The sequence below is a fragment of the Ammospiza nelsoni genome, chromosome 3 (genome assembly GCF_027579445.1).
Source record: "Ammospiza nelsoni isolate bAmmNel1 chromosome 3, bAmmNel1.pri, whole genome shotgun sequence".
Lineage (NCBI taxonomy): Eukaryota > Metazoa > Chordata > Aves > Passeriformes > Passerellidae > Ammospiza > Ammospiza nelsoni.
In genome coordinates this window covers 15999490-16287847 of record NC_080635.1, presented here as the reverse complement: position 1 = coordinate 16287847, position 288358 = coordinate 15999490, and positions in this window count along the sequence as shown.

The window sequence follows — 288358 nt, the reverse complement described above, 5'->3', positions numbered from 1 at the left end:
AGCAGAAATGACATGCTGAATTGATTTATTATTATAATTGTATAATTTTAGGACTTTTCTCTGTGACTTTCACCAACAGAACAAATGATTCTGGGTGAAATTGTGCCATTATTTAATTTTTTTGTTCTTTATTTTTTGAGGCAGGGCTACTCACTGATGTCTGCAAGGACTTAAGAAGAGGGGGTCCAGCTTGGCTCCTTAGTGTTTAAACAGAAGCTGTTGAAATACCTCCTTTACAACCAAGTCATCTTGTGGTTTTTAATAAATTTAAAGCACTTTTTACCCCTTTCAGTAATAAAAAAACATTTTTAAGCTGCTGTAGTTATGTTAAAAATCTGATTCTGAGTAAGCTTCCTTAAAAGTGTGTATTCCTAAGTTTTTCACATGCACAGAAAGAAGATGGGTAGTGGAGTTTGCCCAGCTCCACTGCAGACCCCAGAGCCTTGCACAGCCCAGCCACACAGTATTTTTGCTCATTATTATATTGGTGAGCAGTTAGTGCTGGCTTCGTGCCCACGATGAAAATATAATGCAACATCATTTCTGCATGGAAAGCACAGTTCAAGTTGTCTTCAAAACCAGTACACTACGTTTGGGATTTAGTTTTAGATTGAAATGATGCGTGACTCTGGAACCCTGCAAAGCTGGTGGAACTTTCCTTGTTTCAGCCCAAAGGTGCATGTGCAAGGGACAGGAGGCACCACTGGAACTGCCTTGCCTCAAAAATCAGGAATAAGGCTAAATCGGGATCTGACTAACTGGGGCCCCAGATCATCACTTGAGCACACACTTTGTGTGCTCCTCCATGAACATTGCTAACTTGCATCCCTTTTGCAGAGCTCAAAAAAGCCCAGCAATCCTGCCTGGCATCCCATGGCTCTGTGTCCCAGCACTGCATTGCTGGCTTTCTCAGGCTGAATTGTCCAAACACATCACCAAACCCATAACCCAAGGTTACGGGCTTTGCCCATGTTTGGGCTGAATTCCTCAGCTCCATACTCATGCTGCATGGCTGCAGTTGTGTCTGAAGCCAAGTTGTGTAGGTGCCCAGGTGACTGGGAAGCATTCTCACAGTGTGTTTAACCCTAAGAAACCGTATGTCACCTTCAGTAACACAAGCCTTGGTACAGGAAATCCTGTAAAGACTCACTACAGATAGATCGTGTTTGGGGCAGTATTTATGTTGCATGGGGAGACACTGGCAGGTGCCAAAAACCATGGCAAGAGTCAGGCAGAGTAACTCCAGCCCGGGCCATCTATGATGCCCTGGTTAGACCTCCAGTGCCCCCTCCCGCTGGACACAGGTCCCCATGGGTCCATATAACCACTAGCATGGTACAGATGTCCCCAGACTTTGTGTCACCTCCAGCCTCACCTAATGCTCACGTTAAGCAGCCAAACCAAGCCTTAGGGCTTTGATTACAACCTGAAAGGACCAGGAATGGAATGGATACACTAGCATCAAGGACAAATTGGTTTTGGTAAAACCCACCATGTCAGCTGCATTGAGTTCCAGTCTGCCGGCGTGAGCCTGAGCTGTGGGCACCTGTCAAGCCAGGAGCATGGAGCTGGGAGTGGGGAAATGGGGGCTGGGAGTGGGGAAATGGGGGCTGCACGCTGTGATGCTCATGTGGGGTGTAAAAGCCTGGGCACGTCCCTAGACTCCTCTCTTTTGTCCATTTTGAGTTATCTTTAGATGACTAGACACCCAAGTCTGGCCTCTGGGAGGGCTATCTGAAGTGCCAATAATAAGGACAACAAAAAGCAGAGAATTTCACAGTGAGTAAATCTAAAATACAAGTTAAAAACTGGACCATTCCAGAGCAGTGGTTAAGGTCCTCCATCATCAAATGGTGTCACGAGAGCATTCTGGGCAATTACTGACAATTTTTTAACAGAGTATTTTTCTTTCCCTGTAATCTTACATAATGCCTTTCATATGTAATACCTTGAGCATATGCAGTATGCAAAACACTCTACCAACTGTACACAGACAGAAATCATTTCACCATTAAGCACAGCCATGGCCAGGGCTGCAGAATGGTGACCAGATGGTCTGAGCACAGCACAGGCTGCAAGACTAAAGGGCTGGGGAAAAATTTTAGCTGGGGCAAGCCCAGGCTCTTATGAAAAGCACCATGTGGTTTTTAATGTGCACAGAGTGAAGACAGGACCTCTGATTTTAAGATACTACCCCCCAAGATGTAAATTATCCAGAAAGGCATCCTTCATGCCATGAAGTTTCAGCCCATCACTCACGTATATTATTTCAGTGCTCACAAGTTATATAGGGCATATTATAAATCTCCAATTATCTCTGGCATGTGCACAGTTGACTTTTATTTTTGATGATGTTAATTTTTAATTTTTTTTTCCTAAGGGTGTCACTAAGGACATGGGGAAACAATTTAGGAGATTAAAAAAAAAAAAAAAAAGGAAAGATTTGAGCCAAATGCTTTCTTACAGGAAACATTTATTTGCACTTGAGTGTCTCATCTAACAAAGTTCCCCCATATTTTCCCACAACACACAGGAACTTGTGTGCATTAGCATTTTAAGAAATGAATCCTAAAGACCAGCAAGTGTCAATATGCTGTCACAAGTGGGATTGATGGCTCTTAACAGAGCTCTTCTCACATGAGTGCAAATAACTGTCTTTCAGTTCATCACAGACATTTTGGTCAACACAAACTTTTCATATGTTCACATGGCCTTTAAAATCCTTAGAAAAGCAAAACAGAGGGGCTGGTCCTGTCTTACCACAATTAGTGGCAAAAATTCTCTTTACCTGATGGAGAGAAAATGAGAGCCTAATTACGAGCAAATGGAATATTGTAATTTTCTGCAACCCGATCTTACAGATCACATCACAAATAGGGAGCTTAAAAGGTGAGCTAGAGGGAATTTATAGAGAACAACAAATTTAAAAAATAATTCAGACACTCTATGTGGTCTTGACTGGAAGTGTGCTGGGCAAAAAAACTGGGTTTGATCTGAATATTTAATGCTTCAAACATCTGCTAGCCTTATTACAAAATTGCACTTTGGTTGTCATAATTAACAACCACATGATGCTGTTCTACATGTGATATTCACAAAATTAGAAAAAGATGGGATAGTGGAAGCACTCAATTAATGTAATTTCTGGATGTTATATAGTAGTAGTGTGTGACTCTCTTAGCTTCTCCCTTCTCTCTTGACACAGAGGGATCCTGTTTTGTTTTGTTGGGTCTTTTTAAAGAAAGATATTTTAACTAAAGTGACAGCTTAGTTTTTTTTTTTTTTTAGTGCAGACTGCCACTGGTAATGTCAGCAGCTTGAAAATGAAGTAGTGCCCTCACAATGACTGAAAGAAACCTGAAAGCCTCTCCCACTCTCAAGCTTAAGAAGACAAATCCAGACATGCAACAAAGATGAGAACAACAGATTTCATCTAACAGTGTAAAGCTGCAAGGTTCAGTGTAACACTGGCTATGCCCATTGGACAGAAGTCTCCTGGATTACAGTCACAGGCAGTAACTTAATTCAGATAATTAACCATCCATAAACCTCCCAACAAGAACATGTGCAAAGTCAATGACACAGTTCAGGGGTACTGCAGCCTGCCAGAAGTGGGGGAGAACAGGAGAGTAAAGAAAAAAACCCAATTTTTTGGTTTCAAATATGTTCCTGTCAGGACAGGGTAAACCCAGGAATACCAGACATCTTTGGTAAAAAACAAAGTAATGACAAAGACCCACCAATATTGTCTCCCAGCATTCCCTTTCCTTGCAACCACACTTACTAAATCAACCTTTTCAGACCAAACATACTACAATCCAAAGAAACTTCTGACAGCTATTGGGTTTTGGGTGCCCCTTCTCCCAAGACATCAGCACCTTCCCAGCTGAGCCAGCCATGAAAAAGAGAAGTTCACAAGACACCAACGCATTAGCTTTTCAATGTAAGTCTGGCTGTGGTAGACATTCACCACTTCCCCACTGTTGGATTCTCCAGGTGCCATTTCCACCAGCACTGGAGACCTTTTGGCATCAGATCCAACTTCTGATCCAACCCCAGTCCCTCCAGCACAGCAGCCTGCACTCAGCCCCTCCAGCCCCAGGGAGGACTGGGTCTTCAGTGGAAGCAGAGGGTTGGCAATAAAAGGAGGTGTTTGCTGTCCAGATGTTTCACTCCATGACTGGCAAATACACTAATGATTCATGGACTTCCAGCTCCCAAACAAGGCATCTAAGCTGTGGAGAGCAACAGTGTCAAGTCATCAGATTTGGCTTGGCTCGGACTTAGTCACTGATGTCACACCTAATGTTACCACCTGTTTCCCTGCTTTCCTTAGTGGCAAGGTATCCACATCCTTTCCTCTTCATATTCATTCCTTGCTTTCACTACTCATATTCTTCCTTTCTCTTTCCTTCTCCTTCCCTCTTTCCCCCTTTCACAGTTTATCTTTTTTCTCCTCTCATACTCTTTCCGCTTCCACCATGACCACTTTCTTTTTCCTGAGTCAAAAAGTTAATGCAAAAATCTGACAGAAAAACCAAACAGGCGAGCTATTTAGACAGATCTTAAAAAGACACACCTCTGGATAGAGAAGTCACATCCTTGAATTCCAAAATTTACCAAGTGGGAGATAATTTGGGGGAAGTATCCCTGTATGAGGCTCTTGCTCTTACATTCCTTCCAGATGTTGTGGGTCCCTGTAGCAGATGAGATGCTGGGTTAGATTTTTAGTTTTGAACCCGTATGGCTTTTCTTATGCTCTTTTTTGAACCTAGGAATCAGATATTAGCCTCTTTATAGTGGGAAAGCTCTCTGTAGTGAACCATATGAAATTGAGATGAGTGTTGTCCCTGAGGAATCATCCACACCATCTGTTGGAGACAGGATTATGTTTCCTTAAACCCAACCTTTACAGATGTGTCTCCTACAGCGGTGATTCCACATAGTTACTGAATATTCTGCTCCAGTGCTTAACTGTTTTTGGTATGAGGAAGTTCTGTAATATCTCATCTAAATCTCCTTTACTGCATATTAAGCTGATTATTTCTAATCCTTCCCTTAAAAGATATGGACTAAATTCTCATTGCCCTCTCCTTTCTACTAACCTTGCACAGAGCAGAACACTGTCACCACTCTCTTGCTAGCTTAAAAGAATAACATACTATCAACTTTTCTGGTAATTTCATCCCGATATTATAGAAAGCTTAAATCTTCTTCTCTCCAGAGCAAGCTGTGCTCTTTCTGCCTCTGCAAGAGGCAATAGGGCAGGCTCTGAATTGTCTGAGAGAAAATGGCAGAGTCCATAAAGCAGGCAGGATGCCCAGAGAAGATTTATGGCCAAGGCACTCAAGAGCTGTGTTGTCTGAGTGTTTCTCTTGGACAGCTCTGCTCTCGGGGGCACAGCCAGCCCTTACCCTGCCCCACTGGCAGCGGGGCTGCAGCTCCTCTGCTGCTCCTCCAGCAGGGTATGGATGGGTAATTAGCCTTTTTCAGGAGGAGTGCTGGAGACTACTAGAGGCAGAAGGGAAAACAAACATAAAATAAAATCCAGGCAAGAGGGCAATATTTCCATCATCAAAGCCGACATACTGTACTGTGAATCCTTTGAGCAGCAGAAACCTGATGTGCAAACCCCGCTGAAAGAGAAATCTTTGTATGAGCCTTTCTTGTAGGATAATTTTAGACTTTGGCACTTCTTTTCACAAGGACAATTTTAAATCTGGAACTTTTAACAGGCATCCAAGGCCATTAGGTCATGGAATATGACTTCTGAAACAGAGGCCAATGAATTTCACCCACATACCTCTACAAACATATTTGCAGGGAAAAGTTTGTTCACAAGTGGGAGTTTCTATAGGAAAAACTATATGCTTGGGAGAACAGACAGGACACCAGACAACCCAACTCCTTGAACTGCTGGACTCTGACACCAATAGAAGAGTGCTCAGAAAACTGTGTCTTTCCCACTCTGTCTCACTTGTACTATCCTCCTGGAAAAAGCCACTGGTACTCACTTCTCCAAGCTAGACCTAGGCAGGCCCCTCTGGGACCTTCCAACAAAGAGAAACTCCTCAGACTTGGTGCCTAGTGTTGCTGGATGGACACTGGAGCATGTTTCCTGGTTTTGCACGGAGGTGGGGAGGATTTTGCTACAAAGGAAAGTTGACAAGAACAGGGGAAAAAGATTGTTATAAAGCTGATACATCCCTTTGATAAATTTATTGAAAATCTCTGCTTCTTCCCTCTCCTAAACAAGGACTGGTAATGCTTGGTTTAATTTTTCTCATGAAAACTCACACAGAGATATTTACTCTGGGAGAAGATAGAATGAGAGAAAGAAACAGGAGACCCTGAATGTATTTTGGATGCTCCAGTGCATTTGGATTTGAATAGTTTCCCTCTTCTTTACAGTTCAACTAAACTTCTTGTGCCTTTTCTGTTCAGCCTCCCAAGCAAACAACATAGGAATCACCACAGGTCTAGTGATGCTGCTTAGGAAGGAGATGTCAATTGAAGAGCTGGTTTTCTTTTATTAACTCCCTTTTTTAAAGGCCATATTTTTTCCAAGGCTTTGGAAGTGCTAGTGAGGCAAGGGACAGTGCCATAGAGAGGCAGAGTATCTAAGCATAAGCACACAAATGGTGGAAAGCTGCATATCCTTTCTATGCATTTCTGTACCTTCCCACCTCTCTCCACAGTTTCCTTGTTTCTGGTGAGAGAAATCTCTCCCAGCCCTCCTCCTTCACCACTCTGTTTCCCATCTCCCTTTCCCTTGTCTGAAACTCTCTTTGATGATGATCAGCTTTGTGGCTCCTTTCTGAGATGCTTTGACCATTGGTAACACTGCCTGGGATGCTAAAAGGGAGCTAGGGGTGGAGAGGGAAAGAGCAACTGATGTACACAGCTGTGCAGTCCATCCAGAACATGCTGGGTTAGTAGCTCATCACTGAAGTCTTTCAGTGAAAATCACTATGGAGTATCAAAGTGTAAACTCCTGCCAAGTATCAAAGAAATTTATTGGCCGAAGCAACACACATGAGCATTTTTATGCTTGAATAGTGATGCTTCTGAAGGGCTAAATAAATGTTCAAGTATAATCACAGTTCATCCATGTGTTGATGGAAAAGAAGATATCACAGAATTCAAAACAAACCAGCAGAACAATAAAACCAACAAAACCCTCAGTTCTGCCTCCCTCCCCCACAAGGTTAAAATCTCTTCAAATCAAGAGAGACCGCATGGGCAGACAACTATGGGAGGCTTTACATTGATGTTTTCTTTCTTTGAAAAGGCTTTAAATGCTTTTCTCATGTTTTTACAAAAGCTTTTACATTTTCCAGGGGTTCTCTTTCTGTCTGAATGCCACCACTAGCAAAGGAAAGGAAATTCTTCATGTCCTTTTGTTGGAATTACGTCAAGGGCTTCATGAGAAAATTCCACGTGCATGGAGCCCTGCATGAGCTCCTATAGATGGCAGGGAGGGAAAATCAATCCCAGCCGAGGAAACGAACAGATGTTTCATTCATGGCTGTACCAACAAAGTGATATTAATCAATAAGGAGATCCATTCTTTACCCCCCACAGCTCATTGCCTGGCTCAGTTGGGCTGAGTCCAAGGGGATTCTTCAACTCGTGCAAGTGGGCATGAAACTGGTCCCAATAAAAGTGCAAACAAGGCAGGCTTCCTACCAGCCTGTGCTCATGAAAGGCATCCAGCCTTTATCTAGACACACAACAACTAGTTAGACTGGTGATTATTGCATTTAGCATCACAGCTGGTTCAAAGAGAGCTTACCATTAACCAGTACTCAGTGCTTTGATGTCCATCCCCAACATGCTTTTTTAATGATTATGGAGTTATTAGGGGCCGTGGCCTGCAGAAGACATTCCCCAGAAGTTGCATGGACTCATCCAAAACTCCTCTTACATCTGAGCTGCAGTTGGTGAAAGCAGAGAAAGATGAGTGGGAAAAAAAGTCAGTGGTTGGGAAATGGAAGGAAGGGAAGGATTAAATGAAAAGCTCTGCCAGGATATAGCCATGGGGAGCTAATTCACCATTAGCAGATCAGCTTGAGTGAGGACTAAGTTTAAAGGGTCAATGACTAGCAGACAGCTGGCACTCAGCTGGTGATGCTGCTGTGGGGTGTGCTGCTCCAGCGTTGGTCATAAACAACACCAGGATATGTTCTGGATTTTTTTATTATTAATATTGTTTTTTGAAGTGACTTGTACAGGAAATTTTTTCTCATCACACATGAAAGCTGTTCCAATTCCCTGAAGTAAGAGACTTGGCAAGTCAATTACAGGGAAAGTAGAATTGCTGAAGCATATGAACGAATTTTAACAACATGCAAGTGTAACTTTTATTGCCAACAGTAGATGCACATTGGAATTTCAGGGGGGGACGAACCTGTGATGAAGTGGCAAAATGCAGTTGTTTTTCTTTATCTCCAGAGAATGCTGTGGTTTCATTTGCAAATGAATAATTTTGTTGTGATTTATTCACTTTGTAAATGGATCAGATTTATTATCCCAGGGGATTTGAGAGATTTTTTTTCTTAGTAAAGCAAGTTATCGAGCTGGCTTACAACCAGAGGCAACATAATTGCACCAAAATGTTTGAAGACCAAGTTAAGGTGTCACCTGCCGGAACATTTTGGCAATGAAACAGAATAAAATCCAAGAATACAAAAATATAAACAAAAAAGCAAATAACCCCCAAAGCGAGACATAGATAGATAGATAGATAGATAGATAGATAGATAGATATGTAAAAACAAGAATAGAGAAAAATAGGATTTAGACAAACCGAACACAGACCCATCAGCTGTTAAAAGAGCCATTAAAGGAATATCCTCCCTTGGAGCACTCTGTTCCTGGGCACTATAATATCAACTTTGACAGAGTAATTAAATTGTTTAATAATCAAACCTGGATCTCATTTATATGTCACATGAACATTGTAAAACAGAACGTATGGAAAGCGTGCTGTAAAATAAGATGTGGCTTATTTCATATCACAAGTTTGCTGGTAACCAGAGAGTTCATATCACAGGAAAAAATGTTAGCACCTACCAAAGAGACTTTATACAGCCAGCAGATTTGCTAGCTTGCATAGCTTTCCTACCCTCTTAGTCTTTTTTTTTTTTAAACTTTCTATCCCACTGAGAACAAGGAAGTTGCTCCAATTCCACATCTCAAGACTTGATGGAAAGATGGTGCAATTGACTCAGGAACTCCTGTACCTAGCTGCAGAAGAAAGCTTTCCAAAGATGTAATGGTTATGCTTAAACCTATACAGAATCTATCATTTTGGCAACAGTTTAAAAGTAGAGGTGGGCCTGCTCCAGACATAAACAGCTTTTCTCAGGAGTTTTCAACATCTTGCTTCTCTTCATATGCTTGTGGCAAATGAACTGAATAGGGAGGATTTCAGCACCACTGCCATAATAAAGATGCAAGGTTTTGCTATCTATTCTCTGCCTCAGAAGTACTCCCTTCAAGACATCCACTACACCAGATGAAACCCATGCAGCCAAACACAAGTCTGCAAACCATCTCCCATTAATAGAAATATTTTCGTTATGAAGCAGCTTTTATTCTCAGCACAGAGGAATGGATCAATGCTCAATCTTCTGCCACAGAAGAATTGATTTGGATAATGTGTCCACATCTCCTGGCAGGAGAGGTCTCAAAGTTTATTTTAGCAGCAAGTGGAACACCTCCCACTTAGAAAGTTAGTGTTCCTGCAGCAGGTTGGAAAGAGTTTACAATAGGCTTTGATGCCTTTGCTCAGCCACATTTCCTCTTCCAGGATTTGTTGGGAAGAGGGGGAGGGAGAAAAGAGAATAGGTTCCAAACCCTTTACTATCTCTTCTGAGCTTGTTGTCTTTTGTAAGCAACAAAGAACAGATTTTCTTTTGTAAATCCTAAGTAATTAAACGAGTACTTCACTGGCTATATTCTTCAATGGTCTTGTTTCCTAGGTTTTGCCTTTGACAGTCATATTTTGCAAAGGCTGCTGAGATGACTGGGCACCTTACCCTGCTTAACGCTAAACCAATTGATGCCCGTGCACACTGCATGAAGGAGGAAAAGTTTCATTAATGGCACTTCATTAAAGAACTGTGCTGGGAAGCCCTAAATGTGACCGAACCAACCAAAATCCAGAGCGAGCTGTCTATTAGGAAAGCAACAAAGACAGTTTCGGAAACTGAACTCTGGCTCCACTGCAGCGGATTAGGAAGAGTGATGGGATTAGTGTTTAATGACCTGGGGCAAGAGACAAAGGGAATTTCGACAAAGAGGCTTAGATATGGAAGAATTAACACTCTCTATCCCAGCCATGCCTCTGATGACTTCCAGCATTCTTTCCTGTCTCTGCTGAAGTCTGGGGAGGGGAGGGAAAAAAAAAACCCCAAACGACTAGTGGGGCATTAATACCTCCTTATCCTTTTTTTATCACAGTTCTTTCTCTTTTTAAAGAAAGAAAAGATAATTTAATTTTTCTTAATCAATGCAATAAGCAAAGTTGCTTAGGGCTCGTGCCTCAGCACATTGCAGATAATCGCATCCCTAACCACACATTCTTCGTGGACGTTACAGACCTCTCTCTTTCTATATTTCTATCTTTTACACATCCCCATATTTGTTTATACACGTAAATATACTTACGCAGATAAAGCACATAGTTTTAAAATTACTTAGCACAGAATTTGCCTGCAGTTGCATGGACTTGAGAAATACTCCTTGATTTGAGGTTATCTTGCATAATGAGAAGCAGGGTGAAACAGGCAAGCATTTGCTCATAGAGTTAATCACAGGCTTTCCCAAAATGACATGATTCAGAGCAGGACATGCATCAATGACTGGTAGAGTCCAGAAGCCTGACTTTGCATACAGAAGGTGTAACTCCATTGAAGGAGCTCTTGATTAACCTCAGCATAAGGGGCAGAGAATACAGACTAAGCAGGACTTGTTTAGCAGGGAAAATCTCTTGAAGCTAAAATCAATTCATTAAAAAAGCCCGGTAACGAAGCTGATACCCCTCAACTATGGCACTGAGACATTAACATATTTAAGCCCTGAGCAGCACTCCAGTCTCTGACCCTTTGGGCAGTAATGTCAAGGAGACACTGCTTAAATAAATACACTGCAAGCACCAAACACCCATGAGGAATGAGCTTAGGGGGACCTCTCCTGAGAAGTAATGCTCTTGCTGTGCTCCAGGAGCCTTCCCAGCCTGCTGAGCCAAAGCAAGCACCTGTACTTCTGTGAACCAGGCCCTTTATAGCTGCTGGTCTGTGTTTCACAGAGGGAGAACCATCCTACAACTGTGCAAAATTTTCCTGCACTGTAAACCAACTCAACATGTAGTTGGTTTTTTTTATTTTTTTTTCCTAAACCAACCCAAAGTGCTCACAGAAAAGCTAGGTATTCATTTCACATGTTAGCCAATATGAAATGCTCCCAGAGCAGCTTTAGACTCCAAGGTATTATTTAACCAGTGTGGTTTAGTAGGACAATGGCAGCCCCCTGCCGTAATCCATTCAGGGGCAATACCATCAGTCAGTGTGAAATTAAATACATTACAGGGTAAGAGCTTAATGCGTTTTATAGGCAGTTGTTCATCCACATCAAACTTTAGCTTTTAAAATCCTAACATTTGATCCCACAACAGGAACCATGGCTCGAGAATGAGATTGGCACATTTGCACTGCCAGCAGGGCAGGAAAAGCAGAGCATAGTATTTAGTGGGAAATGCAATTGCCTGAGAGGGGAAAATGATGGGATTGAGAGAGCTCTGCAGAGCCACATAGCTTGTAGTACATACACAGGACTGGAAAGAATAAATATAACCCCAGCTCTGTCTGGCTATGGGTCAATAGAATCAGTATTTCCTACCACTGTGTAAATGGGTTTCACTTATATAACAACAACAACAACAACAACAATAATAACTACAAGAGGGTTGTTTTTTTAAATTCATCCATACAGATTCTGGTTCTGAAAGCATACACAGGTGTGGAAAGATGGTAAATACAATCCCAGGGCTGGATGTCTATGGGTTATTAGAATCAGTGTTTCATACCATGGTGCATGTTGGTTTCACTTATAGACTTATATATAGACTTATATATGCATATAGAAATAATAATAGGGGCTTTTTAAATTCATGCATACAAATTTTGGTTCTATAAACTTTTCTAAGGAAAATCCTTAAGTCCCCAAGGATTTTGATGGGACTTCTTGCTCCCTGTTGGAGCCCACAGACTCAGGGCTTTTTGCTGGCTAAGTTCTCTCCCTTGAGCCAGCCGCTGGAAGTTGTGTCCATCATGCCCTGAAACCCAGATGCTCAGGCTTCCCCTTGCCACAGAAACATCCTAACCTGTGAGAGTAGTTTGCAGGAGAAAGGTACAGAAAACACCAAACAGAGGAGCCTGTTATATTCTGCTCTTGGTTACCCTTGCTTAATGCAGGAGTAAATTCCATTTGTTTCAGCCGAGTTACTCCGGATATAAATAGGGGTAAGCGAGATCAGAGCTAGGTCCTTAGAGAGCCCTCTGCTTTCTGTGATGCTGCTTCTTAAAATGAAGCACTGATAAGACCCAGTGGTAAAAAAATTATTATTTAAAATATCTTCAGAGCTATCTGTTGCCCAAAATGGCTTTTAACTGTTGAAAGAACATCAAACATTTAAAAACGCATAATCTGCTCTCAGCACTGGCACACGGTGCCAGGAATATTCGTCAGCCTTATGTTTTTGGATCATATGTCACAGTGGATTATCTGACACTCCATGAACACTGCCTGCTTCCTCCAGTTGCGGCTGCAAAACTTGTTCTCAGGCATGTCACTCGATGCTACAAGCACCAAGAAGTGGACTCTGCCTTTACAGAAAGGTTATTTATTGTATCTCCCCAGCCTATGAGCAAAACGACCCCTTATCCTCATAACACCTTCTGCATTTGAGCAGAAAGACCCAAGAGCAACTTTGATGAGTTTTCTTTAGTGATGAACATTTGGATAATTTTTAAATATTCCAGGGCTCCAGATGCTATTAATCCAGTGATGTGAGCTGAGAGTCGTAAGATCCACAACTAAAGAAAGGCTTTATTGCCTAAGGTGAGTGGGTGGGGAACTCTTTCGGCTCCGAGGGGGTCAGTGAGGATATTGGCAAGCACTGCAGTTCACTGAATACAATGGGGGAAGGGGGAAAAAACCCAAGGATTCAGGGATATCACAAAAACAACTAGATTTATTAGCAGACCCATGTTGTCTAGTTAAATGTTGGCAAGAAAGAGAAGTCTGGGATCCTCCTTTGTGAAACATTTCATTAGTCAGAAATATTTTAATTCACAAGAAAAAAGTCCTATTTCTTTTTTAGCATCCTGTCCTGATGCCAAGATTAGAATTTTAAAATATACTTCTTTGGTCTCTGTCATTCCTTTCAACTGCGCATGATGTGCCTTCCTGGGAATCACGTGGAAGAGCCAATAGGAAGAAAACCTCTCTGCCACATAGTCACCCACCCCTTTTCTTGCAGGATTACTCCTCTCTTTCCACTCTTTCCCGTCCTTCACTCTGCACACTCATTAAACCCCCTAAGGCTCAGTCCATTCCCAACCTCAAAGCTCTGGAGGCATGGGAAACTCATATATCCTGTATATTCTTCCTGAAGACATCCTGCTTCTCTGATGCCCAACAGCAATTTCCACACATGCCTTGTGTTCCTTGTCACTGCACAGGGAAGCCCAGATTCAAAGGCTTTGAATTTCCTTCATTTCTCCACATCTCCTTTCCTGAATTGCCAGATTAAACGTGCCCCAAAGTGCCACCAGTTGCCCTTGCTTACATTCTGTTCCATGTGCATGTCCTCAAAGATGATGCCACACAACACAACGGCAATTGCAGCTCATGAAAAGCTCCTGGGAAGGCAGCAGTGGACCAACCAGGATGTGGAAAGCAGTACTGCAAGAGTACCCAAACCTCCAAATCATGTGAATCACTTACCCTGCTGCCAAGAAGAGCCAAAGTGAGTGGCTGCTCCTTGAATGGCTCATGGCCAACAAAATCCAGTTGTACTTTTTGGGTCCTCTGCTAAGCTGCAGAGCACAGTGACTCAGAGACTTGATATGGGCTCCCCCAGCCAACAGCAGGGTTGGCTCTCCCAGCAGCTCTTGGGCAAGCCCAGCTCCAGCTGAGACACAGGTCTGACAAGAGCCCAAGAGCCAACCCCTTGGCCAGCCCTATTTTGCTTCATAGCAGGGAGGGAGCCACGTCCTGATACTGTATGTCTATTTTCCAGGATGTGGGAATAAACTCCTAAATTTTCTTCCCTTAAAGCACATTTTTGCATTCACCAAGAAGTCCAGGTTTGGTGTCTGAAATGACAACAGGCTGGATTAGCACTGTCCACTATCATTAGCAGAACCAGGGGCTCAGAGGCACTAGTTGTAAGGACTCTGGAAGTGCAGCTTGTTTGCAATTTTTTCAGTGAAATGTGATAATTAAAAATTAAAAAAAAAATCAGAAAGAACAACTATTATATTCTAAGGCAAACATATTTTTTTTTTCTGCAAGCAGGGAAAAAAAAGCTTCCCCCAAATTTATTTTATAACCTTCAAATATGGAACATACCTTTTGGGGGGGAAAAAAGAGATACCAAATATTGTCAGTTTTATCTCCAGCTCTAACACAATTTCTCCTCTAATATCTGAAATGCCTGATTCATCCAGCAGAATTTCTAATGCAAGAGAAACCTAAAAGTGCCAATCAAAGCTGAGTCTTTCTCCAGCTGCAGGTTCCAACACTGAAAAATTCCTGGGAGGAGGGAAACAGCCTCAGGCTCTCACACCAGTTCTCCCACCTCCCACCCCAAATTGCCATCCCACTCTTAACCTTGCCCCTCAGCATTTCTGGGTGGGTCCTGAAAGCATACACATATTTCTTTGCCACTCCTCATCCCAGCTGTAACCTGTCTCTGTCTCACCCCAACCATGACCTCACCCCAATGCACAGGTGCACCTCGGGGCTTTTTGGGAAAAAAACCCTATATTTCTCACAAAACAGGTGTCTGTGCCTGCAGAAAGGTAAGTGGAAAAGTACAATGGAGTGATCTGGGTTTTCCAGACCCAACACTATAATTTGTCCTCCACAGCTTTACTTGTTGATATCCTGACAGCATCTTTTCCAGGACTACTCAGAGCTCTTCAGTAGCTGCTTTCAAGCTATCAGAAAACAAGTCCTCTCCAATCCCAAGCCACTCTCATGCCCAATAAGTTTCAGTACTTTTGGGTTTGGATGGAAACCTCAAAGTATTATTCAGAGAATCAGAAACAAGAAGACAAATAAAACAAACTGAACATTTTTATCACTATGGTGCTGGGGACTGTGGTTCCTGACTTTAGACCCTGACACATAATATACCTTACATACACTTCACCATGGGACTGTGTCAGCAGCACAAGGTTTCTGCCTGACTTGGTGTGGAGGGGACCAGACCCATGTCTGTTAAGTAAAGAAATAACAAAATTATTCTGGCTTTCCAGTGGTGAAACTGAGAAGGTGATGCAGCCCTGAAATAAACCTGGCAAAAATCCACAATGCTTGGTTTTCTCAGACACAGAGAACAGAAGTGGTGACATGAACCCACCTCTACGTGCTTTGCCTCCTTAAAAAAACACCAAAACAAAGCATCAAAAACAAATGCAAAAAAACTCAACCCCCCAAAAAACCCAAACCAAACAAAAGAGAAAAAACCTTTTGTGGTTTCTCCATCAACAAGTAGTAGTAGAAAGCTGACCTGCTTTCAAGATATTTCTGGCCAAATTCTGGTATCTTCTTAAACCTGGAAATCCCAGCTATGGGGTTTAACTATTTACTGTCCAGAAAAAAACTCACACCTCTGAAATTTCTTCTGTCCTTCACTTTTCTCAAGCTGAAGAGTTACATGATTTCACCAAGCTGGAACAAAGTTCATAATCTGTCTCCATGACTGTCCTGTCTGGATATATTCTTTACCTGAGGCTGCTCTCAAAAAAAGGATAATATACCAGCAGGCCAATGCACTGGACTGTTAAAATAAATGGATAACTTAAAGGTGGGAGATTTTTCTCTATAAGAACCATAAAAATACATCATTCTGTAAAAAGAAAAACTGAAATGCTACCCACCACTTCTGCAAACACAGCAGTTTCAATGTGTAAATATCTTCAGCTTTCCTACAGTCCCCAGAGGAAGAAGAATATTCTCTGGGGCAGACAGAAAGATCCAAGGCCAAATAAATGATGCCAAAGCCTCTCAACAAAAAATGAGCTCTGTCTTTCCTTTATGGAGCCCTTTGAAAGCTTCAGCTACATTTAAGCATCTCCTGCTCATCCCCTCCATGTTTCCCCCACTTATTTCAGCTAACAGATGCTCAATCTCCCAGCAGCTGGCTGAAATGCCAAACAAGGTTCCCCCTTGCTAGAAATGCTTATCTGCAGAGAACAAAGCAGCATCTTGTCAGTCACATTTAGCAATGCCTTGAGGTGCTCTCTTAAGCAAGAAATCACCAAATACCAGTGGCTCTCTTGGCTCCGGACATTACCCTCTGTTAGTGTACTCGTCTTTTCCCAGCATAAAATGTTTGTTGGCAAGAGTGAGCACCTACACTAACATGGAAGGCAGACCCACATACCATGAGGAAGGTTTTTTCCCACCCTCCACCCCCCTTTATGAATCGCTGTCTTTGATCCATTTTTCATATGTTTCCCCACGCAAGTGCACAAAGACAAATATTCATTGTAATATTTATGAACGCAGCCTGATAGTTACTATGGTTTCAAAGAAAACAGGAAAAATGGGCACAAAACTGGATGCGCTTCACGTCAGGCGGGCAGAGGTATGGCACATGTTATAAATTCTGTTCAAACTGACTCACTTCTTTCGATGAGGTAAGTGTTGATGTTAGACAATTTGGTGGGGAGCATTTATTTCTGCATTTATTAAAATGTCAGTAACAGCAGGGGTAACACCTCCTAAAAGGCTTGCAGGTGCTTGTCTTCAAAAATGCAACATTTCAAGAGGATGAAAAGGCACAAACTGCATTTAAAATGATTCACTGGTGGCTGGAAGAGAATAGATATATTTGGGTGTTTAATTAATGCATATGATGCATAATTGGCATTGCTCAAATCCAGGGGAATGCCCAAACTGCTAAATTTCAGCATGTCCAAAATGCTCTGGAGAATCAAAGCAGAAAAGAAGGATTTGTGCAGATCTCAACATGTTGCCAAAACAAAACATTTAATTTATTCAAGGGACATGCTTTCGACATTCCCAAATGCAGGTGAGCACTATCTCTGAAATGTGAAGTACTCAAGTGAAAAGGAAAGAGATGAAAAATATATCAGTAAAAATGCATTTGATATATAAAAATAACTCTGCAGAGGTCAGGAATTAAGCAGTGGAGGCAATGTTTAGTGGCTACAGATGAAGCCTTGGGCTCAGGCTGGTACCACAGCAAGATTTTTTTTCATTCTGTCTCTCTGAAAACCTTTCAGGAGGCTGCATGCATCCCCCTTTGCTCAGTTCTCCAAAGAAATTGGTAAGGCCGGAATAAGACGCTGGCTTGTTCACATCAGAAGGAAATATAAACTGAGGTCAAGGAAACCACAACATCTGGAACGTGAGAAAAGGATTTACTGTTAAGGGCTTAATGAACTCTGAAAATAAAGTTCTCAACTTTGCTAATTTGTTTGGGCTTCGAAGAGGAATAAAACATAAAGCTGGAAGAAGGTTTTATGGCTCTCCCAAAGAAATAAGAAATACATCTGTGCTAAAATTAGCAAAACTCAATGACAGTAGGGAGTGTGTCACTATTACTTAGCCCATGCTAGGAAAAAAAGACTACATTGTGACTGCTGGCTGTTTATGTGCAAATTATTGTGGGAAAAGAGGAATTATGGACTCTTAGGCTTTGCAGCTGTGGGAAAGACAGTATTCCCAAGCTGGTGGGGGGTGGGGCTGGGTGGGGATATGCAGGTTCTTGCAGGTAATAACGATGTGGCTAATGCCAATCACTCAGTATTGGATGGGTGGAAGGATGCATCTGTCCTCTCATTTCAGTTTGAATTAGGAATGTGTACGACTGTAGCACTTTGATTCAAACCATGAGCTATTTTCATGGTGTGCAAAGCAGAGATCCATTCAGATGAAACGAAAGCTGGAAGATATACATTTAATGCATTCCAGGCACTACACCAGGCACTCAGTCCATGGGAACCAGATGAGAGCTAATCCCAGGAAAACCCTTCCACAGCGCATGCACAGGGAAGGTGGCAGAGCCTCAGCATTGCTCTATACATTCATCGTGACTTTGCTGCCCTCTGCTAAAGTAAACAGTAGCAAAGCATAGCCATTTGAGAAGCTGACCTCATCAATTTATTGGGCTATTTCTACGGAGCATCTCATACCTTCAGTCATCAGTTCTTTCCTTCATTCCCTCAAAGAGCAGCATTTAGTCCCCAGTGAGGCCAGGGACAAGGAGCTGGGTGAACACACAGGTACAGGTTGTTCCCAGGGAACTTCTACTGTGGTGGTGTGTCCTTTTGAGATTTTACAGCTCACTCCCACGGAGCAGTGAATGTGCTTGTCTTGCAACTGTCAACACGAAGAGCAAAATCTTCTCTCACAAAAATGCCACAGATTTGATCCCAAGTCTCCTCACTGTGCTAATCAGATCCAATTCTAGTGTTTGACTCCCAGGAACAGGATCTAATTAGGATTGACACATGCTTCCCTACTTGTAGCAAGGGGCCGTCTTCTGCCAGATAATTGAAACTGTAATGACTGTAGTGATCCAGGCTGAGAGGTCAGTGGAAGGAGAGCATATGGAACAGCAACTGGGTGATTTCCCTGACACAATACTTTGACATGATTTTGGTGGCATTTATGATGCTTTTACCCCCAGCCATCAATACAGCTGAGGTTTGTTCACCACACAGATCTGCAGGCTGCAAATTGGCTGTAAAAAGGGGAGTTGATAGCACAACATAATTCTCATTCTGCTCCTACCTGGGAGATCCCAGTTTTCCTATAAGCAGCAAGTGCCTTTAGGCTTGGGCTACTTTTGGTTGAGTAGTGGAAGACAATCCTGGAAGAGCAAGGAGCAAACAGCAGCTGTTCTCCATGGGATGTACCTTGAAGGATTTTCACCAAAAATCATGGTTTTGTGGACTGGAGTGAGCAACAATGGAAGAATAACAGTGTTTGGGGCAGTGCTGTTCAGCAAACAGACTATTCCTGCCCTGCATAGTGATGCACATGTCTGCATCACTGATGTGAGCTCACATACTGCTGGCTCAGCCATTAAAAGCTATGTATTTGTGTAGACACATTTCTGCCCATGTTTGTATGTGCATGTGCTCAGCTTATGGTGGGACAGAATGCTCTAGTCTCCCTCTGGAAAATCACAGCAGGAATTGCCTTCATGAGACAGCACCAGTGGACACTGATTTCCCCATTCTCTCAGTTTAGTCCTCCCCTTCAAGTGCAATGTACTAAACAGTGAACGCTTACAAAAACCCCAACATGACTTTTCAGATCTTTTCTACACGAGAAAAACAAACATTTCTCTCTAGCTCCATTGTATTTTGAGCTTCTTCACTGTATGTAAAATACATAACAAAATAGAAGCACTAAGCTAGAATATAAATATTACAGGTTTGTGTCCTTCGTGGTGCTCACAAAGGTATTGGTGGGGTGCAGGTGTCCTCACTATAACTTCACCACCACAGATAGCAGTAAATGCCCTTTATCTCCTGCCCAAAAGGTACAATCTCATCATGACCCTTATTTTCTCTTTTCCAAATCAAAAACCCAGTTACACAACCTCCTCCCTGCAAGGATTTCTACTGACATTATCAATATTAGCAATTTATGGCTCAGGGCACTCCTGGGGATGAGTGTTATTTCTATTTTCTCAAGGACAAAACACCTCAGAAATCCCATGTGCCCAGGGCAGACACCAAGAACCTACATCAGGGATGAGAAATGAACTTGAACCTCCAGGCAGACAAATTGATCAAGGTTATCAAGCCCATATGCAGCACAGTGCAAAACAAGGACATCATGTCAGGAGGCCCACCAGCCACCAGAGAGTTCCCCCAGTGGAGACACACACCCACTACACGTCAGCAGCCGTGTCCCCAAGTGACAGACTGAGCCACAATGTCACCTCAAAGAGAAGTATGGGCTGTGGGTTTCACTTAGCTCCTTCATGAGGCTTCTGCCATGGAGAGGAGTCAGGCAAGAGCTGATGGGGACAGCAGGTGGGTGGCAGGTGGGATGGGGACAGTATGGGGACAAGGCTGCCTCAACTACAAGGGGGCAATTTCACTCAGACCAACCCAAGAACTCTCTTGTGACAGTGGGCATAGAGGCAGGCTTCCCTCCTTTCTGCAAGTTTTAATTGTAAAATAATGATTTCCTCAAGAAAGAATGTTAATTCTTCAAGTTAACAGTACACCCACATCTGTTTGCACTAAATATTTCAAAGTGACTTTGGAGAAGAAGGAAAATCCCCACCACCCAAACTTACATGTGTTTAAATACAGCTATTTGCAAACATGTACTCATAAAATATTGTGTAGAGAAGATTGATTGAAGTGCTGATGAAAACATCATATTTGTGATACCAAGAAGGTTACTCAGAGCACTACATCTTGAAGCCATTCCCTTTTGCTCCTGCACTCATGGGGCATTGGCTGAACAGAAGCAGGTTCCCCACTCTCTCCTCCCACTTAGAAAAAATGGCAAAAATTGACCATTAGCTGGAGATTAGCTCATACATTAAATAATGTTGTAAAATACTTTTATGGTGCCACTTCTAGTGGTTTTAAAACTACTATTCAGGACATCAAAATCTCAGGGTAAAAGATATATATGCACTTTTTTTTTTGTGTAACAGGAGTGTAATCTTTAAACTGAAGATTACAATTGATTGTAAAAAGGCTGAGCATGACCTTTACAGTGAAATTGTTCTTCCCTAAAAAATTCAAAATATCATAAGTATAATCAACTCATAGTAACTGCCTAATTCTTATTATTTTGCTTTTAGAATATTTTTTTAGTCTTGGGTTACTAAAATTTCAAATAAAATGGGTTCTGCTGTCATGGTTTTTTATCCAAATGACTCGTAGTCTCTTGTAAACAGTTCTGTGATCTGATTTCCACTGGGACACGAGTTGTAAAAGGCCAGGGATTTGTGATGGATTTACACGTATACTGTTTCAGTTAAGTTACCAAGGTCGACTTAACAGCCCTTTTCCTCAGAGTCTTAAATACATTTGCCACCCAGCCTTTCAGACCATGCTCAAGGAAAAGGGTGATGCCATTGCAAAGGGTGCTTGAACTTTACTGGAAACTCCAACTTACATTCTTTTAATCAGCAGCAGAATGCTATTTACTTATTTATTTGTAAATTTTGTTATTTACTTATTTATTTGTAAATTTGTTTATTTACTTATCTATTTGTATTTAGAATGAGCTTTGTGAAGTGGCTAGAAAAGTAATTCTTGCACATGTGCCTGACACAGGTTTCTTGGAGTTTTGAAAAGGTCATTCAGGCTTTGGAATACAGCAGAGGCCAACACTTGGAACTCGGTTGTATTGCAGTATCAGCCTAGCCCTCTGAAGTCCAAGTCAGGAACAAAATATCAGATTACTGACTCATGCTAATAGAACTTTTTAAAAAGCAAAGGTGCTCCAGACTAAATACCAAACAAACAAACATCAGTCTCCTTTGATGGCTCACCACTTTTCAGTAAAGTTCAAATAGTCTGACTTGTGATTGCGCAGAAATGTACTGATAACAAAGGTAAATGAAATTTGTGGTTATTTCTGAGGGTTGAATGACTGGTCTGATTGTCTCATTCACTAGGCAAACAAGTTCTTTTCTATATGTTATTGTAGCCACAGATATAATTTCTCTAGCACTGTAGAAAGAATCAGATTAAAATATGATACAGAAGGAGCACTTACCTTGGGCTGATTAATACATTTAAGCTGTTACCATGCCACCATGCTTAAAAGCATAAAGATATGCCTTTCTACACTAGTCTATATATATTGATACCTCCTGTGTGCCAGGAAAACCTCTTTGATTAGTCACACTAAACCATTTCTTAAGTGGTATGAATTTCTCAGGCCTGCACTTTCAATAATCAAGTAATAAATTCTGGGACTAATCATGAGCCATGCTGTCTCTCCTAGCTGATGTTCAAGGAGATTCATCAAGAGTTTCTTTAACCAGAGAAAAACTAAAATGCCTTAAGTAATAAAAACTGCATGCCACAATTTGGAACAAAATTAATTTCAGAGGTCAAACATAAACCACATGCTACACACCACTCCATGGCAGCCACTTGACTCTGTGTAAAGGATTTTTGTTGGCGTGTGAACTGCTATGTCCTACTGGGTTCAGCCTGTGAGAAAAAGAGCCATTTCAGCAGGTAAAATCTAAGTGTTAATGAAATAAAGATAGCTGGGTTTTTTTTTTCATCTTTCACAGACTGACACCAACAGCCTGAGGAGGCACATACATGGTGATCTACAATGCAGAAGCTTTTCTCAACCCATGTGCCAACCCTTGGCGTTGTAATAATCAGCTTTGAGCAAGGGGGAAGGACATCTGAGCCACACATCTGAACTTGAATATATGAATATATGAAACCCTAGGACCTAGACAGCACTCTAAGCACTCTGCTGCCCTAAATGACAACATTCTTCAAAACTGTGCATGAAATTTAATCTAATTCTTTTGTACTCGTGTTACCATTCACTTGGCTAAAACATTGTGTTTTTGAGCCAAAACACAAAGTTAATCTATCATAATGCTCCTCCAGGTGAGATTTATTATAGATCACTTTCTAAAACCTGTGTGTTCTATGTGCATGTGCATACCATATTCATCTTATTATTATCCAGTTGAAAAATTCCCAGTGTGTGCAACGCCTCAGATATAATAGCAGGCATGCCAACAGAATATGACACTTATGCTAATCTGCACCCTGCTGTGGAAAAACATACACAAGGATTCCATTACCACATTCATTAGGCTGCAGTGCACTTCATCTTGAATAGGGATTATGAACTATAATAGAGTGAAAACAGTTGATTGAATCCACTTAGCCAAATCTATGACATTAACCAAATATTTCGGCATCAGGAAGAGGAGGAGTTGAACCTTCTTTTGGTGGGATGTGTTGCCTTTGCCTTGTCTCTCCCTGGCACTTTAGTTCATATGAAAAAAGGTCTGAGAAGGCCAAGGACACAACAAAACTTTGCTTTGAGACAAAGTTTTAAATATTCAAAGTGCAGCCCAAGAACCAGTCGAGAGCGACGTGACATTGATGCTGTTGGGACCGATGGGGACTTTCCAGACACATGCACTATTTCTTGTTTTGCACAGGTTCTTGAGAGCACATTAGCAAATCCTCCATGCACCTGTTATACGTCTTTTTGGCACCAATGGAGACTCCCAAGCTGACCATACATGCAGCAAAACCTCCCAGTGACGCCATTACATGGCTTAAATGGTAGTCACATTCAGATGAAAAAAAGAAGTTTTCCAATTTTGTGTTCAGGTTCCCCAAGTACACTCCATTCAAGTGTACTTCAAGTGTTCACTCAATTTTTTAGTTCTGCACAATACAGTTGCCATCTGACAGCCTGCCTTTCTTGGCAAAAAATTCAACTCAAACTATTTTAAATATTGTCAAAATAATAAAGATTGGAATACAAGTTACCACTCGAGAAATATTTTGGAACTTGTTTGTGCCTAGGGAAAAAAAAAAAGAAAAAAGAAAGAATGAAGAAAGAATGAAGCCTTCCCTGTGTACAAGACTCAAAAGATGATAATAAAAACCTTCTGTGCCTAGTATTTAGTCATTTCTGTGACTCTCCTGTTTATATACATCCTTTTTAATGTAGCAAGTAAACAGGAAGTTCCTGTTAGGAGCAGCGCAATGGAACTGAAAGTAGAATTGCTGAAACTGACAACAGAAGCTCTGCCATGCTCCTTTATTTCAGTTAAAAAGCCAAGGAAAAGGAAAAGAGTAGAAAAACATGGGAAGTGTATTTGAGCAACCAAATACATTCAGTATGTCTGAAATTTGTTTTCCTTCCATACATCTGACCCACATTGCAGGGTGCTGACTCAGGGGCACTTGCTGAGCTCAGTTATCCCCCACAAGTGGTTCCCACTCCCACCACTCTCAGCTCTTTTCCCACTCAAATTTTGCAAAGCTGGAGGTAGGACAGACGAATACAGCAGCAGCCAACACCAGTGTGGAGAGGGGTCATGCTCCCACTGACTGCCAGCCACACGGGGTTAATCCAGCTGGCAAGGGTGACTCCTGAGCCCTTCCCTCCTGGAAACACACTAACATGGAATTGGGGGATGAACAGCACCTGCAGGTGCTCCTTTCTGCACATTCTTCTCACTGAGGGTAGTGAAGAAGCTAAGGAAGAATACAGATAAAATCATGAGTATTAAAACAGAAAAAAAAAGGATGAATGAAGTTGATGGGAAGGTTGGAAAAAAAAGTAGGATTTTTGTGGCAGAATTCATGAAATGAGAAAGGCGATAGAGATCTGATGAGACTTGTCAGTGAAGAAGCTGTAAAAGACCAGTTTGCTGATGCTGTGGGACTAAATACTGAACTGATTTGGAGTTTGGGAAGAAAGAATTTGTGGTAAAAAGAAGGAGCTTACAAAATGGCAAAAAATCCAGCATCATGTTAATAATGTGCTTGGGAGACAAGTAACTAATCATCACTCAGGCACTGGGTACAGGCTTCAGGGGTTCAGGGATAAAATAATCTGTCATGGACAAGGCTTACTGCTGATGTTATTGCATTTGTGTTTTTAAAAATAATACCTTATGTATGGGATTTCTGGAGAGTTAACAATACCCTCCGTGGAAATGGTACCAGAGTCCAGCCAGCCCCATAAATTCCCTGCTGGATTCTGTATCTGGCAGTAATCCCTGCAGGTGAAATCTTTTTTGCTGGCATTACTTACCCAGTTTTCAAAGTCTTGCCCAAAAATAAAGAATTGGGTTTCTCATACACATGGGTATTTATCTCAGGAAGATGCTGAGTTCTGTCTGAAAGGGTGATTTCAGCAGAAAATAAGGTAAGTTGTTATTTTATGGCAGCAGATCTTTGGACTACAGGCTCAGTTTTAGTGAGTAAGTTTTATTGCTAACTTCAGAAGGACAACTCTGTGGCCTGTATAAAATATCCAGAAAAAGAAGCAGCACCCCATAAACTCCTGAAGGAAATGTGACACTCAGGAACAGCACGAGAAACCCTGAAATTTTACCAAAGGTAAACCACTTAATTTACCAGACAGAAGGAACACACCCTTGGGACAATATTTTTCCTTTTTTTTTTTTTTTTGTAGTTGAGGTCCAGCTTTGGCTTTTCAAGTTTGAAAGGTAAGTGGGAGCATCAAACAGGTTGAACGAGGCCCTGTTTTCTTGCTACGGGAACATGGCCCTTTGCACTGAGATTGTAATACAATCCATCCTCTCTGGGACTGCAAATGCTACAGTGCAAAACTGTGTTTGAAAACCTCTTTTATCATTCATCGTCTCCAGACTGAAATCATTTTTGACAACCTCTGCAGAAAACAAGCAGCTTTCTGGCTACTGGCGAGCCGATTAAAGGGAGGAAACACATGTTCACTGTCAGACAGAGCCCCTGGAGAAAGCATTGACAACCTTTTAACCTCCTTTCCCAGTGAAAGTGCCCAAATGTTTCTCTGGAACAAAACCCCAGCATTGTTTTAAGCATCTTTTCATTTAATGCACTATATTTTTCAAGATACATTTAGAGGAATTCCATTTTAATGTGGAGGTTTCACAATCAGTTCAATTCCTATGCAAATGGTCATATAAACAATTATTAAGAGGGAATTTCTTTTCATTAACTTCTTTCTTCTCTTTCTTATTTTTTTTCTTTTTTTTGTTTTTCTTTTTTTTTTCTCCTTCACTGTCTGACCACAGTTTAAATACCAACACGTTGAAAAGTTCACTAACCTCTACAGTGATTTCTCAAAACAAGCCAAAAAGCCACAGGAGTGAAATTTTCTGAGCAGTAGGAAGGCTGACTAGCAGACATTATTAGCACTTTGAGTATTCAAATCTGGCCATGGAAACTTTTGTGAGTTACAAGATGCTGGAGCAGGAAGCACCACACGTTACTGATATATTTGTTATCAAGGGAACTACTTTCCACTGTGATTAATCATCAGCAACGGGGGAAAATAAATTTTCTTTTGAGAAGTAAAGCAAGATTTTTTTTTTTAAAGGAAAGTGCTTTCAGAGCAACTGGTCTGGCTTTCTTTGTAGATATAAAAGTCCACTCAGAGGTTGTTTAACATTTAACCTTGCTATTTTTACCTTAATATCAGCAGCTGGAATAGTTCTGTCTGTTTTGATAAAACGAGACTTTTTTCCATGTTGCCTATTTGCTTTTACAGCTGAAAGGAACTGTTCCAGCTGAAGTAGGTAACTATAAAACTGCAGTGGGCTAAGCCGCCTGGGAGAAGAATAGATTATTTGATTAAATGTTCCTGCAAGTAACTGCATAAGGTACTGTCCAATAACACACAATATTTGCTAATGAAAGATAAAAGGCTGTGAGGTATCTGCAGGTATGGGATCCCATGGGGATTTGCTTTTCCTCCTCCAAGGTCCTTGTTCTAGCCATGCTCAATAGTTCTGTTACCATTTAACTTGTCTCAGTTTTCACACGAATTACAACTCAGCTAATGATAGTTGTGGTGGGGAAAAATTTTTGAAGCTGGAGTTTGGCATCTCCAATGTTTCTCCAAAAGGACTTACTCTATTTTATGACTTTTTTTTTTTCTTTTCATTTTTCTTTCTTCAAAAATATCCTTGCTCCAATAACAGAGTTCAAAACGCAGCCGACAATTTTTAGATGACAGCTTCATCTGCTTTTTCAGGCATGGCAGCTGCCCACAAAGTAGCTGGGTTTTTGCATTACTCTTCCTCACTCAGGCAGTGTTTCAAGCTGACATGCTGGGACAAGTGGCGCAGATGATGTCCCTCCTGATGTTATTTCTGCTGGGTCCCCAGTTGCCTGAACCTACCTTAGGTAACGGGAAGAGCTCCTGCAGCAGTTTTGTACAAGGCTGGAAATCAGTGGGGCTTGTGCCCCTGAGTCATTTACATGCTTTTGGAAAAGGGCCACCCATGGAGGGAAGGTATGTTTCTACTGAGCACCTTTAATCAGGCAGGTGGTCAAACAATCACCACTTTCTCCCGACCCACTCCTGCAGACATTCCTATCTAATGCATCTCACACAGTTACAGGAAGCAATCTCATTCATATTTTAAGTAACACAACAACTTTAAAGGAAAAATTTTCCCTCAGAACTGAGTTATAAAAGCAAAAGAAGCAATTCCTCAATGTTTCTCCTTTCCAGGAGATGCCCATTTTACAATTTTGACTTTCCCCTCATATCCAAGAGACTCACAGCAGGACATGACCATTGAAAAAGTCACATTTTTCACCTTCTTCCCCAGTCCAAAAGGGGGCCCTCCCCTCTTTTGAGGTAGAGACTTAAAAATCAGCTTCTATCCAGTGACTTGTGAAGTCCTTCAATGAGCCAGGAGAATTTGCAGAAGTGTCAAGAAATAATTCTGAACAAACATAGCCAAAGATGCAACACAACAATAAATAGTAATAGCCCTTAACATTTTTTAGCTGAAGATCACGACGTGCTCCCTTACAAGGTAAATACTGTTATGCCATTTTATAACTGGGACAGATGAAGAATAGCCTGAAGCCAGCCAGTTGGTTGCAGGGCTGGAAATGGATCCCAGGCCCTCCTCATCTCCACCCCGCGTTCCACACCTCCCACCACACACACAGCTCGCACGCAACAGCTCCCTGCAATTTGAGTTTGGGGGAAACACAACTTTGTCCTGGCTGAACTGTTTATCACAGGCTATGAAATGCCATGGATGAAGTTTCCCTTGTAGTAAACTCTGCTAATTGCCTTCAGCCAAAATCACATGCTCAGCTACAGATAGATGCAGAAAAACAGAGTTTACTCACTGCTAATTTAGGCATAGGTAGCTGACGCTTTTCTGTGTGGAAAACTCCAAGCAGATGAGTTTAAGGAGTTTTTATTTTCCCACTGTGCTTCTACTATAGGAAACTATTTTCTAGTAAACAGCCTTCTGTCTTAATTTGAAAGCACAAAAATCTACCTCTCATACAGGCAGTTTGTTTGAGCAGTTATTTATTCCAGGAGTACCTGCATTTCTAATTTACACTTGTCTCATTTCAGCTTCCTGATACAGGTTTTGTTTTGCATCATTTATCCACCAAATTAAACAATTTTGTATTCCTTGGTACTTTCTTCCCCTGAGAGCTTCTTCAAGTCAAGCCACCTTTCAATTTACTTTTTACAGCAATGAGTAGAGGAGGTCTCTCCTCTCTATCACCTTCAGGGGTTTCCTACAGCTATTTGCTGCATTCTCATACCTGAACAAACTCAGAAATGTAAACCCAAACTGCATATCCTGGCAGGAGTCTCAGCAATGCAAGGCATCAGTAAATGCAGATCCCCTCTTTCACTTCCATTTATATATCCAAAGATGGTGGCAGCAACTGCTGCTACACCATCGTACTGGGGCTTTGCTTGAACATCGTAACCTCTGAATGTTTTCTGGAATCTAAAACCTCCCCAAGGCCACTCCGTTCTTTTGGCATGAAAATACATTTGCAAACATGTTTTAATTGGTGTAGGCCAGGGAGAGACTGAGCCCGGTCTAAATTATTTCTCTTCCTCATTATTTACTGGTGTAAATATAGAAATAATTCACTGTTATTACCTCATTATTATTTACCAACATAAGTTTATAAATAATTCAGTGATATTCATGTTATTATTATGCATAATACCATGAATTATAGGAATAAAAAAAAATCACAGTGGTTACCATTAAAAAGTCAACATTAATCAACTTTTGCCTCAAAGGTCTGTAAGAGGTAGTGCAGCCTGCTCTGTCTTCAGAATAGGAAATAAGTGTGGGACCTCAGATACCACAGTATGGTAACAGTTGGCAGATGGTTCTTCTAAAATGGTAACCACTGCAACTAGAAATGTAATTGGAAAACACATCATATAATGTTTGTCTAGTAAAAGGGAAAGCCACACTTATTTAGCACTCACCTAAACTATCAATTGCAATACCTTCAAACAAATCAGGCCAGGGAGACTACTCAAAGCGCCACCAAATACTTCCAAAAACTTCTGTAGAGCTGATTGAAACTCTTCTGTCAAAAGCTTCTGTTTGGATGGTAAATGGGTTTTGGAGATGGAACAGACCAAATTTAGTTCTTTTTTTTTTTTTTTATGTTAGACTTTTAAATAAATAGCACTAGTTTAAAAGGCAGGGCTACACACACAAAAAAAGGAAGAGGGCCTGGTTTTCTTTATGCTAATTTGTAAACATTGATCATTTTGCGAATAATTGTCATGTCATGTCTCAAAGCTTTAGGCTGCTGTCTTAGTACAAGAAATCTCAGACAGCAAAGGTAAAACATCACATTTCTTCACTGTCCAGCACTTGACTAAATTTGCTTGTCTCACTAGGCTGCTTTAAATTCAGGTCTAACACCTTACTTTATAGTAAAAACAGTGAAGAGTTTAAGCTGGTAGTACCACATGATAACTTAGATCAAAATGGGGATGGTAGTTAAAATTTCCATCAGAAAATTAGATAGACATGCTCAAACTGCAGATTTAAGTTCCTGTTAAGGGGACAGGAGTGAATTAAAAAAAAAAATCAACATCACTAATTTCTTTATGGAAAAACAAAACTAACTAATCAAATATTGTCAATGGATAAAGGGGATAATTCCAAGAGTGAAGACAATTAGTAAATTAGGAAATAGTTGAAAAATCAGCTTCAAAAATGTAGAAATGTCTAAAATGTCTTTTTTAAACTAAACCCTAGCATAAGAAGAAAAACAAGGAAAAAACACTCATCTTCCATAAAACTAATTAATATTCTACAAGACAAAAAAAACGAGGCAATATCCCTCTCCTCCACTATTCCTCTCCCACAGTTCATCCCTGCTTTCCTCACCATGGAGTGATGACCATACCAACTCCTTTATAATTCTCAAATTTGACATAAAATTACTCTTGCTATGCCAGACCACCCATGGTCTGAGAGGACCAACACCCAGAGAGTAAGGGTGATGAAGAACTCTTCCACTTCACAAAGACTTCCTAAACTGACAAGACATAAAAAAACATTTCATCAATATTCCCTGCACATCCAGCCAAATGACATATTTTTCCTCTGAAAGTGCTGCAGAAAAAAATCATTCAGTGATTTCATCACTTGAAAATTTTTGCATGGTGATGCAATGGACATTGGAAACAATAATGGTCACTTTCTTTGATGCACCTCCTCAGAGAAGAGGTGACAGTTCCAGGTGACACATTGTTATTTGTTAGATGCATCAACTCTGTTTCCACAGGAAAGCCTGACATTCAGCTATTTGGAGTGACAGCTTTCAGGTAGGAACAGCACAGCTTGGGGCTGGAATGACTGAATACCTTGAGGGCTTGATTCAAAACACAAGCAATGGCATTTATTTAGCTAGGTAGTGATAAAACCCTTTGCAAATGGCACAGATGTACATCAACTTGCCTCTGTTTCACATAATGTGACTCTCAACGTTAATTGTTTTAAATACTGAACTCAGAGTCAGGAAAGAAAAAGACATTCCATTGAGCTGGCCACTCTGGGAGCTTCATGGTCTTTGTGGAGTTATCAAGACACCTTTCAATTTTGATTTGCATACAACTGAATATAAGGGAGTTGTCTGATACCTAAAAATGCTTAATTACCTTAATTACTTTGGGATTGTTTCTCACACCCTGTACATAGAGCTTACTTGTTCCTCCCTAACTTAAAACTTGAAGAACAAGATACAGTGTGGCCTTTTCCTCTGGCTCTCACCAAGCCTTGATACCAGTCATTTATCCCACACCCCAGTAAACACATGGATTTTAGAAAAAAAAAAATGAAATTTCATGCAAATATCCATCCTAAAGAAACCAACCACCAATTGAAGTTTGTCTGATGAAACTGGCTGTAAAAAGTCTTGATAACACTACAAGTGCAAGCAGTTTTTTTACTGTATTTCAGTCTTGTTGTATCAGTCTATTTAGAAAAACTAGAAGGAAAAAAATAAAATTAAAAAAGAAGCATCTTAAAATCACAAAACTGTTTTAGGGGTTTGGAAAAAATTCTGTCAATGCCTTTCTGCACTTATACAGATTCCTGGCCTTCACTATCTTCTCTTTCTCAGGTGTCTATACAACATGTACCCTGATGCTGTCTAATTCACAAACGAGTAAGGTCTTGGGTTCTTCTGACTGGGCTCCAAAGCCCCGTGGGAAAGCCTGTCCATGAGATTTTCAGGCTTATGCTATGGACACTAGAAATTCAGAGAGTTGGGAGAAGCCCCAGAAATTAAACGACCAAATTTTTTTGAGGTTCACCTCTTTGCAAAAAGGAGACCAACCCAACATGCAGCTGTGTCATTAAGCCCAAGAGCCCATTCTTCCAGGCCTTGCCTCAAATTCAGTACATGTGGTAACTCATGAGTCATTAAAATGGAAAGGCTCCCTTCTGGCTTCAAGGGCAACTGGATCTGATTATACATGCTGCTGTACCTCGGCACAATGGGATGAGTGAAATACACACTGTCAGCCCCGGCTCTGAATTGGCTTTCCCATAGCACGAGCCTTACCTGAAACGCAGTACTTTATGTGTTAGTAACATATTTGTTACAGCTATCCTATGCAGTGCTTAATTAAAGTGATATTTTGTTTCAGTTGAATGATCTCTGGCTGTTTTATTGTCATTTGACATTAAATTGCAATTTGCCATGCCACATACATTTCTGCACACATTGTCAATATGATTATAAAGGCAATGTTATTGACCAACATGATACTTACTAAGTGTCTTGAGAAAATACTCAGATTTTTAAAGTTCTACACTTTCTCTCTTCTTTTATTTTTTGGTTGCTAAACCTGAATTACTTTGGTTTCTTTAAAGCTCTTTGCTGCTGAATAACTTCAAGTGCTCACAGAATTAAATATTCAGTTGTCATGCACTCCTCAGCTCTCACCACAGTGCACTGTGCTCAAACTCAGGTTGGCTTTTCCCATGCATTTATGGGGGGTGTGTGTGTATATATATATATATTTGGTATACTTTATATGTATATATATATATATATGTAAAGGGAAATATGTATATCCATATATCTGTGTCACGGCTGAGGTCACCAGAGGTACCCAGGACACCAGATGTGGCACTACCCCCTCCACACGCTCTCTGTCCCTTCCACAAGAGCCAGCAAGGGGAGAGCCTGCGATGGGGGCACCCAGCAGCCTCAGCTCCCTCTCTCCTCTCAGGTCTCGCTGAGTTTGGGCTCCCTCCTCCAGGCTATATGAATCACTTCTGCCATGAACTTGTGACCCTGGCTCTGTAACAGTGCTCTGCTCCACCAGGACCATACGGCAGATAATGCACAGCTACTTTGGTCTGTACGAGACCTGACGTTTGCAAAGCTGCACTGAATTAAGGCAAGGCAGTACAAGCTGCAGCGGAGTTCAGTGTGAGCTGGGAATAAAATGCTTGGGTACTATTTCCTAAATTTGCAGGGGAAAAAGCTAAATCCATGCCCTCTCCTATTTCACTCTGATTGAAGACAAAAATAAAATAAAATAGGCTTACATCAAAATGTTGTCTGTTCTACTGCCATGTTATTTCTGCTGCACCAGCAGGCTGAAAAAAAGGTGTACATATTTTTTTCTATATTTTTTCTATTTCCTGCCTTGATTTTGGATAACTGGAATTAAGTTAGTGTGTTTTCTTCAACAAGAGTTTCGGCATACTCCATTCGCTTTAGGTTAAGTTCAATTTCAGCTCCATATTCCAAGTTTACAGATCTTAAATACAGTATGGTATAAGAAGTATTCCTGTAACAGGCTGAAAAATTAGCCAGTTGAAAATTGCTAAGTTGGATGTAGCAGGTTACTGTTTTCCAATTGCAAATCCAACCGTGATGGCAAATAAGAACATCCCAATGATGTACAGGAAAACATAAGCGTGGTCTGGTTTATCAGTTACAGTAAGGTCATCATTAGTTACTCTTTTAATAGCTCATTTAATTAAATACAGAGCTATTGTCATGCAATTATGTCTATTAAGTGGAATAAATACTCAAGTTCAATTAGGGATGTATTTTTTACTGGAATGGGTTTAATAAAGTTGCTGTGTTGCCACAAATTACTAATAATGAATATACTTTTCTGACAATGACAAAATAAGTATTCTCACAGAAGTGCCTGGTATGTGTAATTCGATGAGTTCACTTGAATAGTTCGACTCTGGATCAAAAAAGCAAATTATACTCACTTGAATAGTTCGACTGCGGATCAAAAAAGTAAATTATATAAGTGGATACTGCAAGGCAGAAACATGTGGACACAGCTGTAGTGTCATGTGTCACAGCTTCGCTCTGTGCCAGCTGGCATCGGCACAAAGGCAGGCCAAGCCAAACAATTCCTGTTATTCATAACAGCAAATGTGCATTCAAAACACACAGTGCAGGCTTTATAAAATAACTTGGTATTCAAATGGATCCACACTGTGGAATTGTTTTTTAATCACACATTGCTCTGCGCCAGGCCGATATGCCAAATTGTCCTAGTAGTCCAGAAGTTCTTGTCTTTACCCAAAACAGTGCAAATTCAGGTCTTGGCCCGCATATCTATGGGATATTTGTGCTCAAGGTTCGTAGCCTTCCTTGTGCGCTCAGTAAATAGATGTGCACCCTCAGCGCATTAAATATTCAGGCTTTCAATTACCAAGGGTGCACAACATGCACATTTGTGCCTACATTATAATCAGAACTTCCCTAGCATAGAAAATCACACCATTAAGAAGTCTAGCTAGTGAGAAAGCAAGCAGTTAGGACAGTTTCACAAACTCCTTCTAGACTGCATTTATATTTAGAACTTAAATATGAAATGCAAGAGGTATTCACTGTACTCCTCTAAAAGGGGACCTCTTCCAAGTATGCAAATAGGCTCAGCATATCTGACCTCAATGGGGACTTCATGAAATATGCCCCTAGTGATGGAAAAAAACCCAAGAAAAAAAAAGAAGGGGGAGCTCAATGCACCTCTTTTCATTGCTATTGAGACAACTCTTACTTGAGAAAAAATCTCCTCCAGTCATCAGCCTTTTTCTCCTTCCCAGTGATCCAAACATATTTTATTATTGCAGGATCCAGCCTTATTTTAGTATATCTGAATCTTCATCATACCAAGAAAATGAATGTTGATCATGGAATGTTATGCAAGTCATGCAAAAAGTCATGCAAAAATGGGAATTTTCAATAAAATTAGGTTTAATTTGTCAGATGGTGTGTGTCAGCATTGCCACACTGAAGCCCTTATCAACCTGCTAACATACACCAGGTAACAACCTGTGAAGAAGCTGAGAGTTTAAATACAGCCAAACTGGAAATAATACCCTGTCTATTCCAGATTCCCCCTTCTTTAAGAAAAATAATAGAGCTCAGGCCTTCAGGGCAGGCCCCTTGGTTTCTTCTACAACACCCACCGAGCTCTTTATCCTAGCAGTGCCAGAAGAGAGGGGAGGGGGCCGGGAGCAGACATTGCTCTCGGAGGAAACGAGGGAAGCTGCATTCCAAGGAAAGGGAATATTTGGATCTCTGACCGCAATGCTACACAGCCTTCCACTGATTACAGCTTGCTGCTGGCTGCAGGAGATTTGTGTGCGCTCACAGCCATCTCCCCAGGTCAGATTAGTTTAGCTAGAAAAGGAATAACAAACGTTCCATGTAAACAAAACCAATGGAAAAGGCTCAGCAGTAACGCCCCTTTTTTCGCCTTCCCCACCCACTGGCTCCATGCTGTAGAGAGCTGGGCATAACTTCTGCTGAGATGGGTTGAACGTGCTTCAGGGAGCTCTCCAGGACTATTCCACTCTCCACCTTCCCAGGAATCTGGCCCTTTATTTTTTTCAAAACCAGGCCTTTCTCACTCCAAGAACAAGAGACATCTTTTCCCAGGAAACATAAATAAAGGGTTGGACATTGAGGTGGTGGGGATGGTTGACATGGCTTCTATTACCTTGTTTACAGTAGCCACTCTTTAACATCACTGCCTAAGATTTGCCAAGCGCATTCCATTTTTCCCCCTTTGGAAACAGAGGCGAAGGAAATTACACCAACACATTCATTTCTGTGCATCTTTTACAGTCTGTTCTTAAAAAGTAGCCTTTTTCCCATCTTAGGAGTGTAATTGGTATTCGGGTTAATAGATACCAGACATCTCCTATCAGGCAACATGGTTTAAATAGGCACATCATTAACATGGATTACTTAGGCCATGTCTCCTATTGAATTAGTGGTCTGCAGGCCAGCTCCAGGGAAGGGGTTGGGGGCCTGTATGCTGGGTATTGAAACATCTAAACTTTGGCCCTAACCTCAAAAGAAAGTGTGAAATGCCTTGGAAAAAATCCCAGCTCTTAGGCTATAACTGACATTAAAAGCAAAGCTCCTGCAGACATCCAGAGGACTATTCCACCCCAAACTACAACAGCAGCATGGCAAAACTAAGCAGGAGGTTTTAAAAGGACATTGGGACTCCAGTTTAACCCTTTTCCAGCTAATGTGGCAGTCAGCAGGGGGCAAGAGAGGTAGGCATCTGTCCCTTTGGAAGTTCCACTGTTTTAATTATGCAAATCTTTTACAGGGTGCTTTCAAAAAGTGGATCTGAAATGTCTGGTGAAAGATTAAACCAGACAGACAGAGTGGGTACATCTACCAGATGTCTGGAGATGTTCCCAAAGCCTTTAGTGGTGAGTGGCACAACCTCGTGTGGCTGAGCAGGCAAGGCTGGGTGACTGCTTCTTCTCCTTTTTGCAGGAGGAGGGAAATTACATGGTACCAGCAAGGAGAAGTGGACAGCATTAAAACAAAATAATCCTCCCTTTATCAGTGTTAAAAACTCCAGATATTAATAAAACAAGGAAGGGTATTCATTTGGTTTTTTTCTTTAAATATAGGAACTTTTGCATAATATTAGTCAGATTTACATTACGCTCAGTAATAAAGTTAGCTGAGTTCCATGTAAAGCACCAGTGTTTGGGGTGTTTTTCTGTCCACATATAATTGCTCACAGATGTTACCTGCCCTATCCCAGTGATGCTGTTGAACCTTCTGGTTTATGCTTAAAGTCAGTGATGAGCAAGTTAAAAAGCAGAATATAAAGCAAGGAATATGTAGTTGTATTTCAGCTGATCTGTCAGATCCACAAAAACTGGGACTGATGTCGCATGCAAGGAAACCTGAAGTAGACATTTCAAGCATATTACTGCACATCAAGCCCTGGCTGAAACTCCTGCTGAGACTGTTTATGACAGCATAATCCTATCCAAAAAGTGCTAATATAAAATCCTACTTTTTTTATTTGGCCGTGATGTGGATAGCAATACCAACTTAATGGGGGGGACACATAAAAAAGGCAATACAATCTTGAAAATGCCCTGTGTTTCCTTTTTTCCTCCATGTTCTACTGTAATAACTTTACTAAGCTGTGGGGAAAAAACATCTCTGGAATAAAGACATATTGTTACAGCCTCTGAACCGGCAAAAAAAGGCTTGTACAATGTACTTAATGTGATGTAAAGTGTTTGCAGGGATGGAGCCACAATCCTGAGATGGATCCATGCTGCTTACAAGACTTGTTTAGCATCACAGCTTGTGGATCAGGCTGTACCAAGCTCAAGTCTACTGCCCTGCCAAAACCATCTTTGGATCTCACTCATTTTATGGCCTGTGCAACACTGAGAATGGAGATAAAAGAACAGCAGAAATGCTGTTTCCTTCCCTCCATTGTTAAAGAGGAAAAGTGCACAGAAGAAAGGGGACATTTCTCCCCCTCTTTACCTAAATGAACAAGATGACAACTTGTGTGGAGGTTACTTGTCTCTGTTGGAAAAGTAGAGATTTAAACTCAGATCAGCACCAGTCGTGATATCAGCTTTGGACCTCCTTTATGAAGAGAAGATTTATTTGATTAAAGAAAATAGAAAACCAACCAACAAACCAACCTCGGAATTTTTGGGACCATTTCCTAGTGCTTATTTTCTAAGTAGAGTCTATTTTTATAATATCACTTGCCAAAACAGGCTCATCTCCAAAGGTCTGAGTTACACAGTTAAGGTGGAGCAAGAACCTCAAGTGGCTGCAGAGGTATGAGGTAGCTGAATTTGACTGGCCTCATATCCCAAAAGGTGCTGCATGCAGTTTGGATTTAGATCTAGATCCTGTAGCCTTACATATTTAAGGTGCTAAGACAGGAAAGGCCTTCAGGAAGATAATTGCATTTAATTGCATTATATTCTCGAGCCTTTTGAAGTGTTTTGGTTCTTTTGGACAGGTTTCAGTGGAAGGTTGTGCAGCTAGCACAGAGTGTTTCTGAGTGCCACAGAAGATGGATCCAGCTGTGATGACCACAAAAGAAGGCAAAACAACAAAAGTATCGGTTATTGATAATTTCTTTCCTTTAGCTTTGAGATATTTGTCCTTCAGATTACTTGCCTGGCTTTGAAGAAGACCTCTGGGGTTGCAGCCATGAAGATTAGCAGCAGGAGTGATAGAGCAGGACAGGAACTTCAGTCCCCGGCCCATAGGTGCTGCCCTACCAAGCATCCTCATAGCTCCAAAAAACTAGCACCTTATTAACTTCAACACCCCATCATCTTTCTCCCTGTCTAGTTCCCATAATTCCAGGAAACAGTCATAAGAACATGACCAAAACATGATAAAATCCTCAATTAGTAAATTAACTTCATGCTTGCAGCCATAGTCTTGATAAATGAAACCATTTCTTCCATTAGTATTGCCAGTTTTGATTGAAAACCAGAGGCCATCTACAAGTCTGTACTTGTTTACAGGCACACAAATTTGTCTATAGCTGTTTGCTAAGAATTAACACAAGATAAATCTGGACTGTATTCCAATAAAGCTTTATCTTGTTGCAGTTTGTTGCAAAATTTTCTTGTTGCAAAATTTTCTCTCCTATTGTCAAAAGTCTTGTAGGAGGATGTTGACCTTTTTCTTATGACTCACAAACGTATTTTAAAAACACTAAAAAGAAAGAATTGGCCAGAAATTTCTGCAGCAGCTAATATTTATGGTGTCCAAGTCTATATATGTGTTGATTTTAAAGAGGACAGATGCCCTGGCATTTTAGCAAAGATTTTGCCTGAAGCAGAGTCCCTAAAATCATTAGTCAACATCCAGCAGTAAGAAGATGATTTTGCTTTGCAAAGATGGACTCATAAAAACACCTAATCAAGTTGAGTTTGAGGTGGCCAAGGCATCAGTGAGAACCTCTGAGTGGGTAACAAAAGATTTCTGCACATTTGGTTTGCAGGCAGGATAACAAAAGCCCTCAAAGCCTCTTGCTGCCAGCTCTGCTGCAAAGCCAACCCAGCAGCTCCTACGTGTACAGCCACCATGGAGTCCCTCCACATTCTCTGGGTTTGCTCACTCCCCATCAGCGTGTGCAGGGAGGGAATCCCATCCCGCAGGCCAGGCTCCTTCCCCGGGAGTAATCGAGGTCCAACAGCCAGTGAGGTCACCCCCAGTCTCGCCAAAGCCTGTATACCATTACAATGAAGTAATAATGTATTTATAACACACCTAACCACTGATGGCTTCTATTCCTGTTGAGGCTCTTTTTATTTTTTTCTTCCCCTGCATTTGCACAGATGTTTTTTGAGAGCTGGTCTCCAGAAAGAGCCTTGCAGAAAACAAGCTATGTCTGTTGATTCTGGCTGGCTTTTATAACGATAGTTGTTAGCACGCAGGATTTATGTTTCAAATATCATTTTAATTTCTTGGGCTGCATTTTTAACCACAAAATGTTAATTCAATGGTGCACTATAAATGCTGCAGCTCCTTTATAAAAATGTAGGACAAGCTGTTTCTAAGGAAGAATTCTGAGAGTCTGATTCATAGAAATACAACTCACATACATTTTCCATGGAATTTGCTCTGAAATATGTGTGGAATACATTCTACAATAAATTATGTACTTTTGTGATTCATTAAATCCTCTCCCTGCTCACAAGTAGTAAGCTCTTCATTACACACAGAAAAAGTGCAATCAGCCCAAACCAGCAACATTCTTATCATATTTGGTGGATGCTTTGTTTTTGATCTTAAAAAAATATCTGTAAAGGCATTTAGAGAAAGCACATAAATTAAGCCGGCATCCAGTTTTAATTTACACTAAAGCAAATTAAGGATATCTACACCCATAATTATTTCCATGTTCAATGGAAGGAGTTAAGGCTCAGAACGACTCTCTTAAAAATCACAGGGATTATTAAGAATGGGTGACTACTGAAAAAGACATTTCTAGGAATAATTCCTCTCACGTTATTTTTCTTTTTATCACTTTGTCCCGGCAATGGTAACACTCCTTTTGTGATTCCTGCCAGTGCGCAGGTACCTGTGATGTGGTTTCACTGGCATGCACCTTCCTGAACAGAGAGATTGGAGGTGTCACCTGTGACATTACTCATATGCCATTTCAGCTCACACAGTGCATATCGAAAGCACTCGCTGGACAGCCAAATAGGGAGCAGGAAAAAAAATAATGTGTAGCTTATGTGGCTGATGACATTTAAACAATTTCAGCCAACTAGCTTGGCTAGCAAACACTCAGATATTGACCTGCTCACAATCACTTCCATGGGATAAATTACCTACTTTGCCCTTCCTAGGATTCCAGATATGTTGAAAACAGATATTTCTGCCCTCAGACTTCAGCTTTCCCTTATTCTTCCCCACTTTGCCAATAAAACCATTTTTCCTGAACGCCAATATCACCAAAGCTTAGTTAAACCATCTTATCTCTTGCTGGGAGTCACATCTCTGAAATATTCCTGTTCTGCCTTCCTACACCCTGCTGCCATTTGTCTCCAAGAATGTCACAGGGAGCAGCCCTACAGTGGAGGCCCCTGGTAGTGCTGCCCATGGGCACTGTCTAGGGGAAACTCAGGATCCAGACCTGGGACTCCACCGTGTGCTTTGGGTACTGTCTGCAAGACAAAAGGGAAGGAGGGAGGAATGGACAGTGTGGCTTCTATTTTGAAGGCAGGAGCCAGACTGGAAGTACCCCCCAATCACACACTGTAAAAAAAAGCCAAGATGCATTCTCTCTGCACAAAGGAAAATAAGAAATATAATTTCACCATTCTTTTTAAATGTCACGTCCCAGCATATCAAACTCATTTCACCTTCAGATCATCCCAACATGCTCTGTTAGCTACCAGAAGACGCGAGCCAGTGTTACCACCACAACAAACTCCCAGTACAACCATATAATTTCAATTCTTCACACATTTTCTTCCCGTGCACACAATGCCTTTGGTAGCTCAGTAAAAGTCTCCTCTCTCCAGTCCACTGCCACGGGCTACCAGGCTGAAACAAAGCTCAGTTTCAAAGCTGAAGCATAATGACCAAGCGGGAGGGAAAGAATAAAAGAAATAATTGGCGGTAGCTGTGCCTGCGTCTCCAGAGGTCCTCCTGGCTGAGGACCCGACCCAGGGTGGGCCATCAGCTCTGCTGCCTGCCTTCCCCATCCTTCTTGGCTGCATGGTATTGAAATGCCACCTCTTGAAGAGCCGCACGGCGAAGCGAGGCAGGCTGCCAACCAAAAAACGTCAACATGTGAAAACCTCAAGGCCCCTGCAGCAGAGTTTTCTTTTGTCCCATTTTTTCCTCTGCTAATACAGGTTGGGAAACAGGCAGGCTGAATGAAAGATATTCAGGGCAGGAATCATCTTTTGTTGTTTTTCCAGGCTGTACCCAGTGTATTGGGGTCACAATGCCCATGATTCGAACGTTTGCGGCAAAATAAGCAGGAGTCATAAAAATAGCAAACAGCACCAGATATGAGATCTGACAGGGCAAGGAGGGTTAGCAGTATCCTTGACAAATAATCTCTGCCAGACAAAAAAGAAGGAGGCCCTGGATGGCATGGAGAAATAATGTCTAGATGAAGAAGGGGTTCAGTAGTCAGACTGTAAAAGTACTTATAAATAGTGCTCTAACAGAATGAAAAGTGCACAAGGAGAAAGAGGGCAGAAAGAGGAAGAGAGAAGGAACATTTTTCCTCCTCTTATTTTTCCCTTCTGGAGTGAATTTCAATCCAAGAGATCTTTCAGCCAGTTCCCCTTTCCCTTGTGAGTCTGGGCCTGACTTTTCACTCTCCACACCTTGCCTAGTCATTTGCAATCATATGAAGCCAAGCCAGAGATAAATAAAAATGCTCTCAAATTTGGCAGCATTTTACACCTCTGTGGCTAATGCAAAACAGAGCTGCAAAGTTGGCCTTTTTTTTTTTTCTTGTGAGAAAAACACACATATCTCACCAGTGTAACCATCTGTTGTGTATCTCACTTGGAAAAAAAAAAAGATGGCTAATAAGGAATGTCACTACTCTGAAAGGGGGAAAAAGGGTCTCAAAGAAGATCAGGTTGAAGAAAGGAGTCTCCAGACAGTGTGGCAGAGGTGTCTGTAGGATTTCTTCTCTTCTCCCACTCTCCTGTCTCGGGACACAACCATGGGAGGTCAGACCTCAGAAACCATCACCAGCAGCTGACCGTATGGACTATTAATCCTCTAGACATGGTTTCAAGGTTTCTAGGTTTCAAGACATGAAGGCATTAGTGGGGTGTGGGGCTGGGGGTTTGTTACCCCTGCCCTCCCCCTTCTCACTGGTTAGGCAGGCACTGATAGTGGGTTTTGGCTATGTGTTACCCTGTTGGAATGCACCCCAGAGAGCTGCAGTGCTCTTAGAATGATGCTGGTCAGTAGCTCTGGGCAGTCATAGCAACAGAGCAGTGACAGTGTGGGCTTTCCAAAGGAGCTGCTTTCACTGTCCTAAAACAATACTTAAATTCAGGTTGACCAGACTTAGTAAAAAACAGGGTTTTGTCATTTGTGTAGCGCCTACTGACACCAGGCAGGGGCTGTATGAGAAGACATAGCCTCCAACTCCACCATATAAATAGAGCTGGTGTCTTAAAAATTAAAAGAATAGGGAAAAAAGAACTCTTTATAAAAGAACCTGAAAATATTATGGGCCATGAACCTTCATTTCTGATTTCATCTTGGAGCAGTGGGTCCAAACAAGCCCACTCTTCCTCTCTTTTTACTGTCTCCTTACCCACCCATCATTCCGCCCCTCTCAGAATTCTGCACAATAAAATGAATTATAAAAATTAAATGTAACAAAGCTAAAGTTTTTTTTGCATCACTAAATTGAAAAGACTGGTTTAAGTTTCTACATTTCCTGAGTACTTACAGGCACCTGCAGAAGAGCATAAGGACTGGCAGAACATGGAACACACTGTCCTGAAGTAAGTGCATCACAACAAAACATACTTTGATATTGCAGCTATCACAAGTAATTATCACAAAGTGCCTTACAAGGATAAGTAAGTAGAATTTTTGAAGGCAAAGTTTTAAGAGAATGAGAGACTCATCAGTATAGTCCTGAAAAATGAAAATTTGGAGGAGAAAAAAAAAGGAAAAATTCTCTATCAACCTGACCTACATTTAAGTGATTGTTTCTTGCAAAACCAAATACATATAAATTTATTTAGCTTGAAAATGCCATTAGACCTGATATAACCATTTTGCTGCAAACACTTGTAAGAAAAATCAAACAACCTAGAGAGTTGGATTTTTCACACCACTTCTGCTGGTTTATTCCATAGTTCAATGAATTTTGAGTGATGCTGCTTAACCTTTTTATAATCCAAGGTCCAAGTAACATTTCACATGAAACCAAATGAAGACAGATTTTCTTCCCCATTATTTTTTTTTAATTTGCTACTTTGCAGATTTTCAAAAATGGATTTAAAAGGGCAATTACAAGTTTCATGGAGCACAGCATGTTCCCTAAAGTCTCCAACCCCCAGATGGGATGTCTCCCCAGAAGGGATCAATATTGGCTTCTCTCTGTAAATGAAACAGCCTGGGGATTTAAGCTGTTCACCCAGGACCAAACCACACATTCAAACTCTGCCATTACTCTGCTAGAACAGAGTCTGGATCCCAGTATCTCCCACATCCTTGCAAAAATATCTCAACCCATCAAGTTTTAGGCAGGCTTGCCATAAATTTCTGTTGCAAAAATGGGTTGTCCCATTTTCACCCACAATTAAACATTCGTGGAGTAAGGAAGAGACATGTTTATGGAGGAGGTCATTCATGTGTATTCAGCTCCCTTCAACAAGTCTGAGACAAGTGCTGTAAGCTGCAGTCAGACTTTCATTTTCCCTTTTTATTAAAATATCTAGTCTAAATTTTGTTTCATTTCTGGCAAGTTTGGAATGAAATTTATAAGTCTTTTCAGAGAAACAGAAATGTAACTAATTAGCCTTTAATGTTTGAAAGCAGTTCAGTTAAATCTGTTTGGTAATACAGAAAAGCAACTGGACCAACCCAAGTTATTCTTAATGGCCCAGGCCAAACTGGGCCAGTATGCTAAGAAAAAAAAAGGTGGAAAAGGTAAATTTTGGGTGAATACAAGATAGAGACGCAAAAATATGTGGCCAACTCTGCAACAAGACAGATTGAATTGGATAGAGAAACCAGGGAGAGCAGGGAACTTCTAGCAAAACCACTCAGATTGAGAGAAACTGATGAACCAGTCAACGTTTCCAAAGGGAAACCAAAGTTTCCTTTGGTTTAGTACAGAAAGTCAGGAGCAAAACTGAGATTTTTCTCCTATTCTGTACCTTGCTCCAGGAAGCAGAAAAGGCTCCCAGAGGTTTATGAGAAGGGGAAAGACTTTCCCAAGATGTGGAATGGGAAATGTGACAGGGTCCAGGTGTGGGAGCACCTGCGCCATCTCTGAAGGGGCTGCGTTTAATGAGCCCCCTCTGCGAGTCACAGGGAACTCCTTGGGCTCTTCCCCAGCAATGCATCTTCATGTCACCCTCTGGCTGCCAGCCACCACGGAGGTGTCTGTGGTGACAGGAGAAGCCAGGGTTCCATAGTGCTCGGAGGAATGGGGCCACGGCCCCATCAGCTCACCCATTAAGCCACCCCTGGGCAGAAGTGACAAGGGCTGAGTCTGACATAAAAATTCCATTTGCTGGATGAACTGGTAAATGTACTTCATCATGTCCATGGGACACTTCAGGAGAGCTGCTTTTCCCTCTCCTAGGTTCTGCCTAAAGTCTGGAAATTCATTTAGATACACACACAGACCATATATCCATGGGGAAACTGTGAAGGGTGGAAGATCCAATTTTAGGCTAGTAACACAGCAAGCACAGAGGAATACCACAGTACCACAGCATAAAGGGCCAGAGATCCTTTCTAGGTACACAAACCTCATAAAATCCACCACACAACTAAAAAAGGTGGAAGCTTTGTTTAAAAAATCCAAATGAGGAAGTCGCAGATTCCTCTATAGTATGAGAACAAGTTTGAGTCAGGAATGTTCAATGCACTGGGCAGTCAAATTATAGATTGCTATGGAATACTGAGCCAAAGCCTATTGCCAAATAGATCAGAAAAACTAAAAAGGAAAATAGTAGTGCATAAGGAGAAAAAGGAAAGGAAGGAAAGGAAGCGGCTATTCTGCAAGATGTAATGAGAAATTGTTTTGGTTTCACCAAGTGTTTTAATCTCCTGACACAAACAGGGAATTGAGTAGTTCTGTGCTGATCTTGTGGTTGTACGAAATGTCCAACATCCCTAAAAGGAGAATTTTCTCATGTGATGCTGAGCTGGGCTTCAGTGAACATGAGTTCAGTGGGAAAAGGATGTTGTACTGTCAAAGGATTTCACAGTCTAGACCTTACAGGGCAATTAACCGAGCAGCTCAGTTTCAAGTGCTTCCTAGTTCTGTAATTCTTTTCTCTACTTGATTTCTTCCCAAAGTACTGAAGACTCAAGAGCAACCAAATAAATGTAGATGAGTAAAAAGGTACTTCCCATGGAATGGTTACATCAGGATTGCATATCATCCCTTGTATTACCTAGAGGGGTAAAGACTGGTGCACTGTGTATAAAAGGTGAGTATCAGTTTCTTGTGCAACATGAAGCACCTCACACTACAAGACCAAAACGCAAATATGAGAGGATGCTCCATGTTATATGGCTCTACTGCTCCTTTTCTAAGTTTACAGTCCATTGCCATCACTACAGAAAACCACCAGGCATCACTTCAGAAAGTTCTTTAGCAAAAGCACAGATTGTACACCCTATGAATTGTATGGAATTAAATTTTAACTATTTGGCTTAATTAATTTATGCAACTGCCCCTGATGCATATACGCGCAGAAGTGACTGCAAGCAATTGAGACACACAATGAGCCCAACAGTGACACAAAATACCCTTACAGCCAGGGCAGCAGGTTTTAATAAACACAAAATGTAAAAAATGTCTGCTCTTATCAGAAAACAATTACCACCTTCAAAGAAAGTCATAAAAAGAAAAAAATCACAGCAATAATTAATCTACAGTGAATATCTTTTCAAAGTGATATCCACAGAACAAATCCCATTTACACCAGGAGGACATAGTCCTAGGCTGTGTCAGGAGAAATTTAGGTTGGATATTGTGAGGAACTTCACAGAAAGGGTGGTTTGACACTGGGATGGGCTGCCCAGAGAGGTGGTGGGGTCTCCATGCCCGGGGGTATTTAAGGGAAGACTGGGCGTGGCACTCAGTGCCGTGGTCTGACTGACACCATGTTTTGTCATAGCTTGGACTCGATGACCTCAGAGGTCTTTCTCAACCTCATGGATTCTGTGATTCTGTGATTCTGTGATTATTATTACTGGTTTCCAGATATCTTTGCCTGCTGCTGCCTGTGCTATGCCAATAATTGCCAAAAAATGCAGGAGAATTGCAAAATTCACAAAAATGGTTCATCAGACTTGTCTTTACCCTTCTGTTGGTTGGCTTTGGGATTTTTGAGGGGAGCTGTGACTAAGCACAGAAGATGGTCACTCCTGCGTTATTTCTTCGTCATAGAATCATAAATTTTAAAACGTCACTAAAGACACACTATTGGTTTTATTTTGTTTTCAAACAATCCAATCTCGTTTTCAGGTGTGGAAATACATCCTCTGTACAACCTCAGTCTGGGGGAAAGCTCCTGAAGCAAACAGCCTTGTATTTCTGCAGTCTGAATAACTAACACTGTGGATCCAGGAGCTGTCACACTGCACAAGAGCAGAGCTGGGTGATAGTAGCTACAACACGGACTGAGAGATGTCAGACATTTGACTACTTGGGATTAATCTAAAGCCCACTGACAAACCACAGACATTAGTTATTGTGTATGTGTGGGGGAAATCAGTTAAAGCTATACTTACATCTCTGCTTCGCTTCATGCTTCTCATCGAGAGAATGGTCTGAATCCCACAGAGATTCCTCACTAATGGGTGATCAGCAAGATCAGAGAGTCCAATTTATTGTGGAGTCCAACTCCATCTTGAGCCATAGCAGGTGCCTAGACATGGCTCCTTTCCCACTGTACATGGAAAATCATCATTATGCTGCTTCTAAGACATCCAGTGAAAGCACAATATTCCCAAGCTAGGGAACAGTAGAGTCTGCTTGCAGATATTACTAAGATTCCTTAACTTTCACAGGATATGTTTTCATGATGGCGTACCATTAGTGAGTCCATTCAGATTTAGATATTTTTAGATATTACTTCTTACCACATTAGTAATAGCATCAGCAGTACCCTATAAAAGGAATCTGAGGCACAAGATTGCAGAGGACTGGCTACAATAGTAAATATTTAAAGTGTTGATTCTTCACCTGGAAGACATCTACAGGGTTTCCTGAAAATGTACCAATTTCCTAGCATAGGATCAACCCCCTGGGTTTCAAAGCAAGGTTTTTTTGAAGACTGATATCAAGCTAGAAAAATACTATCTGAAATAATTATATTAGCTTTGTGTTAGCTTTCAGTGTTTAGCCGTATTACATAGAGCTCCCTAACAGTATTTTGCAGCTTAGAGCAATCCAACAGTATTTAAACACTGACCTTATTTGGGGTGAAAGAGATAACAGTCTGTAGTTCAACACTTGCTGAATGTATTTTCTGTATCTATAGGTTTTGCTTAATTACTATTACTTCTACTTCAAGCAGTCATAAGTAACATTTATTAATTAATGGGGTATTTGCTGAAGTTCATTTCCTTTCTTCTTTCCTTTTACTGAAAAAAGGCACAGGGGGACAAGCAGAGAAGAGCTGAAGACATGCGTATTCCATTTGAAATCCGTGATTAAAAAGCTTAAAAATTCAAATCAACGTAAAAAACTGTTTTATTTTAATACTGTGGAAGGTTTCAGTGAACTCCATTATTTTCACTCACTATTTGCTTGAATAATTTAGGCAAGAAAGCTAAATTATACATAAAGTGTACAGTTAGAAGAAAAAGTTCATGCACAGCCTCAGGCTATAGCCATCCCCTAATGATGTCTGTAGTCAGTGGAAAAGAACTCGTTAGACTGAGAGTAATTTCTCAGGGTTTAAATTTTTTTCTTAAAGCAATAATGTTCTTATAAAAATCTGACAAACACACTCAACCAAAAACCACAAAAGAGAGGCTGTTCCTAAAACCACAGCCTTATAACTTTTCATTTAATTTCATTGGAAATCTGGCTTTTCACATACTATTTCTTCTTGTTGGCTGTCCTCAATGATCTGATTAAATGAGGGGAAAGCACGTCTTGATATCATCCAGCTCCTACTTTTTTTAATCAGAGACCTAAAGTTTGCATGAGTTAAAATAAATGCTATACAGCTCTCTGAGCAAAACTGAAATCTGCTGTGAAAGAAGGTTGCTTTTACACTCAGTACACAGTCATTTTTGCTAGTGGTTGCAACTTGCCCCACTATTGTATTCAAGGAGCAACTCATACAATTAAACATTTACGGCTCAATTCACTAAAGCTTTACATGCCCTTTAAACTTGACTGGGGAAGTGTGCATGCCCAAGTGGACCAGGTTACCAATAAATTGCTTCACCTCTGATCTCACATCTCTTCTCTGAACTCCTCAAGATCAGATGCTGTACAGAGCAGAGCTCCCGTGAGCAGTGAGCTGGGTTTGAGCTAGGCATGAGCAGGAGTAAGAACAAGAAGTCATTGTATGGAAATTAGCTGATAGTAAGTTTGTTGATCAGGCTTATCTTTTGATCAAAGTAGCTCAATTAGATGAGAGAAGAGACAAGGAATTTTATTCAAATTACTCCTTAGAATCCTTTGTATAAAATGAATAACTTTCTATAATATTAATGGTTTTACATCACTTTATACTTGTATTATTCTATCACATTAGTTTAACATTACTACCATGTACAGTGGTTCAGCATTAATGTGATCAGAGGACAAATTACACGTGCACTTCCATATTGTTATATTGAAATCAAGGCCTTCTATGACACTAATATGAAGCAAACTTCAATAAAATATAGACTGTCTAATATAAAGTCATTTTTATATCCTGTTGGAGCAAGAGCACTATTATTTCTTCTCAAAATCACTTGCAGCGTGGCACCCAAGCAAGGTGAGAGGAGTAGTGCTGTATCAAGATAGAAATCAGTGGAGCTCTCCCCCATCCAGGAAGGGATCCCACTCCACGGAGAGCCAGCTTCTGTGGGTGACACATGCTCCCCAAAGCCCACAATCAACAGCCTGGGGGGTGCAGCCCAGTGCCCTTGAAGCAGATTAAAAACAACTTCTCAAATTTCAGGGATAATGAAGGCCACTGAATAGTGACTGAGTTTCCAGGACTCTCCAGCAGCCTTTACCAAGTGAGAGCAGGCCTGGACTGCACACACGGGAAGGCTCTCCATGACCTGCCTCCCTCCTCTACAGCTTATGGTGCAGCTCAGAAGCAGCAAGCTTTGGAATAACCTGGAAAGGAAGGAGTTTTGGTCGCTCTGAGGGACATCTCTTCCAGCAGATTGAGGACAGAACAGCCAGAGCACCCTGAATGCCAGAAGAACCAATGCAGCTGCCTCCCGCCCTACAGGAAGCATGGCTGGAGGACAAGGAGCCAAAGACAGCTTGGGGAAAGATCAGAGTACAGAGTATTTGGCTAAGAGATGGGTGGAAAATAAGAACTAGCGCTTGCAGACACAGCTGGGACCAAGTTAGAAAGAACACAGGCTTTGTAGCCAGCTGTGAGATGACCCCAACCTCTGCTGCACAAGAGCTGGATGCAATGAAGAGCAGTGCCCAGCAAATCCACATGGACATTAAGCTATGTATCTCATGTTACAAGTACAAAACTTTACTGCTCAAAGCAATTTTCTGGGCTTATTGTACTTACCTTTTTGGAGGAGGAGGATATTACATAGAGAGCAGATGAGCTCATGAAAAACAAAAAACAAGAAAAACCCAAACAAAACCACAAGTAAAGCAGTACTGATGAATTAAAAGTCCTGAATAGGTGACTTCCACCAAGCATAGAGCTATGTCCTGCTCCTGGACCATCCAATGGCAAAGAATTCTTGCCAAACACCCCTTTACAAAGAATCATGTAAGTCCATGTTGGAAAAAGAGGAAATGCCCCAGAAGCACCCAGACAGAACGTGCACCTGACAAAGTGCCTCTGTGTGAGGACAGGCAGTGCTGAACCTCTGGACTCACCATCTGGCATACGAGCATCCTTCTCCCCACAGAAGGAGCTGAATTAGGTAAGTGTTGACTTCAGCTTCATCACATAGCTGAGAAAAGCACCAGTCATCCCTCCTCCAACCTCAGTCCCACAATGCTATCCTAACTCCAATTGCTCATTGCTGTATTTTTTCCTCTTTGGCAAAATAGAAGAGAAACCCTTATCATGTTAGTTGCTCTATGCATTTCCTATTCCATCATATCTTTAAAACACCACCATGATCTTTCCACAGTTTCTCTGGCAGGAATTTTTACAGAACTGTTAGCAATGGAGCTGAATCTCCAAGTCTTAAGTAAGAAAATAGTTTTAAACTGGGAAACCAGTAACTGAGAGGTAATGTCTCTACAGAAAGCTATAGGAAAATCTCACTTAAGAGAATATGTTTTAAAAAAATGCTTATTTTTAAATGATAGCAGCCCCCTCATCCCAAAATAGAGTTTATCCATGTCAAACTGGTTCACCATTGTTATTAAAAAGTCCTTCTTCTTGCTATCCAAGATGCACTCATCAGTTCTACAAGCTAAATTATTACCTACCTTTTCATTGCATTCCCCCCACCCAAACCAAGAGTTTTCTTCCTGGCTCTTTTCCACACCATCATCATCAGGAGGTCCCAGAAGAGCATGTCTGCTCAGGAGCCCATATTTCACTGACTGAAGCTTTTCAGGCAATGGCAGGGTAGGGAAACATTTCTCTTTTTAAGTACAAGGCCATGATTATAGTTGCTGGTTTGTTCATATAACCATTGACCATTCAAAATCCCACCTGCCACACCAGGGGAGCTCATGGCAAGACAAAAAGGTTTACAGGAAGGAATCCAACTTTAGATCCACCAAGGAATGCAGATAGAGACTGATCAGGCTTGGGTCCCTAACCATGCCCATCATGACCATTTGCTGTTATCCAGGAAAGCTCCCCTCCACCTTCTTCCTAACTGTCTCCGGAATAAAACACTTCATCCAGAAGCACAAACACTTGCTTATCAAGTTGAATTTTTCACAGAATAATAGAAAGGCTTGAGTTGATAGTGATCTTAAAAATAATTTTGTTTCAACCCCCTGCCATGGGCAGGGACACCTTCCACTAGACCAGGTTGCCCCGAGCCTCATCCAGCCTGGCCTTGAACACTTCCAGGGATGGGGCATCCACTGCTTGTCTGGGCAATCATTGCCAGGGCTTTACCACCTTCACAGGGAAGAATTTCTTCCTATTATTATCTCACTCATTAAGCAGGAAATGTGATTGAGTTGAGCAGATCAAAATATTAACCACCTCAAGTAGGAAAATGCTTCTGAGATACATGGAAGTATTTCTGCAACCACCAAGAAGAAGCACTGTATCTTCTGCCTTTACATCCTTCACCCACTTCCAGCACTGACCAAAACAGGTTTTGCAAGTGTTCATCTGGGTGGGAGAATCGAGGGAAGGGTAAGAGCTTTTGATATTCTAGCTGTGAAGCAGCAGGGAACATGTGCCAGACTGAAACCTTGTGGATACTGTCTCCCTTTTCTCAGCTGAGACTGTAGCGGCACAATGAGCCCGGACTGACTGACCACAGCTTGTCAGGGCTAAATACAAAATTAGCCTCAAGATAGATTATGGGTTTTTTTCATGCCAACAGTGTTTATTCCAAGTAGCACTTTAAGCACAGGCATTGGAAAGGAATTCAATTCAAAATGAAATTTGAATTTATTATGTTTTTAAACCCCCAAGGTTCCATTTTGGTATGTAAAACTGTGACCAGATTTTCTGAGTAAGGGGAACTCTTGCTGTTCAGGATGCTTTTGAAATGACTGCTGCCATTTACAGAATATTCTGAGTTGGAAGGGACCCACAAGGATCGTCAAGTCCACCTCTTAAGTGAATGTTCTATATGGGGATCAAACCCAAAGCCATGGTGTTATTAGTACAATGCTCTAACCCTGAATGTATCTCAGTGTTAAGAGCCTTTACAATTTTCTCCCTAATTATGGCTGCTGAAGAGTGGAAAAAAAATTCTTCTGAAATTTTTATAAACATGCTCCTAATTATATAAGTCATTAGATTGCTCTTCTGTTATAAAATTAACAGCCCATCTTGAAAGGAAGGGGAAAAAAATGGTATTCATCTTTATTTAGACGCTGACGCAAATGAGAGGCAAACTGCTGAGCACGTTCAGGCTGGGGCTCAGTCAGTGAGCACCAGACCACAACGCCATCGATTATGCAGCCATCAGGGACAAACATGCTCAGCTGGCACAGCCACAGTGCTTTGAGAGCTGATTCCTGGGAAAGATCTCTCTCAGAAAACTTGACATCTTCTTATGAACATTTTTCATGATGAACAACATGTTGCCTTTCCCTCTCAGCCCTTGGGAAGTTCATGATCTTCATCCTGTTATGTTTTGAGGCTGAATGGGTTTAGCTCCACCAAACGTTGTTTGGGCACGAGGGGACAGAGTGGGGAAGAATGGAATGACAGGCTGGGGAGTCTCTTGGAACCCCTTCTGAGGACTGCACTGGGATCTGACAGGTTTAACAGGGGCTCTGTGCTCCCCCTGCATGTTGTCCTAGCAGGTGATTGAGTCTCCTATAATCCCCAAGCTAACAAGGCTGGGCTTTCCTAAGCTGTTCAAAGTAAATCAGGTTTGCCAGTCCTTTAGTCATTTTTGTGGGTTCCCTGATGCTCACTCCTCTGTCCTGGTGAAGCGCATACACCAGAACTGCTGAAACTCTGACAATTACTCATCCCCAACCAAGGATCTGTAGCATTTATTTGCTTACTCAGATACCCTTTCCATCAGCCTTTAGGGCTTTCAGACCTTCACTTGCCAAGACCTCCTGACTTCACAAGTACATCCATTCAGCCACCAGCACAGGACAACCTCTGCAAGGCTGCTGCTGCAGGATGGATCCCACAGGCGGCCCTACACGTCCTAGAACACTGCAGGCACCCACCTCAAATCTCAGCTTCTTACTTGATATGCATGTAGCTTTCTATATTTATTGTTTTTTCTTAAATTTCAATTGTTCCTGCAGGAAGTTTGCTCCAACCTCACACTTCAGATGGTAAGGCACTTTTTTCTCATCTCCAGCATAAAGGAATTCATGGCCAACATACAGCCATTTGTTCTCATTTATAGCCATTTGTCCCTGTTTTGTTGCACCATTGCAGCCCAGCATTTGCCTGCCACAAAGGACACAGAGGACACTGGGATTCTCACCATTGACTCTGGAATGGGTCACTGCAGCAGGAGTGGGGGAGGACAGAACAGATAATCTTCATACAGAATACAGAAGTATGAAAATAATCATATTCAAGAAGCTACTTTATTCTGATTTGTTTATACATTATCCAAGCATTTTATTTTATTATGCATTTTAATAATGCAAGGGTTTAAGAGCTGAAAATGAGCATATTCTATGAGCTCAATATATTTCAGTTTGTACACCATCAATTGTTTTTCCTTGCGATTATGCAGTTTTACTTTATCATCCCTTTGATAACAATTTCTGCATAAAACCTGACTTTATATTTCATTTTTCCCGTCTGTTATCTTAGCAAAATACATCCAAAACACCCTTTGTATTGCTGTACTAATATAACAGATCAGGAGAAGCTGAGGCATAAGAAATCAAAACCATAATAATGTCTTTCGGTTTTGCATTTTAAATACTGCATTCATTGTTGCACTGAGGTTTGAGATCCCTTTTCAGACATTACTGAGATTACCTTTGGTAATGCCTATTTCATTGTACTTTGATATAAAATAATGTATGTCATAAATCATCTAAGTGACTGTCATTAGAGTGAAAAGCACCTACTTATGATATGTAACAATTTGCTTTTCTAATTTGAAGAGGATTGAGGTATTTTAATTATATAAGGTCTAAAGCCCTTGTGAATGAAATTACAATTCAATGTAAAATCACTTTCTGCACAGAGCTGTAAGTTAGGAAATGATAACAGCTATACTCATCAATTTGTACTTTTTGTCTGGACTAAATACAGGAACAAATACAAAAACTTTAAATGGGAAAAATGGGAAACACCATTTCAGTAACTAAAAGCCTGAGAAAGCCCTTCATATTTTTACCTTTAAAAAAAAATCCCTTATTGTACTAGGCAAAAATCATCTTTACAGACTATAAGCAGAATTTTTTTCACTATAAATAAAACACTGAAACTCTGAGATGTATGAATTTCATGGAAGCATGGCCAGAGTTGGGAAGAGAGGATTATTGAAAAATTATTGGTATCCTTCACATTTTCAAGACTGCTTCCATTTGGGAATGAAATGGGGGTTCAGAGCCTTTTCTGTGCAGAACAATTTAAAGTTTTGGAGCACTTCACTTTGAAGGTGATCCGGGCTCTGAACACGCACAATGCAGAGGGATTTAAAATTATGAGAGCTTTTCAAATTGTTTAAAACATTGATTTTTTTATAAAATTGATTTTTCAACGTTTTATTTCTTCAGTGGCTGGGTAATTACAGCAGGCCAGAAGCTGAAGTGCTTCTGTCTGAAACCCAGACTCGCTTTCAGCCTCTCTTCTTTCTCATTCTCTCTTTTCCTTCCCCCTCCCTTCTCTCTTAATAAGTTTTCTGGTTTCCCTCGCTGCTGGGACGGACACATCACACTTTGTCCTTGCTCATAAATCTCTCTCTGACCAAGCAACCAGGAAGTTATTAGGGGTGAGGAGAAGGTCAGGTTGAAAATGCAGTTTGATCAGACCAGTTCTGCCAAAACAGCACTATACCCACCTCAAGAGTAATGCCAAACACAGCCGGCATGGGGCTTTTAACCAACGCTCCAGCCACAAGCACCCTCCCGTGTGTCTCTCAGATGAGGTCACAGGGACGCCAAAGGATTAAGGAGTAAAACCATTAAGCTGGGACTTAGTTACATGCACGGTTTTCCCCAAAACTCTTCTTTCTCTTGCTCAACATGAACAACAATGCAAAAAACCCCATGGACTCATTCAGAAGATTCAGGTGTGCAGCACTTAAAAACCTCCCCAAAGATTTTTGGTTCAGTCAGACACAGGAATGATGCATATCAAGTTTGCATCCTTTCCTATATTGATGAATTATGATTTTGGAAGGGCTAGGAGGTTGTTGGTTTGGAATTTTTTGTTTGTCTTTAAACAGAAATACAAGTACTAACCCTGCAGGCTAAATAGGTCTTCTTATACAGACCATAATTAGGATGCTATGGATCTATTGGGCAGAACACCCATATATTAGCTATATCTTGGGTCATGTAAAGCTGCAAAGCTCAGCATGGACCACTGGAACCAGGACATTTAATTGTGTAAAAGTTCCTCTGTACAGATCACTTTAATTACGGCTGTTGGACTGCCAATGATGAGTAACTAATCAAGACATTTCTATGGAATCTAGATATGTAATATATGCGATATATTATATATAATATATATAAGAAGTTTGCAATTTGCCTCAATATTATCATTCTTGGAAAATAAGAGCCCAAAACATTTTACTGATCCTCCACAAAGTACCTAAGTGCGTCTCAGCAAAGAAGCTTTAATTGTAAGGAATAATAATAAATGACTTCTTAGGGAACCATTTCATTAATATATTTTTAAATAAACACAAACACATGCACAAATTTAAGTTGATTATTAATTTCTCCTAGTCCAGAATATGCCCCATTTGTCTTTTTTACAAATAAAAATATATTGCCAAGGTTTGAATCAGTGCTTTATGCATTTTTGTAAAAGGCCATATCAAAGTAAAATGAACATATTACTGAATTTTTGTCAGCTTGAAATAACACCTGCCACACACAAGGTCTTTAGCCTTTCATGCACATCATAACTTAAGTCTAAATTTAAAGGAACAGGGAAAGCAATAGAGCAAAGCTACCCAGATGTTGTACGGTCTGTGCAATTGTAAATTTAAAAGTACCAGCTTTCCATCCAGATTTTAATGCACCAGAAACAATATGAAAATTCCAAGCCACACTGGATTATTGAAATGTCTGGCCATTTTGAAATGAATTTTGGAACAGATGTACAGAGGTAGGCAATAAAGCTGTGATAATAAGGAACATTTCTACATCATCTCACAAAACTACTAATCTATAATGAGGACCAAAACTATTCATGAGAGAGGATGGTTTTCATTATTTTCTTTTTCGGCTTCAGTTTGAGTATTCTGATTCCTTTACTTACTTGCTAGATTTTGATATTTTTTTTAAAGCATTTGGTAGCTATTTGACTTTATCACTTCTAATCCACAACACAGGCAAATGTCTAAGTAACTTCATTTCTTCTTTGCTGAAGGCAAACAGCACAGAGGAAGAGAAATTTAACTAATTTATTGTCCTTTATCTTATTACAATTAACTTCAAAATCTGTGCTTTTCAATAGTGATTACTGACTTTAAACATCTCCTTTGAATACACAAATTCAAACATCCAAGAGGCTCTGATTTTAAGACAATACAGAATATCTACAGCACAGAGCTGATGACCAGCAAAGAAAAATCTGGGTACCCCAAAACCTAAGTCCCCCAAGCCCAGCTGTCCTGAATTTTTTCCTGTTAACACAGAGTAACATTTAAAAGAAGGAAATTATTACGCTCTTGGGTGGATAAGTTAGTCTCTAGACATCATTTAGACAAGGTAGAATAAATACTTCATAAGACTAAGCAGAAAAGATTGAGAGAGCAGGCAAGCTTTAAGCTTCCAACTGTTTCCACAGGTCAGCTAAAAGCAAGGGTGACATCTTCTTTTAAGCTTTCAGGTGGTCTGCAGAAGGACTTATGTGCCTGAAACCTTGTCTAATAGTACTAATAGATAGCCAACTAAATTACTTTGTCTACTAAAAGATATCATCACTTCCAACAAACCTTGTCATGCTGACATAAAGCAGATTAGTCAGGCAAGTTGGGTGCTGTGCCAGATTAAGCTGCATACCAAAGGTTTGAGTTTACACGTATTACTCACTGCATTTTTCAGCCTATCTGTTCAGTTCATCCTGTTCTGAAAAACATACACACACATACACACACATTAATCTGGGTCAGTCTTAATTTTAAGATTTCTACATTTAAGTTTTTTTTTTTTTTTCTTGCAGGGATGGGAAATTTTCCTCTATATCTGAACATCCTCCAAGTTGTGCAAAGCCATCTCATTTTTCCACAGCACAAAGAAGGAGCAAGACTGAGGGAGGAGGGAAGAACATCTAGTTCCAAGAAAAGAGCAATGATATCTTTATTTAGGCGAGCTATCCCCTGGAGTTTGGCCAGCTCCCTGAAGCATTAACCTGAACGAAGGTGACTGACAGCACTGGCCTGACAGTCAACAGATACTCAGCTTCTAAATCTCTGCCAAAACCTGGCAGTCGGGCAGCTAGGAGCAATACTGGGCTGACTGCAGGAAAGCCACTGACTTCTGAATTCCCATTTCCCACTCTTCTTTCCCTTTTTCTTGGAAGTTTTCTACACCCAAACCTGCTTAATGATTATGAAACAGGACAGGAACACAGCCCAGGATAATTTTGCTTTGGTATGCACCTGCTCATTCACTCCAACCCCACCCAACAACTGCAGTGTTTTAGATGTCTTTCAGCTTTGTTTTAGCTTCAGGTGTATGCACAACACTCCCTGTGCCTTGCACAGGTCACCGGAGGATGAGAGAATGTCACAGAACGAGTTTGACGTTTTCTTAACCCGCAGAAAGGCCTTACTAAGCGCACTCTTTCACACCCACATATGTCTGAGATAGCACATACTTCTCCCTGAACAAGCTCCTGTGATTAAAAGCATGGGGGGAGGGGAGAAAAAAAATTGCTGAGTAGGAATTTTCGTCTGATCTCTGGAGTTTAAGTAATCTGGGCGAAGTGAGAGTGGGGAAATAGGAGAGCAGCAAAAAGGAGGGGTCCAAGAATGTCAGAAGCAGCGCTGATATCCCAGTCACACTGGCTGCAGCTCCAGCTTCCCACGATGGCACTTCTCTAACAGCACAGCTGGCCTTCGTGTCCCAGGCCGGGATCCGGAGTGATAACCACGGCAGGAGCCACACCGGGGGCTGTGGTGACAAGTGTGAGATACATCACAAAGGTGGCAGCAATGTGGCACTTCTTGACGTGACACCTAATGGGCCAAGCCTGATGCAAGACCAATTCCTACCCATTTGGCCACATCTCCCTAGCTTTGGTGTGAAATCATCATTTTCCAGTTAAGTCACACCAGTGTTCCAGCTCCGTCTTCCAGCAGAGCGAAGAAAGGTTTAATTTAGAAACAAAATAGTTAAAGGCCTAAGTGATGACGCTTGTTATGTATAAGAGAACAACTTGGAAATTTAAAAACAGCCTTGTAATTAGGGATTTGAGTGAGATATCACAAAGTTCAGGCTTAAACCCATGCTCTGCCTCAGTTTTTCTGTATTATTTTTGGACAGTCTCTTAGTCCTGTGTGATTCAGTTCCCCATCTGTACAGTAAATGCTTCTCTCCCTTTTTTGTATCTTGAATTACATGCATTTAACTGTACTGAAATCCAGATTTCATCTGGGACTTTGAAGAATTGAATAAAGGAAATTACTATGATTATTTAGACACAGAGGTGCACGCACACATAATGAACCATTCAAATGACTGCTCCAAGCTCACCCACTATTCCAAAATGCAGAAAATGGTCTCCTCTTCCTAAATGCTGTCCCAAGCAGTAAACTGCCTGTCCACACTGAAGGCATAAAAGCCAAGAAAATGCGAGTATGTAAAGAAAACAGTATTTCCAAAGATGAAAAAAATTTGGGAAATTTACAAGTTTTTACATGTTTTAATTGGATAAATTAAGGACTATAATTTGGCATTTGCCATATAACTGTGACCTCTCTCCCAGCTTTCTCTTTCAAAACACTGCAATGCATTTTCCAGATGTGTGCCGATGGAGAGGACTTCTATCTTCTGCGGTACCTCACATCACAGGGGAAAAAGCTGATTGGGGGGATCCTCCATCCTACCTGCCCACCCTTCCCTTGTAGTTTTATGGAAACAGCTGTAGAAGGGATGTGATAAGAAAACAAGAAGGTTGGCATATGGCTCTAGATGTGCTTAATACAGAAAAAAATACATGTCCATATGATTTTATTTTCTATATTTGAAAGCAAAAATATTGCCAAATTCTAGTCCAGGATCCTCTTTGGAACATTACAGTGTGATTGGGAATAAAGCTTCATAGAAAACAGCCATGCATTAGAAAAGCAGGTATCCCTGGGTACACAACTGAGCTGCTCCCAGAAGGTCCTGATCCTGTCCTAGCTACTCACAGAGAGTCTAGAAATAATTAAACTAATTACCTGCAATTATTAAAATAGTAGCATACATATCCATTTGAGTAAACTGCTGCCCCTGGATGCTACTCCAAGCACTGCACTGATTGTTCTCAAGTCCCCAGAACAAAAAAGGCCCTAAGTCATCCCACAGGACAGGGGTGACTATATTAATTATTTCACTGCTGATAAACTCGTTTCTCAACTGTTTCTACTGACCGCCAGTGACAGACACTACATGGCCCCACAAGGTAATCTGCCCTAACCCAATGCTGCCCTTATTTCTGGGGAAACTTTCTGAGCATCTAATCTGGAGCTCACCTGCTGTGATTTTGGCCCCAAAATACTTGAAAAAGAGGTAACACCCTAAATTTTTGTACAAGTCTTTTATGTACTTAAAGATTATTTATGCCTAACTTCAGCGTCTTTTAGAAGACAGAAAAACTGTAGTTTTCCCCATTTCTCCTCCTAAGCCATTTTTCCCAGACCTATAAATATCCTCAGCGTTTATTCAAAATCTTTCCAACTTTGAAGAATAGTAGCAAACCTAGTCCACACCTTAACCAGCGCCAAGTGACACAGCAGTATCTTGAGAGGTAAATGCCTGCTAAGTTCCGATTACAAGATCTGCCTTTCTTTGCAATACCATGATGTGACTGGTTTTGGGGTTAAATTTGCATTCAGGTTGTGATCTAACTATAATTCACAAAAACTTCTAAAGTGTTGTCACCTGCACATTATGCATCCCATGCTCATGCAGTCAATGACTTGTGAGCTTAGTCCCCAGTCGAATTTTGTCTCTTCTTTTATGCTTTTTTTTTACCAGTTCCTCAATTTCTATATGCCTTTCTAAATTCCTAATCCCATCTCCAAGTATATTTGCAGGCCTTTATAACTTCATGTTGTCTGCAAATTTAATAAGCATATTCTGCACTGCTCTGTGCAAGTCATTTATGAGAACACTGAACAGAGCTGGAAGCAGTACAGATAGCTGTGGAATATTATGCATCACATTCTTTCAACTGGATAGGGGAATGCTGATAACAATACTTGGGATACAATTAACTAACTCAGAGGAGTCTCATCTGGCTTAATTTCTGCTCTTTTCTCCATTCAAATACGTGTATTCAATCCACCCTCTTCAAGTCCATTTCCAGCGCAATCTCCGAAAAAACCCAAGCAAAAACAACAAACAAAATCCCAAAAAACTAATGGTTCAGGAAAATATTAAAAGGTACAATTCATCACAAGCAGGCAAGGTCCATTCTGTCTAGATACTTCTTACTCCTCTGGTGTAGGATCTAACATCCTCACTGATGCTGTATCAAATTTATTTATTTATTAAAATATCCCGATTTATTTATTAAAATATCCTGCATGTTAATTATCAAAGATGTCACAGAATCTAGTTGTGTGCCCAGCACTTAAGCCTGGCAATTTAGGAACTCAAATACCTTACCTACACCTCATAGCTTCTCTTGAAATGAGAGACTTGATTGCTCAAGAAAAAGGTCAGATTTTGTACCCAAAATACAAGTCCCAGCTCCAGTACTATCTTTGGTAGTGAACTGCATGGACTGAATGGGTGGCAGGCTTAGATGAGATAACACGAGTTCTTTACTCCTTATCCCAATGGGCTCAAAACATGGGATGCTGCAGAAGTACTGTGTTCATCCCAGAATGTGATGGCATTAGTTACTAGGAGAGCTAAGCACTTCTGCCTCCCTAGGGACAGCCAAGGAAAGTAATCCAAATTAATTTTAAAGAATGATTAGTCAAATCAGCTAATTAGCTAATTATATCTCCGTAAGAAAATTCTTACTGAGACCTAGGGTGGACTAAATCCATTTTCAATGCCAAGCCAACTTCAGGCAGCTTTCATTTTGCACAAGGGTGTCTACACAGCTCATACACTGTGAATTCACACCTAATCCGAATGAATTTCCTGAGTGTCCCTCAGGGGGAAAACTAGCAGGGAAAGGAGAAAGCATGGATTTTGAGGGGAAAAAAAAAATCAAACCAAAAACCACTTTTTAAAAAATTAATAGCTCGATGATTCAGACTTGGACTGAAATCTATTTCCTATGTGTTACCTAATCAGACAGTTTCATTTGAGCAAGCAAAGAGCCAAAAATAGAGTCGTGTAAAAGCGCTCTGAGCAGAATGGAGCTCCATCCCTGTTCCCAGGCTGCTCCTGCATCCCATGCCTTTGGGTGGCTGGGGATTGCTGATGAGGTCCACAGTGTTTCAGCAGGATGTGGTGCTAGTAGTAAAGTTTGCCTAAGATATGGGTTTGCATCAAAATCACGTACCAAAAAAGGAGCAAAAGGATGTAAACAAACTAGTTTAATGGCATTTTCTCAGCAGAGCAGAGAGAAAGGGGTTGGTCTTGAATACGTTTGCCATGAGAACGGCAGAGGACAGCTCATTTCTGATTCTTCCCAACCCCCAAAGTGTTTTGTGCAATTGGTAAAGCAGCACTTTCCACTGACCTTTTGGAAGTAGTTAAGAGGAAGATATTTTTGAATTTCTACCTAAAAAGAGACTCATAAAACCAGGCAAAGATGAGCCAGCCTTACCCACCAAGTTAGACAGCTGCTCTCTTGCAAACAAAAAAGGAGATTTTGATGGTTTTATGGCCTTCAGCACAATGCAAAAACTTATACCAAATTCTCTGGCACATCTAGTTGCACATCAAGGAAAAGATCATTTACAAGTGACACTGGAAAATTGCCATTTTATATAGGACACGTAGAGAGTGGAAACTGCATTTCCCTCCAGATTGTTCACACCATTTTCTCAGACAAAACCCAGTTTTACAGGAGAGCACATAAGCAACCTCTGAATAGAACCAAAAAACTTTCTTCCATTCTTTTTGGATGATCACAGGTTCTAGCACTTTCTCTGGCCACAAGACCAGCCTTATGGCACAAGTTTTCCTATCAGCCTGCTGGTGTGGCCTGGCCTCATGGCACAAAACTCATGATTCTTCCCAGAATCAGGCTGGATTACCAGAGCACAGCTCATTCTTAGGGGAAACAATAAAATGTGCTCTGGAGAAACTGCAAGGGCTTGAGATCTCTTTGACCCTTCTGTGCCTGCACAAGGACCATAGCTCCAACACAAGATGATGCAAGGCTCAGTGACAGACTCCTTTAGTGTCTCCTCAGTCTTACACCACAAAACCAGATCGACACTTGCTCTGGGGTTAGGGCTCCACTCAGTGAGTTTCGGGAGAAGCAGACAGCTCTGGACACCTTGTTTGAACACATTGTGACTTCAGGCACATCTGAAGGGGCCCCAACTCAGCCCGAGCTGAACCTGCTGCTTAAACAGCCAGTAACACACCAGCAGCCCCAAAGACACTCATTAGCTCTATCACTAGATGTTATCAGAACAGAAACTGCAGTAATTGACTTTCAAAATAGCTAAAAATCAGTGGGCCAAATAGAGTATAAAGAGAGGCTTTGTCAACTAATCATTCCATCCTAACCAAAGAGGTCTTTCCTGCAAGGCTGCTCTAAGCCTTCCTGGTTCCTGAGCTGCAGCAAATTCTCAGGCCTAGAAATCACTTCCTGATCTTGCTAAGATTAAAGTCCATCTCAACATCCATAAAAATAGGTTGCAAGGTCTAGAGTACTTCTTGTGCTGTTTGCAAACCTTATTGGAGTTTGAGGACTTACAGGCCATTTTTGGCATTTTGCAGAATCAAGTACTGCTTGAAAATTAAAAGAGCATCTCAGCCAGATAGGAAAGCTGTTGAGTTGACAGGAATTGGTAAAACTGACTTCAATAAAGAAATCACTTCAGTGCCTTGAAACGCCTGAACCTGTAGAATTAGTAGTTTGGGGATCTGACTTCATTGCTATGTATTAGCCCCCAAAGAGAAAATAGTCTGTCAAACCAAGAAAATATCATCTTTTATTCCACTAATTCCTTAGATGAATGCAGGTCTTCTGTCAGGGTTATTCTTTTCTCAGGCATTTAGGAATACTTTTTTTTCTTCTTCTTGGAAAGACAGTGGAGAAAAATGGGAAGGATTACATGCACATACATAAGGAGATAGTTAAGGAGAGGATGGAACTATTAGCTCTTTGTTCCATCATCTGGCTATTTACCTTTTGTTCAAAATACTGAGACATTGGTAATTGCATCTTTATGACAAGGACAGGTTTCTGCTGTAGCATTTGTATATCAGCAAGGAGTGATTATCTCGTGACACAGTTTTATTACATAGTCCTCCCACTGACTCATTTTTCTTGGTGCTACTGAAGCACTTGAGTGGTTTTTTTTCCTTTTTTTCCTTGTGCCTAAGAACAGCAGAATGATTGTGTAAATAACTCCAGCATGAAGAGTTCTATTTATCCAAATGAGTCCTCTGGTGCCTTCTTGCACCTAGGCTGTGTTATTCTATTTAGCTTGATTAATAAAAACATAAACAAGTGAGAATTTTTTCCTTTGCCAGCAATTAAAGGATGCAGTTGCAAAATAAAACACACCTTCATGTGGAGACTCTTTCAGGCAAAATCTCCTCAGAAGCAAATGTATTTCCAGAGCTCATGGGTAAATTCCTTTACACTGAGGAGTTTCCCCAAACTTATCACCTTAGCATTCACAGCCAAAATGATAATGCACGGACACAGGCAAAGTTCTTGCTTTGCCTGAGGGTAAGTCCTAAACCACTGTCTATGTGAAGCTGAAGGAAACACATGGCTGTGCTTTCCTAGGATATGAGACCTCTGCCACAAAGAAGATGGTGCAATTCCCACCTGTTATAGCAAGCAGCTTGGCAGTGAGCCCCTGGGGATGGAAATCACACAAGAAAGTTATATTCACTATCAGCATCAATGGTCAGACTGTCAGACTGACTGAAGTCTGACATTGCCATCATCTAATTTGAGCTGTCAGAGACAGAAATGGGACAAAAGCAAGTCCCACAACGAATGTTTCCTGAAGGCCAGTCTGTCAGAAACCAGGAAAAAGCCACCTGGAAGGGTGATGGTGCTCAGCTAGGAATCCACCAACCCAAAAACAGGATATTGCCATAAAGCAAACCACCACAGTCCTTGTCATCTGTCCTCGCCACAATCCTGAGCTCATCTAAAGGTTCTTTTGACAAGGATGTTTAAGTCACTGAGCACTATCAGGTGTGGAGCCCTCGGTGACGAAACTCAGCGACTCACGGAGGAACACTGCAGTGATGAAGGGCACCCTGAGCAGCACCACACTGCTCCTGCCTTGGGTCTCCTCCAGCACACCAACAACACTGCCCAGCTTTCAACCAGGCCTTCACTTCTGGGTGGGAGGGAAACCCTACAAAACACTGCAGTGGCAACAATGGCACTCACAGGCACGCACAAGTGCGGGAGAATCCTCCAGACAGGTTCCAGGAATGGAGGTAAAGCCCTTCCTCCAGCTAAGGCACAGGAAGGTGCTCTATTCATCAGTGACACTGATGGCTGTTAAAAGCATTAGAGATTTTTCCCAGCTGTCACCACCCCTGCTCCAGCGTTAAGCGTAGGTAGAAGCGCTAGTTCTGGAATTAAATGCAGCTGCTTGGTGTGATTCAGATCACCAGCATGGGCTTCAGGTCCTTCCCAGGCTAACTCTGCTCTCCTCACAGCCCTTGCAGGCATTAAGCTCTAAGAATGACAAAGTTGGTGGCTCTGAAGGTGCTAATACATTCCCAAGAAAACAGGAGAGACCCAAATTCCTTTTACAACGGAGGCCCAACAACTTTACAAATTGAAGGGAAAGAAAAACCGAATAAAACCAAAAAGACCTAACAAATTTAAAGAACCAACCAAATAAAAACCCCCAAAACATATAGTTTTGACATCCATCCAGCTGGACAGATACAACATGAAACAGCAGCACATGTGAATGTGACAAAACCCACCTGAAAATAGAGAAGGCTAAGGGAGGAATTGGTGACTGCACAAAGACACCACAGGCACAGCCTATCACTGCCCCCTGAACATGTCAGTTTTTCTTTCCTCAACAATGTTCATTTATCCAGGACTAAATATGAGATTTCTAAGCTGGATTTGTGAATTCCTGCAGAGGCTTTGATTTAGCTCCTGACAAGCTGCAGGGGAGGCATAACTGGAGTCAAGAGTTACACGCCATGCTTGCTTAATCTCTTCTGCAAAACACTACAACTAGGAGATCCCCTTGAAAACACAAAGAAAAGAAAAACACATGAAAAAAGGAAAGAGCAACAGCAAAAGCACCTTCTTCTGTCGGGGGGAGACTTGCCTCTGTAAGAAGCAGGGCTGGTGGAAGATACTTTCTGCCACACAGCTAATTACCTTGGGTCCTCTTATCAAGCAAATGGACTGGGATGATATGCCAATAACAGGAGGAAGGATCTAATTGGGGGATACCAGGGGGTAACGCAGATCATCTTGTTAAAGTAAATTTGTTAATCTAGTGTATATGAGAAAAGGGCAAATGGGAGGGAGAATTCATCCTTGTTAAACATTTACCAAATGTTGGGTTATTTGAGCCCTGGGGAGAAGTAAATGTATTCACTACTTAAAGGCTGCAGCATTTGGTCTTCTCAGTTGGAATTTATCCCTGATCTGAAAGGAACATTTTTTCCCACTTGGAAAGGTTAGCAGTCTTTGTCTGTGCGAGTGATTTAATATAATGGACCATGATTATTGTTGGATTATTATAATGGCATATTGGCACAGTTATAGTTAAAGTTTTGGCAGAGTTTGTCTCATAAACTGCTATTTTACAACTCGGCTGTAAAAGTTTACTTCGGTCTGAAACTTGAGATACAAGATCTCAGTCCAGGAGGAGTCTTTTTTACTTTTTTTAAAGTCAAATTAAAGGAAAAAAATGCTTAAAATTCTCTTGGCTAATGTTTAAGTTATGCAAGTATTAAATACAAATTGAAATCTACTGGCTGAAGACACTTGACAGCATTTGCTGCTCCTGAATGCCTTTGAGTCAAATCAAAAATAGTTTCAAGCACTTTTATGTAGAAACATGGTTTTCTCACTCTCAGTATTTTGAAGAAAAATGTGGACTAGTAAAACAGCTGGGATGTTAAATAAAAAAATAGAGTGTGCCACAAGCACTTTTTTCAGCAGTGCTTGAATTAAAGGTATATATTTGTTTTTAAGAATACAATTGATTTTTATTTTGCATATGTAAATATACAATCATTAGTTTTAAACCCAATGTTTGCAAAAGTTTTCAGAATGCATACGGAGGGAAAATTCAGCTTGTTTTAAGAGCCTGTGTGGTGTTTGTAGAGTAAAACTACAGGACAAGCTAAGTCCAGCACTGTATCATCTGCACAAAGCCTCCAAATTTCTCAGTTCTTAAAGGCACAGTAGCCAAGTGACCACATCAGTGCTCATATCTGCTTCCCCAAAGATCTCTAAAGGAATTCAAATACCAGACTATGAAAGCACTGCTTACTGGTACTGAAACTCTACCATTTATATCCACCTGGTGCCAGAGACATTGCAGTTGGCAAACATACAATCAATACCAGAAAAAAAGTTTGCAGGAAATACAGGGCAGTAAGTAATTTCTGGACTGAAGCTGCAGAAAGTGTAAAGAATAGAATCATTCATGATAAAGCTAAACACAATAAGCTGGGGGAGAGCCAACATAACTTTTTTAAGGAGAACATCACGGCTCAGATTTGAGGATGTGAAGAAGGAACAAAGATACAGCCAACACAAGCCCTGGCCAGCTCCAGGTGCCTTCAGCCAGCAAACTTATGGTCTGAAGGAATGCCACCAGAAAGTTACTGTTTTGGCATGAATGCAAGTTTCCAAGCTCATAGCATGTAAGCTATTTCTGCCCAGTATTTTGAGGTTAATCTCTGTGTTTTCTTTGAAGCCTCTCTTTCCCTATTGGGACATTTATATGCAGGGGGTTGATGCAAACAGCCAGAATCATGAATCTTGGGGCACTTTTGAGGAGATGTGGGAGTATATCACTCCCTGCCATATGGCAGGTCTTGGAAAATGCTGGTGACTCACCAGTGAAGACTTATCCATCCAGTTTTCTACATAGCAAACAAAAACTGTTTCCCCAAAAAAATTTCCTTACAGAGAAGTTTTATCACCTGATCCCTGCGGTTTGTGCTTTCACTGTAGAGCACAAAAAAAAAACCTAGAAGTTATTTTTCCCTGATTGAGTGTGACCCATGGAGACCTGTCTAAGAGATCTCAAGGCCAAAAAACTCAAAATTAAAGATAATCTGCTATCTCCTTAATCAGAGTTAACATTTTTCACAGGGTGAAAAGCATTAAAGGCAGTCTATAGCTTTCATTATTGAGTCAAATTAATTTTTTACTTTTAAATCCCACTTGTAGCACAGTTTGTAACATTCCAAGTCATATTTATCTTTTGCATATTAAAATATGATGCCTTTCTATAAATAGCTACAGGTTTCTTGGCAGCATTGGTGTGACAGAGGATTAATTAAACTGGAAAGCAGGGAGTGTGGGGACCAGATTTATATAATGAAAACAATATATCTGCTAACACCAGAGAAGTGCTGACACTGTAATAATGCTGATATTAATATTTGGAACAGAACATTGTAGAGCACATTAGTAAGGTGGTTAAATCTGGTGGGCTGAGAATGGATCAGAAATTACCAGAAGAAAATAAGGCTGTTACTTTGCTACTAATATTACAAGTCTCACTCCCATTCAGAAAGATTCACTGATATCTTGTATTTTAATACCCAGAGCCTGCAAAGTCCACTGACCTCCCATGCGAGCTCCACAGCAGCTGTGAGAATATTTGGAAGTTTGATGGATTTTGTCCCTAGATAATACCACAGCAATCTGCAGTCAAATGGGGACTAGAGACACCAATAAGAAAAAAAGAATTAGAATCTATCCCCTCCTCCAGTCTACAAGTTAGTTAATACAATCAACTTGTTACATGGTTTTATGTTAACATAGCCTTATTTACTTCAAAAACAATGAGAGAATGAACATCCAAATACCACATCAAAACAACCCATTTGACCTTATGAACATTTTTCCAGGATTTCATAGAAAGTCACAAACAAATAATTCCCTTTGAAGTTTATACAAAACAGAGAAGAAAAAACCAGAAAATACACAAAGAAACTATTAAAAAAATTCCTTCTAAATACAAGATGCCCCAGGGCATTTAAATATTCAAGAATATTAAAACACATTCAAACTTCACTTCTCTTGGAAAACAAAAGGCACCACCTAGTAATTTCCACTTGATTCCTTCTGCATTCCAACTTCCACCTCATCCCAGGACATTACACATGATGAAAACAAGTATTAAAACTAAGTTATTTATTAAAACTATAGAAAAAAATTTCAGAGTAAAGATATATATATGCATGTCAGCGCTCCAAATAAATTAGGGTCATTTTCATCAGTAGATGACAATTTTTACATTTATTACAATATTTTCCCCATAACTATTCTGTCTGGTGACATTTTTGCACATATATTAAATATATGTGACAGTATATAATGTATAGCTAGATATTTGACCATTGCTAAATGCTGCAGTATTTTGAATACATTTGCAGACTGTCAAATATTTTAGACTTTCAAGTGATGCATTTTAAAGCACAGTAAAATGAAGATAATTTACAGAGGAAGAGAAAGATTCTGCTCTTGGCTACTAATAAGAAAACTCAGCCTCCTGACAGGTGTGAGAGTATGAGACCACATCTTTACTATCTTTAAAGGCATAAGCTATGTCAGGAAATAAGAGAGGTGGGAAGATGCTTATAGGACAGGGCTGTCTACATAAATCTGTAGGAAGCTATTGAAAAAGTTAAACCAGGTGTCACCAGCTCAGAACCTGGCCAAATAAGTTAAATTCTAGTTCCTGAAGACAATGTGCTGACACAGGAAAGGAAACATGATCAAAGGCAGGGAGGTTTCAATTTGGGGGACAGACTTTCTCCTGGCACTTGTCATTTTTATTCAGCACATTTAGCCTGGAATGAGCACAGATGAAGTTTATAGTGAGAGAATAACAGAAGCCTCACCTACTTCAGCCCAGCTCTTGTCTCTGTTCTCCTCCCTAGCCAGCTCTCCCTCCTGCAAACCTTAATTCACAATCCTGCCCCTCCATGCTCCAGCCTCTTTTCCTGCCTCATCCTTCATCTTTCTGGCCACAGTCCAAGGCCTTGGCCCTTTGCCAGGCCCTCACCAGGGCTCATTGTCTCTTTGCTCCTACTCTTCCACCTTCCCAGTCCTTCACCTTTGTAACCAAACTCCAGGCTTCTGCTCTCAGGTTGCCTTCCCTGCCACTCCTCTCATCTACATTCAGAGCAGAAAGCCCTCAGGGCTGCTCTGGCAGAAATAAACCAACACAGAGGTGTAGGCTTCCTAGCACAAGGGCTTGCCATCCTCAAAGCCCTGAGGAAATGGGCAGCCCACAAATGTGGATCCTCTTCCCCTTCCACCCTGTAGTGCTCCCACCTCTGGTACCAGGCTGGCTCTCCTTGGGCACAGACCATTAGGCACTGCTGAAATCCAACTCCTTGTTGCTGAATATGCATGAACCAAGATGGTCAAAAGCTTGACAGCTTTGCCAAATTCTTGTGGATTTTGACAAAAACTGTGAAAGGCATATCCTTGAAACAAAAGTCAGTTCATTGCCAGCTTTCATGTCTCTGCTCCGAAACATGGGTGTGCCATACAATTTTAAAGAAAATACCACCAGAAGTGGGTGTTTCTCTCTCTTCCCCCCCCCCCCCCCCCATGTACTACTGCAACACACTGATCCAGCCTTCTCCCTTTACTGCTCCACCCTACCAACCCAATTTTTTTGGGATTGCTTCAGCTGAAATTTTGCGGTTTAAAGTAGATAGCTGGACTGGAAAGCAAGTCACTCAAACGATTAAACTTAGCAAAGACACACAAACCCAGGATCTCCTAAAGGTTCATTGCTGGTGAAATGCTCTTCCAGTTCCAGTTTCCCAAAATTTAGATCACACAGTGCACTCCACCTTCTTTCATAGCTAGATCCACAGGCCACTGCAAGGTGTCGTCCAGCAGCCTTGGGATGGATCACTTTCAGGGGGCTGCAGGTTTCTGCTGATTTGCCAAGGTGTTTGGCTTTTTGTAGGAAAAAGACTTTTCATTAAAAATAAATTCCAGGAAAAAAAGGATGAACCAAAGTATAAAAGATGGGCATCTAGTATTTGTTAATGGCTTGTCATAAAAATTTGTGAGGTGCTTTAAATTCAGGGTGGGTTCCAGACACTCTGAATAAAGAGAGGCAGTATTTCCTCTCTGCCATGACTGGGATATAAGTAACAACTGACAAGCTTAGGGAAGGAAACAGATGTAGAAACTTTTATAGGCAATTCCTCGGATTCACTAGGAAAGCGTTAAAAAAAAAAGAGCTCAACATAAACAGTCTTTTATGTGCATCTAAAACTGACTTGAGCCAAGAGCCAGGCCAGCCTCCGAGCTACTGGAGATACCATCCTGGTCCTTACTTTCTCCAAAGGAAAACTAACCAGGCCGCACCTGTCCAAGGGCTGTGCTGCATCCCAAAAGGCAGCATGCTTCCCATGTATTTATTATAAGCCTTGCAAGCTCCAGCTTCTGTCAGTTGTAGCCACTGGTGCATTTGACAAAACTTTATTCTTCTGCTTCTTGCAGCAGATGGGGAAGCCAGGAGCTGATGAGCCGCCAACACCCTTTCCCCATCCTCAATACATGCAATGCAAGATGCAGTATTGCAGCAGACAATCACTCAGATCTATCTGGCTCTCCTTTCACTGATGAATATACCCAGTGAACACCTAAGAAAGCCCCCAGTATGGCTTTCTACTTCTGAACTGAGACATCAAAATATTCAGGGCAAAGTTTCTTCTCAGCCAAAACCATAATATGCTGCATGGTTCAGGAGGAAAGAAACATCCATCATCAAGTAGCTCAGATGATGGAAAAGCATGCAAACCATTTTCTTCAGAGTATATTGCAGAAAGCTCTGCCTGCATTTGTACCTCTCCTGGTATTGCACGTGGCCAGGCTAGAAGCTTTACATCCATTAATGACAATACAATAAGGCATGAAATCCACTGAAACACCTGGCTCCAGTTCTGGAGGTTCTGGGGAATGTCCCAAATTCCCCAGTAAGTGCCTTTACCAGTTTGGAAAAAAAACCCTTATGTTCCTAACAAACCTAGAGAAATTCTCTGATCCCCAACCTCTGTACCAAGACAGAGGCTCAACTGGATGAGAACTCAGTGGGTGATGGGATTGTCTATTCCAGCATACCACCAAAATCCTTCCCCTTGAGGGCCCATGCAGTTTCAGGCCAGGCTGATCTGCCAGAACTTCCCTCTGTCAAAGCCTCTTCAAGGTGCACACACTAATTTAATCCCTTCTCTTGAGCAATGGTTTCATTAAAAACACCCAAAATGAAGGTTTTTACTACAGGCTCAGCCTTGTCAGATACTAAACATCTCTTGCTTCCTTGATGACCATCAAGTGATACCCCTGAAGGCCAAAATCCCATCCCTACCTTGTGGCAAGGTGCACAGGAAGCCTAGAATGAACCACCCCTACTTCACTTACAGCCACTTACAGGTCAGTCGGGTTTCATTTGCAGGAAAACTGTATCAAAGCAGAATTTCCCATCAATAGGGCACAACCCTATAGTCAAGAATCAATAGATCAGCTTCCCCTTCATGTTAGGATACCAGCTCAGTGCCACTGAACGAAACGTTTCCTTTAAACTCATCGACTCCAACTCCTCTGCTGACAAACATCTGCACACACACCAGTAAGAGGAATAGTAATTATTTCCCCAGAGAAAACCAATTTTGCTATAAATTTCAGAAGCAGCTTGATTTAACAAATTAAGCTAAGAGCTAAGGATGCTAAATGCAGTTAACTTCTTTGAAGCTAGTGGAATCAGAAATTACTTGCAACACTCCTTTAAACACTTCCACTTTTGAAAGGATGAGTACGGAGCTCTTGACAAAACTCCTGGCTTGGGTTTTCAGAGGGTCAAGAAACTAAAACTGACTCTAGAGAAACATCTTTCCAACTAATAAATCACAAGCACATTTCTCTTCCTAACATTTCTTAGAATTTCCTGCATGAATTAATTAATAGAACTAGAATAGAAAATATCAACAGAAGCATCCCGTTCAGAGCATTTGAACTTTTATATTCATCATTCAAACTCTGGGAGTTTTCCACATATTAAATTACATTTTTCACTTCTTCCTATTACTTGGCATGGGGAGGTTCTTGTTGTTTTATAACTACCTCATGAAAGACAACAAACTGCCGAAAAAGGGCAAAAGGTGCAGTTTTCCTTAAGGAAAACAGCAGGAGTGTCCTGCTGTCATACAACCTGGACATTACTACTGTTCAAGGGTTTCTGTGCTGCTGAGGGCTTCTGCTCAAATGTCTTTCTTTTCCCTTTTTTTGGTGACATAGGGAGGAACATATAAAACTCTTGAAAGATTCTTTCCTCTGTGAATTGTTCCTTCTCCCTCTGCTGTGATAAATGCCATCTCAGAGATGGTGACACACATAAACTACGAGGATTTATAGCACATTTCCAACACTAATATTAAACACATCCTTTAAACTTCTTCTTTGGAAAGACTTCGATTTTTTTTCCTCCTTTAGTATCATTTAATAGCTGTTAAGTCACCTTCAAAGAATTTGCAAAACCTTTGAAGTACAACGCAAAAAATAGACTTCAACATCTTCCCAACAGTTGCAGGTAATATGCAGTAAGTTTTGAAGGCACACAGAAATGGAGCTGTCTAATGCCAAGTTACCACCTCCCATTCCACAGCCCTACTCCTGCCAACGTCAGTTTTGCAAACACACTTTTGTTCCATTCCCTTACACTGCAGAGGCATTGGGGATTAATGACACACATTGCTAGTTTGGGGTTTTGGGTTTTTTTCCCTTTTTGGATAACTTACATATATTTTATTTTTAGAGAGGAAATTCTTCTCCAACTACTTTGTAGCAGAGCTTGGGTTTGTGACTTCTTGCTCTCCCTCCATGAAGACAAGGGATAACTTTACTGCCTAATTTCTTACTTCAGATCTCATTTGGCCAGTAAGAGGGAGAATTACTGCCTACCTGTCTTACATTTTTCTGTTCTGTTACCACATGTCCATGGATTGCCAAGAATAAACCTTTAGGAAAGGCTTAGGAAATTTTTAGAACAAAGATTTCCAATTTTAACTCACTCCAAACTCCCTTAAAATGCATGTGGCCAAGGGATGCTATTGCCCAACCACATGAAAACAAAGATTTCTAGCATATGAAAAAAATAATTATCTGTACTTAAAAAGTTCAGAGTGCAGAAGTTCTGCATAATTAAAACATTTTCTGAATCTTGCTAGTGGCTCAAAGGTTAAGTACTTTTCTTTGCTAGCATAGACCACATCATTGAGAGGAAGCAAGTGAGTTTATTCTTTGAAAGGCCATGAAAAAAAAACCAAAAGACCACCACAAGTTTATTTGTACTTGCACATCCTTTCAGGTCTAAAGAACCAGCAAGATAATAAATTGTTTTTGCCGAAAACAGGAAGTTTAGCAGAGATGCAAAAGGACGGTTAAACTTTGGCTAGGCAGCCCAAAGCCCTGCATTCTACTTTGAGAGTATTTCCAAAATTAAAAAAAAAAAAAAAAAAAAAAAAAGAAACAGAAGTGGCTCAAATCCATAGAAAGCTAAAGGAACAGCAAAGGCATCTGGCAGTGGTAATTTGTTGCCAGATTTGTGGTTGTCTTGTGTTGGCTTCCAGTCTGGTTTGCCAGTTTGCACTAACTTCCATCAAGCGCAGCCGAAACCCACAATTATAAATCCTCAAATGCTGTCAAAGCTGGATAACTCTCAAGTAGTCCTGTCTATTTTTTTTATCTGATCAAGATGAAAGGAATAAATAAATAAACACCATTCATAATATTCTGGTGTATAAAGGGAAATGACAGAATTTTCAGTCTCAGGACTAAGTCCCCACCAGGTTTTTCCATGTAGAACTCAACAGGGCAACGCAACACTCCCCACTCTGCCCCTTCATTGTCCCCCCTACCCCATCATCAGGCCACCAGCAGGACCTTCTGGCAGGAGAAGTCATCTTTCAGCACAAAAGCAACTCAAAGAAATGTGTGAAATGTGGTCTCTTTAAAAAATGTGTATGTTCCAAACAGATCTATCCATCACACAACTAGAAATTAGCACAGACTCCAGCCCTTCAGAGGGATTTTGAATGGCTTATAGGACACAATCACCAGCTATAGCCTGTGAACACAGCCAGGCATACAGTAGGCTCCAGCACTGTCCTCTGTTTGTTGCTATAGCGGCACTTTCTGGCCCACTTCAGTTCTGGATGGATTGGCTCCCTCCTTCCCCTCCTTACCCAGGGCCAAGTGGAGTTCAGGGGCTGCCACAGGGCAGTGTTTGCTCCTAGGATGCCACTCAAGCATTGCTGACTTCTTGTGGGAGGTAACGACTGCATGGATATGAGCTACACCATGATATTTGCTCATGGAATGGAGAACAAATACTCAACACAAATCTAGCAAAGGATGCAAAGGGTCTCTCCCAGTTCAATACTGACATGAATGCATTCATGTGAGAAAGGGAATCTTAAATACATTAAGTTGTTTTTTGGGCTAGAACTTCCCATGATTAATCTGAGACCTTCCTCTCCCAAAATGCTGGGGGTTTTTTCCACCCTCTTTTTTTCCTTCTTTCTTCCCTCCCTCCCTACTCACATGAATTGTGAAATGCAAATCCTCAAGGCACCTATCACAAAGCACCACTGAATCCTTTGGGCCAACCAAAAGATAAATATAATCAACAGCAAAGATATTATCTTCTGAAACACACAACTCTGAAATTCAATGATCATGGGCTAATCTTTTTTTTAATAAAATCTATAATTATTGTTATGCAGTCTTAACACCCATCTTACCAACAAGAGATCATCTTCCCTATACTTGTATTTTTTATTTTAATTCCTGAATCATGAGCTCATGACAAAGTTGTGCAAGGGCGTGAACTCAAACCTTCAAACTTTTTTCCTCAGTACAATTACTTGCCTAATTCAATTGCAGAGCCCCTCACACCTGCAGGAGCACAGTCAAGACAAAGGTTGGTACACTGTGAAGATGGAATATGCAGAAAGCTGAAATAGAAAGGTCCTGAGAATTTCTAATAACTACCAAAGATAACAAAAAGGAGAGGGGGAAAAAAACCATACCAGCAAATCCTTACTTTTGTTTTGCAGTGTTCACTATGGGATTCTTAAAAAATCAAGCTTTTAGAAGAACTTCAGTCAGAACCCTGCTAGTTTCAGTCCCTCTGGAAACCTAGACCATGTATTTAATATTAAGCCCTCCCAGCCTCTGCTCTTTAACAGTTGCAACAGTGATGATATCAACAACACCCACACCCTACAACACAGCACTTTTCATCTGCTGGAAACAAAACACTTCCCAAAGGAGGCAAAGCATTATCATTCCTTGTTTAGAAACAGAAATTCAGCTATTGAGAAGTGAAACCACTTACCCAGGCCCATTCAGCTGGAACAGCAGCAGAGCCAGGTGAAGAAGCCAGAGCCCCTCTGCAGATGCCCAGTGTAAGCCTTTAACACACAGCACCCCACCTCCAACTTCAGTGGAGCAGGTAATGTTATAGTCTCCTCTCTCACAGATCTAGGCTCAGCTTTAGGTACAATCTGGAAGCACTTCAAAAGCTGTGGATTAAAAAGACCTGTATAAATGCAAAGTGTGATTATAATTCAACCAATATTGGAAAAATTACAGCAGTTTATATTTGTTTTTCTGTATTTGTGGAATTTATGTTGTTTCAACACTTGAACAGCTTTTGATAATGACACCATCTGTTAATTCTCACCCCTCACTAAATTAGAACAAGTGGTGGAATTGTTAGACTGCAGTTTTACAGATCCCAGCTTATCAAACAAACCTGAACCCAGGGTCTGTGAGAGGCATTACACACAACGGGAGGCAGCAACCAGTCTCGTACGATTCCCAGGCCAATCAGAAGAAAAGAATAGGACAATCAGGAACAGCACACCTCTCAGCAACTCTTCTGGAGCAGTTTTTTGTTAGGTTGTGTTTCATTTCCCAATTCGGCCCGGTAAACAGCATTTACTCCGAGGCTGCTCAGATTGGTGGGGCAGCGTTGGGTGGGGTATTCCTGCTAGGATCTGAGATCATTGCCAAGTGGAATGGACACCTGGGTTCAAGTTAAACACTCTCCAATTGCAACAAGTTGGCAGAGGTTTGAGTGGCTCTGTAAAATTCACGTTGCTAGATCAGTGTCCAAACTGGTGTGAATTGCTGTGATTTACACATTCTTTACCTGCAGAAATACCATCTGCAAAGCATGAGGAGGAGGACAGACCTTGGTAATACACTTCAGAGTAAAAGTGAAGTTGATAATCAACTTTTTTGGCTACACTCCCATCCCCCATTTTCCCTACATATTCATGTCCTTCCCTCTGCACTAAGAAATGCTCTTCCTCTATTTTCAGGTTATATGAGAATCTGTTTAATACACTTGTATCTGCAAAAGGTCAGATTATGTTACATGCAGATCAAACAGTGAAAATACACGTCTCCTGGTCTCTAGACTACTTTTTGCATATGTTATTAAACACCCTTTAGTTCTTCTATGAACCTTTTAGTTGTCTCTTTCTGAACTTATGTCAATAATTTCATTTTTTTCTTAGATAGTGAACCAAACCCCTAGTATGTGTATTCTTCTGTTTCACAAAGACTTCTAGTAAAGGGATGGACTTTTACTAAAGACACAAGCGTGATACCTCACTACACAAGGAACAGGGAGCTTGCACATTCTATTTATGAAAGTTCAGGACACAGCAATGGAAACCTCACACCTTGCTACTCCTGATAGTGCAGGAGTAAGGCACCACTAAAGTTACACTTGTCTAGGAAGAGCCTTGGTGGTGTCCCTCAAATAAGGCACATTTGGTTTTCAGCACCATGGTAATATCTAAATTACCTCACACACCCAGGAATGAAACGTTTCCCACCTCCATGAACACAATTCCCTGCAACCTTTAGTGGGCTTCTAAGAAAGCTGCCCAGAGAAGCTGTGGATGCCCCATCTCTGGAGCTGTTCAAGGCCAGAGTTTGTTTGAGCTGTTGTTTGGAGCTCTGAGCAACCTGCTCTAGAGAAAGGGGTCAATCTATGAGACCACACTGAAAATGAACTTTCTGGCAGCCCCAAGAATGGCAGGTAAAGAACCTCAGCCCAAAAGGTGTTGATGCTGCTATGATGGGGTGAGAAGGATGTCCAAGGTGCAAAGTCTGCCTGACAAAAACTCTTGGTCCTCAATTCCACTGGTTGTGGTGGCAATATTGGGAGCACATAATAATCAGCTCACAGAGGACACCAAGGGACCTAAATTAGCTTGTTGCTGTCATTAGGGGTAATTATTCCTAGAAAAGAAGAAGAATGAAACATTTTCTGGGTATTATAGGCACACGGTTGACATCACTAGGAGCCAATCCAGACCCCTGAGTTCAGGCCAGCTTTCTAAAACCCTTTATGTCATTGTTTTACAAAAGGTGTTTGATACCACTGCTGCCTTCTCAGATGTGATCTCATCCTTGACCCTTAGTGGCAGTTTTAGGAATAGCTCCCTCAGGTTTACTTTTATCAGATCATAAAGTACATCATATTCCCTTGCCTATGAGATGTGCTAAGGCTTGTATCATTTGTAACTGGAAATCCTATAAAGCTTCCTGACATTTTCTTGTCCACGAAAAATTGAAGTCAAAGTTGGAATGGATGAAAAAGTAGCTTCCAATATTAAAAAAAGTGCTTGTTTGGTAGAGAAAACTATAATCTGGTGCACTTTTCCAGGAATACAGTAAGAACTAAAATTTTTGTAATGACAGCAGGGCTGTATCCCTTCTTGGAGTAATAAACACAAGGTCCTTGACTGACTTGCTCTGCCAATGTTAGAAATAGATGATATATTATATATTAAACACATTCCGTTTTTCTACAGAGAAAGCAGAGTGGTGCACAAATATCCAGCATCACATCTTACAGCGTCCTACTCTTGGAGTAATTCTTTATTTTGCAGATCTGCAGACTAAGTATGAGGGATTAAAAGACTTGCCCAAAGTCTCTGAGCAGGGCAGCTGCCCAGTCGCATTTTCACGGTGGAAGATAAGCACCACGCCAGCAAACAGCGCGACTCTAAACCAGCAGCCAGGTTGGAGGATGTCAGCAAAAGGGGCCAAGGAGGCTTGAGCCACAGCCGGCATGGTCAGCATGTAAGTTGAGGGGGCAGAGAATAAGCTGGAGCTAAATATACTCCAACTCCTTGTAGACTCGGTGCTGGCAGTGGGCCAGGCTGCAGCAGTAATGGCTGGGGCAGGTTTAAAGTGCTCTCCCCTGCCAGCTAGTCAGCCCTGCCTTAAATTAACCCAGCTGACTTTAGACTGAAACAGATGATGGTTCCTCATAAACTCAATTACACCACCTCAGCCATGAGTGGAGAAGGCTCCAGATGAAATGTGGTGCTTTACCAATATCTTGAATCTCCACTGCCTTCCCTGCAGTAACTGTTGACAGTGCCTTAAATTCTTTAAATCCATCTGAAAGACAAAACTTCAGGTTAAGCAACATCACTTTCAGGGGCCTCTGCCTCAGGTTGCTGTATAGATGATGAAAGGAGGTTTCTGAGGCCATTTCTCCACTGGATGTCAACGTGTAGCAATGAATTCACACAAGATGTTCCTGTGGATTTCTTCGCCAGTAGGGTCATCCATCTCCACGGACTCCTTTTATTACAGTCTCTGATCTTTCCAACTGCAAGAAACCACAATACTGCTTTACTGGAGACTTGTTCAACTCCTATATAAAATGATATAAAATGATGCTCATATATACCCTTAACAATCCCATTGCAATCCAACCATTTACTCCTATATTAGTTAGGGTAAAATAAAGCCTGGGGTCTGTAAAAGCATGTATATTTGCACAGATATAAATATAGTTTGACTGCTAAACTTACATGGTGGGCCTACATTTTCTGTAATAAAATATTTAAGTGGTTTCAACTCTGCAGTTGGATTTTTATAACTCTGACATAGCAAAAGACATCAGTGCAGGACAGCATTCACTGGACACAATCAGACCTGAATAAGTAATAAAATGAGTGTCTTCATTATGGGCTGACAAGCACCAATACAGATTTTCCCAGAGAGAAATAACCTAAATACTAGCACTTCTTGCCACCATAAAGAAAGCTCAAATCTTCATTTTAAGATGAATTTCTAATGCCTAGCATTTAAATATCAGAAAAGTCTGATAAAGAATTTTCTGAGGCTGAGCCAAAGCAGAGTAAATGGCAGGACTGTAGTAACACAGAAACTTGTGGAGGTTTTGGAGAGCAGTTTATCACTTCTCTGGAATTTAGTAAAAGCTAAATTTTGTGACACCTAATTTTTTTTTTTCTGTGCTTCTTCAGAAATTAGGCTCTCCTGAAAAATCACCTTTCAAGATGGTTTACCATAGCCAGGGCTGGACTAGTGGCAGGAGTTGCTTGAGCTGAGTCCTGGTAGTTCAAGTAGAAGCTCTCCCACTTGTCATCACAGAATATATGACCTTATTACTCCTCCCTCAGTTCTGGCACTGATTGTTGATGCTGTTTGCAGCCAGTGAAGTTTCCTCAGTGCTCTCTGCTGCCATCTCTCCCAGCCCCTTCTGCTTCTGTTTTCCAATTACAGCAAAAAATATGTGAATCCAATTTTCTGCCAACACCTAGATGAACCAACTCCAGAAAAGAACATGGAAGATAGCAAAGCAGGAAGATTTGCATTAGAGTTATACTACTAGCTAAGAATACATTGAAAATTGCAGGAATTTATCTGTATATCAATGACACAATGCCATTTCTTACTATAGGACCTGAACAAATTAGCTACCAAAGTCCAGCCCTCAACAGCTCAGATTTGTCTCAGATTTTACAGGCAGTGAGAATGAGTCAGTGACAGGACCAGGCCATGATTGTGAAGAAAGACTCAGCAGAAGCAGTAGACCCAGATCTGCTGGCTCACTTCCCTGGACATTTGACTTTCCACAAGCTTCCTGTTATCCAGGGGTACTGCAGAGAGCTGGAGAGCTTGATTGTGTTGGGCAAAGTTTTTCCACCGGCGCTGAGAGGGTCACCAGGCAGGACTGGAGAGATGTCAGGGCTGCAGCCGACTCTCCTCTGGCTGGGAGCAGCCCCTCTGTCAGAGCATGAGCTCTCCCCTTGCTCTCTCACAGCCCTACCCAAAAGGCATTGTCTGGAAGCAATTAGAGATTTTAAAATTTTTTTTTCTTTTTTTTCCATCGTTGCCTGACAACTTCAGCAGACACACATGTAGCCATCCCCCTACGCTTCTAAAGAACTTTGCTTACTGTTAACTATTTAAATGTTGAAAGTATTAAAGCTAACTGAACTCACTGCTCAGAGAACCAAGTCTGAGGTCAGCTGTCATAGACGGCAACACTGTTGTGGTAAAAGAACTTCGGGGTAGTTTAGAAATCTTTAGAAAAGCATTCATGCCTGTCCACATGCTTGTCAGTCCTACCTGTCACTGCTAATGTCAGTGGGTGTTTCAGGGTAGGGAAACAGATGGAGCTGCTTTGGGGAACTCCTCCAGGAACTGCTGTAGTTAGTGCTGAAAGTGATGACAGGACATGATACTCAGCTGGCCAAATTTTAAGCACCTTGCTTCAGGTGCTTAACCTGGCAGAGCCTTAATGGTCTAGTAAGGGGCACAGGGATGGCAGTGGAAGGGGAGAATAAAAGATAGATAGTCTCTTCCACAGAGCAATTCAGATTCATGTTTAAATACTCTAATTGCCTTCCAGAGCAACTGATTGTCTCCTTGTCAACTTTATTGGAAACCTGGAGAAATCCTCCTGTATATGTAGATATTGTGAATATGCTCTTAGTATCATACTGAAAAAGAGTCTCAGATGGTAAATGAGAAAAATTCTCTTGACTTCAAAGGTGTTAATGTTTACTTTCATGCTGCTGAGGATTCAGACCCATATTTTTAAAATGCTAATGCTCCTTGGCCCCTGTGTGAACAAGTTTATTCTGACTGCCATATTTTTTCTGTGTGTGAGATAAAAGGAAAGGAAGAAGTAACTGGTGGCTGCTCCTCATGGTACAGCAGCAACAGAGGACTTGTCCCTAAAGGGATCCTTGCCTGCTGTAAATCCAGAGCAAGGGACACACATCAGGATCAGACCTGTAGAGCAAAGACGTTCATAACATTGTGAGATCATCTTCTACGTGCACAAACAGACTGTCTTCTATAACTCTGAACTGGTGACTTTGGGGGTACAAAGTCTTTTGTTCCTACCTGGAAAAAGCAACCTGCTAGAAATGAACAGAAGGTTATGCTGATTTTATAGAAGTCTGGGTTGTCTTTAAGGAATGCTGAGGAATGTGAACATTCCACATATCCAGACAATCTTTCCCGTCAAAGACTGAAAGGAAGAAAAAAAAGACAAAAATTAACACGCCAAGTAAGGCTCAATTCTTTCTCATCTGCCAGGTCTAAGGCCTTCTGTTTTGTAGGAGAAAAGGAAGTCTCTTGGAAGCTTGTTTCTGGAAGGCTATAAGGAGCCTGTTGGAGAGGTCACGGGACCAGAAGCAGCCAAGTTCTAAAGCATAGCTGCAGTTATGGTTTGTCTACATTGTCTTGTCATTAATTCTCTAGCCAGTCTTCAGGGGGATAACAGGAAACATCCAGATGGCAAATTCCATGCCGTAGACACATTCATATCCTTTCACATCTGTGACTGTAGCCTTGCAAAGAACAACATTTGAGATTACACCACACTTTGAACCACAGGCAAGAGGCTTAGATCCCCAGCAGCACAGAGCATGATCATAAACGACTCAGTTACTCCACAACCAGTCCAACTTTGTAACCTCTACAAAACAATTAATTACTATCAAAAGAATATGAACAGCCCAAAGCAGCTGCAGGGCTCTTCTGGGGCAAAGCAAGGGTTTTGCATTTGTCTTCCACTTATATCAGAATGGGAACAACCTGATGACCTAAGAAATGGAGTCATTTTTAATACCTGCTCTTTCCTCCCAGAACCTGGAGGGTTAGAGTCCTGCATGCCTCATCTCACTGGTTATCATTATTATGTCATCCAGATCAATCATTTCAAGCTCATTGGGTTGTAAATACAGCTTTGATCATTCGTTACACTTTGTTAGTATTTATCAGAGCCAGGGCTCTGTTAATCCAAAACAGCAGTGCTCAAACAGCAAGGAAACCTGGGCTCCAAGAGCACTTAGTGCAAGCTGGAGGGGTGGTGTTGGGTTTTGTTTGTTTTCTAAATTATTCACTTCTAAAAATTTCCCAAATGCTGCAGGGTTAAGCTCTAAAAGGCAGAGGAAACCTTTCCTCTCTCATGGCAGGCGCAGCAAGAGCGAATCTCAGAGCCCTCGCCTGTTGCTGTGAGCCCACTCTGCTCTGGAGGATGGAAACAGGCACCGGGGAGGGAGGGAGGGACAGAGGGACGGAGGGTTTCCTCTGCGGGCAAAACCTCCGTTATGTCGAAGTGTGTGTAAGGCTGCTGGGGCTGATCCACAGCGCGCTGCAGTCACCAAAGCCGAGAGGCCTAAGTCGTGAAGCGCTCCAGAGCAGGGCTCTCACGGGCTCGGGCTCCCTGCAAGCACCAGCGCAGCTCATACCGCGCTTGGGACAAAGCAAAAGCGCCTCTTCTCACTGCGAGCCCGGGAAGCGAACGGAGGGCTGGGCTCCGAATGGTCTCCTCAGCGATGACAAGCTCAAATTCTTTAGCACCATCTAGCTAACGCAGAGGTAATCCGCACCGCCGCTCCTGCCCGCCCCGGCTCCCGGTGAGGGAAGGAGGGAGCGCATCCCGCGCATCCCGCGCATCCAGAGCATCCCGCGCATCCAGAGCATCCCGCGCATCCAGCGCATCCCGCGCATCCCGCGCATCCCGCGCATCCAGAGCATCCCGCGCATCCAGAGCATCCCGCGCATCCAGCGCATCCCGCGCATCCAGAGCATCCCGCGCATCCAGAGCATCCCACGCATCCCGCGCATCCAGAGCATCCCGCGCATCCCGCGCATCCAGAGCATCCCGCGCATCCAGAGCATGCAGAGCATCCCGCGCATCCAGCGCATCCCGCGCATCCAGAGCATCCCGCGCATCCAGAGCATCCCGCGCATCCAGAGCATGCAGAGCATCCCGCGCATCCAGCGCATCCCGCGCATCCAGAGCATCCCGCGCATCCCGCGCATCCCGCGCATCCAGAGCATCCCACGCATCCCGCGCATCCAGAGCATCCCGCGCATCCCGCGCATCCAGCGCATCCCGCGCATCCAGAGCATGCAGAGCATCCCGCGCATCCAGCGCATCCCGCGCATCCAGAGCATCCCGCGCATCCAGCGCATCCCGCGCATCCCGCGCATCCAGAGCATCCCACGCATCCCGCGCATCCAGAGCATCCCACACATCCCGCGCATCCCGCGCATCCAGAGCATCCCACGCATCCCGCGCATCCCACGCATCCCGCGCATCCAGAGCATCCCGCGCATCCAGAGCATCCCGCGCATCCAGAGCATCCCGCGCATCCCGCGCATCCAGAGCATCCCGCGCATCCCGCGCATCCAGAGCATCCCGCGCATCCAGAGCATCCCGCGCGTCCAGAGCATGCAGAGCATCCCGCGCATCCAGCGCATCCCGCGCATCCCGCGCATCCAGAGCATCCCGCGCATCCAGCGCATCCCGCGCATCCAGCGCATCCAGAGCATCCCGCGCATCCAGAGCATCCCGCGCATCCAGAGCATCCCGCGCATCCAGAGCATCCCACGCATCCCGCGCATCCAGAGCATCCCGCGCATCCCGCGCAGCGCTGGGAGCAGCTCAGCGCAGCCAGGCAGAGTGTGGACCGACTCCTTTCTGATAAAAAACATAAAAATTATATAAACGGCCACGGCAAGGACAAGTGCAAATTTTATAAAACAAATTAAATGGTACCTTGTCCAACAATCTGAATAAAATCTGAGAGCAGGACATGGATGAGAATGCCTTTTTTGCTGGAATGTCAGAGAAAAAACGGATGAGAAAAATGCTGTGGAAGCAAAACTGAGTGCAGAAAACTTAACAAAGGGCCACAAAGTTAGTGGAAAGTGCCTAGAAAACTTCAAGAGAATAATATGATAGTAAAAAAAAATCTTGAAAAATTTCATGCACTACTTGCTGAAGTGTTCCTGTAGATATAAAAAAAATACAGAATGGTGAACAATTCAGTAGACCACAGTGTTTCAAAGTGAAAGATTTGGAATTTTCCTTTTTGAAAGCAAATTCTTTCTCAATATTTTATAATGTTGTATTATTATACAAAATAATTACATAAAATTATATAGATTATATAAAATTATATACAATGAGTATATACAATTATATTATTATATGAAATGTAAAAACAAATCCCCCAAAATGGAGTTAGTAATATGCATTGTAATTTTATAAAAGGAACATTTCGAAGTCCCTTTTTTTCCCAGCTGGTGGAAAAATTTGAAACTGATGGACAGTGCATTTCTGAATGAAGCCAAAGATTTAAAAACTCAAAGAAAGTATTTTTTCCCCTAAGAGTTGCACAAAAAATTTTCAGAACTTCTTTTTTCTCCCTTATAATTCTGATGAGAAGTCAATTAAGCTGATATTGGAACTGTCTACAAGATAAAGCACTGTATTTAAAGAACTATTTGTCTGGGAAACATCCCCAAAGAATTGCTACTAAAGTATGTATTTACCTAAATTATTATTTCACATAGGACTAAATGATTTTCAGAAAAGAATATATCTTCAACTTTCATGGCTTTGTCAAGGAAAAAAGAATTTAAATACACAAAAATAGGAAGCATTTTGATTTAGTACTGCCCCAATAATCTATTTATATTTAGGCCTTCAGAAAAATCCAACTGAGCTTTATTTTCACAACCAACTAAACCAATATTTTAATTTTTGATCTCTACTTTTGACCTAAGTTATTTTAAACCACTTGCTAGGCATTCTTAAACTTCCTCCCGCAATGTGTTTATCTTTTTTTGGTTGGTTGGGACTTTATTCTTTAAAGAAACATCCTAAAACACTCACAGACCATGTTTCTACAAGGAAGACCATGAGCCAAGTGATGCCTTTTTTTTTTTTTTTAAGCACTTGTACCCTATTTTTAGACTATAAAGACCCAAATTCAAGGGGTTAGGCTAACTTGTGGGCCAGTGTTAAAAAAAGAGTTTGTGTGGACAGCCTTCCATGCACACAAAGATGTTCAGAGGCAGCTTTATCCTGGGGCTTGGTCACTGTTTGTGAGCTTCACATGCCCCACCAGAGCAGGCTGGCAGAGGCTCCTCACTCCTGATAAAACAGACATCACCCTACAGGGGCTGGTCACACACACCACGCTCTTCAGAAAGGAGAGGCCCAAAGAAGGTCCAGATTTTGGGAATGGAACTCATGTGGGGACAGAAGGACACAGGACTGCAGTGGCACAACCTCTTCCATAGCAATAGGGGGAACTTCTGCCAAGCCATGTTACACCCAGCAACACGAGGTGTAAAGTGGTCAAAAAGTGGAAGAAAAGGAAGCTGCTGGAAGTCTGATGAAATTAATACCCACGTCGCTGAGATGTGGAGTTGCTGGTGCCAAGGAAATGGGAGCCAACACTCCCACGGGTCCTCCAAGCCACCCAGCATGTGACCAGCTCAGCCAGCATGGCAGCGCTGCCAAGGCTTTGGAAACAGCCTGTGTTTGGTTGGATCTGTTTACCTAAGGAGAGAATCGAGAGATGAGCTTTGGTTTGCTTTCCTTTTCTCGCTTGCCTGCATTACTGGGTTCTTTTATAATTGGGCTTGTACAAAATATTCTGTCAAGATGCATGTGGTGGAGTTGCCTCTGAGACTCCGAGCACACGCTAGTCCCACACCCTCTCACACCCTGTAATAAGCTTTTTATTCTACTGTAATTAACAGCCAGGCACCAGCCACTCTGCTTAAAATCACAAACAGCCCTGCACTTACTATTTTGTGCTGCTTTTGCATTATCTGCTAATAAATCCTTCCTCTCCCTGAATTGCTTTCATATATTCACTGCCTGTCCAGTCACTACATGCTGAATTCGAACTCCCTAATTGCTCAGTTAAGTATTTTTTACTTATTTGCTGTGTATTTCTTACCATAAGATTGATTCTATTCCTGTGAAATCAAGGAACACTTTCTGTAAAGCAGATATACATATTCTGGGGAGATGGACCACTGGGGTAAATACAAACTCTTAGTCATATCCTCAGGTTGTTCCTGAATGTTTTGCAGGTCCTCTTATTTCATACTTCTAAATTTCATAGCAATATTTTGTCATGCAATGCCAACGTATGCAATTTTATTCCTCCAGAAGACAGGTGATTTCCAGTGGTCCCAAATAAGCAAGACACTTATATGTTCCCTACTTGTATATGAAATTATGACTCTCAGCTTCATTGAAGAACTAATGAAAACAAGGTAAAATTAGGAATTTTAACCTGGTTCATGTAGACCATTTACAATATTTAATGGGGTTTATCATCAAATATAGGTGGCACATAGGACACCCTTGCTTGAATTTATGTCAACTTAGACAGAAAAGATGTTCAACAGCAATGGTTCAGGTTACTAATAATTATTGGCAATTTTAAAGGATAAAAAAATGTAGTGTTCACACAGGAATAGGATCCAAACCCCTCCTGCAGTTCGTGGACTTCCCATTTAATATGACAGGCATTAGATCAGGCTGATTATATCGACTGACGTGGGGACAGAAACCGACTCCTTTGGCTTCATAAAAGCAAATGTCTTTTTATCCGAATAATTATTATTATTATCATTGAAACAAAATGTATATTTTCTCAGCTTTTTATTTACAATGTAAAGTGCTTTCCACAGTAAATCAACAAATATGAGTATTCATGTCACCAAAAGCTGATGATTAAAAATAATTACTTTAATGGTAGCTGGCCTGATGCCAAACATGATTAGCTTTCACATTTCAAGCATGATAGTAGATAATTTACATCTCCTTTCACACCAATACCAAACTACTCCTAATGGATTCTATTTTAGTTTTTATGAATTAATAGAAATTTAGTGTCCAATTCACTATGTTATAGACACCATTTGCCTTCAAAACCAAAGAATTGTTTCAAAAAAGGGCAGAAAGGAACCGAATCACAGGACAGGAAGCCAATAAAGTTGGCTTCCCTGCTGACAGCGTCCTTGCCTGTGCCCTCAGAGCTGTCAGAGGCAGAGTGAGAAGAAAACTTTTTCCAACAGGCCAGAAAACCTTGTCAAGGGGGAAAATCCAAAGAAGTGCTCAGACTGTCTCTAGCAGGACAGATGCAAATTGATGCCCTTCTCTCCTAAAGACCAAAGAAGACCTCCCACCCACCCCAGTGGACAGGATTTTGCTCTCGGGACAGTGAAGGAAATTGGACATTTGCCTTTTGAAAACATTGCAAGCTGCTCAAGGACCTGATGGGTCAAAACAGAAAATATATTTACATTCTTCTAAAGGACTTTTAAAACTAGTTGCCTTTTACCTACCCCATTAGACCTGAGAACAGAGCCCTGAGCATATCCTGTGGAGATAAACACTGACTTACACTCGCAGGATGGCCCTCACCCACCTCAGTTCAGGCTCAGGGTGGCAAAAGCACCCAAACACTCTTTTTAAGGGGAAAAGGAAGAGCAAAGAATTCCACCTCCATCTGATTTGGAAGTTTGTGCCCATAGGAAATGTGGAAATTCAAAACACAGAGAGAAGACAATGGGAAGGTCAAAAGGACAACCTTAGCTTTCAAATATGGGATTATTGCTTCTTGGCTGGAAAGATGCGTACAGGAACACCAAAGCAAAAAATATCAGGGGTATGGAGGTTCACTGGGCATATGAAGCAGCAATAATAGGTAAGATAACATCTTCCATATAGAAGATAATAACCTTTCATTAAGACAATAACCTTCAGCAGGCTGGAAGAGGATGGTTTAAACTACCACAAAGAATAAACCACCTTGGTGATTTGGTTTCCCTTTATTTTCAGACCTCCATCTCCAACAGGCTCAGCAAAGCACCAAGCTTTGCCTGACTTCCACCAAGACCAGGGTCTGAAAGCTGTAACTATTTTGGCAGCTACAGGAAGACAGAACCACTGTTTTCAAAGAAAAAAAATGGTAACAGAATCCAATAAACACATAGCTATAAAGAAGCAAAGAGAAGCACCTTCCCTTCACCAGCCTATCCCACCGCCCTCAGTTCTACAGGAGAAAATTTCTGATGCCTGTGATTCCCTTACACTGCTCAGGGCTGCAATAATGAACCCAGCCCAAGCTAATGTGTTTCACAGGACCTGTAAACATCCATTTTCTTTTGCTGGTCACTGATTAAAAGAAAATACATTAGTCAGGTTTAAGCCTTCACCTTTCAGCCTACTGCTGGCACAGCACATAAACACTTCTTGTGAAACCCTTGTAATTTACATTTCAATGGACCACAGCCCTCATCTACACTGGCATTAAAATGTCCAGCACTGGCAGCCTCAAACATGCAGAATGGATGTTGTGCCAGCATCCCCCCTGCTTCTTCTGACCTTTTATAGACTCCTATAGGGGCTGACAGGAAACCAGAGCTTCACATCACATCAATGCTTGGTTTCTGTGGAGAGTCTCAGCTCCCACAGCAATTAATGCTGCTGGTAAAGCTGTTTTGTACTGGACAACCAGTGCAATTTTCCCACAAAGGTCACTCACATCAGCTCCCAGAGGTTACAGAGCAAATCTACCTGGAGGAGAGAAGGTGCAGGGAAGACCAGACAAAACTGGTGACCTCTCCTAGTTGGAGTAAATTTGGAACTGCTTACTTAGAGATAAAATTCAGTATCACAACAGGAAATCCCAAGGCCTGTTCCTGTCCCCTAGGCTAATTGCTGTTGGTCTGGCAGTGCACCCCTGTTGCTGAGCCATCCCTTCTCACTAGAAAGAGCTCCCAACACCTCCCCCCTCCTTTTGCCTTGGCAGAAATCCGAGTGTATCCTCCGCACTCGGATCTAAAGTAAACCGCCATGTCATCGCCCTAGCAGAAAAACACACAAATACCCTCCCACCTTCGGAAAGCAGCAAAACATTAAGCTTTATGGGTACAACAACTAATATAAAAAAAAGCCTGACTATTTAATGCAATGTTGTGGTTGAGAATTTAACCACACAAAAGGCAGAAAATTCAAACGTACAATTCCCACAGAAACCATAACTTGGCCACGTTTCACATATACACGTCAAGGCAGAAACTTTAACAGCGCATTCCCCTGTCTGAATTATTGCATTTGCAGAAGAGGTACAGCTCTCCTCCTCCTCCTCCCTTTGCTTTTTTCACCTCGTTTTTTTCTCATATACGAATCCCCAGTGGCAACATTTATGAAAAATTAGGGAAAGGGGACTCCAATGGGGAGGAAGGGGGAGGGAAGCATGACTTTGGGTAAACACACATGCACTGGACAGGGTTGGAAAGCAGACCTTAGTCTCCAAACTGCTTCCAGCTTCAGCTGGTTTGTGTCCAGGCCCCTGGGTTTAAGTTCTTTTCTGGGGCAATTGCTGAAGTCTGCACCACAACTTAGCCTGATCACACAGCATCCAACCCTAGACACAACGCCCTGAGACTTGACCCTGGAGGGTGCTGCCCCACAGAAAACCTGCAGAATCTCAGCTCCTTTCTTAGCTCTTCAACATGAATTTCAATTTTTAAATCCACTTTGGCCAACACTCCTGTTTCCGAAGGCAATGTCACACAGGCAAATGAGGTTATTTTAACTCACCCCTTAGTGCAAACAAGCCCCATTACAAGGGCAGACTGAGTGAGATCAGCTTTTGCACCAATCTGGAGCAAGGACTTAAGTCACAGCTCTGGATCTACAGCTGATTACCTTCACCCCTCTACCACTACAGATGAAACAATGCCAATACTGCACAAAACTCACCAATTCCAAGACTCTCTACTCAGATTTTAGAATAGTAACCACTCGTATTGTATATACAGGCAGCAAACCTTCCTCCATCTGCCAACCCTGCTGTTTAATCCCTTCCTGCCTACTCCAGAGAAGGAAGTACAGCAAGCAATATACTTTTTTCTTCCTCAGTTTCCATCCCCAAGTTTGTAGTCGACTTTGCTTGAGTATCTTTACTCATATAAACAAATAGGCATTTGTACCCAGAGGGAAGATGTGGTTCTAGCCATTGATCTGGGGTGCCTTCCTCACTTGGCCCCGGGCAGTCACAGAGGCCAGTATGGAATATGTTTTCCTTAATGTGCTGTGCTGCATCCTTTCTGGCTCTGAGGAGCCTGTCCTAAGTGGCCCAAGCAGTTGGAAATCTGAATTTCCTGGCACTAGTGAATTTCAGCTTGTAGAGAGGAGAAAAATGAGGTAACTTGCCTATTCATTTTACAACAATTAAGAACATAAAACTAGATGAGCCATTCTGAGTCACTGATGGCCCATCCAACCCAGTATCTCGCTTTCCCCGGCGGGGAGCGCTGGGTGCTTCAGAAGCAAATATAAGCAGCATGGCAATTACAGTGATCCCTCCTCTGGTATAACCTCTCAGATTCCAGCAATCAGCAGTTTGGGGACTTCCTGAGCCAGAGGTTGCATCTGGACCATCATGTTTAATAGCTCCCAGTAGACTTCTCCTCCATGAATTCATCTAATCCCTTCTTGAACCCGTTGATACCATTGGCTTCTTACAACATCCTGTGACAAGGAGTTTCACACTACAATTGCACACTGAGGGTGTTGGGGAAGGGGGGGGAGGAAGACTTCCTTTTCATTGATTTCAACTTGCTGACTATTTCAGGGAGTGCCCTCCAGTAGTACGAACAGCAGTAAATCCATTGCTTGGGAACTTGCTTCCCACCATTCAGACCATTATCAGATTTATCCAAGCTTCACTTTTATGGGCTAATCAGTATCTCATACAGCCTATTTACTGTCTCTCATAACAATGTAATTCCACGCATTCGCCACCTTTCTCAGTGCTTTTGTTTTCACTGTAACCCTTCTGATACAAGAAATTTTTCTTTGGTAATGGATGGCCCTGATAACCAACATGAGTGTATTTACCAGAAGAGTTTTGAAACCAAATTATTTACCCTGAAAATGCAGACACAGTTATATAAAAAGAAAAGAGAATGTTAATTTTGTACTTTGCTGGCTTCATTGACTTCAATTCAGCAACTGAATTTTACTAACATTTATATTTAACCTTCTCTCAGCCACTCAAGATATCTCCTGAGCTCCTACATACACCTATATAAAATAATACAATCATATTATAGCTTAATGATATATTATTTTTTCAATAATTACTATAATTGAATTATGTAATAACTCATAATTATATAGTGAAATGCTATGATGATAGAAGTATAACACACATATATATATATAACTTTTTATACTATGCATACACTCCTGTTCTACATAACACATAAACAATACAAGTTATAACTAAACAGAACTTTCTTTCGCTCATTTAATTAATTCATTCCCTAATTTAAGGGAATGTGTCTTAGTTAGGAGTTTACTGGCATACATCCCTTTCAGGATCAGGATGTAGGTTAGAGGGAAAAATGTCCCGTAACACCACCCACACCAGCCTTGCACTCTGCTTCTCTTGTGGCTCCTTTTGCCTTTTCCCTCCTCACTCTACTTCTGCTCCTCTTTGACCTGGCTTGTGCTGTCCTTCAGATAAAGAAAGATTTCACTCTGTCAGGCATGATCCCATCTTTTGCAAGACTTCTGTGGCTACAAGCAAAACACAGACTAAGACACAATTCCTTTAGAGAGGAGAAAAACCTAGCAGACCTGAGTGTGTCAGGTCTCAGGACAGAGAGTGTAGCAGCCAGTATGCAAAAAACCAGCTTCTGTCTCAGGTGCTGACTATTCCCTCCTCCTCTCTTTCCCCCTTCACATGCATTTGCTTGCTCCTGAGAGAAGCCTTGAACTTCAGCTGCAGCAACGTAGCAACTCCAGACTCTCTCAACTGTGTTTGTTTTTCTCCCCCCCAAAAAACATTAATTTTACTTATTTAAGGTAATTTTATGAGAATTTAAAGCTAAAATGGAATTTATTAAAATTTCTTGCAGTGAGAAAGAAAGAAAATCATATTAAATTGAAAGCAATACTTTATATTTACTACATCTAATGCTTTAAGATCCCTTTTTCCCCATCCAGATTTTTAACAAATTTTAACAAATATAAATAAAAGTATGTCATGAAGCCAAAATCAGATACTTATTTTGGTAAAGAAGAGAAGGAGTAATAGTTCAATCTTGGCCAACAGAAGTTTTGAGAACCAGTTACTACCTGCCAGTAATTAAAGATATACTTAACCAAATACCACATCAAATGACAACCCCATACACCCATGTTACCATGGACATACCTTCATGCAAGTGTAGAAATAAAAATTTAAGAGCAATTAAATCTTAGTCAGATGCCTAGACATAAAGAAACGTGATTTGCTTTGCTGTTGCCATGGAAAACATCTGACCAAAAGTTAGGGAGTCTGATGCCTGGTGAGGTTTCTGAGGCTTGTCTTTACTATTTCATTTTGTTGGTTTGTTACTCCTTTCTTTGGGACAGATACATACACATAGACCTCTCTAAATATATTGATGTGTGTGTATTGAATAAAAACATCCATTCTACATGAAAAGATTTTATGAGGGCTATTTAATGTCTGCACGTCATAAAGAAGACTGAAAGGCAGTCTGCATACACACTGTATCACTGTTACTGCACCTAAGAGTCACTCACAGGGTATCAGACCAGGGAGAAGTGAAAAGGGAAAACTCCACTTGGTGAAAGGTAAAAGCACAGAGGAAAAAATCTGTGCCAGGCAGCAAAGAACTTCTTTGCTGGCACCTGGCCCCTAGCTGTCTCCTCACAAACAAAGCAAAGCAGTGCTAAGGACATTGTTAATCTGTGCCAAATACAAAAGTCAGGTTGTGTTCCTGCATGGGCTGCAAGATCTGGAGATCTACAGGAAGAAATTCTGCCTGCTTTGCTCTGGCAGGGAAAACACTCCACAGAGAGGGTGCTGGGCAATGGAACAGCGCTACCTCGTCATGTGGGGTTTTTTAAAAAGGATTGCAAGCAAAACCTCAACACCTCTGTGGGGAGTTTTCCTGCTGGACCAGAAACACCTGCACATTTTAGAATCATAAAGTCATAAAGGTCAGAAAAGACCTTTAGGATCATCAAGTCCAACCATCAACCCAGCACCATTACCATGTTCACCACTAAACCATGTCTTCAGACTCCATATTCACATGTTTTTAAGAGCTTCCAAGGATGGTCACTCCACCACTTCCCTGAGCAGTGTGTTCCAATGCTTTAAAACCCTTTCCATGCCTTGCATGTTCAGCTTATGGGCATTTCAACCTACATGGACAGCATCAAACTGACAGACTGAGGAAGGCAGCCTGTCCCATATCCCATGTCTTGGAGGGACTTCCAGTAACCACCACACACACCATGGTCCTTTCAGGCAGGACTAGCCACACGTCTGTCCTCCCTGGCACAGGATTTTCTCTCTTGTTCCTCAGGATGCCCAGTAGCAGACATGTACTGGGCTCCCCAGGCAACCCAGTCCAGGGTTCCACCAAACTGCATCATTAAGTAGGTCCTTCCTAGTGTCTGACACCATCTTCTGTCACAGAGAAGGGGGCAGGGAAGAAAAATGAAGAGAAAACAATCTATCCAGCCTCCATTAGCAGAAATGTTCTTCAGTGTCTTCTTGGTTGACCTTGTCTACTCAGACATACTGAGAGATGATAATAATAATAATTAGCACTTACATAGCACTTAATCCTCAAAGCACTTTACAAACATTAGTTAATCAACTAAAAGGCAGATTATATATGTTTCTGTACACATAAATAAATAAATATAAAAGATCTGGGAAGCCTGCCACATTCACCCTTGCAGAAGTAAGGCCTTGCAAACTGCCTGCCCTGCACAAATCCCTCAGTAACACGTCATGCCAGCTTGGTTCAAAGCCCACAGATCAGCTTATGAGCGTGCACTCTGCCATCCATGTAGACCTGCAGGTAGGGAAATTTCTTCAGGACAACCATAAGATGGTATTAATTAAGTAGTCTGACTTAATTTAATACTCAATAAGCTTATTTTCCAACATGAGGAGTTGCTAATGACTGTAAATACTTGCATTATAGTTGCTAACCACTTTAAATAATTGTTAGATACCAATTAAACTCACAGAAAAAGAAGCAAGGTCAGGAAAATGGAAGTATTTTTAATCTCCCACTACCTTGCATAATTCCTGTGTATTTCTTTTCCTTTCAACTCAAATTACACACAATCTTATGGGAGAGCTCATTTTAGGAAAAGTTTCTCCTTAAACTAAGCTGCTTCACGTGACAACCAGGACACTTCTTTATGACTTTTGTGGTGGTGGTGGGCCCGTAGGTTGTGTCAAAGGGGAGGTCAAGACCCCGTGGGCTGATGTGGGGACAGGAAGGCTGGGATCTGCCTGAAGGACAGGCTGTATGGAATGCTCCATTCAGCTTCTCCTCATGTTCCGTCCACTTAGCCACATTTCTGTACTTTGGCTCACTTGTGGGGCTGTCCTGGAGACACGAAACTCAGCATCAGTGGGCAATGTTCTCCTTGCTGGCACTTCTGGTTCTGGCTGCTCTCATCTACCTCATGGAGTTTTTGTACTTGCCTCCGCTTTTCCCTTCACCTCTCCCTGTTTTGCATCTTCCAACATTGTGACTGAGCTTGAAACTCTGATGCATTCCAGACTAGTAGCCTGTGGCTGCTGGTGATGAAACAAAAGCCAAAAAAAAGAAAAAAAAATAGCAGCAAATTAAAGAATGAGACTATATGATGAAACGTAAATGGAAAGCCACCCTCCTGATTTGTGGGCAAGGTGGTTGCCATAAAGTGAGATCAAATTCATGCTGCATATGCCTCCCTTAGAGAAAAAGAAAAAAAATCAAATTTAAATTGCTATTCTCCTTGCTGTTAAAGTGTAACTCTACAGATCCTCTTGTGCAGTGGCATGAACCAGGCCCGGTTTTCCTAGAGTTAGAGCAACATCTCTTTCAACATCCTGGATCCCTTCCTCAGAGAGAATATCTCTGCCTTACAAACCAGTTCTTACTCTGAATTTTCTTAAAAGCTGTAAAAAAACTCCAAACAAACAAAAACAACCCCAAAAACCCAAACAAAATAAAACAAAAAAAAGAGGGAAAAGCTGAACACTGCCTATTTTCAAGCAAACTACAGCTCCTTTTGCAATAGGGCATGGATAAGACAAGGTTGCACCACTGCCAAGCCATACTGTCACTTCCAGGTTTAGATCATTGTACCTGACAGCAGAAATAAGACTTGTTAAATTGAAAGGGGGAACAAGAACCTGTTTCCTACTGCTCAGGTATAATGTCCACAGAAGGCAACAGGAATCATACCAGGCAGATGGGAAGAGAATTTAAAGCTTTAAATTATAATTTATTCTCTTTTAAGAAAGGAATCAGACTTTAGCACCAGCCTGAAATGTGCTTGCCTAACACCTTAAATATTCCCACCACAAAAAACAAAAGCAGCAGGTATGTCGCTTTTTATTTTATTGTATTTATTTTTCCTAGTTTCAGTGGAGTCCCTCCTTCTCTGGATACAGCTGGACCATCTCTGCCAGAGGACATCCCTGGGGCTCAGAAAAACACTTCTAAAGAGGCTTTCTTGGTTTTTTTTTTTTTTTTGCATTTGGAATGCAGTAGATTATATCAAGTGTCAGATATTTTCAAAACATTTCCCAAGGGACAGTACTCCTATAAATTCTTCACACATACATTTAACTTTCCACACTCTGAGTGCTGTGCTGTCCACAGACTTGCTGGTGTTACCACAGGAATCAGGGTAAAGATTTGCACTGGCTGCAAATTGGACAAGGCTCCCAGTGCCTTTCAGGATTATGCACAAGAGAAGAGAAAGCAGGCTGTATTTAAATACACAAATCTATAGGATAGCAACTTTTTCACTTCTGTGAATGCATAAGATAAAAGAATTTTATAGTTGTTGAAATTACTAATTTAGAGGCTGACAGATCTTAAAAAAAAAAAAAACTGAGAAAATCTGAGAAAGTAATAACTTTCCTTCTGGCTTGGTGATCACATAATATAGTTTTGATATCTGCACATTTTCTGAGAATTAACACACTCAACAGATGTCCAGACAGAAAAGAAATAATCTTGTTCACAAAGAAGCACGCTGTACAAATGGTGAACCAACATTAGAAAACTAAATCCACCTACATGTACTCAAACTTAATATGGTGTATGCACATATTTGAAAACATCTGTGTGTAAGTTTAATTGTATTACAGAAAACCCTGGAGAAGATTCTGGTATGTCCCCAGATGTCTTCAGATGATTTTTTTTCTATCCAGAAAGCCCATGAAATGAACTTGTAGATCCACTGGCCTTGTCAAGCAGCATTTCCAATATCTAAAGTGCCTCCATGGAATTGAGGCCAACAGGGGACTTCAGCAGGCTGAGAAGAGCTGGAAAAGGAAGTGCTCGGAGCACACTTGTTTCGTCTTGTTTGGTTTTTCCCTCCAAGAGGAGAGCGTGCTCTCACGTTATGGGGCGTACATAGTCACAGAATCACAGAAAATGCTGGGTTGGAAGGGACCCATGGGGATCATCAAGCCCAGCTCCTGGTCCTGCACGGGGCACCCCACGAGTGACACCCTGTGCCTGAGAGCACTGTCCAAACACTCCTTGAGCTCTGTCAGGCTTGCTGCTGTGACATCTTCCCTGGAGATCCTGTTCCAGTGCCCAGCCACCTTCTGGTGAAAAACCCTTTCCTAATATCCAACATAAACCTCCAGACCCAACTTTATGCCATTCCCTCAGGTCCTGTCACTGGTGACCACATCTTTCTCCATTAATCTGGAAATGAGGTGAAGAGGTAGTTGAGGATAAAAGGAGAGTAAAGGGGAAGGCAAAATGTTTGAAGACACTGCGCAGATATGCCAACATCATATTGCTCACTTGCTCCATGCCCTGTTGGAGGAGTGGCCCAGCCATGGCAGGGAGCCAGGAGGAGCCCTTCCTCGCCCTGGGGCAACGCAGGAACAGGAATGGGGGCAGACTCGGTCCCAAGCACCTTCAGAGTCAGGGCAGGGAGGCAGGGAGGGCTCACAATGGAGGGAGTCACTTCTGCAACCAGGAAGAGGAAGGAGAGCTGAAGAGGACTCACCATCGCCCTAAACTCCTGCTTTGCGTGTTCCCACAAGCCAGAGAAACACCCACCTGCCCCTGGCAGGGAGATGATGCATTCAGAGAGAAATACTCACCCTGCCCACAGGCCTTCCAACACCCACAGCTACTGAGCTCTGCCCACATCTAATCCTCCCTTTCTGTAATTCCCTTGAAATCAGGCATTAACTAACTTTCTTTGCACCTGTCACAATCCACAGGGAAATCCCAGGCCAGATTCAGCCCACCCAGCCAGCTGTGACATGAAAAGGTTGCAAGTACATGGCAGCCTCATCAGAACCAGCCCTCATAAAATACTTGAAAAGAGAACATGCAGAAGAGCTTCTCCCAAAAGGTACAAGTCCTTCCTTTACTGACTGTATGAACTACTCTATGAAACCAATGTGCTATTTATGTCTAAAAATGAAAGGCAATAATAAAAAAAAGAACTGTTTTATGTTGCTCAGCAAGCAATAGCACTCCTACATAACCCAACTCTTTAGAGTAAGGGTCTTTGCACACCAATCTAACATTCCTTTGACTCCAACAAAGTGGAATAAAATCTATTTCAAATATATTATTTGATGAAAGCAGATGTCAGCAGATACTGCCTATGTAATTGATATTTGATTTATTCAAGATTTATGCATGCTGTGCCTTAGATTTATTAATGATAATCCCCTGCTCTTGTGTTTAATATAGTGGAACCAAAACATAATTTGCTGGGATCAGTCAGAAATGCATCAAAGTGATTAACTCTACATGCAAACCATTATCCAGTGACATCCCTACTGTGCATAGTGCAAAAGGAGGCAATAATACAGTAATTGGCTTCACTTAAGCAAGTCAGATATTTGCTGTGATTGCTGGTAAAACTTGGTCCCTTTAATCTCAATGGTGTTACTTCTTCACATCCATCCTTCATCTTCCCTTGATACATTCCTGTTTGCAAAAGAGTCAGAAACTTAAAAGAATAATTTAAAAAATGAAAAAGCAGAACAGCCAAAATTCCTCCAAACACCTGGCAATTTAACATGAGGAAATCATCAGAATCACAGTCAGCACAGCAGTGAAACTCAGCTCTGCTCCTGAAAGCAACTAAGAGGGTCTCTCCCCCCTCCAGAACCATGTTATTTGCAGGTTGTTCGTGGCATCCCTCTCACTGCAGGGATGGAGTAGGGAGTAGCACGGCAGGAGTAGCTTGAAAAGAACTCAAAGGAGGGATTAAGTTCAATGAGGAGGTGAAACTGTGACTCTGTGAGTAATCACAGAGGTTGGAAAGGCCCGTCCTTGACTTCAGCTCTTCCTCACCACTGGGTGCTAGTCTTTTATCCAAGGAAGAGCCCTAGCTCTGGGGGCTGTGGGACAGAGGCTTGAATGAAGAGGCAGAGAATAAAAAAGGCACAGAAAATCCCAGTCCACACAGGCAGAAGCAGAAAAGCTGTTGGAAAAAGGAAGCCTGCGAATTCTCTCACTGGAGTCATGACAGCCAAAGTCTCCATTTAGCCTAATTAATTTGTTCCACTCTTGAACAATACAATTTCAGTTACATGTCTTACGAGTTGTTACATTTCCAGGCAGATCCATTGCCATTGCAAGAGCAGCCATGTGTTTCCGTGTTGTGGAACTAATTTTTTATCTCCTGGACCTGCCCAGTCATTCTGCTCCCGATGACTGGCTGACCTACAGGACTGGCTGGATTCCTTTTCACAAAAGCCAGAAAGCACCTTTACCTCCGAGTCCCACAAGCATGACTCCTGAAGCTGTCTGGGGGTAGTACTGCCCTAACAAACAGTAAATGTGGTGTTCTGACATTCAGTCTAATCAGAAAAGAGGTGTCTTGAGAGAGAAGTTTTTAAATGAGATGTTAAAATCCATCATCATTATCACTTATGAAAAGAGCATGTGCTTAGCATGATTTTCTTTCTTTCCACCTGAAATGACAAAATGTAACAAAAAACACAAAGTCTTGTTTCTCCTGGATACAAGGATGATGTGCTATGACACAGAATTTCCTCACTAAAAAAAGTTCATCTTGCATTGAGGGTGCTGGCTGAAGAGCACGGTGCATGCAAGCCCAGACAAATTTGACAGAAAATGCAGAGTTGCAGCAGCTAGAAGAGGACACTGGGCCTGCCTTGCCACAGAGAAGCTTTGTGACCTGCCAGATTGAAAATAAGGACCCTCTGGACAGCTTGTTAGAGGAGATGCTGAAGGAAGAACAAGAGAGAGCTGGGCAATTCTTATTCCCTCATCTTCTTATCTCCCAAGACAGAGCTAGGAGGCACCAAAATCAAGCAAGTACCAGCCACATGAAAGAATAAGAAAGGGAAGTAAGAGATAGTCTATTTTATTAGAAGGGAAAAGGAATTCTAGATTTCAAGTAATCACCCTTGTTCTTTTTTTGTCCCCTCCTGCCAAAACAGGCCAGCCTCCTTCCTGTGGCTTCCTCTGCCTTGATGCCAGGAGAGGAGAGTCTCTGCTTGTCCAGCATGTGCCTCAGTGCACCAGTATTCATGGCTTTCACTCTCCTGCAACTATTTCTACACAGTACAAAAGAGTCTTCCTCTCATGGAAGACTGTCTGATTCTCCTAGCATGGAGCTTGTGCTCTGACCAACTTCAGCGAGTCTTTCTCTTTCTACCTGGATATTTAAAGAAAAAATTTGCCCTGCATTTCCAAATGATGCAGCTAACAAGCTGAGATTATGACATCAATCCTCTCTGGTAGGAAGGGTCTACAATTCCCTAGTGAATTTATTGTTGAACAAAATGAAAAAAGAAAAGGATCGTTTCAATTATAAGAAAGTTCGTATCATATGCAATTTAAAAACCCAAATTCTTCATTAATATACTTTTTCCAGATTGAGAATAATTACAGCCATCTGGAGATCAAATTATAAAATGGAGACTTGTGCTGTAAGAAGGAATCTTGTCACTCAAACCTTGTACAATTTTGTCTTTTAAAAAGATCGCTAACACTGATTTTATAATGTTCTGCTTCATCCTTCTTCCAGACTGCTTTATCCTTAAAGTTGTTCCAGAACACTCCTGGTGTATCCATGGAGTACCTGAGCTCATGATCAAGTCATTTCACTGCCGAGACACTAACGAAGGAAAGAGAAGAATCCCCAGGAGCAGAGCAAATATACATTAGGAAAGTGAATACCAAAAGACAAACAGCCTAATTGTCCCCACAGCTTCGGAGGAGTCCCAGAGACAGCCGCTGCTTTCCAAGCCCCACAAGCTCCAGATGGGGCCCCTCTCCTCCAGAAGGATAATTCCAGAGAGGAAACCTCAGACACCAACTGCAGACAGGGCCAAGAGAGAGGCTTCTGGGCACACAGGAACATCCTCTGAATACTCCTTACCCCTCCAGGGTTGTTTGACTACAGCCTATCTTCACCTCCACCTTATGCCTTCATTTCTTCTGCTCTCTCCCCTGTTACCTTTTCCCTTGTAGACAAACTGACCTCTTTTTCAAGAAATCCAGCACGTTACCCCACAATGGGGAATTGAAAGGGCCTCACACAGCTCCCTGAGGGCATCTTCCACCCACTCTGACTATGCTCCCTTTCCTGTTTCCACTGGAATATCTCTGAAGACAAGAGACACCTATGGCTCCAGTTCATGCAGTGAAGGATGTTTGTGTGGACCCCAAATACCCAACAGTAACAAACACAATTCATGACAGCTCCCACTTTCAAAGATCAATGAAGCAATGCTTTGCATTTTAATGACACTGATTAAGCTCCTTTAGAATACAGAACTAGAAAACTTCAAACCGTTTGTGCTTAAGCCCATTCAAAATAATCAGTACTTTAAGTTTCACTGTCCATTCCCTAACACACACACACACAAGAAGAAAACTTGCAGCCTCTTGCATCTCAGAATCATAGGACAGTTACCCAGAAGTCATAGGATAAGCTGAGAATGAGTGATATACTGAAAATATTCTATTTTAAAATTCATTTTTTATGCCTTCATGGATATAATACTCTCTAATGGCCACGTAATCTTCATGGTCTTTTCCATAGACAGAAGGCCTGGCTATTTAAGGGAAAACTGAGGATTGCCTTTGAACGCATGCCTTCAGGAATTGCAAGATCAAGGGAAAAATGAAAGCAAATGCAAAACATCAAGTATCAGAAGAGTCATGGTTAGAGAAGAAGGATGAGCTGACAATGAGGACAGAGGTCAGTTCATTAGGGAAGCTCTGATATAAAACACAGCGATTTTTTTCCTCAAGAAAACCAGGAAAATAGCAGCTTCAATTGAACTACATACTATTTTGGGTGTTTAAAAAGATATGCCCATATTTAAGATGGTTAAAGTATATAAATGACTAATCACACAAGCAGCATTATTCCGTGACACCTCTCCTGCTCTGTAATATTGTTACTTGGCCAAATATCCCCCTAGTAAAAACTCTTTCCATCCCTGCATACCACAAGAGGCTTGGACACAAAGTGTTTCTCATCTCTGCTGCTACCCAGAACCCTGACCTTTGAAAAGCTCAGTGCAGACCCAAAGGTCTGGTAGAACTCGCACTCCACCACCTAGCCAGCTTTGAAATCAGCTGAAATTTCCATGCCCTTCAAGCCTTTTAGATGAGCTGATGTAGGACAGTGGCAGTGGGAAAGAATGACAAGTTGATAAATATTAATCTGTTTAAACTCATTGCTGAGCTATAACTAAAATGCCTGGAAAGTTGTCCCATATTCCATACACACAGGGAGGAAATATGAAATACCATTTTCAGCACTGACATAATTCAGCTTCAACAATCCTCTAAACAGGGTTTCCCAGGGAAAACCATCGCTCTGGCTCCCTCCTCTTGTGAGCTGTGTCTCTATCCATGTCATTTGTACCACTCATTTCCTTGGTGGTTTCCAAGTCACCCCTCCACTACCCACATCCCTGAGCCCAAGAGGAGCTGGGCAGCTCTTCACTTAGAGGGATACCCTGCAAACCCTTTGTACAGAACAGGAAGAAATGGTGGATCTGAAACCCTACTCGCATCTTTCCCTGTGAACAGTGCCCTAGGAAAAGGACTACTTGGCCTGACCATGGGCTACCTGGGGAAGGAAAAGGGCCACAAGGCACTGCATGGATTGGTGCTAATGAGCAGAACTAGTCCCTGCAATAAATCCACATCTAAAGACTGCACCTCTGAATAAGGACATTTTTGGGATATGACGATGTTAACAGGACATGGCACCAATGATTTAAGACAGCGAGTGTCTCCTTTGAGCTAAGTGTCCCTGCCTTGGCAGAGAGATGATGGTATGCTGGAAATATTAAACTAGCAACCTCCGTGGAGATACATAGCTGCAAGTAAGAACAGAACTTGAAACCCTGTCGTCAGGATAAGTCATCAAACAGATCCTCCTAAACAGCAGCCAAATATATATCCGCATCTACTGTTGTAGGTGTTAATGGAACAGCTCCCAAATATGAATGCTGAAATAACATCCTGATCTCCTGTAACCAGAGCTAAGAGGATTTGCCATTGATATACCAGCTCTGAGCTGGATTTACTTCAAAATTTTCAAAAGCCCCTGCAATGGTATAAAGCACGTTTTTGTGTCAAAGGAATCTGGAGGAGTGCTTCACATGGAGCGCTGGGCAATATGTAATGAATTCCACATTCTAGCTTTGTCCCCAGAGAAGGCTTCCACAGATTCCACAATGGAACAAGAGGTTTATTGAACGGGACAATGTGAGAGGAAATCTATTTTACAACTTCAAGCAAGCTTCTGTCCACAGAGGATGAACAAAATTTGTTGCTGAAAAGAAAACTAATACTAAGCAGAAGAGCCTAGATAAAAAAGCAACAAAATGTCACCTTTTGTAGTTCTTCATCCATGTATTTGTTGTATGTGTGCACCTTGCCCTACACACATCTCTATGCACCTCGACCACGCAGATGCTACACAGAAGCACTCTTCAAACACAAAGAAGCCAGAAACAGCATAATCCTGTCCTCTGGAAGTTCTTGGTATGGGAACAGTAATTAGATAATTCTACATTTGAATGTAGTACAGTTAATCAGAGCTTTCCCAGAGGCATTTTAGAATTAGGAGGAATGCTATTAAGGAATACAAATGTTTTATTTCCTAAACTGCCAATAAAAGGAGACAATCAGCTTAAAAAAAAAAAAAAACCTACAAAAATAGTAATGGAACTAGGTTGCTTTTAAAAAAAATCAGACCAATTCATTTCAATGTCATGAACCTAAACAGGATGTCATTATGCTAGGGAATTAATTAGATTGTAAATAAAAGTGAAACTGATCAGTAAGTTTTTATTGCTTGTGATGAGTGAAGTGCAAGGATTGTATGAAAAGCATAAATGATGAAAGTTGAATTTGTTCTGAAAAATTATTTCAGTTTGAATAATCTGCAGGGTATTAATGACACTGGTAAGAATTTTTATTATAAACATATGAGGACAGTGTGAATCAGGAATAAGTCTATTTAAACCAATAGGATTGCACTGAGGAAATATTTTTGAGGGCTGCAGAATGGAAACTAACTGAGATCAACATACCCTTTTGATGAGAGCAGAATTGGGACCACGGTTCTTTTTCTTTGTTGTTTTTTCTCCTTGCTCCACACTTGCTTATGTGTTCTTATGGAAAACTCTTTTCTTGAACTGCCAGCCCTCCAGATGAGCCCAGGTCTGGGTGCTCGTGTGGTGACAATATCCGACTCTGTGGCGACAACATCCCTCTGACCTAAAACAAAGACAGCTACCAGCAAAGCCAGCCGGCTGGAATGCAGGACTTGCTGAACTGAAGGCTGTCAAAAAATGCCAAATGCAAAAATGCAATCCCAAACCCTTCCAAGAGGCAACCTGGGTGAGACAGAGGCATTGAGGTGGTGAGGAACTGGGGGCAATGGCTTGAAGAGGAAGACACATGAAGTCAAGGACCACAAAATAGAAGAATCAGAGTGAGAAAGAGTACCCCCACTTTGAATTTTTGCTAGGATCTTGTGCCCCTTTTTTTCAAGGAGCGGAAAAGAGTAGATTCTCAGGAGGTCTGTGTGAACAGACAGCTTGTTGGAGGTCATACCTGATGAATGGAGGTGGAGGACAAGGACTGTCCTAACTGTGAGAGGGAGAAAGTCCTGCCAGCTTCAGGTGCTAAGGAATGGAGGGAGAAGCCCTGAGGGATTACTGTCCTAACTGAGCCACATGAGTTAGAAGATGTAAATACAGATTCTCCTCTCATCTTGCATCTCCCCATTATCTAGAGACTTTAAAAGGCTCATGAAACCTGCATGTAATATTATTAATACCCAAGGCAGATCAATTTAAATTAACATGAGTAGATCTACATAGTGTCATCACACAATAGAAGTGTGATTGCTATCTGAAACCCATGGGGGTAGAAGCCTAAGGAAAGAGAACACCTTCTCATATTAACAGATAACCATGGCACAAAGCTATGAGTTTATTTAGGCTTAGAACAAGCACCAAACCCATAACTAGAAGAACACTTAAATCTTGGGATGATCACCTTAGAGGAGCCACAGCAGTGCCCTATGGCTCGAGTCTCCTGAGGACTGCCTTTATGAAAAACTCCATTACTTGACTTTCTTGCTGCAGATCTGGGTTTCTGCATGGGACAGCTGCACACAGTATCTTATTAGTCTTTTCCTCACAGCCTTAAAGGGTTTTAGGAGATCTGTAATAAGGGTTTCAGGAACTAAAACTCAATTTGTTTATGCTATCTCTTAGGGAAACAGCTCAAGGAAAAGCAAAACAGGGACAGAGGAAGAGCACATGCGCAAAGGAGATGGACTCCCTTAGAACAACATAGCATACTAATTCATTCTGATCTTGCTATTTAGTACCTGCAAAGTCTACCATTATGCATTATTAAATTCATGTATTATTGAATCACAATCCTTGTTGCCTGGTAAGAAATGTGGATGATTTCTTAACTTAAATTAAAGCACTGCTTTCCTTATTTGAATAAAACTGCATTACTGGCTGCCTCTCATGGTAATCAGAAAACTGCATTAGGCAGGTAGTACTGTATGAATTAAAAAATAATGAAACAAGACTTTTCAGTCAGACATTGTTCCCTCGCCTGCTTTTCATGACAGCAGATTCCCTACTCTGAGTTGATAAGACAACAGCAAATGAAGATAACAACATGAGAGCAAAATCATTCACTCTAATAGGCTCCACCTGTGCAGGCTCCAGCTCATTTACATGACTGCAGAAAAATTAGAAATCATGCAGCAATTAGTCTCTTCTAGATTATGCACTGTGTCAACTGATACCACTCTGGAGAGCACTAGTGCTAAAATGGTTTCAAAAGATAAATCTACTAGCCTATGCAAACATTTTTAATTACCTGGAAAACTGGATTGCCTGTTTAGAAAACTGCTGTAAAGGAGGCTGCCCACACAGCCCTGGAATCAAATGTCACCAGCTTCAAATGTTTATATAAATGACTTTTATAATGTTTGATGGCTTGGTGAAACAGAACCACATATCTGCTTTTGCTGCTGTGTAGCTGCAGGAACATCTCTTTAGAGGGAGGTAATGGAATTGAGGTAAAAGGAATTTTTCTTTCTCTTTTTTGTGTTAGCAGGTATCGATTCCTTTAGTCTCAGATCTCATCATCCACTCTCATCCGTTGCAAAACGATGATCATTCACAGCACTGAGCAAACCCAGCAGCTATTTATGGGATAAAAATTAAGGGCTGCATTGTGAACCCTGCACTCTCCCCAGTAAGGAGCTCTTCACTTAAGAGGCCCAGTGAAGTCAATTTAACTGCTTACGAGTAGCTGTTCATCCTTGTGAGGAAGCAGTTCACAATCTGGGCTTCAATTCTCTGCCAGGGTTAGCATATGTGCTGGTGGAAAGGCAAGTCTGCCTGTCCAGCTGGTGCAAATCTGCAGCGCTCCCAAGCTCACAGAAGCTCTGCAGATTTGCGCTGAGCAGCGATCCGCACCCCGTGCATGAAGCATGTGCTCTCCACATCCTGGCTGCTGCTAATGAGGTCTTGAAATCACCTAGTGGAATTTGAAAATGGTGCTTCTTTGGTATATTTAAATCTTTCCCAAAGCAAAAAAATCCCCAAACTCTTGGAGTAAGTAGAAAGGAAGAGAGAAATGAAAGCACCACAATTTTGAGAGCTACAGAGTTTAATTCAGAGCCAGGTCCTTTCTGTTTATCTGACTCATTCTCTTAAGAATTCCAGAGCAAGGAAATACCTGACTGTGAAGATTGAAACCTCTAGGACTGCTCTTGAGTTTCTATTCTGTATCTGATATTTCCACAGAGTATAATAATGTGGCTTTATAATTAGTACTGGATGAACTCATGAGGGGCCACCTTAATGGCATAGTCACAGCTTTGGTTGTGTAAACTGTTCCTGCAGGCTGAGTTTAAATGCAGGCTCCAACCCTTGAAATTTTTCTTTCCCTCCTTAAAATACTGCCCATGTCCTTTTATGTCACACAGAATAAATCCTACAGATCATACAAGCAGATTTGGTGAGGGCCACCTCCATCCCCACAAGGAATTTACACAGCTCATTTCTGAAGTAGCACCATGTTTGCATTACTCTCAATTCAGGACCACTGAATTATCCCTCTTTAGTTATCAAGATTTCTTGTCACAGCTTTTTAGTTTTGAGACCCTTAGCTGAGCATCTTCAGCACTTCTAGTTAGAAATTAAAGACTTTATCTTTTTCTCGAGGCTAGGTCCTTATAACTTGGGCCATTTCCCTTGGTCACACCTGGGAAATGCAGGTGTTCCAGAAGCACAGCCCTCCCAAAAAGCCAGAGATCCTTCAGAGCTGTCAGGTGTATCTGGAGCTGCAGTGCTGTGACAAGGCTTAGCTGAACTGGAGAATGCCTTGCCACAGGAGAATTTGAAGATTAAAAAGTTAGTGTGGAACCAAAAATATAGACTGGAAAGGATGAGGGGGCTGAGTGCAGATGTCCTGATATAAATCTTAAAAGATATCTTATTCTTCCCCTAAGCAGCCCACAAGCTGTGTGGGATGATACCCGTGAGGGGGACATCACTCTCATTATCCTTGTACTTCTGTTTCCTTCTTGTTAAACATACTAGGACGTTTCTGTGCAATTTATAAACAATTGAGAGGTGAAAGGGAGATTGTGTTTGTCCTTCTATCCAACACACAGCTCATGCAGAGAAGGACCCATCATCCAGGTAAATGGTCTGCAGAACAGGGCAATTCTGCTCTGTTCATCTTTCATGCACGATTACGTGTCCTCATAGTCTGTGATCACAACCTCCACGGAGGCAGCAGCCCAGGATCCTCTGGCACAAATCACATGGACAGCTTTTTCACCCCTGAAGTCTTTCCTCTGGTCTCTGCACTGGACAGACTCCCACTGGCTGCTCTCATGCTCTGGTTTTGGGTGGTCACTGGGTGCTCATTCAGGAAGACCCATTATGCACAGCTCTGCTGCTGCTGTTTTTATTTTAACTGAAACCCAACACAATTTAACCATTTTGAGGTTAATGCACACATGCTGTGGACAGCACTATAATCAGCCACACTATAGCATTGTACAGGAAAATGATGGGAGGACAGGGCCCTTCAGATGTGTAGAGACAGCTGGACCAACAGAATGCAACAAGCCCCCTTGAAATATGGCCAGAATGCAAGAGAGAGGTTCTGAACATACTGCATGGAGATGTGCATATGAGCACCTATCCTACTGCAAACCAGTTCATCTGAGCTTTAATAGGAAGCCCTGGCAAGGAGAGCCTCCTAGCAGTCTTAATTTATTCCTTGATGATGCCACAGTTGGTGGTACTGACTAGGATTCAAATATAAAATGGAATTTATGGAGAAATTTATGAGTTTAATGGAGAAATCTGTTAAGAGCCTTGAAAGCCCTTATATAGCTAACGAGGTGTTTCAAGTCCCCCAGCAAATTCTGTGCTTGCCTGATGAGGTTCAAGTTTCATAGTTTAACCAGACAGCAAGGGGAAAGAATGACAGTATATGTGGCAGAGCCGTAATGCTGACCAGGGGCTGCTCATCTGGAAGCATCTTGGAAGACAGGTTATGAGCAATGTTCATCTGTCATTATGAATGACTGAAGGCAAGTAATTAACTGGGTAAGCCTGATCTGAGATTGTTGTGTCTTATCTAAGACTTGTGGACTTAGCAACGTGCACAGGAACTACAAAATAATGCATCAGATTTGCAAATATAGAGTATCTTAAAAGCATCAAGGATAAATAGTGAGAGAAAGGGGGGGTTCACACTTGCCTCACTTATTGGGATTGCCTTAAAGATACATGGGCAAGTTGAACACTGTAGAATGCAGGAGTTGCCACAAGATGGGACATTCAGCTCACAAATGTGAAAGTTGCTGGCAGAATACTGAACTTTACATCTAATGAGTAAAGCTGGATTTATAAATGGTCACTTTAAGGAGATAATCCTTTGCTCTCTGTGAAACACCTGCCAACAGGCTCCCAATGAAAACCCTCTCCTTCTAGTGGGGGGAATTTTGACATTGGTGACAGAGTTACTGTTCAATTCTGGCTTATTTGTAAGCAACTGGTGAAAACTGAGAACTGGAAATTTCATCCTGCAGAAGGTGTCCTAAATATCTGTTGTCTGTATTCCTTCAATTACATTAATGGAGACATATCTATGGCTGTAAAGTAAACCAGCCAAGTGATGTCTTCACTGGGAAAACCTCTGAACCTCTGCAGCTTCCTCCTTCAAAGGACTCTTCTCTTCTTCCACAAGTTAATATGTATTTTCAAATGCTGTGGCCAAGCTTCCCACATTCAGGCCACACAGTGAACAAACAAGCAAGCAGGCTGAGCAAAATGAGTCTCTGCTGCAGACAGTAAGTAGACTCAGTGGTGGCAGAACAGAAAGAGTAAGGAGAGCAAACTTGGTTTTAGAAGTCAAAATAATAACATTCAAATAGTTGCTTTCCTCTCTGCTCTTTGGCCAGCTTTTGGGGAGTTTGGGGGTTTTTGTTTGATTTTTTTGTTTTGTTTTTGTTTTCTTGGGGCGGTATGGTTTGGGTTTTTAGGGGCTTTTTTTGTTGGGGGTTTGTTGCTTGGTTGTTTGGGTTTTCTGGTGGTGGTAGTTGGAGTTCAAGTCCTAAAGGCAATGTAAACTTCTGGATAAAAGGTGATGGATGGAAACATAGCTCCTATGATGTGTGCCACAGTGAAGGGGAGGAAATTAGTTCAATAACTTGCCTAATGCACCACATGGAGATAGAAGCAAGAAAAGCGTGGCTGCTAGAGGTTAATGTAAAAAACACTAACCACAAATCCAGGATAGGGCCAGGATCCAAAATGTAAGTGGAAGTGGCCTAGAAAACCCACACAAAGCCAGTCATTTACAAGCAAAGGTTCTGTGCTTCTGGAAAAAGAGGGCGAGAATAAAAACTGCCTGTGCTAGTAATCTAGGATCTGGAGCAGAGTAACTAAATCTATTGGGTTTAGACTGCCTGAAGGCATAACATTAAACTGGGGAGAGACTTTTAGTTTAATCTGCAGCATGACAGATGTCCTTAAGGGGATTCCATGTAAATATTCAGTGCATTGTTTTTGCCTTCTTAAAAAAGCTGGAGGAGTTGAACCACCACTCTCCTATCTGATGGGATGGATATTTTTCCCTGACTTGAACAAGACATGGTTAAGTTTAAGAGCTTCCTCATGATTCCAGTTCACCTCTTCCCCTGGGCCAATGTAAATCAGCTGCATTACGGGGATGTTTTAAGTAACCCTCAGCATGATGTGCTGAATGTATTCTGTCTATGCACATGCCTGCACCCCAGGAACAACTGATGTGGTCTTAACAGCAGCATCTCTGACTCCTCAGCTGCATATAAAAAAAAAAATAATGGTGGGTTATAACAGGCAAAGAGAGAGGAGAGAAAAGATAAAATATTACCTTGGGATCACAGAATACATGGGCCCATATTACATTCCCTGCACCAGATAATAAACCAATTTTTGAGGAGCTAATCTGGAGAAAAAATGTTATCTTTTGGCAGATTTCAAACTGCAGCTTAATTAGACAACAGTATCCAATGTCTCACAATATTTATACTCCTACCTGATTTCACAGAATTAGACTTGGAATGGCTTAAACTCAAGGACAGGCTATGGGACCAAATGGGTCTGGTAAGAATTATTTTTAAAACCCCTGCTTTCAAAATAAATAATGCAGCAAATCACTTAGGGAGAAGTCTGAGAATTTTCCAAAGGAGCAACTGAAGCAGATGAACATACAGATTCACCTGAAAGATGGGAAAGAAATTTGCGTGTGTGCCTGCAACTTCACAAACATGTGGTGCATGCAACCTCCAGAGTGACTGAAATGCTGAAAGCTTCTCTAATCCAAAACTAAGCTGATTTTACACTACAACCACAATTATTTTCTTTCTTAAATCAAGCATGCCACTGCCAGCTCTGTAGCAGGTGCAAATCAGCACAGGCTTCAAGGGAGTAGTCTGATCTACAGCAGCTGAGGATCTGGTGTAAAATGAGATCATCTGCTGAAAAATTAAGAGAAAGGCATTTCTATTTGTCATCTGCCACCTCTTATAATTGCTCAGTAATTTCTATCTTGCCCCTCTAGAAATCCAAGTGATTGACTTGCTTAGTGCTCTGTTTGTTCCCCAACATCAGCAAGCTCAGAGTACTAATGCCTTGTGTCCAGGGATCAATCCCCATAAGACACTAATTCCCAAAGGCTTTTGGCTGGCTTTTTTTTCCAGATAGAAACCATAAGACCATGTCCTAGCTTTACTTACTCTGAAAAAACCACTGCATAGCCTGCACCACCATATCCCAGACGGAAAACGACTAAGAAAAATACTCCTTGTTTCACTAGCAAGGATCGCATCCTAAAAAAACAACCAGAGTAGCAGATCTGAGAGAAGCCCTTCCACCGAGGCAGGTTGTTTCCCAGAGCAAAAACTGTACTCCAGACATAAAAGTGGCCCTGTGATCTCCGCCGATCGCCTGGTGCTGCGCTGTCTGCCGGCTTGGAGTTAGCACCGGGAGGAAATGGAGCACCAAGGCAACAACATCAACAAGAGTGTTTAAGACACCATGGAGGTTTAAACTGCTCTAACTGGGTGGATGCCCAGCATGAGGGAGCTTTATGGATTAGTTAATGCTGGCATCTCTCTTCTGTAGAAAAAAAGACTGGCAGGAACCATCTGTGTCACGGTGTATGGCCGACTGCCATGTGACACACGGCCCAGAGGGTTTACAGAGCATCTATTCTGAGCAGCTCTGTAAACCCTAAGCAAGATGATCCCAAGAGCATAGAACAAACCTAAATAGCATTAGTTTTTCCACATTTAATGCATCCAAGTGTGCCAAAGGAAGAGAGCAGAACAGAACAAGGGAATCACCAAAACCTAGTTAAGATAAAATGTCTAGATGGACGTGACAGTTGCCATTCCACAGCCCAAGAATGTATGGAGGATGTAAGAACACAGTTGCTGCTTTTCTTAGCTCCCTAATTTTGAGCTTATAAGTGAGACATATGAACGACCATTCTCAGTTCACTATCTACATTAGAATTACTTGTGTCCATTCCTTTAGAAGAGAAGGAAACACCCCAGAGATCAAATTATATTTATAGGAGAGACAGAAAAAAGCATTTCCTAGCCTGCTCATTGCACACAGTGCAAAATCCCAATCCCAGCAGCAGTGATTAACCCTTTTTGATCTCCATTTATCAAACTTGCCTTTCACAACACATCAGTTGTAACTCCTACCTTGCTTACAAAACTATGACAGTCAGAAGCTCATTGGTTTCTACTACCAGTAGAAAAATTCTTGCCAAACTTTCTCAAGCTCCACACAGTCCCAGATCTCCAGGACCTGCTGTGGCTGAATTTGACCTACCATCTTCCAGCAAAGACTTTATTCACTGTTGTAAGTGGCAGCTCATGTCACATTCAAAATGTCATTTTACAACCACCTTGTTATATATCATGCAACTGCTCCAGATTCTTAAAAGTGAATACAATGTTTGGGTCCAGTTGGCAAAGATGCCCCCTCTTCATTTGCATAATGATAGGCTGCATTTTAATACTACTTATGGTTAAGGGTGCCTGACACTTTCCATTAAGAAATTCGGCTTTCATTTACTAAAGACATTGCCAAACTCTCTGTGCTTGGTACTGTATTTTCCTAGCCAATGTCTCTGTCTTGGGCTGAGTTATTTGGGAAAGTTTCAGTTAAAACAGTTTGGCTGTCTCCCAGAATGAAGTGAGGGGGGAAAAACAATTTGTCTGTATAGAAAAAAAAAGCAATAACCATTTAATGGAGAGGTTCTCACAACCATATGCTCTGAAGCAAGAACTTATAGCATTGGGGAAGGATTGCCTGTATCAAGCCTGTTGCTGCCCTCCCTTTCCCTTTTGGCCAGTTTTTCCTTTTGGTGGACTTCTAATTCTGTAGAAGACCCTCAGCTCGGGCATATTTTCCAGGCACATATTTGAGCAAAATTCTCTCAAGATAAGTCTGCTCAGAATATGCTCCAGATTCACAGAGCTCTCACAGATAACTTTCCAGGACCATCTCTGCCGGGCAAGATGCTGCCTATCCCAGGGACAAGATTCATTTTCCAGAAGTCCAATTTATTTCCTTTCTTCTTCTCACCAAATCATGCTAAAATCAAGGAGATCAGAAAAGAGGCAGAGACATGAGGAATCCTCCCCTTTCCTGCCATATAGTTTTTCCTATCTGTTCCTTGCCACTTCAGAGACAGACAAGACTAGCTGACATGCTGAGTTTTGGGATGGCAAGATCGTAGCCTTTCCCTGGAGAGCAGAAACTGCTTTTCTCTTCAGCACAAGGACGTCCTAAACCAGGCTGGGCAGTTCCACTCTCTGGCTTGGAAACCCTAAAGTCATCCATTAACTCAGCAAAAGGAGCTGTGCTAGGGAGCTCTCTTCCAAAGGGCACTAACCAAGAAAGGGATGAATTGAGAAAATAAAACATTCCTTCTTCAACAGCAATCAAAAAAGTCCAATGCAAGAATCTCAAATTCCATATATTCTCATTCATCACTAAAAATCATTTTCCCTCTGGAAGTATCATGCTTGTTCTCCATATGAATAAGCACAGGATACAGTGTACTGAGAAGAAGAAATGCTGCCTAGGAGTTAAACCACAAAGTCAAAGGATTCCAATTCTATTCCTGGCAAATACCCAACACCAGCATTTGCAAACCAAGTGCCTGAAGCAAGGCACCAACATCCATATTCAGGCATATCAACACGGAGTCTTGTATGCAACAGCCTTGCAAGGCCAGTATCAGTTACCCATGCTCCAAAAATCTCTGCCTTAACTGTTTGGTGTCTTGGTGTCTAGTCAACAGTGTTCAACTTGTGGAAATATGTAGGGAGGAAAAAACGGGACAAAACCACAATTAGTCTCTCTATGTCTTCCTACGGGCCAAAGGTTTCCTCTCCTCTTTCCACTCGACCATGGAAAGAGCCAATTCCCTATTTAGCAGCCGTGGTGGGGCAGAAACCTGCCAGTGTGTAGCACATACCTGGATTAAGAGTTCTCAGACACATATCCCCACCTTGATAGCATAGACAGTGATTGCTAGAGGAGGAATCAGATGTTTCAGGTGTTGTAAGGCTTGGTTAGCCACAGCTCCACACAGATGCACTCCTCCTTCAGCATCGCACTGGGAGTCACCGATCACAGTGGGATTAAAAGCAGGAGAAATTACTATCTGTCATGATCTGGGAATCCTTGGCTGCTCTCTCCTATTTAATTATCTGATTGAAACTTCTTGTAGTTTCATGTTCCCAAAGGAAAGATTTCAGCAAAAATAATCTGCAATTAAACTCTTGTCCTAAGTGTTCAGAAATAACTTCTGTCTTTTCAAAGAATCACAGTATCACTAAGGTTGGAAAATACCTCCAAGGTCATGAAGTCCAATCTTTGTCTGATCACTGTTTCAACAAGACCATGACACTAATTCAAGTCATTGCTTCAACACTTCCAGGGATGGTGACTCCACTGCCTCCCTGGGCAGTCTGGTCCAATGCTTGACAAGAGTTTCAATGAAGAAATTCTTCCTGATATTCAACCTGAACCTTCCTTACTGCAGTTCCTTGAGGCCATTTCCTCTAGTCCCGTGGCTGGTTACCTAGGAGAAGAGGTCAATCTCCACTTGGCTCCACCATCCCACCAGAGAGTTGCAGAAAGTGAAAAGATCTCACCTGAGCCTCTTTTCTCCAGGCTGAACCCTCCCAGCTCCCTCAGCTGCTCCTCATCAGACTTGTGCTCCAGACTCTTCCCCAGACTCTCTCTGTTGCCTTTCTCTGGACATGCTCCAGCACATCAATGTCTTTCTGGAAGTAAAAGGCCGCAAACTGGACACCAGATATGAGGTGGTACAGTTTCACCACTGTTGAGTACAGGGGGACAATCATTTCCCTAAAGAAGGACAATCACTTCCCTAACTTTTCCCTTTTCTTAAAGCATTAGTGATTTCACCTGGGTTTAACAATGTATGCCAACTGTGAGCCTCTGCCTTGTGAGAAAAACAAGAAACAGATCCCCCAGGTAGAGCTTTTTCTAGATGCACAGAACTGTTCATAGGTATCAGATTTATATATTTATAATAAATATCTCAATATATAAATAAAGGCAGGTTATCTGCTGATAACAGAATAATGAACTCTGCTCTCAAATTCCTTTGAAACAAACAGATGCTGAAGTCAGCCAGTGCCTGACACTCATGAGGTGAGGGTTACCAGAAAACACATCCTTGCAATCCTTCCAGCAGATGCTGCTTCCCAAACAGGAGCTGAAGGGTGAGTGCAGTACCTGTAGGAGGGGAGGAAGAGAGGGGTCTGCTTTGGAAAAGCTATTACTTACCAAAATAGGCTGTGTCCTGACACAAAATTCTTCATTTTAATGCATTACTTGCCAGTCCCAACCACTCCTAGTACCACAGATCAAGGCTATTTCTCTATTTCTTCATTAAAGCTGTGCTATCACCCCAGTGAGAACAGGAACCCAGCCCAGCTGGCAGCACCACCCCCATGCAGCAGGCAATGATGACTGAGGGAGGTCATGTTGCTAGGAGAGCTTGGAGCAAGGTGGCAAAAGACAAGCCCTAGTGAGTTATGCCTATATGTGAATACAGCTTTAAATTTTGACTTCTTTCATAAATGCTTGATCCTATTTGCTAACTCGTCGTTAGATGCAGCTTCATTCCTTTGCATCTTACCAGAGAGAATTCCTTTTTTTCTTGAAGAATTAAATAAAGTGAATGCATACCAAATGCCTAACAGATGAAGCCATAACAAGCTGTTGCAAAGCACATAACTTGATATTGTTAAAACAATGTGTGTACCTGTTAAACACTGAAATATTCAGTGTCATTATTATTAGGTATGCTTTAAAATCCACCATAATTTAATAAATAATATTAAAGTATTTTTAGATGGACCATTCTTTGCTAAGCAACTGGTTACTACTGTAACAAACATGCAATGCTAAATCTAGGCTTTTTAACTTCCCTGAAGTGGTTTTCCCCTCCTATGAAAAAGCAGATGTTCTAAAGCAACTGCAACTGTAAACTTTGAACATGCACTTAAAGGCAGAAATCTAGTATTTAAAATGAGCTGTTCTAGTACAAAATGTCTCCATGGTGACCCTTGGTAGCTGAGTGGGAACTAGATTTGGCAGTGAGTCCAAGCGGATGCAGCTCCTGTTGGTGGTATGCACTGACCAAGGATCCATTGCATCTGGGCTCCAAACCATGCCAAGGTGTCAAGTACTGCTCCACACTCTCACCAAAAGGAGCTAAATAAGGTTTTCAGCAGACTGTTTCCACCAAGCAAACAGATAACATGCTCAGCTAATTGTGAATTAGTAATTTATGTAATGAGGTCAGGCTTTATAACGAGATTTAACCCTAAGAGTAAATCTCCCTGCAACCAGTAAATAACCAGTTTTTCCAGTGAAGTGCCCACAGAGTTAAGAATATGAAATTCTTAATTGCTTAAATATCCATATACCTGTGCACTGTTAAAATGAAATTAAAGGTTTGCTTTGCTTTTAAATTAGGCACTCAAGCCTCAAAAAAGTGTGCAAGAGCTCACCAACTAAACACAGTACCAACAATTTTAACAAAATATTTAAGCATCACATACTATGTTAGAATTGGAAGAAAACAAATTCTCTGCTTCATACAAAAACACCAAATCCTGTAGTTCTCCAAAACTGTCCTGTTTTTTAGTTTTAACTGTAGAGGAAAAAAAGCACTAGGATACAAATTCAATTCTCCTTCTCAATCCAGAATCCCTCTTCTGATGAAAGCTGGATTAATGCCAGCAGAGCTGACAGCAGTCCTGGCCTCCTGATGGGGAACACCAGAAAATTATTGTTACTGAAAATCCAAAACCCTACATAATCTGGTTAAGATTTAAGAACAAGTAATGTTTTCTCTAATAACAGTTTTCATAACAGAGCCTTTCTCTCATGATGTATTTTTCTTACAAGCAGGATGACATTGGCCAGGGACTGGGGATGGTTGCCAGTCAACTTGAAGTGCTTAACACCCTCCAGGAGATGGTGAGTGTACATGACTGATCCTTATATTTTATATAACCTAGAGAGAAACATGGAGCTTGAATGAAATTCAGCTGTGGGGCTGGACTCTAAAGCTGAAGGAGTTTATTAAAGCCCACCTGGGAGGGGAAGCAGGTTGTATAAAGCAAATTCTCAACCTTCTGAAGGTCCATAAGCCCAGGTGGTTTGAAGGAAGTAAACACATTTTTAAAAGCAAGTCCTTTGTTCTGCTTCCTTTACAGACTTTAGCAAATCTCAGCAAGGTGAGAAGCCCTAAAGAATATACTGTATTTAGCCAAAAGAGTCAGGCAAAATCTTTCCTGGGACTATCTGCAACAATATTTTGATTTCAGATACAAGGCAACAGATCTGTACAAACCCTGCTGATTTCAGATGCGGGGTGTGATAGATTTACCCTTAGGGATCAGACCCAGGAAAGGAAAATTTCTGTTGCTGAAGTTTTACTTCTTTCTGGGACATTCCGTCCTATTCTCTTGCAGCACACACACACACCAAGGAAAAAAAATATCTTTTTTCAAGCAAGGCACGATGTAGTGATCTCACCATGAGGTTTCGTTTTAGCAGAAATTTTTTATTTCAGACTTCTGAAAAAAACCGTGGTAATTTGGGAGCAGTTTAATGTTTTAGTCACCAACGTTCCAAGTCTTGGGACGTTGGTGACTAAAACATTCATGTAAAACTGAGAATATCTTCATGAGGGAGCCAAGGAGCTCAGTCCCACTACTGGTCAGCATGTGCACATCTCACACTGCAGTTTGGACAGCAATGATCTTGGCCTGAGCAGACAAGGAGGCAGCTCCAAGACAACAATCTGCCAACTAAAACAGACATCCCAGGCTCAAATTCCCATCCCCACCATGCACAAGTTCCATCCTAGCCCCTATCCCTATCATCACCTTGAAAAGAGATGGCTCAGATCCAGAAACTATTTCAGGACCAGGGACCAAATGAAAGCTGGAGCAGCAGCTCTTTCTTGTGAAGTCTCAAAGGACAAATGAGGCAGCATCTTTCAAAGCAGGAGGCAAGTCCCGTTCCATTTATGGCTAAGATTATGACTGGGAGAATTTAAAAGAAATAAAAGTTTCTGAGATCAGCCAGTACAGGAGCTTTGGCTGCAAGCACTCAAGGACGAGACCAGATCTAATAACAACCTGCCACATCCTGGACCAGATCTGCTTCCCAAGTGGATTGTAAGACATAGCCCTGTGTTTATTTTTGCCAAGATCAACCTTATGTGTATTTATATTGCCTGGACAAAGAAGGCTGACCAGAAATGAGCAAACAAAACCCACCTTCCTATGCTGCCTGTGGCTCCAGTGGTCCCATTGACACGACCATCTCTCAGCTGAAAGTGCAGACACAAGGTGCCAGGAGTTTGTCTGATACTCGTAAAGGACATTGCTCAGGCTTGCCTGGGCAAAAGCATTTGCTACCCAGAGCTCTGTTAGGTGATCCCAGTCTATTCTTGTTTCTTTTTGCTACAGAACAGTAACGTTGGCCCAGTGAAACATGTACAGTGAAGGAAACACTGTACTGGACAGGCACAACCTCAGTGCTTCAGTCTGCACAGGCCTCCCAAGGTGGGTTTTCTCCAGGTAACTCAAAAATACCTCCTGCATCCTCAGTCCATGTCAGGAAGTACAGAACCAGACACAGAAGGCCAGCATGACGATATCTGGTGTAAGAGCAAAAAGTAGAGAAGAGTGAGCTACAAAAAAAAGTTCTAAGACAAAACCAGTCTGTTTCAATAGACCAACACACACTTGGACAAGCACCCTGTCAGGTACACACATTCCTCTGCAGATTACAGAAAACACCTCTGGGTGCTGGTGGCTCAGAGATAAGTCTGTGCACCTGAAAGCTGAAAAGCTGATAAAGACATTATTATTACCTACAAACTTTTGTCATGGATGCAAAAGCATTTGCACTTCAGTATAAAGAAGAGGACTCTGGGAAGTATTTCATTATAAAACTGAAGAGCTGCTTGAACTTGCTCTTCCAATCCAAATAACTCTTGGTTGACTGTGCTCCTTGGCTCTTTTCACCCTTCTCAATGTAGAAGCTATACTGTCCTGCTGCTCCAGAACTGATCCCAGCACTTATCATTTCAGTCAGGTCAGTTCAGTTTGCTGCATCTTAGGTTTCAAACTTTGGTGATGAACTTTCCATGATTTCAGACTTCAAAAGGTCCCCAGCCTGTCAGAGTGGCAAGTCAGGACACCGTATTCTAGAGTAAACAAACATGCAGATCTTTATTTTTAGTCTTCATGAAAAAATATCTGAGAATAGATTCAATGTCAAAGAATTAATTCAATGCCAGAACACATTCCCCTCTCCAAGTCCTTCCTTCCTTCCTTCCTTCCTTCCTTCCTTCCTTCCTTCCTTCCTTCCTTCCTTCCTTCCTTCCGCCACTTCCTTCCGCCACTTCCGCCACTTCCGCCACTTCCGCCACTTCCGCCACTTCCGCCACTTCGTTCCGCCACTTCCTTCCGCCACTTCCTTCCGCCACTTCCTTCCGCCACTTCCTTCCTTCCTTCCGCCACTTCCTTCCTTCCTTCCGCCACTTCCTTCCTTCCTTCCGCCACTTCCGCCACTTCCGCCACTTCCGCCACTTCCGCCACTTCCTTCCGCCACTTCCGCCACTTCCTTCCGCCACTTCCTTCCGCCACTTCCTTCCGCCACTTCCTTCCGCCACTTCCTTCCGCCACTTCCTTCCTTCCTTCCTTCCTTCCTTCCTTCCTTCCTTCCTTCCTTCCTTCCTTCCTTCCTTCCTTCCTTCCTTCCTTCCTTCCTTCCTTCCGCCACTTCCTTCCGCCACTTCCTTCCGCCACTTCCTTCCGCCACTTCCTTCCGCCACTTCCTTCCTTCCTTCCGCCACTTCCTTCCTTCCTTCCGCCACTTCCTTCCTTCCGCCACTAACGCCACTTCCGCCACTTCCGCCACTTCCGCCACTTCCGCCACTTCCTTCCGCCACTTCCGCCACTTCCTTCCTTCCTTCCTTCCTTCCGCCACTTCCGCCACTTCCGCCACTTCCGCCACTTCCGCCACTTCCGCCACTTCCTTCCGCCACTTCCGCCACTTCCTTCCGCCACTTCCTTCCGCCACTTCCTTCCGCCACTTCCTTCCTTCCTTCCTTCCTTCCTTCCTTCCTTCCTTCCTTCCTTCCTTCCTTCCTTCCTTCCTTCCGCCACTTCCTTCCTTCCTTCCGCCACTTCCTTCCGCCACTTCCTTCCGCCACTTCCTTCCTTCCTTCCTTCCTTCCTTCCTTCCTTCCTTCCTTCCTTCCTTCCTTCCTTCCTTCCTTCCTTCCTTCCTTCCTTCCTTCCTTCCTTCCTTCCGCCACTTCCTTCCGCCACTTCCTTCCGCCACTTCCTTCCTTCCTTCCTTCCTTCCTTCCTTCCTTCCTTCCTTCCTTCCTTCCGCCACTTCCTTCCGCCACTTCCTTCCGCCACTTCCTTCCGCCACTTCCTTCCGCCACTTCCTTCCTTCCTTCCGCCACTTCCTTCCGCCACTTCCTTCCGCCACTTCCTTCCGCCACTTCCTTCCGCCACTTCCTTCCGCCACTTCCTTCCTTCCGCCACTTCCTTCCTTCCGCCACTTCCTTCCTTCCGCCACTTCCTTCCTTCCGCCACTTCCTTCCGCCACTTCCTTCCTTCCTTCCGCCACTTCCTTCCGCCACTTCCTTCCTTCCTTCCTTCCTTCCTTCCTTCCTTCCTTCCTTCCTTCCTTCCTTCCGCCACTTCCTTCCGCCACATCCTTCCGCCACTTCCTTCCGCCACTTCCTTCCGCCACTTCCTTCCGCCACTTCCTTCCTTCCTTCCTTCCGCCACTTCCTTCCTTCCGCCACTTCCTTCCTTCCTTCCTTCCTTCCTTCCTTCCTTCCTTCCGCCACTTCCTTCCTTCCTTCCTTCCTTCCTTCCTTCCTTCCTTCCTTCCTTCCGCCACTTCCGCCACTTCCGCCACTTCCGCCACTTCCGCCACTTCCGCCACTTCCTTCCTTCCTTCCTTCCTTCCTTCCTTCCTTCCGCCACTTCCGCCACTTCCGCCACTTCCGCCACTTCTGCCACTTCCTTCCGCCACTTCCTTCCTTCCTTCCTTCCTTCCTTCCTTCCTTCCTTCCTTCCTTCCTTCCTTCCTTCCTTCCTTCCTTCCTTCCTTCCTTCCTTCCTTCCTTCCTTCCTTCCTTCCTTCCTTCCTTCGCCACTTCCTTCCTTCCGCCACTTCCTTCCTTCCGCCACTTCCTTCCTTCCGCCACTTCCTTCCTTCCGCCACTTCCTTCCTTCCTTCCTTCCTTCCGCCACTTCCTTCCTTCCTTCCGCCACTTCCTTCCTTCCTTCCGCCACTTCCTTCCGCCACTTCCCTCCGCCACTTCCTTCCTTCCTTCCTTCCGCCACTTCCTTCCTTCCTTCCTTCCGCCACTTCCTTCCGCCACTTCCTTCCGCCACTTCCTTCCGCCACTTCCTTCCTTCCGCCACTTCCTTCCGCCACTTCCTTCCTTCCTTCCTTCCTTCCTTCCTTCCTTCCTTCCTTCCGCCACTTCCTTCCTTCCTTCCTTCCTTCCTTCCTTCCTTCCTTCCTTCCTTCCTTCCTTCCTTCCTTCCGCCACTTCCTTCCGCCACTTCCTTCCGCCACTTCCTTCCGCCACTTCCTTCCGCCACTTCCTTCCTTCCGCCACTTCCTTCCGCCACTTCCGCCACTTCCTTCCGCCACTTCCTTCCTTCCGCCACTTCCTTCCTTCCTTCCTTCCTTCCTTCCGCCACTTCCGCCACTTCCGCCACTTCCGCCACTTCCTTCCGCCACTTCCGCCACTTCCTTCCTTCCTTCCTTCCTTCCTTCCTTCCTTCCTTCCTTCCGCCACTTCCTTCCGCCACTTCCTTCCGCCACTTCCTTCCGCCACTTCCTTCCGCCACTTCCTTCCTTCCGCCACTTCCTTCCGCCACTTCCTTCCTTCCTTCCTTCCTTCCGCCACTTCCTTCCTTCCTTCCTTCCTTCCTTCCTTCCTTCCTTCCTTCCTTCCGCCACTTCCGCCACTTCCGCCACTTCCGCCACTTCCTTCCTTCCTTCCTTCCTTCCTTCCTTCCTTCCTTCCTTCCTTCCTTCCTTCCTTCCGCCACTTCCGCCACTTCCGCCACTTCCGCCACTTCTGCCACTTCCTTCCGCCACTTCCTTCCTTCCTTCCTTCCTTCCTTCCTTCCTTCCTTCCTTCCGCCACTTCCGCCACTTCCGCCACTTCCGCCACTTCCGCCACTTCCGCCACTTCCGCCACTTCCTTCCTTCCTTCCTTCCTTCCGCCACTTCCTTCCTTCCTTCCGCCACTTCCTTCCTTCCTTCCGCCACTTCCTTCCGCCACTTCCCTCCGCCACTTCCTTCCTTCCTTCCTTCCGCCACTTCCTTCCTTCCTTCCTTCCGCCACTTCCTTCCGCCACTTCCTTCCGCCACTTCCTTCCGCCACTTCCTTCCTTCCGCCACTTCCTTCCGCCACTTCCTTCCTTCCTTCCTTCCTTCCTTCCTTCCTTCCTTCCTTCCTTCCTTCCTTCCTTCCTTCCTTCCGCCACTTCCTTCCGCCACTTCCTTCCTTCCTTCCTTCCTTCCTTCCTTCCTTCCTTCCTTCCTTCCTTCCTTCCTTCCTTCCTTCCGCCACTTCCTTCCGCCACTTCCTTCCGCCACTTCCTTCCGCCACTTCCTTCCGCCACTTCCTTCCGCCACTTCCTTCCTTCCGCCACTTCCTTCCTTCCGCCACTTCCTTCCGCCACTTCCTTCCGCCACTTCCGCCACTTCCTTCCTTCCTTCCGCCACTTCCTTCCTTCCGCCACTTCCTTCCTTCCTTCCTTCCGCCACTTCCTTCCTTCCGCCACTTCCTTCCTTCCGCCACTTCCTTCCGCCACTTCCTTCCTTCCGCCACTTCCTTCCGCCACTTCCTTCTGCCACTTCCTTCCGCCACTTCCTTCCTTCCGCCACTTCCGCCACTTCCGCCACTTCCGCCACTTCCTTCCTTCCTTCCGCCACTTCCTTCCTTCCTTCCGCCACTTCCTTCCGCCACTTCCGCCACTTCCTTCCGCCACTTCCTTCCGCCACTTCCTTCCGCCACTTCCTTCCTTCCGCCAATTCCTCCCTCCCTCCCTCCCTTCCTCCCTCCCTCCCTCCCTTCCCACTGTTGGTTTATCTCCATAATATTTGGATATGTTAAACTGCACCCTCAGTAATAAGCATGAAAATGAAATGGTGCAATGCAATTCAGAAAAAGAGAAAAGGTGAACAGTGAGGGCTCAGACACAGCTGTGTCCGGGCAGCTTAAAAACTTATCCAAGATCCTTCACACACATACACACACCACTGTGATGAAATGCTACTTTACCCCAAACTGGTGAAAAAGGAAGCTTCAGTACCACAGTCTGCCCTGTAGCAGCCACTGAGAATAAAATTAACTCTATCCCAGCTGTAACCAGCACATGTGGCTTCAACTGCATGAGCCTTGCAAGGGAAGAGTAGCACTTCCAGGAATGATAAAAATTTGAAATTGCCTCTCTTGGTCTATTTTTCCTCTTTTTCTGAGGCAGACAAATCCAGAAAAACAGGGAGAAGCCAAACAGGTAGTTAAGTATTCAGCAGGTCTAGATATATCACAAAGGAAAATAGTATTTGGTGTATAGAGGAAAGTGATTAGAGCGCATTCTTCATTTCAGAATAACAGTATCTGGAAAAAGTTACAAATATGCACTACACATTAACTTTTAGGATTAGTTTGGGGTTTTTTTCCCTTGGGATATAATAAAGGAGGGGGGGAAAAAGGAAAAGACAATATTGAAAAAACATCAGTGATTTTGACATGTAAATCAAAATGAAATCTACAGTATAAAATTTAGCTTATGAAGAAGTAGTGACTATTTGAGATACAAAATAAAGTAGTGTTTCAGGAGAACAATTAACTTGCTATTCCTGTGTATATGCTAATTATAACTACACTAACACAATATTAAGGACTAAAAATAAAGTTCGGCTTATAACAGAGAGGAATTGTAATTGCCAAATGCTGTAAATTTTGACAAAATAACTTAATTCAAAGTTTATTTGTTAGCTCAGACAGAAATACTGAAGTATGGCAGTAATAATATCACCTTATATAGTATTCTAAAGGGCTTTTTACTGTTCCCAGAGAATGAAAACCAGTTTACATACAAGTTTTTCTTCCATATTTTTCCAATTTTTTTTCTCTTTAGGCTTCTGGAAAGAAAAAAAAAAAAGAAAAAGAAAAAGAAAAAAGTACTACAAAGTTAAGAGAAAAAACACACTGTTTTTGTGTTTGCCCACTGTTTTTGTGTTTGACTCATTGCTGCTGCCCAATGCAGTATCAAAGTCAGTGGAGAAAATACCCTTGAAATCAGTGCAACTACTTGCAAGGAGTCAAGACAAGCACAGGCTCAATTTTTGGAGCTGCTATTCTGATTCAGTTATTGTAAGTAAATGAAAGGGCATGATTGGAAGGCATGAAAGGATTCAGTTTTGCTGCCTTATTCACATTCAGGGAACTGCTGAGCCTTTCATGTTAAACTGTATCCTCATAAGGGCAGGCTTTGGCCCAAAAAGACGTTTCAAAACAATTCTAACAGATGGTAGCACTTAATACATCCACGAGAAGGGTTTCACACTCCCATGCAAGCTTTCTGAGCTCTCAGCTGGGCAAAATAGGGAAATCTCTCTTTCAAGTCATGTTTGTTTTTTTTCATGAGCATATAGAGTTCTATAATGGGGGGAAAATTGGTGGAAACTATCCAGCATCACTCTGCAACAGGTCAAAGTGAAGAGAGAAAAGGAGTCACGGAAGACTCTGAGTGCATGTCCATGTGCATGACTTTCCTTGAAGGCAATTTTAACTGTGCAGTTCCCATTAAGTCAAATCTTCATATTTTGCTGCAGCTATTTATTACACCGTGAAACAAATGTGCTTTGTTCAGGGAATTTAATTCCTAATGATGAATATGAAATAGTTTTGTCAAGTGACTCTTTTCTCAAATAACAATTTGTAATTGAATGTTAAAATCCCATTTTATCCTTATTCTCACATAGGCTACACATATGATGAACTTCAAAGTGAGTATTCCTTTAATCAACAATTCTGCAGGAGGATTTTCAAAGGGTTTTTTTTTGTTTGAGGTCTCAAGGGAACTGCTATCTTTCTTAAAGCACAAAATCCTGGATTTATGCAGATTATGAGATTATTTAATCTGCAAGGCAGTTTCTAGTAAAAATGGCCATCAAAAAAATTAAGAAAATAAGATTTAAAGGTAACATGCCCAACAAGAACTGAAACTCCTCTTCTGAAGCTCACTAGTAGCATGATTTCTAGGGCCAGACTCCAAAGGAATTACTTTTTTGAATCATTAGCCTTTTACCTATAAACTATACAAATTAGACAATTTCTGCAAATTCACTGAAGTTCTTTTTTGTATAAAACACACTCCTGGCCTAAAACTCTTTCCCTAGGAAATGTTTTCCTCTGAAGCAGGAGACGGCTGAGGGACCCTTCAAAGCTTTAAGGAGATCCTTGCAGTTATAAAACGACCAAAATAGAGTTTAAGGCCAAGAACCAGTTAAATTTTCTTAAGCAGTATAAAGATTTAAGAGGAAAGTACATTAATATCCTTTGCAGTCGTTAACTCAATGGGTGCTCTGCCTTCATTCATGGAATGAAAGTCTCACTAGATACGGTCTCATTTCAGAAGATGGGCAGTTCTTCATATTTATTTCAGATTATTTATCAGATTATTTTACCTGGATAAATAAGAGAAAGGTCACCTGCTGCTGTGATATGTTTCTAGCCTCCTGGTTGTCTCCTTTTTTCACAGGTAATGCTTCAAAAGTAATTTTAATTATTATCTTCTATCTTTTTTTTTGTAATAAAAACATTGCTTCTCAGGCTGAAATCTCAATTCCCTGAAGTCAATGAGTTTTACCCCTAATTTAATAGAGGCAAGATTCTACCAATTGTCAGATTTCTCTTTTCCAGACTTCAAACAAACAGAGGAATTGGTTAGAATGTCTCCTCTAATTCTGACATTGGTAGGAGAAAATTAATTACTGAAATTAATGCAAAGCTACATGAATTTGTGTATTTATCATATATACCAATTACATATAATCCTGATTTTGTATATATTCCTTTCCACTTTGTGTTTAACAAGATTTTCCTTTAAGCCAGAGGGTTAAAAGATACCTTTCTCTGAACCAAAATTATGAGATTATAAGTCTTGACTGTAAGAAAACAAAACAAAACAAAACAAAACAAAAAACAAAAACAAAACAAAACAAAACCAAAAAAAAAAAAAAATTAAAACCTTAAATTAATCTCTTGTCCTTGACATAGCTCCTTTCCTGGGGAGAGTGAACCCACAGTCCTTCAAGGGCATAAGGACCACACACTATTTTCCCACTGCCCGATGGGTTTCTTTTGGCTATTTTTTTAATGTTTCCAGTCCTTCATCTCCATACACCACTAGACATCATGCCCCAAGCAGCCTGGGAATGTGGCCATTTGCTAAATCTCACTGGTGTCAGCTCCAAATTGCACCAGCTTGAGCCTTAATTTTTATTCAAGTGTAACTATTAGCTCTAATGCTAATAAAAAGTCTTTGAGGAACTTCATTATTTGTATTCTCTGCTGAATTGAGCAACAACAGCAATGTGCACCCAACCTCACACCTGGTGGAGACAGTCAACAAACCTGTTGTGACACTTCTATTCTTGTTGTGACACAACAAGACTGTTGTGACACTTCTATTTCAGAGTTTGAAACATTTTCCTGAATTCTAGTGTTGTAGAGAAAACTTAGTATTAAAAAACAAACAAACAAAACAAACAGCTAAACTCACCTGCCTGGATTATATGAAGTTCATTAACTTCCCATCTCTGAAGATTTTGTATTGGGTCACAAGCCAGTCTGAAAGCAGTGCTTAGATCCAAGGGCCAAGGTTTAATCAGCTGTTTCATATCATCCATTCACACATTCCATATAGGAGAAAATATCCTTTCAACTAATTGCAGTCCTGAGGAAAAGCCAATGGCTATTTTCCCCTGTCCCCCTAGCACCTCCTTTTGGTTAATTTGAGTCTTCGGATCTGCTTCAGCGTTCAGAGAGCTGCAATTATTAGGTTATTTGGCTGATGCTGAGAGGCTGGCTCTTTCTCCCCTACAAGATCAGAGCATTGTGCCCAGGGCTCCAGGCACAGACCTGAATACAGACAGATTTTCCAAACACAGAGTTAATGCAACCATGTCATCTCATAACCACTCAAGTGGTTATTTACCCCTTCAAGTGTTTCTCGCTCAGCTGCTAAGAATGAGTTCAAAAGGGAGGAAAAGTCCAAACTGAATATGAAAATTTTACACACCTCTTTTTGGGGCATAGTCTAAACCACATTGATTTAATGGAAAGGCTCCAGCTGGCTGCAAATCAAATCCAGTATGGAGGTCCTTAAGTGTTACTGAGTTCTCGTACCATTAACTGTGGAACAATTATTATAATTTTCATATCAGTTCGTCAAAATATGAGAGGGCCTTTTGTATTATTTATGTCTTGTGCTAGGGGTTGGTAAAGTTTATTGTAGCAAGGATATTAGTCACTGATTTTAATCTTTGCCAGTTGTGATAGTGCTTGGGATTTCTTTATGCGGGTTGAAAGAACAATATAATGAATAAATAAAAACACAGAATAGAAGGGAGAAACGACAAGACTTTCCCTCCTTGCTCAAATATATAGGAAGCCAAATGAGCTCTTTACCCTGCCAAAACATATGTGGGAATAAAAGCAAAATGTGTATGTTTGGGATAGTTATCATCCGTGTATTTTGGACAAGCTGCATTTGTTTCTTGAGTGCTCTGTAAGACAAGGGAGGAAACCAATGCCAACATTGCAAAAACACACACAAAAGCCTGGGGAAAGCCAGCCCCACTGTGCACTTTTGGTGCTAAATTAGGGATAAAATGTTGGAAACCAGCCCTAGCATAGCAAAAAAGAAACAAACTACCCAGTGATGGAGAAACTGCAAACAGCTTGGTTCAGAGACTCTCAACTTCTTCCCTGTTCAGGCCCCATAAGGTTCTCTCACTAAATAATTCTGTAAATTCTGAAAACATGAGAAAGCAAGGGTGCAAAAAAGAAATTAATTTCTCTTTTCTAACAGAGAAATTCCTCTTTTAGAATTCAGTAAATACATAAATACCTTCTCTAATGATTTGCTTATCATCACGAACCACTGGTTTTTTAAACATGGAATTAATTAGCCCATAGGAAGTACTACTAATAAATAGATAGAGATTAAGCCAGTGAGTGAAAATTCTTTACTGTGCAAAAATGACAAACAGATCAAGACATGAAGAAAGAAACATGAGGCCATGCACAAGGTCTTTCTTTCTTTTTTTTTTTTTTTGACCAGCTGACAGCTCTCTAAAACAGGAGGGAAAAACAATGAAAAGAGAAACCATCAATAGCATTGATTTGTGAAGAGGTAAAAAAGCTTATAGTGTTATGTTTAGAAACCGTACATAAACAGAGACACAGTGGTATGCAAACACAGAAGAAACTCATTATTCTAAAGAAAATGCTCAGAAAAATCAACCTGACATGCCTATATATTTTCAATACCATGTTGTTAATGGAGAACATGAGAATCAATCTGCCTTTGGCACGTGGTACACGGGAAGCTTCATTGCAGAATCCTGTAAGTTTGGGGGAAAAAAAATCCAGTGGAATACCTATCAGCTGGAGAAAGCAATGTGAAGGACTAAAAGCCAGCAGGAATGGTCTTAGTTTTAACACTGCTCTGAAATGTTTCACACCATTTCTTCCTTTTTTTCTCAGATTCCCCCCCGCTACTATGTTGTTCTTGAAGTTTGTCATGGTGTTCTAGACTTCTGATTTCTTTATCCAGACCCTCAAAGCCCTTTTTAGAGGGACAAGTTAAGAGCATCCATCAAATGTGTAGTTGCATATTTCCTTTCCTGAATTTAGCCATCAGACTTCCTCATCATCCTTATTCAGCTGAATTTATCTCATCCTGCATAGATGGGTACAATTGGTCCTTGGATCCCATTCAGAATATCCTATATGTTAATTCTGTAATTCTGCCTCAAATACTACAGCTAAAGGTAAGTAACTGATAAGAGAAGCAGAAAAAGAGCATTAGGAGCCATGATGAAAGATACTGTGTTTCCAAATGGCATTTCTATTGGAGAAGGAGGTGAAGGACACAGACAAATACATGAAAAATGCTTCAAATGGCAAAATAAGAGAGAAGATGCTTCTGTGTCAAGACAATAATTGCTCTGAGGAGATAGAGTTTAGGCCAATACTGAAAATAAGATAGAATCTTATCTCTGTTTGTGCATGTAAATCTACACTAGATAAATCAGTCTTACTTCAAATGTAACTCCATAAGCTAAGACCAGAATATAATACAATATGTTTAAGATTGTAAGGAAATTTCTCCACGTAGGCAGTTTTCAGCCAGTATATAATGTCTGTATAATCAGACTTGAGCTGTCATTTAAAACTTTACTGACTATAAAACTTGATACGCAAACTGTTTCATTTATTTTGATCATATCCAAACTCTTTGTTTGTTATAAATCCTGGTTTAATTCCAGCCCTAGATCTCATGGCTTTTTCCGCACATTAAAATTCAACTTAGATTGTTTGACTTTTTTATGCAATTCATTCCCAAAACAACCTTTATCAGCTCTGGGAAGACACACCTTCACCTATCCCTCCAGATGAAGGAGGAAAAGTGAGAAATGAAGACGCAGACCCACCCAACTCTGGCAGCAGTGCATGCTAAGTAGCTTTTATAAACTTGGTAAGTCCTATGAATTCTTGGATCTCTTCCAAAGTCTGGACCATTACTGAAAGACAGAGGACCACAAACACCTATAGTATCACCAGGTACAAATCAGTTTACTTCAGTGCCCAGTTGTGGTCAATTCTGACAAAACTGTGTAGACTTCCACCTGGATTTCAAACAGGTACCATGGAATTCATTCAAACAGAGTAAACTCAAGCGTTTTTTGTTGCCATTGCAGATAACAGGAAACTGATTGTTTTTCATACCTTTAACAATACCCATGCTAGATTTCTATGAAATATTCTTCTTCTTCGTTAAATAACTTATTTAGGATGGATGCCTCATTTAATCAAAGTTTTGAATCAACACCTCTATGAAATTGATTGATCCTTCCCAAATTCTCTGGTGTTTTTAATAAAGGGAAAGGAAACAATTTGTGCCTTTTCTAGTTTGTTATCCCCTCATTCAATTTCAAACTATAGCTGATGCCTTCCTGCTGGCCGCCTAACCCCACCAATACCTTCCAAATCCATTGTCCAGCTTCAACCAGATTTGCTAGAGGGCTACAAACTTCAGGGATTAGGAAGTTCTTATAAATTTCATGAAAAACAGTTGGATTGATAAGAAAGGTCTGAATCAGTGCCTGTCTCCTGAGAGAACAGCAGGCTTGGCTGCTGGGAGCAGCCACCCTCTCCTGCTGGTTTGTGTGTACAGAGCTCCAGGTAGACCACACACCCAACAGCAACCAGAGGTACAGCCACACAGGCTGGTGTCATTGCAGCATAACTGCATGGCAGATGTGGACAAAGAGAAAATCCAGTTTTATTCATTCTGCCACTCATGGCACAAAGCATCCCCTCCTAAAGGGCAAGCACAGCTTGGGCAGGACATCCAAACTAAGAACACCAGACTAAATTATTTGTTTGTTTTAGCAGAATTTACTAATGACTAGATGAAAACAGAGACAAAATTTCTATTCTCCAGATAGTGGCTGGACATCTCCTTTAGCAAACAAGAGCCCGAGGCACCCAGGCACTGAAGTTGAAAACCTTTGCTTCATTTTAGCCAGGCACACCACTCCCACTGACTTCAAACAGACTAGGAATTCATTCCAAGCCTTTAGAGCTATTCAACTTGTGCTGACAGTTCAGGAGAATTACGGCTCTACAATTCAGAATAAAGGGATGTTTGAAATGTCTTACCCTTCACTAAGAAATAACCAAGATCAGGTGGCCATGTGATTCCATTATTTATGTAATGCCTCAAAATGTCATTTGTCTTTTAATAAGAGATGACAGGTTTTGCATGTACAAGTTTTCTATAAGAGTAGCGTGCTCATCTTGATCCACTCAATACACACACTGCTAATTTCAGATAAAAGATTAAGCACACAGATCCTGTAGTTAATTTTCTGCAGTAGCCCCTTTTTTCTCATTACTATGTAGATTTATTTGGAATTTCTTTATACATGTGCCAGTTTTCAAAACTGATGTGTTTGGACCACAAGCTTCTTTTGGGAAGGATTTTGTTTTCACTTCTCAGTACCTCACAGTATGTGCTACTGATGCCTACTTGAGGCTCCCATGTGTTCCTGCATGCTCACTCAGAATAAAAGAGCATTTGATATAGAATTCATGGTTCTTTTTAAGCACCAATAGGAAAATTGTTATTTTGAATTATCAAATTACACTTGATATATAAAAAGCAGTCTGTGAATTACACTCTTGTACTGAAACAAAGATATATCTGATGGTCGAAATTACAAAACAGGACAATCCAACAGCAACACTTTTCTTCTGTCACCTCAAGGAAGCAGCATCCATCCATATTTGTCATCAGCTTGATACTTGTCATTTGGTACTCGATAGCAGGAGATAGTAGAAAAGAGCTGTAACTGTGACATGGAAAATGTCTCCTCTCCTGAGAGCAAAGTCCCTGCTGAGCTTCACAGGAGTTTGGTTTCTCCTCTCTCTGGCACACATGTGTTTGAAAGTCCTCTCCCTTCACCTGCTCTAGAAAATGCTGGGTTTTTAGTATGGTAGATTCTTCTTTCCATTATTTCTAGAAGACCAGCTGTCACCTTGGACAATCAAAATCTGTCCTCTCTGCAAAGGTGTTAGGTAGAAGGTCAAGGATATCACCTGACTGTAGTTTGTAAAAAGAGAAAGAGAAAATAAAAGTCCAATTCACAAAATGTAAAAAAACACATGGTCAACTTAAACTGACCCTTTTACCAATTTCTTCACCTCAGAAGTAAAAGAAGCCAGGCACAGAGACAACACATTACTATGGTGCTGAACTGCCAGAGTTGTGTAGAAAATAATGTCATTTAGGCACAACTGCAGAAGTTCCAACAACAACCAGAAAATAAATGGTTGGACCAAGGCCCGGTCCAACCTGAAGCAGCACTGCAGGTCGTCACTGACTTTGTTTTCTGACCTCAGACCTCAGGCTTTGAAAGGATAGAGACAATGGCAACACTTTCTTTCTGTCTTAGTGATACAGTCTTGCACCTGTTCTGTGAAGAAACACACAGGTGTGGCCTGAATAAAGCCACCTGAAAAGTGCAATGACAAATAGCAGAAGCAGACTTCGAATGGCCACCGCCCTGACACCATGAACTTGTTTCCTGTGAGACTGTTTGCTTTCTATGGCCTTTATTAATGTCCTTCTCCAAACTCCTTCACCTCCTGCATTTGTCCTCACTCTCACAGATATGAAGCAAAGCCGCAACATTATTTCAGATGGGAAGTCCTCCCCTCTTCCCAGACTGAGGGACAAGGAGGGTGGCTGACGCTGCATCCATTGGACTCCTTGGATCATCTATATATTGAGGAATCTCTAGTTGGATTCAACAAGAACCTCTCATATGAGGTTTGGAGAGCTTGATTTGGGCTAGTTTTGGCTGAAAGTAATCTAGCACAGGCTATGCTTATTGGAACAATACTCCAATCTCAGTTCCAGAGTGGGTAAATCTCCTGTAGATGCACAGAAGAGAAAAAACTCAACATTGATATCAACAGAATGTCAGAGGTGATCCTACACAGAATCACTTTTCTAAGACTGAGTTTTCAAAATTTGGCAACTAGAGTGAAGTGAATATGACCTTTCCCCAGAGGGGCAGATACAAGAACGAAAACTGAGTCTTGGAAAAGACACAGACTCCTAACATTATGATAAAAAGAAGCCACCCTTCCTGGAAAAGAAACACCAAAGGGCCTGAGGCCAGCATTTGATCTGTGCTAGGAACATTTGGATATTTTTATGAGCAGCAAGTTCATCAAGAATCTTGCCTGAGGTTAAACCTCACAAAAAAGACAAAATAAGGTTAGTAAGGACTGTTCATGTGAGAAGAGATGTACAGGAAGAGGCCAATGTGTTGATCTTGCATTATGGAAATCAATTAAGCATTAATTATAAATGTTCCTGAAGGTTAAGTGAAGTGTGCCTTGAACAGAGCCAGCAGGCTGATGGACCCGTTGGGCTTCCTGATGCAACCAGCTATGAGCTCCTTGGGCAGAGGGAAGTGCTGAGCTCCACTGGCCCTCCACAGCTGGGCACCCCATCCTGTAGGCATGGCAGGGATTTGCCATGGACAGCAGAGGGGTCCTGAGGAACAGCTCTCTGAGACCTGCACCAAGCACTGGGGCAGCCTTGAACAGAGGGGAGACCAAGAGCAATCACCAATGCTCCTGGGCATTGCTCATTTCCTAAATACTCTCATTCCTAGTCATACTGGACTAAAATAGCAAGTCCCTCCAAGTTGCTTCCATCAGAGAAACGTTTGCCTCAGCAAGACCAATGTGAAGACAACAAGCTTTGAAATATTCCCTCCCCTGACAGCATTCCCGGGAGGAAGGCTGCAAGAAGAGGCCCCAGTGGAGCTTTTGTTTGCTGAGGACATGGTACAAATAATGTTGATCAAGCAGTTTCTGCCTTCCCTCCCTTCCCTGTCATGCAGTTTCTAAAAAAGAGCTTCTCCTGCTCTGCTACATCTGTGGAATAAGGTGGTTTGTCTCCACTACTCTGATTATGTACAGCTTAATTATCTACTGACTAATTGCACTTGCCTTCTTGAATGTCTCCAGGTAACAGGAGTACTGCTTTCTTTTTGCTCATTGGGCCATGAAGGCAACCAGTTTGTCTCATCTTTTCTGGTACTTCCAGACAAAGGGCCTTTCAAAAGAAAATATCCTGAACAGATAATCTAAGTAATCCCTCTTTCCACACCCCAAATAAGACAAATATATGTGTGTGCATGTGTCCATCCAAGAGTCAACTCTCAATGCAGTAACTTGACTGTACCACCCTAAGAGCTTTACCTGTTCGCAGAGGGAGGAGCACCCTGCCCACAGCCACTTTCCAAGTGATTTATTTAAAGGAATTTTCTGGAATGCAGGGTTAATCCTGACAGCCATACCTGCTAACAGCTTGAAGCAGCAGCACAAACGAGGGTATTGTCACTGTTGCACTGTGACGCGCAGGTCAGCATTCCTGCCTCTTACCCAGGGATGGCCAGCTCTCATACAGAAGAGGTGCCTGCCTATTCCCCTGTCACAAACCAAGCACAGATAAGTGGACGAAACTTAAACTAGAGCCAGAAATCTGTGCTGCAGTAAAACAAGAATGGGGGATAGATCAGTAACTGGTCCACAGCACACCCGTGTGATCAGCCCTTGTACAAGGGTCAGCACACATCCCTTGGGACATTCCCTTTTCAACACTCATCTAAAATGGGAACCAGTCAAGAAACTGCATTTCCAAGCAGAGGTAATGGAGCCAACAGCAGTGCAGGTCTCAGCTACACATCTTCATGTGGAATACTTGGAAAGCTGGGGCTCTTCCAAGTGCATCTGGCTTCAGCAGAGTCGAATGGCTTCAGAGATACTCTTCTTGAGTTCACTGCAGCTGGGAAGAGCAAGTGGATAACAACAGGCAGAAAAATACCTGCTCTGAGGAGTCAATTGGATTGTGAACCCGAGAGAGACTCAAATCCTGCTGGGAAAATTGGCAGGAAAAACAGGCTGTAGGTGTAAGTGTCAGTAAGTGAATGGGTATATTGGCACTCTTGCATATTTTCTGTCACCGTTAGGTATCAAAGCCTGGTGCAGAGGCTTTCGTGCTGTGTCTATCCAACAAGAGACACGTACAGCCAAAGCAACAGAAAAAGGCTGAGGCTGTGGTAGAGAACTTTGCCTTTTTGGAATAACAGCAGGTAACACCTGCCTGCCACAGAAAATTTGCCTTTCTGAAACCTGAATTGACCAATGTCTTGAATGGTGCAGTATAGGCTAGTTCTGAAAACAACCCTCTGACCAGGCATGCAGGGCATCAGACATTGATGTTTCTACTTTTACAGCTATTGCAGCTAAACACAGAGTTTTAGAATCTATGTAAAAAGAAGTGTTTTGGTCAGTAGATATGAAAGATGATACAAAGATTTTCTTCAACTGAAATGATATCATAATTGTGCTCCTAAAAATAGAAGAATACCCTCCAAATAATGCATATTCTCCCACTTCCCCTGCTCAAATCTCTTTTTGAAAATTGATTCTGGAAGACAAAAATTTGCATAAACCTGCACTAGAAAGTATCTGAGCATAATCCAAATCTGGATACCCTGGGATGGTGGGATGAGATGGTTATTGACTAAAATGTCAATAGAGCTTTGATTTTATGGCAACTATCAGCCTGATACTCCCTGGAAGCCAATTTAGCTGCAATTTAAATTTTGCAATTTTGGGGTTATCAGAGTTTCACTTTCCTGTACTGTTTTTTGGGGGGATTCCTTCCAACCCCCTCCAGTCAGATATACTGAGTTAATACATTTAATCCCCTTGATTTCTGCCTCCTGAGAGCCTTCACCATCCTCACTTTGCTACAAGTCAAACTCAGCCCATTACTAATAAATGAAAAATGTTGTCTTTTTCCACTCTCAGGATTTTAGTAGCCCAAGAAGCACAAAGAGTCTTCTTCCTTCAAATTTTGTCAATCCCCACACCACTCTTACATCCTTCATTGGGTCTTTTCTTGTGTTGCTTTGGGCCATGGAGCTCAATCCTGTTCAACACAAGTGAAATCTTCTGAGCATGTCTTTGAAACAAGATTCCTCCTTTGCTAAGAGAAGAGGGTACTACTGCCTGTCTCTGGCTCAGTTTTAGACCAAAAACCTCACAACTGAGGTTTTTTTAGGCCACCAAAGACAGTATGGAAAAAAAACGTACAAAAAGAATCAGCATGTTTTCCTGTGTCTCGCCAACAATTATGGGGGAAGCAGGGAACAAACTGCTCGGTGTGGGGCAATAGTGGGCACAGAGACATCTCCAGGTTGCTGAGGAACACAGAGCCCAAAATAATGAGAACTGAAGACCGTACACATTAAAACAGCTGTTGCGGAGCCACCAATCTACCCAGAGAGGAAAAAGCCCCTCCATAGGTCTTCAGCACAAAATTGGGGCACCAAAATATTTTCCTGCAGATTTCATCTGCAACAACACAGAGAGCGAAGGCTTTTGATTAGACAGTACCTGCCAGGGAGTTTACCCCTGTGAGGGACAAAAACTGAGCCATAACATGTCTCTTTCATTTATACCATTGAAAGAGAAAACATCTAATTGAGCAACAAATGCCTTATTTGCTGTTATGTCTGGAGTTGACCAAGCTACTCTCAAGAACAGCCACTGCTACAGAAAATAGAAATTACCAGGGAAAAAATATTATGGCACACATGAGAAGAATATGCCAAGTAGCCCAAAGAAATGGGTAAATATAGGCAATTATCAAATGGCATATGAAAAGACAAAAATTTCCTTTTGATACTCTGCTTTTACACTAGTCTTATCTAGACACATCATATGTTGGCACTCAGTGAAGTTAGATAAGATGCTCAGCTCTACTCCGCACATGGGCACCGATATTTATTTCAGAAATAAAACGGCCTTGTAATTAATTGGTAAGGCTGTACATGGTTAATTTTTGATGCCTTGTAAATGCTAATTATGACAGCAGATGATAAAGGGTTCCTTAGGAAATCAATACTTTATTATACAATAATTGCATCTGCAAGTTTAATGTTCTTCATAAGACCTTGAAAGAATGGAAGAGGTTGGGAGGCCAGATGATGCAAAGGTGGCTGCATGACCTGGAAAGTTACCAAGAATTTGAGGCCTAGTAAAATGCCCAGATGTCATTAAAAATTTTTTCAAAAATCCAACACTTATTATGGAAAGCAAACTGTGAGTATATCTGTCTAGATGACACTTGGGCCCAATACAATCCTGGGCACATATAATTAAAAAGGCTAGTTCGTTATCCATCAAAGAGGTTTGATTATGCCTTTGCCTTAATGATTTGTTTGTCTCAGGAGAAGCATCTCAGCCCTGTCGCCCTTCATCTTGCCCTGGCTCACTCCCCACTTGTTCTAGCTTTCTACATAGGAGTCAGCGAGGAGCTACTGTTGGGGTTGTTAGCCCTGGAGACAGGATACAGCTGAAAAATCATTCTTCCAAGAATTTATGGGTCACTGTCTAATTGATACTAGCATTAGCATGCTTCGTATTCATGTTCCAAATCCACAGGCAGTGCTTACTCTGACCCAGCCATGTGGGACTGCTCTAGGCGGTGAGTGGGAACCCAAAACAACGCTACTGTATCAGCCTAAGAACACACCAGCCCCGAGAGTTTTAGCACAACAAAACAGAGAAAAAGAGTCTTTCTTCCACTGTGGTCATCCGTGCAGCAGCACATTCCTCTGGTCTTTATTATACACTTTTAATAAGAAATATACAATGTTTACCTTATATACAATATATAAGGTTTCATAGACCTTATTAATTTGTAAAGAAAACACAAGTTATTTCCTTACATCATAGGGCTTTAATTTTTTTAATCATTACACATTACGAAAATCCAGGGACTTAAATGAAATGAGTTTAAGACTCAGTATTTTATAAAAGGAGTCCAGACCACATTAACAAATATTATACCTTTTGCTAAAAGCAAAGTATTCACAGGTTGTATTGCAGCTTATACTTTGTTGAGAAACTGAATGAGAAGTGAGTAGTGATTCATAAAACAATCTGTACATTTAACGCATGATAAAATAAGATAGTATCACACAGCTTTCTTAGAGAGGCAAAAGGCAGTGCCTTGTGATCAGCAAACTACTCAAATAAAAAACGCAGCAGGAGGGGATGTAATGCTGGCTTGCTGCAGCCACTCCTAGTGATTCATATCATCTCCAGCAACTCACCCAGTCAGCACATCCAAAACGCAATAAGAGAATTTGATGCATGCCCCTGCCCACTCTCCCCAAAGGGATGAAAAAAGGACAATATGTGCATCTGCCCACAGGTGTGCTGCCCATGAGGCACTTTTCTGTGAAAGGATGTTCACTTCTGTGCTATGGGGAGAATTTCAGTTTGGCTGCCTACAGACAGGTTGGAGGCAATCTGCCTCAATACATCAGCTATATGGTGACAGAGGTTGTTCCAGAAATTTTGTTTTCCAGGAGAAAGCATGGTCTTTGTTGAACACAGCAAACACCCCAACAAATCTTCAAAAGTAGGAATCCTGACACCTTGAAATATCCTCTCTTCCCTTTTTGCCCAATGATATAATTTTGTGGCATTTGTCCATGACTAGCAAGATGTAATATACATTAATTTATGAAGGAGTGACACATCACTGCTCAACACCCATAAGGAAAACATGCAAAAGAAGTAACCTCATGTATACTGGAGAACTGGCAACATCAAAAAGGAATTTCTTTTTCCAGCATGTCCAACGTGACCTCACTCAAAACCATGAAGGATGAAGAGCTTTACCTGTATATTCCATAATCCCTAGCTCACCTGGCGATTTGCTCAGTGCTTTGTAACCTGCAGATGTAGTCAGCAAGGGAACACACGTGAACCCATCAAGCTATTTCCAAACGTTTCTGAGGGTATTACCAATATCTGGGACATGGTTTTTGGAGACAAATCAGCACCCAGATAGTCACCAAGCTAAGCATCCTGGTTGGCTGAGTCCTATTGAAAACCCACCCAACAGTGCTTTGGAAATCTTGCTCTTGTTGTGAAACCTATTGAAAACCTATCCTGAAAAGCTATGCAGGAGCAGCTTCTTCAGATTTAAAAGTAACATAAATGTCACTTTACAAGTCCAGGCAAGGGAATGAAATGCTTAGTTTTAAATAGAAACTCAGCTCAAACTAAAAAAAAAAAAACAAACAAAAAACCAACACAACCACCCCCTCCCCCTCCAAAAAAGCCACCCAAAAGCAAAAACAAACAAAAAAGCTCCACCAAAACGAAAAACCAACCCATAACAGAGGTAAATAAACATGGTTACCTCTAAATTTTCCTTTCTTCAGGGACAGCATCCACTGGCATTACCCAATATCTTCACAGCTGCCTGGAAGTCTGAGGACTCAGACCAGACTCATCCATCCCTGCCACAGGCATAACTCTCCTGCTGAAAAGCCCCATTAGTTGGGATGACCCAAAGCTTAGGACTGCAAAATGGGTCCTTCTGACAATATACACCTGCCATTCAGTCAGACACGGAACTGTGCGTACACACTTGGTGGAGAGCACAAGAACTCTGCCATTCAGTCAGTTCCAGAGTAGAAACAGCTTATCTCTGAGCTGGTCTGTAATATGTAACCAGCATCTCTGCCTGAAGAAAGGAAATGGCAAGGTAAACACCTGAATGGGTTTCTATTCTTCTGCACAACGAAAACCACAAAGGTATCTTATTGTCCGCAGAAGGTGTGGAAAGAAATGAGATTAGCTTTATAAATAGGGTCCATAGGGAAGACTTCACTAGGCACATTACTTCCTGCTGCCAAAATACTAGGCCAATTTCAGACTATGGAATAACTAGAGACATTTCAAGGATGCAGGCAAAATAGATTTGGCCATGAGGTGTTGTGTCTCAACAGCAAGATTAAGGTGGGAAGAGGATGGAGACAGCTGCTGCTGGAAGGGCTGCCCAAGCCCTACCAAAACCAGCCATGTCTTCACAAGCTGCTTGTTGAATAAATTCTACAGACGCAGCTTGAGATGCAGCCATCCTATGGATCAATTATAACAACAGTGTTGCTTCCCAAATGGTCTTACGGATTTCAGGATGTGATCTTTTACTATATTTCTCAGGCATGCACATTTTCACATCCCCAGACACTGAAGAAGTGTCTCCAGTCCCTTCCAGGAGGATGATGAAGCATCACCAGCTATCATCATAATCTTGGGCATGCTTTGGTTCTGGAAAAGCTGCTGTGAGGGCATCTACTGGACACAGCAGTTTGGCTAGGAGGGATGCTACAAGCAACAGGGGGAAGGAATAGAGCTGAAGGGAGACAGCTCCCAAAGATATTCTGACAGTATGTAGGATTTTATCCTGACATCCCCAGGCAAGGCAGCTAACATCATCTCCCTGAGACAATAAGAATCTCCCTAACAGAAAACGATACTGCTCCTCAAGCTTTTGCCAAGAGTATTGTCTGAGAGAGTAACTCAGCAGTGCTTTCTCTAGGGGAGCTGACTATCTGCTGCGGGCAGCCCAGACATGCTGAAAGTCCAAATAGATGAAATAGTCCAAATTGAAGAAATAGTTCACTGACTTTTATGTGGTTTCCCACAGCACCTGACATTGCCACTCTGGGATGATGTTCCACAATAGTGATAGTGATCTTGCACTATGCCACCTCAAGGGATACTTTGAAGTAGAAAAGCAGCAGAAGAGCAGCTCTCACCAGAGCCAAGTGCTAGTCAGCACTCATAGGGATGAGTTACAGTTTTTCCAGAAGAAACAGAAGCTCCCCATGAGACTGAGTTGGAATGGAGACGCTGAGAGAGATCATTCCTGCTACTGACATGTGGAGACGCACATCTCAGTGAAAAAACACATACCCACCACCCTCAGCAGAGTAGGACACAGAGAAAAGTCAGGAGGGAAGAGAGAAAATAATTTATTTCAATGGGATGACACATACACACACACAAATTCCCAAACAGACTGCCTCGAGTGTTAAAAATAACCCTTTGGGATTCTTAATAGTTCAAAGAGTTCCTTATTAAAACATATCATTTAAACCAGGAAAAAAAAAACCAATGCTTTTTCTGACTTTTTTGGTGGGGTTTTTGAATCTTTGGGCTTCATATTTGCAAGTCATCTCCATCCATCTCAGCATTTAATGAAAAATAAGATTTTCATACAACATCTTGACTTAAGAAGCTTGAATTTTAAGAAAACATAACCACAGCCAGGCTAATGAGAAGCTAATGATACTTGGCCCTTTTCAAGCACCACCTGTTGAGGCATCAGCAGATGCCTCAGATTGGAATTTGGGCAACATTACTTGGCTATGAAGTCTTTTATATGCCATTCTGAATAAGAGAATATCTACTTCAGCTTTGAATTGTCTGGTTTCTGTCAAGTTTTTTGTCACAGCTTTACCACCAATGCTGTCATCTCAAGTTTGGCTGAAATTATAGATTTTTGCCAAATAAGCTTTCCCAGCATGCTGCAAGAGCCACCACATTCCTATGACTTTAAAACAAGAATTCCAGAGCAAAGAATAAATAGAGACTTCTGCAGTGCTGAGAATTTGGAGGTTGAACCATTTATAGACAAAAGCAAAACCCACTTCAACACCATGTTGAAAAGTAAACACCGGGGGGTGGGGGGAAGAAAAGAGGAAGAAAAAAAAGTTAAGAGCATTTTAATTTTCCCCTGTTGTCTCAATTTAAAGATTTTTATAAATAACACATTTTTGAAGATTCACTTTCCTCCACTGACTTTAAGTCTCCAGAAATTTTTCTGCTACACTAAAGATTTGTTCTTTGTATGAAAGCAGTAGTTCAACAATATCTTGCCCTGATGCAATTTTTTAAAGTAGATTTTAGGGTATCATTATCCTCATTCCATAGGTGAGGAAATAACTTATGTAAATTGCTGAAGGTCACTAACCAGTCAACAGTGCAGGCTCAAGGCTCTCTCCCCCCTCCACCACACTTTACAGGAAACGGAATTAAAGAAAATTTCCAAATGAAAAATGTTATTTTTTCTTTTAAGTCCTGTCCTTAATAATTGACACAGAGACCACCAATTCTATGGTCTGAGAAAGGGGAGAGATATCCAAACCGATTTAGCTAATAGGAGCTCATATCAGTAAATGAGTGAAAAAGAACATACAAACACAACTTCCCTCTGGAAGTGTGGGTGCTGAGGCCTTACTTGATTTTTTCTGCTTCATATAGTTGGGTATGTGTAGACCCATAATCATCCAGGCAGCCCCTGTGCATTTTTGCCAAGCAGAAATTTCCAGTCACCAGGTTTCCCCTTTGCAGGGCTGCAAAAAATCAGAGAGGGGATTCTCTGTTCTTTGTCTTGACCAGAGGTAAAAGGGATCTCACACCCAAGGGATTCTCCTGCTGCAGCATGCCCCTTTAGCTTGAGGATTAACATAACAGGACACATTAAGTTCATGAAGACTTGACACCACATGTGTTTTGCAGAGTCTTCATCTACTCTCAGCAGCTTTCCAGCTCAAACACAATGAAAGACCAGGGTGAGTGGTAATAAGGAAAAGTTTGCTGCTACCAGTGATGCTACTGACCCGCTTGTGAATACTGCATTCTTCCAGCAGCTTGGGTTTCCTTGCCAATTAGTTATTCTTCTTTCTCCAAAATAATTAGTCTTTTGCTCTTGTCTTTATAGATTTTTGCACCAGAATGCTCCTCTATGCTTTTTAACAGTATTTGGAGAAACTCACAGTATTTACACAGCAGAGCTTGGTGGCATGAGGCAGCCACACTGGTTTGTGTCAAACCTATCTACTTAGGATATCACCTGCTCCAAGCAAAGCAAGTTATTGGATTCAAATATTTCAGCTGGTCCCTAAAGAAAAGTGATTTCCACAAAGCTTGCTCTTCCCCTGGAAGGTGAACCATTTTAACCTGCCAACCACATCTCACGCCAAATCTTGGCAAATACAGATTTATGTGCCATTAGGTGCTGACTGGTCAGCAGAAAAATAAATAAATAAATACATATATAAATAAAATCACTGCTAGCAAGAGTCAGCTTAGCATTTACAGAACATCACTGTTTGTGTCTCTATGTCATGGTTTGACCATCAACCTAGGACACCCTACCGTCAAAAAAAACCTCACATATTTAAGGACATCCCAAAGCAGAATGCTGGAAACTCATACCAGTGAGATGAGACTGACTCAATTTGGTAAAAGTTCTAATGCTTTTTTTAGGCAAAAACCTATTGCCTTAGGCAGGATATAGGGATGCTTAGAATGTAAATTGACTCTATGATTTCATACCTTTTAATTCAAGTGGATGCCCCCAAAATTTTCTAGTCTTATTCTCATAAGACTACATAGATCAGGTCAGTGTTCCCTGCATTAACCTCTATCTGTGCTTCAATATAGCAGGTTTTATGTTAGCAGCTTTTTCCACTTTCATTGCACTCTGACCAGGGTTTTTATATCTAAAATACTCTCATTACACTTAAAAACATCACTTAATCTGCAGCCAACATTGCTGCACAGGGAGGAAGGGATACCCCTGTGCTTCACTGCAACCAGGACCCAAGTAAATGTAGCAGTGCTCATGATCTCTGTCACTGGGAACATTCTCAGGAAAAAACAGGATGCCTTACTTGGAAAGGAGAGGACTGGTGGTCTTTCCAATGTGTGGTTTTTAATTTACATACATCCATGTAGATATTGTAGGAAATGGATTTGTCTTCCCCAGTACAAGACAGGCATAGACATACAGGAGGAAATCCAGTGAAGAGCAACAAAAGTGATTAAGGGACTGGAGCATCCATCATGGAATGAGGCCAAGGCAGCTTGGGTTTCATGGGCTGGAGAAGACCCAGGATCTTATCCATGTGCATAAATATCTGATGGGGATTTTGGATGGCAGTAAAGAAGATGGAGCCAGGCTCCTCTCAGAGGTTTTCAAGAGGTAACTGGCCCAAATTGAATTACAGAAAGCTCCCTTTTAACGCAGTAAAAGCATTATTATTGTAATTGTGGTTAAACAGTAGCAAGTTGCCCAGAAATTTGCACCATCTCCACCCTTGGAGACATTTTTTAGAAACCCGCTGTACATGGTCTTCAACTTTTTAAATTGAAATTAAAAAAATAGTTATTAGGAATCATGATTGTGAACATCCACAAAGTACAAATATTTGTTTATTTAGATTGACAAATAAAACCTCTCTGGATAAAACCTCTTAGCTGTCCCATGAGGATCTGCCCCTCATCAGCAACTAGGGACAGGGAAGTACTTTAGCTTCCCTGGCCGTGTGTGCCTTGGTTGTGACCAAACAAGATGTCTCCTTCCAAAGGAAAGGTGGGAACTCTGACTCCAGCACAAGGAAAGAAAAAGGACCACGACATCAAAGTTCAAAAACAGGAAGGTTAGGGCACAGTGGCCTGAAATTCAGTGACACCCGTGTCCCATGTGGAGCCCAAACTACATCCAGAAGTCTGGGCTACAACACCTCCAGTGCTTTAGCAGCACAACAGCCAAATTAAACACAGCTCAGGAGAACTAATCTGTCCTATTGTAATAGCATTAAAATGAAATAGCTCCTGCGAGGGCTTTTTTAGGATTCCTCTACACATGCCCCTCCACCAAAAAAGCCCCTGGGCCTTAAAAGTCTCATCTAAAAAGCAAAATTGTCTTATTTTTTACTCCCCCCCAAACAAAGCTGTATTTGAAGTGCTGTCAAAACCAGGTTAGAGTATAAACTAACAAAGCAAGTAGGACTTTAAGGCATACAAGCCTTGCCTTGATGAAGGTAATTATTAGGTCAGCCCAAGAAAAATTGATGAGCCTAACATAACACTTCCAAACAGATCAACAGTCTTCATATAAATTTTGGTCCTGGCTCCTAATAAAACCATTAGCATTCCCTAGTATTGTAATTTACAGCCTGATGATGCACTGAATCATATTTTAATTTATCTGGAAGATATAAACAAACATTCTTGGGTGGAAATTAATACCTGATCTTTGGCTACCTCTTGTGGTATAAAACTCCAGAGAGAAATTACATTTAAAAAAAATAAACAACAACATTAAAGAAAATCATTGCACAACTTATGAGCTTGTCAAATAATTCTAAGGAGAAAATTGGTTCTTAGGGGTTTTGTGTATAAGAAGCCTAGAATATTTTGCTGTGAAAATGAATACTAGGGTATTAACAGGGTGAATATTTCTGTAAGTATATGCCATGGATGGCATCTGTTTTCATACACAAGTGGAGGGCAAATAAAGAATTAAATCAAAGCCTCAACTCTTCAATTTTCCTAATGCCCACTGTTCTGCAAAACGTTTCATGCTCTTGTAGGAATTCTGTGTTTGGAGAGAAATCTCTGAAGCACTGCTAACCTGAGGAGAAAAACCCCAGGGAGCTGACATGAACCTCTGCTGCGCAACAGGAGCTCTCCCATATAAAACCAGGCTCAACAGCTACAAGTAATCTCAAGTATAGTAAAGGTGCAAGATATACAGTTATGGAGAGGAGAATCATAAGTGCAGCTGGCATGCTGAGAGAACATCTGTACACTTATTGTACCACAGTTCATCAACTGTTTATTCCAGCAAGTACCAGATGCAACGGAGAAATGGGAAGAGCGTGAACACAAATCAGAATTTGTTCAGTTTTAGAGAATCAGATGTTCTGTGTCAAAGAAGAAAAGGTAAGAGATTCTCAAAATTAGACAGGTCTATCCAGCCTCCAACTGGAGAAAATCAGTGTAGCCCAAGCAAAGCTCATGGCTCTTGTTAGTTCTGTGTACAGGAACACAAAACTTTCTTTGGTGGTTACAACAGTGGTTCAAAAAGCAAACACATTCCCTATTTAAGGAAGGAACAGAAACTTGCCCAAAGGAAAACAGAATTTGTGCAACTGCAGTGTCTTATGGGTTTTTAAAAAGGCACGACAATTTGGGCTCTAGAGTAGAAATTCAGGTCTGGCTCAAGTAATCTCCCACCACCACCCAACCAGCTGGAGAACCAGCAAGATCCCTGGATCCCATTAAAGGGGGGAAAACGACACATTTCAGTTAAATAGTTTTTCTTCTGCACAACCAATTCAGTATGGGCAAGAGAGTTCTTTTTCCTGAAAACTTAACATTCTCTAGCACTCAGGAAATGTTCCTACCTGTATTGCCAAAATCTTGACTTGTGGATACACTGTCCAACATGTCCTGCACATTGGGCCATGGGATTTAATCCAAATTCATAAGTATTACACTCCTCATCATGCTGTGGGTGGTAGGAAATAAGCTCTTCTGATAAGACTGGGAAATGTCCATTTGTGTTCAAGCAGGAGTGAATGACAGCGTTAACTGCACCACACCAGAGCCCCAGGCAGCTGGGAAAGTCAGTGTCAGGACTTCTGTGAAACAAGATGGGCAACACAAACACTACCACAAAGGAAATGGAATACTCTGCTGGATGATAAGGAACTAGAGGGAGTTCTGGACAACCAGAAGCACACAGAAAGGGAGACCTCCACATGGGATTTTCCACATGGGATTTTCCAAGGAAGTAAAGTGCAAAAGAGAAAGTTCTCCTAAGGAAGAATAGATCAGAAGAGTTCAAAAACATACCTATGTCCAGGTTGTCCTCTGTAGCCCCACGTGCTGCAGAAAGAGGCACGATCTCTCCTTAGCTGCTGATCTCTCCATGGCCACCACTCACATTCAGATAGCTACAGAGAAAAATAAGATTTCATCACCAACTCAAAAAGCCATTATAAAATTTGCTGAGGAAATTGCAAGCCCAAAATGGAAGCCAGCTGAGACCACAGCCTACAGGGTCATGTATCATTAGCGCCAAGTGAACCAAGTCCAAATGTCCAGCTTACTGTTCAGGAGGAAACAAAAGCACTACTATATATGTGGGCAAAGCATCATCTTTTTCTAATCAAACCTGTCTTAGGCCTGGGTTCAGAAAAGCATTCAAGCATGTGTTTAAGGCTCTCTTTTTTTTTTTTATTTTCAGAAAACAGCTCAAAACACACATTTACTTGTAAGCACTTGCTAACAGCTGTGAATAACAGTGAAAATCGTAACTAAAATCTTCTGAGAAAAAGGTGTTATAAAAAAAAAAGCAAAATGTGATGTGATTGTCCATCATGTTGCCTTATCTCTCTGCTAGGAATACTGTGGGACAAACAATAAACAACACAAGCCTGCTCCCGGACTAAGACAGCCACAGACAATAGACCAAATATCCGAGTAACAAAAAATATATAATCAGCACACTAACATATTCTTGGATTCATTTATGGCATCACCAGAGCCAGTAAAAAAAGTAATTAGAACAGCTCCAGGTTTGAGACCATTCTCAGCCATACAACTTCCAAAACAGATCTTTTGCAAGAGTCTGAAGTGAAAGTTATGACCCCATTTAGTGCCATTTGCTAATGGCAGTAAACACAACACAGTTTTCACACCCTGGCTCAGCCCTGATGCCTGCTTGCAGTACATTAATAATCCTGTCAGAGCTGTCAGGGGGACACAACACTTGCTGTTCTGGTGATGCTCTGTCTCCATTCAAATAATTTGACTTTCATGACCATCAGAATTGTTTTCCAGCATTTCTGCTTGACTCAATGACTCTTGATCTCTGGCCCAATATTCCATTCACCCTTACCAAAAATCAAAACCCGCACAAATCTGAATAATTAGCTAGAAAGTTGCTGGGTAACATCTCCAAAGGCTTGCAAAGGCAAACTGTCACCAATCTTATAATGTGATGAATACAAGTTGACTTACATCCCGAGGAGGCTACGTTACCTCCCTGGGAAATACTCTTCTGCACCAGTTATTCTTAGGTGTTATTTCTGATTAATTATGCTCTCACTCCATTAGAAAACTGATGGCCAACTTTGCATCTGTCTCTTTGCTTTGTATCTTACAAAGACAAGCAGTTATAAAAAATTCATAGGAAGGAATGAATAGATGGTCAGTGTGTCCAGCTCAGGTTTTCTGTCCTGGGAGTATAAAAGTGAAGGTCATAAAAGCATCAACTGATACAGAACTGTATCTTCCCAGGTAGAGGTGTAGTTTTTCTCTCACAAAAATGCATCTGCAGTTTCACACAGTAGAATTATTAACAATTCCATGAAAAAATACCAAATGCTCCTCAGTTTTATGAATGCAAATAGCCCTATTGGAGCCAAGGGGAATACTCACATGTGTTTAAGTTAGACACATGCATAAGCAAAGGCAGGATCACAGCCCCAGCTATAAATATTTATGTCTGCAATACAACACAGCCTCAAAAATGCATTCACAAAACAGACTATGATGCAAGATCCTGACAATACAGGTTACTCCATAGAATTTCAATGGGAGGCACTTCTTTCTTGTGCCCCTTTGAAAACTCCAGCCTCTATTATTTTAATAAAGCTACCACTGTCATTTCAGCAACCTTGGCCAATAGAACCCACAAGTAAAAAGAAATAAAATACAGTAAAAATATACTAAAAATAATTTGTTACTGCCAATGTAAAAATCTTTTCAAACTATGTTTTAGCTCATATATTAATTATTAAGCAGGGTACTAAAAGGATCTGACTTTGGAGCAGTAACATACATCTTCAACTAAGATTAGCACAAATCAGGTGAACTCCAACCTCTCTCTTCCTTAGAGATATAAAATTAGATTCGGGTGACTAATGCAGATAAAAATATTCATTCACTTCAGCTATACAATCTCATTTCCTGGCACAAGTGTTTGCAGAAAACAAATGTTAAAGCAAATGCCATTATTTACTTTGGAAGAATATTTCTACACAACCAATGACAGAATAGAAACACCAGCAGGTGACTTATGCAGCCAGTCAGAAAAAATATCCCTCATGTTTGAAACAGTCAATTCACAGAGGAAGAACATTTGCAAAAAAATTTTTCAGATCCATTCAAGCCCAGAATACATAAAACAGAAACCAGAAAAGTACTGAAGGAGAAGATGGACCTAGTCAAAACAAATCTCTCAATCTAAATCCAAACTGGTAGATTGCTTTTTCCCTTCAGTTCAAAAGATTTTGGATCAGGCTCCTCCAGCTCAATTCAGTTTCAAAGGCTCACACAAACCTGGAAGCATCACTCTGCAAGCAAATCTCAAGCACTTGGTCTGTATAGCATTGCAGGATCAAGTCTTGTAGAGCATCAAACACAAGTTGTAATTAAAATAATTTACATGCTGCTAGCAAGTCAGCTAAAGCAAGCACATCAGGTTCCCAGCATGGATTTCAATTTGCTTCAAAATTACTCAAGGATAGGAGCTCATATTTTCAACATCATCCTAGTTAGCCCAGAAAAAAATGCAAGACCCAAGTGACAGCTATTTGATTGGAAGAAGGTGGGGGTGGCTGTTACTTGGTAGGTGTTTACTCACTGCCTGGATTCATCATGAAAGCAAACATCCAGACTCTGCATATGCTACCAACAAATGTGTCATCAGCTGCAAAAGGAACAGGCTGGGTTGCTTTCCCACACACAATTTGTGTGCACACTGCGGCACAGTCAGAAGAGCTCAGTAATTCCTGGAGGAATCTCACCTAATTGGAGTCAGACCCAACACATGGATCCTGTCCTCACCCTCCTTGTAATCCTCAGGAGACCCAGTCCTGAACTGAACTGTGCTCTGCTGGCTTCTTTCTTCACCTTGGTGCTGCTTCTTCACAAGCTGCAATCACTTAGCTGGCCATAAAATCCAGAATGAGCCACCTAGATGGATCTTTTACCTTTTGAAATACTGAGATTCGCTCCAGTGGGTCCTGGAGCAAGCAGCTATTCTTCTACAGGACCGCCTATATCTCCACAAGGACAGTGGAGGTGGAGAGAGTGTGTGAAAACGAACCAGCATGTCAGAAATCCAACCTCTCCCTCTGTGGGTAAAGCACCTCAGAGAAAATCAGCTGACGATGGAAAAGACCCCACATAACACCACCAACGTGACTGCAGCATTTTCTAATAGCCATGCATATGACCTAAAAAATTAAAAAATATATATACTGTTAGTATATTTGGTTCAAGCACTTATATATAAATCATCCATCTCAGCTGAAGTATGGGTTCTTGCTTTAAGGAGAACTGGAGACAACAGTTTTTCTTTTTTTTTTTTTTTTTTACTTAGAAGCAGCACAGTTGCTGAAATCTCCTTGTGTTATTTTTGATCTGTTTGGTTTTTCCATTGTGGAAATTATTATTTTAAGGTCAGAAAAAAAAATCCACTCCAATATTTATCCTTGCTAACATTACAGTGCAGGTGCTGGATATTCAGGGTGACTTCTACCCCCACAAGCCAACTACCTTGTCTCTGACATATAAATTGTGACATGTTTAATTGCAAACATTTGAGGAGTTACCCTACCCAGGAGCTCAGCCTCCAGAGACAACTGTGCTTGCTGCAGAATCATCAGATTGGAACATCTCTTCTGGTGCTTCTGAGACTCCAGGACAAAGCTTGGGGTTTCCTCTTACAAGGGCAACAGCTAAATTTTAAAGCTGAAACCCAGTGCTGAGTGGCAGAGAGCAAAATTTTAATTTCCTAGATTCTTTTCTGGATCCTCTGCTTTTGGACATTTCTAAAGAGGCCATAAAGGTCTTGATAGATCTCACACCTCATCTGCTGTGAAAATTCCTTTGCTTCTCGGATCAATAACATAAAACCTTGTATTTAAGGTTTTGCAGCAGAGTGGTTTTTTATTTAAGGTTTTTCAGCAGAGTGTCATTAAGCCTCATTTGTGCTCTATCACCTACTGAACTGACAAGTCATTTAATTATTGAATTTAGGAAATAGCAAAGTTTATGTGTTGTCCTGAACTTATTAAGGATAACATCTAAGAAGCCTAACTCATAGGATGGTATCTGAAACCAGCAGATCAGAAGGGAAAGTTATTAGCCTGGATTCAAGGCTTTAACTGGAATAATGTGTGTTCTCGATCTCCACGGATTGTGTAGTCAGAAGGGAGATATCTGGCTAGATGGGATTTTGCACATCTGTCAGCTACATCAGAGATCCAAATGCAAAAGCCAGCATGTAAGAACATTATGTGGATTTGTGTCCCTCTCCTGAGGATCTGGGGTCCATAAACCAATGAATGGATTATAGAGAAACATAGTTATAGTATTTTCATCTGTGACAGATACTGCTGCAACTCCAGAGTGGCTCCCAATATTTAAAGGGAAACCATACCCATTCTCCACATAGCCCCTGAGAAAAATGCAAAAGACACTGCTCAGCATGAAGAAATTGGAAAATGTATGTTAAAACTGGTTTAGCATCTGATTTGAAAACTCCAGAACTGGTCAGAACCTGCACAATATGGGAGTGGTTTTTGTTCATTCATATGTGCTCTGAATATGAATCCCTGTAGAAGAGTAAGGGGTTGTATACCCTGAACCACACATTAGACATGTGTAAAGAGGCTCACCAGAGGGCCTGGAGTTCCCAGTAACCCAGAATTGGATGCCATTTAATAAGAAAACTCCATGATCCTGTTTGTGGATATTTCCTGTCAATGCACCCCATACCCCTCAGACTCTGCTTCAAGTATCTTAGCATGAGAACTGCTGAACTTCACAGCCCTTTGAATGCATACAGGGAAACCCAGGAAACACCAATAACAGACGAAACTGAATGATAAGATGTGTTACAGATCAGAATTTCAAAATGCCCATGCCCAAATTCGGCAAATTTCCCACCTTCACCTAGGGAAAAGCTGTGAAACTAAAATTCCAAGGGAATTTAAAACCCACAAGTGAGTACACGTGAAACCATAAATTTCTGTTTGAAAAGAAGCAACTAAAAGCTAAATCTGGTACAAAGAGGTGAGACAACAGAATTCCCCAGTTTATGGGAGCCTGTTCATGCTCACGCAGACAGCACTGGTGATGACATTTCCTCACAAAGGTGACAAATGTCTCAGAGCTTTGCACACCAGGTCTGCTTTCAGTACTCTGCACTTTGGAGAGGGAACTGCTGAGCAACACGTCTTCTCTTGGCTTCTCCAGCATGGTAACCACTAATGCAGCTCTCCATAAACCTGCTGAAAGATCACATTCTCCCCACTGACCACCCTTCTTTTCTTTCCAAAGATGAGGTCTTTTACAGTCACAAAGGTCATATTCTGATATCTGATACTTCCCTCACTTTAATTTTCCTTTTCAAGCCCAATGGCACACACAGGCTCCTAACAAAGTACAGGCCATACCAGCCAAACAGGAATTTGCAGGAGATCTCTGAGGGTTTTATTCCCCAGAGTGGTAAGCACTTTACTGTACAGATGCTTCAGACTTGGAAAGCTAGGAAAGCAACATATTATTTTTTTTATTTAGCCACACAAGGTGAAAGTGTTTACTTGACCCACTGGTCTATTCTGTTTACACCCTTAGTCAGAGGGTTCTTTGTTCCTGTGTTCTCATGAGGGTGGCACAATTAAAGGAGTCCTATTCGTTTCCTTTAGATCTTGTTTGAAAAGGCACATTTTTTTAATTTGAAGTCAGGACTGACACTATTTGCACCATGACAAGACATTATCTGTTGGGTTTTCTCCTGAGTTCACCTGTTTATGTTTAATAAAAATGCTCTTTTGTAACTCATGATGGGCTAGAGAATTCCCAAACCATTCAAAATACTTTAAAGTTCTTTTGGGACACAGCCAGATACTTAATATTGTATTACATTTTATAGTTGTCACTTAATCAAGCTATTTAATATTATAGTACATTTTAAAACTGTCACTTAATCACATTTTCTTGACCCTTTTATGTGAATTAAAGATCACTGTAGATAAAAAATGGCATGCTTTAGTTTAAATAGATTCAGTATGTCCAGTTTGACAGTTACTTCTGAGACATTAAAAGAATTTTCTGTGATTAATGTGACCCCCACACGTTAGGTAGTATAATGTTCCATTTCTTCAACCATTAGAGGAAACAGCATTAGACAGAAGGAGCCAAAACTTATCTGACTGTATGGAAAGCTAAGAAAACCTAAAGATAATGTACAGCTCTGTCTGGTGTACTGCGAGACCAAGTTAAACCAACTATTTTCTGTTTCCTTACAATTCAAATGGAAAAAAGTTCAGTAGTGACACAGTAAGCCTGCATTCCACAACGAAAGTCTTACTGCAGCTATTCAGAAAAGGAAGAAATGCACTTTCTGCCATGACAAGTGAGCAGGACTGTCTGTGCTTGATATAAATGATTGATAGCCATGCATTCTAGTCTTGGAAGAATTTTTACCTATGCATTTACTCACAAGAGCAAAATAACAGTACATGAGATATGTCCATCCTAAGAACAATATACAATGACAATCATCATCACTTTATGTAGTTGATCCAGAACTGAGTCATTGAAAGGTTTTATGCTTTTAAGTCATACATAGTAAATTACCTTCTCGTATAGGCATGTTCAAAACTATTGTCTTTTACTGTAACCTTGGTCCTGAGAACCTATTTAATGTATTGAACTCTAATTGCTCTTCCTTTGTATCTTAATCTTGAATCAGATGTACCACATTTGTTAACAGCTGTGACTATAAGTGCTGCCCATTTTAGAACATTCTGTGTGCTATTCTTGATAGTTTAATTAGAATAAATACCCTTTTTAATCCATGAAGTGGGGCATAGGAAAATAACATTGATCTTTCATTTGACAGCAAATTTGTTTGATAACAGAACAGGGTTTAGTGTAACCAAATCAGCAACAGTAATTCATTTGGATAGTCAATTAAAAGTAGTGTGTATACAGTACCTCTGCAAACAATGAACAGTGGGCTAAAATAATCAAGACATGAAAAAAGCCTCCACAGAAATCAGGATGTTGATGGAGAAAAATAACTCAAACTTATTTACAAGAGCTGCTAGTAAGAAGCATGTGGGTATGAAAGTGTCTCTAAAAATGTAGTCACACTGGGAAAAGAAGTCAATTAACAGGGTCTACTCAACAGAACTGCTCATTTTTTCCAGAAGGATATTTTCTTGACCTAAATTCTGCAGACAGGACAGCCTTTGCCTTCTCCTGGGAGAAATTATGCATTGGGTTCCCAACAGCTTGGGAAGAAGATGCCTCCCCCTCCATGCAAGTGCAGACATCACCTCAAGGAGCTCCTTCCCACCAGCCACAGTAGCAATGGCCAAGGATCTGACAGCAGCAGAGCCTCAACACTTTGGGCTACAGCTCACCTACACCCTTCTCCTACGACACTGAATAAAGCATCTAAAAACTAAGGTACAAGCACGAGGAGCAGCAGAAAGCTAGATACACACTGTTCCCTCAATCCAAAAGAAATTCTAAGCCATCCAGACTTACTGAAGAGCTCAGTCAACTCAAGTTGCTGAGCTTCTGAATTGATACACGTTGTTGCTGCAGTAGGGATGCCACAGGCGTTGAACAGTGTTTGAATGGAGGCACAGCAGTAGAGAGGACAGGTACTGTTTCTATCAGTAGGTGAATGGATATTATCCTTTTCCCTTCATCTATTTTTCCCTCCCTGTTTATCATCAGCATTCTTGGATCTTCAATTAGATTATAAGTTCCCTGGGATGTAAACCAGGTCATTATTGTGTCTTCAAAAAGGGATCATCACAAGGGTCCAAAACTGTGTCAATGCTGCTTGGAGCCTTTGGGCAAAATATTACTAAATTGCCCTTCAACTCCAACCCAAAATTATAGGCATGCTGCGTGCAGTATTTTGTAAGCCATTGTTTTGCAACGTGGAAATATGCAAGTGAACATGATACTTGAACAACATAATTCATTTTCCATTCATGAGCCACAATGGGTATCTCATGGCACTGTTTGCTCTTCAGTTTCAAATGTGAACTTGCACACAAAGTCAAGCAAATGAGCTTTCTTTCACGTTGTTTTATTAAGCTCTTGGACTACACTCTAAGCCCTAGAAGAAGAAATTACAGTTGCTGTTGTCTCACAAAAGCAGTGAAATTCCCAAAGAACAGAAGAACTTGGCCCTAGGTTGTGTATGAAAATGGCTGTAAGTCCTCTGCTGCTTTTCTTATCCTTCCTGCGCCAGCTCTGCATTTGTGTTCAAAATTAAGTTTCTCAGCAGCATTCCATAAAAACCCTCATGTTAACTTTTGGATGATATCCTTAATGACATTATTGGATTGAAAAGTTTAAAGATAGCCTTGTTTTAATTTCCCTTTAGCTTTTCACTCAAATACCCCATGTATGACATTATAGTAATTCTTCTGCTGGGTTTATACCTGCAAACTCCTCTCCTATTCTTTTGTTCTTGGGCTAATCTTTCCTTTTATATTAATGAAGCCCTTTGAAGTATCTCTTCAAATCTTCAGCTAGATTCCTTTGTGACTCTTTTCCTCCCCCTAAACCTGATAGGGTCTTTTTATCATGAAAATTATTAATACTTCCCCCATTTCTGGCATTGTACTGTCAGCTTTAAAATGTTCTATTATTATTTCTGATCTTAAGCTGCTTTCTCCTGACCCAGGAATATTGGCAAATTACTGACCTATAGCCAAGCTTTTATAGGGAAGGTCTTGCATCAAGTGGTAGCCTTTCAAGTGCTTAACCACCTAGTAATAATCTTTATGACAAATGGCCTCCAGGTTTGCAGTTATGCCTAGAGTGCTAAGAGTGTCCCTTAAAGTGGTCAATGACTTTTTATAAAACCAAACCCTGAGTAGCATGTCAGCTCTTACCCACCTTGCTATTAGCACACCTCGAGACACTGTAGATCACAGTAACCCTTTCTGACCAGAGGCCAGCTTATAAAACACAGGGGGCTTTGTTCAATCTAAACACATCAACTTGTCACTCAGGAACATCATTCATCTGCATCAAGCAACATGCATAATTTTCTTGTAATCAATGCAGAGTCCACTGCTCCTGAGTGTTACTGCAGCTAATCATTAAGATAAATATAATTGTTAAGAGTACTGACACTCATTTCATCTGCTTTGTGCAAAGAATTGATTTCTACACATACAGTTTGGCATTTTACTGTGAATCAGTCTTTTTCTTTTCTTTTTTCTCTTTCTGCTCCTTTATCACATTCCCCTAAGGGCAATGCAATGGTTTAAAATCATGTGGTTTGCAACAGGAAGTGTTTTTTCCAGAATTTTGTTTTAGGTCATCACTTGCAATCAAAAGCATTCCTAAAATTTACTGCAAACTAGAAATCAAGAGTATTAGCCATGAAGCAACATGAAATAAAATGTTCCTTAACAGGTTCTTAGGTTCTTTCCTGGTCACTCAGCTGAGTAGAAATTCTACAGGCAAACAACTTTTCACCTCCCAAACAATTCATTGCTTTTAAAAATTGCCTCATCATAATCAGAGGTTTTGTCATGGCTTTCATCAGAAAAACAAATCCAGAAACAAACACAGATGACAAGAACTGTGACAGACACCTTTGTTTGATGCAGTGATCCACCCTAGGTGGATAAAGAACCACAGTCAAGAGTGGTGAGTATCTTTTGACAAGTCTCATTTTGCTGAAATGGAAATATTCAGGGAGGAGGTGGCTGATGAAACTTGTTTTCTTAATTAGAAAATCTTCAGCTAGTTCACAGACAATGATATCCTTCGTATTTTCTCTAACGTGGTCTCCAATTATCAAAATTAGTTTTTTACCAAAAATACAACAATAAAGCTTATAAAGTGACTTTTTAATGTTATATTTATCTCCATTTGGTCTATCTGTGATATTTGCTGTGCTTAATCTAAAAAATGAGACAAATATCACACATGAATGACAAGCATTTGGCAAATGCCCTCTTCAATTTGTCCTGTTCTCTCATATGCCTACCACCAGCATCTGCATATCCTCAGCATTCCCTAACACAATTCAAGTCTTTCTGCTCTCAAATTAACTCCTACCCTGATCTCACAAAAGAACAAATTAAAAAGCAGTCTGTAGACTTCTTGAGGCTTACACAAAGAGACTCAGGCAGATCCAAGAGTGGAACACAGAAATCTGCTGGCCCCAGCAAAACCAACCTGAGCCAGCTGAAAGCTCCTAAGGGACGATCAAACTTCTAGGTCAGGTTGCTGGTCACTCCATTTTTTCAGCCCTTGATCACTGAGACACATCACAGGTGACAGTTCCATTTGCACACTCAACATTTTTCTGAAAGTTCTGTCTTGAAGCTGGAGAGGGGCTTCACAAGAGAAATACATTTGCAAACACACACACACACACACACACACACACGCAATTTGGATGCTCCAAAGCTGAACCTGGAGCATTAGATGAATACACCAAAGGACGCCAACACAAACCAACACTTGTTCCTGGCAAAAAGCTATTCATTGCTGAACTGGGTATTTGCCTCTAAGCTTGTATACAGTCAATGTTGATGAGGGAGGAGAGCAAGCTGAATATTAAAAACTGCTGCCTCAAGAATAATATAATGTACAGATTTAATCATAGTAAAAAATGATCTGCAAATTGTAGTCATTACTACATCTGCTCAGAGCTGTGGGTAATCATTATGTATGAGTGAATTAAATCAAATTCCATATCATGGGCCTGATCCTAGAATTTCTTCAGTAAATTCACCTCACATTAATAATCTCCCTGAATGCAGAGAGTCTATTTGCTTCTATGGATACATTTCTTACATGAGTAATCTTATGACCCTTCCACATTTTACCTTTAAATTTAATTAAAATTTAACCCCAAAAACTTAAGAATGTAGACTAAGACATAGATTTCCAAAGATGGGAAATGAATTTGTTTCACTCTGTTCTTCTCTCTGTAAAGGCACTAAAGTGGGTAGAGAGAAAGAAGTTTCCATGTGGAGCCTGAGTAATGGAAAAGTCAAAGCCTTCCAAGATAAAAATTTGAGCTCAAATTCCTTTTGTCACTAAATCCAGGCATTAGCATGGTACTGAAGACACAGGTGTAACTTATTGCACAGAGTGGGAATGTCAAACCCTGACTCATGAAGATAAGAAGAACCTGTTTACAAAAAAGCTGCTGAAGGGCAGAGCTGAAGCCAAACTCAACCTTGATCAATAGCCAGATGAATTATTAGTAAAAGAAATAAATTACTGGTGTAGTTTCTTTTCTGACACATGCCAAATGTTAGAGACTGCATTTTAGTTTATTGTTGTGAAAATACATCCACACCAGAAAGCTTTTACTCTGGTAATCTTGTGCTGACCTCTGTGTGTGTGTTTGAAACGAGGAGCAAGAACTGAGGCCCCAGACATGCCCGTTGTGGAGAGGACAAGTTTTAACCTTCCTAAGAGTGCCAGGCAGGCATCATGCTCTTCCAAAGATGCAGGAGAGAAAACAAACTAGGTCTGAATTCTTCCTCTCATGCCTGTGGTGAGGTCACAAAATATGTTATAAATCGAGTTTAGGTGACATTTTCAATAAGTGTCTTTCTCATGGAGCATATTCTAGCAAAAATAGTCTTGAGGGCAGCTGGTCCAGGGAGACACTACAGCGATATTCTTCTGCACATCTCCCCATCACCTACAGCTAGACACATATACTCTCACTACTAACATAGGTAATAGAGTGCAGCAACACAAAGGATCATTTTTTTTTCTCCTGGAACAGAAATGAGCTGGCAAGCATAATCAAACAATGAGAATCATTTTTCTGAAGAGAAGCGAGAGCAACAACAACAAACAAATCCAGTGAGAATTATGACAACAATGTAAGAATGCAATCGGTAGAGAAATACTGATAAATGAGGACCTTACATTTTTAAATGCCTTAAAACCAGTACAAATAAATATGAATTTGAACAGAATTCAATGCACAATTGAATTAGAAGGGGAAAATTCAACCAAATTACTAAAATTCCACTATAGAACTTGCAAGTAGTTTATCCAGATAAAGCTATAAAATGAATAAAACAGCAGCAAAAAGGATTGAACTTTTGCTGTCAGTAAGAAATCCAAATCATGGATGAGAATATTATGAATGTTGCATAAAGAGCTCTGCAAAATATCCTCCAGTGGAGAGGAACTAATGATAGATGAATGTGCACATGTAATTGAACATGCAGAAAAGAAAACCAACATTCTAAGAAGGAAAGCAGAAAAACTATCAGGAGTACTGGCTCATGTGAACATCCACAAGAATGAGATGCATACAAGGAGAAAAGGCAAATTACTGAAAATGCAGCCTGCTCTGTAAAATAAAATATATGCTTGGCTCCACACATATTCTTCATTAGATTATCAAGGGAGCATGTGTCACACACAGTCGTGAGGAATGCTGGCAGGAACATTCAACCACATAAAACTTGCCCAGTTTTGAGTTTCAGTACCTACGTCAGGCCCCATGTTGTTCCCATGATGGGAAATTTCCCTTTGACTAAATGGAGAACAGGATCAGGCCTTTGCCCAGCAAAGGGTTAAAAAATAAAGTGTAGCAAAATGCTTGAAGTGCACCTCAGCCCAAAAGCAAGCCACTCCAAAGAACTAATCCCTTTTGCATTCCGTACCATAGGAAATATGATTTTCCTACCTGTGTTTTGTGTTAAGTTGTTGGGCTCAGCTAAATCAAAATTCAAGCAAAGCAAACCCACACAAACTTAAAATCAAATGCAATTTCACACTCCCCCTGCACACTGAAGCAGCCCTACACAAAGGTACTTTCAGCAGACGAAGTCAGTGCACTTTTAAGAGTAAGCAGAAATAGAACACATTTGTAACAGACAAATTAGAAGTGCATCAAGGTACTGGATGAAAACATTTTTTGAACATAATCCAAGTACACAGTAGGAACAGGTTATAAGGTTAAATCATTTCTAACCACAACTTAAAGAAGACTTCATAGTAAAAATATCCTTTTTTAACTCTTGTCTTCCAAGCACACATCACAACTTTTGTTTCCGTTGGTTTTAGTCCCTATTTCAAAAGAAGCATTTGCTGTAACAGCTCATTTTTTCATGCAAAATACTGAATCTAATTGCGGAAATATGTCATTCCCTCCTCTCCGCCACATGGCATGAGTTAATGATGATGAATGAAAGTAATAAAACCCAAATCTTTTTCAAACTAAAGCTCCTGTTAAATTACTGGAAATTATATGCATGCGTCTACAATGAGGACACTGCAGAAGGTCAAAGATCTTGCTTCCTGCATTTGGCCAAACTATTCAACAGGCAGCTTGGCTGAACCTGCACAGACACGTTTTTACTGAGGTCTGGGGGAGCCACCTAAGAAAGGCAGCTTAGTTCAAGGCTGGTGATTTCATTAGAGCATTTCTCCCCATCCCCATGGAACACTAAACATTGTTCACCAGAGTCTATGACCTGCCTTATATGTCCATGGCAAGCTATTTTTGGATGCTCACGACCAGGTTTTGGACGAGTAATATATCACCTAATGTGATATACATTTTTAATGGAGGTCCCAATTTCCCTAATACAAAACTTTATTCTGTGGCATTGACATGAAGCAGAAGGAGTACAGCAAATTTAGAGCCAGATGCTGTCCCTCTCATTCAGTCTGCATCACACCCAATTTCTCCAGTTGGTCCACTAAGACAGGTAAACCATTCAGAGATTAAGGTCTGTCATGGTTTAACCCCAGCCAGCAACTAAGTCCCAAAGCAGCTGCTTGCTCACTGCCTCCACCAGTGGGACGGGGAGAATTAAGGAAAGAAAAAAAAAGGAAAACTCATGCATTGAGATAAGAACAGTTTAATATTAAAACACAGTTTAAAACCCCCCCAAACCTAATGCTACCACTAACAATAATAATAATGATATTATTTTGATAAAAAAGGAGAGAGAGACTAAAAAAACCAAGATAGACAAGTGATGCACAGCACAATTTCTCACCAGTCACTGACCAAAACCCAGGCAGTGGTCAGCCCCTCCCAGCCAGCTTCCCCCAGTTCGTGTACTGGGCACAAAGCTCTGTGGTATGGACTATCCCTCTGGCCAGTTCTGGTCAGATGTCCTGGCCGTGCTCCCTCATGGCTTCTTATGCTGCTCCTTGCTGGCTGAGCAGGAGACACTGAGAAATCCTTGACTTAGGGCAAAACAACCAAAACATCAGTGCATTAACACTATTCTCATCCCAAACCCAAAACATAGCTGTGTACCAGCTGCTAAGAGAAAAATTACCTGTATCCCAGCTGAAAACAGGACAAGGTCCTACTCAATAAAAACACAACAGGCAAAATGTATTCCTTTCCTGTCTACAAACTCTGTTTCTAATTCTGCATGCAGAAAACTGCATCAGCTTATTGCTGTTCTCCCCATTCATTCGTTCCTCATTTTTGCTTAACTGGCCAACAGTTCTGTGGCCCCTTCTTTTCCTCTGGGCATTCAGACACTATGTTCTCCTTTCTTTTCCCCCAGCTCACCCACAGCTCACTTTGGAGTCTTTTTGTCTCCCTTCCTTTCATCATCAATTCATTGAGGTTTCATTGTTTTTGTCTTCCCACTATGCTGATCTCCCACTCCCTATGCTTCCCTCTTATGGTCCATTTCACAGATGGACCACAGAAGACACGGAAAAGCCCATAAAGAGAGGAATTCCTAATAACCTCTCTATATTTCCTTCTGACAGATGAGTTTGAATGCTTTGAATCTTGGATGGGTATAAATCAAGGTGTTGCTTTGCACAAGTCAGCAGGGGTTATTTTTGCAATAAAAAAGTATTTGTAGGAGCAGGTTTGTCAGCAGCAAAGCAAAACTTACATCCTTGCAAGTTTAATTTCTTTAGCCATGATAAACAGTTTGCAGAATTAAAATGCCTAGAATTAGAAACATTGGTTTTCAGAAACAAAAGAGCTAAATTCTGCCACTTATGTTCACAGTGAGGGATAACATACTCTCTAAGCAGTACTCATTTGAAGTACTCATTTGGAGGGCTCATTGGAGCTATCAAGAAATCAAGTGGAATTCAAGCCTCCAGTACACTCATTGCTCATTGTTTTGTCTTTTGCCGTATAGGCGAGAACAGAGATGTTATTAGCAGGTAAATAACATCAGGGTACGAGTTACACATTTTCCATAAGACTCATGTAAATATGTGAGCAGAAAGCTAAAATCTTTCCATTTTTTTCAGCCCTAGTCAGAGCACACTTGGCTTTCAGAAACTGGCTTTGGGATGGTTACCCAGATCTGCCATGTCCCCACTACACTATTGGGAATAGCTACTTAAACAACTGTGAGGAAGTCACTTAATTTTGATCTTGGTCATGCACAAAAGTAGGAGGAAATATCTTAGACCCACTCAAGGTGGTATTTCACAAACAATTTTTGAATTCAATGAACAACCAGAAGTTTCAATAACCTCCATCATCTTTGAAAAAGAAGATATCTAAGGGATGAAAGAAAACTAACTACAAAACATGTCTGCAAACACAATCCTGATCTTAATTTTTGAAGACTAGGTTTTTGGTTCAGCAGTTTTGCATGCAGCTTATAAATATCATACAGAATATATTGTTATTTTCTGGCATCCTATGTCCACAAACAAAGCCATGTGTTGGAGTGGGATTAAATCCATTTGTAAGGCTGCATGTGCAGTTTAAAAGAAGCATACTCTAAGCATTGTCTCATTGTAGGCTGAGATAAATACCCTCATCCTACAACTAGAGGCACCACTTCTGAACACAGGCCTTCAAGGGGCAGAATGACACCAACTGCAAGAAGTAGGTTTCATAACCAAAGTTGGGCCATGTGAGCTTTTACATTTTAGCTCAATATTTATAAGAACATGTCCTCATTTACTAAGCTTCTGGGAACATTTTCACAATTAAAAACCAAAACAAAACAAATTGAAAATGATTGTCAACATACTGACAACAATTGGCAGCTTTCAGAGCAACTCACAATGCCATCTCCATGCCTTCAAAATCTCTCCCACAGTGAAATCTCATTACCATCCCATCCAGATGCTCATGTTAAGCTTTGGAGGTTTCCTTCATTCCCATGCCCCCACCTATGTAAATGAAATCCTAAGAGTTGAATCACAAATCCTATGCCATGTTTAAGAGTCACACCAAGGCAATTCTTTGGACTTGCTTCAGCCTCATATAATGGGTTATTAGCAATGTCATGGCCTGAGTAGATGCAGCAATTCGTACTAAGGTGAAAAGCAGACTTATGGAGACATCATATTTGTGACCACTGCTGTCAAAAGGGAAGTGCAGTGAAGTTAAACTGTAAGCATTCCTGATGAAGTTGTAACTTACAGTCACAAAGCTTCCAGGACTAACTCAGGAGAAGGCCAGCATGCAACACCAAATCATTTTGCATCTTTATCTCACCCACAGAGATACTGGCGACATCTGCTGAGAATAATCACAAAATCATCTCCTCTGGAATCTCTGAAACATGAAGTGGAGAAGCTGCCACATAACCCTGATTCAGCCTTGGCAAATTCTACAGGACATTGAAGAGCAGCACAGGGAAGCTGAGGTTACAGGAAAGCTCAGTGCACATTTGAGGTGATATAAGAGGCAAACCTGATGAACCCTAAAGCTATGTCCAGCAAATACGGCAGCTCTCTCAGAGCAGAGGCTACTCACACAAGAAAAGTAAAACCAGAACACCTGGAATAGTGCCCTGCATAGACAAAAAAAGCCATTCCCAAAACCACACTATGCAAATTTCACCTAGTTGCACAACATTCACTCTTTGTGCAAACATTTTGCATAGCTGCAATTTCACAGCATCCAGCACATTTCAGGGCAGGAGGAGGGAGAAATGCGTTGGGCAGAAGGCTTACCTCTGGCTTCAGCACAGCCAGCATCAGGGAACTCTGGAGGTATGAATCACCAGTCGGCTCCAGGAGTGCTGAGTTTCTGTGACCAGCACCCACAGAGACACGATTTAGGAGGAATAGACGTTTCTGAGCAGGACTGCAGCGAACCATGTAACACTTTTACAGATGGCACAGTCATAACCATTAAACAGCTATGACCAGCTTGAGTGAGAGAGTGAAGAATGTGAGCACAGGGTGATAAAACACCCCCACTGAGTTGAGAAAAATACACATATTCTGGTTTTAGACCCAAGGGTTATCAAAGGTAAGAGAGCCCTCACTACAATATGATCTCTTATCAGAAACCTAAGGCAGCTGATTGGATTCTGAACTGTGGCTCACAGATTCACATATGGTCACAGTTTTCTGGAGAGAGTTGAGGGGGGGGAGGGTGTGAAAAAAAAAAGCCAAGGTCTCTTTTAGCACACTGAGTATAGTACAGTCAAATGGTTTCTTTTTCTCTCCATTCCTGACCCCATTTAAGTGCTATCTTAAATATTCCTAGGGACCCACTGGCCTGTAAAGAAAAAACTCTAAAGAAAACATAATATTTCAAGGGCTGACATTACCTAGTTCCCAGCACAGCTACAGACTAGTTGCTGTGAAATGCAACAACCTGGTGGGAATTGGAAAGCTCTCTTTTAACTGCCATTATTATCTCTAAAGCCTCTCTAATAGCAATCCCAGAATATAGGTTTAAAGAAAAATCATTTTAATGGAGGTCCCAGTACTACATTTTTATATTGCACCAAGTCAAGCTATTGATTAGCTTTACATTAATTTTAAAAGCACAAAGAATTTGTCATGATTTTTCTCCCTTTGATATCAGTGTCCATCAGCAATTGCATCAGTTTTCTGCTGAGCTGCCAAGCAAAGTTAAATGATGATGCGCTTCCTCTCCCTGACTTCTTATTCCAGCTTGGTTCAGCAATCTTGACCAGCCACTTCCTGTCTCCCCTATTGCACCGTCTGGCACTTACTTCAGACAAGTCAATATGTTTAAATTATACCTGTACCAGGCATAATTAATCATAAAGCTTTTTGCTTTGTAATGTTATTTGAAGTTCTGTATGGTTTCATAAGCAGAAAGCAAAACAAAAGTTCAGTCGTGAAACCTGTGCCATTCTCCTCCACCTCCTCAATGAGTTGGAGCTCCTTGGATTTCAGAACAAGAGATGATTTCTCAGGAAGTCACTGCTCCTCAGAGGTTCAGAATTACATTGCTGAACTTCAGCAGACTGACAATATATATGGAGAAAACTCCAATAATTAGCCACATTTTGTATGGGACCAGCCTGGAAACACAGGGAAGGGGTTTTTTTATGTCAGTCATAGCTTGGTGCTCCATGTGTAAAAGAAAGATGTTAGAGGTGGTGAGCATGGGACCCAGCTCTGAGTCACAGCTCTACCTTTATAGCTGCAATTCCCCAGGGCATGTAGTAATTTATAGCCATTAGAGGCCAGCAGTAAATTACTCCCCCCAGTCTGGCTCCAAGTCAAGCTCTCCAACCAGCCACTGGAGACTCGGCAGGAGGGAAATGCAGAGAGCGAGAAGTGGTTGGCATCCATCCCTTGTCCATTCCAGCCTTGTCAACTTCTAGAAAAGAAATAAATAGACAACTTACAAGATTCAGCTGGACAGGGTGCTGGGCCACCTAGTCTAGACTGTGCTTTTGCCAAGGAAGTTTGGGCCAGGTGATTCTCAAAGTACCCTTCCTACCTAGCACTCTGTGATCCTATGACAAGTACTGCTTTCTCCCTCCCAGGCACTCAGCTCAGAAGTCTGGACTACCTTCACATGGTGGGGAAACAGGAGCTCTGTCCAAATCCAAACACTCATCCTGTGAGGAGGAAGCCCTCAGCAAGAGCTTAGCTAGCCACTGAGGTATTTCTTCTAGGTGTTTCAGGAAAAAAACTTGTTTTCCAGCAGAAATTAATCTTCCATATAACCCACAGCACAGGCGCCTTTAAAACACTTCAAACAAAAAATAAAAGCAACAAACAAACCCTCTTTTCTTAAAGCATCCCAAGCAATTTTACAGGGATTAATTATCCTTATTCATTTTTGTCTTTCCATATATTTCAGCTCTCCCACAGAAAACTAATCCACTGGATTTCAAATTATGGTACAATTAGCATGAAATTAATTAGCATCTGACCTATCCCCTAGTTTTCCTCCAGCTGAGAAAGTCAACTTTTAATATAAGCCTAAAGCAAGAACTGTAAGACTAATACAGCAAATGGGACAAAGGCTTTTTAAATTAAAGAGAGTTTAAAAAAATGCAATTTACAGCCATAAGCATTTCCCTAACAACAACCCCAAAACTCCAGTCCTCCAACAAAGTGTAGAGGAATATTTCACCTCCCCCCAACACAAAGAGTTAATTTGCAAAGCCCACAATCATCCCTCCAATCATTTAAAATTCTTATGGCCTTTCAAAAGCAGAGTCTATCGTTATCAATTAGCAATGCCTTTTAGTCCCATTGTGCAGATTTTCTTTTTCATATAACCTCTCCAGACACCTGTAAGAATTTTTAAGTCCATCACATGTATATAATCAGTCCCCCAACTGTATCTTAGCCTTCACAATTTCCTGCATCATTTATAGACCTGCAGTGTCTCTTTTTGCCACTGTACATATCTTCCACATTCCTTCAGGCTCCTGTTCACTATCTAGTACTCAAATATGTTGCCCTCCTTCCTCTTCAGATTTCAGATATCATTAACCAAATGCCCCAGTTATTCTTTCTCATAGTTGCTTTGATCACTGCCATCCCCCTCTTCCACATGAAGCCTGTGGGTCACAGATATCCAATAACATTTTACTCTTTTGCATTGCCTGGCTGGAGCAGCACACAGCTGCCTGGCAGGAATCATTGCCTCCTGTGGAACACAAGTTTTAACTCAGAAAAAAAAAGACTGTGCTAAAAAATTAATCAAAAGGAACTTTCCCTCATGTCCTGCCATTGTTCATGTGTTGTTACAGTCTCTCATGTGTTGTAACAGGCTCTCCTCTATCTTGGAAGCACAAGAGTTCCAGGTGCATATTCCACTTCCTGTGCCCTAGAAAGACTATAGACACATCTTCAACAGGAGGATTTTACAGCCACGGAAGTGAAACATTCAGGTGTCACCACCATCATGTCAGAGAAACTAACAGCTTTGGTAAAGCTTGCAGCAGAAATGGAACTAAATAAAAAAAATTACATGTGTACGAAAAACAATACAAAAAATTGTAAGGATAGAGAAGATACATGCAGCATGTAGAAGACTCTTTGAGAATCTACACATACCCTCACAGATTCCATGCGTACAATGCAGAATACACTTCATTCTCTCATCAGTAGAGGCTACATTGAAATCTACATCTTGGTCAACAGAGCTGCAGTATTGTCAGTCTTTGACAACACTGCAGCTCACTCAGAAACCACAGAGAACAACAACCAGAAAGAGAGGGAAGAAAACATCTATACAAACACAATATATTTTCAATATTATATTTTCCTTTCACAGGTCTTTCATTCGCCTGGGCACTTACTGAGGTTGTGGCCTAACAACTCTGCTCTTACAGACTGCATGGGCTGTTCTTTCATTCCATGGTTGCTAACATTGTTTTTTCAGTGTTTTTGGTTTGTTTTTTTTTTCTCCCAAAGATGAAAAAGGAGTGCTCTAAGGCTTTTTTATGAGGTGGCAACAAACAGTTCCCCAATCCACAGCACTCCAAGTGCTGCACTTTAGTTAAACAGCCCTAGACTCTCTGCTGCTGCTGTTCTTCTTCCTTTTGGCAATATAGAATCAAAAGAATCCTTCCAAACTCAGACAGATGAGGAGCCCAGTGAAAACTAGAAAAGGAAAATAGCATCAATTATCACAGCCAGTCCAAGAGCAGGAGGAACCTGCCCCATGTCCAGGTGTATTTTGGTCCAAGGAGGTAGGAGTGAGGTGCAGTCCAGGTGCCCCTCTGCAGCTGCCGAGGTCACCTCTATGCACACAGATGTCGTCTGCTCTTCTGGACCAGGCACAAAAAGAGGGCAAACAGCAGGTCCTGCCCCAAACAGGTACTGCAATCCCATCTGTTGGCCCACATGTCACATATCAATGAATTTCCACATTGTTTGCCCAGTTCCCAGCAAAAGTAGGCAATTTTAGAGACTTCTTTTAGCAGCATGTCAAACTGATGAACCAAAATTAGGTGTTCTTTAACTGAATTTCTCTTCTGCTGTCCCTAAATAGCTCTTCCAGAATGGAACAGTTTCTGATAACCTGGCACACACTAACCCTTCACCCCTCCAGAATCCACACTATTAATTCTCATAATAAAGCCTATTTTAAATATATCTTTAATCCTCTGAGAAAACCAATTTCATCCTTGAATGTTCCATTGATCTACAGTAAACAAATAGGCATTAGGGAGAAACATTGTTTATTTATTTGCTTGCCACTTAGAATTTAATCCTGGGATTCTAAAAGGACAATTATAAATTTCTCTAACAGTCCCTAGGGTATGTTCTGAATGTAGTCATCTAAGATAGGACTCTTGCACTCCAGGATGCCACTGCATTACAGCTTAGAAAGATTATAGCCAAACAGCACTCATTTATTATAAAGAGGGATGAGTAGTAATTCCAGGACACACACACTAGATGAGATTTCAGCCCTGTCTATTCTGTGTACATTGTGGAATGTATCTGGAAGATTTCCAAAGCCTGCTTACATACAGCACCGTCTCACCAAGAGACTTCCTGGAAAAATCTTGTTGGTAAAGAGACGGGTGTGGAGCTTCTTCAGTGAAAGACAGTTTCTACCATTTATCAAGACAAGTTTGTACAGCTGCAGATTTATGGCCATGTGGAAGGACTGTGGATATCTGAGCTCTTATACTGGAAAATCTAAGGATAGTGGTTGCTTGACTCAAACTTTCATTCCTGAAAATCAAAGGATGGGGTTTTTTTGGAAGAGACAGGGATAGGAATACTGTGCTAGAAGCGACCAGAAAAGTCATTGCATCCAATCACATACAATTGGAAGAATCAAGTCTGCTTGACCATGAGCTCCTACAACCACAGGCCATAAAACCCTCTCCTGACTCCTGAAAGAAAAGCTTAAGTTCAAAAGACTGAAAATTATGAAGACCTTACCACATACCAGGAAAGCAGTAGTTAATCACTCTTAAAATTTAAGGGAGGAAAAAAGCAAACAAAACAAAATAGAAACAAAATTAAAATACCCAAACAAAATCCTCATTTCCTATTTTGTCCAGCCTTTTCCTAGGACAGGAAAAAACTATCCACTAATCAAAAAGCTCTTCATTCAAAGTACATCTAGGAATCATTAGATCATGGTATTGGATAAACTAACTAGACTGAGCTTATGTGAGTAAAGTTTCCAGATCTCTGATCATTCTCCTAATGTCCTTTTCTAAGCCCTTCCTGGTCTGTCAGCACAACCAGACAGCAAGGAATAGTAACAAAATGAGTAAACTTTTCAAGCAACATATTTCTACCATACTTTCAAGGAGTAGGAGGATGTTACTCAGTAGGGAGAAGTGAAAGAAATGGCTGCACCATGACACAATCTTGCTTAAACGCCTTGGAGACTCCAGCTCCCCAGTGTGTGTCAACACGCAGCCTGAAGGAGCAGCTGAGCCAGAGCCCTAGGTTGCACACAGCCAAACTAAATGCTCAACACAGCAAGGGTGAAGTCTGCTTTGTGTCACTGGAGAAAATTAGGCTGATATCTAACAGATGACATTTGCCAGTAAAAAGGATTGTTCACATTGTGTTTGTCTTCTGGGAGAACATCCACATCTGACATGCATCCACAATCCACTCAGGTACTGAGTGTAACCTTGCTGTAGATGGCTTCCAACCTGCCACACAGGTCCTACCAGGATACAAAATTCTCAAGATAACAGTCTTTTCCATTTAATTTATGAATCTCCTTCATGCTCATGCATGCTTCATGCTTTAATTAATATTAATTAAAGACTAATCACATTCATTGCAGCCAGGTGCTGAACAAATTTGTCATTTGTCTTTGCAACGCGGAGCACCATGGGCCCTGGCCATGTGGGGAGAAGGCAAGAATGGAGACCACCGCTGTTCCTGCCTTGTGTTATCTCTGGGCTCCTGTTGCTCACTTTGGTGCTCAGAGTTACAGACTGCAGCCTCATTGCATACAGAGTTCTGTGAGAGGACACTAAGTGATCTCTGCCTCAGAAATATCTATTGTACCCTGGCACGAAGGCAAAATGCAGACGGCCTGTCTGCACCACCACTCTTATTTCCCTCTATCATTACAGACTCTGCCCTGCAAATGGAGCTGTAGCAGCATAATGCTTAACATGTAAACCAGTCAGTGTTATCCCTTCTGACAAGATTTGGGGGCAATGAAGTACAGAAAGGCCAGTGACTCGCCCCAAATTGCAGTGAAAATTGGCAATGTAATTGGAAATAGAGTCCTAATCTGCAGAGACCTGCATGGTATCTTCACTGTATGGTCAAAATTCACCAAATGAAGTATGTTGCCACTGAAAACTGATTACATACAAGAACACAAGGGCTTGGTTTCCTTTAAGTCATTGCAAACCAGAATCTGGAGAATAAATTCCTGTTTCTATGTTAACAGAGACTTGGTTGACACTATGAATCACATAGTATGGAGTGAGACATTCCTGTCTCTTCTAGATCTTATTTAAGTCAGACACAAAGAGTTTAGCCTGGCAGATCATGCACACAACAATTACTTGAAGCCTATGAGAAAACCCTCCAAGGGCTCATCTTGCTTCTTGAAGAGCCAACACACAGAGGAGTTCGCTGTAATGCCTTTCATGATCTCTATTGTTCACAGGGTACTAAAGTAATGAATAGCCTTTATTTTTCCAAGATTCAGCCACAGAATGTGCATGCTACCATTAAAAGGAAAACAAAAGTGCAGAAATGCCAAGATACTATGTAACACACAGCCCTTCATCACTTGCCTTGATGCACAGTGTTACAAATTTTATCTAATCAACTGACATTTTAAGTAGTGGAGAATTTAACAAGAATAACAATGTGGTGACAATTTAGTCTTTCTTACCCCTCCATAAAAACACTGTCTTCTGTTTGGTCTAGATTTAGGTCAAGACATTTCACTAATTTGCTAGTCATTAAAAAGATATTTTTATACCCAGCCTGTAATATTATACTCTTCAGTGATTATGATAGTTCCCAACAGAATTCCAGACTTGAAAATGAAGGCTGGGAAGCTGAGCTGCAATTATGATACTTTAAATAATTCCACAAAAGTAGAACCACTGTTAAATAATTTATAGTCTTTGATCTTGTCACAGATCTACTGAAATCTTCACATCACTCAAGCTAAATATTTTCAAACAGAAATGGGATAGGTTACTTCCCTCCACCCCTTTCTGTCACTGTGGGAGCCGAGGAAAATAACGGTGACAGGGGCCAAACTCTTCATTACTTTGGTGTAAGCTCCTTCTCGCATGAAAATTCTTCCTCTGGGGTTCAAGCACATCCAGAGATTCGTCTTTCATCACAGCATCCTGAAAGGTTAAGAAAGTAGTGCTTATTTTTGAATCATAGAATCATTACAGTTGGAAAAGACCTTTAAGATCTTCAAGTCCAACCATCAACACAGCAACACCAGCATTTTCACTCTTTAACCATGCCCTCAAAATAGATTTACCACCAAAATGACATCATTCCCAACATTTTACAAAACAGAAAATGTAACCTTTCAACTCTGCACTTTGCACAGCTATAGAAAAATAGAGTTGGAAGGGACCCATCATGATCCTCACATTCCAGCTCCTGGCCCTGCACAGGTCACCCCAGGAACCACATCATGTGCTCAAGAGCATTGTCCAAATGATTCTTGAACTCTGTCTGGCTTGGGGTTACAACAACTTCTCTGGGGAGCCTGTTCCAGAGAACCAACCACCCTCTGGATGAAGAACCTTTCCCTAATACCCAACCTAAACCTCCCCTGACACAGCTTCAGGCCATTTCCTCTGGGTCCTGTCACTGGTCACCAGAGAGAAGAGATCAGTGCCTGCCCCTCCTCTTTCCCTCATGAGGAAGCTGCAAGCTGCTGTGAGGTCCCCCCTCAGTCCCCTCTTCTTCAGTCTGAACAGACCAAGTGACATCAGCTGCTCCTCATGCGGCTTCCCCTGCAGACCACCACCTAACAAGCAGGAAGAGAAAAGATAAACTCCAGGCAGGACATCAGTCCCAACAAAGTTCTTTGGATCTGGAAGGTGACAGAACCTCACCCATGAGGCTCAGACACACTGCCAAACCTCAGCAGGTGCCCTCATGCCTACAGAGGCACAGAACACGGCCGCTTTAGTCAAGTGTCAGCTCCTAAGGGCTGGTAAACAGCGACACACATGAAAATGTAGACTGTGCTAAACTGCATGATTAAAACAGAAAAACTCCTCTGTAATCTGTGGCCTGTTCAGTTGCAATCCCTCATTGTGGTCCTTAATGGGGTCCTCAGCACAAGAAAGGTGTGGACCTGGCTGGATCAAGTTCAGGGGAGATCACTGAAGACAATTAGAGGTATAGAACACATCTCTTATGGAGACAGTCTGAGAGAGTTGGGGTTGTTCAGCCTGGAAAAGAGGAGGCTCCAAGGAGACCTGATTGCAGCCTTCTAATACCTATAGGGGGGCTTATGAAAGGAAGGGAAACGGACTTTTTTATGGGAAAAAAGTGACAGGACAAGGGAAAGTGGTTTTAAAGTGGAAGAGAGCAGGTTTAAATTATATGTTAGGAAGAAATCCGTTATTCAGAGGGTGGTGAAGGAGAAGAACAGGTTGCCTGGAGAGTTTGATGGATACCCTATCCCTGGAAGTGTTCAAGACCAGGTTGAATGGGGCTTTGAACAATCCAGTCTAGTGGATGGCATCCTTGTCCATGGCAGGAATATTAGAATCAGATAACCTTTAAGGTCCCTACCAACCCAAACCATCCTATGATTCTTATGTCCTGCTACTCAGGGATGCAAAACTGCTCAGTTACTACCAAGTGCAGTGGTCAAATAACCAACTCGAGCAAAAACTGAGCTTCTCAGTTAAAAACATCTTACAAAATTGAATTCAGAAGCACTGGAAATTTTTTTGGAAAAAATTTACCTCTAATTAGCTGAGCCCAGTAGCTAAGACAAGACAAGATAACATATCTTAAGCACCTTTCTCTGGAGGCAAACCCAAGTCTGCATCCCATTGCAGCCCTCAAATGCCTACATGCATGTGTGTATACAATTACAGCAGCTCTGCTGACTGATAACTTGTTAAATTGACATAACTTGACTGTCAGGGTCCTAAGACTAATGAAACATGCCAGAAGTATGCCAGAAGTAAACAGCATCTTTCCAGGAAACACTTAATTTACATTCTAATTAATGCAATGTGGGGTAGAAGTCATAAATAAAGGATTCAATCACAGTTCACTGTATAATAGGCAGACTAGTTTTACACACCTGATATGACAGACAAGTACTAATGTAGGGTTATGGAAGATGCCAGATGGAAACCAGCTCTTCACATCTACAAGAGACAAAGAGGTGCAGCACCTAAAAAAACAAAGGTTTAATGCTGCAAATATCTTTTTTTAAAGTTTCCCTCCCTAGGAATAAACCACTTTTTTTCTTTTCTTAGAAGATGACAAGTGTAAAGAAAATTTCATCTAGAGGAGTCCTTGAAGGTTTGACAAACAGGATTTGAACACCACACCTTCAGGCTCATTAGCACTGGTGATGAGTACTGCTCATACCCTGAGTGCCCTGGTAGAGATTGGAGTCTCACTTTTCAAACAGCTTGCAGAAGTCTTCCCAAAATAGCTGCCACCACCACCAAGGAACTCTGTTCATGCTCCTTGAAATGGATGATCACCAGGTCTGAATCTTGCTATTCCATTTTTCAGACCTGTCACATATAGCATATTGCCTGCAATAGGCATTTTTTGGATTAGGTAGAGTTTGAGGATGGATTCCTGCTGCAGTCACACCTACAGCCTCACCCTATCACAATTATGGTGCTCCAGCCACTCCCTTCTAGGGACCATACTATGCAGTTAATTCCAGCTGGTGAGCTCTGAACACAATGGGGGAGCAGAAAAGGAGGCTGGTTGCATTTAGCCACAATAAATTCATCTGCATAAAACCATTCAGAAATTCAATTTTGATGTCCTTTTTTTTGTGGGATGGTACATGTGGTTTACATTACTTTGAGAACACTTTGGTAAGCTCTCAGTTTTATTTATTAAATGCAATCAATTCAATTTAAGAAAAAGAAATTAGTTACTTGCTTTCTAATTACAAACAAACAAAATTATTTTAAATATCGTGCTTTTCTTCCCTGCTGAAACTACAGTAGAAAAACTAGCCTATGTAAGTGACAGAAGGTTATTGCAAACCAAGCTGATGAAATGAAAGGGAACAGTAAACATCAGCACCATAATAAAAGTAAAGTTCCTTTTTGCTTTCAACTGCCTCTCCTCACTTGCTTCACATTTCCCCACTACTCCACCACAAGCAGCAACTCTTTCCATGGAACCCTCTATGCTCATTCATTTTTGTGAAAAATACTTCCTCAGGAGCTATTTGTTTTTTTGCAACCATAGTGATAAAATATATTACTGGCAGGACTCTCAGGATTATAAATAGGTATCATTCTTTGTTTAATTTCAGTAAGCCAGGACAAAATCACTGAGGTTTTTGCACACATGACTTTCATTAGGAGCAATGTACAACTGAAAACACATTAGGCTCTTGTCTTTTATTTTTCCTTATTTCTATTTGTTTATACCTTCATGTAATTAGAAGGTTGGAAACTTTGGGGGTGTAATAGCAAAGGTCCTGGGGAAAAAACACTGACAACTGAGGAAGGGGCAAAGTCACTCACACTAGGACAGTTACTAGCAATCTGTCAGAAAAGTGTCTGTTTTGAGGTTTTTGCTTGTTTCCATTTTTGTTAAATTGTTTAAGATGTGTTACTTTGGTAAATATCCATCTAACTCCAAGTGCTACAAGTTGAGCATGCTGTCAACACTGTGCTTGAAGAAAGCCTAGTCTGAAAATCTAATACATTATTCCAGCTGAAACCTAAGAGACAGTTACTTTCTTCCCAAATGTCCACAGTCCCTCACTGAAGCCATGAGAGACCAAAGCTGACATTTCATATACCTCGAAGTCAGGCAAGCAGTGCCAAAAATAACCATTAAAAAATGAGTGCAAGCTTTTCTTTGGGTCAAATATTTCAATAATTTTCCTTAGAATTCCTATCAATGATCCTTAGGTAGGACTTGCAGGTTTTTTCAGGGCTTGCAAGCGCTCTGTATTAAGAGCAAAGACCCAACAGAACAACACAGAATTGATGTGATAAATAGAGGAAGTGCTCAACACTTCACATTTGGTACTGAACTCGGCAGCAATGCCCATCTTGCCCCTCGGCCATGGGCAGAGGAGGCACCGCCAGGACTCGCAGATCTCCAAGGGTTAAGCAGCGATGGGCGAGGGCGGGGTCATGTTCCAGACTGGCAGTGGAGCTGAGCCGCAGCATGCACAGGAAGGGAGCTGGAAGGATTCGCTGTTTGGGAGCCATTTCATGCCACCCTCAGGCAAGTCTCCCGTAGAAGTCAGCAGGGCGCCCTTCTGGTTATGGGCAGCAGCAGGATTTGGCTTCGGCTCTGAAGAAAAGGGATTCATAGGGGGAGCTTCTGGTAGCAGCATGTACACAAGGGAAGTTGGGCACAGCAGCATATTTCTTTCAAAATCTCCCTGCTCCTGAAAGGCCACCCATGGGACACAGCCATCTCTCATGTAGCTATTGTTTTCCGCGGACATGAGCCATGTGTTAACAGCCTCTCAGGCCTTGTGCTCAGCAGACAAAGACTGCCCTCTGCCTTCCTGCCTTCAGAGGCCACTCGCAGCACAAACAAGGCCAGGCCAGAAATACAGCTACCCTCCCAAAATACAGCTACCCTCCCAGCAGCACCCAAGATAATTCCTACAGCCAGCATGGCAGCACCAGAAGGAGCCTTCCTGGAAGAGCTGGAGGGTACCTGGAGCAGATGATCCCCAATCACTGATTTAGTAAGCACATACTCCAATTCAAGAGCCAGGGGCTATATGGTAGTGAATCAGGAGGAAAAAAAGGAACAGTTTCACGCACAGGTTTTACTAATTTCACCACTGTCAGGTTGAACTTCTCTAGTACAGAGAAAATGCAAAGGGTGGGGGCTAGAATGAGAAGGCTCCAAAGCCCTTTCTCAAAGCAGTATTTTAAGGAGTGCAAGTAGATTTCCTTGCAATCTTCCCCTTCATTCCTTTCTTAGGTTGTTTTTTTTTTTTTTTTTTTAATTTTGGTTTTGGTTTTTTTTTTTTTTTTGGGGGGGGGGGGGGAGGGCAAGCATTCCCTGCAAAAGCAGGATGAAATTTAACAATAGCACAGTTATCAGAAGCCTCGCGTGTCAAATAAACACTACATTTCTCACAAATGGAAAACACACAAGCCATAAATCAAGGGTCCAGCAGAGAGAGGCTTGTCGCTGGGAAGGTGTCAGTGCACACAGATTTGGATGGCTTCTGCCCTCAGGCAGCCTGAAGGAAGTTTTGACCCAGGATATTAATACAGCTTATTTGATACAGAGTGAGCCAGGCTGGGGCTCCAAGGTCTGTTTACATTACAAGACTGTGTGCCTTTGGGAGATTAACACCTAGAGAAAATGCATCTGTATTTGTTCTGGGTGAGGCTACAATTTAAATTCTTATGTTATCACACAAACTAGACATGATAGATAATCAATGCCCTGTGATAGTTAGTACTGAGGAACTGAGCTAGTTTTTTTTTGCAGGGTCATTATTCAACATATCATTCTTGCCATTTTCATTTCTATTTAAAGTCAAATCAGGCATTTATTTTCCTGAGACTTTTATGAATGCATATGTACATTTTCATCTCTCAACATAAAGCACAACTGCCTGGATTATGTCAGTTCTGTGCTTTTTTTGCAGGGATATAAAATATATTATATAGTTGCAAAACATTACATCACAGAAACCACACAGACATCAGACTAAAAGTGATCTTAAGAGGGCTTCCAGTCTATCTTGTTACCTAGAAGCAGTAGCAAGTTTAATTGCAGCCATGACATATGTCCCTCAAATTTATCAAAACCTTTAGAAGAGAGTCTGCAACATTCCTGGGTAACCTATTCCAGTGATTAACAATTCTAGCCATGTAGATATTTTTTAAGCAACCAAAAGCTTTGTTTTGCTACTGATGAAGCCAATCTCTGGATTTTTCTCACATCTTTAATCTACACCTTAGATTAATCTACCCTTTAGTAACTCCACCCCTTTGAAAGCACTGACAGCTGAATGCAAGGCTATAGATACACTGCCCCTACAGATATCAAATGAAATACAGGGACACAATGGCAATCTGGGCAGAGAGAGCAACAAGCACAGATCAGGGTCAGTAGCACTGTTGAGAGCTAAGTGTGTGATGCACTTTTCACATGCCTGAGCAAGAAAAGCACTGATCTGATAAATCTAAATTCAGTTTAGTTTTTACAGAGAGCCTTCTATTAAACGTGTGAAAATGTAGTGTTTGCAGTCCTACACTCTACAGCCATGGTGACTGATAGATCTGCATCCCCTTTTTAACAGCAGCTGCCTACAAGGCTTGTACCCTTCCTCAGACCTACCTTTTCTAGACAAACACAAATCTTTGAACCTTTCAGCACAGATCATATTTTCTAAGTATCAAATAATTTGGGTCATTCTTCTAGAATACACCCCACTTTTCTGTATCACTTTAAAAAGAAATGAAAAAACACAGGTCCAAAAATCCAGCTGCTGACTGCTTGCCACTGGACAGAGATGTCTTGCACACTAAGAAGTGCTCCCTAAATACCACATCTTTTATTCCTGTTCCACTTTCCAGGCACTAAAGCTCCACCTTCTCTCCTGATGCCAGGTCCCTGTGTGGTTGCAGATTCTCTGACCCATTCTATTTTGCAGTTCTCTAATCTGAGTGCCTTCATACTGATATATTTTTCCCAATGTATTGTGTCCATTGTTCTTCTAATCCTGTGCGTTAAAGCACTTCTGTACCCTCAGTCTAAATTTTTACATGTTCACTTTCTATCTCATCATTCAAGCTACTAATGAAAATATTGATGGGAACCAGGCCCAAAATTAAGCCTTTTCAAGAGCAAAAATGAATTCTCCTGTTAGCAGGGTATGACTGCTAACTGCCTTCTCAGCATGGGGTTTTTACAGAATGAGGCCTTCCCCTGTTATCCAGGCAAAATTTCTGGATTTTTCTCCAGTTTACATGAGAGCATATAATCTCCCATAGTGTCAAAAATCCTGGCTTAAGTCAAGATGTATCACATTTACCACTTTTGCCTTATCCACTAAGCCAGTTTCCCTGGGAAGGAAGGAAATTAGATTGGTTTAACATGATTTGTTCTTGACAAATACATGTTGACTCTATTTTATCACCTTTTTATCTGCATGGTGCTTACAGATGGACTGCTTAATAATTTGTTCTAGTATCTAATACCTTTTAAGATGTCAAGGTTACACTGATCAGTGCATACCTCCCAAGACCCTCTCCCTTCTCCCTTTTTTATTCATACTACAGTCTGTTAAGAATTCAGTGTAGAAAAACATCTAGGTCTCCAGGAGAAGCAAAACTTTGTGTGCATGGTGAGAGTGCCATGTGAAAATTTAGGCAAGAAACACTGAACAGTTTTCTAGAACACTTTGGCAAAAATGAAAGTTGGATTTATCTTCTTATCATTTTGAGATGAGACAAAAATAAACAAAGTTCAGGGTAATGCATGACCAGCAATGAATATTGTATAAACAGAATTGTTCATTGTCACAGAAATACGATCCCTATTATGTAACCTATTCCAGCTTCCTGCCAATGGGTGATTATTTCCTACAAAGTATTTTCCACTGCTTTGTTCAAGAGAGATTTAAGCAAATCAGTAAATAGCTTCCCCATACTTCCCTTGAGAAATTGTTGCACAGCTATATAATAGTCAGTTTGGTCTCACTGAAAACAATAATACAATACTGAAACATATTTAATAGCAGCTAATTGCAACAATAAATATGTAGTAGTAATACTACCCCTCCTGGCTTTGTCCCATAGAGACAGCTGTTTCCATTCACAGATATTATACCTACTTATTCTTCTGTTTCCCCTCTGATTTCCGAATACTTACACTTTTTGTGTTTTCTACTGTACACAATCACAATGCACTTCAGCGTCTGCAGAGGTGCCTGCAGCATCCAGGCACACCTGACCTTCTATTTTTTGGGTGCAGTTATACCACACTCCCGTTGGTCTCTGCTATGGTTCTGAGTGCACAGGAAATCTTTTGTCAAGGGGATGATCTTGCAAACAGGAAGAACAAGAGAGAACACTGCATCAATTCAGTTACAATGCCATATATAGTGCCTCCTATACAATGCCTCCTATACAATCACAACGACTGCTGAGATTTATTTCTTTGTACCAACACTTACATTTATTGAAATGAAATGGGATTAGATTTGATGTTGATTTTTGGATGCCCAGCATACTGCTCTCACTTTTGGGTAGTGGCTGGGAACTGAAGAATACCTGCAGTACCATATGATTTGCCCTCTGCATGAATAAATGCTGTTTCCCATTCTCTATGTGTTTAAATCAGAGGCAGTTGACCTGTTTAGGATATGATCTATTCAGATAATAAAACCCACCTGGCACATAGTAAAATGTTTTAATCCATGATCCATGCATATACTTCTCTAGAAACAAAGATGGTTACAGACTGTAGCATATAAAATTTGCCCTGAGCTAGAAAGCCAAAGCCCTTTAGCACAGAGACATTTTTGAATTGTGAACTTTATAAAACCCAACTCATAAGTTCTGCAGATGTAGCTTATTGCTGAGAAAAATCTAAGATGTTAAGCACCAGTGTTAGCTCATATAAGTTGGTATTTGTAAGTGTGCTGTTTAACTTGTATTGTTTTTCTCACCTTTTCTATATAGCAAAACCAAGATATTTTAAATTAAGGCTTTGGAGGTGTGTGGTGTGGCTGGAGTGTTCAAGAGTTTAATGGGGGTAAGGATGTGGTTTTGTCCTCTGCCATTTCTAAAAATTGTACAAATCGAAGCATATTTTTAAAGGGGATTTTACAACCTGTTTAATAACTTTTTAAAAGGTTCTAGTATTGCATCATGGGGCTATGGGTACGGTAGGTCTTTTCCTGCACAAATGAGCAAGGAACACACCCAAGCAATGCTTAGTAATTTTAATAGCAGTTGCCATACAAAAATTCTGTCTGATTTTTAAGCAATGGAATCCAGAAAAGCTAGTTGGCTTCAAATGTTATTTAAAGACATGGAGTTTGGACACAGACCCACACAAGCTGTTCAGCAGCAGATTATCCAGACTGTATCAGTTTTCCTCAACGTTATGGCTGCCTACTACTATAATTTTAAGTTGCTCTTATCCAACAGCAAAAAGGCATAGAAAGTTATTCAAGGTCCTGCACAGAGAGACATCTTAGACTGATGACCATTGGCTCTTTCTTTTACCTGGCTGCAGACAGACAGCAATGAATTCTGTGTATCCACAGTAGAACTTAGCCAGAGGTTTTTCCTTTTGGCATTTCATGCTTTGGAGAAGCTTCTTTGCAAGCTAATAAAAATGCCAGGAAGACCAGCTGCTCTTAAACAGTTTGCACAAAGGCAGATATAATTAGTTCACAAATGGAAGCACATTTGACAGAAAGAATTGTTTTGTTACCCCCAAATAATTGAGAAGCTCATATGTAAAATGTACGTGCAAATATATCTCTTTCACTTAAATCCATATATTTACACCACCCTAACTAAAGACACTGTAGCCATCTCTCACAGCTAGCCATGAAGATGATTTGCAGAATAATCTAAATACTGCTGTGCAAGGAAAAGCTTGATCAATAGGCCCCATAACTTAGAAGGAATGAATTTATGTTACTTTAATGGTATGTCCAAGAACATTAGGACCAATCAAAGTCTATCCAGCTGGCCACATTTACCAGAGCTTTGTGTTTCTTTGGGTCATCACAATCGTGATTTCCACCAAACCCAATGTCCAAGACTTACAGCAATGAGAACAGGATTATTTAAGCAGTTCCCCCTTGCTTTTTCTTTTTTCAACCATATTCACATAAACTTGTCACCCATTTGCATACATTTGAGCAGTCTGCCTGCCTATAAGGCATCTGCACTTTTATGTTCATTTCTCTGACATCTGGAGTGCTATAAATTCGATGTTTGCCTTCATTTTTTCCTTTTCTCTCTCCCCCTATCCATTAAAGAAGTACTGGCACTAGCACGGATCAATCCAGTCACATCCAGGTCCAAACTCACTGGAGAGTTCCAAGCTTGAGTGACTCAACTGGACCAAGAAGTTAAGAGTAGTGGGGAAAAAAACCATCAATGGTGCCTCTGTAAGGAAAAAGCAGCATTGTCATCCACTGCAACACGATTCAAAGGAAAATACTAACAGTGAACAACTAAAACAGTTGAAGTTGCCTCAGGGCATTTTGGAAGAGAACACTGAGGCAGGTATGACAAGCTGCCACCCACTTCTGCTACATCCCTGCTGAGAAAGCAGGAGTTGATGCCAACACCCTGGGGAAAAACAAGCCTCAGAACAGCTCCAGGCTGACCAACTGAGCAACTCAGCCTCCCTCTGTCCTTCCCTTGGGATGACTGGACAGGTAAAGGACCACCACAGCACTGGGTGTGGGGACATTGTACCATGAGCGTGGAAGCTGTGCACGTGTTTAGTGGGAATGTCTGGAGGAGCCAAGCACCCGAAAGGGATTCACGAGAACCCCTTTGCAAACCTCTGAGATATTGCAACACACAATACAAACATAAAATTAAGTTTTGTAAATCTGGCCAGACACCAAAGGCTTTGGAATTTGGCTGAACACGGAGTTCCCTGATTCTTCCCCCTACTCTCAGCTTTCCCTGCAGACTGAATCAAAAAGCACAGATAATACCAGGCTGCTCATTCTCCTGCTGCCCATACAGTGATATATTTTTCTTGCTCCGTTGGGACAGATGAAATAAGAGAAACGAAAGCAGGGTCAGCCTGGTGTCTGTTGAGGGATCATCTCTTACTAACCAAGAAATGGCAAAATCCTCCTAAAGGTTCTTTGGGGAATATTTATTTTGTCCCACGCTTTTACTGTAATTGTGTTAATCCGATAGATTTGCTAAGCAGCAAAGCGTTGACTGGCATGTCTGAGGAATGCCTGTTGGGGAATGTGTCTGCACGGGCAGAGGACTGAAAATGCAGTTTACATAAGGGTGCAGACTGTATCTGACAAAGAATACATTATAGTATATGTTTCCTTCATGGTAAAATATGATGAGGTAATGGGGAGCAGGGTTAAAAGCTGAAGTGACTATATTTATGTGTCAGGTTCAAGGGGTGTTTCAATTTCTAGACCCAATCAATGACAAATTTCAGCTCCTCTTCTGTCCATGCTTCAGTCGCCAGTGAGGGGTGGCTACTGTATGTCCAGCTAGCAAACACTTCTGTGCTGGACTACTTCTATTCTCTTAAACTGGCACTTTGAGTGGAAAGTGTGGTGCCAAGCATGACAGAAAAGGCATGTAGAGCAGGGAAAGAGTGAAGTTAAATTATGTGAAATTGTCCATAATGAAAAATCAGGGGAATAAATCAAACTTGCAGCTATTCTGTCTATCACTCACTTACAGATCTTCCTTCCAACAAAGAAATCACCCCTTTGAACAGGTGATTGTTCTTACAAACTGCAGGGCACATCAGGGGAACATTTTAACAGTTTCATTTTCTCTCCTACTGAGTTATGCTGCCCACATTCTCTGGGATCACATATGATACAAGAGCCCACAGCTTTTTTTTTGCTGTTGTTGGCTGCTCTCATTGCTAGAGCTCAAGTCCTGTCAGCAGAAGCTTCACAGTGGATGCACAGGGAACCTGCCTAACATGTTATAAACTGACACAATTCCAGCAGTAGCCAGTGGTCTCACATAATGCAGTTATTTTTTCCAGGCCTGTTTTCTTCTTCCAGCTGAGTTCCCAAAAGGCAGCAATGCTTTAATGGACCCACACAGTGAAAAAATGAGCAACAGCAGCATCCAAAAAGCTTTTGTTCATTATTGCATCCAGCCCTTCTGGAGTTCTCAGATGAACTGGAGGGCAAGCTTGGCTAGCATTTCCTGACTGAAGTACTGAGAGGGACTGTCCCAAAATTTCACATGTCAGTGCCACTCCACAGTCCCCTATGCTACTTCACTAAAGAGAAATGAGTGTATCAAAGTATGTCATGTCTCTCAGGCACCTGCCTTCTTCCTCACCCTTCATTTGCCTGAGGACAGCTGGTCATCTCCAGAGATGAGTGGGCATCATGCTTCTCTAGACTGACACGCAAAAAGGGCTTTTGTAAAGCATGAGGAGTGCTTGGGCCACTAATAAAACATGATGTAGCTTTGCCACTCTGAACAGACGAGATATCCCAGGGCTCAGGACTGATTTTTGTTGGTTTGGGTATTTTTTAAGCAACAACTAAGTATTGTCATTTTCAGTAGACTTTAAGCTGCTGAAAGTCCCAGCTGCCTCTGGAAATCTTTGCCACGAAGCTTTCAAATCCACATTGACTAATGTTACAATAAGCCATTTCCACCATCCTTCAAGCTCTGGCTTACAGCAGACCTAGCAGCTCAGGACAAAGGCTTGTCCATGATAGATGCAAGAGACAACCTGACACCAGCCCAGGTGAGACCTTGCTTGATCCACACAAAGCCTTGTCAAAAGCAAAGCCAATAATGAGAATTGCAGAAGTTCACACTGGCACATATATGCTGAAAAGTTGCCTACTCCTTGCCTCTTTCCTTCTTGCCATAAGAACAAAAGTGAAAAATATCCCTTAATTCCTTTGAGGCTTCATCCACACAGTCACCTACAGGCCATGCATGCGGCCGCTCTCCCGCATCATCCCTTCTGCCTCCCCCCACTTTGGCACAAAGCACCACATGAACAGCTTCAATTGCTTGAACAATGATCTTGGAAGTAAAGTATTTCCCTCCTTGCCACAAATCTTTATAAGTAGTGAAATAAACACCACAATGTGCCTTCTTCCAACAGCTGGAAAATTATGGTCTGACTGAAATTACATCATTGTGTTTTCCTATGGAATTTCTGTGCTGTGAGATTTCAGGGAGAAGCTGTGTGGTGGCTTGAGGTAGAGTGAGAGAATGCTGTGATGAAGTGGACAAATAAAAAAGGTGAAACTATCTTAAAGAGGCTCTACTGTGAAATAAAAGTTTATACAAAAACTGGAAAGGTTCCTTAAAAACAGGCTGTTCCTTGGCTTATAGTCATTCCTTGATTCCAGCCTTCAAAAGCCCTAGCTACTCTAGTATACAATATGAAGTTTTTCAACATCTTATATGGTTCTTCCCCCTTGCCTCATTACACTAAAAAAAATATGTGGAAGACATACCCCAGTAAGGCAGTAAGGGAATATCTCTGTCAAAGAGACGTTGGAATTCTAGCAGCTTTTCAAATGAGACAGCACTAAATCTACACCCTTAATTACATGCTTAGTTGTGGATGTCAACAGAAAGTGTGTGACCACACTGCAGGTACTGCAATTCCCTTTATTGCACAGAGGTCAGGTGGAAAAGGAAAATTACTTCCTAGTAAGATAGAATCAAGTCCCAAAATATACCTCTGGACTAGAACAGACAGAGTGCAAAATGTTTGATAGTAACTAAGTTTAAAACTGAATATGACCATTTGGTGAGAGTAGAAACAATTGCCCACTCCTGCCAAGAAATGGCAAGTTCAGTTTTTCATTGTCATCACATTTTTTTTTAAATTTCTTTTCAATTCCTTACCATGCCAGAGCTGCCCAATTTGCACTCCCTGGTTCAGGAAGCCTCAGTATCATTAAAAGGTTTGGTCACCTTCACTAAAACTCCTCTGGACACAAGTCTCAGTAGCACTCAATGTAACTCAGTAGTGCAGTTTGACACACTTGATACAGGGACTAAAAAAAAAAAGCCACTGAAACCTAAGAGAAATTCTGAATTGTCTTTAGTAATCAGTGTTTCACTATAAACTACCCACTTACACCAAATCATAGCTGTGGGAAACCATCAGCAGCACTGAGGCTGACTACAGGCAGTAATCAGGTTGAATATGAAAATCAGAAATGAAACAGAGCATGCAAATAAGAAAAAGATAAAACACATCTTTGCTGAAATTCCCTTTCCATTTCAGCATGTATAGAAGGCCTCAAAACAACACTTTCTCCGTGCTTTGGAAAAAAATGAAAGCAAAGATTTTCAATAGCTCTGGTTTCTATACACTTCCTCTTATTTTCACCCTGCCCCTCCCAAATAAATACATAAACACCAGGATGGCACTGCTAAAAAGTCAATGTGTATGCTAAAACTTTCCCCAAAACAGGGATAAAACTCAATCACCTTGCAAAGTTTTTCTACATTCCTTTTTGTTATGCAAATGAGTGAACATCATATATTCACACCTGGAATTCCATGCTTCATTTGTTAACTTTCAATTGCTCTATTTTGTGGTCAAGAATGAAGAGCAATGAGGGTCTATCTTCAATACTTTGACAAAGAATTAAATTGATGTATAACTGTGCATATGATTTTAATGTATCCAGCCCTATATATAAACTTAATTTTGTGTGATTTATATCCCTAATTAGATTCCCATGGCAACATTCTTCAGCTAACAATGTGTATCATAATCACCTTTTCTTCATACAAATTATTTCCTTAACTTTGCATGCATATCTTAGCAGGTTTTATTTTTAAAACTCACGTTAACAGTTTCTCTCTTGTTACCAGTAGGGGTGCTACAATAAGAAACTAATTTGCTGTAAAAATTACTCATTTGTCAAATAAGCATTAAAATAATTGTTCCCCTTTTGACTGTTACCCTGCTGTTTCCAGTCATTTTCAAAAACTAAATTATTTACTCATTTGAAAGTTCAGCTGTGCATATTTTAATTGATATTCCCTCATAGGACTCATATTGTTAATGGCAATAATTAACCCGAAATGGCTGCTAAATAATTATGCTGAAAAGATACAAAGTATTTGTGCAGAAAGTAAAATCAGCATTTGAGAAACCATCAAAATGTACAACTTTCCTATTTTATGGCAAAGCATGGTAATAGTTCATAATCAAATTAAGGATGAAAAGGAAAGATGTAGATTACATGCTTTGATGCAGAATACTTTATGTTTCCAATATAGCACGGTATCCTAGCTAACAATGTGTACTCAGTCATTTCAATAAATCCCTAGTATTGCTATTCCAGATAGTAATATAATGTATTCTCATGAAGTCAGTGCAGTTAGGAACGTAGTAAACCATCCATTAATAATACTTCTCTGCCATCTATCTATTGCATTTCATTCCAAGGAATCAGAGCCCTGTAATAATTTATAGCTTATGGAATTAATGCTGAAGGCTTTCTTCTGGCAAGCATTGTTGATTTCAATGATGAGAGCTAAAAGCTATTCAGGCCCAGCTTCTTTCTCTGGACACATCCCAGGCCAGATGCATTACCGACCTATTGTTTGTGGAACCATTTATACCAGCACAAAATCATTTTTGATTTAGCTCCTCTGCCTGTCGATAGTGCAAGTTATGGACGAAGCAAGCTCTGCATGCCCTGCTAAACAGACACAGGATGGGTTTGTCTACACGGGAAACAATCTGAGTTAACTAAGGATGTGATTTTAATGTGGGTTTCTATATACAACTATATTAAGCCCATGTGGACTCACTCATTCAGAATTAAAATAGCTCTAATTCACTTTAATCTAATTCACTTCCAAAGACCACAGAGGGGTTTAAAGTTGTTTAATCTATTTGAACAGCTCATTTGAATCCACATGCCCGAGTGTCCCCACAGACACTCACACAAGCAAACAAAAACCCAATAAAGCAATAGAGAGGTTAAGAGAGGTTGGTTGGCAGAAAGTTTTACTCCATGGTTTTTTGGTGGAAAATTTGGTTTTCAACTACATAGTCTCTTTGAAAAAGGTGTTGACATTGAGTCTTCCTAAATTTCAGCTGGAAACCAAATTCCCTTTCTTTTAGAAATTAGAGCTGCTATTGCAGTATTATTTGGTTGACTATCACATATGCCCAGTGTCCGCAGTCCAAGTAGTTATCCCAGCACAGTGTGGTCAGGGACAACCAGGGTGACAGATAAAGCAAGGTTCATCAGAGAAATTGATTTGGAGTCAGAATACATGTTTACTATCCTAGACCAAATCACATTGGGTTACTTTTCCAGTAGCCCATACTAGCAGAGCATCCTCAGACTGAAAGGTTAGGTGGTGCTTGCAATAAAACCAAAAACTATTTGCAGACCATGCATTCTATGACCTTGTGCTCAGCTCTTGGAGGAATACGGATGCAGCTGAAATCTCAGTTTAAAAGTCACCAAGTCCTGGCATTTTGCTCTTGTTGGAGGAAAGGCAAGGTTTGAAGGGGCAACAGGGTCTCTGTTCATCAGCTTAGGTAGGTGTTGGCAACAGGCATGTTTTAAAAAGAAAAATGCCGATACTTTTGAAGAAGTAATTCCTCATTTTTGAATTTTTGAATTTTTGAATTTTGTCATTTAATAAAATGCTTCATTACAGCAATTTAAGTATTCCTGGACAGAGAACATTAATATGAATGCATCTGTCTTATACACTTGAATTACCTCTGCAATTCCTGTATGTTTTCACATGCAGCTCTGGGGGTTTGCCTGTGTAGCCAGCTGCATTCACAACTCAAGCATGCCTCTGTGAAAGTTTGGCTCATTTAGAGCTACCTTCCACATGCTCTAAGTTATATTTTGGATTTTGACATATTAGACAAATAGCCAACAGACAAAGAGCATATTTATTAAAAAAATAAAATTATTTTAATTGCTCAACCTACTCCTGCCTGAAAAATAAGTGCAAGCTATTACTGGCACCAGACAACTCCCAGTTTTCACTGGCCAGCAAAGCTGCATCTGCAAGTTCAATGAGATCAGTAAACAGTGTAGGTTAAGTAACTGATTACTAACATTTTCCTTGAGCTACAGAACTTTTAAATAAACAACAACAACTGTGATCACAGTAACCTTCCAGAGGTTAACAGCATGCAGGTGGTCAATTGGAATTAAATGCAAACCAGACGGCTGTGGCATTATAAACTGAACATCTCCGTTCAGTTTGCTTCAGGAATTGTGTCTTCTTTTTCAAAAGCCTCAATGATACAACGCATAAATGTCAAAATGACAAAAATAAGGAAGTATGTAATAGACTAAGCATTTTAATGCCTTTTCTGGCTCACTTTTGCAGGCTGAACTGTCTGTGTTGACCACATTTGATGGCATCAGTACTTAGTATGGCTGTGTGCATGAGTTTTTAACAGCTAACATAAACAGAGATGGCCCATCAACCAACTGAGCTGTGCTGTGGGCTTGTTGTAAACCACTGGTATGATACATTTTATACTTCATTTATGATGCCACTTCACTGACCTTGAAAGACTGCTCAGAGTATTGGCAATCAGAGGTTGAACTGGGAATAGTTTCAAATCCAGCTAGTGATGGTATAAACACTGATAAGAATGGATCATTTATGTCAGTAGACCTTTTTTAAAGCAGGTCTCTCAGTCTATTCCTAAGCCAAGAGGAATAGCTAATACAATTGTTGACCACCGAGAAACTTATTTGAAAGGTCCCCAGAATAAGCACAGATTTGAGTTACAGGAGCTGAGAACCATCTTGTCCAGGACAAATGCTTTCTCCAACATCATCAACAGGGCCTGTGAAGGAAACACAGATGCATCATCACTGATAGGGACTCCTCTTAGAGGACTGAGCAAAAATTACCTGTGTGGTTCCCAAACACACTTAAACTGAGGACCTGAGAAACATAACATAAGTTTGCCTCACAGTGGACTTTTATACCCAGGCATAGAAGTTCCTACTGGAGGGGAAAATAAAAAAAGAGGAGAAACCTTGAAAAGGCCATCATCCCACATCAAGCTTTTGATATGTGCAGTGCACAAAGCATTTGCTTTAACAGCTTCTAGAAAAGTGCTTTTCAAAGCTGGAATCTCCTGCTTCCACACTGGCCTATCCCAGGAAATGAATGCCCCAAACCCACAGGCCCAGCAAAGAGCAAGGGACAGAAGTGTAAAACACAGAACCATGACCATGTCCACATGCACCAGCCAGCACTTGGATTCTATGGAAAAGTGCCAGCACTTCTGAAACTTGACACTGCTCAGAGATACACATTCAATTTGAGTGGGTGCCAGTAAATAAATACAAATCTGTTGTCATGGTGTTTTGTAATACTGGCTCCTTAAAGCTAGTAACACTCACCCCCTAGTGAAGCAATTTGCCTCCAGGTACAATTGTTTCTCAGGCTGCCATATCACCTCCCAGTCTACTGTCCTGTACCTTAACCCAGGCTGTGAGTCACAGGCAGCTCCAATGTGCAGCAGTGTGGTGCCAGTGAGGTCAGGGCAAATGTCCCCAGCCATCCTCCAGCAGCTGCTTCAAACCAGGCAGTGGAAATAGTGGAGTTACAGAGATCTCTAAAGCATACCATCACATTGTCATTTGTGCAAGGTTGACACAGAGACATGGAAACTTTAAAGTGGGAAAAGACCTCTTAAATCATCGAGTCCAACCATTAACCCAGCACCACCACCACGTTCACCATCAAACCATGTCATCAAGTGCCATATCCCGTCATTTTCTTAATATTTCCAGGGATGGCCACCACTTCCCTGGGAAGCCTGCTACCGTGCTTTATAACTCTTCCCATAAGAATTTTTTTTCCTAATGTTCAGTCTTAGCTTCCCCTGGCACAACTTGAGGCCATTTCCTCTCATCCTACCACTAACTATCCTGGAGAAAAGACTGACACCTGACTACAGCCTCCTTTCAGGGTTGTAGAGAGTGATAAGGTCTCCCCTGAGCCTCCTTTCTTCTAGGCTAAGCACCCCCAGCTCGCTCAGTTGCTCCTCATCAGAACCGTGCTCCAGACCTTTTCACAGCTTAGTTGCCCTCCTCTGGATGCTCTCCAGCACCTTTGTTCCTTTGTTGCGCTGCTTATGGAGGACACATTTCCTCTGCAGACACACCTACCTGCTCACAGCTGATGCCTCCTGCACGGGCAGGTATCTGCTGGCCCTAGATCAGAGCTGCACACGTGCACCATACCCCAGTGTTTCTCCCAGCCAGCCAAGCTGGGTGGCCAAACCTAAGCAGAGAGCAACTGAGCTCCAGCTGCAGCCCTCCCACTACTGGTAGCACCAGTTGTTCCCTCTTCTTTCTGCTCAGCCAAAATTTTTTCAGAAAATTTATAGGAATTTCATAACCTCCATAAAATCTGGTTTAAATAAGCCAGTTCAGAAGTTATTAGGGAAAACAAACACTCTGGCAAGCTTTTAACACACTAACGAGGTCTTCAGCCTCAGCAAACACTTAGAAAGTTGAGTGAACAATTGAACACTGAATATTTTGAACCTCTTAAAATGCAGGTTAACCTGTGCTGCAATGAATGTCCAGCGTTATCCCTTTCCAAAAACAGCTTTGTTCTGTTTGTCATGTATTTGTTCTGTGTACACTTATATCTGCTGAACTAAGATGTTCCTCCAAAAACCAAGGAAAACTTCTATTACTAAGAAATTCAAGGAACACGGTTTTGCATCTACCTAAAGCAATAGAGCCTCAGTTCCTTAATGATACAATGATTCTGTTACAAACAGAAACTTTGACTTCAACTCCGCAGCAAGTACATGTAACAATGGACTGCATGATGCAGAGGAGAATTTTTCAGCCTCTTCAACTTCAACCAGCATTACCTGTGAGTGATACATTACAGAATTGAATGCCAGAAAAATGGATTTTAGAATAAAAAGTATAGTGTTTCATAATTTGATTTAAATCAATTATACCATCTCTCACTGGAATGCTCATGAGCTTCAGAAATAAAATATATAAATGAAACCAGCTGCTCTGGATACTCTTTCCTTAGGATAGATTTCACTTGAACTCCACCAGCTTTCTTCTGCTGCAAGTTATTGTAATGCAGCATCAGAGTGGAGAGCTGTACAAGTTACTGCAAGGTAAACAGTTTCCATTAAAAAAATGCAGAAGATTAAAATCATTTCCTGCAATGGCTGGCTAAAATCTGAGGAATTATTCATTCCTCTGGGGCTGACAGGGCAACCAAGGTAGTTACTGGCACCTCAGCAAGATCCATTAATCTATAGCTATTTACTATATCACATAATCTTTCTGATTTGTCTCAGTCTGGAGCCCCTCTGTGCCCAACAGCATGGAGGTCTGCAGTGTTTAGAAGGAAGAATAATTACAACTGGAGAAGCACATGCAACCAAAGCTCCATGTTCTTTAATCTCCAAGTCTAATGCGTGTGGAGATTTTGGCATCACTCTTAAAATGATTGTTTGTAACTAAATACCGTATCTCAGTGCTTAGATACCATGATGACTGAGCTTTTCATAAATCAGAATAAATATATAAAGGCAAAATCCTTTGGCTGTACTGAACTCAATGGGAGCACTGCCAGATACTTTAAGGGAGCCAGGGCTTCATGCAAAAGGTTTTCAGCAGCCCAAGCTGTCCAGTTTTGGTTGCAGTATTTTCAACTCCATTTGAAGGCCTCTTTTTCCCATCCAGCATCTGCAGTAGCATGACACTGAGATAAAATTGCACGCTCAATTCCCAGCCAAAGTAACAGGAAAATATCCTTTGTTAAAATGAGGGGCAATTCCAGCTTCAGTTCACAAATGCAAGGTACAAAATCCTCTGAATTTGTGTAGATTCCCCTGTGTTTTTTCTGTTCCTTATAGTGGACAGGCTCCTGCCCAGAGCAGAAGGCAGTATCCTCACTGGATGTTCATTTTGATAACATGCAGAAATGAAACAAAGGGGAGCTCCACCTCTCCTCCTTTTTTGATCTTTCCTTTAAAAAATAATCATATTCTCATATAGATGCTTATGTATCTTTTCTTAGCATGTTATCCAAGTGTCTTAAATTCCTCTGTAGTGTTACACCAGTTTCCTTCAAAGTGAAAAAATGTCTCATTCTACAGTCAGAGTACTCAAAGAGAGGCAAAAAGCCAGCTTGTACCTGAAAACAAGATTATTTTCATAGCCACTTTCCCCAGCTCAAATAACTTAGAACACAAAAGCAGGTGTCATATGCAATAAGTGGTGATTTAGTCAAGTGACGTGTGCACTACAGTATCAGTCTAACAAACTCTGTTTACACTGATATACTTAAAATACTTGCATTCCTAAGAAGTCAGTAGCAGAAATGTGTTTGTATAGGATCAACAGTGTCAAATTAATATGCATGACAAGACAGCAGCTTCTATAATAATAAAAAACAAAATTATTTTGAAATTACTTTTCTCTGTAAGTCAAAATGTTCTTGTGAATGATGAGACAAAAGGAGGAGGAGACAGAAAAAGACAGAATGAAATGGACTTTTTCATAATGAGGCAAAACAAGCTAAAAAATGTGATTCCCTTCCTTTTCCTGAAAGATCGAAAATGCAGATCCTATTCCTAGAATGATTCAAAGTAATCACTAATAAACACAATTATTTTGGGTAAGAACAGGTTATTACTATAAATTCCAACTAAAGAATAATTTTTTTAAAGACCTAAAAAATGTTTAAGGAATGGAAGGATAATAGTAAATGGCAAAAATTTCAACACCAGGAAACAACTCACTTGTGAGAAGACTCATGTTCACAATCTTTGGCACATTCAGTTGATGTCCCACATGGCACAGTGACCTCACGATCCCTCATCTCTTTACCACTATGAAAAAAAAAAAAAGGAATCTTATAAAAAAGGGCTTAAGGCAAAGTGGGTCAAGGAAGCAGGTGTTGTGGTATATTTTAAGTAACAATTTCTTCAATGAGAAATGGAAGCAGGAGGTTTGACCCCTAACAACAACATCACAGAGAGGGGATGGGAAGGTTTTAAGTTTGAATGATGACTCCCCTGAAATGCGCGTGTGACCTGGTAACCCCTGTGAGACAAGGCAGAGCTGAGCTAAGGAGAGGGGGCTCCAAGAAACAAGCTTAAGGTTTTTGGAAAAAAAGAGACCTCTCAAACAGGTCCTGGAAACTACCTTAATGAAAACTGCCAGGATCTACAAACTCTCTCTACAAAAAATACTTTCAAGAGCTGGGATAACTACCTCATCTAAAGCATACTTTAAAAACGTATGTCTGTGGATAGATGGGAATGTCTCCCTCCAAAATCACATTTTATTCCAAATTATAGCGCTGGACACTCAGCTTTCCTCAGTATCTAAGTTAAATTCTTATCCTTCTGGCTTGACTGAGCTGTCTTTTAGAAGACATCCTCACCTCCAGTGATGGAGATGGCAATTCAAGGACCACATAGCAGTAGATAATGGCCATTGAAAATATTTTATCTCCTTAAAAAACACAAGTAGAAGACTGGAGAATATGGTCAAGAACCAACTTGCAGAAGAATAACCCCTAGTAAAACCACCACATGGATTTCATATCCTCTCAGTTTCCTTAAGTGTCATATGAGATATTAAACTTCTATTTCTTCTGGTCTGAGGCATAATAGGAATTAAGCTTTCCCTCATTTTGCCAAAGGACCTGCAATTCTGTTTACCTGGCTGTAAAAACAAGCCTACTCTCTCGAAAGACAGAGCTGCATAGAAATTAAATAAGATCAAGACAGCATTCAGCATGACACCTAGAAATATACTGTAGATGTAACAGGAGAAGATTGGCCAGATTAGGCACAAATGAAGTAATGTTGATGAGACTACTCTCTTGTATTACCAAAGAAAGGGCTAAAGCTAATGCTTAAAGTGAACTGGGACCTATGGGAAAGGCCATGAAAAAATAACACAGATTTAAGGATCCTGCATTCACCCCTTCTTCTTTCTTTTTTTTTTTTTTTTTTTTAATATATTTACTCTTTCTGTGCCTACAATTTACAGAGAAGCAGATGGACTCCTCTGACCCCCACACTTCAATATTCACCATAATGGAAAGCTGTGCAAAACATTTCTTGTGCCCTCAGGAAGCTGCTGAAATTTGGAAAGAGAAAAAGCACACAACTTTATTGAGGTCGGTGCAAGCCTAGAGATTTCCAAGTCGCATGTCTCTGTTAATCAAAGTGACTGTGCCAACATAATTAGTATGCCCACAAAGCCAAGCCAATCAAGCAGCTAACTGAGGGAGACCACAGAGCAGATAGCAAATACCACTGGAGTTGTACATTGTCTCAAAAGATTATCACTGCAGTTGTTCAAACTCTTGTGACCAACAAGGGATTTCAGTGACTCATTGCTATTGTGTTTCTGCAGCTCAACATTATGTCCCATGCATATTCTGGAGCTACATAGCACCACATGTGTATAACAATGTGGCACTCTTAATAAAATATCTTTGTCGTAAAAGAAGTACCAAAAATATTCGCACAATAGCAGAATGCCAACCAAGCACTGAACTACATTAAACAACTCATTGGGTGCCATTCCAAAACAGCATCTGCCATGGCCCCAGGAAGTAGCTTCAAAAAAAAATAATAAAATAAGAGATTTTTCTGAAAGATCACAGCTTTTAACATACCAAGGAAACATCAAGAACAAATTAACATATGACTCACCTCCCTGAGGTCTATCCCATGGTTTCATTATCAGTCAAGCAGAATCCATTGTTGCAAAAGCAGTTCAAAGCATCCACTCCATCCATGTGCCACACTGAATACACAGCAAGTCTTCATGTATATAACAGCATTGTTAAAAAAGGAGGATGGCAGGATAACATTTAAAAGGAAAACAAACAACCCCTCCCACACTGGAGTTGGAAAGGCCAGCAAAGCCCATACATGTCAGTAAGGGCTAGGAAAGAAGATGCTCACTTTTCTGACAGTCTTAAAACTTTCCCAAGAAAATGATGGCATGCAGCTGGGGCACACCAATCAGCTGCTCTGGCAAAGGTCACTGAAGGAAAGATCCCCTGCTAGTTCAACAGCCATGGCTTCTTAAACAATCTCAAAACAACGAATAGCATGTGAATGTGAATGCTTCTTCCTCCACAGGAAGGAAAACAGGGCCCACATAACTCCTGGTGTCCTCTGAAAGTACTGCTTCCAAGCAGAGCAGAGTGCCTCCTGATCAGAGCAACCAGGCATGCTGAAATGAAAACAACAGACTCAACTGACAACCTGGAAAGGAATCATGGAGGAGTGAGTTCCCTCCAAGAGACAGGGTTTGGGCTCCTGCCACAACTGAAGAGGCAGATGTAGCTTCTGACACTGACAAGCTCTGAGTGCCACATCAGATGAAGGTAGGAGATAACAGGGAAACCCTCAATACATCAATCATGTCCCAAAGAGGTGTCAGGCATAGTAAGAATCTGGCTGAGTTAAGGTTAAAAATAAAGAATCATGATATTGGGCTTTTAGTTGGATAACTAGGGGAAGGGGGGAGGACTGTATTTTCTAATTAAGGTTCTGATTTAAAAAATGCATGTGCAGAAGGTGCTCTAATGGCAGATTTTGGCTGCTGAAGAGTGGATGAGCAGTGGGGGGAGTCCTGCAGAGGGACAAGTTTCTAGGGATGCTGCTCCTTCCTCTCCTTTCTCACAGCTGATGGCATGACACAGGAGCCTCTCTGTGTCAGGTAGTGACTGGAACTGAAAATATTCACACTCTTCTCTCCCTGTTTTCTTGTTTCCTTTTCAGTGTCCTGCACTAGCTTAGCAACAACACATGAGGAGCCTTATGGATATGATGGACAACCCACACCGGCACCAGGCCATGGAATGCCATCAGACCTCCCTCTCAAGAAACAGTCCTTCCTCTGCTTGCATTCCAAGCACAAACAGAAGACAGTGGTTTAGGACTCCACTCTCCTAGGGACCACATCCCTGGTGTATTAACTGCTTGCCATCACTGCACTTTAGGAAAGCCTAAAATTTGGCAAACCTCTTAAAGTGAGAATCTGTTCTCCGTGACAGGTCTTGAAAAAAATTATGCAGCTGAAAGGATGGCTATAATAGATTGGAGCTTCACAGCCTCTTTGTGGTCACTACCACAGAGCCAGAGGATCCCACTCACAATAGCCCACGAAAACAACCAAAATATAAAAAGCTTAAAATGAACTCAAACTTGAAAGAATTACTGAAGTTTACCATGAAAGGTGCACTGTGCATATATATAGAACAGGAACCCTGCAACACACAAAGCTTTCTACAGATATTCAAGACACCCTTTCAACTTTGATTCACTTAAGCAAAACATCACTGAAGCAATGTTAATCCTCTTGTTTACAGTTACACCCACGAAAGAATGGGAATTCACAGCTCAAGATCAAACGGATACACTAAAGGGAGCTATTTAACATCACTAAGGATAGCACCCTGTAATTACTGTATCAGGGAGGTTGCATCTTTCAACACAGATTTTGCTTTAAGAAGAAAAAAAGAAATAGGGAGCTTTATTCAGCTCTGGTCTTGCCTCATCCTGATATCTACTTCAAGTTAAAACTAAACTAAATACCAATTTATTGACCATTGTTTCAGGACCCCAGATCATCAGAAAACTATATGAAAGAAACGATATGAAAGAGGCAACACAGCTAAAGAAGCATTAAAGGCATGGAGCAACCAAATGCAGCTGTGTACCCAAATATAAATATTTTCAGCTTTGCACCTGCAAAGCACAACTGCTACCAAGGTCAGGTAGAAAATTGGAGAATCTTGAAGAGCTCAAGGCGAACATAACCTTTCATGGTAAGACCCTAAACATCCTACAGTCCATGTGTGAGGGCTTATTAACTTTCACAGAGTATTTTTTGGACAATGTGGGTGCCTGCTTTTCTGATCCTGTATTCACATTACTGTCAGGACGTGGCTTTTTCAAGCAGCCTTAGCCTTAGGAGGTGGAGTGCCTTAATTATATGAAGTAGATGTCCCAAAATGCAAATTCGGGCCTTTTATCACATTGACAGCATTTCAATAGAATCTAGGCTTGGTGCTTCAGTTCTAGTAGCAGCTCTAGGTTCAACATGAATGCCAGACTACAGAAAATCGCCTAAACTATTTAGAAAGGCATTTATTTAGCTGATATTCCTACTGAAGTTTGCAGTTAATCAATTATCCACAAGAATTCACCATGAAGTCCACAAGATTTTATGAACCCGTTCAATAAGAACAGTCTAAATACAAGCGCAGAATTCCTAAAAGCAGAGAATTTATTCATATCTTGATATTTTCCATAAGGAAGAAGAAAAATAGAAGGAAGACTGTTCCTGTGAAAACAAATGGATTTTGCTAGCAACTTCACTCAAATGATTCCTGTTGCATTACAATCCTACTAATGCAACTCCCCTGTGCCCCTGAGAAACCCCATCCACTTTTAGCAGCTGAAGCATTCAAGATCTACAACATAAAGCAATTGGATTTTGAATGCAGGTTGCTTCATTTTAAAACATTACTGCTCTTTGATGTTTATCTGTTTAAGAGAGTTTATTGCAGCTAATTCGCAGCAGGAGTGCCCTGTGGCATCCTCAAAAATTATATTAAAAATATAAAAGATAAGAAAGGAAAACATAATAATTATATAATCTAATTTTTTATGGCTACACAACAAAAATTAAATCCTAATTTTGTAATGTATATGCATAGAACTATTTCTGACACATACCAAAAGCATGAAGCCATCATACACAGGCCTTTCATTGGAAAAACTGAAACAGCAAGGGACTCGATACCATATTAGTTAGGTTTCAACTTTATTTGGAAAATGAGTTGCAAGGATAAGCCAGAAACATATGGATGGCAGGTTGTTACCCAGGAACAGAGTTAATTCACGAATGGTATTTTTTGATGAACTACTAGTCCTACAACTGCTGCAGTCACTCCCTTGCACCACTGAAATTAATTAATGCCCAAAAATTGACCACTCTGGTGCATGGCCTGGTTTGCTCAAGGTGTTAATGAACATGCCCACAACACACTAGCAAATGTAGTCAGAATACAGCAAAGCCATTAAGACCTGAAAACTGCATTGTGCCAAGCCCAAGGAAATGTATAATCAGCAAAACACGAACATCATTACCATGCTTTTATCTTTAGCTATATCTTTTGAAGGCAGAAACTTTCAGGCTGCATCTTGAGTTGCTTCCTGAGTAGCAGATTTGGTCCAGCTGCAGTATAGATCAATTATTATGGATCAGCTTATCTGTAATTTCGCACACAAGAATGAAAGAGTGTTATTCTATACTAACACTGCAAGTAGAAACTTCATCTGTGGAATCACATTGCAAAGGAGTTTTTACAAAGGAAAGCCTCAACTGAGAGATCTTCCACTGAGCCATCCCTTTAAAAAATCCCTTCAAAAGAGCCCTTCTGAGATGCTTTCCACAGGTTTTATGATTACACTGAATTTTCTTAAAGCCTAAAGGTTCTTTTGGTGTTGCTGCCTTCTCAACACAGCCCCAACTCAGTCCACATATAACTAGAAGATCTGCAATTCATGTTATTCCACAGGACTGGTAAACCTAGAAAGTTTTTCAGAGAACGGAAGAGTTTAAAGATTATCTGTCCCAGATGCAGTGGCTGGAGAAAAATGGGTGATTCCAAAGGAAAAATGAGAACAGATATCCAGGTCCCTGTTTCTGCTAAAACGAATGAGGATGGATTCACCAGACATTCAAAGGTCAGCTCTGAGCTCCTAAGTTTCTCCTAGTCTGAGACCACACGTTGGGATCAATACAAATGCCTTTCCAGGTCAAGGAGGGTTAAGAATAAAGACTAACTGTGAAGAAATACAAAAAAAATTAAAGATAGTCCTCCACAATGACTGAAATTTTAGATAGAAATGTAGTTCAACAGAAAAAGGGATGTATTTCAACACACCTAAATGGGCTCACGTAGATTCCCTAGGAACCAAGTTCTTTGAAAACAGACAAAGGAGTCTTGATTTAAACAACTTGGGAATGCTGGAACCCACCTGAAAGTCTTATATGTGATAAACAGCCTAAACAAAACAAACAAAAAAAACCAAAAGAGTATTTCTTCATTTTAAGAGAAACTGTGCCACAGACTTCATTACATTCTCAGTTTGTCCTTTTATTCCAGTGTTGAAGACTGCTGATGCAGTAAATCCTGTCTAGTAACTAAAATAAGCAACACAGAGAAGTACCTTTCAAAAGAGACATGCACAGGCAGAGACTCTGAGGAAAGAGCCATTGTTCCAACTATTGCACTCAACCCATGTGCCTCCTTTTTCCCTTAATGTCTAGTCTATCTCAAGACCAAGCAAAACTGAAGCATTTAATGAACTCCCAGATAAAAATCCTGTTCATTTTCATGGCCATCAACCAAAAATGAGATGCTCCACTTTGCCAGACACACTGAAAACATTGCTTTTAGATAAAAAAATATCCTTTGAATATAAAAATTCTAGGCTTAAATATTTCCTTTTCCTAAATTATACCTTTATGGGGAAAAATCACAAGAGACTATATTCTGTCTAAAACTGAATAACATTTCCTCCCAGACAGGCACTTCTGAGAGCTTAGAGCCAGCAAAAGGCAGGTGGGAGGATCTAAGCCATCTAGATCTAAGGATCTGGAGCTGACTACAGCTCTAAGTGTATCTTTAGCTCAAACTGACCAAAAGACACACTTGTTCTGCAGAGGGGATCTGCAATTCAATTCCATTCTGCCCCTTGCAGCTGAGATACAGAGGCCTTTACTTGTCCTCTGTCACTGTTTTGCTAACACCGTACATATATACTGGCTTATTAGTGAAGGCTATCTCTGCACAGAGCTGCTGCTGACCAGAAATTTCTGCAAAAAAATGAGAATTTAGGGAATTTACACAAGTCCAATTTCAATGTACATATTTCCTCTGCTAGAATCCAACTCAGATTTGAAAAGAGAAACAAATAAAACTGGAGATCTGCTACACTTAATATTGTCTCCATAAACAAAGGTGGGAATGAAAGACTCCAAACGTGAATTCACTATTTTTATGTAGCTTCTATTTCATGACCATCACCAAGGTACTCCTCAAACATGAGAGAGGGAGGGAGAGAGGAAGAAAAAGATTTAATAAATAACAGAGAGGAAAATCCTGATGACGTTAATCTCAACCACAGTGAAACAATAGCTTGAAAGCACGCCAGGTCTCTCTCAAGTCCCAGGCTGAAGCCCAGCATCCAGTTCATTAAAGTAAATAAAATATAACGGTGAATTAAAAAGAAAAATAATAAGAAAGATCACATGAATAATAGAGATAATCTGAGCACAAGTCCAACCAAATGATGTCAACTATTATTTAGTTTTTACTTTGCTCTCTCCGAGACAACACCAGAGAGAGCAGGGGGAGGGGGACCCAGGGAAGTAGTGTGTTAAGGAGAGAAAGGCAAGGATATCCCAGAGGGGTTTTGATAACATAATCACTAAAATAATATATATACATTTTAAAGCCTTTTGACATTATTCCCTTCCAAAGATAATACAATGGCAAGTCAGGAGGAAAAAAAAGGCAATATTCAGAACTGCAGGAATATTTACACTGAACAGCTCTGGGCCATTGTATCCCAAATGCACCTTCAGTCAGGATAGAATTTGGCCCAGTGTGGACAGTTGTTTATATAATTATTGTGTGGGTTAAATCAGTTCTATAAAGATTGACATTAGTTGGTTAAGTCATTCTTATTTAATATTATTAGTATTCAACCAGGGATGAAAATTTGGATGTAAAAAAGATGCTACATCTTTTCTTCTGGTTTAGTGGGAAGCTAATCATAACTGTTTTGAGAAGTCTTTTACGTCCAAATTCATGGAGATTTTTTCCCAAACACCTAAGGACAAATTTTAATACGATCTTCTTCACACCAAATCTCAGGAAAGCATTCTGGCTTCTGATCAACAGCACCAGAACTGAGATCTTTTAGCGGTACATTCAAAGACCCAGGAGATTTGGTCTGTTACAGACAAAAGAAATCGTACTCCATAAGCTCCCATTGGCAAAGCTTTACCAGGCACTGGCATTAAGCATATATTTTAAAAAAAAATGTGTTAATCAGTATTTGAGTTAAAAACTTTGGATTCTCAGAACTCAGGTTGTGCAGGTTACATAAATTTAACTTTTGCACTACCTTGATAATCAGTCCTTACTCTTAAACCCAGAAGGATACCAAAAATCATGATGATTGCTGTTATCTTCAGTGATGCCAGATTTTCATCTCCAGACACAGAAAAGTCACAGAAAAATAAAAGTGTTACCAAGCACATTTTCATTTCTAAGCATTGAGCAAAACCTCAGTCACCTTTGTAATCAACCTGTGAATTAATGACAATAAAGACTTTTATGCTGATCTGAATATAATTCTTGTAGAGCTGAAAGGACAGTGGCAGGTGGGGGGAACTGTCCATGACTATGCATTTCAGTACAGCAAAGCAGATTTGCTAATTTTTTTGGCTGCCTTTGCTGTCATTTTGGGTTTTGACTTGACTGACCTTTTGTATCACCCTTCCTCAGTGTAATATACACATGGAAATTGAGTGTATGAGTATGCATTCAAATCCAAACTTTGATTCTTGGACATGAATAGCACAAGTGACCAAATATTAAAACTACCATATTTTAAGTAAAAAAACAAACAAACAAAACTATAAAAAAAATCATCTCTGCTTCTACCTCAATACGGAATTGCAACATTCGCAAGCTACATATATTAATCAGGAAAGCTGATTGTCCAACCAGACAGCAGGCTAAAAAATATTAACAATTATAAAATATGAATTGCAAATCACAAGTGCAAAACCTATGTATTTATGAACAGTCTTCAAACAATGAATTATTAATTGAAGAACTTTGTGAGCAACTTCCTACAGCAAATAAATCAGAGAATTCTGCAATCTGCACAAACAATTTATTGAATAAATTATTAATTGTGATTCAAGTATTCACTCAGATCTGAATCTTTCTTTTTTAGTTAATCTCTATGAAGATTAACCAAAAATCTGCCTAATTCTATTGCCATGATGTAAATTAAAATGTATCCACTACCTATAGTTTTATTGGAAGTAGTCAAGCATGTGGCAGAAAGATATTGAGGTCATTCAAACTGTAGTCTAATAATCTAATAATCTATTTTACCTTAAAGTGAAATTTTGGGTGTGTTAGAAGCACAGTGATATATGACAGGAATTTCAGATACTTGCAATTAATGGACTTCCTGAGAAAATCTGACTGTAACTGCATATATTTATAGCCTTACTTGTAGAAACAAATGCAAAACAGATTTGGGAATAAGATCAGATTTCTGTTCTCTTTAAATCTGGGATAGGAGAGAGGTGTTTTGCATGGATTTGCTCAGCAAGCCCTCCAAGTCATCCCCTGCCCTTCTGGGTGAACTTGGCAACTTTGATCTCATTTGTTCTCATTTGCCTCAGTTGCCCAAGTCTGTAAAGAAGAAACTTCTCTGGGCTGGAGAATAAACACACTGGGCTGATCAGGGCTTAAGATGAACAGCAAATCATAAGATTGAAAGCCAAAGTAAGGGACTTTGACTTCTAGGAATGAGTATCATGTTTACAAAACAGGATCACAAACAGCAACTTTTTATTTCCTTTCTTGATTAGCCTACAACTTCTGCCTTTGCAGCTAACATTTATGACTACTACACTGGTTTAGAAATAACCACTCTAAGCTATGGTGAACTCTCAATGTATTGGGTAATACCATAGTAGGAAATAATCAAGAAAAAGAACAGTATTAACTGCATGGTCCATTATTTGGGACGTACAATAAGCACTCTGCAGAGAAAGAACATCTGTGATGCTGACTGTGGAACATGGGGATCCCTGAACACATCCCAAAGCCACACCAGGCAGCACAGCAACCCACAAAACGCGGCTCTGCAGTTCCCAGACCACAGGCAGGGAAAGAATCTATGGCTGTGCTCATAACATGTCTGGCATTCTCAACAATCAAGGACTGACAGTCAATTTATTATTATTATTATTATTGCCCTTAAGGTTTTCAAACACTGTGGGATTTCATTGCATAGTTCTTCATGAGCAGCACAGGCAAGCACATCCAGAAGGGGTTTGGGGAAAACAGGAAACTGGGCAGGCAGAGACAGCTTTTGTTTCACAGAGCAGGCAAAACTTTTCTGAATCATCCTCTTTAACACAAAAGAGCATCTTGAGGTAGAGATGTGAGAAAGGCACATAGATAATGAAGCAACAAGAAATCTCCAGCAAATTATTTCTTAATCTCACTTTATAAAAAAAAATCTAATGAGCACAAGTGTCTATTTCCAACAAAATCTATCTTCACCCACCTAGGAATAGGAAATTGCCCATTGAAATGGAATTTGCCCAAGTTAGCTTAAAAACATTGTAGAACAAGTGCAAAGCAAACTTCAATCTCAGTTTGATAGCAAAAATTAGAAAACAGAGTTTTAGGTATATTGTTGCTAATTATCTCTGGCCCTTAGAACATAATACTCAGTAACCCATGGCTTTTAACTAAGGCTTTTAAAAGTGGTATTAACATTAGATCACATTAGGATCTTGCTACAAGTTTCCCCAATAATTTGCAATTTTACTGAAGTCAGTAGAGGTAACTCTGGATTTATACAAGTAGAGTAGTGGTAATAATTTACTCACTGGCTCTGAGGGTTTAGGTTTGGTTTAAACAGTAGGGCATTAATATTATCATTGGTCACCACCAGAGAATGAGCTGACGTAAGTGAGTTCCAAGAGTGAATACACACAGAAATAACTGGGTGCTGTATCAGGAGGAACCACTTTAATTTTTTTAATAAAACCCAGAAATTTATATTTTATTCACCTCTAATTTACATATCCTATACAAAAAAAACTTCATCTCAGAGCCCTGAGATGCAGAATCTCAGTTCCTACAACTCACTTTCACATCTGTCTTATGTTTGATCAGAAGGGCTAAGCAGTAACAAGGAAAGGATGACCCATTTAGAGTCACATTCCTTCAAATTCTAATGCCCTGTTGAATGCTCTCTCACCTCACATCTCTCTGTTGCAGCTGAAAATGGTTTTCATGCTTATGTTGCTCTCAGAACAGCAAGAAGGATACTTGCTACAGTTACAGAGAATGCATTCATTTTTTCACTTCAACAATTTTTTTTATGTGTCTGTTTTGCACTTACAGTATTCCACAGGAATTTAAAAATGGTAAAGCCATGCATAGAATAAATAGCTTGAGTTTGCTACCTAGATTTAATTTCTGCTTGTTTCATAGGATGAGTTAATTTGCCATAAAACTTTAACCACTGCTGATCCTGGATTCCAGCATCCATAGCTCCGTACAGAATTTTATTGCCCCTAATATAATAAAATGTAGTTTAACCTTCACTACTAATTTCAGAATTAACTACTACAAACCTGACTAAACGGCCGTTTTTATCCCATGCACATTATCCGCTCATCATTCACCTGAACCTGCCTTCTTTCCACAGCTTAAAGTTCAGTAAGGGGTTCAACAGAAGATTTAGAGTTACAAAGAATTTCTAAGCACAGAAAAGCTTCCAGAGGAAGGATATCTAAAATATTACTGCAGGAGAAGTCTTCCAAATCTCACACCTCTACAATGCAAAATAATTACAAATTGTTGCTAATTAGGGATCAGGTGAACTGTGCAGATTAAGTGTAATCTTGGTAATAAATAGGTTTGAGTTATAGTAACACAACAAATGGAGCTGTGAACTAAACCTCTGTAAGAGGTAGGAAACAACCAACTTGTAGCACTGATGGCCCTTAAGAAGGAGATACTCACTAGACTGAAAATAGGCCTTTTGAAAGGCAGGTAAGACACAGCAACAAACCTTTTCATGCCTTTCCATGCGTTTCCTTTTGGCAGCACCAAAACCAAACAATCCAGCAGTATTCTCTTCATTTGGATAGGCACATGAAAAGGAATATGCTGTTTATTGAAAAAGGGAATATTGCGATATTACAGTAAGTTTATTTGCTTTCAGGATTAAATTTTTAAAAAAATTTAATTAAAAACAGGAAAACACTTTTGGTCTCCAAACCCGCCTTAGTCAGACTTAAAAATCCATTAATTCACACTTCCTACTGCCAGTGCCCTGTTGCATGGAATGCCATAGGCACTGTAATGGGCACTCACAGTGTGGGTAAAGTGATGAATAAAACCCAGTTTCATCTCAGTCTAAATCTTGGGCCAGCTATTCAGCAATGAAAGCACCTAAGAATTAGCAGATATTCTTAAAACTGAGCAGCTTTAGGGATCCACTATGCCTATTATTGCAGGTTCTCTGCTGTAGCAAGACTACATTACAAAGCTGAAGTAGGCATTAAATAACACAAATCTTAATGCAACCTTAAACCTCACACCTCTCATTGCAAGTCCCAGAGCTGTGTTCAGAGAATCACTGAGTATACGGGAAACGAAGTTGGACTGGTGGGCAATTCCACCATCACCCAGTATATTTCATTCCACAGACATGCCAAATAGCTCCCTTTGGAGGCTGTGGCTGGCTTGTGCCAGCAGCTCACGCCGAAGGCCTGAGCCGACCCCCACAGGAAGAAAGTTGCTTTGACACGAGACATCTTCTCTGACCTCAGTTTGCCTGTGTTTCCCACCATAAAACATTTCAAGCCTGCCTTGACTCCCTAAAGCACATCTGTCTCCCACTCCTAATCTGGATAACACCCTCAAGTTGTCTGAACAACCCTCTACCAACACTCTTTTGTTTTCCCCTTCCCTTATTCTGCTCAATAAAGCTGGCTTTTGGCATATTAAAGCCTAATTTGTTTAAGAACAAACAGTTGGGGGCCTGCATCTCACAGACGAAAGTGACAGATCACACGAGGAAACCAAAGACTTCAGGGGCAGAAGATTTGGCAGGTTTGTGTCTCAGCGGAGATGCAGAGCTCATTGTCATGTTTCCAAAAGGCATTACACAGGGCTCCAAGGTGGAGCTGTTTACCGATACCGTGATCTCTCCCCAGATGCAGTTGCTACTGCAGCTAATTAAGAGAACAATTAAGACTAAGGCAATCAGTCAAGTACACAGATTCGACTCATTTTCTACACTCTCTGATGCTGTGCTGGCTCCCAGAGGGCTAAACCTTATTCACTCATTCAGAAAATGACAGGAAGAAGCTATTAAATATCTGAAAACCATAAAAATGCAATCATACTGTTCCTGAGCTAAGCCACTCACCAGAGACCAATGCCAGGCAACTTAAGAAACTTGCTGGCCCCCAGAATTCACATACTTACAAATAAGAAAATTAATCAAAAGCAGTTCAGATCAAAATTTAATTAAAAAGAAAAGGATTGCAGAAGACTTCCTGAGATTTCTCTGTTTTATGTTTATGACTGATCAATATTACGTGTTATCAGCTCAGTGTATGACAAATTCCACTGGGCATCTTTAAAGAGGAAGTAACAGATTAAATATTGAGCTAAACAATTTAATCTCTGCTTTAAAAGGTTTTCAGATATTTGTAAAGGTAAATCCTATTAGAGTATAAATGTCTCCATGTGCTAGTGCTGTAGTCTCGTCACAGAGGAATTTGTAAACACCAGGAGACAGGCCCTCATTAAATATAAATTTCCTTCTTTTGTAGAACTATTGATGAAAAAAGAGAAAGCATTTATGTCTTCAACGGAGCAGGGGAAAGGGTCTTAGGAGTGAGATTTAAATGTATCTATAGATATAAGTAAATATTTATTACACTTCTAGAACAGTCAATGCCAACTGTCTCCCTAAATCCATTTAAACCCAACTGAGAGCACTGATCCTTCACGCCTCAGAGTGATGGTGGAAAAGACTCATCTCCTGGAAATAAAAACATAGTCAAATGTGCCAAGCACTTACAAGAACAGAGAGCTACATGTGATAAAGGAACAAATTAAGGGAAAGGCTAAAGCAGAAAATGTACTGCATGCCTATTATATATAGACACTATATGCTATATACACATGCAGGCATACAATAAATACGGTATGTCATGCACACAAAGGTCAGACTGACAATGTAGCTGTTAAAACCATGCAATATCAAGGAAAAAGCACAATGCAGGTGCCCTCAGCTGCAGGGCAGAAATGTAGAAGGTGCACAAGGCCTTCAGAAACACTGCAGCACTCACCCTCTCTTCACTGGGGAATGCCTTACCCCACTGACCAACACCTGTTCTGCAACATCTGCACACGTGTATCATCAGTGGGACTTGGAGCACACACACACTCACAGAAGGCATTGTTGGCATTGTCTAACCCTTGCTGCAGTCCAGAACCTGCATGTAACCCTGAACACAGAATGCAGTCCAGAACCTGTGCTCACCTACCTGTATTGCCCTGCCTCAAGGACCAAACCCATCTCTAACAAACCAGTAAGTGACCAGCAGGAACACCACCAGTTCCACAAAAACACTTGCTCAAGCGTTTTGCCACCCAGGCCCACCCCACCACAAGACTGGTGGAGCACCAGGCTCCTGCATCCATTCACCCAGAGCCCCACAGGCAGCTTTTCTGTTTCTGAGCTAGTGGGCTTTCTTCATTTTGCATTTGGGAATTGGTCTAGTTTTTTTTCCAAGTTTTATGTGAAAAAGGACAAAAGTAATTAGGGGTTTCACACGGTCTCTTCTCCTATCCCCCCTCGCCCCCACAACCATTAATCAGCTCTATTCAGTTTCAGCCCAAGACAGATAAAGGAGAGGAGGAGAAGAAATGTTTTGAACATTTGTTGTAGAAGGCTGGGTGACTTAAGAAGCAGAAGTACAAAACATATACAAACAAATCTATTGTATATGATGTCGCTGTGGCAAATAAGAACATTAATAAAATGGAACAATTTTTCTGTCAAATGGGAACAAAATGACAGTAATAAGGAATTTAACAGTTTCTCAGTCAAAACTAAATAAGCTCCCAAGAGGTAATTTCAAAAACCAATGTGTTTTAAGTTACAGGAAACTTCTTTAGTACAAAAGTTAATAATGCATAGTTACTGCAGATTTCTGCAAATAAAATCACTAATATTTCAAAATAATGTCTTTGTTTCAGAACAAGCCTACATATAAGTGTTAAACTTGGCCCTTCCAATTCCCACTCTCCTGACATTTGCATCTATGGAAAAAGAGATAAAATTTTGTCATGAAGATGATGACCAGGATGGTCCATCTTTTCCAACCCTGAATTGAGGGATGCCAAATGAACTTCAAAGGAAATGGTATAAGATGAAAGGGAGACTCTCCCCTCGGTGGTCCTGCCCCAGGACACCAACAACTCTAACAGCCAAAGAAGGAATGGAAAAGTTATGGGGGTGGAGACAAAGGGACAAAAGCTCCCCACTGGTGAGTTTTAAATAACAGCGAGCACTTCAGAAAACCCCATCACAACAATCTGGTGTAGGCTAGGAGAACCTGTCCAGGAAATGCCTGCTCACAGATTATCTCAGGCTGCCCAAGGCAAGCAGCTGCACCAAGTGGAACTGAACTGTGTCTGACTATTATGTTTTATATAATTGATTTTGAGAAGAATATCACCATTAAGTATTTGCCTTCTAACTCCTGTTTAGCCTTAGATTCCTATATCACCCTAACATCACGATCCAAATGTTTGGGGGCCACAGTTACATAGTTTTGTGAATAGTGGAAAAGGGAAAAGATCCATGGCCCTGTGTGATTATGTCTCAGTAGAAAACAAGTGGTGCAAAGAAAAATAAGGGGGTTTTCCACCCTGTGTTGGATGGAATCACCACAGTGTATGACTAATTATGGTTTTCATATCAATGGCACCCCAACCAAACTGTTCATTTAACACCTGGGATAAAAGAAAAGGATCAATTTCTACAAAGAGATCCTCCATCCTCTACCCTCAGCTACTTACCTGGTGCTGAACCTGAGCAGCACCTACTAGGCAAAAATCCACAGGACTCCTTGCAGGCACAGAGATGTGGCTATGCACAGCTGGTAAAACTCTGCATCCAGCAGCTCCATGCAAACTCTTACACAGGTTTGCTTTACTGGAGCATGTATGGGAGCTGCCATGAACAGAATGACCCTGACTTTCTCTTTCAAGATTAACATTGGGCCTGAATTAGGATTTTTACCTTAATATACTCTAACAGTACCCATGCATTACCTGCCCGTATGAATCTCCCTCCATTAGCACACTTAAGCAACCACTGAACAGATAAGCAGTGGTGTGGGTGTGAAAATAGAACTTCAGAGGACGCTCATGCCACTAGACAGTGGGAAAATATAGAACTGGAAGAAGCAGATACTGTACAAGTTCATCACCGTCTTCAGTTTGCTTTCCTCTGAATTATCTTGTTTCTGATTTTTGCCAATCTCTCACTCACAAGATACTGAGCAGCTTTACAAAGCAAACAAGAAGGTGCAACTTTACCAGAACATTTAGTAAGGCAAGTATTCCATGTGCTGCTTCTGCAAAGAGAACAGAAAGCATCATGAATATGTTCAGTACAGCATTTGAGGACATACCAGGGCTAATCTGCCTGGAATCCCAAGAATAAAGGGGAGTTTGCCCTTTAAATGAAAACCATCTCATCTCCTTTGTTGTTTTAAAAGTGTTTGCTAAAAAGCCAATTCCTTGATATAGTCTCATATTGTGCTATTGATTATTATGTGGAACCTCCCACTCCCTTCCAGCTGAAATTTTGCAGGAGTTATGCTTTATAATCAATAGCATGCTTCACACTGAATGGACTTGCCAGAGCAGCAGCTCTCTTCCAACACCCCCAAGGACAGCTGCAAAAAATGAGCAGCCTACCTCCCGGAGCTATCTAAGGACCAGATCCAAACTTCATTGAATTCTATGGAAAAATTCCCACTGACTTCAATGGGCTTTGGATCAACCCCCTGCAGAGGAACACTTTTTAAAATAAACATTAGGGGGAAAAAATCATTAGGACTGTAAAGCCTTTCATATTATCTCCTGGATACATTTTAAAGCGAGAGGGTGGGAATGTGCTCTTTTCTCCTTATTAATGTGTAACTCCCGTTAATGTCGGGAAGAAGTCATTCAATTGTGAGATTGCAAAGAGGGAAAAAGAAATATGGCCTGACTTCTACAAAATCAGCCTCTGTCTAGACCTAGACTTCATTAGGAAGTTTTAAAAAATATCAGTTAGCCATACAAAATATCAAAAATCCCTTTAGAAAAAAATAATTTAAAACCCCTTAGATTTGTAAAGCACTTTGACAGTAAGTACACTATTGGAACTGTCTAAAATACAAAGGAAAAAAGAATAAATTACATTCCACATGAGCTTTTGATGAAACATATTATGCAGGTTTAAATATTATTAGAAGAAACATTCAGTTTGTTTCCTATTCTCTGTGCATATCATACTTAGTAGTGTAGGAATAATTCCTGGGGTTTTGCCTCTCCAAATGTGCTTTTACCTGGGACCTGTTCAGGCTGAGCTCACAGGCAGGTACATAAACTACACCCATCCAAAGTGTGCAATCAGAATCATTCCAAAACGCAAACTTTCCTCCTGCTCTCAGAGGAATGACATCCAGGGCTGAGTCTGAAACCAGTAGGTTCTGACAGACCAGTAAGCTCTGAAACCAGTAAGGTCTGATCATTTCTAGGATCATGATCTGAGATTTACCATCCATCTTTGCTAGTTCCTAGCAAGACCAATCTCCTGTTGGCAATCCCTCTACAAAAGTCTCATTCTACTCAAGAGCTGCAGATGCATTTGCTGGCCTCAGTCATCCTTTTAACCTCAGCTTTTAAGTTGCCCCTGCAGACTGCACACAGAAAAAAAAAGCTCGAGCTTGATCGTGAGTGCTGACTCCAGTTTGAAGAGGTCACCCACAAAGGAGTGACACTGTCAGGACCACAGGGTGGATGGGCTCCAAGGTAGATTTGGCTCAAGGTTCAGCTGCTTGCAGGCATGAACTAACAAACTGCTTTATCTGAAGGAAGCTCCATGCTGCGAGAAGCTTCTGCAGAGGCAACGTCCTCCGACTCTCCCTTTCATTCAATTATCCCCATGATCTAACCTTGCAGATTTAACTATTGCTACATGAATATGAAAGAAAGTTTTTAAATGGGTAGGCTCAGGATGACCGGAAACCAAATTTTTCTCAGCAAAAATGAATAAATCAGAATATCTTTCTCAGGGTAGAATGAAAGTGTCATATTGCACCAAAAGTATTTTTAAAAAATATAAATTCTTTAAGAATGAAAAATGTTATTAACAGAAAGGAAAATTTCCTTTAGATCAATATTAAAACATTTTCTTTACACTTTCCTAAGATTTTGTCTTTTTACTCAGCCCAAACTAACATTTGAATTTCATGCAGACTTGCAAATAATTTCAATAACCACAAAACTGAATTTCCATTTCTCTTTTGGGATAGCAGAGAATAATCTTGCCTGAAAAAGAAAATAATTCTAACTGGAACACCAAGAAAGAATAAGTCATGCTCAAGACTGAAGTCACTGCGAGGGACATTTCAAATGCCTCTGCAAATCTGCATTTGAACACACACACAGTTTTGGTTCTAGGAATTCAGACAGAATCCTTTCAGCTCTCCAGTTTCCAACAATTTGTGACAAACATAGCATATTTAAGGACAGGGCTATTTCTTTTACTATAATTACTTAATGACGCTAGTGAAATGATCAAAGAAGTTTCAGAAGCTTAAAATTCATTCCAATGCAGACATAAAAATAATTGGGCTAAAGACTCATGTTTTAGCACTTTCTTCTCAGTTATGCCCCAGAGATTTGCTCAGAGCCCACAACAATTTCAAACTCATACTTCTGGAGAATAGTACAATATAACCATAAAATCACACTTGAGATAAGATTTAATTGTCATTCTCACCTTTCCAACACCTTCCAAGAAGTAATCCTTAAAAGCCTCACAAGAAAGAATATTGCAGTTAAAATTATAGCTTGCAACAATGATATAAAAAGAAAGACAAACTGCTTTATAGATTTTACAGGAGCTTAAGTTCAACAGCTTTATTCAAAGATATTACAAGTGATCCTGTCTGATGGATTTTAGATATTCACTTTGGGCCCAAGGATGTTAGAGCTGAATAAAACAAACTGACATTACACTCCAAGAGATCTTTTCATTTGCCTTAGCCATGAGGCTGGAGAAAGCCAGTGGAACTGCAGCAGGTGAACCATCACAGAGGAAGAATCATGTTCTCCTGTGGCTTCTTTTCAGTGCTGTTGGATTCACAATAAAAGCAAATGCTGCTGTGGAACTGCACTGCTCCGTGGTATTAACCTCCACCTTCTTCCATTCCTTCTCCTGCTACACCCTGTACTCCACGTTCACTATCACTCTCTATCAGCAGTACAACAGAAAAAAAGAGACTGAGCCACTCTGGACTGCAAGGTGAGGTTCAGCAGCAGCTAACTTGGCCTAACAGTCTTACCCATGGCAGTAGTTGTCACACCTGAAAGATGTGACTTTGTAACTCGTATCTGGAGCAGAGCCCAAGCAATTTGTGCTTGGGAGATTTCAGGCGCAAAGGGAGAAACTTGGGAGCACAGCCAGTTTCCATGAGGCTGCCAGCATCTTGGGAGAGTCGAAACCTTATGCTGTAGCTGCCATTTTGGTCTCCTATGCTCTCAGGGGATGAATAAATCATTCTCCAACTGTGCACACAGTAGGCAAGACACACCTCAGCAGAAGGAAAAGGGAAGCACAGCTTGCAGCACACCTTACTTCCCCAGTAAATAAAAATGCTGGGGTCAGCTGGACCTTCCAGACAAAGGGGAGGTGTGTCCTGTTGACACACAGCTACCTGGAAAACTGAAATTATTTTAATTGCTGCAGCGGGAAGCTCTAATTTATGTTCCTAGGAAGATAGCTCTTCTTAGGGTGGGGAGTGTACTTGTGGCAGTTCACTGCCTGAAGCATCAGAGAAGATGAAAGACAAAACTCAGAAGTTGTAAGTGAATCCCTTAAAACAAGTATCTTCAGGCTCCCCGAACCAAAGGCTAAATGGCAACTCTCGTTCAACTAACCTGGAAATTAACAGGGGGCAGGGGGAGAGAAAGGAGTGGTCTGATCTTACTTTTTAACCAAAGCATGCAATCTCTTCATAAATATTCCCAGAAATGCTCCCAAATAGAAAGGCTGAGCCTTCACTAGCGATTATGTATGGAGAGGAAGCATTCTACTTGTTACCTAGACCTTGAGCAGAGGAGAAGGAGCATCTTCCAATTAGATGAATCTCTGTGAAAAGGTGGACCTAATTTTACACTCCAGATGAATTAATTGAGGTCTGTTAAACCAATACTTCTTCCTCTCTTTCCAGAGCAAAGAAAAACCAAATCAAAACCATTATGGTTTTTTATATGCTTGCAAATAGAAACTTTCCTTTTATTCTTTCTCAAGCTCAAATCCAGCTAGTAGTACTGTTTTTAAAACTCCTACAAAGAAGGTAAGACTATTGAATTCAGAAGTAAAATCATTGCAAAGAATATTTTACATTAAAGCCAAACACCACATCCTCCTGAAGCAGCATGAATGCCTTCAAGGGAAGATGGAAAATGTAAATCACTGGAAACCCTGAATACCCAATAAATCACTGGCAAGCTGGCCTGGGTTTCAGTGCTGAACAGAAGGAAAGCAAAAGAGTTCCAGAGTCCAGTAAAGATGGAAAGAAAGCGTTCATTGTATTGGGTATGTTACACGATCCGGATCGGACCTTTGTGCACCATGCTGGGGCAAAGAATTTACACGGATGCAAGGAAGTGGGAGGTGTTAAGAAGGGAACAGCACTGGAGTTTATACAAGTGTTACCAATGTTAGAATAATGTTTATCAGCTTACAGTACTTGAATTAGCATAGCTCAAGGGAGAAGGCAGAGATAACAACAGTCCAAAACACGTTCCTTTACCTGAAAAGCCGGAAAGAGGTCTAAATTCTCCATTTGAAAGGGAGCCCAATTAACTTTATCTTGTATATCTGAGCTCCTGCTGGGGAGACAAGTTCACTGGGGGTTATAATAATAATAACCCATGTGCAAACATTTTGACTACTGCATATACTGAAACATCAGAGAAGGGAAATAGAATCACAGAGAAGGTTTATTGCATCAACTTCTTTTCAGCACCGTTCTTTGGAAGATGCTTGAAGTCAGGCACACACTTAACCACTTTTATGATAGGAAACTAAGCAGTTCCCATACATATCAAAAGACTTGGCTAACCCAGCTGAACTGCTTTTCTGAAATCAACAGGGCTGTGCTGATTTATATCAGCCCAAGAGCTGACTGTCCACAATTCATTCCTCTATGCCAGCTCAGAGCAGGAACACAACCGAAACAAAATACTCAGCTTCTCTGCAGGAGAACTGGTCAACAACAAACCCTATGATGATGTTGAGGGAAAGAAAAAGAAACACTTCACTAATTCCAGAAATTAGTTGCCTGGAGTGGACACACATGAGAATGAATGAAACTTTGATTCAGTCACCTCCTTTGCAACAGCCTTTTTACATAGTTCAGTCATCTGCCCTCCACCACAGGCAGAAAGTTAGGTTTCATCCATACACACTTGCACATTGAACAATATTTCTATGCAGAACAAAACAGGCTGTGACACTTCAATCTGACATAATAAATTATTTTGGGCGTGCTAAGAAGCGAAAAAACTGCACATAACCTCAAGAGGACAGAATCTTCCAATAATAGAGTAAAAGATCATCAAATAAAGCTTGAGGAAGTGAAATTCAAAACACACCAAAGGAGGTCTAACAACTCTCTTGTATGAAGAGCTACCTGGAGAGCTCCTCAGCAAAGGATGGTGGGACTACAAGACATTTTCAGAGGTTCAAGATGGAAACTCTGGGTGTACAGACCACACATTGATCAGGAAATCCTTAAATTGGAAAGTATGAGAGGATTAGGAGAGTATTGGTAAGGACACATTAATCTTAACACTTTCACATTTAATCTTCTCCAAGCATCCATTTACAGCTATCAACAGGAACAGGATGCTGGATTTGCTGAATCTTTGGTCTGAAGAAGTACAGTGGGTTTTTATTTTGTTGGTATGTTCGTCAGGATTCTTATAGTTACTTTGTTTATCTTTAAATATACAAAAATGTGAAATACAAGGTCAGAAAGCTTAAAGTTGGAAAAAGATAATAGATGGCGGACAGTACCCAGTAAAAAGGATCAGAGGATATTAACATTTAATAAGGAACTATTACACAGAACTACAGAGTCATTTAGGTTGGAAAAGACCCCTGAGATCATCAAGTTCAACCTCTGATCACCACCTTGTCAACTAGACCATGGCACTGTCACATACAGTCATTTCTTGAACACCTCCAGGGACAGTGATTCCATTAATTCCCTAGGCAGCCCATTCCTATGTTTAAAAACCCTTTCTTGTGAAGAAATTTCTCCTGATGTCCAGCTTGAACCCCACCTTGAAGCAGCTTGAGACTGTGTCCTCTTGTCCTGTCACTGGTTGCCTGGGAGAAGAGCCCAACCTCTGCCTGGCTACAATCTCCTTTCAGGGAGATGTAGAGTGTGATAAAGTCACACCTGGGCCACCTTTTCCCCAGACTAAACACCCCCAGCTCCCTCAGATGTTCCTTCGCCAGCCTTGTTGCCCTTCTCTGGATTCACTCCAGCACTTCCTACCTGAATTGAGGGTCCAGAACTGGACACAGCACTCAAGGTGTGACCTCAGTGCCCAGTACAGGGGACAATCCCTGCCCTGCTCCTGCTGGCCACATTATCCCAGATCCAGGCCAGGTGCCATTGGCCTTCCTGGCCCCTGGGCACACCTGGCTCACGTTCAGTGCTGCCATCCAGCTCCCCCAGCTCCTCTTTCCTGGGCCCTGCCCAGGCACTGCCCCACCTGTGCTGCTGCAGGGCTGCTGAGGCCAAAGAGCAGGAGCTGGCACTTGGCCACGCTGAGCCCCATCATTGGCTCAGCCCATGGATCCAGCCTGCCCAGGTGCCTCTGCAGAGCCTTCCTGCCCTCCAGCAACCAGCACTGCCACCAAACTGGGTGTCATCCACACATTTACTGAGGCTGCTCTCAGTCCCCTCATCCAGATCAGTGGTAAAAGATATTAAACAGGACTAGGCCCAATACTGAGCCCTGGGGACACCTCTGGTGACCAGACTATAGGTAAGCAATTTAGTAGGAAATATGGTGAAGATCCCAGAAGTAATTTTAATGTGTGCTACACACTGCTGAGGTTAACAGGAATTGCAAATATTCACATAGGGCTTTTGGACCTGAGCCTATTTTCATCATGGAAAGTTAGGACCAAGTCCACAGCAATCAGAATTTACATCTGGTCATCAGAGCTGCTGCAGAGAGATGTGGGAGATACTAAATATAAAAATAAAGGAAAAGCAATAATGAGAATTACCATATTTTCATGCACTCCAAATCATCCACTCATTTAAAAGCACTATTCCACAAAAATAATTCCTCACCTTTGGGTTAAACCATCTATGGAGAAAGAGATACAGTAGGATTAAACATCTTTATGCCAGATAGGTCATTTGTAAGGTCCACAAAATTTCAGAAACAAAGTTTAAAAGTTTCATTTTCAGACAGATAATCTTTGGATTATTCACGTGAAAATGTGGTGTAATATCTAACTGTCTGGTAAATTCATCCTTGCTGTAAACCTTTGAATCAAGGAATATTTTCCACCCTGCTACAGACACAGCTTTATGTCCAGAAAACAAATCTGGCAGAGGTGCACTTGCCAACAGATCTTAAAAAGTTCCAGTTCTTTGATTAAACACATCTATTTCTGCAGAGTTCAGTAAATGCGTGAATGGAGCATGTGACAAGCTGTTGGCAGGGTATTTATTTCTACAACACTCTGTAAATCTTGTCTAGGCTGCCTGTATCTTCTCATTTTCTTGTCTCTATTACTGTTCTTCAGTACAGCAAGTCTGTGCCCTTCTTGGGAACAAAGATGTTTGGGGTCTGCTGCCCTTAACTTCTAAGTGAGGTGTGCAATGATTCCTCTGAAATGCACTGGCTCTTGTGTCATATCACTTAAATATTTTTCAGTGCTCAACCAGAAACTTGCAAGGAGTACCTCTGCCATGCAGATGTCTCAGAAAGTATTGACATTGCTAGAGAGGAGGACAGAAGGGGAGTGGAGGTGAAGTAAATCTCTGAACTCAAAAACGTCTGAGAAAGACAGCCAAGGGTGTGGATGAAGTTTTCAAGGGGGTCACTTTTCACTGTCCTATGAATTTTCTGACAGGAAGATACTCTTAATGAAAAATGCCACAGTGTCATTATGATCTGACTTAGAAATAAATAAAACAGCAAATTAGGCAAGACAGCTTAAATGTGAAAAATTGCCCTCTGGCCCTGAAATTCCAGGTTTATTTCCCACAGGAAGAGGTAAAGCCACCAACAAAGGAGCAAAAATTTTCCTTTAAGGTTACACGGACAATAGGACATACAGAACAATGTATGTCAGCTGTTCATGGTATAAGAACAATTATGATTTAACAGCACTGTTAAAAATCAAGGAAGAGCAAAACATCATTTGTACAAAGTTTAGCACATTTCACAGTAGCAGAGAGCTGAACGAAGAGGATGCAAATGCTTTGGACAAATCACAGGGACAGACAGGAGAAAATAGAGCAAAATGAAATCAGGACCAGTAAAAAGATATGTTGGAGTTTTAACTGCTCAAACACAGGAAGCGTGTGGCTAAATAGTAGATCTCCAGAAACATGTTTAGGGGTTACTGGATCAGAGTCAACATGGCTCTGCTGGCAAGGAAAGAGAAAACAGAATGCTAGAAGAGATAAACAGGGTCCGCAGCCTGCAAAACACACAGAACAACTCCCCTGCTCTCTGCAGTATCAGCAGGGCTTCACAGAAACACTGCATTCTCTTCAAGAGTGGATGGAGCTGAGCAGCAAAAGGATGAAGTTTCTAGGGGTCAAGACACATCTATTAAAGGTAAGGACTACAGCAAACACCACAAGGCACCATAAAGAACTGCCACAAAAAAAGACAGGCAACATAACCTCCATCACTAATTGCCCCTCAGAATAGGTTGGGCAAACAGGCCACAGGAAAGCATCCAACCATTCTAGCCAGATTGCTGTAACTCTACACACACATGAGGGACACCTTTCAGCCCAATTTTTAATGGATTCTATATTCCATGGAGTTGGAGGAGAACACGCCGGAAATGAGCTAAGGGGATTTACCACTTTCTCTGCAGCATTACTCATATTTCCCCCTCTTTTAAGTCATCCTTACCTTCACATTCAGAGCACCTTTGGAGTTGGAAAAGATCACTGACAGTCATTTTCATTTTACAGTTTGGCTTGGCATACCTGTAGAATAGGTATACACATGCAGACCTGAATGTTTCTAGCATTGTGGGGTTTCATCCCATTTGCTCGATCAGCAGTACAGTTCTGAGGCCTTTCCTTTATTCAGGACTGATCAAGTTTTATGCTGGCTTGGCTTCACAGGTACACATGAGCATCTCTGCCTTGTGCTTCCTCACTTGAAATTCCACTGGCATCATCCTCAGCTCTGCACCAGGCAGCTACAAACACTTCTGTGCTCTAGGAGCTCTCCTTTTCATAGCTGAGGCAGATACACTATTAAAAAGGATCTCTGCTGCCCTCTCTCACCACTTTTAGTCCAGCTGAATACAGCAGAGCAGAGAGAGAGAAACCAGCACTTCAGGGAGAGGAGAGAGGCACTATTAACATTGGAGAGACATCAGGCACTCAAAGGGAGATGGCTGGAGAGGATCAACCAGAGAACTTAGAGGTTTATCCCTGCTGGAGAAATAAACTTGAACTGAAAAAAAGCTCAGACTAATATTTCATCTATTCTACTAGATCTGGATCATAGTAAGAATCTTACTGAATTCATACTGAAGAAAAGCTAGCTTCAGTCACAGCTAGACCCAACCCCAAAAAAGAGCAAGAGAATTACTGCTTCATTTTTTTGATATTTGATTTCCTTGATGTGTAAGGTGAGTGCTAGAGATGAACCTAGAACTAGGATCTCAGCTGGAAAACAGAGAAGTCGGGAGAATTATGATTTCCATTGCCAAATAAAAGGAAAAGAAAGAAGAAATGGCCACCACACCTAGTATGGCACTGATGTCAGTAACTCACTCACTGACATGATTGTGCCTGAGGCTTAAGCTAAGACCCTTACTAGGACAACCTTAGCATCAATTAACAGGAGTGACAAACACTCACATAAAGGAACTTTTTACCTTTTGCCTTCACTGTCAACGTAGAAGGATTGACAGAAATATCATCATCTGCACATGAGGGCAAATATTAGGACTACCCTCCCCAAAGCCCACAAGGACTCGTTCAGCACTAGGTGACTGGACAATAAAATGCCAATAAACTGAAGAAAAATGTGATTATGACAAAAACCCAACACATCTGTGTCAGGAGGACTGCAGATAGTTCTGACTGCTGCACCTGGAAAAGAGCCCAACAGAATGGGGAAGGAGCAAAGAAGGAAAACAAGCTCCTGACCACAGGAGGAGACACTCAGAGTAGGAAGGCAGTGATCTTCAGGGTAGAAAATAGCTATCTAAAGGAGACGTAGCAAATTTAAAATCATGAAGGGAACACAGGAGGCAAGTATGCGAGACATTATTTTTCACAACAGAGCTCCAAAACACCCAAATAACACTAGGAAGGTCAAAATCCTAGCAAAGGGGGTGAAATTTCAACAGCTCTTTACTAAATTGAGGATGGCACTGAAAAAGGAGGCTATGAAGACAAGAGAGTAGTTTAGGAAGAAAAAGAACAGCTTCTTCAAGAATAGTCTGTTAGTTAGAGAATGAGAGAACAGAAAGGTCAAATTGTCCATTACAATGAGTTTTTGAGTACTGCAGAGAACACACAGGTGAGAAAGAAACAAAAATTTTAAAAATCAAGAATTTTCCCCATCTGCAGGGACGACCCTAACTACTCAGTGTTCCTAGTCCCAACTCTAGCATTTGGGGATAGTCAAAACTCCTCTGTATACACCATATCCTGGTGGTTGTGCTACAGGCTAAGAGGTAGCAGTGTGGTTCCACAGTGAATTGTTTGATGGGCATCTCCAGCAGTTTCAGTAGGCAGCACAAAGTGGACTAAGCAGACCAGAGAATTCAGATCCAGTCACCCAACTAAGTCACCTTTGTTCTTTCCATCACTAGCTCCAAGCACAAAACACCAGTTGGATGCAGCTGCTGGTTTTAATTTAAAACACATACTGATTTTGCTGAATATTATCAAGAGGAGCTTTGAAAAGGGAGATGAAGAAACACCTTCTATTAGTCACATGTTAAAAGTTGGTTTTTTTCTGCTAGAATAGGTCTGAAACACTGTCAGCTCCAGCACCTAATCTACTCTATTGGGCTAGGGGAGGTTATCAGACAGGCCTCAAGAAAGCGCAGTAACTCCTAGAGTTACAGAGGCCCTCTAACATTGTGTGCAACTAAATATCATTTACCACTACAGACAGTGTACCACAATGCATGAGGTAGCTTAGCAGATGCAATCCAACAGCGCTTTTAGCATAAAGAATTTTTTTTTTTAATGCCTAAAGGTCTCAGGACAACCTAAAACATACCATCAGTCTAACTGAACTGGAGATTCATGTTCCCTTTGGCACAGAATAGCCAAAGATGTTCTGACCAGTGCCCTAGTAAAGGCAAGGCAGCTCTGCTTCTGCTGGGCAGTGATGCCAGGTCACTGCCTCCCTAACCTTGGGAGGAGGAGCCTGGCTCGATGGCTCAGAGCCAGCTTTGTGCCCCCCCAGGACTTCCCTGAGGCACACTGCTGCAGTCTTTAACCCTGACAACTGCAGCCTAAAGTTTGGGCAAGAGGGGGCTTGGCTGGGCTGGAAGGCAGAAGGACATGATCATCTCAGTTAGGAAAATCGAATGTACCCGGCAAGAAAGAACAACGCTGCAGTGCAGCCTTCAAGACAGATTTTTCAAGGGAGGAGAAGGAAAACAGCCATGAATCAGTAGGAGAAATACGACTTTAAAGCCCTAACAAAGGGGAACAGATGGGAGCATAGCAAAGTGCTCACAAACTTGAACTGGAATAGCTGTCTCTTAATAAAACGTCTCCAAATATGAAAGCTCCTCAGACGTCTGCAATTAAATCCCCTATTAATCCCAACTATATTTTAAAGGCAGTTGAACCAGGCTACCAATAGTGCTATCGACAGGCTGAAAACTATACCAGGAGGACAGAGATGGTGAAACAGAAATGAAAAGAGCCAAAACTCAAACCCCAGGATGATAGGGCAGGTTTTTCCACCTCTGTCTCCACATAATTAAGATCCTCCTGTAGGTTTTATCTGTAAGTGCTGGAGGGGGTTAGGACTTCAGTATTTCTGACTCACCCTGATTTCTTACATGCTCACAGGAATGAAGATAGGGAAAGTATCACCACTTCTGTATTATGGAAACCGTGCAATTAATAATTGAGAATCTTTTTATCTCTCTCTCCCTTTTTCTTTCAGAACTAGAGTGCTCTCTTCAGCTTGTTAAGCTTAGTTCACTCCCACTGATAATTCACTAGAGATCATAATTTATGGACAATTGAAGCTGCAGAAACATCTCTTAGAAGGAATAGAGCAGATCCATAGCAACAATTCTTCAGGGGAATATTAATCCCCAGCTTTATGTAGTGCTAAGTGTACAATAGTAATCAGAACTTGAGTAGAAGCTGCTAATCATTGAGGGAAAAGGCTGTATAAAGAATTCATAATGGAATTAGCCTGCGGCAAACAAAGAAAGACAAAATTAAATCAGCCATCAAATTGCACCAAGGAATTTTAATTTACAGGTTAATGTAGGATTATGTAACTAATCACAGCTAACATTTTCAATGAACAACCAATAAAATTCTGCTCTTTTTTTATTCCTGCTAATGGTATTCCAATAACACACTTTTATCACCATATAATGTGTTAAGAATGATTTTCAAAAAATCTAAAAATCTCCAAAAAGCATTATGACTGAGCAATCGATGCAAAATGCTAGCTTTAAGTTAATTAGCATAAATATACCTCTAGATGATCTACTGTTTGTTTCAGTCCAATACAATAAAGTTCCTTGGAGTCTGCATGGGAAAGATTTACATAACCAAATGTGCATAACTGTAGCCTTAAAATATATGCATGACTTCCAAAGAGGGAGATACAGCAATACAGAAAGCCTCCAAATTAAATAAGTCAAACAACTTCTGAGTACTAAAGTGCACCAGCTAATTCTAAATAAAACCCTTATTATAGTTTTTTCTATCAATACAGTATATATATCCTATGACATACGCACAAAGGATTGCTCTAACAGAGTTTGTGCTGTTTATAATAAGAACATCATAAAAAAGAATAAGGTTTCTGAGATAAAAAGTTGATTTGCTTCCCCTAGAGAAAAAAAAGAAAGACCTTGTATTTGACCCAGTTATATTTTGATATTGGCCAATGCAAGGAGATTTTTAAAAAGACAGAAAGAAAGGAAAATATCTCTGTTCAAAAACATGTATTAAAAAAACACCAGTTACTGTATACCAATACATAGAAAAGACTCGCATAACTCTTTGCACGTTTTTAAAGGGAAACACCAAAATTATACCGTATGCTCCAAAACACATCAGCTTAATCAAAAAGATCTTTTTTGCAACATATGGCAGCATGAAAATTTTTATAAATGGAGTAAAAAGCACTTTCATAAGCTTTACTTCACTTAAGAGGAATGCTGGGAAGAAAGGCAACAGCATTCTTCCTGCATATGTTTTTCTTGTTCCGAACAATGTGGGAAAACCTCATTTTACTTTAATCTAACAGTTCATTTTATGGAAGCAGCAACATTCTGCCCATTTATTAGCACAGAAGGTTTGGGGTTGTGGGTTGTTTTTTTTCCCCCTTCCTTTTATAAAGTCTAATTTTAAGATGCACACTTCCAAAAAACATTATGGTGTCAATTGCACTACCCTTCAGCAATCCTGTAATAACTTTATTCAACCATTTCTAATTATAATTATATTTTCAATTCCTTTTAGCTATAGAAACTCTTTATCAATCAGAGCACAAGACAGAAAATTACTTTATTACAGCTACAGCTCGTTAGTCTGAGTGCTCTTAATGAAGCAGCCTCATAATCAGATGAAAATCATGCTGAAGAAAACTTGCATCATTAGTCTGGGCCTTAATTACCAAGAAATATAGTCACTAACAATGATACTCCATTTCATGATACGGTGCATGCACCTTCTACAGTACTTGCAATTAATAATTCCGCAGACTGCAACAGAATCTTTCTATTTATTCATAACAATGGAGGGGAAAAAATTCTAAATTTAATTGAGCGGCTCCAAATGCACTCTCTCACTCTCTCCTGCTCAGATTAAAATGTCAAAAGGCTAATATTCTATCTTACAATAATTCATCATTTTAATTACATATTTTATGTGTGTGGAATGTCCTTTTTATTTTTTTCTCCTCTTGATCATTTAGAGCGACATTTTGGGGGTACATGTGTATGGAAAAAAATCCCTCTTTGTATGTTGGTGGACCACGCCACACAGAGTTGGAATAAAGAGAAGGAAAAAGCATTTCTTTTCCTTGCCAGTGAACAAGGATAAGCTTCAGACATAAGCACAAGACATTCATTTAAATTAATGATGTCCTTCATCCAGTGCACTTATCAGTGAGGATGGAAAGATTCTCGAGTGAAGAATATGTTGATCCCTAAAATCCTTTATGAATATGATCCATCGTAGGGTTAGTAACTTTTATACACAAGCCTCTTCTAATCCACTGCATTTTCTGTATTCTTTCACACTGAATGCTGGTCTGAAGTCTCCAGTAAGCTCCCAGCTCACGACAGCATCAGGAAATGCAGTAAGAGTCCCCTTCGTCCAGCTAACAAACCCGCTAAAAGATCAGATCACAATGCTCGACACCGAACACCTGGAGGATATTTCACTCTAATTTGCAGCATGGAAAATGATTCCACAGACATCAGCGGGAGCGTTCACACCTCACAGTAGTGTCCCTGAGATTTGTGCCTGCTCCAGCTCTCTCCCTCCTGTGCCTCGTCACCACTGAAGCCGGGCAGGCTCCGAGGGTGACAAGGAACACTTTTCCAGCGCCTTCACTGAGGCAGGGAGCAGATCCTGCTGCTCTGCTGGCTGCAAAGCTGCACTTTGCAAACTGGGGATTCCACTTCACATCAAAAATATCTGACATTATGATTTTTGCAAAGTGCCCAGCCCTTGGCTGTTCGGCTGCTATCTGAGTAAGTCACATTAGAGCAGAAGAGATTGCTCTGGAGTTAAGTTACCGAGCCTGTGATTAATCTCAAGGGCATAAGCTAAATAACTCCCTTGTACCATTGAATTTTCTAGCACTCACACAGTGCTGTGCTCTCATGCAAGCACTTCAAACAACAACTAGCCATTAGACAGGCTAGATGAACTTGCTGTAAATACATTCAGCATATCCTGCTTCCCGGCACTGTGCTCCACAAGGCATCCTCGCTGTTGCCTCTGCTAAATAATTTGCTGCATCTTCCGATGGTCTTTGAAAAATCATTGGCATCTTTTGAAGCCTTTTATGTGCCCTCCCAACAGAGAAGGTGAGCTCCCTCCTCCTGAAACAGAAAGTTAGAAGCTCACTGTTCTGTTTTTGCTACCTCTCATATGTGGCACAGTTGATGGCTAGTAAGCAAAAGAAGGAAAAATGAAAATCAGCTTAAAATCCTGTAAAACAAATCTGTAAGTAGATGGAATGAATAAATAAAATAAATAAAAAGGCTTTCTACCCAGGCTTTCTCTCCTGCAACTTTTATTTTCCTACCCTCCCACCACACCTCAGTGTTTTTTTATTTTAGGACAACTTCTTTTACGTAATTCCTTCAAGAATTTGCATCTGGCACCAGCAACCAACAGAGACAGGAGACTGACAAGATGGACTGTTGTGGCAATTCCTATGCTCCTACTACATTCCTAAGCTGTGCTTTTTGGCATTGAATATGGCAAAAATAAAAGACAGCATATTTAGAAACGTGACAACTGGAAAAAATATTCTTAAACCTACAGTGCCTTCTAAAATGGCAGAATAAAATTAATTTATAGTATGACTATAGCTGGCCAAGAACCAGGGGCTCACAGTAAACCAAATGGGGTAAAAAACTGGCTCTGAAAGCAGTTCTGAGGTTTTGGCTCTGTCCAACAACTACACTTATAAACTTATTGTATAACTTACTGGCAAGAGAGGAGCATCACACTGACCTCCACTTGCATCACAGAAACTACACGTTCATTGTCTTTGAGGCAAAATGTTCCTATGGTACCATATTAATACCCTTTGTGGGTTGGGTCATGAATCAGCATTGGCAGCCACCTCCAAAGCCGTCCGCCTGCCAGCCTTCCCAGCTGGAAAACTGGTAAGGCAGGAGAGATGTATACATAAGGGAAGTGATGGTTTCCCAATTCCGAATTGATTTGTACATGAATCCGCTCAAGTTTAAAGCGCCCCAACATGCCAAAAACCTGGTCCAACGAATATATAGGATGGTGAGCGCTCCCTGCCTGGGCTCGTAGCGAACGTCAGCGAGGATGGGTTTGTGCACACGCAGGCAGCCCTGCAGTCCCACGGCCTCGGGCTGGAGCACTCCCCGCACCGCTCCTCGCGGGGGGCGACCCTTCCACGGGGGAAGAAGTTTATTCTGGCTAAAACGGGGAATTTTTTTTTTTCTAGATTTTTTTAAACTTTATTTTATTCTCCCCACAGCACCCCTCCCCTCGTTTTTCCTGCGCCGTGCCCGTGCGGAGGGGCAGAAGGAGGCGGCGTCCGGGGCGCTCGGGCCGCAGCGGGGCAGCCCCGCCGCGCTCCCCCCGTGCCTGGGGGCCCGGCGCCCTCTGCCGGCCGCCCGCCGCAGCGGCGCGCAGTGGGGCCGCGGGTTCGAGCCCCGGCTCCGCCGCGCCCGCCGCTCTCCGCCGCGGGGATCACAGTGCAAACCGAACCAGCGCTTCCCCAATAATTAATAACAAGGAGCAATAAACCACCGCGCCGTCACTCGGCGTACAGCTCTCAACCCCCACCTAAAAGCATCGAGCAACTGGGACAAGAGATAATTTATATCTACTAATTACTAAACACTAAGAAACCGCTTTGGTACATGCAAGCCACCGACTGTGCCCAGCCCGCCTTCCCTGGCAGGAGGAGCATCACGACTGGGTTTCAGCACGAGTGGCAGAGCTGGACCCTGAGAACTCCCTCAGACCATCAGAGGCTTGGAGCAGTGGTGCCACAGCTGTTGAGCACTATTGTAACCACAGTCACAAGATGTCGACTGTCAGACCTTCAGGCCTTAAACCAGGAGGAGGACATGCACTGACCAGCACAGAGAGGAACCATTGTATTTTACCTGTCCAGGTGTTTTCTGTAGTCCAAGCCTCTGCTTCATAGCTCACTTCCCTGAACTACAGTTTAGCAATTAGATCAGTCTAAGTCAGCATTTCTTCACATTTCTCCTTCTTAATTCTTGTTCCAAATGACAGTTGTGTTTGCTTACTCCTCCTCTTCTTCCCCCAGAAAGATTTGTCCCAGTCTTATAAACTAATCCTTCAAGGAGAAAACAGGATTAGACTGGCAATGCCATGGTTTTGGTAGTAGAATAACTGTGTTTTCCCAAATGCTCATAAATCCAACCTGCAGGTACAAGCCATAGGTCTGAGCTGCCACCCAGGTGTTCCAAATGAACACCATGCTCCCTGGGTTCCTTGGCCATGCACTCTCCTCAGCTGCACTCCCTGCAAGCAGCCAGGGGAGAAGCTCCAGCAAAACACAAGGAAGCTCCAGACATGGAGGCAGACTGCTGCAGAAGGAGGAAAGACAATTTTTCCTCAAGTAAAGACATGCCAAGTCTCTTGGTTCCCATGCCTCTCACTGAAGTTGCCTGCTATAAAATCCAGGTGGAATGTAAAATGCGGTTAAAAAAAACAGCTAAACCAAGACAAACAGGATTTCCTGACTTTTCCTTGAGAAAGTAGGTTAAGCTGCACACAGGGTCCTTTTCTAGACAGAGATTACAGCTGAAGGGCATGGTCCACCTAGATGGAGAGCAATAGGCAGCAGTGACAGTTTGATTGGAAAAGAGGCCAAACATGAGACATCTTGAGGAAATTACAGTACAGCTGTACTGTGTGACAGTCTTCAGTCACTGTATACGTACAATCTACTTCCACATAACCCATTGCACATTTAATGAAAGTATAGCAGTAGATCAGTGTGAGATCCTGCACTTGCCACAGGAAGACCATTCTTATCCCCATCCTGGTTTTGCACTTAACCTCAAGGCACCCCTGCCTGCTCCAAGACTGCAAGACCTCACAGAGACCAGGGCAGGGGAAGGACAGGTCTGGAGGGGTCCCTAGGTCTGCCCAGCTCTGAACAAACTCCCTGCCTTCTCAAGGCAGAGGGCATGGCCGCTCTCCTCTGCCTCCTCCCAGCTGGTGGCCACAGTCACTCAGGCCATGAGCACAAGAGGGAAGTGCAAAACCCAATTCACCTACGCTGATCCCCAACTCAGCAAGGCACCCAAACCTCTCCCTCTCTCCAGCCTGCAAGAAGCATTGCACAGAGGTGTTCCAACTGGCTACAAAGAGCAGTCAACCACCACTGAGGTACACAATGTCTTTTCCTCCTACACCACCATTCCCCCACCTCCTCTCTTCCTGCATTCAGGCAAGAGTCGCTATTAATTTTCCCCACATGCTCAGGGAAAGGGGAACCATTGTAGGATTTTTTTGGTGGTGGTGAGGTGTTATTTTGTTTGTATGTTTTCCAAAGCCAGTGGGCACAGAGTGAGGCAAGCCTGTGCAAGTGTGCAGCAGCACTGCTGTGAGCTCCCATCAGTCCAAGTGGCAAATTGCCTGGGGACACTGACGAAATACTTGGGCTTCTGCTTGATTGCACAAAATGCCCCTGAAATTGCCAGGTCAGGAGGAAAGGTGCAGTGCAGGAGGTGATAAACAGATAGCAAAACCCTAAGAGACCAGCCAAAATCCGAGTCCTCCTCTACCTATACCTGTGCCCATGAGCCAGGAAAATCACTCCATACCCTTCAACAACCAGAGATGGGTGCACAGATACTGAAGGTTTATTAGCTCTCCCTTCACAAGCATTGACATAATCACCCCCAAACTGTGTCTTCCAAGCACTTTTAAGACTCTTGCCATATGAAAAATATTTGGTAGGTTTTTGCCACTATTGAATGATTGTCTTTTTTCCTTTATACGATGACGTGGTTTATCTTATTTGCTCAATGGGATCACTGCCTTTCCACTGAAGAGCCTATTTTAAATATCAACACAGGTTGGTATTTTAAGAGTTATTTAAAATGTCACCAGTCACAGAATGTTTAATTATTGCAAACATCTTTCAAAAAATTCCACCGTGGGTTTCTTGCGCCAAGTGATTTATTTCGGATATAATTTCTGTTTAATTAATAGGGGATTTAGCTCTGACCTGGAGGGTGTGAGAACCAGCAGAGGAGCTGGAGTTGAGTCGAGTTAACATTAAACCTGCTTGTGCCTGTTGGAGGCTGAGAAGGGAAAAAAAAACAACAAACCAGGCTGGCACTTATTCAGGTGCTGCAGCTACCCAGCAATATTCTCATGTTGATTGCAATGGAAAAATTGCAAAGGCAAACAGAACTTGGGGGGAAAAGAATTAATCACCAGAATATGAACACTGTGCTTTGTTATTTATTTTAACTATGTATATAATTTGCTATAGAGTATAATTACCCCTAATTTCAGCTGAGATAATATCTGGGCCACTCTTTGTTATTCATATAAGCTCAGAGAGCAGTTTCTCAATCAGTCTGGCCTGAATTTCCTTACACCTTGAGAACAATTGGAATCAAGGACTAAAAGGCTATTTTGGGAGGGGAAAAAAAAAAGGCGCACCTACTTAAAATTACAAAATTGGAAAATGCCTAATCTATGCTGCTCAAAACACCAGGTTACATCAGAACCAACTTTAATAACCTGTAAAAATCTCTTAGTATGACGCACATACAGCTGTCTAATATTGCTGCTTAAAATGCCTTCGTGTTAAATAAGATTCTATGCTGTAAAATTTTGCAAGGTGATAAAACAAAAAAATGATATAATAAATATAAACCATCTGCATTTTTTAACAAGCCACTTGGAAATGGATTTAATTTATATTTAGAATTGTTTTGAAGTGTTCTCTTTTTTGAAAATGTCCCAGTTACAGTATATTAGGTTTTCAGTAGAAAGATTAAAAGAGCTGACGCACAAATAAACATGCATGCACACCCAGAGCAATTTCCAGAGCTATGAGAGCATTTGATTCTTCAAGGATACTACAGCTGGCTTTTAGTCACATAAAAAGGGTTAGTGTGTGCAATCGGCAGCTCTGGAAAATGGATTCATGAACACAAAAATGCATTAAAACAACATTAAGATTTTGGCAACAACCAACATAAGCCAGGAAACCGAGCTTCAGGCTGAACTCGCATCCTTAACTCCTTCCACGGTGCTTGCTGAAAGGGTCGGTCAGATCCTGCAGGAGGGGAAAGCCCATCCTGGGGCTTCTGAACATCACAGCAGAGGCACCGAGGGGAGCCAGGACTCAGCGTGGTCAGGGCAAAAGAGAGAATGATGCTTTTTTGTACGACCCAGCTCCCGTGGCATTATCTCCTCTAACAGGCTCACATCTTGTGTCACAGCTCTGTTCAGCCCGGCATCTCCACTGAAAAGCTTTCCACTTAACTCCTCCGTATTACTTCTGCTGCCTTGCACTCCTGCCTCTGCTGCACAGGACACTCCCGAGTGCTTCCTGAGCATTTGTTTCCAGCAAACCTCCAATGCCAGCCAGGCAGGGATGAGCCAGCACTGTTCAAGGATCTCAACATTGCAAAGAGCTTTGTATGCCCTGGAATCACTGCCCAGCACCCTGGGCCCCCTCCCCTCTCAGCTTGCCATCAGCTGCACATTAACCCCCCAAAGCTTAACTCAGCCCATGGGAGACTGGTATTTGCCTTTTTGAACTCACTTCAGTTCAGCAATCCCCAAAACCACATAGTGTTTTTATTCTGAGGAATCCCACTCCTAGAAGAGCTGATGGTTTTGGCTGGTTTTGCCTTCTATTAGTTTCCTCTCTACAAATCCCTTCTTAATATTAAAAATCAGGATTTTCCCCCAATACATGGATGGTGGTATAGTACAAAAAAAATGTAAAAAAGAAAGGGGGCATTTTGTGTCTGTCTGAGCAGGCAATGTATAAAAAGGATGGGGCTGTAACCACCTTACTTCTTTTGCTATTCCTTCTCCCAGTAGAGCAACATCTACCAGGAAGCATTACAAAGTATGAGAAAGTTAGTTTTAAAATAAATTAAGCACTGTATTGGTACTACAGCCATTATCATGCCTACTAATAAATATCTGAATGGTCATTTGTTTAATTTTAAATCATTCACTCTATTAATAAGCAAATGCACTATTGACCAGATATCAAATGTAATTCTTCTCCCTGAAAACAGCTTCTGAGAATGTTAAGTTCATCCTCATTAAGAAAAAGAAGGCTTTCATTGGACTTTCTCTTTCTATTTTATCATTTAATTACCTGGTGCTAATATCTGATTGATGACATCAAAGTTTGAACAAGCCAGGGATTTTTCAAAGACACACCTCTGGACAGAAAACTGCATTTACAAGCCCAGCATTTTGCCTTTTTTGGTGCCTAATTGCCTTTCTGCCCCAATTATGTACAGCTAACAGAGATCTACTCTCTTTGCTGTAGTACACACAATCCCAATTCTCTGTGCCCTCTCTTGTGTGCTCCTTCTCAGCTTCTCTATTAGCATCATCTCAGCTCACTGTCTCCTTGAGTATTCGAGTTGCTCACTCACTTTGGTTTTTTTCTTTCCTTCCCAGAAACCCTTCACTGCTCATGCAGCCTCAGGAATGTCAGTACTCAGAAGGAAATTTTTTAAATCTAATTATAAACTTGTATTTATATTTTCACCTTGCAGTTTTCAAGCTGTGAGGGAGAGGGAGAATTCCTTTCTACCTCTGAAATCAGGAAGTTCTGCCAAAAAGATTTACACAGCTGGCATCTCACCCTCAACACATAAGTGGTGCAGTCATCTCCAAGCAATTCCTTTTTCCTTTCCTATGTAATTCCTCTGTTCCCTTTCCTTGTTTCTGGGGACTTTGAATTTGTGGTTTCTGTTTCCCCCAAAAAAAACCCCAAAAACATTAGAAACAAATGAAGAAAAACATTAGAAACAGAGGAACTTCATATCTCATTTGTATCTTCTTCCTCTCTCCATTTTCACTCACTCAACCAAGGAGAAAGGAAGCTGTATTTCCAGAAGAGAGGAAGGATTTAGAGGGCAAAACATCATCCTTTGGCTATTTTCTGGATTAGTTGTTTCCAGATAAGAATGCATGCCAAAGAATGGGTAGCTGCCCAGGGAGCTGGAGCTCTTCAAGCAGAAAAGACACTGGAATGGCAAGATGGCAAGATTTTTCCAGCAGGAAGTTAACCTTACAAATAAGTTTCTCATGTATTCCCTAGCCACCTATTTTCAGCATCAAAATTTCCCAGAAGCAGTGATCTTACAGCACCAACAATATCAGAATAAGAATTTTAGACAAGAAAAAAAAGAGAAAGTTAAAGTGGTAAAAGTCTGAGAGGAATGTTAAACTGCTTTGAGAGTGACTGTTTTCTCCTCTGGGTTTCCCCTTCCTCCTAACAAGGACTGGAGAAGCGAGAAACTCCTATACTAGGAAACTATTTTGTCCTTTTTTTTCAGATCTTCAGATGCACACAGAGAGCATGATCCAAATAAAAAACAAAATCACAGATCTTTAAAAATATATATATATACAACCACCACCACCAGGGCATGAAGCAGGTTTGGAGGTGTGTAACACCAGTGGAAATCACTGAACAGGACAACTTAAACCTACTCTGAATAATGGACCAAGATAAGGCACAATGCTGTTTTCAAAGCAGGAATTCCTCCTTTGTCATCAAAAAAATAACCAAAAAAATAAAAAAGAGCCAAACAAAACATCAGTTACAGAATTTGACCTGAGTTCAGCACAGAACCATTCAGCACAAGATAGCAACCCTCAGTGCAGAAAAACAAAACCCCAAGTAATTCTCCTGTTGCCTGATGTTCCTCCAACCCCCCAGATCTCCTCGCCCAAGAGCACACACAGACACAGACACACACACAGACACACACACAGACACACACTCTCTCTCACCACCCTACCAATATTCCCTACCCTAAGGAGGCTTCAGGCACCACCTTGAAAACTGCAGGGTGAAAATATAAATACAAGTTTATTATTAGATTTTAAAAGTTTTCTTCTAAGTCCTGACATTCCTGAGGCATCATGAGCAGTGAAGGTTTCTGGGAATAAAAGAAAAAAATAAAGCAAGCAAAAAACTTGAAAACTCAAGGAGACAAGCTGAGATGATGCTAACAGAGAAGCTGTGAAGGACCTCCTGTGAATGTGGGCTAAGCAAAGATCTGGGTCTCCTTCAAAGGCCCTGGAGGGACTCCAGCTGGGCTTTCTTCAGGGGGCACATCTCCAAATCCACATTGCCCATCAGAGAAATGCTGTTCAGGGGAACACACGTGACTGCTTTGCTCATGCAGGTTGGAGTGTTTGCATGCCCAGCTCTGCAGGTGTTTTATGTCGGGACACAGGAAAAATCCTATGCCTGCATCCACCAGTGGCAATACCTCAACAATAAGGAAACCGATGCTTCTCCATCGCTTTCTAAAAATCTCAACCCTAGAACACGCTGTGTGTCAGTTAAGCTCAGACAAGACTGAAGTGCAGCCTTTTGTGGCCCAGCTCTAGCTCCATCCTAATTCAGTGGGGCTGCTGATATTCCCCTGGACAGTCACCCACAACTGGGACAGTCACCCAAATTCTCACAGAGTCAGACTCTGCTCAGGGACAAGTGGGGTAACTGCAGTCCACTGCAAAAAAAAAAACAAAATGGGGAAAGAGTGCTTATTGCTTGCCTCTACATTCTTAGTTTATAGGGCATTACATTGTAGAGCACCCTGAAGTCCATTCATGGACTGTTGCACAGTCCAGAGCAAAAAAAAAAAAAAAAAAAGGTATTTCAAGGCTTCCTCCTTTCTTGGCCGGGACCAGCACATGAAATTTTTCCCACCCTGGGCTCAGCTCCAATAATGTATTATTTCTCTTCTTCTACCCCTACATCGTCCACTGGTGTTTTTCTCCTTCATGCTGCAGTATAGGCAGTGGATGTTGATGAGGTGATAGCTGGAGCAATTCTAGAAAAGCAGCTTTTCAGATAATTTCTCATGACCTTGATATTCAAACTGTTCCTTTTCACACAGAATACAGATCTACTTGCCCATATATCAGCATGTAGTAGACACTGGAAAAGTCTGAGAGGTAGGAATATTTAACAGGAGCCCTGATTTCACTCTCTCTCACCCTTTCTCTCAAGAAAAGTTACTTGCAATCATTATCTTTGCTCTAAGACTGCACATATCTTAAGGGCAGCCAAGACTGCAGCAGAAAAACAAAAGGTAAATTTCAGTAAAAGCATTATTACAAAATCTAGTCAAGCATTGTAAATAGAACTGCCATATTATTATTGAGAAAAGGTGTAGTGCCCATGCAAACTACATATTTGATTAGGATCTGAACTCTTTGCTGAACCATGAATCTGAAATAATTTAGGTGATACATATAAATTTAATTTCTTTGTTCAACATTCCACATCTGAAACGATGCACTGCAAATGTGCAGCTCTCACTGAAGTCTGCAAAATGAGTCTTCTTATAACTCGCCTATACTGTGTGGAAATAATCTGAAATAATCTTAAAGGAAAAGGAATAAACCTATTTTAAAAACAGCTGAGTCCTTTAGATTGTATACCATAACCAATTTATGGAGATAAATGGAATTCAATATTAAAGAAATACTGGGTTTTTCCCCTCCTGTGTAAAATTTAAATGCAGAAACAAAAGAGAAAAAAAAAAAAGAAAGGAAAAAAAAGAGAAAGAAAAAGAAGGAAAGAAAGAAGTGGTGAGATACAAGTAACACTTGGCTATTGTTTCTGTATCAGTGCCTGCTAGAGGCACTGCACCTTGTTTTTCCTGGCCCAAGCTAAAGGCTAGCTGATTGTGGAAATGACTCATTCCATCTCTATAATGGAGATACACCAGCTATTGGACATCTTTATTTCTCATTCATTAAATGAATCCAGTGTCTACTGCTGTGATAGCCATCAACAGACACAGACAAGGAAATAAAAAAAAAAGGGGAAAGAGCAAGAGGGAGAATACAAATGAATATTATAGACTACTGTATGGGCCCTATTACTAAAAATGAATACAAAATACTCTAAAAAAATACATTAAGCCAGTATTGGCTTACAATGAGGTCAATATTGTGATTCATTTAACTCAGGGGACAATAAATCTTGATATTGACTGAAAACATAAGTCAATATGCGTACTGTTGTGTGCATTCCATTATAAAAACGAGGGGGGTAAGTGTAATGGAGAACACTTTCAGAAGAAAATTAGTTTTGCCAAAAGATTTTGTCTGGTTTTTAAATTCACTGCTGCAGACCACGATCGCTGAATCCTTGTCCCTCACCTGTGGGGCTGTAGGTTGGGCTGGGGCTGGAGACCATCTCATCCCAGATACGCTGGAAAGCTCCAACACAAATGGGAGCCTTAGAGGCCCAGAAAAGGTGCCAGGCTGTAGAAGACAGTGACCTTTATATGGCTGATCTGGTAACATTTAAGGCTATTTGTGCCAGCTCCAGGGATGACTTCAATGAGAAGTCAAATATAACCAAACCTTTCAAACCAATCTGGAAGAAAGAAGACAGAGGATCTGTCTAGATTTCTTCAGCTTTAAGTTGTGTTGAGCTGTAAGATTCTCCTTCTCTAATGATCTGGAAAAAAAAAAATTTTAAAAACAAAACAAAACCCCCTCAAAAAAAAGCAAAGAAACCCACATACATGCAAAAAGAAAACCCTCACATTTTTAAACACATCGGTTAAAAGCAGAGGCTTTGGATAGCAGTGGCTATTCAAGCTCTCAGGGCAGCTCAGCTCCCACTCTGAACTCTACCAATGCAGCCTGGCACTGATATAAGACCAGGCAGAAAAATCAAGAAGGCCTCACAGTGCTCATAGCTCTGGGTGATTGCAATAAAAAGCCCCATTTTTGCAGAAACATTTTGATGTCAGCAGACTGTCTGGCCCCAGCATTATTCTGCTGGAAATCTCCCACCTACACCTAAACTGTAGACACTGGGCTTACCTGTCCGTGCTGTCTAAGCACAGTTATCATTCTCCCTTGCTGCAAGGTCTTCCAAAACATCCCTTAAAGACCAGCTGGGCCAAGTGACACAGGGAACACGCATGAAGCTCCACCTGATTCCATTAGCACCTGAGCTTCTGCATCCATGTACAGGCCAACCTGCTCTACAAACACTGAGCCTGCACAGTGGGCACTTCCTAAAAGTCAAAGAAAAAGCTGCATTGCTTTAAAAAGCCCTGCTCTTGTAAAAGCATCCTGTTTACCTGAAAAAAAAGTTGTGCTACTATCAATGAAATGTTTCAACAGTAAAATTAAATTTTCAACAAGCTACAGGAACAGCATGTGACAAGGCAATCATCTGGCCCCAAGTTACTGACCTCTGAAGTCAGCCAAGGTGAAGAGCAAAACTCACTGGCTCAGCATGTGACCAGCTTCAGCAAGTCAGCAACTGAGGAGGATTCCCTTTCTGATCCTTTATCCAGAGATACTGAACCCCCACCACCACTGCCCAATTCCCCAGGAAAAGGGATAGGCAGCATATGCAGATAAGAGGAGAAAAAGATCCCATCCATCAGAAATATTGCAAAAGGAAAATCACATGACCAGTACAGAAGCCTGCAGGAATCCAGCTCTTATGCAAGCCAGGATGACACACCCCTATATGGGTACATGTACACATAAATACACACACATCTCTGTGACAGTACTTTAGCACACAGTCAATCACACGGAGAAGGGAACATGACAAGGGGTACCTTGGTCAGTGTTTCCTGCATAAAACTAGCATGGCAACGTGCTACAAAATAAGGTAAAAGAGCAGAAGTCCACTTCTTACAGGACAAGCTTGATGTCACAGAGCCAGAATGTCACCAAGGCCCTGCCCTCTTCAACCTGCTTTCATCCACGCTGGCTCGGGGACAGGCGGCAGCGATCAATACCCTCATGCTGAGCTGCAACGACTGAGAGCACTCCTGGGTTAATGCACCTCGGAGAGAAGCCAGGAAGCTCCATGCCACTGCATGCACAAAATTCAGAGGTTACAGAAACAGGGACCCTGCACAAGTGAAAAATGCCTGCAGTTTTTTAGGAAAGCATATATCCCAACAGAGCACTGAGGCTGGGTACCACAAGTCATCATCTCACTTAAATGTTTAGGAAAGAGTGGCAGACAGCAACTGTCCTACTGCTCCTACCTGGGTATGGGTTAATAATGCCTCTCTCCTAGTCCTACATATTGTCCTGTTTCCAGCCAGGACAGGGTTAATTTTTGCAGGAGGGTAAGCCAAGTTTGGCCAGGACCCAGAGGTTATTCTATACCACCTCATGTCACTGCCAGGGCTGAGGGAAAGCATGTCTCTTCCAGGGAGAAGGGGCCTCTTCCAGTTGGCATAGCATTGAGAGGGAGCAGTTGGGTGTTGATTGCTGTCAGAGGGTTTCCTTGGCAATTGTTCACCTCTTTCTTGTACCCTCTGTCATTATTACTGTTGCTATTTATTTTCTTATCTCATTGTTGTTTCCAATAAATTGTTCTTATCTTGATATGTGAGCTTTACCTTTTGAGCCTCCAATTCTCCTTTCCATCCCACTGTAGAGGGAAGTTAAACAGAAGGGAGCAAGAGGCTCATGATTTGGAGATTCTCAGTGGGAGCACTAAACTGGGGAGTACCATTCCTAGACCATGATGCTGTATGCTTAAAAGAAAGCAAAAGAGTGCATAGGCAATGACCTCTTAAGATTTCTTGCTTTATGTGACATCCTTCTTAATATGCAGCACTGATTTGCCTATCCCTATGGTGCTCCTGACAAAGACAGCTCACAAGGATCAGGCCAGCAGCACAAGCAGAGGGAAGGACATCTCACTAGCACTCTGTTGTCCTGCCAACCTTGTTGAATAAGCTTTCTCTCAGCAGAGAGCACATCCTTGCTGGGAAGGACTAGTCAGAGCCTTGATCAAGGCCCATTTCAAACCTCAAGTCTGGCTATAAGCACTACTAGACTCCAAAAAGCCTAGATGCAGGTCTTGGTTACATTACTGCAGGTCAGCAGTTTACAGACATGCTCCTGCAACCAAAGTTTTGCCTGAAACCCCCCCAAGAAGAAAATAGCACCTGCCTGTGTTTGTGTCTGGACAGATATTACCTGGCTTGGCTGCTAGCAAACAGAGTACCCCAGCCCCTTTCCTACTGAGAGTCAAGAGCCTGGTGTCTGGCACAGACAGTGACTCCCAGCTGAGAAGAATTCCAGCTGCCCTGGGCAGCAGCCAGGTGCCCTCTGGCAGTGAGGCACTGCATCAGGTGGAGCTGGGATGCAGCTCCATTGTGACAGTGTGCCCACACATCCAGGTAGGGGCAGGAGCTCTCCTCGTTGCATATGGACCTGCTGACAGTTGGGGTGGAGGCTGGGATCCTGGCTCAGCTACATCCCAGCCAAAGGACAGCAGTGGGATAGGGAGGAGGAAGATAGCCACTTCCAGCTAAAAACAGACACTTCACAAACTTTGTGCAAAGTTTGCTGGTTTGAGCTGGCGGTAGGTCAGAGAAAGCTGGTCCCTCCCCTTCACCTAAGAAAAACAACAAACAAAAAAACCCCAAAGACCCTTAAAATTGTATAAAGGCATAACATGCCACTGCTTTACAAATTAAAAATACTAGAATTTGTTCCCATGGAAATCTTCAAGAGCCTTTGTTCTTTTGCTGAGTTAGAAGAAATCTGTTTTCTATTTTTAAAAGGCACTAATTCTTTTGGACCCAAAACCACAGAGAGACTCTGCTCAGTGTGTTCAGATTTTCTCTCCCTCAGCCCAGTCTGCCCCCACAGTGAGTGCTGAGGCAGAGCCCCAATCCCTGCAGCCTGGCTTGGGAGTCACTCCCAGTTGGTGCCAAGGTAGGTTAATTATGAGAACAATTCTTCCTGCTGCCCAGGTGCAAATCCACTTGTGCACCCAGCTGCTTCCATGCAGCAGGGGGACACAGCAAACCCAGACAACACTGGGAAGCCAAAGGTGAGTTCAGAGCTTGCAAGCAAAGCCTTTAACAGATTATTGTGGGGACACACACACACACACACAGAGCTATTAACAGATTATTATGGGGACACACACACACACCTTCCTTCACACCCATGTCCAGGCTGGAACTTTAATTCATCTCCCAGGTTTGGCCTCCCTGCTCATACTTCCATCTCTATCACACTGCCCCCATAAGAAACCAGGCACCCTGGCACAAAGCAGAGTTTTCAGCCCCCAGACTGTGGGAGGTTTGGGACTGTTACATGTACTTCACAGCTCAGACCCAGCTCAACATAAAACATTCTGTTATTCTCTCTCTCTTTTTTTCCTTTCCCCTTTTCTGAAAGATTCCTCCAGAGACAGACAAGGAGGAAGCATTTTTGCCTCCAAGAAAGAACGAAAATTACAACCCTATCTACATAGCAAAGGATACTTTACCCCTGGGTGCAGAACAAGAAGGCTGAAAGAAATGTAAGCTAACACAAAAATTATGAGCAACTTTGGATGTGGGTAGGTCTCTGGTGTGAGACTGGTATGCAATCCTTTCTTATTTCTTCCTCCTTTCTGTTTCTAAGATGCAGATAGATATTCAGATCATATAGTGGGCAAGACAGATGAATAAATAAAGTTTTCAAGATTGCAGAATATGTACATCTCTGTGGTTGGGACTCTAATCACCCAGGCAGGGATGAAGAAGTCCTGAAGAACTAGTAAGAACAGGAAGATGAAATACATTCAGTGCGGTGATAATTAATTAAACTACCTCAGTTAGGGACACAGGTTGGTGCCATTTCTTGTGCAATGTATTTATAGGCATATCAGTCCAACAATGATGGAGAGTGAAACCTCGTTTGAAATACTGCTCTTCAACAGCCGCATAAGCACACTAGAACAGCTCTCAAACGTGTAAGCCAGCTCTCAGTTATTCTCTGCCAGCTGTTTAGTCTTCCATAAAGAATACCTACATTTTTCCTGCATTCAAACATTTTATCAAACTGCCATATAAAAGTCGATGGATATTAAAACACAGTAGTACTCTATATTCTTGCTACAGCCCCAAATTCAATTATAATCCTTCAAGACCCCAGGGAAAAGTTACAAGTGGAAACACTATGTGCTAAAAAAATGAGAAATGATGACATTCAGCATTTTTAAGTTTATTTCTACTGCCTTTCCTCAGGAAAGCAGGTACAAATAATTTGCAGTCATCATATTGTTTTTATTTGGAATCCCTCCTTTGCTTTGCTGCTAACTGCAGGTAATCTTTAGTTTAAGTTGTCTTGCTTATGAGGATACCAAAAGATTCCCCTCTCTACCTAGATGCTTCCAAAGCATTAAGCTTGTGACTAAACAAGGGAGTAGATTCAAAAGCCATAATGCTTCCCATACCAGTCACCAGCAACTGCATCAGAAAAACAAATAAAGAAAAAAAAAAGGGGCTTTTTTTACTTCTCCCCCCGCCTTTTTTTTTTCATAGATACCTTTAAAGACTTTTACTTTGAGCGAATATGGGACTCGTCACTTGATGATTAATTTGCATGTTGATAGGCAGTCAGTGTAGCAGCTTTCAGATTAGGGACATTCCGCTGCACACTAAAAGGCACAAAGAACAAAAAGTGAATTTCAATCTTGCCCTTCTTTTCCAGTCAGTGCATTCCCAGCCCATGTCTATTGATGAGCAGTTGGAACAATACCAAAATGCAGTGTAAGATCAATCCTGCTGTTTACTTCGCTGAGCTGAAGGAACAAAGGACAGAAGAAAGGACTTAAACCCAGCTATAGTAAAAGAGTGGGGATGAAGGATGAAAAATGTGCCTGATGGGCAGTAGCACAGAGTAAACTCATTTAGAAAATAGGCAGCTCCAGCTGAGATAAAACCAATGATGATTTGTATTTTGTACTGTATCTTCAGGGGATAAAAGCACTTCTATCAGATACCATTGGAGGCAAACTTGAAACACTGCAGTAAAATGCTATGTTCCCTACCCAGGAGAGAATAAAAATTCCCATAATTGCAAAGGAGTGTTAAATATCTGATTGTGCATGCCTTTTTCCTCCCATGGTGAGATAACTCAATCCAGTCCTCTTTTAAACTTCACAGGACCTGTCTAATAGAATATTCAGCTGGATGTTTTTGTATCAAATGCAGCATGACACCATGTTTTACTTTGATAAATACTGATAATTGTAATTTGGGGGATTATTAGCCTTTAAGACCTTTTTTCTTAAAAAAAAAAAAAAAGGAAGCTATTTCAAATGAGAAGGAACTCAAGTGCCTGAACAGGCAGGAGGATGTGAAGAGAGAGGACAAAGTTCTTCTTCAAATGCAAATGCCTTAACAAACTGTAACTAATGAGAAGGGGAAAATAAAACACTCCCTTCTATTGCTAAACATAAATTATTCTAAATCAAAAATCTATTTACTTTTACTGAAAAGCAAGAATATCTGACACAATGAACTACCACCGTCTCAGGCAAGGATAGCACAACACAGAATAATAGAGATGGTAAAAATGAACAGCAGGAGAATTGATGGTATCCTTGTTGATATAGAAGTACAGGGGAATTTTGCTGTTTACTGATCACTATTTGCAGGGTTTGTTCACCTCTTTAGCTCAAAAAATTACTTCCCAGAGGCTGTTACTTGCTGACAGGGATGTGTTGGCTCCTCACACTGATCAATGTACATTCTTCCAGCAAGGATAAAATTTGAAGTAATTTATTTGATTTTCTATGATGCTTCAGAAGAATCTGACTGTCACCAAGCAGCAGATAAACAATGTTCCTGTATGCAGGAGTAAGCACTTTGAGACAATTACAAATTGACCTGCCTAGACACCAGCACACCAGAGTGTGAACACTGTCTTTGCACATAGGGAGGTGGTGTAGATACATATATACACACATATGTATATGCATTGTGTAAGGGAAGCTTATTGTTTAAGGGAATAAGAGGCAGCAATAGCAGAAAGTACATAGAAAAATCTGAGAGACTTGCACAAACCTTACATTTGAGAAAAACCTCTGTGGTACATCCAAATGCAGCTGAGCCAGCACGGCAGGAAGGATAAAAGGGCTAAAGTTAGGTACAAATATCTCTACTGCTGACTCAACAGCTGAGATTTTTCTGTGGGTTGATGAAGATCCAAAACATTTTCTCCATTTCACCTCACTTTCCAACCCCACTGTTTACTCTGAAGTGACCTGACGTGTCTCCTTTGTCCCAAGATACAATAGCTAAGAAACTTGGGCCCTGATTCTGCAACTCTCTTTTTTCACTGTTATTCAGCAGCAGACGTCAAAGCACTGCTGATTAAAAGCCAGCATATTAGAATTAGAAAGGAGGTACATTGTGTCTTGTGTTAACATCGCTGCTACCAGCCCATTTCTCTGCTAGAAATTTAAACCCTCTTTCTCACTAAAATATTGCACCTGTAGGTGCTCTCCTGCAGTCTAACAGCCTGCCAAAAATTTGCCCAGCTGGGCAATAACATCCACCTTGCCCTGGTGAGAGAGAATAGCACTGTGTATGGATCAGTTCCCAGAAGAAGGAAGGGGTTTGGGTCTATTTAAGGCAACTTTCTCTGAATTTAGAAGTATTTCTGTTTAGTTCTGAGTGCACCCTCTCTCTCCTTACATAACAAACAACAGAATTAGACAAACCGCTGTTAATTTTAACTCTCTCTTCAGAACATTCATACAAGCACACCCACCCATGTTTGGAAAGAATCCTCTATATTTATCCATAAGCATAAATATTTGGTACACTGATGGATCTTAAATTTTTAACTATGTTCTTCCAAGCTTGAGAGTTCATGTTTCTTCAGAGACAACACGAGCCAGTTTATAACCCTCTAGAAACTCACAGACTCTGATAAAGGTTCACAGCTGAAATAACCCTTACTACAGTGGTGAAAATACAACACCATCAGTATAAAATAAGGCAGCATTATACTAAGCAATCCTGTGTCCATAAATAGTGCAAGATTAAAGTGCCTATAAATTGCAGAGTCTTATTTACTTCTAGATACAATTACATTTACAACAGATAAATGTCCAAAGTCTTTGAAATCTTAAGTCCCTGGTGTGAATTTCTGGATACAAACCTATGCTGCATGTATGCGTAATGCACATTCCTGTCAAGAATATAATTCATAGGGAGTCTAGTGAGAAAATCCTACCTCCTTCTTCTAGCTTTTTTCCCTACTGTCATTTGCTCTCTGATGGAATCCCTCACAGTTGCCTCAAGTTTCCACAGTGCTGCAACTAATAAAAGAAACAAACAACCCAGTCACATTCTTTTTCCTTCTAATTAAATAGCATCAGCAGGTGATGCTCAGATCCGTAAAGCTGTATATGGCCACATCTCCCCAGCCCTTTTCAAGGAGAGAAGTTCTGTTCACCTTTTGGGAATGGCCTGCTTGCATCCCCAGCAGGGTGAGCCCAGCAGCTCTCAGGAGACCCACAACTCAGAGCCAACAACACAAACACAAAGCTAAATTTTCAGTAGCTGCCAGGCATTTGACGCATCAGCTGGATTCCTCAGGTCAAGGAAGTTGAGCCTTTCTGCTTTTGAAAGAAATTGTCCTTTTGGAATAGAAGGGCAGGACAAGAACGTTTGAATGCTTTACCCTTGCTATTAAATGAGAGAAGAGCCTTAAAAGGATTGAGAGTTGCAAAAGGAAGCACATCATGTAAAACACGGGCACACAGACCAGCCAGCACTGATAGGGAGCACACTCAGCGCACCAAGGACAAGCCCTCTGTCCCCCACCCAAGGTTCATGCCTAAACAGGCACAACTAATATTTGACCTACACACTGCAAAACAGGAAGATAACAAACAAAATACACCAAGAAACATCATACAGTCTCCCCAAAGAGTTTTTGAAATCTCAGTGTTATTTAATTCCTTAATTACTAATCACTTAATTACTTGAATCTCACAAACAAGATTTTTTTTTAATGTAACTGACACATTTTTAGAGATTATCCAAAATTTCACAGACCTTGCCAATTCACAAAAACCAGTCAGCCAGACCTCAAAATTGCACTAATATCTTTAGAATTTCCTCCTCTTCCTCAGCTCACCTCTTTATTCAGTTCGGTTGCAAACATAAGAATACAAAGATAATGTAGACTAACTTATCTTTTTGAGGCTGGGCATGCAGTTATCCTTGTTTTAAAGGGAGGAATAGTTCCCAAGACTTTAGAGACCTTATGAACCTACCGATGGGCTGGTGGCAAGAAATCAAGCACAAACTCCAGGCTAGGTGGCTTATCTTGACAGCTGAACCATCAGCTCAGTTTATCCCTGAATTTAAGTACAGTAAGGGGCATTTACTGGAAGAAGCACTCCAACAGCCTCTGCATAGATCTCAGTGATGCCAACAACAGAGTGTTGGACACAACCAGTTCTTGGTGTCTTTCCAAGCAGCTGGTGGGCACAAAGCTAATGCCCAGATATCAGAGGAGATGCTCCATGAAATCTTACCTTTCTTGCCCAGTTCTAGCAAAGATTTTCTGAACTTTGCTTTACAGTTCAACTGGCTTGGACCAAAGCCAGTTTATTCCTAAAGATTTCCACTAACATTATTCTATCACTGACTCGCTCCAAAGAGCTCAAATCTTGGAGCAGACACAGCTGGCCTGTCCAGAACATCCTGTCCTGAAGCATTTTGCTGTCAAAATGCAACATCCTCTTCGTCTCAGTGACCTCTGTTCTTCAAGCCAGAGTAATAGACAGACATACCCTAAGCAGGCACTAATATGTTTTAAAAGGCAAGCCATGAAAGAAAACAAAATATCCAGTGCAAAGACAGAGAAATGAAGAAGAAGGAGGACTAAGAGTGTCTCTAATAGGTTTCTGTAATTTGCTTCTTAAAAAAAAAAAAAGTTTCACAACTTGAGCTTGGACAAGAAACCAAGTCCACAGCTCTGTGAGGTAATTACAGCAGTTTCCAAAAGAGGTTCTGGAACACACAGATGACAGGCAGAACAGAGGCTAAGAATGGGAACAGCAAGTAACAACAGGTCAGAGTGCAAGGCTTGAAACTGTGCTTTTAAGGGGTTAGCATGGAAATAAATAAATAAATAAATAATTAAATAAATAAATAAATGAAAGAACCCTGGAAGTCAGTGCTGACTTTTATCAGGGACCAGGGTCAGTGCTGTGAATGGCTGCTCCAAAAGGCTGGACTCCATCAGCCTTTGAGCTGCTGGCATCTGTGGGATTTACCGATGGCAGCAGTAGACCTCAGGCTGATGTCTATGGCTCTGACCTGCAGGCACCAGCATTTTCAGGGCTTTTCATAGGACCAGCTGCCTTCCCCAAGACAAAACCATAGGCTCCAAGCATAGCCCATGAACCCTCTCTGCTCCATACCACAGCAAATTACTTGGATGAGCAACAGTGGATTTCAGAGCTAAAACCAATGCAGTGGGGCACATCCCCAACAACTGCTGTTTGAGGCTGACTGCAGACTCCAGCATCCATTGCATTTGGGTGACATCCAGAGTGTCCTGTAGCTATAAAGGCTAGAAACTTCCCCAAACACACATTTCAACACCACCACCAAATGTTACTCTGATTCCTATATCTTGATTTCCTTCCCTTGTTTTCTCAGCTTTCCCAAGCTTCTGTGTCATATGCTCCTTCCCAGTCCAGCCTTCCCCAGAATTATGGGGAGGAGAACAGGATTGAGATGTTAAAAAGTAGCAATTTTCTAAAAGGCTAAATCATACAATGGATTAAAATCAGATGTTCAGGCTCTGCACAGGCAGTTCTCATGGAATGTCTGCTGTGCAGGAATCAAACATTATCACTATCTGGCTGATGTGATTAAATAAAACACGTCAGTGGTGAGTCTGGCTCCGCATGTTCAGATGTCAAAATCTCTTTCTCACCCTCCTGAAAAACCAAACCAAGAAACTTGTCTCCAATTACCCCACCTTCCACTTTTCCCAGCAATGAGGTCAGGAGCTCCATAGATAAGAAAGAATTATTCCTTATGCTACAAGAGGTCTAGTGAGTATGATTCTGTATTTTCTAACTGAGTAAAAACTCATACAGATCCCAAAAATAAGGTCTTCATCTAAGGATGTCAAGGAGGATCAGCACAGGCCCCTAAGAGGGATTAGCATGGAGAAGTCTGCTCAGATGATCCATACACAGGCAGCAGCATTAGGAAGGCCAAAATAGTCTCTATGGCATCCTGCACACCTCCACATATTTACATATTTTGCTGTAGAAAAATGGTGCAAATGACTGAAGTACACAGAAGAATTTAATTTTCTCAGAGAAACTGTCTCTCTCCTCAGCCCTCACACCATAAGCAGAAAGGGGGCTTGTTCTCAGATACATTTGCTCCATTTGGAAACCTTCACAAAAAGTTTCACCATCATCAAGAAACAAAACCCCTGGACAATTAAAAACGTGCACCTATTGTAAGAGCAAATTTATACCAAACTATCCCTCCATCCTGTAATGAGAGCAGTCAGGGTCTAGGGGAGATAATTAGCAAAAGGAATTTTATAAATAGAAGAAGAAAAAGGGGAGGGGAGGGGAGGGGAGGGGAGGGGAGGGGAGGGGAGGGGAGGGGAGGGGAGGGGAGGGGAGGGGAGGGGAGGGGAGGGGAGGGGAGGGGAGGGGAGGGGAGGGGAGGGGAGGGGAGGGGAGGGGAGGGGAGGGGAGGGGAGGGGAGGGGAGGGGAGGGGAGGGGAGGGGAAGAAAAGAAAAGAAAAAGAAAAGAAAAGAAAAGAAAAATAAAAAGAAGAAAAGAAAAGAAAAGAAAAGAAAAGAAAAGAAAAGAAAAGAAAAGAAAAGAAAAGAAAAGAAAAGAAAAGAAAAGAAAAGAAAAGAAAAGAAAAGAAAAGAAAAGAAAAGAAAAGAAAAGAGAAGAGAAGAGAAAAGAAAAGAGAAAAGAAAAGAAAAGAAAAGAAAAGAAAAGAAAAGAAAAGAAAAGAAAAGAAAAGAAAAGAAAAGAAAAGAAAAGAAAAGAAAAGAAAAGAAAAGAAAAGAAAAGAAAAGAAAAGAAAAAAGAAAAGAAAAGAAAAGAAAAATAAAAAGAAGAAAAGAAAAGAAAAGAAAAGAAAAGAAAAGAAAAGAAAAGAAAAGAAAAGAAAAGAAAAGAAAAGAAAAGAAAAGAAAAGAAAAGAAAAGAAAAGAAAAGAAAAGAAAAGAAAAGAAAAGAAAAGAAAAGAAAAGAAAAGAAAAGAAAAGAAAAGAAAAGAAATCAAGGAGCAGGGAAGAATGGATGTCTGAGCTCTTCCCCTTTTGTACTTGGGGTCAGTAGCTTAATTTTCTCTTACATTTGAGTTGTTTTTAATTTCCAGGAAGTCTTCTCAGATATCTTGAAACTTTGCCAAATGATCATTAAGCCAATATTTTATCTCCTCATAAAAATGCTACAGTATCTCCCCCACCCAGTACATACTGCAGGAATATATCTTAAATCAGGGAGAATGGGAATTTGTTTTTAAAATGACTTAACTATTTCAACCATCCCAGGGAGAAGGAAAAGCTTTAAGGGAAAAAAAAGATCCCTTTAGTGATCTCCTCCCCAAATATAATAATTATTTTCCTGGGGCTCTGTTTAAAATATCAGCACCACATATCAACATTATGTTTGCTCTTCACCTTGCACAGCTGACCACAAATGAAGTATCACAAGAAAAATAGCTATTAAACTTCCATGTGTGAGGCACTTACAGACATGGGATCTACATGGAAGCTTCACAAATCCATCATTAGTCATGGTCTCCAGAAGCCCTGCAGGGAGGAAGCAAGAAAACCAAAAGCACACTGAAGTACAAACACTCCTTTGTGGATCATAATAACTTGAGAGAGAAAAGGGATGCTCAGACAGTTAACAAGTATGAGTCCAGCCCAAAATGGATGTTTGACAGCCCTTCCCTTTATTAAAACCGTGCATTTTCAGAGCAGAGATTTTTGCTCCTGTTGTCACTACTTCAAACAAACAAACAAAAGACAAACCCAGTAAATAAGCCCAAATTTGGCCCAGCAGAATAGCTGCACCATTCTGTAAATATGGCAGTTTGGTGAGGTCTGTTGTTATCGTGGAAAAGCCTAGTAAAGAGCACAATTCCAGGTAAATGAGGTATAGGAAATGCAGGGAACTTATCTAGCCCATCATTAACCTCATTCTGAGACAGCCCCAGAGGCAGTTCTTTAGCCACCAGCACAGCCAGCTGTCAACTGTGTCAAACCAGTAACGGGTTCGTTAGCTGGGGAGCAATCTGAAAAGCCAGCCATAGATCCAAATGCCTAAAAAATATTCTCAAATGTGGTAATTATGTCCTGCAGCTGCCAAGAATGTCCTCAGAGAGTTCACAGATATTGGTTGTACCAGTGAATCAGAGCAGATAACCACTGTAGTCTCAGCAGGAGGATTAACAACAGGCAAAAATCTGAAACTTGGAAGGAGAGATTTTGAACCATCAGCAACAATTGGCATGGTAATTGCCATGCTTCTTTAAAAACAGTTTGCTTTTATTTTTTAAAAGCATGCCAACCTAGCATCTTCATAGCTTAATACAAAATTATTTTAAAACACAGTGTAAGACATGACATTATAACAGGGATGAGCTTCAGAGAGGGATCCACAGAGATCCTGGAAAATGAGGTTGTCTTTGCAGTCCCATACGCTGGGCAACTGAGTGTGGATGCATCTGATTTCAGGGAAATCAACATCAGCTTTTGAAAATGCTCACAAAATATCATAAAAAATAATTTTGTATTAAGCAATGAAGATGCTAGGTTGGCATGCTTTTAAAAAGTAAAAGCAGACTGTTTTTAAAGTAGCATGGCAATTACCATGCCAATTGTTGCTGATGGTTCAAAATCTCTCCTTCCAAGTTTTGAATGGTGACCAAAGGAACAGCCTGTGTGCAGCCTCCTGTGAAGACTCCAGAGGGATTTACCAAGCAGCCTGAAATTAGCAGGTGTTTCATGTCCATCTTGCAGTAGAAAAAATTGCTTGTGAATGATATTTGGCAGTTAGTAGATGACAGAGCAAACTTTTGCTTATTTCAGTGATAAGCAGCCAGCTAGCAGGACTGATAAGGTCTGGCAATAGTGACAGGAAAAGTAACTATTAGCTCTGAGCAATTTTCAAAGGCAGAGATCAGAATAATCAGGGCAGAAGGGCAATACCACAGAGCAGTCCCAAGAAAACCAAATCCCAGATTCCAGAACCCACTGAAAAAAATGCAACTTTTTAAACACTATTGTGCAAAGCTGTTGACTTTATGTTTTCAGTGGGGAAAAAAATAATGGGATGGTTTGGGGTTTGGTGTTTTTTTAGCTTTTCTGTGGTATCAAAATGCTAGATTTTGCAAATCTGAAAAGTTTTGATTCAACTTTTCATTTTAAGAAATAATTCAAAACAAAATAACTCAAGGTTTTTCCTATAAATCTCCTTTCTCTTTCTGTCTGTTTTCATTTACATGCAAAATAAAAATGATTGTTTCTAAGAATTTGATTATTTTTAAAGAGCTCTTAATTATAACTTCACTTACCACAAACCAAAGAGAAAAATCATCCAGGTTTTGCCCAGAGCCTTCACGTTCCTGAAGTCAGAAGAGACAGTATAATCATATGCAAAGTTTGCCTAGCATACCACAAACCAGCTTTCTTTTAAAGAGCTACTGCAATAGAATAGAGGAACAGAATGCAGACACATCTCACATATTACCCAAAGTACATCCTAAAGCATTAGGAAATAAGGGATTATGAAAACTAGAACTTCTAGGGAATGCTCAAGTGAAGATAAAATCTGTTCTGGGCATTTCAGAGACAGAGCCTGGAACAGTATCAAGATTTGATGGTCCCTGCTGACACACGGTTGCAACAATCCTCAAAACCAACAGGATACAGGGAAATCAACTACAAGCAATTAAGACAATCTGGAAAAGAAAGAGCCTGTCATTTAACATCGGCTAGATCAGGTTTGCTTTCCAAGATTTGTTGGTATTTTAGCTTTCAGCACTGGTTTATTCAGAAGATCTGGAATGAAGACTCAAGAAAAACACTCACAAAGTATTTCTTGATGGCCAAATGCCAACGTTATGGCATTCTCAGAATGCAGTGACCAACATTTGTCCAACTTCAACTCTGAGAGGCAAAAACCCTACACGCACAGCAACTTAAAATCAGGCGTCTTCAGAAAGAAGTTTATTTTCCATAGAATTTTCAAAATACATGGGACACTTGAAGTCTCCACCAGAGGAAAAAAAAAAGTAGAAAAAAATGGCAGCAATTTTAAACCAGATCTCAAAGTTTGTCAGTGTGATCACCAGAAATAAGTGAGGAGCAGCATCCACATACAGAGGCTAAGAATGCCCAGCACCAGCTCTGACCTTTGGTGGAGGCAGGTGCCTTTGAGGCATTTCTTCCTGCAACCATTTATTTTCCATATCTTAATATAGCAGAAATTAAGCAGGGTGCTAATCCAGGAAAGAAAAGATGGATTGAGTATGATGAACTCAAGTAGAAGAGACCCTTAACTTTTAGTTCCTTTCCTCACATTTCTTTCCAGAAGCTCTCCTTCCTCTGTAGTCACTAATATCCTTTCCTCAAATTTTGTCTCAGTCCCATCACCATTACAACAGCCAAAATATCTACAAACCTCTGGACATTTGCCAACACTGGAATAGCATTTCCAAAGTGTAATGCAGAAATGTTTAATTGAAATTAAATAACAAAATGATGGTATTCCCGATGGTAAAAATAAATTTTTCATTTGGCTGTGGCTGTTGCACAATGGAAACAATTGATAACATTCATCTGTTTAAAAATTCTGAGCACTTTTGTTAGGTCAAAGAGATCAGCTATTACTCCTGTTCCATTCTTAACAACATGCACAACTAAAATGTTCTTGTCAATAGACAAGATCTTCTTGTCAATATTATTTGAAAAGACAAGGCGACGTTTTCAAATCCACCCAGGCCACATTAGATTTTCAACACCTGTATTCATAAGTGACTTGAAACTTTTTTGCTTATCCAAACTAAAACTGTGAAAATTATGTAATTTTTATTTTCTTCTGTCCAGCTTTCATCAAGTTGAATAGTTAAACAGAACTTCTGAATCTACTGTAACAGGAAAGCTTATTTTATTCAAATACAGAAAATATCCACCACTTTCATTGTGACAAGGTCACTAAAAAAGAACATATATGGCTCTGGCTTTCCATTCCAGACACTTAGAAACTTGAAGATGACAATATGCTTTTTAAAATCTTAACTGCTCAATTCCTCATTATTTTAGCAGAAATGTCCTGCTACCAATAAGCCTCTTGGGTACTTTCTGCTCACAGAGATGGGATATCAGCTGGACAATCTAACCTTTGAACACTTCACATTCTCCCTCAACAAATGTCAAAAAAATATGGCTCTGTGCTACCCAGAGAAAAATAATCAGCACACACACCAAGTCAGGTGGCGCAAAATGGAACGCTCAAGAGAAACAAATAACAAATTCCACACTTCAGTTCTCTGACCAGAATCGATGCCCTAGGCTGATTTGTTTCCTGGGAAGTGCTCATTTTGTGTGATTTCTTACATCTTAATGTAATGTTCTTTAAACAAACTTTGTCATTAGAAAAATTTAAATAGTTTAAGTCATCAGAAGTCCTCTGATTACTTCAAAGCCCTCAGGTTCATGCAATCTCACTGCAGGTATGCAAAACAGGTTACAAAACAAGGATTTTTCTGTGTATGAAATCCACATGAACCTCAAAGCACAGCAAACAGTGCAAAAGCAACTTGTTTAGATCAAATCTTTCTGAACACTAACAAGGCCTAGAGCATTGTGATGAGGCATTGCTGATGATACACAGATCAGCAGCATGACAAAAGGGCACCACCAACCCTTGCACCTCTCTCAGGAACCCCTTTCCCAATATCTACTAACTTATCATTTTCAAGACTCACTCCATTTCCTGGGTCAGCATTTCTTCTGTCTCCCCAGTAACACTCAGGAAGCCCAGGCGGCCCAGGGCTCCCTCAGGGGACATGGCAAACACAAAACTCTTGTCTTGTTTATCAGGATGCCAAAGGTTTGAGTTTGGCACTTACATAAAGATGATCTATTCTACAAAACCTCCATCAATTTGCTTTTCACCAGCAGCAGGCATCTCTCTTTGACTCTTTAATACCAGACACTAATCCAAGGCACAAGTTTGGCTTCTGCAACTGTTCCCACTCCTCCCTCCTCCCACATCTCCTTTGCTGGACTTCTTGATCATTGATAAGACACAGACACTAGTGGCTTATCATAACCTTTTTCAATTTATTTACCCTGAAAATCTGCCAAAAAATAATCAACCAAAAAAAGGTCTCCTCACCCATGCCTTAGCCATGACATGCAACATCTCACATCACATATAACTTGATGGTGACCTGCTTTGGGTCTATAATTAAACAGCCTGCGTGCAGGAGGCATCCGTGCTTTTTAGCAGCTGCTGAGTTTGGGGCTTTGTGCTCAAAGGGCACACACTGAATTCCTGCTGGCTGGACCTGCCAGACTGAGTTACCCCGTTTGCCAATGGGGGAAAACTGTTCTTAAATAACAGACAAACTTAATAAAATTGCTGACAAACACAAAGACCTTCCTAAGTCCAAAATGTTTCATCATTTACTGTCATTCACCAGCAAAGTACTTTGCAGCTGCCACTGCTATCACCCTCACCAGGACCCGTGCTGGGTCCCACCACAGGTGCTCTCCTCAGACCAGATCTGCTGTCCTGCTTGGGTGGAGGGGGCTGTGCCCACGTTGACAAGTCCCCACCTGTCTCCCAGCCCTCAATAGTTCCCTGCCAGCAGGTAACAGCCCATTCACACCATGTATAGAGTACAGGCTTCCCTGGAAAGGGAGGAGTCACATGCTTGAACTTGTGCTTTAGCATTCTACTAAATTTGCTTTTAAAAATAGTGCCAAGAGAGTGAGGACTCCACCAAAGCCAGTGGGAAGCCAAAACAAAGCTATTCTTTCACCAACAGCTTTGAATGTACATCTAATAGATATTCCACGTACCGGTGAAAGTGGTCAGTGCAAAGCTGTAACACTGCTGGAAATACTTTCATTTACAGGCTTGGCTCTCACAGCCAAATATTTATGATAAAATAACTGGCCAAACACTGGATTTGGCTGTGGCTGCAATAAACATTTTTCTTTTCACTTGTAGTTCCCTTTCCCAAACGCTGTTAGAAGTCATTATTTATGTCTACAAACTGGATCCATCTCTCTCTATTTTTTCCCTGGGTTTCCTGCATTATTCCAACTATTGATTGTGGGAATTCATTTTCCAAGAAAAGGTAAACTCTGATACATCAAACCAGATTTTGTATCTGGCACTCCCTATGAAAGCAACTGGCACTTATTCAAGTGTTCTGAACTGAAATCTTTGAAACTATTGAAATCTTTCACCAGGTGCAAGCACCAAATGCAAGTTTCTACCCCAAGCTCCAATGAAAAAATGGAGCTCTGTGTATTAAGTGGCCACTGCAGCTTCTGCAGAGTGTTGTTTCCTACCATCTCTTCCTAAAGAGATGGAATAATTTCCTTAAACACTCACTCTGATTATGCAAACCATCATTCACCTTGAGACTGAAGCAGATGACACCATGTAGGTGAAAGGAAACATGACAGAGGCCACTGCTACTCAGCACATCACAAAGACAGAAGCGGCCTCAGGGTACACAACAGAACGAGAAACTTTTTTTTCTCCCCTTACCACTGATGTTTATTGATTTGTCCAGTTCATAGGGAGCATCCCTTAATGTTCTGCTTTCATGTTTCTGCTTTGTTGCATGGGTACAGAAAAGAATATTGCAAATTGATCTTTCTTCCCTGCCTTTGTTGGGAACGCGCTCCTATTACGTTAGCTCCTCTGGCCTGTCAGCTCCTGCTCACTTTGCCAGTATATAATCAGCATGGCTAAACACCGAGGGCTGAGCTGATTAATTTCCAGCCTTGGCCACTGAGCCCATTGATGCACTCCCTGTTTGATGATCTGTGCAAGAGAGGACCACTTTTGATTGCTTGACCCTTGCCCTTAAACCTCGAGCTGTCGGCTCTAGCACCTGTCTAAGTTAACAGAACACACATTGTGTTTATTTTCAGTTTAAAAGGAAACCCTAACAATGGATTAGCATTCTCAAAGCACAAAGAGCCTGATTTTCTGCTCAGCACTGAACTCTTGCAACTCCCACAGATGCCAGATGATTTCGGGGTACTTCGTACCACCACAGACATGCCTGGAATACAAGTTTAAACAAAATATATCTCACTCCATATCTGGATACAAATTTATAAGCCATATGCATTAAGTAAACTCAAGAAGGAGAAAAAGCCCTACCAATTAATTTACATCCTTATGCCTAAATTATTCACCTGAACTGGTTCAGTAAGCACCAACAGTAAAATTTCCACTCACTACATTTAAAATAAAGTGCACAGCATTCATTTTTTCAATGGTGCCAGAGATGTTCCTGCTGTTTATTTCAGATTAACAAACAGAGTTAGTTTATATTCCAGGAAGGAGCAGTGAGTGATTAGTGTTAAGGCTGTAAGTGTCACAATACCTTTCTTTTCACAGAAAAGGAGTTTTACTTAAAGGCCCAACATTTATTTTAAGAATGTTGTCTTGGAATCCTAGGGATGTTTGGAATGAAAGAAAGGAAAAGAGAGGACGACGGCAAAACATTTAAAGGACAGTTGGTTAGCCTGATTTTTTAATGTAAATACATGTGTATAATTCTGTACATAATTATAAGTGAATATCTGCAGATATGAGCATTATGGATCTTGTAAAATATAGATATACAATTTAACTGTAACAGCTTACCCTGGCAGCCACATTTTCACAGCAGCCTAGAATAATATGCCTGGTGCGGCAGGGGTGCACCTGTGAAGCAAGAAGAAAAAAAATTCTGTATTCATGAGTGCAAATTGGCTAAAATTGACAGACTAGCAGTAGTGAGGTTTTGCTTCCCTTAACCCCCATCTTTACTGCTCATCCTGCAAGTGCTGCAGGTAATGGCTCTCTGGGAGGAGAACTTCTGCTGCTGTTCTGGAGGTCATCACAGTGACCAGGTCAGACCCTGCTGTCCTTGCGCCAGCTGGCAGATCAGCCTGGGAGAACAACACTTCTCTGTTGGAATGTCAAATGCACTTCCAGGTGCTGCTTTCAGTTTTATGTGCGACTTAATCCCTTTGTGGGTGTCTGTAGAGAGGGTAATGGGCTCCAAGGGCACAACCCCATACACAAGCCTAGTCCCTAGAAGTGGATGGAGAAGACTGCTGACTCCTCACAGCAGCCTCAGAGAAATTTCAGAAGGTATGTCACCTGCCAGAGCCCCATGGTAAGCAAAGGTTTCATGAAGACTTCATGGAGGATCACAGAGGTATAAACTGTACTCCCAGCTTATTAGTAGCTGTTTACTCTTAATACTTATTATCCTTTATCATAAATAGTTCCTCCCTATCCTGAATCTTTTCCTAATTTTTTATGAAAAGGTCAGATGTATTTGATTTTAAATGGACTATGTAGGCCATTGTTGCCTTCCCTTGTAAAAGGAAACTTCTTCACCTGCCTGCATATGTTCCTGACTGAAATCTTCCTTCTTAAACGTGGATGGCCAAAATGGTCAACAGTATTTAGACAAATTTCCACCTGTGTTTTCCCACTGCAAAAATTCCACATGACATATCTGAGGCTTGTATTGCCCACAGTAATTAATAATGGCCAGAAATTTGTGATCAGGTTAATTCTTAACACAGGTAGGCCTGGTTCCACCATTATGTCCAAATGCAGAATTTTTCTGCTTGTGGCAGAAATTATTTCCACTTCTTACACTTGTGACTTAAAATTTAATGTAACAATCTTATCCCATTTCTCTCCCTCCTCAATGACAACAGGTTGTTCACTTCTTTATGATGAAATGTTCATATTCTATCATTGCATCATTTGCAAATTTTGAGAATAAATTTCAATGGTTTGGGCCTTATGAATTCTGAAGAAACCTTAATATGACTATGGGGATTTTTAAAGAAATTTTGAATGCGTTAGAGATGGGACTTGTGAGTTCTTAGATGACACTGTTTCTTTTTTATTTTTTACATAGCCAGGAAGGGGGAGTTCAGTTTACATCTTCACTTATGGCTCAAGAAGGTCACAAGATTCCTAGTTATAGACTTTTTAAGGATTTATTGACTAATAAAACATCCCTAACAAGCATATTTTTGGTTTTGACTTAATCTTTAAATATTTCATCTTATGGATTCATGCTATAGTGTAAGCTTTTTTGCTAATCATGTAATGACACACAAACTTACAGTACTGCATTCTAAACTCCTTGTTTACTTTTGTAATTACTTTTATTTTTTTTACATCTTAAACTCTAAAATTCTAAACTTTATTCTACTTAATATAATGTGACTCTGCTTTAAACTATAAATCTACAGTCTCACTTCTAGCACCTAGAATCTAATTTGGAAGCCTTTTCTAATGTCTCAAATCCTGTGTTTAATCCTAAGCTTTGGCTTACAGGCCCAAAGTTCAGAGAATTCCCTGCATTTTGGATTCCAATACAGGTTTAAAATTCCATCCCTGAGGATGACCTCTCACAGACTCCCTCCAGTCAAGCAGCTCCCTTACAGCTCTGCATTTTCAGCCTTCAATTTGGCCAGGTTACTGTTGTTCTAATCCCCGTTCACTTCACTTTGCAGCCATAACGCCATGACAGATGGAAATTTGCCTACTAAGAAATTTGCCAACTTCTTTTCCTCCTTCAAAATCAAAGTTACCAACCCAAGATATGACGTTAGTCCTGTGCAAACATGAGCAAAATTTATTTATGTGGTCTAATTGTCCAAAGGAAGGATAATCCAAGATTTCACAAGCAATGCCTACAGCTGAAGAGCTGATTCTGAAGGAATCATCTATTCTCCAGAGCTGCAGGTCTCAGGACACAGAAAGAGCAATTTGTCTTATATCAGACACAGAAATTTACAATGGTATTGGGAATTGGAGTGGAACAGACAGATTGGGAAGCTCATTTTCATGCTGTCATACAGTTGAAGACCATGGATTTGACAGACCATTGGAAAGCCAAAATTGACTTGATTTCTTGTCAATTTTCTCTTTGTTCCCTCACCTTCTATTGCCACACTGCTGAAGTCTATGCTGAATAGTGTTTCTACCCACACATGTGTGCTTTCTTGTTTTTTCTCTTATTCTTCCTAATCTTTTGGACATGCCAAGGTAGCCATTTTCTACCCTTCACTCTCTGAAAGGTGGATATATCTTCTACTTCTTTTTCAGTTCATCTTAGTTCTTACATTTGGAGAAAGCCAAAATACAGACTTCAAGGACACACTGAGACAAAAATCACACCACTGGCATCAAAATTACACTCAACCTTCCCAGCACCTACAAAAATTCTAGGATTCTTAAAGTTAAGACCAAGTTCACCCTTCCTTTAATGAGGAAGAGAGTCAGACCGAAACATGAGCAGAGTCCAGAGGCATCTGGTTCAGGATTCCTATTTACCAGAATTCTTGATTTGAATAATCATAAATTTTTCTTTCCCTCTTCCCCTTCCACTACTATTGTACTGTAGACTAACTGTATTACTTCAGAATTTCAATAGTTATGTCAAATTACCATACCTTAATCCTACTTACCACTGCTTCCTAATTAAAACATAATAAATAGGAAATTATATCACTGTCAAAACTAAAACTACATTGTTTTTTAAAAATCAGTAGATACTTACAATACAGTAATTGTCTTAATGCAGCTTAATTACATCCTTACAAGAAGACAATTTGAAGAGTGACCTATTTTATTCTCTAGATTTACATAATACAGCAAGCAATCAACGGTGTCCTGGATACATGAAGCAAATATTTTAAAGATTAAAATGACTGATAAAACAGCTATTTTTCACAGGGTTTGTTTTAATGCGTTGTTGGGTTTTAACCTGAAAAATATTCAGGGTGAATAATGCTCTATAATGGTAATGTTTCCAAGGAAAACTGAATTAAAAGCTCTGGAGGAAAAGTCAACAAGACTTGGTGGAACACTTAGTGAGAGACACAGCACTGTCCACAGTCCTGTTTGAGACACTGAACCAAGGGTTTGCGAATGTGGGGAGAATGCTGGGGGGAAAGCACCACAGCACTTTCTCGTATTCCCCTCACAAGACTGTTCTGATGCAAAAGCAGCCTTGACTTAAGGATATATTCCTTTCCATGAACCACATTCCTTGGCAGTCCTCAAAACAAGTCTTTAACTGCTTCTCTGGATGGGGTCCTTATTCCTAAGCAACATAGCATCCCACTGCCAAAGCCATCAGGAGCTCAACGTTCATCTCCTCTTTGATCCCCAAATCCCAGTTCAGGAAGAAGTCCCTTCCCCAGAGCACTTGCACATGTGGTCAATTCCTTTGGGTGGGATGGCATTTCACAGCGTGCTGACTAAAGCTCATTGCCCAGCAAGGATGGCCTTGGATGCAACAACTGCCATGGTGAGTTTGGGTACCAGTGAACACAGTCAGGCAAAACTGAGCTCTAAATTCACCTCCTTCCACTAGAGAAATGCTTCAGATAAACCAAACTCTCAAAGTAACTCTGCTTTCTGGACAGTTCAGCCCTCAACTGTTTTCTCAGGGATGTTTATACATTTTATTGGAACAGGACAAATGTCCAGTTTTATCTACATTGATATGAAACCAAAGTCATGGAGATTTGAAATGGCCTTTAATACAGCAAATGGAACACACACCCAAAGCTCTCACCCTGCAGAAATCAACAGGCAAGAGAAGGCAATATGACCATAACTACTATCCAAGAACATCCTGGAGAATTGCTTGTATTTTTCCCAGAAGATCAAGAGTTAGGCAAAGTTACATTTAGGTAGCACACCAGAAAAAGAACATGTACTGCTCAAAGAGAATTTGTATCCCACACCAAAAGAAATTACTGGGGCAGGTTTACTGCAGTTTTGACACATCAGAGGAGTAACTTGATTCAGCCAAAATCTGAACTCCACAGTGCTCCTGGAAGCAGTAGTACAAAACATGAAGAAATTATTGAGTAACCGTATGCATTGAAAATGAGTCATATTTCTTTCCAAGAAAATCCATAAAAACAAAAGAACTGATGCTGATACACAATCTTTGAACTGATCACTGGACCAAGGTCTATATTCTATCTGGTTGCAGAAAATTGCTTTCTAGACTGACAACTGATTAGTATACAAGGATGATTATATGCAAATCTCCAATTTCTATTGACTTAATTGTGATCTGATGTAACATGTATAATTAACACATGCATTTAAAATAAATGTATATTTAATTAACATGCATATTTATAAAATGAATATTTATATTTAGCATATAATTTTGGGTGAATTTAGGTGGCACAAAATTGAGGGGTTATCATTACTGATGAGAGCTAGTCACAGCAGAACAGCTTTCACACCTCAGGCTCTCCCTGAGGATTTCAGTCCCAATTTATCTCACCTCTGGCAGGCCAGCCTTGGGCCTTCCTCCACTAAACAAAGTCTGCAAGTCACACCAGACAGATGCGACTCTGGTAAACATCTTCATTAGGGCTGGGGGAGGGGAGTCACTCAAATCATAGTTTGAATAGGAAACTACAACAGTATGACAAGCAGAGTCCAAATATATCTGAAGCCAAAGGTCAGGAAGCTGGGCATCAGATTTCCCAAAACTGTTTAGTATTTCCATTATAGATACAAGCTGTTGTGTGACTCCAGCAATTCAGGAAAGTTTATTCCCATGAAACTCTCTTCTGCAAAACAGAAAATGTAAAAATAAATTTGAGACACTACTTTCATAGCGATGCGAAGACATGATGCCTTAAACACACTGGGAAGACCAGTGCACCGAACCCCAGCTTGTCAATCAGAAATGCTCATCTGGAGAGTCCATCCAAGCAGCCTTGCCCCTCACTACACTCATCAACAACTGGGTCATGGTGCTTATCACCAGGGCACCAAAAGCATGGGACATGACAAAATATTTATGTGGGACAAAATACCAACGATGACCTCTTTAGTTTAGAATGTCTCTGGTGCAAGCAAGACTTCCTACAATCAATACAAATCTCTCATTCTCAGGTGTTCCCCAGGAAATAAGCAGCCTAAAAAAGCAAGAGAAAGCCCACTGCTTTCCACAAACAAACAAAAAAAAAAACCCAAATGGAAAGTGAATGACACTCCCATGGCTCTGTGTGTATATTTCATACCATCTCTTCTCTACTTGAGGGAGAAATATTGAAAAAGTACCTTAACCACTGCTGAGAGGTGCCTAGTTGTGCTAGATCAGCATTAAAAGGAAACTTATGTGAAACCCAACCCAGAAATTCAGTCTTGGGCTTGAGCAGCATTCTGATGTCAAGCAATTATTTGTTTCCTATCAGCCAACATCAATATTTGTATGAAGACAATTATTAAATACCTAGTTTCCATGGGAAGAATTGGGGGAGACTAATAGCACATCTCCAATGGAGTAGTCATCTGTTTCTCCCCAGGGAGAACAGAAGTACATTTTCTTCTTCACTTCCTAGGAAAAGTAGAAATCCTGACAGCTCTTGCAAGGTTCAAAAATACCCCAGTGTGCCCCCCTTCTACAATATGGAGCATATCCTCTTTATAAAGGCCTAGAATATAAACAGTTCTACCATGCTATTCCTGCAGTATTTTGATCAAATATCATCTAATTCTAGGCAAATACTTCTTCCTGATATATTTAAAAATCAAGTTTAATGGTTCATATACAGTGGATGCAATTACATGAGTTTCAAAAATGTACTGACAGAAGGAAATATTCTGACTAGAAAGACACTGTGTCTTCCAGCACTTTGTAATGGCAAAGGTTACACAGCCAAAGTGACCTAGTGCTGCAAACACCAGCTTTGGCAGTGATGTACTTAGACAAAAATCAAAACTTACAAAGGAAAAAAAGGATTAATCAAACAATGCATTTCATCATTAGCAGGATGTGATCTTTCTTCTATTGCACCAGATCTATCAAATCACAGATTTTGTACTTAATCATTTGGATTGCACATCTCCAGGAAGCCAAGGAATCAATTTACAGTCGCCTTTGTCCATTTCTTCTTCTGCCCCAGTCCCCACACTCTTCTTGTGTGGTTTTATTGCCTGTCCCCTCAGACAAATCTCTTCCCTGCTGCCATGAGTCTCCCATTCTGTAGCCTCTGTTCACCAGAATGGTTTTTATTTCTCTTCCTGAATGCTCAACTTTCCCTTCCATTCTTTTCATCTTTGCCTATGTCTCTTAACTCAAAGCAATAAAGAAGAGCAGATTTAACAACTGTCAGGATGCCTTTGATAGGAGAGCATGTACACAAAATGAGTCTGCATTGTGCAAAGGAAGGAAGAGCCACAACAGAGTGTTAATATTTCTATTGGTATCAACAGGTGGATCAAAGCTTTGTAACATGGAAGGCAATATCATTCCATCATTGCCATGGTTAGTAAATAAAGCTTGTATCCACAATGGAACTGAACTTGGATGGTTTAGCAATAAGCCTTTTTACTGGCCTGGATATAATTTCAAAGTGATAGTCAAGGCCATTTTTATTCTCAAATATTTTCTGAATGTTCATTAAAAATGTGCACTTCCAATGCACGTGTTAGTTTACAACACGCTTAAATAGAACTAAGTTTGTAAAATGAGTCTTCAGTCACAGTGACAAAGAACACAAATTCTACGCAAAAAACAAAGTTGCTCCAGGGCAAATTCTCTATTAATACATATATATTGTTCACCATGGGAACAACTACACATTGAAATATGGTTGCCCCGAGAGGAGGTGGAATCTCCCTTGATGGAAACATTCAAGACTCAGTTTGACATGGTCCTGGAAAAAGTTTTCAGAAGGAAGTCAGACTAAGTGTTCAACAGAATTCCCTTTCAAATCTTTTTCATACAGTTTTCTTCTTCTGCTACAGAGTTGAGGTACACTTTCTGAGGCACCCATAGAGGGGCACTAATTTACTGGAGGCAAATATCATAGAAGAGGCAGGGCTTAAACTGACAAGGAGAGAGATTCTGCATCTTCATTCATGCCTCCTGCACAGCCCAGCTGCCTGCTACATCCTAACACCCTCTTTCACTTATGTTTTTGTAATAAAATTTTTTTGGATGGAACCATCTGGGAAAGGGAAAAATCCACAACAAATTTGCATGCACTGAACATCTCTCCAACAAGAATATCTTCTGTCCTATATAACACTTAGAAAGAAGGTGTATTTACACAAAATCACTGTTTACTAGTTTATATGAATCCCAGAAGGATCCCAGAAAACACCTACAAAGGCTTCAAAGGATCATAGCAAGACAAGTCCAGTGGTGTACTGTGTTGACAATGGGGAAGGGGGGGGGGGCCTGAAGATGCAGAGCTTTTCCTTTTGTATATCAGACTCCTCAGAACATCTGCTGATCCAGCAGGTATTATTTTAGTATTTCAGGTAGGTTTTATGGTGGTTATAATAGCTGTTCCTCAAAAAAAAAAAAAAAAAAAAAAATCACTACTTGTTCATGTGAAATTACATGTTACAAATTCCCGTGATTTGTTTTGTAATTAATGATGTCCTCCCCTTCTTGTCTCTCCTCCCTGCCTCCCTCCAAAACAAAACAAAACAAATAAAAACCCCAAAAACCTCTTACATATGATACACTAAATAACTTAAGATCACCAGCACTAACATCATTTTACTTCAGATTAGTTGGTCCCTCTCCCCTTATTCAATATTGCATGGAAAAACTGTTAACTTTGCCAATGCCCCAGTGGAATTGCCTCTGCTCTGTCAGGAGGGCTGGTAGCATACACAGCCTCTGACACACAGTGTATCTGTGCTTGGATCATTTGTATATAAGATTACTGGATTTTACTGCAGTTTGTTACTTTTTGAGCACAGGATATACTTTTTATGTGCAGGATGAGTAAATGAAACCACATAATGTGATAATTAGTTCTCCTACTAGGAAAACAGAGTTATAAATAAAGGCAAGAAGAGAATTTATAAATAAAGGGAAGAATGTGGGAAAAGCCATTTGCTTTCAGATACAGCACAGTGTTCAGGGCTATCATTTGTGTCAATACCCTGTAAACCATTTTCCTCTCTCCCTACTTCATTGGCATCACTGCTGGTGGTGAATACAGCAGGAACCTTGCCTCGTTTGTCACTTGTGAGAAGAAATGGACAGGACAAGTGACCCAACAATGATTGTGAAGGCTCATCTAATTAGACAAGACAGAAGATGGATGTTCTTGGGCATTTCTTTAGTGAGGAAATCACAAGGTAGGGAGGACGAAAGTGAAAATACAGACCAACACCTTCTAAAGCAATTGTCCAAGAGCCTGCAGGTGAGTTTAGGAAGCTGAGTAACTGATGCAGTGTTCAGGAGAGTGTGGGCACAGCAATCTTCCACCAAGTCCTTTTGACTTGTTCAGAGTGCCCACACCCACAAGACAAGCCTACACTCTGAGAACAATCCTGTACATTTGCTTAAAAATGAGCACAAGCATTTTTACACAACAGGAAGATTAAAATCAGCATGACCTTACTGAGGAAAAAATTCCAAGACAACCTCAGATGGTAATTTGTATTGAACAAAATGTGATTTTATGATTTCTAATGTAAAACAAGTTTTTAAACACCACAAGCAGAACTCCACTGCAGCACCCTAAGCCCAGGTTGCTAGTCCATGGGAACAAGGCCTGAGCAGCCTGCAGGGCAAGAGGTGACTGAGAAGAGCCTTTAAGCATGTCAGCTCTGCCTTGGGAATCTCCAGCGTTGGCACAAGAGTCCTTAGCTACAGACACACACTTGCATTAAGTGTCAGAAAAACCTAAATTCAGCCCAAATGGTATGAAGTACAAAAATTCCTTCTATAATAAGTTGGCAGCAGAAAAATTTATTAATAATTAAATAGGAGGCACAGAACTACGGCCTGATCTTGCAACACCAATTACAGATTGTAATGCTGATTTGGACACTAAAACCAAGGAGGGTATTTTTTCATACAGTTCTGTTTTACTTATTTATTTTTACTGCTACTGTGCTGCTGATCCTATTTTCTGCTGGCGTTACTTCACTGGTGGAGATACTAAATCCATATTAAAATAACATCAGGGCTTTTTAGGCATTAGGGATATTTAGCCCAAATACAAATCTATTAGTATATGTAAGAATCCTCTGCTTCTAGAAACATCTTGTTTCATTATGAAATGTAAGCCTAGCCTAGACTGAAATTTGGGTTTAAGGAGACCAAAAAACCCAGCAGCTGTTATTGCTACCCTCAGTGAAACACAAGAGTGGAAATCCACCCCACGCCACCAGCTTGACCTCTGCTGTTTGAAGATGTTTGCAGCTTTACCCATCTGGATGGCTTTTCAGAGAAAGTAAAACGTTATTGCTTTTATCTGTATTCCAATCCTGTAGTCGGGTGTAATTATAGGGAATATGGACAAGCAATAAGCAATGAACACATGGTCTCTGGGGAAAGCATTAACAGCAGCAAGATCACATCACCAGCAACTCGGGAGGCGCGACAAGAGCCAATCAATGAGGGATCGTGCAACTGGAAGCCCCTTCTTCAGACAACCTTCTCCCTTGCTATCAGTCATTACCCGAGCCAAAGGTCAGCAGCTTGGTGTTTGTTGGAGGCAGACCTCAAATAGCACATGAAACAGCCCAGAGCTGAGAGCAGGACTAGTGCAAAATGACCACTGTGGAGAGGCAGCAGCTCCAATCCCCCCGAGGCTCCGACAGCTGAATTCCAGCAGCTGATGCTTTCCCCCCAGGCAAGATACTGCTCGGAGGCCCAGGGTACAGCAAAATGCTTCTTGGTGAAGGACCATCTCCTGGCCTGCCCTGGGGTCCCAAATTCAAGCTGCATCTCAAAACAGAGAAAAGCACAACCTGTCACAGTTCCCTTCCAAAGACCGCACGTCTCTGAGCTACGGGACCTCACAATACATCAGTACAGGACATTTCTGAGCCATCCCTGTCCCAGACTGAAACAGGACATCAAGGCTGAACAAATGCAGTAACTGAACCTAAGCAGGAAAATTTAATTTACAAAGGTTATTTTCCCCCCCTTCTGAGAGTATCATGTCTTGTTCTGATTAGTATCCAGAATCACAGAATCACAGAATCACAGAATTTTCAAGACTGGAAGAGACCTATAAGATCATCTAGTCCAGCCGATGTTCTAACTGTTCAGCTAGATCATGGCAGCAAGTGCCACATCCAGTCTTTTTTTAAATTCTTCAAGGGATGATGCCTCTACCACCTCACTGGGTAAATGATTCCAGTTTCTGACCACTCTTTCTGTGAAGTATTTCCTTCTTACTTCTAACTTACATCTAGCTTGACGCAACTTGAGACTGTGTCCTCTTGTTCTATCCGTTGTCGCCCGGAGAAAGAGGCCGACCCCCAGCTCACTACAGCCACCCTTCAGGAAGTTGTAGAGAGTGATGAGGTCACCCCTTAGTCTCCTTTTCTCCAGGCTGAACAACCCCAGCTCCCTCAGTCACTCTTCATATGGCTTGTGTTCCAAGCCCCTTATTAGTTTCGTTGCTCTCCTCTGGACACGCTCAAGTAACTCAACGTCCCTCTTAAAGTGAGGGGCCCAGAACTGGATACAATACTCCAAGTGAGGCCTCACCAGTGCCGAGTACAGGGGAAGAATGACCTCTCTGTTCCTGCTGGCCATACCATTTCTGATACTGGCCAGGATGGCATTGGCCCTCTTGGCTACCTGGGCACATTGCTGGCTCATATTCAATCGACTGTCAACCAGCACCCCCAGGTCCCTTTCCACCTGGGCACTATCCAGCCACTCCATCCCCAGCTTGTATCGGTACAGGGGATTATTATGGCCGAAGTGCAATACTCGGCACTTGGACTTATTGAAGTTCATCCCATTTGATTCTGTCCATTTGTCCAGCCGTTCCAAGTCTCTCTGGAGAGCCCTACACCCCTCTAGTTGATCTACACTCATACCCAATTTGGTATCATCAGCGAAACTACTAATAAAAGACTCTAAGCCCTCATCCATATCGTCAATAAAAATATTGAACAAAACTGGTCCCAACACAGAACCCTGAGGGACACCACTTGTGACTGGTCGCCAGCTGGATGTGACACCATTCACCAGCACTCTTTGGGCCCGGCCATCCAGCCAGTTTTGAACCCAGCAAAGGGTATTCCTATCCAGACCACGGCCAGCTAGCTTGTGTAGGAGTATGCTATGGGAAACAGTGTCGAAGGCCTTTCTGAAATCCAGAAAAACAACATCTACAGCCTTCCCTGCATCCACTAGCCGGGTTACCTGATCATAAAAATCACAGGTTACACACATCCTTGGCAGCCTGGGAAAAGCAGCCAGCTAGGCTTGTTCAACATTACAGAGGTGATTCAGTTTTGCACATGCCATTTGAAATTCTTATTTTTTTCTTTAAAAAAAAAAAGACACGTTAGACTATCAGTCCTGGATTACACTGATTGGATGGGTCTGGCAACCTATTCTGGGCTAAAAATGACACATTTTACAATGTGCATAAAGGGAAATTTCAGATTTACAAAAATCAGCAGCAAAATTCCCATTGACTACCCAAAGGATAGAATGTCAGCCAGCTTCTCTTCCATAAAACAAAATGTTTATTACATCAATTATTTTCTACTATTTGTTTTCAGTCCAAATTTATAGACAGTCTTCTATTCCAAACTACGCAAATTTTCAGAGCTGAATTCCATCTTTTATCTAATAAGAGCCACCATATTTTAAATAATAGGAAGTTGTCTGAGAGAAACATCTGCCCCAGGCTCTACTCTGCTTCAAGAAATTCAACCAAAAATTGTGTTCCTCTATTTTTTGATGTTTTTGCCTCAGTCTAAAGCCGTACAGCAGGACTGTGAATAATCATTCCTTCTCTCACTCACCCACCACTTGACCAGCTGACTGCACAATCTTCTTTCATCCTTTTTCTCCAGGGTGGTTGAAGGAATCAGACCGTATGTAATAGTTGCCAGTGTTCCCTTATAAGCATAGGTATAGGTATATTGGATCTGCTACTGTTCTGGACAGGAACAAATACGATCCTTTCTTTTAAAATACTTTGGAAAACTGGAAAGAAAGTATCTTAAAATGCCTAGGAATCATGGAGATTCTCTAATGCTTATACCATAAACAGTGGTTTTCCAACAACTACACCTGGTTTATAAATGTTGTTTTCAGAGATAAGTATGTGACAAATCTTTTTAGTATTCTTAGTGCAATGCTTACTGCAACATTTCTTCAGCTAGGATGTTTTTTAAGTAATTTGGAGATCACTCTTCCCTGATCAGAATTTCCCCCTCTGCTTTTACGTGAACAAATTAGATGAAAACTGAAGCCTGAAGATCTAGCAAAGCTCAAGCATACAATAGAGAGAAAAATATTTCCTAAAACTGTGATTTCCAGTGAGACTGCTCATGGATCTAACCTTTGTTTTTTCTGGTTTTTTATCTGAACAGGTCAGGTTTTGGGCACACAGCACCATGGCTAAGGTGGTTTCAGGACTCTCTGAGGCCAACAGGTTGGGACCAGCCTCTACATAACCCGATCAATTTAAGTCCTGCTTTCAGCAGGAGCTGCAGCATACAAGGCAGGAATTCACCCAGACACTTGGAACACACAGACCATCTTCTCCAGCAGCATGACTCGTCTGTCCTTCTTGTTGCTCTGCATCCAAAATTTCTGCTCAGCTTTTTTTCTTCCCAGTGAAAATGATGCCACAACACAGTTCCAATCGATATTTGACACAGTATCAGATTCCTTGCAGTAAAAAATACTGGCTGAAAGTCTCATCCATGCTTTCTCCAAGAAGCCTATGGTAGCACGCCTTGCCTCAGCAAACCATCAATTTAAATGATTGGGAAAAAAACAACACATAATAAGTGACAGATTTTTCAAATCAGATAAAGATGGGAACCAGATTATCTGTCTGTGGGTGATAGATTGCAGCAATAATAAATTCACTTTAAGACACTGGATCAATTTTTAATCAAGCCAAGAATTATTATTGCAGAAAGATAAAATGACCCATGAGGAGATGCCTTAATTTTCCACCAATCAAATTATAGCCTTTCTAAATAAGATGTAATGAGATCCATGGAATATCCAGGTTACACAGCCTACCTAATTACCCATGTTCCCTGTCATGTTGTGATATAGTAGTGGTAAACTGACCTCTGAATTTACCAAGATGAAAAGGTAATTAGTTTTCCACAAGGCTGTAGTGAAAACAACAGCAATGACACATGTCACCTCCTTCCACCAAGTCACAATCTCAGAGGTGTTTGTTCTTAAAATATATACAGGATATGACCTGCTGGGTAATAAACTACAGTCATTAAGTGAAGCATACATCTGACAGAAAAACAACCACTATCTCCAAGTTGAGAATACAAGGTCTGAAGGTAAAGCAAATCAACCTATATTCCACATGAAACTCTATCAGTGTATTACCACAGAGGGTCTCAGGAGATAACAGATTGTTTTCTAATTAAAGAGGTCACAATGACATATTCAAAGCAAGTTTTCCTGAGACACAGGCACCACAAGTATAATTTTCCTTCCAATTGCCCTTAACCACATAGGCACTTGTTTCTGCAAACTGCAGTACAGCATCACTGGAAAGCATTCCTGAACACATTCTGAGAATGTGAAGGCTCATCAAGATCAAACTGGGAAATTGTAATCATCATCATGAATTGATAATTATTTCAGATAGAAGATTCCAGTTTTGTGCACACAGAACAAGACTAATGATCTCTTTACCATGATTTTGGAGGTAGGATTAAGAACCACATTTGCAACAGCTTCTGGGGCCTGATATCTTCACCAAAGCTATCAGTAAGAATAGAGACTGAATTTTCTCTGGCAACCTCAGAAAGCAGGAAATCCCCTCAATGATTTGTCCCTGTCTATGTGCCCTTTCCTTTGGGCACCACTGCAGTTTAGAGATACAATGACAGACATAATTAGTTCATGCAAAGAAAGCCATCATAAAATTAATGAACTACAACAATTCATTCCATCTGCTGCCTCTTTCTTGCTAATTTATTAATAACACTTACACAAAAAAGGGGTATGGATTATAAATTTCAATTTCTCCTCTTTACCTGAAAATTCAGTCTGAGAGTCTTAAAAAATGATTTCATATTATACTAAATAGATTTATGGCTTATTACTAGTAATGTGGCAGCACCCAATTGACCATAAAAGCTAACTATTTAAAAGTAACTCAAATTACCCCTTCTGAGCAAATTGGATATTTGGTTTACATTTCTTGCACTGCTTTTACAAGTGCCCTGCTTCAGTCACCAACCCATCATACTGCTCTGCTTGGATCTTCTTCAGCTTGTCACAGACATCACACCGCGCAACAGCTTTGCAAGCCACAAGCCCAACAGTACACAAGTTTTCCTTCAATGGCAAAAAAGTAATGATACACGCAGAACAGGGAACGTGGAATGGGTTTTGCAGGAGTTCAGATCAATTCTACCCCTTTTTAAGACTGTCAGGGATGGACTTCAGAGGAAAAAATTACGTGAAGGCCAAGCACTGCAGAATGGCTCTTTTGTCAGTGAACATAGAGGTAGAAGTCCATGAACAGATGCCATTGGTGTTACTGAGACAGGAAGCATGAACTTCATAAAAACCTGTGGAATTCTCCTGCAAGGCATCCCCCAAGTGTGAGTGTGCATGTGCTAAGCAGGCATCCACCACTGCTGCCTCTCCATTTTGTACTGAAGCATGTGAAAGCCTCACAAAACCTCACAGTCCCTTCAGGCTGGATTAGGATGTGCAGGAAAGCCCAATTCCCTTGTATCAGGGCAAAACTGATATTTCATTCAGCTGGATTAAAGCTTCCCCTGAGGTCTGATCCCCACACCAATACTGCAGGAATATAACTGCTTAGACAGTAAGCTTTTTTTTACTTATTTTTCCAGTGTATCTCCTGCAATTAATGCAGTTCAATTGATACAAAACCCATGATAAGTAGAAATGTCACCTCCTCTACTGCAGAGAAACAGCACTATCAATACAACATACCTCTGCAACAATGTAAAGATCTATGCAATAGGCAAATTCCATGGCTTTTGTGGGACCAAGCAGCAGAGCAATCAAACTTGAAGGGAATTACACATCCTAGACTGATTTGCAAACACTATGGAAAGTTTGTTTTGAATGGGATCACTGTGTATTACCTCATACATGATGAGGTAATGCTAAAATACTAAAAAACCCTCAACACTTTTTCCAGTAGAGATTACAGCTGCTGTGGGGGGAACCTATTACTCAGAAGGAGTTCAACAGCATCAGAATGCTATCTGTTAGGATAGTCTCACTTTGCATCAATGTTCCTATTTAGATATTTTGATCAAAACACTTCAGTAAATTAAATGTAAAGGCTATATGTTGATTAGAACAAAAGATACATTACACTAAGATTAAAGTCTTGGCATTAAGTAAAATATCTGAGCACTAATTCCTAGTCCTGTAATATTTCCATCAGTACTATTATCTCCATTTAATTAGGACATAAAAGTAAGTAAAGTTAATTTAAAAGGAAATTTCAAACAGCATTCTCATTTGATTTCCTAGCAAATTAACACTTTAAAACCTCTAATGGGCATCTTCAAAAGAAAATGTTATTAACAAAATATGTGATAATTAACATAATTAAAACTCTCTAAAGTATACATTTTTTAAATGGCAATTGTTTTGCTAAAAAAATATGCAAGAGTAGTGATTCCCACTCCCCTCATAACATAGATGTGCATTAGATAGCATAAACATTGGACAATTCCTCATGGATATCCATTAACCTAGAAATTGCTAGTATTAACTCATAACAAGATTACCTTTTGTGGAACTGTATTAACTTTTACACACTCCCTTACTCCCAGCAGAAGCTCAGCAAATGGCTGCGAGTGCTCCAATATTTCAAATTATGCAGTTATTAATTTAAAGTAGGAGTATTTTCTCTGATCTTATCCCAAATATTTTAATCCCCTCTTATTCCTCCTGTTTTCTAACACTATTCTGGCACACCAAAAATTATTAGTTACCTCACACATAAGATCAAACTGGCAAAATAAGACAATTTTTACCCTGTCAAAGTGTCTGAATTAGAAGATTTTGTGATTTTCAACAGTTATGACATCAAGCTCTATAAGGAGCAAATATTTGTTCATCCTTGGTCTGTGTGGATGCATCTCTCACCTAGGAAAACCATCACATCTTTTGGGGAACAAACTCAAGGACCTCCAGCAAATCTTTTATGCCTTCTGCACTCTCAGAGATTTATAAGTTGCAACCAGTCGGTTAAAAGCATGAAACACTTTAGTGACTTATCTGAGCTGTTCAAACCTCTAGAGTCTGCCCAGGGAATGAGATATCTGAGGAGAGGGGCCGTGCTTCCTGCTCCCAATCCGCTCAGAATTACCTCATGAGCTGGCACTCACGTCACTTCACACAGGATGCAGCAATGTCCTTTCATGTGGGTAAGCTCAGCACCAGGTGCAGCAGCACTGCTGATAAGACAGAATAAAGGCAACTTTCTTCATGTTTGGCTTCCTCCCACATGTCTTGGGAGGAGAAAAGAAAAAGATGGAGGAAAACATGTGAACCTATCCCATTAATATTTCCTGGCTTACGCTCACTGCCCAGATGCAGAAGGGCTCAGACATACCTGACATTTTTAATGAACAGGACTAGTAGGGCCCACCCCAGAGCACCACATGGGTCAGCTTCCCCCTGAGGGACAGGGAGCCAGGACCTGAGGGGAATCCCATGGCTGAGGCCTAACCAGCAAAACCCCTGCCCCACCACTCCAGTGCAAAAGGCAGTCCCAGGATGGCGCCCAGGGTCATCTCAGAGCTCAGGGAGAAGAGGCAGGACCAAAGTCAGGCTGGCAGCACAAGCCAGAGCCAGGATTAGACCTGTTGAGGGTAACCAAGTCAGACACAGCCCAAGGATCACCAGGGGCATCCATGGTGACAAGACAGGCCCAAGAGAAGAAGTGAGATTAAGGCTATTCATAGCCAGAGAGGGGCACAGCAGCAGCTGAGCGGGAGACTAAAGCTCCTGTAACAAAGCTCAGCTCCAGCAGGGACAGAGCTCAAATAAGGCATGTAGGAAGAGGGTGTGGCAGATATTCCTGGTGATGTTGACCATTAAGGCCTGATGGTGTACTTGGGACACTGGAAAAAAAATGCAATTTCTTCTGAGACTGTAGACATAGGTCTCCCACAAACCCAGCCCCCTCTTGATCCCAGGGGACAAGGTCACATCCCTGCACCTCTATGTCAAATCCATTTATATCAAGCTCTTATATTCAGGCTCCTGTATCCACCATCACACTACTGCTCAAGAGTAAAGTTCAGCTCTATTGAGCTCTTGAGGAAAAAAAATGTCTTGTGTTGCCCAGCTTCTGGAGCAGGCTCCGTGCTCCTGCCCTGGACAAAGCCATTCAGATGACAGCCAGGAGCAGAAGGCAGCACAGGATTCAGCAAGGCCCCTGTTAAACATCACCCCTTAGACTGCCCCCTGTGATGGGGAACCCCAATGAGGGCACATCAGCAGCCCTGCTCATGCTGAGGCCTTGCTTCTGGGCAGGTGGGAGTCCTGCAGGGCTACAGGAATTATCACAATCCAGTAGGAAAGAGGGATATGAGAGAGTTAATAACAAAAAAAAAAAAAAAAACCACCCAAAAAACCTTGTTTTTCCAAAGAGAAAAATTTGCTCCAAGAGCAAGAACTGTCCGAATATTTAGTTTATTTTTGATTTCACTTGAGCCTTGCCAGCTACAGCTAATAGATATTACCTGAATCATGAGCTGATTTACTAAACAACAGCCATGACACTCTATTAGTGTAACCTCATAATAAGGCAAATATTTGCCACCATCTGCAGTAAATTCAAAGCATCTGCTGTAACTTTTTTTGATGAAAGTAAACTAGTACACCCCACTGTAAATTCTTTTGATATTGTTATTACAATATTCTGTGATAAATAAAACAAATGGTCAAATACAGCTCAGGCTAACAAAATAAATCAGCAAGGCTTAGCAACTGCTTTAATTATTATTAGAAACAATTTGGTATTTTTCTTACCTGTCACCTTACAGAACTATTTTACTCACTACTTAAAGAAAAGCTTTATCTACTCTTTTAATACCCAAGAAAAAAATTTTGAACAAAATCTGTGTTTGTTTCAACCTTGACTGAAATTTTCCAAAATAACTCACAAGTTACTCAATCTCTGCTTCCACTGAAATCTATACAGCTTTCCCCATTGCCTGTATAGGTAGAAGCCAGAATGACGTGCTTCACAAAAATTCCAGCCTTAGGTATCAATGCTGTGTTTATCACCACATTATCCAGGAAACTATCTCTCTTGCACTATGTATAAGAGATTCTCTCTGTCCACCCACTAATGGCAGCTTGGCTGATTGTGGGAAAGCCATCAAATCTTGCTTTTTTGCTCTGTGGATGGATGAATTCCCGGGCATTTTTATCTCCTGTGGAAGGGGTTCAATTACAGCCGACTGGCCTTCATCCAGGTACTGATCTTTCCCAGGCAAGGCAGAAAGCTGGAGAGGGAGTCATTTGCCTGTGGTATAAAGATGATGTGCAACAGCATGTTTCTGGGGGTCCAGTTGTCACACAAACTCCACCACACATTTAAGAAAGATGCTGAGTAAGATGACATGAGATTGGGGAAAAAAAAATAAAATTGAAACAGAGCACTGTTGGAAAGATGAATGAAATTAAATTGCCCATTACAAATCTTCCAGATTTCTTGGAAGTTTTTGAAAGGAATAAAAAGCATCATCTCAAAAATCTTCATACAAATTTATAGTAAAAAATGCAGCTTTAAAACCAGTAGTGGTAACAGGAACAGTTGACGCAGCCACAGGACCATAAATGACCATAAAATGTCAGCCAATAGCCAAAAAAATACTAGACCACTCATGAACATAAATGTCATCATTTTGGATTACATCATAGCAGAAGAAGGATTCAAGACACCTGCAATAACCAGATGGAGTCAGAGTTAGCCATTTATTAGCTTTTTAGCTAAAAAAGATCAAAGCGCTACACTTTTTTCAAAGCTTGGGATGCATAGACATAGGAATTTCATCCTTAAGGATGATATTGGAGGCCCTGAAGCAGGCACAGAGCCAAGAAAGAACATTCCACTCTTGCTAAAGCTGCTTCAGCCTTTTTCCATGCCTACTAACCACCTTCTACTTTTCAGACTAAATGCATTGTATATCTGCTCACCTTCTATTCAGTAAACCCATATTTTTAAGTTCTTCCAGGTTTGTTTCATGGTGGTGTTTTTTAACTCTCATTTCATACATAGCATTTTCCTACCTTTTATTTGTGATTTTACAACAATATTATTTTCTTTCAGCCTTGTTTCCTCTAGGCTAAACAAATTGTACTCCCACAGGAGATAAACCCAGAGTACCCTAGGAACTCCTCTCCAAATTCCTCTTCTTGAACATGATTTGCTCACATTAGCACATGGGAATATTTACAGAAGGTAGATCTTTCTCTCATCTGAGAACACCATTTATGGAGATACTTCACATATTTCAATCATCTCAAAACAAGTACTACATTCCAGTCTCCCTCCTACTTACATACTTCTAAATTATGAGTTTTCAATGGAAACAGGATATTTATGAGTGTGGCTTTACATTTTTCACTAGTGCATTTAATGCCTTTTCTTTCACTTGCTTTCTCAGAGTTATCTTTATTTTCCCATGGGAGATTTAAGGTCTCCTCTGTATTGCCAGTGCATCTCATTTTTCCCTATGAATGCAAGCATGCTCCAATTTTCATGCCAGCCTCATTAAAGAAAAATCTTCAACCAAATCCAGTGCCAAAACTCACTCAGGAGACCTTCCTTTTGTAACTTGCTTTCAGCATAGCAATATTTCTTTTAGTACAACTGCTTTGTGTCTTACCAGTTCCACTCACATTACAGTTCTAGTAGCTGCCTCCCTAACATTTTAAATTAAGAATTGCCCGTGTAACACCACAGAGACTTTAAAGATGCTATACAGGAGATCAAGCTAATTTCTTATGTTTAAGAAATTATTATAAAGAGGAATTAATCCAAAGACACTTAGATAAAATACTTTTGGTAAAGTTATATTTCTCTTTTACTGATCCTTCCTTTTGAATATTCTTTCTTTGTTTATTGCTGTCCTGGTTTCTTAAAACCATGACAATAACAGAGTCTGGAATTTGGGATACTCAGAACCTTATCTGAGCCATCAAATTAAAAAAAAAAAACAAAAACACAACAAACCAACTAGTAGATACTGTTATCACTCCAACTTCTGGTGATCTTGGTGCTTGATCTCAAGCTGTTCATCTTCAGTCACTACACTTCAGCCAACTGACTGTTTTTGAGGCAGTCTGACACTGAAATTCCTTGAGTCTAGAACATGCTTCAGCAGTAAAAAGCTCTCCCAGAAATGATTTGCCATTACTAGTCAGGATTTAAAGAAAAGCATTCTGGGTTGCCAGCAAGATTTTCAGCTTGGACTACTATGGAGAGATGTGATTTAATGGCTCACATGCAGACAATGACACAAAGTGGTCATGTCCAAAAATGGGCTTATATGACTTCTTCCCTAAAAACCTTTTTATTCATATTTCTTCACCTCTAATGTTACAGTTGCCCTTGTTTTTTCCTCAGATCACAATAACAACTAAAAGCTGGGGACTTTTTTATGACATGAGCTTCCAAGTACTCTGTGTGTCTACAGGGACCATAGCTAAAATTACCCTGGGCATTTGTTAAATTATTAAGAATTAACACTAACAAAAGTGATAGGTCCTCAGCTTCTGGAAGCACTAGACTTTACATCTATGTAAAAGAAAAACCAATGCTTCCAAAGAAAAAGCTTCCTAAACAGAAAGACAAACATGGAGATGTATTATTCTCTCTTCCAAATTTCATCTGTCTCTAAAGCCCAAACTTCTTCAAACTGTTTTCATTACACTGTTATCTTTAGATACTTAATTAATTTGCACCAAAGTCCCCAGTATTTTCATTCCTTAGCATCATGCTCAGAGTGGCCCCAGAGTAAAGAATGCATATTCACTCTCTTAGAAGCTAGAGATCTTACCATATTTAACAAGAAGCATCTCTGACAGTAATTGGAGTTTTGTATCAAGGTAAATAAATGGTAAGATCATAAGAACATACTCTAGTGGCCACATGCATCCGGCAAACAGTAACATCAGAGAGCAAATTTAACATACAGTCTCAGTGGATATGAATTTTCTGTAAACAAACAATCTGAAGAAAGCCTCACTTTTGTCATCCGTTATTCCCATTGAAGAAAAATGAATATTCTATTTCATACTTTTCCTATCAGGTGGCTTCATTATTTACCACTAGTCTTTTTCCCCTCAACATGTGTGCAACACTGTAATATCCTCAATGATAACAGATTAACTTTTTTCCCCTCAACAGTAGCATTCAATGCAAATTACCTAAATTATCCAATATGCTGGAATGATGGTACTTCACAAGGGTGTGTTGGAAAGCCAGTTTCTCATACTGCTGGGAAAAGAAGCTCCCTTCTATCAAGATACAAAGGTCCCCTCCTCACAGAATATATTCCAAGTACAGGGCATGGAGTGAACAGGGGACAGTCACAGAGGCTCCAATATTCCTTGCCACTGAGCATGTGAGGAGCGTTGGGCAACTCGCTTACTCTCCCTGTACACTGGCTATTCCTGTGCAATCCAGAGATAACACTGCTTCCTCCCTTCAAACAAAGTGCTGGAGGCATAAAAATTCCTAGACTGAGAGGTGTAAAATCCCTTGATGATGAGGTAAGTGCCTTGAGCAAATAGTGGCTGGATAACTCAGACTGAAGTTTGAGCACTGTGTTTAAAGAGTTAAGTTCAATGCAGAGACAGGCATGAAGAGCTCCCTTCTACATACCTAGAAATCTGTGGCTTCAGCAAGCACAGGACTGGCCTGTAAATGCTGAAGCTGTGCTAAGATGCCTGCTATAGAGAAAGAAATACTTATTCTGACCTGGGAAGGAAAATAAAAAGAAAAAAGGGAAATGCCATGGCTTTGAAATAAAAGAGCAAAAAGAAAGAATAGGCTCAGGAGGGTTTATAAATCCTCTTAGGCAGCCTCTCAATATTCCTTTCCCTACAACTTTAGAGCAGAGCTTTAGAAAATTTCAAGGAGGATGGTCAGACACTATGATTATAGCCATTTCTGGCTTCACCCTGATTAGAATGGCAGTCAAGTTTGATGGGTGTTAACTCCTCAGGTCCCAACAAACCTCAATATAAATATAGCTTATTGTAATACTTCTGCTTTGGAATAGCCTTAGATTGCCTTAAACTTATTCAGTTATAGCATTCCTGAGTATCTGCAAAAACAAATATAAATTTATAGTGACACCAAGAAACAGTCAGGGGGCAGTATTCAGATGAATGTCATAATCAAGGTGAAACCTCTAAAATATTTTAAGAAGAAATTGTTGCTACCAAATAGTCTAGTACAAGACAAAGAAATTAAAACTTCTGGGAGGATTTTGAAGTGTTGAACCAGCAGGACAAAACTGGGGATATCCCCTTTGTACAGCTCTGGGTTATGAAAGGGTCAAAAGCTCTCTTTCAAGGAAAAGAACAATTGTGAAGGAAAGAACAGGCTAGAATTGTTCAAGCTGCCCCACCTTGTTGTAGGGGGCTGACACGATCCCCAGGCAGCTGTCAGGAATGAAACAGGGCAGTGACAAATCACAACTACATTTGCCCCCTTCCTCCCTCAGACCTTTAACACTGCATGCCTAACCCCAAGCACTCTCCCCAGCACTGCTGCTAGCTTGCAGCAAAGCATCCTCCAGTTATAAGATTCCAACAGCTTCCCAGCTGGGGAATGCTCTTTCCCCCCAAACCACACAGCCTAGTTTGCAGTAGCTGCATTATCAATGGCTTTACCCTCGTCAAAGCCCACTCAACCTTTTCACAGCCGGATCACAAAGGCGGGAGATGCTCTTGTATGACCAGACCTGACAATGCCCCAGGCTGTATTTCCCCCTTCAAACACCCACCACAGACCCATGGCCAGCCCTTGTAGCCTCCAGGTATTCCCGGCAGGGCAGCATTTCTATTAACTCAACATTCAAGAGGTGTGTGACTGAGAATCCGGGAGAGCAGTCAAAGCATTTGAAATGCCGGAGCCCTGCCAAGCTCCCTGTGCTGGGCTGGACCCTGCTACATTAGTTATAACTGCAAGTAGCCATTCTCAGCAGCTGATCGAGCAAAAAGCTACTTTGGAGCTTTAGAAAATTCAAACATTCTCAGCATGCAGATAGAATTTGAGTATGAAAGCCTGTCCCTGTCTGCTCCTCTCCATTTTAAGATCTTAGCTCCTTACAATCCCAATAGGAAGCTGGAGTCTCTAAACTATAGTTCATGCAGAGTGAAAAATAAGCATCACAAATCCCTAGCTCCTGCTGCAATATTCCTAGGAAGCTGACAAAAACTTCTGTTTAGGTAAATAATAACAAGCCCATCACTTATTTTGTCACTTAGATTGCCTTTTGTTACTGGTGATGTCCAAAGGCTTTCCATGTAGAGCCACGAGAGAAGCCATTGCTGAACATCTCCGCATCTTGGGCCGTGACAGGAGTGTGCCAGATGCACATTTTAAAAAGCAGAGTGCAGAGTGTGTAACAGCCTCCTCATAGAGCCCTGTCAGAAAATTTGATTAATGGTAACGTGCTGCAAATCCTAAGCAAAAAACACAGCCCCTCATAAGCGTTCTACCCAGATCAAAGCCATGTGGCCACGGACACTCAGCACCAAATGTAGTTTCTGAGGCTCTTTTCCCACTTGGAATGTTTGAAACCAAAAAAGATTTCAGGCTAACAGAAAGTTTGAGAATGTTTTCATAGCCTCTGAAGTTTCAGAATAAAAAGGACCACACTAGACTCCAGTGGTTTGAAAAACCTGAAACCTTCAGTGAACACTATATTTAAATTATTTGGGATAGAAGGAAGAACAGGCTTTCCACTTCTGCTCCATGACCCACAGGTTAATGGACTAATGTGATAGAACAATAGGTTATAATAGGAGTCCCAATACAATTAAAATCATATAACTAATGGCGACCTGTTTCAGATGAAGCCACTGATGAAAAGAAAGGATTAAATATTTTCCTCCATTTGTTAACCACATTGAAGATTTCAGCCATGCAAAAGTGTTATTTACAGGTATGTACTTGCACAAACACAGGCAAATCTATGTAAAGAGATCCATTTAGTCATTAAACCTTGTACTACCACATTTCACTTACTCATACCAAGGAATTCTTCTAATTTTTACACCGAAAAGAATATTTTAGAAGCAGCTTAATATAGGTATCTAACACAAGAAACTACCTGCTGACACAGACTGTCCTATGCTAGAGAAGAGTGCAAGAAGAATAAAGACTGAATAAATGACAGACTACATGAAATTTGTCTCAGCAAATTTCACTAAGGGCAGCAACACAACTGCATGCAGTTGGTCATTTCAACTAGGTTTCCTACTTCTGGAAACAAACTTTCATTAAAATGTGGGAAGTCAGTGGTGTTACCGCTCATGGATCCTCAGGATCCTGATGAGTCTCATTTTATCTCTAAAATGAAATTTTATGAAGGATTTTCCCCCAACAAGATTGCGTTCACAGCAAAACCTCATTTGCTGTTTCTTGAAACAGTGATCTAAACAGATTTGGAAAGAGAGAAAGGAGACCAAGTTTCAGCTGGAATTTATATTTAGGAAGACACCTGCTGTTGAGGAGAAACAAACACAAGAAGTCAAGCATTTCAAAGGTCTTTATCACTCTGTCAATTAATTTTCAAATTCTTTCCTGTAAAGAGTCTACCCCTATGCAAGAAGAGCAAGCAACCCACAATCACAATGCATCCTTCTCCTTTTCCAGTACGTTAGACCAGCATTGAGGGTGCCATAAATCAGTTCAGGATTAGAAAGATTGCAAGGCTGGTCTGGCATAGAAGTACCTGTTCCAAAGGCTTATTCCCTGCAGTTGACATTACAGCTGACCCTCAACAATCACTATTAATGATTTGTATGACAGTAAAATTGAGGGATCAGCTGAGGAGCCATGGGACCTAACACCCATTGTGAAGGGGGAAAAAAAGCTTGCAACCTAGGTAACAGAACAAGAGAAAAGGATTTACCTTCAGGCTGCAGATTGAGAAGCATGCCACAGCCAGAATGAAATGACTTGTTGAAAAGGAACTAAACCAGGAACTGGTTTAAACTAAACACAGATTTCTCTCATCTTTGTCCATTCCCTGAACCATAGCTGATCATTTCCCACACAGCCTCGGAAAACTTTCACTTCTAAGTTCCTTTGAGGCTGCTGCACTTTGGCCCCATCCCACACAGCCCAGCGTGCCTTTCACTTCCCTTCATCTGAGCTGGCTGCAACAAATGTTCCTTCTGTGGCCTCTCTGAAGCACTTTGTGGACAGGCATCTGTTATCCTGTCAAAGACACAGGGCACTGGGAAGTGCAGCTACTTTCTGCTCCTCACAGCAGTGCTGACACCCCTGGTGTCCCATTAGTAGAGGCACACTGTTTTCCAGCCTCACGGGTGCTCCAGCTGAACAGCTGTCCTCCCGAGGAATGGCAGCCCAGGCGAGTTTGACACGCTGATTTGTAATGGCTGCAAGAGCCACGTGCCTCTCCACTTTATCTGGAGACTCTGGCAAAACAATTCACACCTAAACCTATTCCTGTGCCTCTTACTGTTCAGACATAGCTCATAAAGTCATCTCACTTCAAGAACCTCCTCCCTTATGCATGTTCATTTCCCTGACTCCCACAGTCTGTCTCCTTCTCCAGCCAGTTCCCTTCCTGCTTAGCCAGTCTTAGAGTGACACCAAAAATGTCACCAAAGCCCACCCCTCCACTCCTCCTTCCTGTTCACAATCTCTTCATCTCTGCATGTGCCTCCGAGATCCCTTCCCCTTCCTCCCACAACCTCTGAAGCTCAAAATGCACCATTAGTACTGAATGTCTTTGCCTCTGCTTCTGGGGAAGTTTCTCTGCTCCAAACACCTTTTCTGCCAGCAGATTCAGCTGGATTGATTTTCCCTGCCTTCAGCTCTCCCACTGTCCGCAAGGGATCCCACTTGAATGCATGCCAGACCCCCTGCTCGGGGAGCTGCATTGGCCATATGCTGTTCAGCCTGTGCACCATGCTCAAAGTGTGATATTCAGCCACGCACCCAGACTTCAGAGTCACAGTCAGAATTAATAAAGTACATAGGGACACCTTCTCCCTCCATACCTTTGATTATCCCACCCGCATATTGTGTGGTTATGCAGCTATTTTGTTGATGCTGACTGAGATATAAGCAGCCTAATAATACTGCAGTATATTTTTTTTAACATTTGCTTCCATTCTGGAAAAAAAGCCATAAAAACTGTGAGTAAAATTGAGAACAGATCCTTTCAGCTGCTGTAAATCTAAATATTTCCATTGACTTTTGGTGGATTTATGCCAGTTTCAAAGTGAAGATTCAACTCTTAAAATAACAAGTCACATGTTTTACACATCTTCCATATTCTTAACAAATTATCTAACAGGCTTTCATTTCATTAAAACTTGACAGAGATAATTTTGTATGGAAGGACATAAGAGAGGTCCTACTAATCCTGGACGAGTAGCTTTGCATTTGACACTGATGCAATACTTGGAAATTAGAGTGGAAGAATAGTATGGTCCCACTCTAGTAAATGCCCCATGAACTTGAGCTTTACCCCAAAAATGAGAAAATGAGGTCACACACTAAGAGTTTCACTCTATTAAATTACTGTGTGATGATTGTCTGCCTTGGTTTTTAAAAGTAAGGTGACAAAGATCACTGTAATCTACATTTAATGAAACATCATATCTCCTGTGTATTCTCATTGATCATATCTTTTTTTTATCATTCTTAAAAGAATGTTAGGCTTTTGAAATGACAGAAGCTCCGTTCCATAAAGAAACCCTTTCTGCCTGCCAGTGATCTTGTTATATGCTTTGAGAGTCTACTCCATTTGTAATTAGAGTCAAACTATCAGGGTGTTTTTGAACCACAGAATGCCTTTCCAGCAGCAAACTCTAGTCAACATAATGCAACTTGCACTGCTTTCTTTAAGTGTCATACTGCTGGGATAGTTGTTTCGCCTCAGGTGGACTCTGAAAAGAGTAACAAATTTTACCTAAGACATTTTCTGAACTGGAGCAGCACCAGGATATCCCAGAGCCACCTTCTGTAAAGATTCTCCTGCATCAGGAGAATGCTGAATTCTTTATCTTCTGATTTAGAAATCCGGTCAGAATCTCCTGACTTAGAATTGTCAATTTTGTAACTCTTCTGTATGCCACCATTTCTGCTTTTGCAAACACAATGATTGTATTTGGTTGCTTGTTTCAGAAATATATTGGTATTTCTTCCAAGTTATGGAATTGGGAAGAAATACTGCAAACTCCCTAACGTACTTTGCATGTCAGAACTTAAGCAGCCCCCAGTGAATCTGCTGAATTATGCTTTGACAAGTGTTATTTAATGCTGTGGTCAGAAGATGTTTGCAATGTTATCCTGGAGGAAGTGAGGTTCTAAGAGGATTGACAGTTCTAGATTTGCTTTCCATTTTTTAATGCTCACTAGTAAACCACTATTTTTCTTCAAGTTTTCTGCACCTCACCCCTAAATCAACGGAAGCCAAAATCTTCACCCTTCTTTGGAATAAATGGGGTATCCAAAACAAAACACCTCAGTATCTGACTCAGGAGCTGAGGCTTTATGGAAAAGAACAAACATCAGATTTCTCAGACCTTTTTATCATTAGCTAAACACAACCAACCGAAAAAGTGACCTTAGCAGTCATATCTAAACAATAGGAGGTCTTCTTTTCTACATATGCAAAGAGAGATTAAGGACCACTGAAATAAAGTCACTCATGTAAGTAAAGAATCATTTACCTTGTTCACTGCTTTTGGGAGGAGGAAAATACAGCAAGAATAAAGTGTTCAGTTATGTCAGTTCTGGTATTTGCCAAGCACTTGGGATCAGGTGAATCCAATGAGGCACAGATTAGAGTAGCTAAACATTAATTTCACTCATATAATCATAGCATATCCCCAATTAGCAAAGACCCATCAGATCATCCATCCAACTCCTGGCCCAACACAGGACAGTCCCAAGAGTCACATCCTGTGCTTGAGAGCATTGTCCAAACATTTCTTGAACTCAGGCAGGCTCAGTGCTGTGACCATTTCTTGGGGAGTCTGTTCAGTGCCCAACCCCCTCTGGATGAAGAAACTCTTGTAGTCAACCTAAGTCTCCTTTAACTCTGTTTCATGCTGTTCCCTGGGGTCCTATTAATGGTCCCCAGAGAAAAGATATCAGTGTCTGCCCCTCCTCTTTCCCTCACAAGGAAGTTGTAACTGCAATGAGGTCTCCCCTCAGTCTCCTCTTGTCCAGGCTGAACAGACCAAGTGACCTCAGCCACCCCTCACATGGTTTCCCCTCAAGGTCCTTCACCATCTCCAACTCCTTTGGGTCGTCACTAACAGCTTTATATCTTTCTTATATTGTGGTGCCCGAAACTGCCCCTAGGACCTGCGGTGAGGCTGCCCTAGTGCAGAGCAGACCAGGACAATTCCCACCCCTGAGCAGCCAACAATGCTGTGCCTGATGCCCCCCAGGCACTCTATGCTGTTGTTTCAGGCTTTGAGGAACAAGTAACAAGAAAAAAGGGTCGGAGTGTAAAAACAGAAACGTATTCTAAGCCTCTGAAATTTCATCTAGTTGGAAATCAAATTTGATGCCTACCCAATTCTCTCCATAAAGTTCCCTAAGGCTCTAAACCAGCGAATGCCTGCACACCATCTCAGACCAGACACTTGGGGCCAAGCTCTTCCCTTGAAAGTCATCTTGACCACTGCTCTCACCTGTCTTCCCTCACCTGGGGAGAGAACAGCAGCGACCATCAGTCTGTTTTCTACACTTTATTTCTGGTTTGTAGGCTGGTTTCCTCTGAAATAAGCATTTCCAGGAGTTTGAGCATTGAGTCTCTCTAGACCAACACCTACAGAGACAGAAAAGGATTAGCCCCAGGGCTGGCTGGACAGGAGAGATCTTTCATTCTCTGAAACAAGCCTCAGGCAAACAATCACTGCTTCTGGATGGAGCAATTGAGTCTTTCCCCAAAGCACATTATGGTCCTCCCATCCCATGACCCCCTATAATGGAGGTAAAAGCAACAGCAACCTTTTACTTCTCTTTTCCTAGGAGTACCAGACACTACAAAGGCCTTTTCCTCTGTGCTGTACTTAGACCTACCTGATCTTTCAGAAAGGATCCAGTGCTCACCTTTGACAAGCAAAGTTATTCATCTTAATGCAAAATCTGCACAGGGACTCTCAAATAATTTAAAAATTACACATACACACAAAACCTGTAACATCTAAACATTGGCACCTAAGCCTTCACCCAAAAGGCTCCTGAAGCATTTTCCCAAGGTATTTATTTTTCTTTTCTTGGTAACTACATCTTGTCATAAATATGAAATGGAATATTGGTAACTTTCATTTATTAATTCATTATGGCATCAAAATTGTAGGGTTTTTTCTTCTTTTTTACTTCATATTATCCGATCACAGACTGCAACAGCACAAAATACAGCCTTTATTCTTTATTTCATTCAATATAGTAAGTATTCTGAGTAGTCCTTACTGACAATCTGATTTCTCACAAAGGAGTATTTGCAAAGTGAAAGATGGATATTCTGTGAAATATTTTACTTGTCATCAGTTTTGTGTTCTTATATCTCAGACTGAGACACCCTCTGACAGATAGGTTCAGTCGCCAGAGGAAAGACTAGCAGTTCCTTTCTCAAAGGCTGGACCACACTGCTCCCGTGTGGTTCCTGAGGAAAACAGAACAGGCAGAAATTACTGTTCAACAGAGAAACTCCTCATCCCCTGATTCTGTAAATCAGGCCCTTCATGTGTTTCTTAGATGGCACTATGCATTCTCTTGACACCTGACAAAAATAAAAATGACAGTGGCAAATTTCAAGCAGAGGGTTTCTGAGGTTTTTTTAAGTCCATTGTAATATTAGTGCTAGTACATAGTTCCTTTGAGTAGCTCAACTCTTGGTTATTAGCACATGGCTAAACGTTTCACACCAAAAGTAAAGGAAGAACTCTGCACCTGCTGTGAAGATCTCTACAGATGGTAAAATCAGGTATTCTGGAATCAGAACCATTAATACTAACCACAACAGAAAAATTGCCTGAATAATAATTGTATGCTGACTAGACTTGTTCTTCAAATATGTGTTAAGACCAGTAGCATTTCCTGTAAAGAGGTGACATTTTCCTTTTATTATTACACAGCTAATTTTACATTATTTCAGTGGATTCTTTTCCCATTGATCTAAATTGTTCCTTCATACCCAAACAATATCTGCAAATCGACAGTGAAAACAGCTGTTACTTTTCAGAGTAAAAGTATTTTTTTGACCTGTTTCATCAGAAAGGCTTGCCTTCCTCAAAGCCAAACTCAAAAGCTATTTACCCTTATCTGGGGGACATGCAGACAGAAGAGGCGGGAGGTGCGGACTGAGAGAAACCTAAAAGAAATAATTCCATATAAAAACAAACCTTACAGAAGAAACCTCAAAGAAATCCCAAAAGCTACTTCTACCCAACTCCCCCTTTCCCCTTTCTATGGAAAACCAGCAGACTGACAGCTGATATAAATAGAGCAGACAAGTTCAGCATGAAGGAAAGAAGGAACAGAAATTCCTATTGAATTGTGGAAGCAACAGCTATCCCAGAGACTGTTACTGCATCATCTCAGATTGCTTGCAGGCCCCGTTTCAATTAAAAAATATATTTGTGAATCAGACAGAAATGTGGTATCTTAGAACAGAATCAGAGGATCTGTCAGCATTCTGGAGAGTTTACTTTTAACGTGTACCAGGCCCTAACCACAAGCACACAGAGAACAGAGCATAATGAACACAGACTTAAAAGTTCCAATGGTTCACAGGCCCTCAAAAGGGATGAACAGCTCTGTAGAAGATGTTATGGTGCATCAAGCAAATCCTCCTTAGTTCACACAGTTATTGACCCGAGACATCACAATTATTCCTTCAGAGCCATTAAGGGTCAAATGTGTTAATCCCACTGCCAGCACAGATTATTTGTTACACATTTTAGTGAGTAGGATAAGGAGGATGTTATATGGGAACTGCACGCACTCATCATTTGGAGACTACCTCTTGCCGGCCTTGATACCCAGGGCCTTACATTACTGACAAGACACAAGGAGTGGAACAGGAAATCAGGGCAGCAGGGAGAGGTACAAAGCCACCAGAAGGCAACATGTCCTGTTGGGACAACCCAGCTGCTCTCCTCCCCAGGCTGACTGGCACAGAGCTGGAGAAGAGACATTTTCATTTTAAGTGCAATATGCCCACAAAGCACACAGAAACAGCTGCATCCCTCTGCTACAGGGAATCACACTCACCAAACTTTCCACTGGATTGCAAGGAAGTGTTTTTGTTTTATTTTGCCTCTGCAAAAGCCAGTGGCAAGTGTAGGCTTAAGCAGAGACAAACCTAGAGCTGGACCAGCTGAGGGAAGGAGGTGACTGCAACACTCAGCAGCCCTTGGTGCAGCACTGCCAAATAGCCAAATCCACAAAAGCTAGCATTTAACTGCAGGACATTTCCATGTGCCTTTCAGACCTCTTGGATGAGCACAAAAATCTCTCAGCCTATTCTAAAAGGTTTGTGCACATTTTTCATGAAGAGGCATACTTGCACCCACCTTTGTGGGCAGCACCTTAAGGAAGCAGATCATTCCAACTCCAGGAGCAAAACCCACAGTAAAGAAATCAAGTCTTCATCAGCCTCTGACAGAAAAATGCTGATGTGTAGTAGCTGTGACACAGATTACATAAATCAGCATTTCTGAAGTGACTCCTTTCTTTCCAGTGCCAAAGTTGTCATAACTATCTATTTCAGACTTATTAAATCTCCGTATTGGAGCTCTTTGCCTTTTCTTACAAAAAACAAAACAAACAAACAAAAAAACCCACACAAGAGCAAGGACAGTCAAGGTAGGAATTGCTTGAAATGCCTAAAAATATTTTATAACTATTGTTTAGGTCTCTCAAATTTACCCATGATTAATAATCTCCTGAAAAAAGGTATGCTAAACAAATTTAGGCTTCATTGGGATGATTATTTTCTACTGAACTTGCCATGGTATTCTTCCAGAAAGCAAGGACACAAAGGGAGCTATGCAGCAGTGGAGGTACCTCAGTGGAGGTACATGGAAATTGTGCCTAACTCCAGAGCCCACCAGCTGTGAAACTCTGCCCTTGGAGGCAATATGCAAAATATTGGAGGCAGTAAAGGAAAGGATTCCCTTAACACCACAACAATATTCTTGTAACACAACGTAACCCAATCTAGCACAGCTGCAGTCTTCTGCACCATTCGTGTGGCATACAGATGCCCTTTAATCATGGAATAAGCAAAGAGGATATATATAAAAGAAGCACACAACACGAAGATGAATATAAACCATTTACTGCATCATCTTTCAGAAGATGCAGCAAAGAAGTGCAAAAGACTACCCTGAGGTTCCTGCTTTGCTTTGCTACTTGTAAGCTGCAATTCCTCATTCTCCAGCAATGCCATTTGTTACCTCCACTCATGTTATACATTACTCTGTCCTGTAGGATATACACTTATATGCTAATATATCATTAATATGATAACACAGGGGCTCATTTCCTTGCAATTTCTTAATACTCTGTTGGAAACAGCTGCACTGCAGCTTCTGTTAAATTGTTTTCCAGTAGCAGAATACTTCCACAGAACAGGATAAAGAAAAAATAGTGTCTTCATTTGGGGCTTAAACTGGCCTCGAAAATGTCATCAAAATATTGCTTAAAAAGTGCATTTTTGCAAAACGTGGGAAAACTCTTCAGTCTTTGGATTATTCATTTGGGGAAGGAGAACAGATTTTGGCTATGTACAACCTCAAATTGCATGCAAGCCAAACATTTATCATTTCCTTCAGAGATAACTGAGTATTAGAGAGACTGTGAGGGAGATGGGAGGCAAAGGAGGAGAGAAATACAGGAAGACAATATTTTTAGTGTACACCAAAAAAAATTTTACGTTTACTTAGTTTTGCATATCATTAAGGGAAAGGTAAATGAGTACTGCAAACCTCTAAGTAGGCTATTGACCTGTAAAGTCAAATTTTATAGCAGCACCAAAACATTTCACAGCTCCTTAGTAGTGTCAGTGGAGAAACTGGATTCTCCATTTCCAGCTCCCTTTGTAAAGACACTGAAGCTCAGATTCAGCAAACTATTTAAACTACTTAAGCATTAAGCAAGAGCATTTTGTCAACTAATATGTATGCAAGATGTCAGAAGATTTGAGTTAGGCATGCCTTGAAAATATTTTTTTTAATAAATATCACTGAATTGACTGAGAACAGATGTGAAGAAAGAATAAATACTAATATGGGGGCTATCATCCATTTTCCCCACAAACCCACAAATCCATAATTGTACCCAGCCACACTGGGCAAACAAAGATTTTCTACTTGTTATGAACAAGAAATTCAAAGCCATCTTTTTTGTGTAACTGCTCTCCTGTGATAGGAGGAAAATTCTTTTATGCTTTTATCTTGAATTCAGTAAGTCC